Below are 288,358 nucleotides of genomic sequence, written 5' to 3'. Positions count from 1 at the left end.
GTATAAAAAATCGAGTAAGTGTTTTTATATGTCTTGCAAGATCAATATTTTAATGTAAGATTATATTTGTTGATTCAAGCAATACCGGCAGTCAGTCAACCGATGCACTTGTCAAGATTATTTTTGACTTTCCTCACAGTTGCGGTTTATTGAAGCTATAAAAATATTTTTTTTCTTAGATAGCTCTAAAACATTTTTATGCCTATCAAAATTCTTAATAAAAAGGATTTGGTTTTGAAAATACTAAGCGATGTTATTAAATTTGGAAAAACGTATTGATCGCAATAGAAATGTCTTAAAAATGCTTATAGAAAGTTATGAATATTATTTTTTTGCATTTTAGTTTTTATACTATCATTTCACATATTGCATTTCGCTTCAAAGCCCTAAAGCTTATTTATAATTTAATATTTCCTTTATTGGAAGTATATATTAAAAGAGAAGACTCACGTGATCTGTGTTTACATAATTTTTTGAATATTCTCTGAAAGAAGGATTTTAGAATACCAGACAGGAAGCTTCCCTCCTTATATGACTTCGAAGAGCTGCAATAAGATAATCTACAATAGTTACATTTAAGCTACAGTTACAATAATGAAATATAATATTAACATTTACAGGATTTTTTCACTGATTTCCTATTTCTTGGCGGAGGGGGGGAGACTTCAAAAATGGAGATGTGAAGCTTCCGGCATGGTGGTTAGTTCTTTGCTCTCTGGTGGCTCTGGTGGTTGGATGTAGGATTGATATGGTGATGGCTACCCCCTACAGATGACAGGGCTCCTGCCGCAAGGACTCTATCGTGGCCCGTAAAGTCCCTTAGTTGTCACACATAGTACCCCTCAATGCTGTCTCGGTGTTCTGGCCATTCAGTGTAATCTGAATGCACGGCGAAATAGCCTTTTGTTATTTTCTGTTTCTTAAATAAATCATTTCATTTAAGCACAATATGAATCTCACGCACTATGAACGTAAATGAAACATTTATGAATCTTTTATTTACTTAAAGAAATTTCCATGTTTTTTCAATTCATATAAATTGAATTCATCAGTTATAGATAATTTCATGCATTTCTTATGTTTAATCTAAGAAGATGACAAGGAATGTTAATTTTCGAAATCTGCTTTCATTTTTTTTTATTTCTAAAAATTTTCCTTTTCCTTCTAAGAGTGTATGTTGAATTAAAATTATTCTACTACACGGAATAGTTTTGTGCCATTGGTTTCATTTAGTTAAGCATCTAAATTTAAATATTTTAGAAAGACAATTTTGAACCACATTTTAGTCTGAAAGTTTTGAATTTCAGATCTAGTCTTATAAACAGTATGGTGTGAAAAAAAGAAAACAATTCTCAAAGTTCATTTACAATTAAATTCAAAAGATAGAACATTAATAGAAATTTTACAAATTGTCATTACTATGTATCAAATTACTAGTATTGTATAAATTGAGTTGTATTATGTTAATATGTCTCGAAGTGCCTTATTGTTGGTGTCATCCAGTCTCTTCTCATAAAGGAAATAATAGACATATTTTTTGTTTTCTTCTGATATTTTTAGGGTGCACTGCGAAGTCTTATAACAAACACTGTGTGTAAATCACTACCTTATCTCTTTAACATCCGATGTTTTAATATTTTTTTTAAAAAAACTATTTATTTCAAAATGCAATAGAATCTGGATTAACGAGTTTCACTCGTTCCCGAATCTTACACGTAAGGCAAAATATTCGTTAAGGGAAAACAATATTATTTTCCGTAGGAATACATGCACAGTAGGACAATGCGTTCCATTCTGAAAAAAAAGTATTCAAACAAATAAATAATAATGCGATTTATTTTTCGAATGCTTTTACAAGAATCATTTTTTACAAGAAAATTTTTGAAGACATTTGTTTTTGACCAAGCTTAAAAATTGAGTGAAAATGCGATACATCTTTATGGTTCAATGAATTTGTAGAGAACATTGTTTTTGTCTTATTAGGGTTATGCTTAACGTACACATTTCAATAAATGTCCATGCGTTCGGCATTTCCCTTATTTCTCTGAAAAGTTGTTGCTCTACTGTTTTAATTGATTCATCGTCTCCTGATCAAATTTTCCTCGCAGGTTTTTGACGTGACACAGAATGAAATTCTGTTTGGTTGTTTTGGCAATGTCCTTTCTCCATGTTGTCGCTATCCGTCTTAAACCCCCGCACCTTGACACAAAAGCACGGTCCCATTCATTAAAATTCCAAAAGCATTTGCTCAAGTCCCTTGGAGTCACATTCGCAAACGTTATCCGGTCAAAACGTTTTCAATGTAGATATAAATGTTTTCTTGAAATAAATGCTCAGCAGAGACTGATACAGGGGAGTTCAGAATGTGACATCACGGTGTCGCTCCTTCAGTCTTTCTGCGAAACTTCACTCGTCAAGGGAGTAAACATTTTTTTCTTTTTTTTTTTTTTTTTTTGCTAAGATATTAAGACATGATGTGTCTAAACACATTCAAGACACATCATGAAGATAATTTAAGAATTTATCATTATCTGCTTAATTTCATAACCCAAGAAATTTTTTAAACTTTAGTACACAACTTCGTTAGGGTCTTAAAAATAGGATTTAGGAATTGTATTTGCAATATTTTTAAAAATTGCACATTCCCAATGAGGTGAGGCATATTAGTGTCCTGGTGCGAAAAATATATATATAATTGAATTAAAAACTTTCAACAGATGTTCTCATATTGTTTTCAAATACCAACGTCATTTTAGCGCATAGTACACATAGTTAGAATTTATTTTTCAATCCTAAATATTATGTTCATTTTCATTATGAATGAATTTTCAATGTAGATTCTGAGAGTTTTGATATTTGACTTAACATTTTGAATGGTAGATGTTGGTTATATAAGGTATAAAATAATCTAAGATTTTTTGGAATTTGCTGCTGTTGTTTTACAATACTCAATTTTATTAAATTTTCGGAAATTCCTATAATATTTTTACATATTTTACAAAATTATTCTGTTGATTTACTCTTTCATTAACTGCCAGAGAGTTTAAAAGATAAATAAAGCGAAAATAAATGTTGCGAATGAAAGGAGAAAATCTGAAAAGTGTTGAAATTCGCACTGACATTTTAAGTTCTATAAGCTTCGCTGTGTCATTAAGATTTTTGAGAAACCAGAGTACATTTTCAAAGGTTTATTCTAAATTGAATTATATTAAAAGGTTCACTCTATTACTGTTTAACTAAATTATTTTTAATGCCTGACAATACATTATTTTTAATTTTTCATACTGTAATGTTTATGTGTACTCACGCTTCTGTGTTGGTATTGTGCTTGTGCGTGGTTTATATATGGTTTAGATGTATAAATGTATGGTTTATACATCTTGTATGATTAGATGTATGGTTTAGAATTTAGTAATTCTGAAATTCTTTATCTGCTCTATTTTTATGTGTGTTTTAATTGCTTAATGGCGTATTTATTCCTTGAATGTTTTTGGCTCATGCACCCTGAAAATGTAGCCAATCTCTGCGGTGTACTTACTTTAAACAAATAAATAAATAAATTTGTAAAAATAGTTTCTCTAGTTAGTAGTGGAAGAAGTTAGAAGATAATTCCATTTCTTTAGTGTGTTTACTCTTTTCTTGTAGTAAAATATTTACGTTTCAGATTCTTATTCCAAAATATCTAGCTAATAACAAAGAGTATTGCTGAGCTTAACTCATTTATACGTTTCCTTATTCGAAGTGTACAAAGAAAAAGTATTAAAAACTCAACCTAAGGACTTCGATAATCTCTGCGTTTCAAATGTTCAACGTTTCCAGACTAGTAGGAGTGGTCTCCAAACTCAAACTCTCCAGCACAATCTCTAATAAAAGTCCAGAGAAGGATTTGCATGGTAATAGCGTTCGATTATTACGAACTATTAACCTTAACCGCGCATTTAGCATTTTCAGTGAAACTGTGGTGGGATCGTTGGCGATTATTCCCCAGCCAATTCATCTATACTTGTTTATATTGACATGATAATTCAAAAAGGATGAATGACAAAAATCAGCTCAATGGATTCACTTTATTATACTAGATGTCTTTGGCGACCCTCTTGTTCGTCCAGATTATTTGCTTTTTGGCTCATAAATAATAATGTGGAATGCCTCGTTTGAAATCGTCCTTTTATTTGATAAGGCAGAGAAAGATGAATGAATTGGAAAAAGTCCGAGCAAATAGGAACGGGAGAAAATAAAACAGTGCATATACTGTGAAATGAAAGCAGGAATGAGAATCCTACTTGAATGTCCTGGAAAGTACTTTTTAAAACTTTATTTTAGCATTGACAGATTCACGTGATTGAATGTTAGGATGGATTCATCTGAATACCATAACTTTAAAAATTATTACAAATTGTGAATAACTGACAATTACATTAAAAAATGACTAAAAATGGGGAAAATTATTCTACAAAAACGAAATGAATAGGGTTAAAAAAGCCATTTATTGAGTTAAGATGATGCAAAGATCATTTTTCAGAGATAATATTTTTGAAATAATTTCCATTAATAAGTCCAGATGGCGATGATGAAGCCGATTTTTGAGCCCGATTAAGTTATTGTTTGATGACTATTTCTTGATTTCTTTTACATCTTTCTTTCCTATAAATAGACAGAGTTTTGGTTAATCTTATCTAGAGCATTTTTAATTATATTTTTAATGTTCATTCATTAGCGAAGCGTTGAATTAGAAACTGTAGAAAAGTTCGATCAAGTAGTTTGAAATGTGATTTGTTTACATTTGACTTGTATCATTCGACAGTATGTAATAAGAGCTATTTATGCGCCACATACTTTAACGTTTTGTACATTTATGGATGATTAAACGTTTACAAGAAATGTGTCATTTTGAATGAAATCCATGAGAACAAAAAATTAAAATTTTTCCATTTATTGTATTTAATCCATCCTATTTCTTAATTGAATAGAAGATAAGAAATGAAACCTAGATTTTGCTTTTGACATCCTTTATATTATATGAAGTTTCGAACGGTCATTTCCAAATTGATATTGATCAGTCAATCGGTCACTATCCATGTCCAGACCGTTCAACTGCACGATTCCAAAACACATGCTTCGGTCTTTTACGTTTCTTCATTCAAAATAATTTTTAACTTGTGTTAAATACTTTGATTTGAATAGATTTAAAAAAAACATCCACTGCAACTTTAAAGCGGTAGGAAAAAAAACCCACATTAATGTTTACAGTAATGTTTCGTTATAAATAGAAAAAAAAGAATTTTGTTTTAAAAATCCATTCTTTTGCAATTATTTAAATGGAGAAGCCAGTTTGAAATCATTATACATTATTTTATGAGATTATGTGTGACATTTCCCTTAAAATCTGTCACATTTTTATTTTAGTGGGTTTCCATTCTCCGTACTATAAATCTTTTTAAGCAATGGTCTTTCGCGAAAAGTTTCACTAGCACAACTTTCCACTCGAAGTATTTTAACACGTTCTTTAAAGCAGGCTTTGCTGCGGAGGGAATATTATCGGCAAGATAAATTCAATTTAATTCGTTCGAAATGACTAGAGCGAATCATTCTGAAGGTGAAGACATTCCTCGTTTTGAGTTGCTGGTAGAAATTGTTTAGTTATCCAGTTATACAGTTGCTCTTTTCCAAGAGTAGTTGTCATGATATGAAAAGAAAATTATAACTTTCTGTGACATTTTAGTTATTTTAATAGATAATATTGTTGTTTTTTTCTATTGTGAATTGAATCAATTTGTTTTTAAACCTTATGCAAGAAATAATATTTATTTTTTAAGAAAACACTAGTTATAAAGTTAAATGAGTCACAGAGAGATGAGAGTTAGTTAATTGAATTTCATACCGATGAAATTATTCGTGTGGCTGGTAGAATCATACACGATTGTGAGACATGCTACTTTTGATTGCTATTTATTTAAGCTCTGGTGTGAAAAACAGTTATAGATCATTTAGTCTTGATTTACTTACAGAAAGAGAATATTAAAACTCAAATAAAGCAAAATAATGCGACTGTTCCATTTTTTTAAAATTTCTTATTTGTGTTCCACTGGAATCCTAAAAACCAAAAATATGTTTAAATATTAATGCTTATTACAAACTAATTTCAATTATATTAATTTACAAATGTTTACATTACTATATGTTGAAATATTTTAAAAACATTTGTTATGCTCAGTTATTGAGCATTCAAAGACATATATTGTTTTAATTCTATATCGTTATTCATTGGTATTTTATTTTAATTGTCGAATTTCTGACATATTTTCTACGAAGACTTTGAATGATTTTTTGAATTAAAAAGAATGGAATCTCCATAACTTTATTTTCTTGCATTTCTGAATGTATTTGTTCAGTTCATTTTTACCCAATAAATAAAATGACCCACTGGCATTGGAAAAAATTCAGTTGTGCTACAAATCTCATACCTGTTTTCATGTCATTTCAGAATGCAACGAGCTTCCATTCAATCAATTATTCCATTATTAATAATTCAATCAATTATTTCTATGCAACTTAGATTTTTGAAGACCCGATATTCATTCTTCATATCACAGATAGTAATTTTTATGCTAGAGAAGTTTCTCCGATTAATATCTTAAAAATATTACGTGATCTTTCATTTGACAAAATTTTAAGGAAATCACGTTAATATATGAAAGGCATAGAAACTATTGAAGGCAATAAGAGTAGAAGATATTAAGTAAACGAAAGTTTTCTCGTAATAAATTTTACAAAGGACGATTATAGACTTTTATAGTTTAGAATATACCTTAAAGTCAATAGAATATGCAAACAATTTCCTATCATTTCTTTCATATCGTCTTTGTAACATAACTATTCTTAATAACTTTGTAACATATACTATTCTTCATTTAAAATGAATCATGTATGCATTCATTTTTTTGTACATACAGCATTCCTCTGAAGGGTTGTTCTAAATTTACAAAGAATGTTTGTCAGTGATCATCTTCAGATCTTCTTCATGTAACTTTTCAAATTTACAATAATGCTCATCACTGCTTGTGTGAAGTGTGTTTTTATTAAACGTGATATCAGCAATAACACACACATACACACACACAAACGTACACACACGCACACACACACACGCACACACACACACACACAAACGTACACACACGCACACACACACACGCACACACACACACACAGAGAGAGAGAGAGAGAGAAATAAATAAAGAATACAAAAATTCAAATAATTATCCTATACAAAAATGCAAATAATTATCCTATACAAAAATGCAAATAATTAATTCAGTCTTCTAGATGTCTAAATGCTTCTTTCATAATCAATAATACTCCAAGATATATTTGAAGCATATTGAATGTCTGTTTATGTACCATTTCAAATACAATTCTATTAACGAGAGTAAAGTCTATTTTAATATTGTACTTTATAGGTTTTGTTTAGTTATATTAAAGTTAAGTTTAAAAGAAAAAGGTGGGACGGATCTCGTCATTTTGGACCTAGTCAGATGACGAGGAAGTGCCTGAGCTGCACATTGGCAAACAATAGTACCATCGATAAACAATAGTGCCATTGACAAACAAAAAGAGCTTATTGGCAGGCGATCTTTGGCGATAAAGCGCTTCATGCGGTTAATACAGAAATACCAGAACACTGAATGTCTATTTTGGATGCCTTTACTCGAACCAATTGACATCAAAATTGAATTGTTGTCGCCATTTCACACAATTTTATTTATTCAAATCATTGTATTATTTAATTTTTGAATTCACTTGCTTTAAAATGTATAGAAAGACATACAGTCATGGTTCTAAATTGTTTCCATATTTGATATGTCACTACACAACAGATGCTTATTGTGTGTATTAAATTTCATCAATTCAGTTCTCCTAGCTTTGTAGATATCGTGTTAACTTTTCTCGAACAAATATACTTCATGTGAACGAATTTCATTCAAAATTTGATAGAAATTGGGATGTAAAGAGTATACACTGAATTTCGTTTGTTTAGATCAAGGCACGTCCTGTTCACAGGAAGACATAAATTCAAAGTGTGTTTTTCGGACTTGGAGAGATTTAAAATATGAAGATTCCTCAAAACCTCAATCCCGGATTCTTTTGACGATGACAATACCTTCTTGTTGTATACTTCGTATACAAGAAATGAAAAGACTCATTTATGTATGACCCCCTTTGTAAATCACGTTTTCCCTTTTTAAAGCAATAATTTAAAAAAATACTGTAGCATTGACATACTGTCGATTGTATTCAATTTAACATTTAATCAAATTTGCTCGGTGGCAACGTATATTCTAGCCAGTCAGGGAAAATCTTTAACACTTTCTCAATAGATTCAAGCTATCGAATTTAAATTTTATCTGGAAGTAACCCCGTTCAATCCCCCTTTGAATGAAAATCCTGCGAAAGGATTCTTCCAATAAAAATAAAAGCCAAGCTTTTATACATCTTGGTGGCGTCTACACATTTCTTTAGCTGTTTTCTTTTATACGTAAACGTAGCTTTTAAGTGATACGGGATTTTTTTTAATGCTCACTTTAGGCCCTTGCACGTAGAAGTTATTTTTGAACAGTCTTGCAACGACAAATGAGTCCAGTCTTCAGTTTCTTCTTCTTTTTTTCCTGCTTATTTCTTCAAGTTTAAATGTGGATTTTCCACTGTGATCTGGTTAATAAATGTATATAGAAAGTACTGATTGCTTAGAGAAGAGGGACTCTGTTTTAATATGAAATGAAGGCACTTTAAATAATGTATCATAGTAGAATTTCATTAATTTAATCTTTTTCTAATGGAAATTGCAAATGCTAAACGAATAAAATTTTCTTTTTTAATGCTGGAATATATACTATAGAATAGAATGAACCAATAAGATTCTTCTTCTATCCTGACGTTATGAGTGAGAGTAAAACTTACTGTGTAGTATAAAGCTCCCGGATACTGCAGCGCTCGTTATCCTACAGTAGTAAAAAAGGAGATCAATTAAATTTTCAATATTTTTACTGAGCAGAATATCAATAAAATATGACTTCATGGTTGAATGATTGAATTTTCTCCATGGAGGCTCTTTCATTCATTTCAGATTGTTTCAAAAGATATCTTTTGAGGTGCACCTTGAGTCGACATAAATAACTGCTTAGTTGGCATGTTAATTGCTATTTACTAACATGATCGGCGATGGAAAGAGATCGCAACTATAATTTCTTATAATTTGAAAAAATAAGAGGGGGTGTAGAGATACTTTTATATTTCAACATGTATTTACTGTTTTTAAAAAAAATCCTTTTAACCTTTCCAAATCTAAAGATTGATATCTAATAATTTCACGTAACATTTCATTTATATGTCTTATTATTTGGATCGTATTTATAACACTAAAAGTTTTTGCGAGCCCGTCCTTTCTTCTAAGTAAATTAGCTAAGAAACAAACGGATGATACGAAATCACTATAAAATATGATTCCAAAAAAAGATATTTTTCTACAACTCCCAACAGGCATATATATTTTAAGATTTGCAGTCACTTGTCTCTCATTTGTACCGTTAAATAATCTCTGTTTTAAAGTAGGTGCAAAATATTTTTCGCCGAACAGTCATTTGTATTTGGGGTATAGCTGTGGAATATGTGAAGAAAACTTGTCTGCTCAGAACTGGACTGTCTTCAAACAAGCAGTTCTACTATTTATGATGGTCGGGAGGGTGGTTTGCTCACATTCCGCAGTTATGGCGTTATTGTACTTTGATTCTTTTTTTTTCTCTTCCTAGAGAAGAAATAACCCCATTTATTACATAGTATAAAAATCTACTGTTAAACTTGTGGAATTCGGCAAAATTTATAAAATGATAAAATCAGTTAAAAATGTGCATAAATATATATTTCCTTGCCACATATATTTAATCTACGCACCGGTTGCGACTCACCAGAAGAGAAATACATGCAACTTACTTTTAGGTCGAAAAAAAATCGTATTTAAATTTACTCATATAACTGCCAAAGTATGAAATTTCTTGCAGAAATTATTTGATTTATTTAAATGTCTGTTCTGGTGACTAAAACCAATGAACGTAATACATGCTCAAGAAAATTCGATTCAAAGCATTTAAATTTCTGAATGATGTATTAAGGAATTAGAGCATTTTCGAATTAAATTTTGTCAAAGGAAATAATCCTTGCAATTTTAACGAATAGACGTTTTAATTATGACGAAGGCATTTCTTTTTGAAGGAAAATAAAATGCTTTAAAGCACTGCTTACGACGTACATTAAAAGGAGGTTATTTACTTTAAATTGAGACTTTTCTGCGTCGAAATATTTGAGATATAAGGGCTCCATTACACTATCAGTAAAATTAAAGTATTGTAAAATACAGAGGTTTTATTGTTTTACTCTGAAATTTCACATTCCATGGAAATTTGCAATAGAATCACAGAGTTAAGAGAAGCTAACTACGAATGGAATTATATTGAATGAATTTTGAGTCGAAACATTATGGATTGTCATTTCATATCTATAATAATTATTTTAATATGCTGTGAACAGAGAATTAGGAATATTAAACTGACTCTTTTTGATGAAGCTTTATTCAATGTTGGTTTTAACATTCATTCTTGTGCTTTAATGTAGTAGTGATATTATAATAAATATTACTATGTTTGAATGTTTAATATAGTAGTGATTTCTCTTCATGTGACTTTATAGCAAGATTATGAATTCGCATAAAGTTATACGTGACATTTTTTTGCACCTTCCGTGCATTATTGAAACTGTTCGTTGATTTCTTTATAGTAGTTAGTTACTATATTAAACATTAATTAATTTTTAATGACTGTCATTCCACGAAATATAATCATATTTCCATGAGTTTTGATTTCTTAGTCAAAATGCATTGCTTATGAAGATTCAAATAAAATAGGAGTAAATAAAAATGACAGAAAGACATGTTTTATAAATTTATTTATAAAATATATGGAAAATCAATGATTAAAAATCTGTGCAGTTAATTTTCGTCGCTTTCAGCATAAAATATTTAATTGTTTTATAAATCGCTAGAAATAAATGAATATTTAAATATCAAAGACAAAAACAGGAAACAAGAAATGATTTTTCGCCTCAACTGTCGAAATGGACAGAAAATTTCCTCGAAAAATGAAATAAACCATCCAAATTTCAGATAATGCCTTGGAAAAAGACGAAAACTTTATCTTTGAGCTACTGAAGCAAGGAGCTGGATAATATGTGTCGGACCTCTTCCCCCACTCTCGCAATGACATCCAAAATTTTCCATTATGCTGCATTGGCTGCTCTCAACTCATTGATTATCAGTCTGTAGATTTCAACATACAAAAAATGCATCCAGCCGATGACATGGATCAAATAGCCTTTGTTACGGTTCTCTGCACTTCATTGTGGCAACATCATAAAAGTTGTCTTTCAGTTCAGGGAATTCTTTAGAAAAGTCTCCGTGACACTTTTGTAGAAAAGCACGAGATAAACAGCACAAAGGAACTTGCAGCACGGCTTCCAGCCTACATTTTCGATTGTATACACTTGTTATAATTACTCAGATGTTACATTACAGATTCTTTTACATTTCATGAAAATTGGCCAAATGACTGAATTGGAGAAATAATCAACCGTGAAATCGGAGAAGTTTTACTCTCTAAAACGGAATTCATAATGTCATTTTCCATCCATTCATTTCACCATATACTTTTAAAATATTTTAATCTAATTATATTCAGATTAAAATATTATTATTGCAATATAACTAATATTATTTATTCAAGAGACCTATTATTTAAATTATTTTATTAACTTTGGATTATACTAGCCGCTTTTGGTGACCAGCCTGTTCGCCAGTATTAATGCTCGCTAAAATGTTCAATTAACATTTTATGTCATTTGGTTTCATAATAGGTTTTTCAACAAAATAATTTTAGGCTTCAAATTTTGATAGTCCTATAATTCACTTGTACTATTATGTAGGCCTTATGCTGCTATGTTCATTGTACTACGCATCTCTCTCTTTCTGTCAGTGCCAGTAAAAATTAATTTTAAATTAAAGCGTAAATGATAATACTGTAATTAATATAAAGTCATTTTTTACTGAATCCAAGCTTGCCTTTAAAAAAATATGAGAACTGAGAATAGATTCTTTCGGCATTGAAGTCTTATGTGCTCTACAGAATAATTTTCATAATTTATAATATCTCACAGAGTTATTCAGCAAAAATACCACGGATTCATCGTAAAACTCAGTTTTTAGCTTTATTTTTAAATGGATATAAGTGCTATCTATAAGAATATTTTATTTTTTTCGCTTCATAAATAAAATTCGAAAAATTATGAAGTTTAAATTTTAGACAGTCCTCATCCCCGAAATCAAAATCTTAACATCGTATTCTAGCGTAACCCTTCCCAGTTTAGATTGCAACACTGCAAAATGCGTGACTCATGCATCATAAAAATCAGCTTACTTTTTTTTTTTTTTCAGCATGCGGTATCATTTTGAAGTTGCCTCTACTCAGAATTTTGGAGTGACGCGCAAGCCCCGTGGGCATGCGTTTCCTTATAATCCGTAGAATTTCGTTCATTGGAGGCACTTTAAATCGCTTTTTATTTGCGACATTTGTACTAGTACCTGGCCTGTACAGTATCTGATTTTGCTATCGTATCAAACTGTGCTATAGTCGTCACACTAAAGTACTTGATTGTGCTACAGTCGTCATAGCAGTACATTTCATTCGAAAGCGGAATTTTTCCAGAATGGCCAGCAATAAATTTTACATCATTGACATTCACCGTTGTCACTTGAAGCAAATTACTTAACTTTTAAACATATAGAAATAGAAAACACTAAAAATGCAAGATTTTTTAAATGTATTTTTGCGCTTTTTTTTTCTTGTCCGCCTGGTGTGGAAAATGCATACACATTTTTATGATATGTTTTGAACAATAAGTAAATTTGATATATAATTTTTTCATGAAGAACTGAACTGAATATAGATCATTACGGCACAATCAACTCATTTTCCTTATATTCCCTGTTCCTTTTTCGTTATTGGCATTTTTTATTAAGAAAATTAGTCAAATATTAAAAAAAATAGAATTTTAATTACTCTTTTTCGAGTGAAGTATTAAAAGAATATGATTGTTTATTTATTGCACAGATTAAGATATTTACTATTTATGGAATATTGTTAATAATGATCTATTTGATCAGGATTATTTTAGAATGCGAGTATTTGAAGCATAAGTTATTCTATGAGATAATGTTTTTTAAATTTATAAATGCGAATTAATAATTTATAAATCAAATTTATATTTATTATGAATATAAAATTTAGCCATGGTTTAAATCTTCCTTGGAGAAAAATTATGAAATTGAATGGAGGTTTTTTTCTTTTTTTTCTTTTGGTAAATCATCTATTATTCAGCTCTAAATGTAAGTATAGAGTCTAATTACAGAGTTCATTTGTTGAAAATGCTAAACCTAAAATGTAAGTTAAACACATTTTTTGTACATACTTCGAAATTAATAGAATAAATTACTTATATTGCAAAAATGACTAGATTTAAAATGAAACATAATTAACTATTACAATTAAACATGCTCAATAGTTAAGTTGTAATAATCAAGAAAATCAATCAATCATTAAATAAAATACTTAAATATATGAAAATATTTAAGCTTCTATAGGGAAAAATAATTAAAAGTCAAAAAGTTAAATTTTTATACGCCCTTAATAGCTCAAAAAGGTCAATGAATAAATTATTTTTCTTACATTCTTCTATAAAGATTCAAAGTTTCTTTCTTCTATTTATAAAAATTGTTGAATTATTAAAAGGCAAATTTATTATGTTAGATCATTTTCCCACATTCTGATCAGTGTTTCAGCGATTTTCTTTATAATTTTCAGGGATAATATAGACATTCCGAAAGATTATTTAAAAAGGCAAAAACAAAAAATAATAACGCATTTATTATTTTCATAAAATTTTTAAAAATGGCCAGATAATGCATGATGATAATGAGTGCTTAAAAATTGTCGAAAGTTAACCTTTTCGGCACATATGCAAATTTGCTATTATGTGATCGAGTTGTGTTTTGTAGCAAAAGTTGCCATTTCTGGCTTTTGAATACGTTTCCAAAGATACCTACAACTTGTATTGAGAAAGCTAATTCATCTCTTAGTCCAGATAAAATGTTAATCAAAATGAATTGAATAGATCACTCAACATTCAGTGCACAGTTGCATAAAATGATATCAATTAAACAGTTTCTGGAAATATCACCTGAGACATTTATAGAAATTTACCACTAATGATGAATTTCTTACACGAAGAATGTACTTACCGTGCAAAAAATGACAGTCTGAAGCTTAATGCCACCATCTCGATTAAAGCAACGTTAATCTGTCCAAATGACATTTCTCAGTGAAGAAGAATTTGATTTCACTGGAGGTGAGCCCAATAGTAAAATTCTAGACGTACTTTGTCCATGGAGTTGGAATATTAGTCCATGGATTCCACGAATATTGAATGAATTCCAGTTATTACACTGAAATATTCTCTACCTTACAAGTTTTGGAATAGTGAGCTCTGCATTGGTTAATCGTTTGGATATGAAAGTACTTGAAAAACGCTAAAATGTCGATTTCTGCTTCACATTTATAACGCTTCATCTTGTCCGTTTCTATCCGAGAAAGTAAAGATCTTCTCATTTGTAATTGGTAAACTATTCTGTAAATATATTTAATAGAAGCATGCAAGAAATTTGTAAAGCGACGTTTGTATACTTCTACAATTAGCATTTATCTACATTGCATGCATCATAAATCGTCTACATGTTCAAACTTTCCTTCTTATTAAAATCTGACATTCTATTAACGTATACAAATAATAGTAATAAATTAATAATTTAATTTTCTGCGTGTTTCTGTTTTTTTCCCTCCTCTGAATTACCTTCAGTGCTCAGTTTCTCAAGTTCTTTTCCCCATTTTTCATAAAGACAATGCTGCGATTTCCGACCAATCAAAGTGAACAACCTTATACGTGATTAGCGGATTTCTTCGAAATCATGATGAGCGAATGATATAATACTAGACGAAAATTTATATGTGATACTTTCTTTTCGCATTGAATAGATTTGCATTCCTAACACAAATGATTTCGTCAGAATTTGTGATTGGTTCCTCTAAATTTAACTATATGTAAGTATATCTTTTTAAATTTTGTTGATTGAAATGTAAAAATTTGAATGTGAATAGATGAATGTGAGATAAACATTATACTATTTGAAACTTTCACATTAAGGGTAATTTATTATTTTTTCTTTTTTACTATCAACCTTCACTGAAGCTACAGTGTTTTAATACAATCCCTAACCAATAAAACATTTGCATTTTTTACTAGGTATATGTGATGAGTAGGTGCAATATCTAGAGAAATAAAAGCGTGTTCAACTTTTTCTGGACATTATATTTATGCATATGTGTCTATTACATATAAAATTATACGGAAATTTTAAACCAATATTTGGCAGAAAATGGATGTCCGATGAAACTACTTCTAGTTTTCAAATACTAGTTTATAATTAATTGCTGCTATTTAAGATGAATAAGTTTCACAAAAATCAAAAATTGTAATGTATATATTTTTCATATAATTAATCAGAAGGAAGATATTTATTTACTTTTGCAAGAAAAATAAGTTTCATCTATTTTTTATTTTTTCAAACACCTTAAAAGTATAGAATAAGAAATATGATTCAATGTAAACGATTCATTACTCTTATAATCCAAAATTATAATAAAATGAAAACATTACATGTTTTCAAAGCGTTATTGTTTAAAATAATACATTCTGAATGAGAAAATTCAATGGATATCAATATTTGTTTGATGAAATTGAATGAAACTCCAACAGACACAGAATAATTTCAGTTCACTGGAAGAATATCCTATTTGTTTATTAAATCAAGGCTGTTTAAGATGAATACTTCCAATGCAGAAAGACTTTAAAATCAGCCGACCGATGTTGAAGCATTCAACAACACAAAAATTGATTCCGTTACTCGAAAGAGAGAGAAAAATGACGGTGTTATAGATGACACTTGAAGCATCCAAAGCGTCTCTCTGAATATCGGGATTTTAAATGAAAGGAATCCATTTTCTGTCTCTCACGGGCACTCTTTAACCTACTATTCAAAAAGGAGTTTTGGGGATTCTAGATCATTTGGGATGGGTGGCATGAAAATGGAAAGAGTATTTTATTTCAGGAAGATGAGAAGGAATGTAATGTGAATATAAATTGGTAGTTATATTGATGCAAACAAGTATTTCTTGTTGCCGTTGACATCTCTTGTCGAATCGAATATAGTATAACATTGACATTTAGTATCAATAAGCACAAGGTAACGGCAAACAAATCAATTTATTATTTTCCATTTCGGAAGTTATTGTTGTTCTCAGAATTAAAGAGGGAGGAGTGCAAAATTAATAATAAAGAATTGCCTCGATGAGTGACGCTGCTATAAGACTGTAGGAGTTTCAAAGATCGATTTTGGCTTTGAATGCACTGATTTTGAACAAATTAATAGAGAAAATTTTAAGATGATGTGATTTCAAAAAAGTGTGCCAGATTCAGTTGTTTTCACAAAATATTATTAAAGAAAATAAGTATTGAACCATGACTTAAATTGTCTTCGAATTTTGAATGATGTTTATATTTAAACCAAAGTTTATCAAGGAACCAAATAGAAATTTGTCAGTAACTTTGAGTTAAATTATTCTCTTTTATATGGAATTTTTTTTTCACTTAGTGAAATTTCTCATGTTGAACTAATGGGAAAGAATCATGCCAGAAAGATGACTTCAACTATATTAGTCATTTTCTAAAGAAAAAGATCTGCTGACAATATAATAGAGACGCAAGGAATCGTAAAATACAATTTAGCTGTAAAAATCGGATTGATTCACTCGAAGTAATTCGTAACACAAAAGAACTCATCCATAACTTGTATGACTTAGCATTCATACATCCAAAGAGAAGCATGTCTGTAAAATTTATTCTGAAACAGAAATATCTAGATTTTCCTAGAGTATAGAACAAGAATATTTCGAAATAAAATACCAATTCTTAGATGACTGTAGCCTGGATTCGAGACTAGCAGATAAACTCTTCGACACTGTTTCTCAGATATGACCGGAAAGGATCAAAATGCGAATAAAAATACAGCTCATCTTGTGAAACAATCTTTGCAAATGAGGCTCAACCAATTAAAGTTCCGATTTCAATGCATGTTTCTTTTTTTTTCTTTTTCGAAATAACTTTAAAAAATTTCAACGCATTAAAAATCATCAGAGTGACGGAATTTTTGAAGTTGTGGATCAATTACTTAAATATTTTTATTGATCTTTTGATTTTCCTGAAAGATCACGCTCAAATGCTATTTCACATTCCGTAGAATATTGCTCATCTATTAAATAATAATTGGTCTCAAAGTATTCGCCAGATAATATTTCACTGATAATAGATAAATAAAAATCCTTCCTGATAGATATACTTTATTTCCATTCTATTCATCGATTCAGTGAAATCCAGGCGCGATATTCAAAATATATATCTATATAGGTTTCTTTTAGCAATATCAAAGATAATTTAATAATTTAGTTTGTATTTAAATGTATTAACTCAAGATATTTTTGTCGCTTTAAAGTAAGCAATATTTAACTCAACTATTAAAATATAAAGCAAAAACATTTTGATAGAAACAATTTGATGAACTAATTTTACTTCAGTTTATGTTCAATTTTAAAGAAAAAAAACCCGAGATTACTATTTACTAAAAGTCTTTGGAAACCAATTTATTCACCCAGGACATTGACTTTCTATTGCTGTTCACTAGGAATGCATTTAGTTAAAATTTCAACATGTACTCTTGATAAGAATGAAAAATGTGAATTGAATGAAATCACTCTACTGTACATTCGTGATTACAAATTATAATATGTATAAACCTTTAAATACAAAAGTAGATTTGAAAGGTCTATTTCGGAATTAATATCCACAGAAAGCAATCTTTTAACTTAAATTTCAATATTGGTAAACTCACGCTATTGAATAGTTTCATGGAACAATGAAATCAACTTAAATTTCCTCACTGTAATAAAAATATTGTTATGGATAATATTAATCCACATATTTACCTAGATTCTGATTGAATCCCTGAATGTACATATAGAAAACCAGCAATGATTAAAGAAGGTGCTGAAAATTCCTGTAGAACGTGTTCTGACATTAATGATGATAAACATGGTTAATATTGTCCAGTGTGAATTGCGCTTCCGGTCGGGAGATAGTCTAATCAGAGATAGTCAATTAGAGCAATATTGTGAGTCTAAAAGTAATATTAAGTCTCCTTCTTTATCACGCTCATAAAATTTTTATTTCCGTTATTTACCAGAGGGAAATATTTTAATTTATATAAAATAAACATTTTGAATTATCCTGCTTTAGATAATTCAGGGCTTTAACAATAACAGACTTACATCGTCATTTCGCAAAAACATTTTTATATCTACATTCATCATTATTATTTTTACTGGCGCACTTAACATTCTATGAAAAATTATTACTTCTATCAGTGACGTATAATAACTGTAATAGTAGTTTATATGTACTAACTATAATATACTAGCATATCTTTTTTATTCTGAAAAGCTTTAGAACAAAGTTTTCACTATCTACATTTTTAGGATGGACTCCGATCCACGATATTTCCTATTTCAGACAAATATTTCAGAATTCTGGCTGAATCATTTATTTCTAGAATGAGTGTAATCTAATTCATTGGTTATTTCAAACTAAATTATATCCATCAACTTAAAATTGTTACGAAATCGAGGCTGAATTCCTGTTTCATAAACAACAGAAACCCATTATGTTGCCAAGCAAATAATTTCAATTTCAATTATTTGAAACTCTAAGACAAATAAAATTCAGATTCACAACTTTTATTTCATTCAAATGAAATCATAATTTAAATCTCTACGGTTTTAAATGCTATTTGACAAGGATTATAGCTTATGCACATCTTCATCGGCTAAAAATTTATTTTAAATAAAAATTCTGCGAAGGAATACAGAAAAGAAGAAAAAGAAAAAAAATCACTACAACTTTTTCAAACTTTTCCCGTACAGAAAATTATTAATTAATGAAATTATAAATTACTATCATTTAATTTTACATTTACATTTTTACTTAGGAATTAAGATAAATATTTCTTTAAAAAGCAAAATATTTCATTTCCTTAATATTTTAAAGCTTAAATTAAATGTTAATAACACATAAAATTTTCAATTTTTTTTAAAAATGTTCCTAAATTTAGATTTTTATTTAATAAAAGGGGATTAGCGCTTGGAAGCGCATAAACATTTTTCATTATTATTTAAAATCTGTTGAGGAAAAATTAATTTCTCTTTTATGAAAATTGCTCATTATGGAACAAAAAATAATCAACCTCTTCAAATTACTTATTGAATGTCAAATCAGGTAACAATTTAAATGCTTTCTTAATTTTTTTTTAAATACGAAATTGAAAATGATTATTTTTATTATCTTTCGAAAACTTTCGTATTGATTATAATAAATTTCCCTGGATTATACAACGATTAATATTTCAAAGTGGAGAAGGAAAAAAATCCTCTCAGAGAGAAAAGTGATTTCTTTTTTTAAAATCAGAGTAAAGAATCTTCATTTTTAAAAATTTTTGTTCAGAAAATTCAAGTTGCAAATTATAAAAATGTTATTCGAAATTACATGATCGGGTGAGCACTCTACGCAGGTAACTTAATTAAAGCGTTCACAGCTCCAAAACTTTTACCACCATTTTTTGACTAAAAAAATGAAAAGCTTAATTAAAACTTTTCCTTGCTCATAATTCGAGGTATTAAAAATGAAAAAATAATTATATATATATATTTTTTACATGATATAAAAAATGTAATCATAATTTGACTTGGAGAATCCTTCAAATAAGAGTTCTACTCAATTTAAATAAATTAGGTTTTTTCTTTCACACCTGACAATTTTTATATGCTCTCATATTCTATATTGCATTAATTTAGATCCGTATTATGTTTTAGTTGCCCTTTTTGCCCTTTTTATCCTCAGAAAATTGAAAGTGGAATGTCGACTCCCTCTAAATTGAACATAACCATATTACATTGAGGATATGTATTTTGGGAAAAGTGCCTCTTTATTTTTCGAATTACTGATCAGGCTCTTATCCGGGTTACTTTTGAATGGTTACAAAACAGATCTTAAATTTATAAAATCATTTTAGTTGAAATATATTAGATAATAATTAATTTTTAAGTTTTATATTGTTGAATAGCCGTTGAAGAAATTATTTACATTTATTCTCACTTATGTGAAAGAATCCCACAGAGTTTAATTATTTTGATTTTTTTTTTATTTTCCGTGATAGTCAATTGTAAATTCTAAAAGATGGAGATAAAAAAATTTTAAAGTTATTTTCTTGTTTTAAAAAACATTTTATTCAGTAAGCTCAGTTAATAAAATATGTTTCGAGTCACATATTGAAGCAGGGATGAATGCACACAAGTGAAATTTAACTATGGGTAAATAATGTAATATAATTGCCTGTTTTTGCTGAGGATTATACACACCTCCATATATTTGTGAAAGGGCAATGAATGAGTAAAACTCAGGATACGGGATGAATGAGAGATTCCCTACAAACGTATTTCCTTTAGTCAAAAATAGGGCCGTTTTTTTCACTGCTTGTGTCAAGTTTATGACGAGAGAGCTCGAACATCAGTTACAAGATATCACCTTGATAAAATTGGCTTTCCAAAGACTCGGCCATAATCATGAAACTTTAACATAGTGCAACAACATAATGCATACATTGTTCTGTAAGAGAATTAATAAATGGATCGCTAGAAATCTTTTTCACCACTATGGCTTTCTGAGTCATGAAGTGTTACTGAATTTGAAAAATGTACATCTGGCACTTCATCCAGTATTAGCAATTGTTCTTTCTTTATCAGATGAATCAACACTGAAACGCTTTACGGTGCTCTTACTAATAGCTGCATTCCAAATTCCTTCTTAAATACCTGCGACCTCAGTGATGATATAATATTATTTTCCATCTAAATTTCATAAGAAAGTAAGAAGAGATTGTCTTGAAGCGAGAAATATTACATGTTTTTCTTCAGCTCTTTAATCTAGTAATTGTAGCAATTTTCTTCATTATAGTCTTTGGCCATGGTTTTTTTCCCCAAAGAGAGCTTTTACAGGCCAGTTTAAAAGATATCTATGGAGTCGTCGACACTCCCCCCCCTCTTTCCTTGAGAGTGGGGGTGGGGGGATCAAGGAAACTTTTTCTTGGCACTTTTGTAGTAAGCAAGTGACCAAAGATTTTAAATAGGGAAAAGACAAATCCTTTCGTCAATTGAATGGAATTCAATCCTCTAAATGGCAATAATTATAATATAAACTGAGTGTGTGGGTACGAGCGCGTTTGTCTGTGAGTATAGTTCAAAGGCACAGCGTTAGTGTGGTGTGAAAGTTTGGAAAGGTTGTTTCTGTTGATATGTGCATCTTTTGATTCCCGAGAAAAAAAGAGAATGCAGCATAAGAAGTTACCTCTGCTGAATATATCATGTTATAATATGTCAACAGCTGAATGACAACACTCAATCCTGGAAGTCAGAGTTTTGTAGATTTGGTGTAAATCCATAGCATTTAAATTCTCCATACCGATGATAAGAGTTGGATTGCAATCAAATTGTACATTGCATCAAATTGCAATAATCTTGAGCCTCCAATTATTAAAAATTTTGATGAATACTTGATTATTTTTTGTTATCTCTGTGTCACTAGCATCTCTTTCAATCCTAGTATATTATTGAGGAAACCGAAGATAAGATTCGCTTTTTTTTTTCGTATTTTAATAAAATGAAATTCGCCAACAGTATATTTTTCATTGGTGTTTTTCCGAAACAAGTGCAAGGCTAATTAATACGGGATTATCGATAAAAAACAAGATTATTGAATCTATCTCTCTTTATATATATATATATATATATATATATATATATATATATATATATATATATATATATATATATATATCGATTAAAATTACTGTATAATAATTAAACACAAAAACATATAATGCTGCTCCAATCAGTTTCAGTTTAATTAAGAGAAACATTCGGATGCAGTTTTGAATGCTAAATGCCCCAATAGGTTTTCGAATTTATTTCCGTCTTTTTTCTAGTTTTTAAAATAAGAAATAAAGAATTTAACAGCAAAACAATTTATAATTTTAAAATAATTTTAATCATTTGTTTTATAAATTCTCTCATAAGATGCTCGTTGTTATGCTAACTTTAGAAATTCTTTTTTAAAGCATCTTCTCCCCCATACGTTGATATTCACTCGCGTTCTTCGCCTAACCGGATTTACTTTCACTTTCTCTCTTTTACAGCTCACCGATGCCTTTCTTCTCTCGTCTTGCGATTCATAACAGCTCTCTCGTCAAAAATTATGTATAAGTCTGTATCACTTTGCAAAGTGATGCAGAGTTATACATTTATATACTACTAATAATACATTTTATTTATCAGAATCACAGACCCAAAGAATCGAAATTCGTATCCCGACACACATCAACAGGTGATATGAGAGAATTTAGTTTCCTTATAAAAGGATGAATTATTTACATTATGATCGGCAAGCCTCAATGGTCGCTTTAAAAATCATATGTATAGAAAATTAATATAAATATAATAAATTTTTCTCGAAAAATATTACCATGAGACTAAGTTTTACTATTTCATTCATTCATTAAAACATCGTAAGTTAAAGCACATCGTTTTTGCAGAAAGGAATTGTTTCCAAGTAATTATGAGAAAAGAAAGCAACATCGCATTATTGTTTCTAGAAGTCATTCAAACTTCCTTAAAGAATTTTCAGAAGTAGTGGAACAAATTCAAGACGTTAACTTCCAGATATCATAAAAATAATCTGTTTGTTAATAATTTGCCGAAGCATTCCTCTTAACATAAAATAGAAATGACTGAATTTTCAAAGGCTGTGATGATTTTTCGCTATATATACTGTTGTTACTTTTTGTCCAAAAATTATTGAATAATTATATGAATCGCCATTAAAGACAAGTATGAGTGTTAGGAATACTGCTTGATTCAGATCTATAAAATCTATGCAGTACGAATTCGACTTAGTTTTCGTGATGTAAGTATCACAATCTTTACATTATGATAAATATTGAATCCATATTGATTGCAAGTTATACGCCATCTCTTTTCATTACCAGTAGTTATTTATCAGTATATAATCTTTCTGAAAAAATGAGCGTAGAAATATAATAAATGGCATGTAAAAATTAAAATTGTGCAAAATCATTGAATATGACCACCTATTAAATATTAACACATTCATTAAAATAAATAGTAGCTTCTCCTTACCTGGCTCAATTCTTATTTTCGAGTATATTTCACATATATGTTTTTTTTATTCAACAAAAAGTATTATTATTATTGACAGAGACAAATAAGAAAAAAAATCAATACACAAGAATTACTTTTTCACGCTTAGTTTCTTCCCTTTTCAGCATCCGTGATATCAATGGGATTCATTTTTACTCAGTGAGATTTTTTTATACAAAGTGGGTGGAAATACAACTTTTAATATTTACTTATTTACTCACATCACACAATTCCTTAGGCGGTTCTTATTGGAAAGAGTAAATATTATGTTTTCTGAAGTATACATTTTTTTCTATGCATAATAGCTTTACCTACAGTTATTTTTCTTACAGAATGACATTTAAATCTTCAACAGGTCTGAACCTATTAAGAAAACTATTTATATTTAGAAAGATTATTTAAAAATTTACAGATCCCTGCATCTGGAGCAAATGATTCATTGTTTTCGCTTTTCCTAAGCCTTTTCATAAAATCATGTTTTCGCTTTTCCTAAGCCTTTTCATAATATCATGTTTTCGCTTTTCCTAAGCCTTTTCATAAAATCTTGTTATCGATAAGAATATTCACCATTAATGAGTGCTGTTTTCACTGAAAGAGGATGCATAGAGATAAATTATGATTCCCGTCTGTTTATCACGAAATATTAATTTGCATTTACTTCAGCATCTTGATCTCTTTATGTGCTATTACCATATCGACCAACAACTATTTATAGTTCCAATAGCGCGGGTTTCGAGCTAAAGTAATGTGTTTTTGTGTTTAAAGGAAACTCTTGAAGGATGTCTTTTCTAATTTTGTCTCTGAAGTGTTTATAAACAGCACAAAGACTTTCGAAATACACTTTCTTATTTAAAATAAGTAAGATGATCAAGTACTTGAACTCAATTTCGAATTTGTATCATTTTTTTGGGGGGGGGGCAAAGACATTTAAATAGTTTGTCATAAAAATTATATGGCTTCAAAATGGTTTAAACACAGATTTTTCCAGCTGTTTTCCGCAATTTTTTATAGCACTCGGATTACATCATTCTAACAAGAATCACTGCAAGCATGCTTAATTGGGAGCATATTTCTTTTCCTGAGAAGAATTGCTAAAATAATCCTGCCTCTGTGACTAACTGTCAGCTCATTTATCTTACTAAAAGATGCTATCGTCACTTTGTGAAAGCTTGTTATGTGATATCTAATTATCCGTGACTTTACACTATCCCTTATTTCTACTCATATGTTTTCGGCATTAAATTAGAATTGCGAATTTGACATTTATGCATGTGGTAAATTGCATGTGGTAAAATTATTCTATTACGTTTCGTGTCAATCTGTAGTGGCTATCGAATTTTGTGGGTCAATTGCAAGTCTGACATCGAGGGGTAAACCTCCTCAAACTGGTGAAGTGTGAAATTTCGTATAGAATATGCCGTCTTTTTCAAAATAATGAAAAGCTCCCAAAGTAGTCACCATGCTGCATCAGTTATAATTAAATACTTTAAATTAAGCTATTACGTTTTCTACCTCCCGCATCGAGTGATCATGGCTTTATATATTATATCATCTACAACGTCGTCCTTAGATTCGTATGAGTCGCTTCTGAATTATACGGATATAGATTAATCTTATTTTTTAAAGAAAAGAATACAAAAAATATATATTTACGTACACAATATACTTTCGCAAAACAAATGCAAATAAAAAAATAAAACAGAAAGCAAAGCAATAAGAATCAGCAGAAGTAAAAATATAAAAAAATTCTGAGCACTATTTAATATGTAGTTTAAATGTTATTTACGGTACCACACTTTTTGCTAAATTTTAAAAATTACTATCGTAATTTAAAATTTCAAGCAAGATAACGGCTTGTGGGTGGGAAAATTATTCTCTTCCATAATTGCATAATTTGCTAGGCACATTTGTTATGTAATTGACTAGCAAGGACATTAAGCCAGTTTGCTTGAAAGGAAGGATTTCAATTCAAACAAATAAATCTATTTTTATTCTCCAAGTCCATAACCATGTCAATCTTAATTTTTATGAAATTCTTTCTAATTTTGATTACAACAGTTTACGTATCCATTAAGTTGTTCCGAAATTCTGGGATGATACACAAGCCTTCAGGATATCATTGAGATTGTTCCAAAGGATTTACCCTTTACTTTAAACCGAAAAGTTAATTTTCGTTAAAAGATTTCACCAGAGATTTGACAAGTGTTGATGACAAATGTGACAATTGCCTGTAACAGTTAATGTTTGGCTTTTATTTGTGAAAGAAATTAAACAAACCAATTTCCAGTTTTGATTTGGAAAGCATTTAAGTATGTATTAAAATGTCTCTATAACATTATAGAAGGATTAATATTAATTTAATAAAGATATCATCCGCATTATCGTATCAAGAAAGACTTACCTTTTGAGATATTCATAAGAATATCCTGAAGAGATACTGGAGTTGTGTAATATTTTTTTATACATTTACGATCGCTGTAGGATTCGCTTTCTATTCACTTATGGCTATAGTGAAATAACTAGGTCCCAATGTAATATCGGGTAAGCCTTGCTTAGAGTCATAGTCGACAGCTACTGTAGATCCATTTTTGTTAAGAAGTCCATCCAATTGAAAACCTGATGTTATTATAAATATATTTGTAAAGTTTCATTTATAACCGAGCTTCGGTTGATTAATGAATCCAGTTCAAATTAATTAAATTATCTTTCAATTTAAAATTAATCAGAGATTTGTTATGACGTTTCTCGTAATTTTTAAACATCATCAGAAAGAATGGAAGAATACCACTTCAGACCATCCATGTGACATTCTTTTATTTTTCGATATTTTCACACTATACCAGCTTGACGCTGTATTGCATAATCGTGCATTGTTTTACTTATAAAGTTATTGTTTTTATTGCTTATCTATTGAGATGCTATATTTCTGCTTGTAAAAGTAAGATTTACAACATACGACTTCGCAGCATCGGAAACAAATATATTTACATAGTCATTTTCGACATCTATTAGCTCAAACATAATTCCAAATTTTTACTATTTAAGATACATTCAATTCTAAATACAAATAAAACTTGATTAAAAGAGAAAAAAAAAAGATCAATATAATGACAAAACATTTTTCTTCCTGCTTCCAAACTTGCGAATTTTATCTCTTCATTTTATTTTCATCTCCAAAAGAGATTTCAACTAAATGAAAATTTATTTTTTCTGTATTTTTGTACATCCACGTATGTTTTTCTTGAGCCTTTTTTTATTTTGTTTATCAGCTACAAACAATAATTCTTCCCGTTTCGAATTTTGCAGTGGCTTCCAGCATTTTTACTAAATTTCACCGACCCATTTCGAATTCTGTAAGGAGAGTCCTAAAGGTGAGAGAATTTCGAGCTGCAGGCATTTTAGAATAAACCACGTTTTCTTTCAAAGGGAAGTATTTATGAAATAGAAAATTCCCTAGTAGCTGAAATATCATCAAAAGGATTAAAGTTTCTTGTTCAAAAATCTGTTTTGAGATAAAAGATTTTCTTTTATTCTTCTAAATGCTTGTCCTAAAGAAAGAAGAAAGCGAGAAAGGAATGCTAAGAAAGCGTTAGCTCTCTATCATTCTCATTCATGAAAGAGATTTGTTAATAATGAAAAATATTAGAAACCACTATTTCTAATATTATTTTTATTTTGACTAATCAAGAAATATTTATTATCAAAATCCGAATAATTAGATACTGACTGAATGCATAATCAGATACTGACAATCATCATTGATTATGAAATATTCGATATTTTGCTTACATAAAATATGAGCTGCATCCTTTAAATCGATCTCACATTCCTGATGAGGCAGTTGTTTAGAATGTCTCAAGTGATAATTTCCCTTCAAGTTAAAGTTTATAGTAAAATTGACAGAAATAAATTATATATAATTATATAGATTAAAAATTATATATAATTATAAATAAAATTATTTTCTTACTACTCATAATAAAATTATTTTTTAATTACTCAGATAATATTACATGCTCTGCAATAATCTTAAGTATTTTAAACTTCCATGAATGTACAATTTTTAATTTTTTTGCGTTGGAAGGATATTCGAACAGGCTAAAAAAGGATATAAAAGAAAGAAAAAAATATCTCATTTTACGACATCAGTTTCCCAAAGTGTGTTGCATGCATCTTACTTTTATCGGATTTATTAAATATTTTAGAAATTTGTTATTTTCATTCGATATTTTGAAATAGCGTGAATTAACGTAAAGTTAAATCGGAATCGATTGTGTTCGATTTAAAATTCAACATTTTCTCTACACATTAACGAAGTATCTATTCGAAACAATGAAGATTTTGAGCTTTAGCTTGTGGTCACAAAGCTAGTGGTGTTTTAGCAAGTGGAGCTTTTATCCTATACGCTCAGGAACTTCAAGTATCGCTATTACAGCTGAAACTGAATCTTTAATACAGATCACACACCAGAAATATCTCTAAATAAACTTTTGTCTCTATTCGATGAAGAATAGATTTATTTTCGAATTTAAACCTTCATTTCACAACTTTTTAAAATTAAATAGACCGTTTAATCAAATCAAGTAAAAGAAATAAATATTTCCGATGGTTATCTCTTTTAAATTATCGGGGATAATTTCCAGTTGCTAGCTTTCTAATAAATGTTTTAAAAATAGCCTCATTTGCAGACTAGCATTTTCAATGCAAATACTGATTGCGAGACATTTCAATTGAAAATTATGCATCTTTCTTCTTCTTAATGACCTCTTTCTAAGGAAAGTATTTTTAAACTACAAATATTGAAAGCCGTATAATTTTCTTCAATTTAGACGCTTTAATCGTATTTCTTTCTTAGAAGCTTTAAACATCTGAAATTTCTTTGATTCCACCTAAAATTAGAAGATTAACTTTTAACGGAAAGTGCTTAAACTTCATCTATTCCAAAAGCATGTTTCCGAAATTTTCCTTTCTCTATAAATAACTGCTTAAAAACAATTACGCAAATATTATTCAAATGAACCAAATTATTTCCTCATCCTCAACTTCTGTATTAAAAACATTTTGATATCTGCCAGTCCTTAGAAGTCATAAGTCACTGGCAATACAAATAGAAAATAACATAGTAATATACATTTAAATTCCGTCTCCCATAGTTTGTAGGAAGTGCTGTGGCATCCTCGTTAAAACACCCGAAAGTTTCGGGAGTTGAAATCCCGGTTTTCTAGAAAACTGCTCAGTAATGGTAACTTAGTAATCAAACCCAAAACAGGAATCTATTATAGTCTTTTTGACAGGAATATTTTGTAGATTAAAACAGCTGCAAAACTTTTATTATTTATAGTTATGACTACAATACGACCTAATACAATATCATTGAGATGAGAGAAAAAAATGGAAAATAATACTTTAATAAATAATTCAATACACTTTCTTTGGCGAATTTTTAGACATCCAATAAATGAAGTTTTCCAAAATCAAATGCACGTCCATGCATTAACATTAAACAAAGTTCTTAAACAATCTCTTTCTAGCTAATCCAGTCTACATTCAGGTTATTCATCCATTTGTGTTATTTGGTCAAGTAGAAGAAAAAGGGGAATCTTTTTGTAGCAAGCACACATAAAACGGTACAGTACAAATAAAAAAAATATGCTGACGAAAAAAAATTAATCTTCTCTTCTTTATTCTCTTGTACTTTCACTCGTTTCCTTTCCTTGTGTAATGTTTTTGCAAGAACAAAATGCTGTAGATTATGTCTTGTCATTTAGTCGGCGTGCTTATTTATTGACGAGGAAATTTTTAGATTATTCGCGAAGAAATGGAAGAAATCTCAATACCTTGCACAATGATATTATGAAAATAAAATCATTTATTTTCATATAATGAGCAGCACGAAAATAATAATAAGCTTTAAAGCAAATCCACAGTCAAGAATCATTTTGGAATCGGCTTTAGGTAATTTGAAGCTTTATACTCATTAAAATCTTATTTTTGCTACGTGACAGTTTTTGCTGACGAATATGTAACAGTTTCACTTATAATAACTAAAAATGATGTTTTTGCACGTTCTTTATTTGATTGAAATTTATTTGAAATAATTTAAATTGTTATGAATCTAGATTGTAAATTTAGTTTTCAGTATTCAAAATTTGATAATGTGTAAATAATTATTTTAACATTTGTTATGGTTAATTTTTAGTACGACATTAAAATATGTATTGTAAAGCATGTAAAGTGTTCATTTATTAGGTAATTTTGTAGATAACTCTTTGTATCATGGTCTGTACTAACAACTTATTCAAAATGATTGCAAGTACTCATATTATCTGCAGCAATTTCGTTCAGCGAATCTTTAGACGTAAAATAAATAAGCTTCTTAAGGTTGCAAATGTGAAAACTTTAAATGCAGCCCATTCCAATCTAATCATGGCTTACTCATCAACTCTTGGTCCCGTAACTGGAAAAAAAAATATCCGAAAAGCATCATTCAGCACACAGACTAGTGACTCGACACTGAATATATCTAATTAGACAGACGTGCAGGAAAAATAATAATAATAAACAAACGTTTCGCGTGCTGCGAATCATTCCTTTTAAGGAATCTTTCTCTTCCGAAACTTTGCGTCAGCAGAAGTCTGCATAAGTACAGGATATTACGAAGTTTGCATTTAATTGAATAGTTTCTAGTTAACCATACAATTTTGTAAACTTTGGATTTATTTCGCACTTAATAAAATAAAATTAAATGCTATAGAATAATTTGATCTATTTCTGGATTATTTTCTATTGGATTAAAACTGGATTATTTTCTTTTGAAATATAATACTATTTCGATTAATTGGATATAAATTATTTATTATATATTTTTTAAAAATTCACACATTATTAATTTTGATTGCTCATTGCACAAGTAGAAGTATATTCTACTAAATATCTATTTTTGGGTAAAGGAAAAATAATTTTTTTCAAGATATTTGTTCGAATATAACATCAAATTGCTTTCTCTACGTAATTTATATATTCACATGCCAAAAATCTAGAGTTCCATATTTCTATACGTATCAAATATTCACTAATGCAGTAACAAGAATATTTATCTATGTTGCATAGAAAGATGGAATTGATCTGTATTGCCATTCTATACAAACATTTTTAACAATACATTCCAAATTAACTTTAGCATACAAACATTTGGCCTCAGTAATGCAATCGAAAAAAATGTCTATATTAGTTTTACAAACTTCTGGAGCTGTTCTCCCCTCAACTTTCTTATGCATACAATAAGATGCGTTTTCTGTTAATCTTTGTAATATAGTGAGCTTCATTATTTATGTTCGAACCAATGGATTTAAATAAACACATATTATTGCTTTCAATACATTTTATTTCCCTTATTTTTATTTCGGATCATTGTTTTAGATATTTTATGTATATTCATTTAATACACTTATAATACTTAGTATCTATCTAAATTTTTCTGATATTCGTAACACTTAAAAATATCTGCATTGCATTTATAATGAATCTAGTTTCTTTGGTTACCAGGAAATGAGTACAAAAATTTTTGTTTTTGAAAATTCATAATAATTTATAATTTTAATTGCATATTTGAAATAATGGGCAATTCAATCTCTTTCACTTCAATTCACTTCTGTTCAAATAATGGGCAATTCAATCTCTTTCCCTTCAATTCACTTCTTTTCAAATTCTGGGCAATTCAATCTCTTTCCCTTTCACTTCAATCTCTAATCACTTTCAGTAATATTAGTTGTTTCAAACAGAAGAAGTTTTATCATTCAGCTTAGAACAATGAATGGCTTTTCACATTTAAATAGCTTGCAAAATGATCTATCACATACTAATGTTATTCCAAAATTTCTTCCGCAAGATATCAGTAAAACAAGAATCCTTATGATGCTTGTTGGAGCACAAGTAAGTTCTTTTATTCTTTTCATGCAAAAGAATTTGTTGACAAAACAATAGCTTGAAATTGTTTAGAAACAGTATTATTGTTTATAAAAACGCTTTCACTTTGAAAATAAATCTATATAAATGGAAATATCGTTATGTTTGTTGAAATCAAATGGATATAATAAGTATATAAAGAAAAAGGAAAGAATATATTTTCACTTGGTTTGATAAAAAAAAGCATCCAAAGTAAAAACTAATACTTGTCATATCTTATGGATATTCACATAATAAGTAATCATATTTTGGACAATTTACTCTAAGTATTCAAATATAATTTCATTTGGAAATCACAAACAAAATAATTATTTTCATATAAATTTACTTTCACTATGAATCTCCCTAAACATTTGTTATTCGAATTGCATATCTGAAATGAGTGAAAATGATTCATACATTTTCTTTATCCTGATCTATCACAGTAACTTTTTTGATTATTTACTTTTCAGTTTTTATTGAATTTATGGTATTGAAATTAATATATTATTTCACTTATATTTCATAAATTTATTCTGATTATCCTAGACATTTAAATATTATTTGATTCAATTTTAAAAAATGCATACATATTACGTTTCAGATCTATTCTCTCTATGTATCCTACATTCGGATATTCGTTTACACAATGAAAAGTTTGATTTTAAAATGTCTGTTCATTTCTCTAGTATTAACGCAATTTATTTAACAAATTTCAAGAAAATGTTATTCGTATAGTACTTTTCATATTTTTCTCTTCTAGTATAAGATCATTGTCTTATATTTTATGAATGGTTTCAGCTCAATAAATTGCTTTTTTTTTAAACTCTTATGTATAGAATTATCTAATATTTTATTTCGTACTTAATTTAATTAAGATTCAAAACCATAAACTATTATATTATATTCAAACCCCGAATCCAATACAATCCAAAACATTTATATCTATTTAGTATATATCTTTAAAAAAAGCAGATACTGAAAACAATGTAATAAATAAGTATTAATTCATTTTTTTAAACTTTTTTTATGTTAACATTTTTTTTTAGTGAAGAAAGGATAGCAAAAGCACTTACAATTCAAAACAAAACTTTTATAATATTTTATTTGGATGTTACCAATTAGGGTGAATATTTTTCCTTAAATAAACACTGCAAACAATAACAAAAAATATTTTTACCAGTATGGTTATTGTATTTTCAAAATATTTCTATGGAAAGTTAAAGATTAGAAAAAGAAAGTTATGTTTTAGATATTAAATGACATGTGGATGAAATCTTAAATAACAATCTCAAAATTTTCATTCTAACCTAAATATCACATTTTGTCTAATAAGTTTGTACAGTTACAACTTATTACGAATAATGTCGGTGATCCATTTAACTATCGTTTGTAACCCATTACACACATTCCATTACATTGGAATAAAATCTGTGAAGTGAAAGAACAAAAGAGTAAAATTATCTATGACGTGATTAGAGAACGGTAGGAAAAAGCTAACAGGATAAATGAAATTATATTGGAATAAGTGGTGCAGTAGCTTTTTCTGTTATTTAAAAATGAAATGTCTAGGGCACCATTGGAAATGAGTGACTTTTACAGAAGCTGTCATTTTTTTAATATTTCTAATGCGATTTGGATTTAATCTGCAAGAAAAACAACGCATTCACTGTCTTTGACCAGTTATACGTATAATTATGAATATAGCTTTTACGAATGGAAACGTTTGTGATTATATTATGAGCTATAGATGAAAGTTATTCAGTTGTGTATTCATCTTAGTAGCAATCTCAATACATCTTAAGATATTTCTTCCCGTCCAAAGGAATCGCCACTTTTGTGAGTAGTCTTCATCTGTATTAGTAATACACATGCACGTATATGTGTGTGTGTTGTGTGCCGCACCATCAGGTAAACCATTGGACCTAGATCTAGATACGTAATATTAAAAGATAATAAATTTAGATATTTTTCAAATTTTAATTAAACCAATAATTTTTAAAAATAAAATAAAACTTTTTCACTTTACTGCGATAAATTCCATAAATATTATAGCATTTTTGTACCATTCAAAAATGTATAAGAATTTCATTTTCATAATGCCAATTCAGTTAGCACGCTCACTTTTGCTGAAGGATGGAAGATTTTGAGAAAAAAATGTTGTGCCATTTCCAACAGAAATTTTTATTGTTTTATTAAATATTTTATCAGTTAGTTTTATACCATTCTTGAAAGCTAAAAAGAAAAATAAAAGCTTTTGTTTATTCCGGAATTTAAATAAATAATAAGGGAGTGACCTTAAAAGACAACGCGGAATTTGAAGATGGATTATCCGAACACCTACATTTTCAGTGGTGCCACAATGTCTTGGACTTGACTCTACTATAAAGATTTATCTATACCACAAATAAAAAGGGTGTAAAAATTCACTTTCAATCGCTCCCATCGAAATCCTTAGTGTGTAGTTTCGAAATCCTTTATTTTGGAAATTTTGAATTTCAAGTAATTCATAAGATATAAATTGAAACTAAACATAATCAACATCCATGACTAAATACCTGGTTGCCAAAGGCAGCTAATGAGAGATAAAATTTATATAGTCGAATTTAATGTCAAATCAACAAAAAATGTTTTTAATATTTTTTGTGATAATTGTTTAATGAAAATCGAAAATCTAGTAACGGAAATGCAGTTCCACTCTATTATTAAATTATTTCACCCGGATTTGAAGCAGAACTCATTTCTAAGGATATAATTAGATGCTTAAGTTTCTGCTGCAATTAATCAATTGGAAGATGTCTTCTGATCTTTTATCTCATGAAAATACTTGGGGAACGCGCGTTCTAGATGCAGAATCAATCATCCATCATATGAAACCGCACAAGAAATCCCGGCGGGGTTGAAGAAATGAACACCTTTTCTCTGCAGAGAGATGAACTTGCCTCTTACTAATGAAATCTTGAAAATAAACAGGAGAAAATTAGTTCAAAAATATTACAAAGGGGATTCCATGAGGTCGTGGAAATTTATCAATTAGCCGATGCAAGCGTTATTTTACAAGTGCCGAGGTTTCTTCGAACAATTCACGAAATTATGTTTCGAAGTTAGAGAGGTATTTTCTGTAAATATTGGTCATGATCATCAATTAAAGTGTTTTAGTTTTTGTAATTTCCTAAGTTATAAAATTTAATATTCAAGAACTTTATAATATAATCGTAGAAAATGTTTAAAGAATCCTTTTATATTGGAAATTTCAATATGAGATAAAATAATATTTTTTAAAAATAAAAAGCAAATAAGCTGATAAAGGTGGCGGGAGAGGGGTGGGCAACACTTATCTTTTCAGCTTCAGCTCAACTACAGTTTTTCATATTTATTTAATGTTTTAAACTTCTAGCAATGAAATGAATATGTCAATCATACAATCATATATTTTGAAAACAATTGAAAATGACGAGCTAAGTTTTAATATGAATGTAAATGCATTTCATATTTAAAAATCCTTATTCCAGCTACAGAAAATGAATCATTTTCCCAATGAATAAATACTGAAAACATCAGTGTGTCAGTATAAGTAAACATCATTGTGCAAATAATCTTAATTCTACAATATTAATTTTGAAATACTGCTTATATTGGCAAAATTAAGTTTTGCTTTTATTTTATATCAATCAGATATTTTTTTTTATTTTATAGCATAAATTAATATTAATCAAGCGAATGTCAGTCATTTCGTTGGTACCCTCCTCATTTTATAATAGTTGTAATTAATTCTGAAGCGATTCCAACAATCGAGAACAACTACTTTAAACATAAAAACTTTTATCAAACAAACAATATAATATGAATTACTCACATGAAGAAGGAATTGTCAGTTTTTGAGTAGAAATTTTCCTTTTGAAATAATTTGAAATTTATACTGATAACTAAGAAAAATGTCTGAGTGAGTGTTGCAGTTCTATAAACCCTATCGTTTGATGTACATTTGCATAATTTGTATGCTTAGACATATGAAGTTGGAAATATGCATCTTTGAGCATTTTTTTTAAAAACAAATGCAATTAAAATTTTAATTCATTAAAAATTAAGTTAATTTTTTCATTTCAAAATATTTCGAAAATATTATTGCAGAGAAGTAAATTTGACACCACTCCGAAAATTGAAAATTTTTATTTTTCTTGATACCGATTTAATAATCGTACATATTTTTGCTGAATTTTGGCAATCCTTAAAAAATAATTTTTACCTGATATCCGGCAATGGATTATATTGTTTAACTGCAGTTCGAATCGTTTCTTAAACTATCTGATCACGTGAATGTTTTCCATTGTTGAAAACTACACAAAATGAAAAAGGGTTTAATATCCATGTCGTTTATAAGACGTTTAATAAATGAAATTACCATATCGAGAAATTTAGTGGTGAATGAACCAGATATCATGACGTTATGGGATGGGTTTCCATTAGAAAAATTCATGCACATTATACACAGATCATATGGAAAGCACATTTAAAATAGCACTGCTTCAATTATTTGGAGCAATCATGGATATGCAAAAAGATTGCTCTATACTGCACATAAGACTTGAACCCCAACGATTCTATTTTCTGTACTAACACTTTAAAAAAATGTTTTGGTCGAGCAAAAAATGCTTTTACATTAATGGAAGTTTAATCATTTCTTTCTTAATTTAAATATAAAGCTTTACGGGAACTGGCAGAAACTGAAACAAGAGAGAAACAGAAGAATGAACAGACTGGCTTAAGGTTTCTTCATTAGAATGAATTAAATGACTATCAAAATTTGAAACTTAATATTTTGGTGAAGTTGCTATTGAGAGAAAAAATATTTAATTGAAAGTTTTAACTTGCATTCATTTCGGTTAGCCAGCTTGTCGACAAAGGAGGGCAAGAAAGTATCTCACACAGTTCAATTAACATGGTGAGCTTTTTTTTTTAAGTCTCAAGATTTAATTAAATATTATTAACCTTCTGAACTTTTAGCATTTTTTAAAACTGTTTTTGAACTTTAAAAAGTAATTCGGGACTTTTAAAAGTAATTTACGAAATAAAAATACTCTTTTATTGCTCCTAAAAATATAGATAATTTTCCTAAGTAGATTTTTTTCGAAAAATTAATCCACGTTTTCTTACCTCTCTGTAGGCATTTTTAACAATCAAAATTTTAGATAATAATAATAAAAACAAGGCATCAAAATGATGCACTGTCTTGAATGGGACTTGGTAGGAGTCATTAAAAAAATTTTATAGCTGAAAGAAAATACTGATGATAAAGCAAATTTTATCATTTTTATTTAATGTTTTCTTCGCATTGATAGAAGTTCCACTCATGAAGGCATGCTAATTTTTTACATATTCCTTGACTATTTATTTTGTGTTATTTATAAAAGGACCAAAATTTTAATTTACTTACTTTTAACTATGTTTTTTTACGAATAATTTGTTTTAAACTTTTTGTACTTAACGCTCATATTTTAAGATTCTTGCATTAGAGGTACTTTCATTAAAAAATTGGAGCTCCAATTTTCTGCTAAATTTACAGTATTGTCCACTAAAAATGTTTCATTTATATTTTTTAATATAACGTAAATTTAAATTATATAATTAAATAACGATAATTTTGGTAGGTCTAATAAAGGAAGATAAAATTACATCATCATATTTGATGTTGCGCCAATTTTTAAATGATTGCTTCAACTTCACATATAAAGCATGAAAAATCTGAATGAAAAGCGAATGCATTAGGCAATTCTAAAGCGAAATGCATCAAATCTAAAGCGAAATGCATCTAATCTAATCACCGAATCTAAAGCGAGTGCATTAGACAATTTTATATTATAATGTGATGATATTAAATTACTTATTTTCTTCTTTTTCACGTGTATTACAGTTTCTTGAATTTGTGCAATAACTTGATTATCCTTTATATCGACTTCTTAATTCTAAAGTGAATCCTAGTATAAAGGCTCTATGATAAGCCTAGCTTACCTGCTTATAATCATCGCAGAATTTTTCTCTAATGAATGAAATTAAAACTTAGGGCTAAAATAGCAATGAATTATACTGAAAGCAAAATGCTCTCATGTTTATTCAAGATTAATGCATCTTTCGTATAAAATGGTGTAGGTCTTTTAATCAAAAATAACCGAATGAATGAATCTTGCATGGTTGCACATACGAAGGAACATTACGTACATCTATTGCGAATCAAATTGTACGGATTGTATTCAGAAGTCTAATTTAAGACTTCCGTACAACTACTATGACATAATAATAAACGGATTCAAACTTAATGCCTGCCATTAGTTGAAACTGTGAATTTTACAAGTTGGATTAATTGTTTAAATGACTATCCGCAAGTTTATACAACATTGGACTACGGGCCTGATTCGCACCGTGATTTAATATCAATGCTAGTTAAAGGGTATTTAAGTTGAACGAGCAGAAATATGCAGAATAGGTAATAATTATAAACTAGTGATGGTATTGTGGCTTCGAATATTTCCTTTGAAATGTTGGTTAGAATCTGATTTAAGCATGGCATAAGCATTAAAAAGAATTCTATTTGAAATCCTTCGGAGTTAAACTGAATGTTCTTCGTCTTCTCAGAATATTATTATTTATTTACCATAAAGAGGACTGCTTGTTTCTAGTTGGAAAAAAGAATCTGTTAGCATTTTTCAGTCTAAAATTTTTTTTCAACAAAAGTAACTTTTTATTCTTAAGAATTCCTTTTTTATTATTTAGTCTTAGAGGAATGAAAAATTGCCGCAGAAGGAAAAATGAAAGAAATAAAAGGTAAAAGGAACTCAAAAGAAAAGTTCATTTTTTAAGCTCATTAATATTTCCAAGATAATCCTTTTGTACAAATATTATCTAGCAGTGTCAACTTATGTTGTTTTAAAGGCTTCACTTTCGAATGAACTGAAATAAAAAGTTTAGAAACAAATCACACAATTGATATTGTTCATTTTTCTTCCATAAGTTGAAATTGTATTCCAGGCAGAAAACAATTTTCAAGTGTCATGTCTACTCTATTAACTAATGTAAAAATATTTTCAAACTGCATTTAAATGTTACTTAATACGATTAATAAAATGTTTAGAATGTTTAATGACCATCAAATCTGGCAATTTATAAATATTCAACTGATAAATTCGTAACGATCATGTTTGTATAGACTCTCCCAACTTATTTCGAATGAAAACAGATCTGAGCTTCGAGATTTCACAATTAAGAATATAAATAATTACATAATTTAATATATTAAATTTCGAGATTTTAGTTTATCCAATTTTTTCGTATTTTAATCTCTTTAATCTAATATTAAAAGAAATTTTTAATGGGGGGGAGAGGTGACATAATTCCTATAGAAGGAAAAATTTCAAAATTTGAAAGTATTTTTAATATTGCCCAAAATTTAAATTTTTAACTTTATTATACTGAAAATTGTATTTATATATAAATTTTTTTTACAGAAACATTATGAAGTAACCTATCTAATAGCAAGAAATGATAAATATAAAATCTATTTTATATTATTCAAATTAAGAAACATTTCTCGGCGAAATGGAGTATTGGGGCAATTTGAGCTTTGTGATCGGAGAACAATGGATTCGAGACCAGATTTCGAGCAGAAATCGCTACTAATTCAGATCTGCAACATTTGTTGAAGAGCGGATGTTCTCTTAACGATTCGTGCCGCATTCCTGGAGAGAGAATGCTGGCCGAAATGTCCTCTTCATCATTCCGAGTGTGTGTTTTTATAACTAAAACGAAGGTAGTAAAATAAAGTAATGGTATAAAGTATTTTAAAATGTATAAATGATTCAAAGGAAAATAAACAGGACAGAGTAAAAACGAATTTTTTTAACTATCTGACGAATAAAAAATCTTTGATTATGATATTTATTCATTTCTACTAAATGTAATTTTAGCTTACCTACTACTATATATGCAAAATGAAATGTCTTTAAAGCAAAACAGTTGTCTTAGAATATCTCAATTTAAAATATAATTTATAAAATATAAATTTTTTTAATTCATAATAAAAAAGATGAATATTTTAATGAAATACATACAATATAACGGAAATAAGAAATATAGCACTGAGGAAAAGAAAGGTGTTATATATTACAGAGTCTCGTTTTTGCTTAAAATGCTCCTGTAGACCTTAGTAGGAATATTTAGATATAGCAAAAACTACTGAAGTGTGTGTTAATGACTTGGTTATTTTTATGATCTGTTACCAAAAAGATTACTTTGTATAGGAGAAAAATTAGTAATAAAATGCATAGATTCTTTTTACACGAAAAAAAACGCGTTTTTTACTGGCAAGACTTTTTATATGTATGGTTATTTAAGCCCTTCTTATATGAAATGCTATGTTCCAACTTAAGTTATTTTTACAGCTTGTATTTAAATTATAATTCCAGTTTTAACATTCAAACTATTATTTTGAGAAAAATATAAATAGAATGAAATTAAAATACAATAATACAGAATGACTCTCTTTTTATATTTAATATCTATTTTAAAGATTGTTTTCTTCAATCAAATAATCTTTTACTATAATCATGCCCATATTAAAAAAAAACTTTATCACCTTTAGATATCATGAAAAATAAATTTTTTTAATTCCTGAAATCTAGCAGAGGAAAATTTTTAAATAGAATATTATTTGATAGAGAAATGTTTCTATGTTATTTAATACTTCATTAAAGAACCATACTATTTAAATGTAGAGTATGAATCGATTTATTGTTGCTTTTATAAGCTTAAATATATATTAACTGTAATATGACATTTCAGACATCAATGGTATTTTCTTCATGCATAAAAATACAAAGGCGTTCCATATCTGCTCAACTGCTTAAATAAACATGCATTAGGGTTCATAGAGTAAGAACAAAATATTCAGTTAGATTGTATTTTTTGGTGTAAAAGTTATATTTAGTGCGAATGCAAGTAAAAAAAATGTATTGAAAATCCTTCATATAATTACTTTGATATATTCAGCTGTAAGACACACCTCGATTTGCAGGAATCCTGACATGATATAATAATACGTAATAAATTATAAAATTATCGGTATTTAATAACAGAGCAGGATATCTTAAATATTGAAAGCCAAAGGAAAAATCATAAAAAAAATATTATGGAGAAACCTTAATAGATAAAATTTAGGTATAGCCCAAATATTGTAAAAGGGTTGAATATTTACCCTTAAAATACTTTTTCAAAGGCATATTAAATGAGCCAAACGATCCAATTATGTTTTATTTCAATGAAAGGCGAAAAATACTATCATCCGCAGTCAATATTCAAGTTATAAGATATGGGTACTACATCAGCCAAATCTTTCCTCAGTGTGGATTTCTTTCCCACAATAACAAAAAAGACAGCTCTGACAAAGAGACCACACTGCGCGAGAATTATTTTTAACTCAATAAACACGTCACTCGCTCACGCATAAAGCCTTCATAATCCCATTTCTCAAATCTTGTCTCAAAATCATATTTGCCGCTATTTTCCATTAAGTGAATGGAACCAACCGAGAATCTGAATGACCGGGTAGGTGCTGGGAATCCTTTTATCAACCCTTCCTTTGCTTATTAAGAATAGAGCCATTTTGAACACTATACAAAGGTACGCCCTGTCAAAGTGAATTATATCGAGCGATAATATCTGCAAACATCTACTTTGACGTCAATAAGCATAGAGTGGAGGCGTGAATTAAATTGACCTCCACTTGGTGTTCCAGTTGAAATGAGAGACAGGATTTCTGTTGGCAGGATTTGTTTTTGGTTGATGCCGTAAACAAAAAACACATTGAAGATTATATTGTAAATGTATAAGGCATCTTCTTTCTTCCGAATTTTAATAAGGATTTCATGAAATGGTAGTGTCCTGCTGATTTCTTAGATTTTCGGGAAGTCCTTTGTTTTTACTGTTTACATAAGATAGTATATTTAGATTACCTATCAAAATGATTATTGACAGTTTTAGAAGGATCCTTTTTTCCCGCCTTCCAGAAATATCTGAATGTTCGGACAATTGCTGAATAATATCAGTAAGCAATTTCCAGAAGCCGATGTCATTTAAGTAACAAGGAATATTCAGTCTTATTTAGTTAATTATCTTTTACCATGTTTCTGCTATTCCTAATTCTATTTTTTAAATAAGTCTTGGGAAATGAGATACTCTAAATATATTTAAATATTTCTGCATGTGTAAAAAATAATTTTTAAATAATAAAAATTAATTATTTAATCGAACATCAAGAAAACTTCACTCAATTCTTCAGATAATTTATATATCATTCTCTATGCCTTGATTAGATGCTCTTCATTTTTTAATGGAATATAAATCTCCTTCGCATGCACTTTGAATATAATATATAAAAATATCTTTAAAATTATAAATATTCCTTGAATTTTTATTATTTTTTATAGTTTTCTTACTCACATGCACATACAAGTATATTATTTTTTTATCTTGTTCCTTTCCGAATAAAATGTTGAACAAATTTGATGTAATTTTTCCTTTAGAAACTTCGATTATTTTACTAGCCAATTTTTTAAAAAAAGTTTATTTATGTAAAATTTTTCTTTGTAAATGTAGTTATATACAGAAGTTGCATTTACAAAGCTACATATACAGAGGTAACATCAAGCTACCTAAAAATGCTGCAAAGAAAAGAGAGTTTCACTTTCAGTTCCCTCGTAAGAAAAAAAAAATAATACTTACGTGAGATAAATAATGAGTCCTTTTTTTCATCTTCATATGTAAGTAAGTAAGAAGTAAAGACAAGTAAGAAGATTTCAATGCTTTTGGAAATTATTCTAACAAAACGAGTAAAAAAAATCTTTAAAAGGGAAAAAAATCGGTTTACTATTATATCAAGTGGAATTATAGCACTACAGGAAACAATCTTAAGAGAATAAATTTATCTGTACTTGACAGTTATGATTCATTAAAGTATTCTCGTAATGATCTTTTAAACCGTGGTGGAATATAAATCGAAAGGAAACCTCAGCAAATAAAAAAAAATTAATAAATGAATGGAATAAATAAAATAGAATAAATAAAAAGAATTTCTTAAAAACGGACATCTTGATATTAAATAATGCAATTTATTTCTTTTTCAAGGAATGATGATGGGGTTGAAACAATGATCGAATATTTTTAACTGCAGAACTGTCTATAATCCTAAATATATCATCTTTACAAACAGATATCGTTTGCACAGATGAATGAAAACAAACCATTAATGCTATAAAATTATAAAATTAATAATCAATATTTGTGACTAAAAACTAAGAGTCGCACTTTCAAAGTAACTCTTGGGTAATTCTTTATTAACGCATAATATAAAAAAATGTTTGAATTATTTATTTTTATAAGCGTGCAACATGGATCAATAAAACTTAAGTAGAATGATGGAGGAATTCAGCGTTTGCTGAAGCTCTCGTCAAATGAGCCTTGTGGTGAGTTCTTGGGCTCTGGGGCGGCCCTTTTTAGGCCTCGAAATCTGACTTCAAAGACAGAACCGCCCAAATTTAAATAGTCTTGAAGAAGACCAAATTCGTCGGGGGGCAAATGGTGATGCGAAAATTTGGAGAGAATGCCACTCAGGTTTTGTAAAAATGAATTAAGGAAAAGATAATTTTAGCAATAATACAGTTAAACATATACAACTATTTCAATCAAATTTCACTTGGACATAATATTTTAACATAATGCCAAAAAAATCAAGCTCAAAACATTACTGCATGGCTGACGGATATTTTTATAATTTGATACTGAATATTTTTATAATTTTATTCTTCAGTCTTAAATTTTCCATTAATTAAACTGAATTTATCTGAAGAGAAAAGTGGATAAAATTTGAAAAATATGCTAGAAAAATTCATTTGCACAAAAATTTTAATTTTCGAATTTCGTTTAAAGTGTTTCATTTACTCCCCCTCTTTTTCGTAATAATTATTTATGTTATTTTTCTCTTAATAAGAGAATATATATATATTGTAATAAATATTTGCATCCAGCATTTTATATGACGAAGGAAAGTCACTTTACAGAATAATTGCTCGAGTAACTGAAATATAAATAAAGTATTGTGTAAATATGCATAAAATTTTTATAGACTTGATTGTTGAAATAAAATATTTAAACAGCATTCCGATAACTAATAAAATTTTAGCATGAAATTTTTGATATGTTACTATTAAAATGGGTTTGGGGCGTATCTTATGAAAAGGCATTCAACATATTCTACGCAGATCATTCGACTTAGAATGACCGAAATAGGCTAGTAACTTCTTTGGTAGTGGATTCTAACTAAGAAAACGTTTTTCAAAATGTAAATACTTTTAATTAAAAATAATTGAAATTTCAATTGTTTCCCTGAATAAATTCGACGCATACTATCATATATTTAAAAACTTAACATAACTTTAAAATTTAAAAAAAGCTTTGAAATAATATCAATTTTATTTTCTTTAGTTTTAATAAGCTTTTTGATATGTTGAAATATATTTTGAAGCAATTCATTGCTTTCGTTTGTACCTTTTAATATACGCGCATGATACTAAATAGGTTTTTGTATTTAAATTATCAATGCTATAATGAATTTTTTAAATCAAAAATGCTATTTTTGCTATGCTAATTTTTAAAAATTATTTAATGGCATGCAAATCCAATCTAATACATTATTCTATTAAAATATTTCCTAAAGTGTTCCAAACGTTATGGGACGTCCGATTAAAAGCAGAATCGTTTATCTTCATATCATTTATTTAAAATATCATCATTATATTAATATTTCAATTTTTTAAATATTAATATAATGTGCCTTTATAACAATATAATTAAGTATTCTCATATACTGAATACTGTACATCTGGTAATGTACAGTTAACCTATTGTGTATTATAAACGCAAAATTATGTATTTCACAGGTTAAATAAGACATGTGAGCATATAATTTAGAAAAAGAAAACTTATGTGGATATTAAATAAACTACACAGTTACATTTATCATGTAGATACGAAGTTATGGTCATCACAGAAGCAAACGAAATTATTCAGTCCTAGTTAATATACAAAAATATTTTTTAAAATCTAAGTAAATATAATTCTTGAAAGCACATTTCCCCTACGGTGTCTATTATCGATTTTTCTTCACTTTCTCAAGCGTCGCTTGATCGCCCTCCCGGGACAACAGCACTTCTTTTTATCCCCGCATTCTGAACCACTGGGCAACAGTCTCAAACCTTGGAATTCCAGTTTCCCATCTCATCATTGCTGCGATGACAACAGTACCAGCTAGCGTAGATACCGAAAAAGCGTTTTCGACAGCTGGTAATTCTTACACAAAATTACTTTTCACGCTTAATGACATTAATTGATACATTATGTTTTTTTAAGATCACATTTCAAAAATTTGTAATAGCACCACAGACTGAATAGTGATATTTACACTTTTTTTGTGATTTAAATAATTAAGATGATCTTTTACTTTTTTGTGATTATATACTGTTATAATTTATAAGTTACAAATTATTTTTGTGGTATTTACACTCTCTAACAAAACTGGCAAATAAAACAAAGAAACACCCGTGTTTTCTTTCTTTTTCTAAAATTTCTAATACCGGTATTAAAACCGGTATCAAGATTTAAAAAATACCGAATACCGGTATTGAAATTTTGGTCCGGTATTGCAATCCCTAGTTACGACCAGCTATTGAACGCGTGTTGGAAATATTTCTTGCATTAAAATCGTATTTTACGTCTAATGAAAAAACTCCGACAATTATTAAAAATTATTTTGAGAATCCTGAAACCGAATCTTGGCTTTTATTTCTCCATAATGTGTCGTCAATGTTTCATAACACGGTTTTAAAGATAGAAGGGCAGGATATTTCTATGTTGGAAACAAATATCATTTATAAGGACATTAAAACCAAAATTGCTGACAGGATAGCAAATGTATTTCTGCCCCTGCAAGTTCGACAAAATTTTAAAAGGCTAGAAGAAGACGGCTTAGTTAAATCGAATATTTTCAAAGAAAAAGTGATGGAATATTACAGCACATGTTTTCAGTATCTGGAAGAATGGGAAGGCCATTTTGAGGGAATCGAGAAGTTTAATTGGATTACATTAAACATGAAACCTACGCATCAAATGGTTCAAGTATGCAGTGACTATTTAATTCAACATTATCCGGAAATAAATTTAATTGAAGATGAGATCTTTGATGAGAAACTTGAGCATTGGAAACAATTGTGTTTCGGTATCAGATAGGTGGATTGAAATTTTTAAAGCCTTTAAAGAAAATGATGTGTCCAATAATATTGGCAAATTGGTAGAGTATTGCCTCTGTATGCCAGGAACTAATGCACCGACCGAACGGGTTTTTTCTTTATTAAACTATATCTGGACTAGCGAGAAAACCCAATTGAAAGTAAAAACTTTGAAATCCTTGTTGATTGTCAAAAATAATTTAAATGCAACCTGTATGGAATTCTATGAAAATATACAGGAAAACAAAAATTTGTTAAAAGCAATTCACTCCTCATAAAAATATAAAAAAAACTAAATTACATAATTCCTTATGTTTTATTATGTTATTATATTAGGTATGGCTTATCATGTTATGTTATGTTCATTATGTTTTATTTCTATATTGTAAAATCATATTTTAGTTTTCACATTTCTTGTGTTTAAATAAACGCAACATTTTTTGATATCTAAAAGTTTTTTATTTACTTAGGTATACAGGTTGGCCGTTGGGTAAATTTTTGATAACAATTTATAAAATTTTGGCGTGGCTGTTCAAAATTTATGTTGTCCTGGTTTCAGGTTAAAAAAATGGTCACCTTACCTTGACCCAAAGTTTTGTTCTCTTTTTCGTGGTTTTGCGCGCCTAACCGAAAAAAAAGTTTGCATAATGAAATGCTCAGAAGTGTATTACTCATTCTTTTCCTCTCCCTTCTGCGGGAATGGAACTCATTGCAATAAAACGAAGAAATGAATTGATTCATGTATGTGGATATTCAGTGGTATCCGCCTTACGAAATAAAAGCGGGAGTGTTAATTCTATTTTGGAATTAAATTTCAAAGAAAGTAATATTTTTACCATAGCTTTAAAAATAACATAAATGATTTCTTTGATGGCAAAAAGAATTGGTTTGATTTAATTACAACAATAGAAAGAATTATTATAAATTTTATTTATTACGAAATTCACAGAAATTAAATAAAAACATTGCACAAAATTAAATTGATGTCCTTCGCAAAATAATTCCTCACACTTTAGAATGGCATGCGATAAATATATTAAAAGTTATAGGCGAAAGACTAAGTAGAAACACCGATGTTTATTCAGGTTGTTGTTTTATTAAATATCTTAAGAAATAATCCATCTTAAAACTTCAGAAAGGGGAATAAGGAATGGCATATGTATCTTTCTTGCCACCATTTTTTTACTATTCCGGAAGAGTTCTCGTCACACACAAACCGAAATATGATTTATCTGTGTTTTTTTTTTCTTTGTTTTTGAATAAAGATTTGGAGGTTATTTATATTGAGTATTACCATAGTTTTTCAAAATATCAGAGGTTTTTATAAGAATTCATCTAATTTTTTTTAAATGTGTTTTTATGCTTTTCGTTTGAAAAATTTACTACATAGACAGAAATCCTTATGATTAAAAAAAAAAAAACAAATAACTTTTAAACAATCATTAATTTTATTGGGAAAATTGGATATCATTTTTCAACTGTTCTGTAATGAAATTCATTTATTACCATATTAACCGGCATAGTTTTTTAACTTTTATTTATAAGTGTAGTTATACAATTTAATCTGGTAATATCCCTTCATCTCTCCTTTTCTGAAATTCATTATTAATCCTACCTAATGAAAAAAAAAACAGATAACGGATAAAACTGTTTACCTCGAACATCGAAAGGTTGATAATAAATGCTGTATAACTAACGTTTTTTAAAACTTTTCTTTAGAATCTACCACTATTTTCTATCATTATTCATTCACTATCATTTTTATTTAATTTAGTTAATGCCAACATTTCGTTTGGTGGAATGTTACAGTTACTTTGTGGCGAATTTAAATATGAAAACACGAGAGCTGGCGGCTCTCTAATCAAGCTTCCAATCATACCAGAAGGAGTACATTTGCTCTCAATGGATTTATTGTTAATCAGATCTGCTTACAAAACAGTTGCTCTATTGAACCGGATTTTTCGAACTCGTGATTTCTGTTCCTGAAGCCAGGAACTTACTTTGTCCAACGTCTATTTTTTAAAATGTATTTAATTTCGCTTATTTTATGCTTATAAAGATGGAATCTAGAATTCAATTTTTTTTCATTCATTTCTTAACATGTTAGCATTTTAAAAACTTCAAAATATTTGCAATTACATAATATTTTCAAAGCTCAAATATCAGTAAATCGCTGATTAATTTGATTCATACTTTATACAAATGACACTTATTAAATTAAAAGACACTATTTAAATAATATACATAAAGTAATTGAAAAAAGTGATTTCAAGTTCTATAAAATTAGCAACAGGGACTTATGAACTCTAGAAAAAAATTAAAAATAACTAAGTCAAATAATATACTTTTTAGTATACTAATAAAAATGTGTTTGAATATTAGTGAAATGTATCAAAACATTTGAATGGAAATTCTAGAAAAATTATGTGCCTTGCAATTTAGAAATTTCCTGATCAAGAAAATTCTTTTGTAAATGGTTCACCAAATGTTGGGATAAATTTAAATTTAAAAATAGGGTTTATGTCCTACATATTAAAGATAAATCGTGATATAAAGACAAATAATTTATTTGAGAAAAGCAGAATTTAATTTTTTTTGAGTAGCTGCAATTTTTTTGCTTGTCCTGCAGATAAAAACTAAGAAAAAATAATTCTCTAATAATAAAATAAATCTAATTCTTAGAAAACTTTAAAAAAGAATTACAAATCTGATGATTTTTCATTCTTTGAAGTTTTGAAGATAAGACAATAATCTAAATGAAATAAATTTTTGTAGATATATTTAGATCTATCTATATATTTTATTTACTTTTCCTGTTTTTGGTCTGAGAATATTTCGAATCAAGAATGACCCATTAAAAAATCTCTTACATACATGGAATGAATCTTTTCTTACTGATCTTGAATTTGAAAAGGATTTATTTCTGCATAGCTGAAATTTAATGTAATTCAGGTTAATCAAATTTTCGATATTTGAATTCATACATATTTAAAAATAAAGGCTTTAAGTCATAAATGATGCTAGTTTGAATAAGTAGCATTTTTTCAAAATTTCCATTATTTTATAATGATATGCTGATTTAATTTATCATAAAAATACATGAAATGATCCATTCATTAAGATTAAATAAGAGGTCCCGTGTTTATTAACATTGTAAAATTGCAAAATATTTGTTGTGCTGCACCTTCTATTATATTCAACAGAGCAGTATTATTATCATATAATTTCTTAAGCTTTTAATGACAAAAAAAGATTGTCAAGCAATACTAGTTATAACATAAACCTGAAAAGTTATAGGAATGTAAAAGCACATTTTTCTTTTTTGTGCAATGCAGTAATATAAAAATATTATATATATCCTAATTTTGATCTATACCATTGTTTCATATTATTACAAATATATTGCATTCAGTTTATTTTTAAGATATTAATAAAAATATAAAAAAGATTTATGCGCAGTTGAATTTTTAATTACTGATTAAATCAAATAAATTTCATTATAATTTCTATAAAATTCATTAAATGGTGAAGAAAGCAAGGGATTCAGATAAGTCTTATAATTAATAGATCTATTTCTAAATCAGTATGGTTCCAATTAGATTATTTAAATCTATGGTTTTAATAAAATTCATTTTTTTTTATTTTGTACAAATGCAATTTTAATTTTTTATTTCATTTTTGATGAACAACTATCTTTGATCTTTCCAAATGTTGAATTTGAATATGCGTGATTTGATTGCTTTTAAATGGATTTAACTTATAACTGTTACCTGTAATTCCGAACACAAAGTCTAGAATAAAAAATAAGGCAATATTTTTCTTGAAAGTAAGGTGCTTGGTGGGGTACAAATTCAAATCTTATATTGATAAGATATTAAAGCTATTCTGATAGCTCTCTTTATTATTCTATTACAAATAATTTCGAAACTGATATTTTTCTCTCACAAAGGCATTAAATCAAACATTAATATTTAAATAAAAGTTGAAATAATTTATTAGGTAGATCTAAAAAAATGAGCTCAGTACTCATTTTTTTTTAGATTAGGAGGTTTCTTACTGAGGGTCCAAGTATTCCTCTAACATTTTGTTCTCGTCATTATCTATTAACATTCTCAAATGTTTCTTTTCAACAAAAATATATTTTCATGTTTTGTAAAGAGAATTAAGTAAATCATAGTAAGTACATAGTATAAAATATCTATTGTGAGGTATACTTTTCAGATATTTATTTCTTTGTATTCTAAATAATGCTTTGTGAAGCCATTCATAATATTAATAAAACATAAATTGCTTACAGATTTTATAGAATTCATGAATTTCTCTTTTTCACTATATATTCTACGTAATGCCTGGATTTCTTATGCAGCACATAAAACTTTAATTGTGCGAATACTTATGTTGCCTGGGTCAAACATAAGTATTCGTACAATTTGCATTTCTTACTTTTGCCTGTGTGAAACAATATGTTTATTTTAGTTTTTATTAGTTAATTAGTTTTCTCATAAAAATTTTGGGATTATTATGTACAAAATTATATTCTTAAAAGAATATGAAATGTAAATGAAATCACTTACAGCACTTAATCATATCCATTTAAATGACTCATTGCAGAATTTTTATATCTTGCAGGATTTATGAGATACGATATTCCAAATGTACTTTATGAATTCATGTAACAAGCAATCGAATTCAATTTTGCATTACGAAAGTTCGTATAGATGAATGAAACTAAGTATAAGGATGTATTCATTAAACCGGTTCTTAAGGAAAAGGATTCAAAAATGAATATACTATATCAAATTCCTAAAATGGTATTCAAACAACACTTTTTAAATTGTATGTATGTATTTAAAATTGCAAGAAATATCATGAAATGTATAATATAACAATGATAGTCACAAGGTTAAATTTCTTAAAAATAAATCGTATTATGCAAAAGAAATCTTTATTTATCAGAGGATTTTTAAAAGTTTAAACTAGCTTATTCAAAAAGGATGAATATCTAAAATAGTTATTTGCACAAACTATACAATTGATAAGATACTGTCATATTTGCTCATAATGTATATTACAATAATTCTCCCGTATCCTCTTTTTGTCATTGGAAAGCTTCAGATCCATCCATTCATCCCCACTCTGAATACATTCAAAGAATAAATTAATTTTAAAAATCTAGGGCTTAAATAAGACGCTGATTAAAATAGCTTTTGCTGTTATCCGATAAATAAATCTTATCCTAGTCAAATACAAAAAGGAAAAAAAAAAGACTATAGCAGAAAAATTCTTAAAAATTCAATTCTTTACCTTCGTATATTCATGTCAATTCTCTGACATTGACTGTAGCAGTATAAACTCCAGTTATGAAATTTTTATGCAAAATAATAGTAAAGGATTTTGCTAGTTTCTTGAAAATTCTGTCAAAATTCCTTAAAAGAACGTTCTTTAAGTAGGTTTGACATTATATAGCAACATAAATATTTTTCACTGCAGAAGATGATCTTCCCTGTCGAAAAGGATAGCTCACAGAAAAAAGAGAATTTATATAAATCCTTAAAAATGCATATATTTTTTTATAAACCAAGTTCTTATATTCAGTATGTTTTTATAACCGCTGTATCTGTTTTTATAACTTTTATCACATCCAATATGTTTATTGTTGAAATATACAAAAGTGTCATACTGAACAATGGATAATTGGAAATTAAAAAATGCTGTGAAATCATCATTAGGATTATTAATTGAATTGTACCTTTTTTATATTTAATTGAATGAATACTCTTAATGATGATATTTTACCAAAATAAATTTTACACTGTTATCTATCGAAAATTTTCAAACTAAAGTATTTAGCTAAAATTTAAAAAATATCTACACAGTTAATAATATATAAAATATTATTTGAGGTTAGATTTAAGTCTTTCTGTTCTTCGTATTCAAAGATAGTATAAATCATTAAGGAAACCTTTACTAGATTCTTGAGAATGTAGAATCATATTTTTAATGAATAAAGTCAATGCTTTTTAAATGTAATAACTTAGAAATCAAATGTTATTTGGATTCATGAATTCCCACAATTTTTTCCAAAGGTTTTAAACTCTGGAATAAGAAAATATTCATTATATAAATTTATCGAAAACCTGATGTAGATATTTTCATATATTACAGTTTCAATTATGTTATTAGTAAATATAATCTAACTTTCTCTGCGCACAATTGTTTTCATTCTTTTTTAATCGCGTGAAATCTTAACTATATACCTATAATTTGTTTTCATTATTTTTTAACTGAAAATTTGCACCGATTATTTAAAAAGGAAGACTCTGCATGGGGATACGAGAGTATTCTTCTTTCGGTTATATTTCTTCTTTCAATACAGTATTGACGTTAGTGGTTTTCATTAATTAAATTTTTATTTTAATATAAAATGCATTGTTTTAAAAAGAAAAATCCTTTCAAGATACTTTGTGACATTTGTAGTGAAAATTATATTTATATTATGTTTTCAGGAAAAATAAGATAACACAGAAGGTCTAAAAGATAATCTGTTAGATAATATAGAAGGTATTTACGCATTTTTAGAACAATTTAGACAAAGAATAAAAAAATGCCTTGGAATAAAAAAAAATTTGGCAACAGTTTATTATTTGAAATATATTGTGTATTGTCCATAATTTTATAATTTACTCTTTTGTCAAAATATCGTACACAAACCAGATTATAGATTAAAGGAACATTTTTGCGCTCCTTGAAAAGAAATGTATTTCTATTTCATAATTTTAAAAAAAAATGTAAAAAACTGGACATTAAAGTGTTTGAGTGCAAAATAAGCAATATTATTAATGAGAAGGAAAAAAGTCGCAGATCAAATCTTCTACATGGAAAGGAAACTCCAAACGAAAGCCGAAAAATGTGCATATTATTTCAAATATTTCTAAAGTGAAAATCGTTGGCAATGTAGAAATTAGTTTCAAAGTCTTTAAATATATTTGCAGCAAAAATAAAGAAAGCAATAAATTGAGATGTATGACTTAAGAAACATATTATTCACCAGCTTTGTGAGGAATAACAGTCCGATGTAAAGCAGTTTGTACGAGAAGTTCCAATGGTATGAAAAATATTTAACAAGAGATAAAAAAATATACATTGTGACCGTTCATGAAAAATGAGTTTACTTAAATGTCTGCAACACAAATAGACCTATTTAATATAGAAAACGAAGAGGAAAAAATGTCACGAAATGTGTTTTTCCATTGTAAATGAAGAGGAAAAAATGTTTTTGCCATTGTAATGAAAGTTTCAGTAAGGGATTTAAAATTCTCGTTGGTTTCTTATACAGGAAGGAATTGAAGACATAAAGTTTAAAGAAATGTTACAATTAATGCAACATACTTTCAGGAGAAAATAGTATATCCAATATTTACAGAAGAAATTTTATTTCTCTCACCCAACAACTTTCAAAGAGTCAAATTTCATCAACCTATATTTACAAGTCTCACTTCAAAACTCGAAAAAAGTGAAGACTAATACAGATATTACATATATAACTTTTCAACATATTTTTGCGAAATCCCCTAACTTTTCGCTAAAGGAATATTGTATTTTTGCTCCCATAAAAAGAGCTTTTTATAAGCACGATTCCGCAACCACTGATGGACTCTGAAAGAAATGGAAATCAATATCCTTGGACAATTTAGGAAAATTCCTCCTACTATAGAAATCACTATGAAGGCCTTCAGTGAAAAAATAGTATATCAGGTTCAACATTAAAAAATAATCTTTACATTTTAAACGTTACGAAATGTTCATCAGATCGTTCTAAAAATGTGTAAATACTCTCAGTAGCTTGCAATGAAAAAGTTATTTTAAAGATTAAATTTTTCAACACAAAATGAAAGCCAAAATCGCCATTGAAAAATGAATGAATTGTTGTTTAAAGTAGCAAGGGAAGCGGGAAATTCTGCTTCATTAATCGATACGAGAATGGTTCAAAATGGTATAATGTTTTTACACTTTTGAGACCCATAATAGATAGGTAAAGATGAAGCAACAACGAGAAGAAATCCATTTTATCCTAGTCGTTGTAATCAATGGGCAGTCCATAAAAATGATTGAATAAAATTGATGAATTCATTTCTTGTCTTGTCGAAACCTGTTTTTATACAAATAAAATTAAACTTAAATAATTATGGTTTACGAGTTTATGTTTATAATTTGTCTGAATTAAAAAAATAAATGCTTTAACAGAATTCTTACTTTTCTGTTCGTGCTAATGCCCTTTTAACATTCATTTGATTTTACCTACCCAATTTGTATCGTATCAAAACTGATTTAAAATAGGCCATTTTTAAGTTGCTATCTTTGAAAAGAATAAAAAATATCTGTATGAAAAATATAAATGCGTTTGTAAATCAGTTTTTGTAACAACGATTTAAAAGAATCTGATGCATCTACATTTTACAAACATCATCGATATCCTTTATTTAGGAGTATCTCTCTCTCTTTCTCTCTCTCTCTCTCTATATATATATATAAGTAACCAATCTTAAGTAAGAAAAAGTTTGAAAACGAAACTAAAATGAAAACGAAACAAAACAGTTTCGAAATCGCAACTAAAATTTATAACCTATTTAAACTAAAACCAAAAAAGAACTTCATAGTATTTAGAGAGCGCAATTGCAGCTACTTCTAAAACACAGATGAATTGATACAAAAGTATTAGAATCAAGTTAATAGGAAAAAAAAATCAAATAAAAATTAAACCAAAAAAATTATAAAAAATAAAAAAAAAACCGGCATGAAGACTTTTTTAAGGGTCACCCTCAGGCAGGGATTCAAAGAAAGGGATTTTTTCTGTGAGGAAATACAGACATTGTCTAATAATGATTCCTCGTGACCTCGTACATTCAAAGAAAGGGATTTTTTCTGTGAGGAAATACAGACATTGTCTAATAATGATTCCTCGTGACCCGAAAATCCCCTGAAATTATGCTCAAGAGATATACCATTTTAACAGAAAGGAAATATAAAACAACAAATTAGAAGAAATTAACCACAACAAAGTAAAAATACAATAACAAAAATAACAATAAAAACAAAAAATAGCACTAAAATTAAAAATTAAAAACGAAAAGGCCAGTACATACCATCAACAGTCAAGGAAACTTTAAACTATCGATTGTGATTCCCTGTTTTGAAAAAAATTAACGGTAAATTATGTAAACAGATGTAGGCTCCCAGCGCCATCTATTGAGTGATCAAATATGCAAGGAAAGTTCTATTTTTATTTAAGCCAAAGGATTAATCCTAAACCATACCTTTTTTAATTAAAAAATTGACATTACAGTAATTTCTAGGAAATTCATTTTTAATTAAATTTTTAAGGAGGTTGTTTGATGCTTCAATATAAGAATTTTTATTATTGCAAACCCTTTTGATCCTGTTAACTTGAGAGAAAATTAGATTTTTGAAAATTTTAGAGTTTAGATTGGAATGGTAGTTACATAGTTTTGTTATTTTGAAGTTGAAATCATCCTTTTTATCGTATATACCAACTATTGTTTTATCATTAGCAATTTCGATTTTTAAATCCAGAAAGGTAGTCTCAAGTTGATTTTTATTTGTATCTTTTAGAATTAAATCTTTTGGATAGCAATTAGTAATAATATTAGTATTGTCGAAGTTAATCAAAAGTAGGTCATCAATATATCTCCACCCGTTTATTAAATTATATTTAATTATTTTTTTCTCATAGTAATGCAGGAAAATATTAGCTAAAGCACTTGAGAAAGCTGTTCCCATTGGAATGCCCTTGACTTGTTTATAAAAATTAATACCATTAAACACGTAATTTTCAGTAATATTAAAATTACATAACTGAAGAAAGTTATTTTTAGGAATGATATTTTCATTTAAATATTCGTCATATATAAAAGTGCAGACCTTTATTAATTTTTCATGAGTTAGATTAGTGTATAAATTTTCGAAATCAAAAGTATTAAGTTTATTAATGTTGTTATCTTTAAGAAAATCCAATACTTCTTTGTTACTAGAAATAATAAAGTTGTCTTCATTTTTATTTTGTCCAGGATAATTTTTAAGTATTTAAAGAAATGTTTACCCGTATAGTAATTATAACTGCCAGTGCTAAAGGTTACGAATCTGAATTTTAATGGATTTTTATGAAATTTAACTGTTGGGAATAAATAAGGATAGTTAAGATCTTTTTTTATATTTTTCATAATTTTTTTTGGTTTAATTTTTATTTGATTTTTTGTTTTTCCTATTAACTTGATTCTAATACTTTTGTATATATATATATATATAATATTTTACTGTATTTTATTGATTTAAAGAAATAATTATTATTCAAACATTTATTTTGTTAGCATGAATTAATTTTCTTAAGTTATGATGTTACACTTAGGTGTCTAAGTGTTAAGAACTGAATTTGCAATTCATCTTATAGATAGATTACAGAGCATTCTTTACTAATTAGATTTTAAAAAAATTCCCTCTGTTCCCAAATTTCTAGTAAACCTGTGATGCCATATGTATTTACAATCTTTAAAAACATTTTTTTTTAGAAATTTTCTTTAAACATTATAAATTTAAGAACTTTTGAAAGGAATAATTCAGACGAATATTGAAAGAATACATGCAAACAGAATTCTGATTTGAAGATAAAAGCCCCATGATGACTTTATTTCTAGCCAACAATTCTATAAACTATAACCATTAATTTCCATTTAATTTCTAAATGCTATATTGCATATTAAGAATTATGTAATGAGTATATAATGATTTATTTTGCTTTACTACGAAAATTTTCTTAAAAAATAGGTATATTAAGTAATCTATGCAGCTATAATCATCCTTAAATTGCAATTGCGTTTAGATTGTGAGTCGTTGGTACTTCAATAATAAATTTATAAAAGAAAATTTCAGTTTTCTGAAGTTAAAAAATTTCAGCTCAGAGGAAAAATAGTTTTCTTTTCCTATACAAATTATCTTTACTTTGTTGAGGTTTCCTCAATGCCTTTTCTTTCTCTTGTTTTCTCATGACTAATAAAAACATTTAAATGGTGTGAATTTAAGTTTTCAGAGAGAAATAAAATAATCTTTATGGTGATTAGAGAATAGGTAGAATAGTTCCACCAGGGTGGAGAAAAAACAGGAAAGGGTGGAGAAAAAAACATCAGTATAAATCAATAGGTAGAAACGGATGCATATGCATTTTGCAAACCTTAAAAAGAAATCGATGTTAGTATTCTTTAAAATAAAAAGAAATGATATTATCATTTTTTTTCAATCGATATTTTTACAAAGAATCAGTCAAAACGCATTTTTAATCACATATTGAAAAAGAAGTATGAAATGATTTATATTTCCAATCATATGCATTGGATATTATTTGGCTTAGACTCATAAACGAACTAAATGTTGCACCTAGCTCGAGGATTGATTTCCAATACAATCTGAAGCTGATAAGCAAGTCATTAGATGCAAATTCATATCTAGAGCGAGTGTCACAGACGATGTGAATAGAAGATGCATTTGTCCCAGACATGTTGCAATCGGAAGATGTTACCAATTAAATCGATCTGTAATTTAATCCTCAATGACTTTCAATCAGCTTTGGGTACATTTCTGAAATCAATGAATTTCTAATTAATGACGTTACTATCTTTTTTGAGAGATTTTGTGCGCATTTGATATAAAATATAACTATAAATTAACGAATAATTTTATTTAAACTCATGTTTCTGTTTGTATAAACATATTATGGAAATTCGTTCAGAAACATCTTCGGCTTGAACAAATGCATGGTGAGGCAAAAAATCTCAGACAAAGTTATGACATCATAGAATAGAAGTTAACTCATTTCTTTTCAATTTGCATCCATTTCTTTTTGTCTATCACTTCAATTAAAATATATTTTATGATGCATCTTTTGGTTTACGGATTGTTTTTTGACTTTTTTACTATGTCAAGCAAAACATCTGCTATTTTAGATTGTTTAAGCAAGGAAAACGAAGGTGTGAAATCATTTGTTTGCTAAATGTGTCTCGGCAAATGGTATCTGATGCAATCTATCGTTTCAAAGAGCTTGGCAATGATGGTCGGCTTCCAGGAAGTAAACTAAATCTTACGGTGAACACTTTCAATTCTCCTAAGACCATGAAAAAGCGAGTTCAATGAAATCCGAGGGTTTTGATGAAAAATATCACTCGTGAGCTGGGAATAAGTGACCAATCAATACGACGAATGGCAAAAACAGAGTTTGGACTGAAGCCATGCAAGTTCCAAAAAGTTCAGCTTCTCACTGAATGAAACAAATTCGTGCGGCTCCAAAGGTGCTGAAAACTTTTGAAGAGCGCTGGGAAAGATTCCTTTCCACTAATGAGGAGCCCTTTACCGTTCAAGGAGCTCGTAACTTTCAGAACGATAGGATCTGGTCTGTAGACGCTCCAAGAACTTCAGCAATTGTTGAGCATCGCCAACATCCAAAGTTGGTCATGGTCTGGGACGAAATTTAAGCAAGCTGCAAAATATTTTTGGATTTTGAGGATCAAGGCGTTAAAATAAATAAAAAAGTGTACCAGTGGATATTCTAGAAGCTGTTGTACTTCTGTGGATCAAAACGCACTTCGGCAATGTAAAGTGAACCTTTCAATAAGATTCCGCATCAGCTCACAAGCCCAAAATGCCAAAAGAGTGGTGCAAGGCGCACTTTCCGGACGTGATATCATCTGGGCACGAAACTCGCCGAATCTCAATCCCATGCCTTACCGTGTAGGGTTCCTTTTAGAGTCGAAGGCTTCACTCATCTGCACAAATGTTTGGACTCTCTAAAGCAATGACTTCGGCAGGAATGGGATGGAATAAATTGCTGAAAATTTCAATAAACTTTTGCGCCTCTGCTTCGCTGCAAAAATCGGTCACATTGAAACCAATTAAATTTATTTATCAGTAAATTTATACTCATCTTATTATTTGCTACATTTTGTTCATTTATTCATTTTTAATAAAGTTATATTAAAAATTGTTTGTCCGGGTTTTTCTGCCGCACCCTGGTAGATAAAATTTTAAGGAAAGAAAAAAAAATTATATTTTAGCTATTCTAGAAAAACGTAATGTCTCATAAAAGGTTATAGAAATGCATTTTAAATCACTCAGAAACTAACCAATTCTATATAACCACTGATTTGGAGAAAAAGAAACGAATGTTGCACGTTTATTAAAAATACATATCCTTGGCAAAATATAATAACTTCTATTGTTTGACTATATAATATTTCACTTATAAGTCTGAATACAAATTTCCATAATACTTTAAATTGCAATTTAAAAAAATCATAAAACGTAATGCATCATTTCATTCTTTTAGTGTATTCACCTACATAATAGGATGATTTTTGAAATTAAAATAAATCTATCCAAATCTCAAATTTGTTATTGAAACTTGCAGCAAGAAAGCTGTTCTAAAACTGTAAAATTGAATTCATGAACACGGATTCTCTCAGATATAATAAAAAATAAAACATATTTATAATAAAATCGGAAACCAAATTTCTGTAATTCATGTCTTCAACAGAAGATATCAATCAAGACTGATGCAGCAAGTAAAGAAAATTCTCAAAATAATATATTTCAAAGTCAAAAACTTCTGAATATCTGAATAGTTGAATCTCATACCGAGTGTTGCTCTGTTCTTTGTTTCTGTACGTCATATCGAATTCCAACGTTCTCTTTTTGTGAAAAATACAATCAATATATCATTTTGAAAATTTATTGCTCAAGATTCAAAATATACAAAACTGAATTTTAATCTGGATATATGTCACATCATTCATTCTAATAATGATTGAAAAATAAGTTTCCTTTATAAAAATATAAAAACCACCTCTACAGTGCCCTTAACTTTCTTTTGTACATTCGCTTCCCCAAAGTCTACCTCCAGTCCCCTATGTATGGAAAGTCATTAATCATAGTTTTATCTGATCGATGTTTTTTGACCATCAGTGTCTTAATATTCCAAATTCGCTATATTTAACGACGATGATAAATGATCTTATGCTCATACCAATAATTAAAATTCTTTAACAGTGATAAGAACTTTGCAACTAATGTTTCTCTAATTAGGCTTCTAAATAAAAGTGAATTTTAAAATTTAGATTTAATAGCTCTTTTTTTATCTATCATTCTGAAAAAAATTTTTTTTTCAAGAACATAATATTAATTAATTCTGAAAATTTCGAAATTTTCTTTCTATATGATGTGAGAATTTTTAGTACAAGAATTTCGAATTTAGGAAAAGATTATCATGTGTGGCATATTATTATTTCAAATCTATTATTAATATATTTGTTATTGAAAGGCTGAAAATTTGGAAATAAAAAATAAGCCTCATCATTTTTTGATCCTCTTCGATTTCACTTTATTCAGTATCGATTCCTCAAATGATAGAAGTGTTGTTGTTTTTTAATTAGCTGCTTTCAGTGATCAGTTAATTCGCCAGATTTAATGCTTTTTAAGGATTCAAGTAGAATGATAAAATTCAAACTCTGTAAATTGTTTAGATTAGCTATTTTACTATTCTATTAAAAATTTGAAATAAAAGTTTTACATTAACTTACTTCATTTGAAGTTACAGTACATAATAAAAGTTTGAATCATTTTAGAAAAGTATCGTTTGTCTACAAGTAATAATTTTGAAAATTGTTTTAGTATTAATTCCTTATTTTTTTTTTTCAATGATGAATCTAAAACTAATATGCATTTTACCTACACACATACTTTCGTGTGCACACACACATCTAGTACCAGTTGGTTAATATTCTGTTATTCCACCATCTTTGTTATTGCCATTTGTTTTCTTTTATCTCCTATTGAAAAATTTCACTCTTAGCTGGTTATAATTAAACTTTTAAGTAAAAGCCGCAAGTGGGGATAGAGAAAATGAACTTTTAATCTTTTATCTTGAGATCTGTTAATACTTATTTTACAATAGATTTATAATTTTGATCTTTTCTGTTTTCAAGGAAGTTAATTACTACAATGTAAAAAGATTTTAGACTTTTCACTGTTCCTTCCATTTTAAGATAAGTTTTACGTTTTTCATTTGTTTTTGGATATGAGGATACTACAAATAGGCAGTTAGTTTCGGGTAGACCTAGAAAATGTACATCAATATAACTGAATTATCATTTTGGTAAATGTTTTATAAATAGTTTTATAAGAGCTTATTTATATAAGTAAAAGAATTAAAATCTTTTCCTTGATCAATTAAACTTTAACTTAGACATTTTTAATGCCAGGTTCTGATATTTTTCTTTTCGATCAATCTTTTTTTAATAGGGTAATACTTCTATTGGGGTTGTCTTATTCGCAATATATATATATATATATATATATATATATATATATATATATATATATATATATATATATATATATATATAATAATTTTTATGTAAACACTCAATGGAAACAATATAAACATCACTTTCAAACTGCATATTTCTTATTTCTATGCAAGAATGTAAGACGGGAAAAAGTGTTAATTCAAAATTTTCGTAATCAATAAACTATAAAATACATTAATTAGGTAATGGGATGAAAAGGCAAGAAACGAAGGGGGAGATAAAAAGAGGTAAGGTTATAATACGCAGTATTAACAAACCAGGTTACTGATATGTTTAATAGATAATCAAAGGATTTAAAAGAAAATATTAAATAAAATCGAATAGAATAATGGATATAACTCAAGTAGATAAAATTATAATTTAAAATCTAAAAAAAAATAATTAATAATTTCTAGTTTTTCAAATAATAATTAAAAAATGCTATAAAACGCGCAATTTATTTTTAAAAATTTTTTCTCAAACATTCATAAAATATAAAATTGAAGATTCAAATAACAATCAAACAAATGTAATACTGTTTAAAATCTTGAATTTTTAGATATTCTATAGATGAAACGACCATTCTTAATATTGAATGAAATTTAGATGCACCCAGAAATGTGTATTTTTGATCAATCACCTTCGGTGACAACTATTTAAATTTCAGAATTGGAAGTACTACATAAAATTAATTAACCGTTGACACTTGCCAGTATTCATTTGAGTAATTTGACACAGCATTAAAACAGTTTGAAATCCCATTTATTAAAGATAGTTAAGGCATATTTAATAAATACCTTATTTAATAAAACATTTTTCTCTTAATACTTTCGAATTATATTTAAAAATAAACAATAAATTATACACTTTCTACTAAATTCCAAAGTCCACTTGCAAAATAAATACTTGTAGTAACTTCTTATTTGTAGTTATTTTGCACGTCTGTCCGAATGAAACGACATCGTACGGGGATAAGAGCATTGTTCAGAACAAAAATAATTTTGAGAACTAATTGAATAACATTTTACAGATTTTTTTTGTATAATTCTATATTTGTAAAACCTTTAAAAATGTATCATCGGTTATGCATTGGCAAAGATCTTTTCAATCTGTTAAAATGTTCTTGCCAATGGATATCCCCAGTTCCAAAGAATTTTTTTAAATTCTTTTCAGCAATAAACATTACTGTGAAAGGCAGTATGATTTTACGCTATGCAAAAATACTTCACAAGCTATTTTTAGATTAAAATATCTATACAGGAAGCCAGAAAGGAGTTTAAACACAGAGTCATCGGATTTGAAAAGCAATTTTAATTGTGTGTCTTAGATATACCCTACTTTCTTCGGCAAGATCTCCAAAAAAATCGAAATCTATGTTAGAATTTGGACTCATGCCAAAGGCTTGAAAGCAATACAGATGGATAAAGACAATCCGGAAATCTAATTGCCCAATTTCACCGATGAATCAACCTTAAATGACAGCGTAATCATTGATTCACTCATCTCTCTAGGCTTCAGTGCGGACTGAAAGGTCAGGTCTCTGCCTTTCTAATTATATTGGCAAATATTTAGCAAGCTCTTTCCTGGAAAATATATAGCATCACAAAAATCCCATTCTTCTTTTTTCACAGGTAGCACGCGGAACTAAAAGCTCCCCAGAAATCAAAACTGGAAATAGCCTAAATAGATTTTGGAACGTTGTGCTATAAGAAAGCTGTCATCGAGACTTCTGGAATTGTTAAAGCGGATAAAGTTGTCGAGGCAACTCGGAAAAGACGGAAATAAATACACATTTGCGAATTCAGAAAGCTTTAATAAAGATTTCCATAAAAAAGTATTCCATGGAGAAATAACAAGAAAGTTAAAAGGACGGAGGAGAAGGTCACTTCATTTTTAGCATTCACTTATCAACTACTAAATATCTCTTATAAACTATCACTTGCCACGGGTTGTGACCACAGTATCGGCGAAGGCTCAATTTTTGAAAATACAATTGCGGATGTGATGAATACGTAAAGGACAACATCAACCATTACAGTTATGCAACACTAACAGCATTATTCTTGAAATCAATCTCAGTAGAATGATCAAGGTAATCTTGCGTAGCGACAAGTCAACAAGAGCTTGTTCTTCAGGGAAAATTATAGCCATTCTTACGATAGCCAAGCTTACATTTGTGAAACAAATAATTTAATTTTCATATTTTTGATTCATCTTTCTTTGGGGCAATAAAATCTAACTTCAAATCTTTTTTGTATATATTCCAGACATTATAAAAGAATGTTTCAAAACCCTTCACTTTTTTTAGCCTAGAATTTATCTGCCTCTTAAACATCAAATATTTTATAATTTTTGTTACCTTAAATTATGCTATATGCCTACGTATATATATATATATATATATATATATATATATATATATATATATATATATATATATAAATTATTTTTTAAGTTTGAACATTTCTTAATAAAGATGGCGTTTCCTCCTATTTCTGAGCAATGTGCATTATGCATGTTTATTTTAAATTTGAAAAGTAATAGTGCTTTTTTTTAAAACTTTATTCAAAAATAAATTCATTGCTTCTATTTTCTGTAAACATCCGATTATATGATTAAGTTATTAAGTATGTAAAGAAAGTGTAAAATGAGTCTGTTTTGTTTAAAAATCTAATCAGGGCATTATTTTTACCATTCTCGTACACAGCGTACATGCGCCGACCCTTCCCCTCTGATCTACATGGAATGCGGGTATTAATGAGGGAAACTTTTCAGAACCGCACCCATCTAGCCTCAGCACTCTTACTATAAAAGGAGGCCAGACTGTGCCGGGTGAGAATTAGAATGTGCAAAAATGCATCTCTATTTTGTAAAATGATCGTGATATGAATCAATGATTAGAAGTAAGTCAGATGTATTGCACATATCTGATACTAAAATTTCTTCAAATGAATTAATATCTTTTTTTGATGCATTTTTGGCTTCTTTATTTAATTTATTTTATATTACATGAAAAATGTTCACTATCAAAGTCTTCATTTCCATTATGTTTCCTTATAAAACAATACATAAAGCTTGTATATTTTTAAAGAAAATGACAAGTTGACACAAATCAAACATCCCGTCAAAACCTAAATATTTTTTCATTTATTTTTCAAAAGACATCTTAAACAGATAGTGTTAAAGAAATTTTCATCAAAGCATTTTTTTATTCATTTCAATTATAAGTAAGTAATCAAAATATATAAATATTACTGATTGAATCAAATCTGTTTTACTTATTTATAATTTCTTTAATCATATGGCTAATATATTAATTTCTTGAATCATATGGCTAATATATTAATTTCTTGAATCATATGGCTTTTTTTCATTTTATTTTGATACATAGAGCCAAGAAAGTAACTTTGTAATCAGAAGAATATCATCTAGTTTTACTATTGTTTGTAAGGATTATGATAAAATTAAAGTCAAACGTTGAATATTTCTGTAAATTATTCTTTAGATTTTTAATTAAAACTTCCATAAACATATGCATTTTATTCTGTTCAGTTTCTGTATATTTGCAATGTGGGATATATGCGCAGATCCTAGGATAAAAATAATTCACTAGTGTTTTTTTTTACTAGAAACATTTTTATCTTCGCCAAGGAAGGCTATAAAAATTTATAAGGCGAGTCAAAAAAGAGAGTCTTATCAAAAATTCTCCAATTTCACATTTCTACTTCAAAGAGCCGGGAGCTCGAGCTGCGCAAGTTTCCTTTGTCGAAGATTAAGTAGTGACAACACACCGGTGGTTCCGCACAATCTCGTTCAAAGGTTGCAGTTTTATTCTGAGACAAGATTTTATCGACTACTGGGGGCACGATTTTTCTCCAAGCATCAAATCTATACTATTTATAAATTTTAAGAATACGTGAGGGTAACATCTTTTGTCATTAATATTTGCTACCTTCTCTTGATGATTAGAAAAAAATTCATACAACTTGCTTTGAGAAATATTTTTTCTTCACTGAATTTTAAAAGTGAAAATAATTTTTTTATTTCGAAATTGCGGATCCGAATATTTTAAAGCGTCAAAACCGCTGAAATGTGTACTTTTATTCGAAATTCAACAACTGTTCTGATATATTCGCTTTTTCAAATGATCCATGAATGATGACAAACGAATGATATAACTAGCTGATGATTTTAAATAACTAGCTATGGAAATGCATCAGAAAACATGATCAGGAAATTTGAGATCTTAGGACATCCTTTAAGTGAACTTTTTTGTAAGGGCTCTTGAAAAAATTTCGTTCATTGGGGCAGAGGACAAGGATCCATATCAAGTGGGTAGAACAACCTTCCCCCTTTCTGCAATAGCTTTAAGTCAGGTGAGTGCTACTGTCGTTTTTTTATAAAGTTATCCAATATAGCACCTACAGATTTGCAATATTCAGGATCATGGGACTTATTTTTGTGCTCTGCTCGATATCGGATAAGAGAAATTATATTGGAAATTACACAAAACCAGTTAATTGTTTGAATATCTACAAACGTTTTTTAAGATGAATTTTCATCAACTGAACTGACAAATAATCTTGCATTCATTCAATCAGAGATGCAAAATTATCTCTTTCTTATTTCATAATGGTGATAACTTAAAACAGAGCAGACATCATAGGGAAGGATGTCTACACAATTTGATATTGAAACTAAATATTAGAAAATGTTTTTTTCCCCTCTTTTCAAAAATTTTCCCTTTATTAAAAAAAATCGCGGAATATCAAAATAACGTACTAGTCCTTTGATGGATTAAACATTGCACGTTTCACAACCTAGCAAAGAATATCTATACAATTGGTTATAAAAATGAATATTTAAAAATGCTTTTCTCTTCTTTCGATTTTAAAATTCATGAAATATCAAAATACCATATAAGGCCTTTAACAGATTATTTTTGCACGACTCACACACGAAGTTTAAAATATTATAGATATATAAAATATTATAGATATTATAGAAAATAATTTCTAGATATGGGTGGCGTAGTTAAAGTGTGTTGAAATGATCAAATCGTCAACATTGTTAAAAAAACTTGTTTTCGACAATTATTAGCTGCTACATGAAATTAAGCTTATTTGCATAATGAAATATAAATAAAATGTTTATTATATTAAGGAAAAGAAATGCAGGTTGTAATTCTTTAAGAAAATAGTGAAAAAATGTCGCAAAAAATTTCCAAAAAGGAAAAAAATAGAGGGGAGTGACAAGTATATTTAAAATCGTAAATAATTTAAATTGGTACAATAACTTAGCCAGACTATTGATATAATTTGATTAAGGAAGATAAAAAAAAATACAAAAATAATAAAGAGTTTGCAATAAACTTCAAACTATCAATTTTAATCAAAGCATATCACATAAAAAATTTATGGAAAAAGATAATTTGATATACTTATTCTTCTTAATACAATTTTTTACTTCTAAAAATTACTACTTGGAATATAAAAATCCTTCATTGACTATACCTGAGGACAGACTAAAATATATTACGCAGCGAAATTGCAAAGATATGTTTGCATAAAAAATGAATCTTTTTCATACAGGATTGAATCATAAACATAATATAAGTAATCAAATCCTGACATAAGGGCTGATCAGATTTCTTCTTTTAAGCCTAAAGGAAACAAAGGAATGCAATTTGTTTTGCCGAGAATGAATGCTCGGACAAGCATCTGCGAAATTAAGAAAAGAACTTCGGACTTTGCTTTCCAGATTGAAGCAGAAAACCTAAAAGTAATGACAACTTTCACCCTAGCATGATGACTTTATTGATAGTTTCGGATTAGTTTCATTACATTTCAGCATCGCAATTAGTAGCGGGAAGGCACCTCATTTTAATATGACGAAAGCTCGTTTGCCTCGCTCTATTTATAAAGAATGCTTAAACTCAAGATCCCTCCCTCCGTTGTACAGTTTTGATCACAATTGTTTTCTTTAGACAAAGGAATGCAATTTGTTTTGCCGAGAATGAATGCTCGGACAAGCATCTGCGAAATTAAGAAAAGAACTTCGGACTTTGCTTTCCAGATTGAAGCAGAAAACCTAAAAGTAATGACAACTTTCACCCTAGCATGATGACTTTATTGATAGTTTCGGATTAGTTTCATTACATTTCAGCATCGCAATTAGTAGCGGGAAGGCACCTCATTTTAATATGACGAAAGCTCGTTTGCCTCGCTCTATTTATAAAGAATGCTTAAACTCAAGATCCCTCCCTCCGTTGTACAGTTTTGATCACAATTGTTTTCTTTAGACAAAGATATGCAATTTAACCCTTTAAAGGGCCAGTTCCTTAAAAAAGACCATGATTTTTATTTTGAAACTGACAGCGTTTTTTTTAAATCGGAAATGTACCATATTTTGTACAGAATAAACTTCGTTCAATGCTCAATTGGTTTAAATAGATATGCAAAATACGACGATTGTATTAAAAAATTTAATCACATCACAGTAATTAATATTATTGCTCTTGAAATGTTTTCAGTATTTATAACAATAATAAATTGTTAAATACAGAATTTGCAATATCTAGGTTTGGTTATTTCATATCATAATTATTTAATTACGAAAGTCCATAAGAAGCTACACACAGAATACCATAAAAGAGATATTTTATTTCTTACTAGCCATCTTTGACTACCAGCTGGTCCGCCTGAATTAGTTCACTAAAAATTTCAATTAAATAGTTTGAGTAACTTGATCTCTTATAGCTTTTCCAGGGAAAGTTTTTTAAGCTTCAAGTTTTGATAATCATATAATTCACAAAATTATAAAAGCAGCTTTAAGCCTCTCTCTTCACTCTGCTACTTCAGCTCCCGTAAAATTTGAATTTTAAATTAAGCTGGAAATGATTAAACAACAATTAATACAAAAACAGTTTTTGTTAACACCAAGTATTTATTTTTTTTAAAATATGATTAAAAAAAACACACTCGTTCAGCACTAATGTGTGCTTTATAGAATAATTTTCATAATTTAGGCAATATTTAAAAAAAATCATTTAATTAACTGTACATTTTCTTTATATTTTTTTCTGTTTGAAATTAAATAATTATTTTGTTCAATAACTTTATTATATCTTGTTTTTAGACTAATTTAACATATTGACATAAAAAATATCATTTTAAATGAAAAAATATTACCTTTGGGGGGCTTATTCTTCAAAACACGTGAAATTCCTCAAACTTCCAAACAAAAATTCCAAAAACGTAAAACGGAAACTTAGGTTATAAAAATTTTTTAATGACAACACACTTACATTTTTGCATAAATCAAATGACGAGATCATTTAAGGAGCATACGAAATTTTAGCTTGTTCTTACGAGTAATTTTCCCATTACATTAAGTTTCTATATTGCTTTTAAAATATTGCACTTTACGAATATCAGAATGTCGATAACATTTAAATAACACTAATCAAGCACTTTTTAATCAAATACCATTTGTAATTTAACCCTAGAACATCCGAGATTTCGATTATCCTTAAACGTCCGTCGGTGTCGTTTCGACACCGCGATTTAAAATAATTGTGATAACTAAATAATTGCAGGACTATTGTTCAGTAAGATTTAGTTTTAAAACTGTTTAATATTATTATTATTTTATATTATGACCCTTCATATCATAAAAAACTGTAACAAAAGAAATTATTTAATCTTGTAAAATGAAATAAAACAATAGCATTCATAAATATTAGTATAATGAACAAAATCGTAATTTTTGTGAGAATGCAAGTTTTTTAATCATTATTTATCGTTTTTATGCATAATGTTCATTTGCAAGGGATACAGTGATATTTAATTTTTCCCGATACCGTGCGATTAAGGATTGCAATATCGGACCAAAAGTTCAATACCGATATTCGGTATTTTTTTAGATCTTAATACCGGGATACCGGTTTTAATACCGGTATTAGAAATTTTAGAAAAAGAAAGTACGCAGATGCTTCTTTTTTTATTTGCCAGTTTTATTAGAGAGTGTAAATATCACAAAAAAGAATTTGTACTTTATAAATTATAACAGTACATATATAGTCACAAAAAGTAAAGGAACGTCTTATTTTTTTAAATTACAAAAAAGTGTAAATAATTCAATCTGTGGTACTATTACAAATTTTTGAAATGTTATTTTTAAAAACATAATGCATCAATTGTACTGTCATTAAGCCGGGAACGTAATTTTGTACAAAAATTACCAGCTGTCGAAAACGCTTTTTCGACATTTACGCTAGTAGGAGGTACTGTTAGCAATGCGCGATATACTTTTTCGAAGTATTTACCTCGAAATCCCTCATCTGCAAATAAATCCATTTCTTGTCGCATGGTTTGGGATATATCTGATTTCTGTATTGTATTTTGGTTTGTTGAAAGTTTTTTTATTTATAGCTAATTCTAATTTTTGTTCAAGAGACACTTACTAAGAGACTCAAGAGATACTATCGACATTAGGGTCATCATAATCTTCGATAACTGTACCGAATTCTTCCGAATGTGGATAGGTTTGTTTGTAAAACATTTTAAGAAAATTTATTATAAACTTGATAAGATTTGAATTGGTTTGTCTCTTTTCTTCTTTTCATTTTAATTTTTAAAATCATTATAATTATGTAGATACCGTAAGATGATTTCATTTATTCTTCATAATTTAATGTTTATGTCCCTTATATTAAATAAAAATTGCTCTGAAATATTTTACTGTGCATTAATACTTTTTCCTTCTGTGTTACTATATCTGCAATGTTTACGTCTCAGAAAACCGAGAGTCTTGATTGTTAAATGTAAACATCTCCTCCTTTCATCTTTCCTCTCACCCCTATTTTGTCGAATTAAACTCATCCTAACTCATGCGCAAAACGCGGAGGGTTTTACAATCCATTCTCAAACAGTATTTTATTTCTTCTCTTGATTGTATGAAGCAACTTTGTATTCACAGTTCTTCTAATTAATTTCGCTCGTTAGGGAGGCATAAAAGCAATAACTTATACTATTTTGCTATGTTGGCGATCCCTGAACATATAGTGGAGACAATTTAAAACATTTCTAGTAAATACCGAAAAAACGGTATTTAAACTTGTGAATTACCGGTATTACAAAATTGTACAAATGGTTCGAAATACCGGTATTCGGTATCCCGGTAAACCGGTATTGCAATCCCTACGTGCGATAAATAATCCAAGAGTTGATTTCTGCGAGGTCGCATTTAGAGCCGCAAATCTGACAGGAACATTACATTATGCCGTATCCATTCTGTGCCTTCCATAGCGACATATATAACTGGATTTACTGGAATATTATCATTTTCATCTGCACTTTCTTCAGATTTTTCAGTCACTTTCACGCAATCTTATGTCTTCTAACAAGACAGCTCACCACAATCCGATTCATTCTTAGAAAGCTCTCGCAACAAATTAGCAATTTCATCAGGGAATGACCTTTTCTACACAACCATCGTTTCTGCGTGTCTGCTCTGCACAAGGTTCGAAAATCAAATGAAATGTTTTTTTTTATGAGCAGATACGGAAATGCTTAGACGAAATGTAATGTAACGAAATACTTAGACACAACAATTTTAGAATAACTAATTCATTCAGCTGCGAACCCAATAACACTGCACTCAAAGTCAAACAAATGTACGATAGTACTTCGGGAAATTTGTTTTACTTAGTAAAATATCGTTTGTTGAACGACAGCTATTTGTAATGATAAATTTCCTTTCTGTGTAATAACCATGGAAAATGATTAAAATTGCAGAAAGAAAAACAAACTAAACAGGCTAACTAAAAAATTAAAAGTGCTTTCCGTTACCATGACGTTTTATTATCCATTGCTTTTCAGTCAGGATTGACACCTTCTGTTATGGCAAGCTGGAATTATTACTCCTCAGTTCATATAATGTCGGTTACAAAATATAAGAAAGTACTTAAAACTGCGAATTTCATTTTCTAATAAATAATCTGTGGGATAGTAATTATTTAATTTTACAAACATACTGATCAATTTATTTTCTTTTTAATTAACGCATGACGAACTCCCTATTTCGTAATAAGAAAATGCCCATTTGTGTGTGTTTAAATTTATTAATGTCTATGTTCTCAGTATTTATTATAAAAGTCTGAAATTGCATAAAATTAATCTGCAGTCATTGCAATTATTATAATATTGTATAAATCATAGATGAAAAAAATAATTTAGGCATCAAAAGGCAATTAGATAACGCATTTATTGTTAATATTTTGTGTGCAAAATGCATCTTACATTTATTCCCTACACATGTGGGAACGAAGAATTTCATACAATTTTAATGATTCACGAAGTATTGAATAGTATTTTAGCTTATCAGTATTTTTGTAAGAATAAAATGACTCGTTTTTTACTTGATATTTAAATGAAGGGTAGAAGTGAATCGAATAAAATTTAAATCAATAACTTTCAGTTGATTTGACTGTCGAAATAAATAAAATTCTTCTATCGATAAAACTTTAATTTTAACTCTAAAGTTAATATTTCCTTTGAACAATAGAATGAGAATTCAGTTTTATTTCTTTCGGCCGTTAACAAGATTTTTCTATTTTGAAGCTTGCAGCGACGATCCAGGCTCAGATGCAGTTTAACAAAACTTTTTGAGTATTTTTGAATATTTCTTTGCCGAAAAGTATCAAATATGCCTCAGACATTTTCACTGTAAATGTTTTATCATGCATAAAATAATAAATGTTTTTTGACATGTGGATTGTCATTTTAAAAGTGTCTCAAAAATAAAGAAAATACATTTATCAATCTCTAGAGAATTAATAAACGTTATATATCTACATATGGAAGCAGCTCTTAACAGAAAATGTCAAATTTCTCCCGATGTAATTATGGTGTTAAACAAAGTTCTTGAGTCATTTTTCCACGAGGAATCTATTAATCGCATCAAAGCAGCGCGCTGCTAAAGGAAATTTCGAAGTTTGTACAGTTTTAAATAAGTAGACATTAACCCGAGAATATTTAAGGTATATCATTTATTTTGTATACATAACTAATTTGAAAATGATGTTTTTACTTTTTATCTGCGATGATCAGCTGCAGAATAAAGCGGGTGGCTCCTTTTTTTCTGCGACTTTTCATGAATCTCCATAATGTAGACCAGTCCCTTGATATCGTGGCATTGTTAAAAACTTAAATATCCGGTTCATCTATCAATGTTTAAATGTTTTGACACCAGTTTAAATCTGCATTATTATTCTTTAAAAGTAAACATGGTTATTTGCGGGAAAAAAAAACAAATTCTTTGTTGTTATTTGTATATAGGCTTATTCATTTCTGCTATAATAAGATTTATTCATTCTGCGTTTTATTTAAATCACTCTGTGAAAAGAATGTAATAAGGATTGACTTTTGGAAAAAAATTTATTATTTTTGTAAATTATTTAAGAAGTATCGTTATTTTTACATCATATACTTAATAAATTACCACAAAAGTTTTATGTCACTTTTAATAACGCGCTAAAAAGAAAACGTAATATAAGAATGCTGAGATATAAAGGAATTTCCATTGTAAAATTAAGAGAACAGAGCAAGTATATTGTGTCAAATTAACTGTCGCCGTGTATGCCAATGTAACGGTCGCCAAGCCAACTAGAGAATTTTCGCCAACTTTCACGTGATGATGAACATCGTGAATCTATCCCCTGCTAATTGAGTTATAATGCTTGACCAGAGAGTTTAAATTAAAGTGGAAGCTCGGAGCTAGTTTATAATTTAAGTTTGGGAAGTCTGCGCTGCTATGTGCACATAATTAACAGTCTTGAGAGAAAATGAGTATGTCCAGGGAAGTTGATAAATGAATCGAAATTAATATTTAAAGGTTTACTGTACAGAAGCTAACTAGGTAGATGTTATGTTTCAGTTCACACAGATATATCAACAACGAATTTCAACAGAAGGTGCGTTCATTAGTTTTGAGACAAAATTTTAAAACCATCTAACTGATAACAAATTGATTTCTCCATCCCATTTTTTTAGTCTAAACAAATACGATTAAATGCTGAGTGAAACATATAATTGTTAGAAGTAGCGTACATTCAATTGCTATTATCAGTGTCAAAATCTTACTCTTAAGTATTTCTAATTAAGAAAATAGTGCGCATGAGCAAGATGGCAAGCCTGTTAGAAAATAACCTCCGTTCATCCTGTTTTTTTAGGGAGGGGGAAGGTTGTATTTGCTATTCAGTTTCTGTTTTGATTTTTGCTATGCTCATATGTTTAAGAGATTTTAATGATATTTCTTTAAAAAATAAACTCTTAATCGCAAATGGAAGAATATATCTTACATTGGTGTTTTTTCAGTACTAGGTAAGTCATTTAAAGATCATTACAATTTATGTGGGGGTGATAATTGTCTCAATAATTTCATGTCTTTTTAATTCGATATTAAATTTTACGTATAATTAACAACAAATGGATTTTACACCCTATTAAAATTCTAATCGAAAACCTGCCTCTTCTTATTGACATCAGTTTCATTTCCATGCATTGATTTCTTTCAATGATCCAATTTTATAAAATAATTTCAGCAATTTGAAACCATTCCGTTTTTGCTGCTATTTTAAATCTATTTTATTATTGCACTAATCGTGCGATTTTCATAATTCCAAAGTTCAATTATTTGCTTCAAATATTTTCACTGTTGATTTTATTTCGCATTCCTTTTTTTTTCTTATTTCCTTTTAAAATGGGAATAGAGTAAGCTCTTAAAAATACTATTTAAAAACAGTATTTTAAAATTGTTGTAATTTATTTTAGAATTTGGCTTGATTTTGACTCACATTTTAACACATTCGAATTTTTAATGCACCCATGTAGGCCTAACATAGGCTTTTTAAATGGTTATTTTTTGCTTCAGAATCTGAATAATTTTTTTTTCTTTAAATTGAAAACTTTAGTCTCAGTCTTTATTTTATTATTATATGTTTCATAGTATTGGCTTTAATGAATAGTATTGGCATAGTATTGCCTTTCTTTTTTCGCTCCATGATCCAAACTTTATTCATTTTCTTGAAACATCCCATTTGTAATCAAAAACTAAGACAAATAATTGCCAGTGAGATTATCGCATGTCTGATTTGATCAGATTACTATTTTTCTACTATTTCCGTAACAAAGACAGTAAAAAAGTGATTAATATAAATCTATAATTCCTTTATAAGTGGAATTCTTAAGTTTTAATAACCTTAATGCCTTTTGTTGGAATTATAGTAATCGGACAAACGTTTTTCATTATAAAATAAATTAAACCTTTTAGAAGTTCTTTACTTCGTTGAAGGAAATAAATAAGCAACGAAAAATGAGTCACCTAAATCCCTCACTTTTCCTCCTTCCAATTCAAAGTTACTATGCTTACATTAATAGTGGATTTGTTGTTACAAATAAAACTTCTATCTCAAAAGTTGCCATGAAATCGAAGAGAAATAAAAGAAGAGGATGTCTGCTTCGCTTTATTTTGTATTCTTATATTCAAGTAAACTACCCATAAATATTGTTGCTGTTAAAACAGTTGAAATTTAGAAATTATTTTTAAGTTATTTTTTATTTGAAATAGACTATGTTTTCATAATAACGTATTCGTATTACATAATTTAGATTATTTCCTCCTGAGAAGCGTATGTTCATAAGTTATTATAACAATGCTTCGAGAATATTGAAATTCTAACGTAAAAATCTAACGTTTCAAAATTCTTACAATGAATTACTATAAATTCTTCTTTTGATATTAGTTTTGGTGTATAATTCTGTTAGAAAATTTTCTTTATCTCGAATAACTTAGAATTTGGAAAAGGCAGTAAACTATATAATCTATTGCAAGTTTAAATGCTGTATTTGAAAACATTTAAATACATACTTGGATAATTCTAAATACAGCTCACATTTTGAAATCAGTTTTAACAAAATTAAGAATATAACAGAAATTCTTTATGCTTTATAAAGTAGGAAAAAGAAGGATTAGAAAATCGCATAAATATTAGAGTTGTTTGCATACCGCCTTTGTGAACTAGAGACATCTATAATGATCGCATATTTTACTTGTAATTTTATACGAACGTTATTCCTGTATTCAAAAGCAGTTTATCTAAAATTTTAATAAGATTGTCGAACTGTTTCGTAGCGTGACAATGACTAATTTGATAGGAAACTATAAACCAAGATCTTTGAATATACCGGGTGTCCCATAAATTTGTAAATACTTTAAAAATTCATAAAAATTGAAGGACTGGGTATATTTGAATGCGGTTTGCAAAACTATTATTCTCATGAAAGGGGATTTTTTTTTTTTTTTGATACAGAAAAAAAATAATTCAAAAATTTGTCAATAGAGGGCGCTGCACACAAGCAAATCAGTGGAAATATGCAAATTAAAGTCTTATGAAAGGCAGAGTGAGCGATTGACACATCATTTCTAAAGGTTTGCTTAAGGTTTGTATTAAGATGTTGACACTGGTGGATAAAGCACTATTGGTAAAGTTGTTTTATGTCAACAACGAATCGGCGGCTGAAGCCTTACGAAAGTTTAGGACCCATTAAAGATTGAAGAAAGGTTCAGGTCCGATCACTCCTGCTGGACTTGTTTCCCTAGTACGCCGTTTCGAAGAAACTGAAAGTTTGTGTCATCCGCCACGCAGTGGTGCACCTCGTTTAACAACAGTCCGTACCCCCGATGTCTCTTCGCAAATGGACACGCTAAGGGAACAGTCTAAAAGTGCAGTCAGTAGCGCACGAGAAGTGGCACGAATAACTGGTATACCAAAGACTTCGGTGTACCGTATCCTTCATGGTGTATTGCAATTGTACCCATACAAATTGCAATCGCTACATCAGCTCTTACCAAATGATACAGCTAAGAGATTGGAATTCTCAAATTCGGCTTTGGCGAAAATTGAAGATGATCCGCGATGGCTGCTGAAAATATTGTGGACAGATGAGGCTCATTTTGCGTTGCATGGAGCAGTTAATACCCATAACTGTAGAATATGGGCACATGAGAATCCACATGCTTACACTGAGAAGCCCCTGCATTCACCACGGGTTACTGTTTCGTGTGGTTTCACTGCATCCATTATTGTAGGCCCTTTTTTCTTTGAAAAGCCCTGTAAAAAAGCAGGATGGAAGACATGTTCAGTTAATGGAACAAGTTACTTGGGAAGATGTACAGAAGGATTACTTGTTACAGAAGGAAGTGATGCCGTCCTTATTGGAACACGATGTCCTTGACACAGTGACATTCATGCAAGACGGGGCACATCCTCACATCGACACCGAAGTGAAGGCATTTTTGAGAAGAACTTTTACTGAAGAATGGATAATCAGCCATCACTTTACACATGAATGGCCCCCACGCTCACCAGATTTAACACCCCTTGATTTTTGGCTATGGGGTTACCTTAAGTCTCGGGTGTACCGCCATAGGCCAACTTCGTTAGTGCAGCTAAAGTAAGCCATTCGCCACGAAATCTCATGCATTCACCCGGCTATGCTGTATGATGCATTTACCAGTGTTGTCTCCCGCTTCCAAACTCTTATTTGTGGTGATGACGGACACATAGAACAAGCACTGTAGTACTGTTCTATGTGTCCGCATGTAAACAATTGCTTGCATGTAAACAATTGCTTGCATGCAAATAAAAGTATTTTTCCGTTGAATTGTATGTTTTGCTTGTGTTTAGTGCCCTCTATCAACAAATTTTTGAACTATTTTTTTGTATGAAAAAAAATCCCCCTTTATGAGAATAACAGTTTTGCAAACTGCATTAAATTATACTCATTCCTTCAATTTTTATGAATTTTTAAAGTATTTACAAATTTATGGGACACCCGGTATTTCAACCACATACTTATTTTCGTTACAAAATGCTACACAGAAATTTCTATGCCACTCATCATATATATTAAGTGCCACATATCGCATGTCTGAAACCATATTATTTATTTGAAATCTTTTAAATGTTTGAATTTCTTCTTAATTGTAAGAATGTTGGCTGCTTCACAATATTAATGACTTAAAGCTAAATCCAAGAAGTCCTTACACTCTAAAACTTGAAGGTCTAAAGATATTTTTAAAAAATATTATCAACTATGAAAATATTGCCCATATGTAATCAGAAAAATTTGATATTACAACATTTCAATAAATGTATTGCTTTTGGATGAAAGTGAAAAAAAGTAATTATTTTCCGCTTATTGTGATTATTTGAATCACCAGAAGACAAGCACAAGTATCATTCTTTTTTAAATTTATAAAATAAAAATATTTTTTGAGTATCTGTACATACATGATTTCTTTTTAAAGAAAATTTCACTAGAAACTTTTAAGAAATTTAAGGTGATCTAATTTATTACAAGATAATTACATGCAACAGATACTCCAGAATATATCTTAAAAAGGCATATTTCAAGATTCTATTTAAGATAATAATTTCAACAAAAGTAGAGAAAGTAAATAGCTTTCAGAGGATGGTTTTCCGTAAAGGTGAAAAATCTTGTTTTATCTGGCCTTTCTGAGAATGACGTAGTGTTATTTCTTTAACAGATTTCACACAGATAGGACTTTCGCCGAACATCCTTTATCAGAAAGCTGCTACAGCTATGAAGCGTAAATTGGAAATTTTCTCGAGGAAACGCTAAGATATAAATCAGGCTCACGATTTCTATTATACCAACTGCAAAAAAAGATAAGCTTTACAGGCATGAGATATATTTCAGTCGACAAGATTGTTTTTTTTCCTCCAATGTCTTAGGTGAACAGAAAATAGATGTTTATAAAATATGGGAATAGTTCTTCTGTGCTATTAGGAAGGAGTTTATCTTTTAAAAAGTACTTTCTGAGATAAAATGCAAATGCATTTGTTGACGATAATTTAAAAAAAATATTTCTCACATAAATTTACACAGAAGGAATTATTTGCAATGATTTTCAGTTACATTGTTCATACAATTTGAAATATTGAATAAATGAATCAGACTTTTTTCAAGATAGTAATGGAAAAATTAATTTGTAATTACTTTTAGCTGATGTGTCATCAAATGGATAATACATGTACATATAATGACGATCCCTAAAAAAAGTCTACACCTTTTTAAGGTGCATTCTAAAAATGATCTTAAGCCGAATAAAAGTTATACAATACCATTCATTTATTCTAGAAATATTTGCTTGAATAAATATTTTTAAAAGATAAATGGTAGAGTGAAAATGTTTTTAATTTTAAAGGAACCAAACTAATTTGAAGATTGTAACAAAATATGCATTTTCTTTCAGTATAGAACTATAAAAAATGAATGTTTTATCAATAAGTCAGGTTTTAATGCCTTCTTTAATACCTTTCTGAAAGTTCAAAGCCTTCTATCATATGAAAACTGTGACTGTTGAAAGGATATTTCAATGTATCCCTTTGATATTAAAAAAATAATTCTAAAATGCTCTTTATAAAATACAAAATGTACCTTATTCCCATCCTAAACGAATAAGAATGAAGTAGAAAATATAGTTTACTGTGGTTCCAAGTTATAATTTGAGAGTTTTGTAGGTAATATGAATAAGCTATATTCTGTTTAAGCATGAAGATTATACAAAAGAAGTGGAAATAATATTATTTTATATTGAAGAATTTTTAACGCTATTTAATAGTAAATATTATTCGTATAAAATATTACCAATATTGTTTTCATAAAAGATTTTATTTTTATGAAATATTCTTACACTTAAATAGCTAAAATCTAAAAATAATTTTTATTATACAGAAACTATATTTCTCTCGTTAATGTTAATTTTCCTAATATATTATTTTTCCATGCCCCTTGAATTTTGATTCATAATTTTTTTAATAAAATGAATTCTTAAGAAAGTTCAGAATATGAACAAATTGCAAAAATTTCAATACCAGAATAATTTCATGCTATATAAAAAAATGTTGAAATGCGAAGCAGCTTTTTCTGTTACTGCAGTGTACGAATAACATTAAAATACGCATTTTAACCCAAACAGCTTTCGACTTCCCACATTTTTGCATGCGATAAATAATGTTTACTGTCTTCTTCTGTATGGCAAAATTATCAACTTTAAAGACGGTGAAAAAAATGTCTCCCATAACATATAACAATAATTCATATCTTAAAAATGACGCATTTTTGCTATTTCAATTATTCTTAAAATCTAAGATACAGAAAAATAAATCCAGCCCGAAAGAAAAATGAAATCTGTATGAATTATAACCACTCAGATGAAAGTTTTAAAGCATGCAACTAGAAGAATGTTTAATATATGTGTGTGTTTGTCTACCCGTGTCCCCTATGAGTTTATATGTAAGCTCTGATATTTGTGAAAAGCCAATGTTATATTTTTGAATGCTTAAAATAAATATCATTTTAATTCTTTTTAAAGTCAAATAAATATTTTTGACATATTTTGTATACAATGATTCTTACAATCATGAAGTTAGTTCTTACAGTCAGTATGGTAAACCAAAAGAAATTTCCCTTTTTCAAAAGGTCAAGTATAGATAAAACAACTTCAACATTAATATTTCATATCATATCCTCTACTTCCGTTTCCTGTTATAAAACTCCATATTTGATAAGCAGATTTATTGCTAATAAATAAAAATTCTATTTGCGATCTCAAGAAATTGGATATCTTATTTTTAAAGTGATACAAAATGGGAAGATGGAGGATTACAGTCTTGTTTCTTCAACAGTAATCGATTTTTTTTTATTGTTTCAAGATTTGATCAGTAAGTAATCTATTATCAATAAAGAATCATACCTTAAGAATTTACTTTCTAAAAAATTAAATTTGTATCATTTAATTGTTCACTTCCTTTATTTTGATTTAAAACTCTTTCATTCATGGAGCTGCTCAATGTGTAACGCTTGCGATTTATCATTGTTAATAGTTTGAGATTATATTTAATCTACTAATTTTCCTACTTTATCTATTTTTTTATTTCATTTAACACTCATGATTGCTTTTCGATTTGCACAAAAAAGCTTTCTTATTTTCTCAAATTCAAAATTTCAAGAACGAAGTTTAAAAATGAAGTAAATGCTTCAAGTTTGCAACCAATGTTGCATTTCAACTTTTTTTTTAAATTTCAAATTATCTTATTAATATCTTGTGCGATTATTCTTTTTCAGTATTAAAACTTCCCATTTTACAAAATACTAGTTAATGTTCACTTAAAATTTTCATTAAGATGCTTCATATTTAAATCATGTTATTGTTTCCTTATTACATTTTTCGGAACAACAAACAAACATTTGCCGAACAAACTTATTATATTTTTTGAAACGAAGAAACATTCATTGGGCATATAAGTGCTCATCGCACTGGATTTAGTAGCATACTGAATTTCGGTTTGCGTTGTTTTACAACGCATTTGAAAATGGATGCTCTGGCGAGGCTTTCCGCAACCTGAAACAATTGAAAAAAAATTCTGTAAGGTGGTTTATATCTATCAGGTCAAAGAATTATTTTGTTTCAAGAGGAGTCAAGCCTATGAGCATACAACCAATTCAGCACCCCAGAAATTGAAAGGTGAGGAACATACCAAGAAAGAGAAAGCTCATTATAAAAAGCTTTTATAAGATAACTTTAATAAGATAATTTTCTGCAAAGCAGCCCCCAACGCATATAGAATGCACTTCAAAGCTACTTTTCGGAAATCATTCTTCCCACAAATTTTATACATGATTCAAATTGCCCAAAAGGAAACTCTACAAGAAGCATACAGATCATCCTAGATCAGAACGTGTACTGTTTCAGCAAATGATAACCTACGCACTTTGACGCTTGACTTTTTTTCTACCACCAAAAAATTTCATTAATAAAAGATTACCTACCTAACGGTAAAGCTCCCAATATAGATGGCAACCCCTTAATAAAAACAATTCACGAGGACTTCCATAATATATTTCCCAGTCTCAATATGAGCTTAGAATTAAGCTGCATCCCAGATTCCTTGAAAATAGGAAACATTATATACTAGAAAGAAGGAAAAGACTAGGAAATGGCATTTCCACTTTCTTTCCAGCCGCTGGAGAAACGGACGACAAATAATAACACTCACCAATAGCTCAAGTGATTGTCAACATGACTTTAGGGAGGGCACGTCAATAATATAATAATCTAAGAACTTAAAAATAGATTTCTAGCTGCAAAAAGAGAGAATAAACATGAATTAAAGCTCATTATTATCTTAAATTGCAACACATAGAAATTCTTAAATATTCTGCAAGTCAGTGCATGTCTTTTCAACATCAATAGACATTTTCCAGCCCCTTCAAAACAGGAAAGTAACAGCAGGACGGTGCCACAAAGGATAAAAAAACAAGGCTATCCACAAGAATAAGGCAGTGGTCCTTGTGAAACCTCCTAGCCAATCAAATTCTAAAGCAAATTTGGCCGATAAACATACACATCTAAGCCTCCAGAAACAATTTTGCACTATTCATTGAAGTGGGCAAAAAGAATAAGAGGTACAGAAATAACAATTCACAATAGCCAAATTTAACTCGTGGTGTTGAGAAAATTTTTCCTTTCTACAGAAAAGACAACTCATATTTTTTTTCAGCAAAATGACGAAAGGTCCTAGAATCACATGGAACAGAAACAACAGTAAGGGAACCAAATATTTCCAATATTTAAGAATCCAATAGAACCCTTAATAAAGTGGGGACTGAGAAAATGCTGGCCCATCTTCTTCAGAGGGGTATCTAAATCCCACATATAGAATGAAGAGGAAACCCTCTTCCATTCAGAGATCATTTCTATTAATTTCTGATTCTTTCGGGCGACTCCAATGGCAGCGCTGCAACCCATATTCGCATTTCACCCTGACACATAAAGTAACAGATTCAAAACCAGACTAACTGGAATACAACACCTGAGAATTCTTTTTTTTTCTAACATAATAAAGATTCAACCGGAAGACCAGGAGGGGAAAGCAGCTGGGACGTCTACTCTTCCCCCAGAACATCTGAATACATTTGACATTAAATATGGCACAAACGAACATAAGTAACGTTTTATCAAATGGCTCGAAAATAGAACGTGGAGTTGGATTTGTGTTGTTGTTCTTCATCAATGACATACGATCCTATTACTGGTCTGCGAAATTGGACGACAACGAGCCCATTTTTCAAACTGAACTAACTACACTCCATGAGACAGTTCAGCATGCAATTCAATTTTCAAAAATAGCATTTTTAAAATACACGCAAACATTAGCACAAATATCATGGTATCTTCTAATTCAAAGACTACAGATGAAACGGCGAGGAAAATAAATGCATCCTCCTTTCTAGTTCAGTAGTGAAAGGATCATGTTTAAAATCTCATATAGGCAATGTAAAAGTAGATTATCTGGCAAAAGACGCATTAGGAAACGGACTTTATATGCAAAACAAGTTTCTTAAAACAGATATAAAAACTTACTCCGGAAATGCATGTTAAATGATATATAACGTTCTTGGAGCAATGGTGATACAAGCAGAAATTTTTTAGTATACTTCCCTCAGCTAATTTTCATTCCATTAAGTACCTATGGCAGGATATTATTTTCTTCTCGGAAAAAGTGCCGAGTAGTTACCTTGACTATCCTAAATGATTCCGCCTGTCGAACAGTGGTCAGTGCAGCTGCGGCACGGCACTTCACCATGTTACGTAATAAGTATTTATATGTAGCATCCTAACGTTCTCACGACACATGAGGAAACTAGCACGAGAGTTCGAATAAGAAATTAATATTCCAAATATTTTATTTTCTATTCTGTAAAAAAGTCGAACATTATAGTAAACGACTACATATTATTATATATTTTTTTTATTCATATGATTATAAATTCAGTTAATAGTTATTTATATTATGTTTGCTGAAAACAGTCTCGTTTTAATAAAAATTCCCGCATTATGCCCATCAAACTTTTCAGTGTGCAAAATGATTTGGATGCCGGGGTTCGAGAGGCGATCTCTTCTATGTATGGTTCTTAATTGAATATTTATTCAATTAAATGCCATTTCATATTAAAAAAATAGTCACTTGCCTAAAATTATTTAATTTCATCAAGTCCTTAATGATATTTCAGTTAAAATGAATTCCAATTTAGTTTAAATCTTTAATATTTAATTTTATTCCACTCTTTTTTTAACTAAAAAAATTTGTAAAGAATTTTTCATTTGTATCTGTCTAAAAATGAGCCACAATTTATTTCATTTTTGTTTGTATTTAGAAGTAAGTAAATTTTAACGAAAATAAGCGTATTATAAATGATTACCTTGATTGTTCTATCTAACTACGCCCTAACAGTTTCTTATCGTATCGAATATTCTATAAATTGCTGTGGAGATTGAGAATACAAATTTCAATATTAATTTATATTTAGTAGAGTTGAATTAATTTATTCAAACTATAGAATGCTCAAATTTAATTATCACTAATCAATATTCATCTATTTTCATATAATTTTCACATCAAATCAATTTTTACCTATTTTAATTCATTGTTGTCATAATTTATATAATAATAAATATGAATTAAAGATATGACTGTGTTCTCCATTAGTTTGAAAAGTGAACCATTGTTGCATAACCTGATTGATACATGTATGGTATTTCACATTATATCAATTTTCAGATTACGCATCATAAATATTACGTCTTTACATAAAAATGAGTTCATTTAAAATGGACTTTAAAAAGTAAATGAGTCCTCTTAACAGCGTTTGAGATGAAGGAAAAAGTATAAATATCATATAATAAATACACTTTTGTTCAAATTGAATAGACTATTTTTGGCTGATTTCTCGTTCTTAACTAAAACTCTACTTTTCTAAATAGATGATTGTTTTTTAGAAAATGTTCTCTTGCATTGGAGAATAGACTTAATTTTATATTATTTTTACACCCAGTGCTAATTAATCAAGTATTTTACAACTAAAAATACTTTTTATTGCCGTGATATATTTTTAATAATAGTTTATTTTGCAGAAAATAATACAAGCATTTGAGGTACATATAAAAGCTAAAATTCCGTACTATTATCCAAAAAAAGGCACTGATAATTTTTAATATTCATTACCAAGTTAATGGTTTAAATAAAGAATTAATTATTTTTGATTCAAATTTTCCTTTAAACAAAGCAAATTTGAGTTTGCAGTGAAATTCAGGATGACCAGTGTGATGAGAAAAATGCATTAAAAATAAAATAAATAACGAAATAAAAATAAAAACATTTGAACCAAACTTTTAAAAGGCAATTATGAGAGAAAACTGAATTTAGAAACATGGAATAATGGAATGTGAAACAAAATAAACACAATTCTGGGATGTTATTATAATGGTACTTAAAGATATTTTTCAGTTTTGTGGAACAATTTATGGAACTTTTAAGAGAAAAGTAAAGATACAATTTAATGCTAACCTTTCTTTTGTGAAGAGGCGTTCGGAATGCTACACAAGTCATTAAAGTTGATTGCGGGAAGATAACAATAAGGTCTTAGCACCAACTGCGGAAAGATCTTTCCTTGAATGCCGAAGATATGCGCGCTGAATATTTTAAAACTAACGCTATCAAGTTACGAGAGATAAATGACCGCGATACGGAAAGCTACAAGAAATACTATTTAAAAATTGTTGTCAAAGCATTTTAAAACAAATTATATTGTCCATTCAAAATCATTAAATTTACTATTCAAGGATCTCATAAATGCAGTGCATAGTACCAAATAAATTAAAATACTTTGAGCATGACGGAAATGTATAAACTTCCTTCATTTGGATGAAATGTAAAAATGATATTCAAATAATATTATCCTTTCTATTATGTGCTTATTCGTTTAAAATATGATTTTTCTGCTAGTTTATAACTGAAATGTGTCTATTATATTTCAATTACAACCCCCAAATGCTTTCATATGCATGTAGACAAGATTAAAAAATTCGAGGGAGATGAAAACATCTATTAATTTCTCTTTTCCCTGAATGAATCATTTAAAAATAAATTGCGAATTTAGTTTTATATTTTCCAGCTTTTTACTTATTTACAAATTAGCATTGGGATTTCTATGAAAATATTTAGTTGAAAAGTGTTTGCTCAAGCACATTTATATGATAAAATTTGAATGACTGTAAATAAATTTTATTTTATGTAACAAGTTTAAAGAAATATCGTGTTGATTTAAAATAATAGTTTTAGAAAATAAAAAATGACCCAACTTTTCTTTTCTCGACAAGTGGATGGTTAATTCTAACAAATTTAAATAAACACTTTGTTAATTTTATTAGAATCTTACTCTGTTTTCTCCAAGTCTTATTTTTGTAAATTAAATCACTGATATGAAACAATAGGATTTACTGTTAACAATATATTCTAACAAACGCATTGAAATAAATACATTGACTGTGTTTTGATTTCAGTGAATATATTATCAATTCATTTCAAATATTTTACAAAGAAGCATATTTGATTTTTCTATCTCAATAGGAACTGAGATTAGTTAAATTTTAAAAATTATTTGTTTTATGAATTTCAATTTTAATAAGAGAACTTAGAATTGTTTCTAGAACTGCGATAATATTAAAGCAGGTAACCATAAAAATAATTTATTATGACGGAATATTCTAACTCATAATAAGCATTCATATGAAATACTCAAAAGGTCCTTATATGTTTACAATAATCTCTTTTTTTATTTAAACTCTAAAATAAGTCATCAAATGAAGTTTTAATAGAATAATATAAAAGAAAAAATGTCACTGAATTAAAATAAAAAAAGATTCATTCTTTATTATTGAATTCTTGATTTTCTAATGAAATAGTTTGCGTTTCAATATTTATTACGAAAAATATGGGTTGAAAAAATTAGAAAATAATAAAAATAATAAATTTGTACAGGGTGTAATTGATAATATAATCGAGGATCAAAAAAGGAAGGAAAATGAAATTGAGATAAAAAGGAAATGAGGTAAGGAGGTTGGAAATGGAACGGGTAAAATGGGCACAATTAGAAAGACAGTTGGAGTTGCAAAATGGGTTGAATGGTTCAGGCCAAGATGATTTGGATGCATCAAATCAAAGTTTTGAGAATTTGACTAAAAGTATCAAAACGTTGACCATTCCCGTACCTACTAGAGAAGAGTCTTTTAATTGGTTCTTCCAGTCGTCGGAAAAAGCTCTTAAAACCAAAAAAGTGCCAGAAGGTTTGAAAGCGGAAATCTTGTTAAATATGTTAGGAAAAAGAATTTCATATTGAATGTTTTATGTAACCGAGGAAGACATTGCGAATTACGATAAACTTAAAACTATCGTTATGAAGGAATTTCAGCCCACCCCCAGGAATGTTTGGATCAGTTTCGCAACTCTAAAAAATTTCCAACAGAGAATTATGTGCAATACACATCTCGATTGAGTGTTAATTTCGAATATTACTACAACTTGAGAGCAGTAGAGGATTTTAAATCATTATGTCAATTGATAGTTTCTGATAAACAATATAGTGAACTTGATCGCGAGTTAAGAACTCATGTGGCGGTAAAGCAGGGACAGACATGATTTAGACCTCAGGGTTTAGGCAGGGAATGTGATATTTATTTGGCTTCAAAGGTTAAACAAAAAGTAGAGTCTACGTCTACGAGACCATATTCAGATGTTGGAGGTGGGAGAAGTGAAGTGTCTTTGGCTAATAAACACTATAATTATAACAATAAAACTGTATCTAATGTGTATCTATCTAGTGAACGGAATATGAAGTGTAAATTGTGTAACACTGGGACCCATCTGTTATCTAATTGTATCGGGTATAAAAGACTTTCAGTGAACGATAAAGTAAGCTTTGTGAAAGGTAATAATTTGTGCTTCAAGTGTTTGTCTTCAGAATGTTGTGCTAGAACTTGCAAATCAAAAAATTGTTTCTGTCGTGGTCGGCATCACACGCTTATTCATTATAAAAGAAATGGTAATGAGGGTAAAACCCTGCAATCTGATACTGCAACAAGTACGCAGTGTAATTCATATGTAACTAGAACAGGTGTAACTACAGTTCTTTTGCTTACATGCAGTGTTTATGCTAGTAATTCGGAATTAAATTTGAGTAAAATGATAAGAATTTTGTGTGATAACGGTAGCGAAAGAAGTTGGTGTACGAGATCATTGGCTAATTGCTTAAAATTGAAATCGATTCGAAAAGAAATGCTGCCTGTCTTTCCCTTTGGTTCTGTCGAGCCTGTGGAGTGAACATATGACGTCGGAGTAATAACCCTCATCAACCGATATGACCCTGATCAGCTAATTTCTGTAGAAGTACTAATAGCCGATACAATCACTACAGCTCCTGTGGCTATTCCCAACGCAGATGTCCGGAAAGGTATGCAGTCGCGAGGCTTAACTCTTGCCGACACGTGTGAAAGCAAGGCAAAAATTGAGATTTTAATCGGAGGAGATGTCTTTTGGAGGGTAATCGATGCATCTCACGTTGAGAAATTAAACAACACAGTGACCTGTGTTCCCACTATTTTTGGGTTCGCATTACAAGGTGCTCAAAGCGGAAGTAGTGGTCCTTGTTCAGCAAATGTTTTGTATGTTAGGTACTATGTCAAATGTTCAGGTACTATAGGACTTGGAAACGTTGGGCATCAGAGATAAGACTGAAGTGAATGTAACCCCCAGAGAATTGGTGAACAACTTTAGTCTGGCCAAGAGGCGATTCGACGAATTGAAGAAGGGGTTCAATAAAAACGAATGGATAGCTAGTGTTTATGGCGAAATACTAATGGAATAACAATTGAAGAATGTGGTAGGAATAAGAATGAATATTTCATGCCTCATAGAACAGTGGTCAAAGTGGATAAGGAAACAACTAAAGTTCGAGTGGTTTTTAATTGTGATTCTAAATCTGAACAAAACTTGTCACTTAACGATTGTTTAGAGGCTGATTCGAATTTGAATCCTAGCATTCTTGAGGTAATAATGAAATTTAGGAGATTTAAGGGTGTATTTCATGGGAGAAAAGGCATTTTTAATGATAGGAATGGCTCCTGAAGATCGTAAATTTTTGAAATTTCTTTGGAATAGAGGTAGCGATCATGAGAACTATAGAATTATGCAGATGACTAGATTACCCTTCGGATGCAAAATTTCTCCGTTTATTTTGAGTACTGTAATTAAACATCACATGGCAAAATTCAAAGCCGAAAGACCTGATTCAGTTTCAATGCTAAATTCTGGTTTGTATGTAGATGATTTGTATTTTGGTGCTGATAGTGTGATGGAAGCATTTCAGTTATCATGGGATGCTGTGACAATTTTGAGAAGTGGTGGGTTTAAATTGAGAAAATTAAGGTCCAGCAATAGTGATTTGAGAGCTTTGAGTGTCAAAACGGATTTTGTTAGAATAAAGAAGAAGAATGCGTTGAGTTGAAAGTGCTGGGGCTAAATTGGAACCCGATAAAGATGTTTTGTCGTTGGAAGTAAAAGGGTTGGCGGATAGTTTGGGAGGATTGGACAATACCAAGCGTTGTGTTCTACAGACTGCAGGGAAAATTTTTGATCCTGTGGGATTCATTGTACCCTTTGTAGTAAGAATTAAATTTTTGTTATTTTATTTAAGAGATTTGGGAAAGAGGTATGGACTGGGATGATGATTTACGACTTAAGTGGATTACATGGTGTAACGAAATTAGGGCATTGAAGGAAATAATCATATCTAGGAATTATTTACAGGATTGTGTGAAAGTATTGGCAGAAATTCATATAATTTGCGATGCATCGCTCAGGGCATACGGGGCAACATCCTATATAAGGTATGTCAATAACATTGGAAAACGTAGTGTCCTTTTTAATTTCAAAAAGTAGAGTATCTCCACTTAAAACATTAACGTTACCTAGGTTGGAATTGATGGCTGTTGACATAGGGGTTAGAGTTGCAAATTTCTAGAAGACGTTTATTACAAAATTGTTGGAAAATTCATGTTTTGGACAGATTCTCGGATAGTGTTGTATTGGTTGAGAGGAAATGCCGAGAGGTGGAGGCATTTTGTGGCGAATCGTGTTGCAGAGGTACAGAGATTTGCTCACTAAAGAAGTTTCTGTTGAAAAATTGATATCCAATCAAAACTGATGGTATGGGCCCAACCGGTTGTTTCAGAATTGTAATTATTGGCCGGAAAAATCAGTCAAGCAATCGCAGGATGTGGGTAATTCGGAAATATTGAGGGAGCAAAAGACAGATTCGGTAGTTTGTTTTGTAATTAAGGTGGAAGTTATTGAGGAGCTTTGGAATAAAATTTTAGTTTGGAGTAGATTGCAAGGTGTGGTTGCTTAGTGTTTGAGATTCGTGGGAAACAGTAGAGGATATAGAGCTTCGACACCGTATTTGGAATGTTTTGAGTTGAAAGCGTCGCATGATAGGATTATACATTTGGTTCAGAGGGCTGTATTTTCGAGCGAAATTTCCGTACTAGAGAAAGGAAATGTGTTGAGTGCAGATAAACTGATTCAGCTTAATCCATTTTTGGATATTTAAAGACTTCTCAGGATTGGGAGAAGAATTGGAAACTCCAGTTTGCCAGCGAGTGTAAATTATCCTTTGATATTGCCAAAAAAGCATCCAGTAACCACTATGATTATAAGACACTACCATTTAAACTATCTTCATGCAGGAGTTCAATCAGTTCATTCTGCAATTAGATAGGTCTATTGGATTTTGCTAGCCAGATCACCCATAAGAAAAATCATGAGAAACTGTGTCATCTGAGCGCGGTTTCACGCAGAATTCTCAAGGCAGTTAATGGCCGATTTGCCTTCGTCCCGTGTCTTACCATGAAGAGCGTTCCTGAGAGCCGGTACAGATTTTTGTTGACCCTTTCTGATCACTCCTCGACGTGGACGAGGTTTAAGACCCATGAAGATGTGCGCCTGCATCTTCGTTTGTTTCTCACAAAGGCGGTTCACCTGGAGCTCGTCAGTGATCTGAGTACTGATGCGTTTCTTGCATCTTTCAAGCGCTTCGTTGGACGCAGAGGGAAACCCGCCGAGATATTCAGCGATTGGGCGATTAATTTCGTCGAGGCTAAACATGTGCTGAAACTGTGGAGTTCGGAGGCAATTGGGCGGTATTTCGCCAACGAAGGTGTTGTCTGGAGAACAAATGTTCCATCGGCACCATATTTCGGAAGACTCTGGGAGGCATCTGTGAAATCTATGAAGTATTATTTGAAACGAGTAATAGGATGTCAAATCCTGAATAATGAAGTATTTTCAACTGTTCTAGTGGATACCTAGGCAGTACTAAACTCCAGACCATTGATTGCTTTATCGGATGATCCCGATAATTTTTCAGTAATTACTCCTGGCCATTTTTATAGGGTCAGAATGATAGAAAATTCCGGAGCCTGATTTGACGGATCAAAAGATCTCGATTCGCGATAGACTGAAATTGATAAATCAGATTTCCCAGTCCTTTTGGAGATCCTGGCTCAAAGATAATTTAATCAGCTGCAAGTGAGAAACAAGAGGAAAAACTCCTTGTGCAAATTTAAAGGTCAACGATTTGGTGTTGATAAGAGACGACAATCTGCCTCCAATAAAGTGGAAAATGGCAAGAGTCTTAGAGACCTTTGAAGGAATTGATAACTACGTTAGAGCAGTTAATCTAAAAACTGCAAATGGAGAGTTAAAAAGATCCATCATTGACATTCCTTCATTCATTATTGTGTATTTTTTTGTATTTTAAAATATTTTAATGCATGTTCAATTCATTTTAGTAATCTGTTTCGTTATAAGTGTTCTGACCTATTGATGACATTCGTCATCGGAGCCAGTGTTAAGAATTATTCTTTTTCCGAAAGACGGCGCTGCGCCGCCTCCCATGTAAACGCGAATTTTAGAAATGTATAATTCAGTATGTGTGTGTGAGTCAGTGACGACTCAATAAAACCATTAACAGAACTGCTATTTCCTGTTCTTCCCTCGATAGATGTTGGGGTGAGTTTTGGTTTCGTATAACTTAATTGCAAACAGAATTTAGTTGATTTATATGTGAAAATAATTAGATAATTTCAATCATCTTTATATTTCTTCTCACGTAATGTTCAAATTCTAAAAATATGGCCGTTTTTTATTATAAATATCCTTTTCTTATTATTTTCATTTCTTTAGCAGCAACTTTTGAACAGCATAAATGCAATCTATTTGTTAAATATAATAATCCCAATTTCTAACTTTTGAACAACATAAATGCAATCTATTTGTTAAATATAATAATCCCAATTTCTACAATGTGTTCCATTCTAGTGACATTTAAGTCTGGTGAATTTGCAATTGTTGGAGCCTTTTAGTAACGATCACTTAGAATTGCCCTTTAAAGTTGTTTCTTATCTTTACTTACAGTATAAATGTGTGTTAATGTGTTTGTTGTAGATTTATTGGCTAGACAGTTTGACTTGAAGCTACCAAACGTTGTGATATAAGTACCAAAAATGGTACTTGTATGTAACAAGAATTGGAAGCAGGAATATGCACCTCGGAGTGATTGTTTTTAAATTAATGAGAATTTTAGCTAAAAATTAAACACAATTCTGTTATTTTCCCATGATAACTTCTTCCGAAAATATCAAACTGAGAAAAGTCACGATTAATTTGATTTTTTTTCTTTACAATTCAAAATACAATCGGTACTTATACAAAAAAAAAAAAATGAAACGTGCAGGATAGTTAAACTTCTATCCTTAACACAAATCATTATTGGCAATCAGATTTCAGGAAAACATGCGATATATTTACTCATCTTGAGAAAAATGTTAAAAAAATTATATATAAAATGTTATTTATCTGAAGAAAAAAAGTGAAATTTTACATTGTTTTCGGTTAGAAATTAGTTTACCTTTTCAAAGGCTAAAACCCTTGGTAAAACAGTGTATTTTTTATGCTTTATAAGAGGGATGATTGTAATTAAGGGAAATGCAAAGTAAAAGGGACAGTGAAATTTAAGACTTCTAAAATAGAACTAATTACATACTATCTATCAAAATGCAAAGCTTTAAATTGTTTTGTTGAAGATACTATTAAAGCCTAGTTACATAAAATATAAAAATGGAAATTTTAGCGGCAATTAATCGCCCAAAGCGCCTATTTTGAAATAAAATGGGAATAAGGAATTAACACTGAAAGAATTTGTTTCCTTTACAGTCGACATATTAGATCTGGCTAACAATTGTCTCAGAAGTCAATTATACTGTTAGATGCATCTTGATCAGTTTCATTCGATGCCGATAGTGTTTCTTTCAAAATTATATAGTACATAAGTCAAGTAAGTCTTTGAAATTTCATTAGAAAAATCTGCGTATTAGAGACAATTAAATAAATAAAAAATATTTATCTTTATCAGCGAGATGGGATTGAAATCCTAATTTTTGAATTTAATTTTGGTGCCTTCCTATTTTTGAATGTTGTTATAAATTTTATGAGTTACATTAATACTTTTTTGTTACATAACTATTAGTAAATTGGGAAAAGAGTTTCTATTCTGATTCATACATACTAGTTAAAGCGGTTGTTGGATAGTGTCAAATTTTGTAATTTATAACAATTTGAACCAATTTATTTTATCTTTCAATTGAATGAAAACCAAATAATTTATCTTTCACTACTGTTTATGCTGTATTTAGAAATGATCAGTTCTACTATAGTAGTGTTTGAAAAATATTACAAATATATATGTATATTTAGAATTTATTTCCTTACATTCTTCTTAAAATCTCATTTCAATCAAAAATGATCAATCATTCATTGCCATACCCTCCGAGATGACAGTGAAAACAAAGAACGGGAAGGATGTTAGCGCTGATGAGATTTAAGTCTTCTGCACACAAACGCACTGACCGATTAATGATTCTGATTGGGGCGTCCCAATTGACTTCAAGATGTTGCTACTAATACTCCTCCGTCTATTCTGCTTTGCCTATCATATGCTAACGGCTGCCTTCCACACATCGCTAAATTACATTGGAGACACAAATTATCCCCCTTCTCCAGAAACGCCTCGCCATCGCTTCCAGGCAGAGGAAATCGCATTTTCCTTCAAGCTCCTAGTGAAACGGATCGCGGGAAGGCGATCCGTTGCCATCTGAGTAGAGAGGCGTGATGGGATGCCCAATCCCTGATATATTCCAACCATGACAATCAGACCATGATATTTACCTTCCTCTTGGATTCGCCTCTCTATCTTTATGCTTCAGGGAGTATTCGATGAATGCTCTCTGCACACGTTAAGGTATCTCAGTGATAGGGAGCACGGGAATTAACATCAGAATCAAGTATAAAAAAAGGGGGGGGGGATATCTGCAGTATTAGTTATATTTTGGCTTTTCCGATTGCAGTGATTCGTAAAAATTCGCAGTGATTCCGATGGCAGTGATTCGGCTGTAGTATTTGTATCTATACTACAGCTGATTGTTTTTGGAATTTTTCTAAAGAAAAATGGTAAGGGAAATGCAGTAACTCTCGGCCATGTGTTTTTTATTTGGATTGGGAATGAAATGCAATAATTTATACAAAAACGTTGAATAGAGTGTTGAAAAGGAAGCCTCACTGTTTCATTATGTTACATTTTCTTCTTTAAATAATATGTAGTGGAAATCAAATAGGGCTTGTTTAAACTTCATCTCTGCGAAACCGCATGCTGTATCGCAACAAAATTTTGTTTACTTGCTCTTATAAATAAATATGTGGTTCTAACATTAAAAATAAAGCAATGCTTCTATTTTGGCAGCTTATTGGCGACGTCCTTTCACTGTTGCAAATTTTTGGTAAATGATTCTGTGTTTAGAGACTGAAACATTTGCAGTGGAGCTCGAATGGGACAAAATTACCGGAATGCAGATACCTAAAGAAATGGGAAATTAAAAGTAATTGCTGAATAAACAACAACAAAGGCATATGCAGCACCAGGGCACACGACATTTAATAATTTCGCATTTTCTTTTTAAAAAAAATGTTGCAATTATTTTTTTTTCAAAAGCACACGTTTTTCTTATTTGCACAGAAATGCCATTTTACTTTCATTGTCCAAAATGCGAATTATTTTTGTTATCTGAAATCAAAATGTATATTTTAGAAAATAAGTGAACATATGTTTTTGATTCAACCCATAGATTTTACGCATAAGCTTCTCCTATTCAATATGGATGATTTTGCACATATGATAGCAGGGATATTATGAATATTAAGGTATTATTTTTAGGAATTATTTTTTCTTCTTTATTTCTTTTAAATAAATTAATTTGAACGTGCCAATAAAACTGAACGTTAAGAATTTTTGTAAATATATCTTTTGCGCAGGAAATCTGCATTAGTGTCTGCTTTATTCATTCGAAATTCTAGGTTTGGCTGAATTCTTTTTAAAGCCTTTTTCTTTCTGTTCAGAAGTTTTAGAATTTTATACCTCTCCAAGTATTACAATTGGAAATAATAATAAAAACACACACAATTTTAATTATCATTAGACTTCAGCTCTTTAATGTATTGTAGAGCTATAGATTAGACTCTGCAATTCATTTCCTATTATAATTTGTTTGTTAGATGCATAGGTATACTGCAGTATACTCGATTTTATTCTTTTCATTTAAATTTTGAATAAACAGCTATTAAAGTATCTAATAGTTATAAACATGTGAAAAATAAATGAACAGATATTTCTCGAGGACCTTTAGCTGTGTAAAACTGTCTACACTGCCGGAAGCGAATGGAAAGCTATTATTTAGTAAAATGTGAGCAATATAATATTCATTTGAAAAATATTTCATTTTTTTTTACCATTGCTTATCATCAATGCCCTCAGTGTTTTGTAAATATAAAATATTCATTTTAATATAGTCGCCATTTTTAATAGTATTTTAATATTTCCAAAATAAAATCGTTATTCTTCTAACATTGTTTTCTCTTTATTTCTTCACATGCAAATTCGAATGAACAAGCAATAAACTCTAAGTAGGTAAAAATCTTTATTTCCCAGAAAAGACCAATTCGTGAATATCAATACAATAACTAAACGATAACAGAATTGTTAAATCAAAAATGAACGTAAACTACTCTAATAGTAATACTGTATTTTATTTATACAGCAGTACTAATAGATTGCAATGCAATTCATATCTCACTAGAGCTCCATTCAAAATACAGACTAATTAAACTCGGAATAAAATGAATCATTAAATTTTGCTTAACATTTTACGACAGCTGTTTTCCTGTAAGATCGTTGAAAACAATATCTTAATGCTTAATAAGAGTATTTCGAAGCTATGGACATAAAAAAGGGCAGATTCATTAAAAGATAGGGTGCAAAAAAATTCTATTGGATTTCTTTATCTTATAAAGATAGCTGGATGCTGTATGTTTTTTTTAGAACTGCAGCCAGTCTGAGGATGAGTTGTAAGAATAAAACGCTGTTTGACATTCCCATAAGTTATTCCCTATAGATTCTTTGTAGATGAAAAGATGCATTGCAGTTTTCCACTTTGAGGCAGGATTTTGTGAAGATTTTGCTGAGCCAATGCCCTTTAGAAACAAGATTATAATTTCTCAATGATGTTAAAGCGATTCAAGTTTTTATCAAGAGAAACTATTCTTTGTCTAATAGTTTCATGAAGCATTGCTGGCGCCTTTTCTTTTTTTTAAACTAATAAAACTTGAACAAATAACATTAAAGATTTTCTATATGCAGATTTCAGATTGCTAAGCTTCCACTTCTTGATTTTAAGTATGATCAAAACCTTCAATAATATGTTTTAAAATGTTACGTTCAAATATTTTTTCAGAATTTTCTACATATTATTAATTATTCATAATAAGTTGTCATTAAAGAATATGTAGGTGTTATAAATATTATGACCTCATAATATGAAACATTTATGCTTCGCGGGACGGGAGACATTTTCTTAACAAAACCTAAAGAAAATGACATTTATGATACAGTAAACGTAAAGAAAGAAAGCACAATATATAAAATTTAACAGAACAGTGTTTCATAAGTATCACAAGGAGTATTCCACATTTGAAAGTATTTGAAGCATGGAGTTTGTTAAGAGTCATTGAATTAAAAGTGGAAGAATCCAAGATTTAATTTGAAATTATAATTTATAAAGACATAAGCAAAAAACAAATTAAAAAATAGTATTTATTTCTGAATTCGGAATAGCATTTACTTGTGACTTTTTTCTAAAAAAATGAGTGCTGAAATATGAAATACGTGCATCAGTGTTTTGATCACTGGACATTGCTTTTCTAAAATAAGAAAAAAGGAGAAATTCTCGAAATAGCTGAGAAAATTTTCCAAATGATTCTGAATGCAGTTATTGGGAAGTTGGAGTTTTTCCATTGAAAATATGATTTTTATATATATATATATTCTCACAGTTCTCTGGCTTCGGAGACTCGATATGAATCCTGTCAAGTTCGTTATATCGAAGTGAAAAGTAAATTCAATGTACATTTCAAAAGAATTAACTTAAAAGTAAGCGTGGCGCTGTAAGAAATTAACCTTCTTCACAATATTTCTGCCTTTGAATTGCTGAATATTTGTTTTAGAATTTCTTCTTCTGTTGGAATCTTCTCTATCTTTGGAATTTTGGATTTGTGATTTGGAAAAGCCTTATTCAGTAAATTTCTAAATTTCATGTTGGAAACTTTAAAAAAGATCAGAAAAGAATTACAAAAATATTGAATCATTACGTTTTAACTAGACCGGTATGAAGTATGATTTGGAATTATTTATTCAGTCTTGAGTCTTTATGATACAAATACTGTGCCTCTTTAATCTTAAATTTCGCTTCAACATATATCATTATTGTGTCACTCTCAAAATAAAATTAAAAAAGGAAAAATAGGATACTGATGCAACTTTACACGTGTCGTTCATAGAATTTTAGAAAGAGCAATATATATATATATATATATATATATATATATATATAATACAAATCGCGAAAAGTGGAAAAGATTATTAAAAGATTAGAAGCAGAAAATAACGCAGCATTAACTTTAATGAATTTAAACAATGGTCAGGTAATGCATAATTTAAAGCTCTTAAAAATGTGTTAAAAATTAGTACCTTTGACTCCTACACAATGTTGTATTCTTTTAAAAATACTTGGAACATATGTGATCAAATTCATTCATGTCATAATTATTAATTGTTACTCAAATTCAATTTTTCAATTCATATCAACAGTCTATAGAAAGTGTACTTCAAAACCAATTCATCCCTTAGTTTTAAAATAATGCCAATAAAAATTGAATCTATCGATTACCATTCGGCATTCTATTGTACAAAATAGAACCAATCAACAAGTTTCTAAAAAACTGCTTCAAAACACTTTTATAGAAAATCACCAATCATGATGAACCTGTTGGATAAAAATGAAATTCAATAAAAAGGAATTTTTCGATAAAATGAAATTCTTCGTAAAATGGAATTTGTATCGCTCCAAAAGTGATATTTGTGCTTAGCGTTGTTTCTACATCGCCCAAAACAGCATTTGTCATATCAGTTCATATGCATTCCTGAGGAACGAAGGATTTAATTTTACCCTTTTAAGGCTGGCGCTCATGTGCAAAAATTCGATCATTCAGTTGTCCATGTTACTTTTGTATCGGTTTTCGGATAACTGTACGGATGCTAGTTATTACGTTGACGATGAAACGATGAGTTCTGGAATGACTCTTTATACATTAGCAGGAGGTGTGCTTGAAAATAAGCCAAAATGTCGATTTCTGCATCACAGATATAATTCCTTATCTTGCAGTTCCTTTCCCGGAAGCAAAGATCCCGGAGTTCGTAATCGCTAAACCGTTCTGTAAACGCACTTTCTGGAATGATGTCGGGAATTCGGAAAACGACGTTTCTGCTCTTTCACAACTAGGCGGTCAGTAAGTACAATTGCAGGCCACATAAATCGTGAGTAAATCCAAACATTCCTTGCTGCAGAAATATGCCATTCTATTAGAAAGACGCATTCCGAGTAAATAAATTCCTTGCTCGGCATTCCAGTATTTCTCTGAAATGTTCAATTTCTCTTTCCTTCTTAACCCTTTAACTTTTTTATTTTCTTTACTATCTAATAAGATGACACCTTCTATTTTGGGAATATTTTCTTATTTTGATTCAAATGGAAATACATTGAATACTTGACTTATCTATGTATTCGAAGTGATTTTAATATTGAATTATAATCGCTATGTATGGCTTATGTTTTGCTTATATCAAAATTCGATGAATGGATGCACGTATGGCACTCGGGCAAAACAGTTAAGTTGTTAAAGAAGTAGATGTTGTTACTGTGATACAATCAAAGTGAGCAATATTATGCGTGTTTAGGATAATGCATTACTAGAAAAAATATCTACTTGTGCAATTTTTCTGTTGAATGAATGTTTTCATCAACATTTGAGATTAGTTCCTAAAGGATCCAATCTCAAATGCTGATAAAAACATTTTAATAAGCAACAATTTAATAAGCAGCATTAAAATAAGCAACACATTTTGTGAATAGAAGTATGAAACTTTAAATCTAATGCAGAAACTTTACTTAGCGTTGACTTATCAAGCTTTAATTTTTTAAGCGTTTTAGTTTCAATCTCCACAAAAAATAAATTATTTTTATACAATTGATCACCTTATTTAATGAAACTTTGTATTTGGAAGAATATGGCCAAAGTAAAATATTTAGGGAAATGAAGGATTATTTTGCCTTTTTGGGGATAACTTGTAAATATAATCACGAGGAATATTCATTTTTATCGTCTGAATTCACCTCATATTCTACAAACGGGGCAATCTTAGTTAATTTACTTTCTAAAAAATTGTTAATAAAAACGATAAAAACTAATAGAAGAAATGACACTTCACGTGTCGGCAGTAAACAAATTCATGTAAAAGTATTCGTTGAAAAATGTCTTGGACGAAATGCTAGAGCCGTTGATGACTTAATTGAATCAACAATCTTTTGAATTCAACTGAATGACTTCCTTTTCAACTCATGAAGAGGAAAGGATTTAAATTAATTAAATTTACATTAACGATTTTCAGCATCGTCATTAGCTATTTTCACTCGTTTCTTTTATGCTGTTAATAGTAGTTTTTATATTTTAATTTCCTAGATAAAGACATGCGTAGTAACAAATTAGCATCCTAATTATATACAATTATTTGTTTCTAAAAATAGCTTTTCAATCTATTAAGGATTGAAGTTCTTTTTTTAAATTGTTTTATACTTCAATCCATATTTCAATTGAAGTGGCTTTCTTCAGTGAATACGAATTTATTTTTGAGTCAAAATTTAATAAATATAAGGGTTCTAAAGTTCCATATGATAAATGTGAAATTTCGTATAAGCAGATAATATTTTCATATTATTACTTATTTCATGAATAGCACAAAAATTATAGAGATTTATTTCATTCTATATTTTAATACTGTTATTGCAGATTTCTTGAACTGGATTGAATTACTTTCTTTTCAGACTATTGAAATGGATAAATCTTTGCAAACTTTTAAGTGTCTATCATATTTAATGACGGTGCCTTTTTCTTAAATACTGAAACTACCGAAAGTCATGAATCATTCATAAATTAAGTTTTTTTCCCTCCTTTTCCTTCGATTCTAGGCCAGATAGATATAATAATTGAATACCTTCCTTTTCAATAAAGGTTTATACTTTCTTTACAAATTTTAATTTTACTGTCATTATTTAAATATATATAAAATTGTTTATGACAAAAAATATTTCAAAAGTGGTAGGAAGAATAATCATAACACATTTTAATATTCATTCATTTAACAAAGTAAAAGTATTTATTCGAATTTCCTTTTTTCAAACTCTTCCATTTTTATTATTACATCATCAGTAGAAGTCAAATTTATAAAAGATTCCAATTCCGTACATTTCTAACTCCATTTTCCATTTTTATAAAAATATGAAAATAGGATATTTTTTAAGTATATAAAGTCTGCAATCTATATTTCTAAAGACAGTTTAGCCATTTTAGAAATGATCATTATTCTTCCAGGAAGTTTTACCAATCCTATATTATAATAGATATTATACGATAATAAATAATTACAAACTTATTGACACTTTTTACAATGATTTTACAACGACCCTTTAGAATTTTGAAGAACAAAACTATAATTGATTTGAATCTTCTCATTTATGTCTTAATGAATCTCCAACTGTTTTCAGCCCTTCAGGGGCTCACCTACTATAGGTGAGTACGGGTGTCCCAATCCCGAGGTACCCAGGGATCTTTACTCCCTTTATGTTTTACACTCCACTACGTCTTCTGCTGTCTCCTTTTTTCTTCTTTCCCTCGAGGGTAGGCGAGGGAGCTCTCCATGAGAAGCTGTCGCCGCTCTGTTTGCTTCCTGCTTCTCATGGACAGCAAATACCCCCACGTGTTTGCCATGCGTGGCGACCCATTAGACGGGTGGTGCACTGTGGTCCCCGGTGTATCAATCGGCTGGTCGCTAGCCACCTGAGTGGTTAGTTTGCTAGGGATCAAGCGAAGAGGCTACTCCTTGGGCTTGGCGTTAAGGGTGGTCACTGTCCCCGGGGGTAGCTCCCAGCGTATAGGTTCCGGCCAGCGCTAAGGTAAGCGCCGAGGCTGGGAATATCTAGAGCCGGTGGCTGCCTTCCCTTGTTGGGCTCCATGGTGGGCGGTGCCGTCGGGCCCGAATCCCCATCAATGTCGTATGGGCAAAAAAAACAAAAACACCATTTCGATTTCACAAATTAACAATTTTCCATCTTTCTTTCTAATCCAAAGAGTGTCTGATTCAAAAGAGACCTTTCATAACGTGTCCCCATTTCTTGTCGAAAAAGCCATTTCTGGTAATGTAGGTGAGGTTAAATCCACAAAGAAGCTTCGATCTGGCGATTTGCTAGTTGAAGCTGGATCTGCCAAACAGTCCAAACAAATTGCTATGCTGAAAAATTTATCTACAATTCCTATTCAAGTTAGTCCCCACCCGACATTAAACTCCTCCAAGGGAGTTATATCCTGCGGAGAGCTATTAAATGTTTCTGTTGAAGATATAACCAAAGATTTAAAAAATCAGGGAGTGACCCATGTACGGCGTATTTCTATACGAAGGGATGGCCAGCTCCTAAAAACAAAACATTTAGTATTGACATTTGATTCTCCTAAATTACCTGAGCACATAAAAGCCGGATATATGCGCCTTTCTGTCCGAGAATATATTCCAAACCCATTGCGTTGTTTCAAGTGCCAATGCTTCGGGCATTCTAAAACTTCTTGCCGCGGGACTCTAACATGCGCCCGTTGTGCAGAATCTGGTCATGACAGTACTAACTGCACTGCCGAAGAGAAGTGTGTGAATTGCAAAAACCAGCACACTTCCTTTTCCCGAAACTGTCTTGCTTGGAAACAGGAGAAAGAAATAATTTCAACTAAGATCAAAAATAAAATTTCTTATCAAGAAGCTCGCAAACTCATAAAATCGAAAACGCCTTCAGCTGGGATAAATTACGCTTTTGCAGTTAAAAAAATGTCGGCTACCACATTCACTCAGTGGGATCTGAATGATCTATCTTCTGGTAAGGTTTTAAAACCATTGGAACCTACTCAAAGAGCTCCCATTCCAGTTAACTTGCCAAATCTTTCGCCCGTGTCTGTTGCACCAATCAGTGACAATGCTTCAGCTTTGCCGGATTTAACTGGTTTTCAACTAGTGACACACACTAAAAAGTTTAAAAAGGCCTCACCTGTAGAAACAAAATCTTTAACCAACGCTGAAAAAATTTCAAAATTTTACTCTACCTCACCTCACCAAGTTCCCACCACTGTTGCATCACAAATTGCGCCAACTGTGAAACCCAAATTGTGTAATAAGCCAATTACGGCTGAAATAAAATTAGTTTCTTCTGATGCGGCACTACAATCGATAGATAATCTTCCTTTAGTAGGAACAAATCTACAACAGTCTAGTCAATCTGATGCTGATGCGGAAATGAGCTCTTCCACTGCATCAGATGGGGATATGTTGGAATATCGTATGTCTGAGGACTTAGAAGACTCGCCAGAAACTATAAGTCCTCCTCCCTCGATTAAATATAAAAAAGAAAAAAGAAAAAACCTTATTCCAACGAAATATAAGAACTCGTAATGAACTTGCATCTTACTTTTTTGTCTCTTCGATGCTGTTTTTTGCTTTTAACCTTAGAAGATTCACATGTTGAAATTCTATTATGTTTGCCTTTGTATATGTGTGTAATATATATGTGTGTGTGTGTGTATATATATATATATATACACATATGTGTGTGTATATTGCATTTTATCTACATGTTTGCATCCCCAATGATATTTTAATTTTTTCCAACATTGTTTCTTAAGCATATTTTGTGTAGTTTTTTAAATTTACTTTGACAATTTCTCTATTAGAATCAGATGTGAAAAACGTCATAAATATCCCATGTCACTATTTTTCAATTTCGCTGTAATTTTAAAATGTTTTTAGAATTTTAACTTTTTATAGTACATTACCATATGTTTTTAACCACGATCCTGTTTATCCACCATAAGTTTGGCGCAGTATGGCCAAATTTGGCTCTTGCGCCAGTAAAAATCACTCACTCACTCACCCAACTGCTTTCAGAGTGAGCTCTATGTACATTCAATGAGTTCGAGTGCCGACAGATGCCTACCGAACTACTTTCAGCGATTCATCAATAAAGAATTTGACAAATACGGAGCTCATTGAAATGTATTAAGTATGTTACCTTTAATACTGATGGTTTGTCACACACGCACACACATTATATATAATATACATAACATAAAATGTTTACAGAATACACTTAATTTCGTTTTATTTCATCCCTGAAGGCATAATTTACGTACAAAACACGTTCGCTCACAGCACGGCAGAAGAGCGTAAAAAAAAGAGAATATTTTCCTAAGTGTTTATATACTGTGAGATTTTAATAGGGATTTATTTCTCTACACGTATCGACGCAGGTAAGGGAATTATAGGGATCTTTTAAAAGAATGTGTTAGGCTTTACATTTTTTTTATCTCTTCATTCGAAGTGTAGAAAACGCCGACCTAAGCTTTTTTACAAAGCTTCTCTTGCATTGATTAAATAAAAAAGGTGGAATTGGATCAGGAAATCAGAGATCATTTTAGAATGAAGTTAATATGGGCTAAATTAAGTTAAAAATTAAGAAATTAATTAAGTTTATACTAAATTTTAATACACACACACACACACATTATATATATATATATATATATATATATATATATATATATACTAGCCGCCTTTGGCGACCAGCCGGTTCGCCAATCTTAATGTTCGTTAAAATTTTAATAATTAAATATTTTATGCAATTCCTACTTTAATAGCTTCTTCATCAAAATATTTTAAAACTTCAAATTTTGATAGTCATATAATTCTCTCATAATATTATAAACGCCTTCAGTCATAACGTAATACGTATCTCTCTAATTTTCTGTTAGTTCCCGTAGAATTTATACTATAAATTAAAGTGAAAAGGATGAATCTGCAATTAATATAATAATATTTTTTACTGAAACAAAGCATTTTTTTTAATAATATGATTATTGATAATAGAGTCACTGAGCGTTTAAACTTTATGGGCACTAAAGAATATCTCTCCTAATTTATGTAATATTTCAAGAATTTGTCAACAAAATATTTTCAGATTCATTATGACCAGAACGATTAATTAACAATGTGTAATTTTAAATGCATCAAACACTAAGAAAATAAAACGAATCGTTTAAAATAATCGGTTGAAAACAGGTTAAAAAAAACTAAAAAAACGATGTACTTAAAACTATAAGCGTATACAAAAAATAAATAATACAATTTAATTATTTATTTTTAAATTGTATTTATTACAACATAAATACAATTTAATTACAAAAACGTGCAACTAACCTATAAATAATTTAAATCATCCGTTGATAATGGTTGTCATGGCAACAATCAGAACACAATGCGCATGCGTGAATTTTCAACGACAGTTGGTAACGCAAATGCGTGAGTTTTTCTACGCCAGTTGGGTTAACGCTATGCAGATTAGAAATTTTTAATTTCCTTTATTCCGTTTTATTTTAATTCAAAAGTACTTCAGAATGAATCTGAAAGATCGATTCATTAATAATGTTTAATTTTAAATGCATCAAACATTAAGAAAATAAATAGTATCGTTTCAAATAATCAGACGAAAAAATCTTAAACCTAGCCTCATGACTCTTGGGGGAAAAAACTGAAGCCGTACTCATTTGGCGGTGGGGAAAATAAAAAGATTTTTTTGGCGGGAAAGTTAGTTTTTAATTAATAATTAAAATTCTAATTAAAAATTCAAAAAAAGGGCTATCCTATCTTTTAAGGTAGATCAAACTGCACACGGTGTGCAAATTTGATTAAAATCGGTTAAGTAGTTTAGGAGTCCATCGCGGACAAACAACGTGACACGTAATTTATATATATATATATATATATATATATATATATATATATATATATATATATATATATATATATATAATATAATTATTACATTAATACAGAATATCTTGGGAAATTGAGAATATCTTCATTAATTATAAGTCTCTAATTATTGTCACAAATTCACTGAAAGAGGATGTGTTTGAAATAATGATGAATTATTGGTTCTATTTCCATCCATCTCATGATTTTGAAAAAAAATGATACCGCCTGCAAAATTAATTCCCAATTATCTTAACTGATAGTTTCATTTATAATAATATCAACATTAAATACCTCCATCTCTCCATTGGTTGCAAGAAAAATTCCTATAAATTAAATTGTGCTGTCAATTTTTTTATGGATACTGTCTCTTCTAATTTTGAAATAAAGCGGCTGGTTTTTATCTCAGAGAACACATATTTAAGCAAGTGTTATCAATTCCCTCTTGTTACTTATATAGACTCTTCTTTCTTTCTTTGTTGAATTGTAAATGTGCAGTGAGACCTCGATTTAAGTTGAAATAAAATCCGAATAATTTTTTATGCATTTAATGTTAAAATATCTCAGATTTAACATAATCGCTTTAAAATATTTTCCGCATTCAACTCTTTTCAAAAGGACGAATTCAGTGCAATTTTTCTAAAGTCGTCCGCAGTTGTGATGAGAAAACAAAACAAGCGAAGGTCTTTCTTTTCAACTAGTGCAATACAGTATTTAGAATCTGCCCACTCTCTCTCTTTGTCTCTATGTGTTAAAAGTAGAAAAAATCCTTCTTTATCCCCCCCCCCTTTATTTTCCTGGTTATATGAGGCAAAGGACGGATTTATAGAGTCCCGGCTGACCCGTACCATAATGTTTAAGTGCTATAGTTGCTATCTCGAATTAGATATTCTTTAGTTCTGGATATTGAAATGATTGCGGCCAAAAGAAAGCGATTTTCTCTGTTGGAAAAGCGGAAGGTCGTTAAAAAAAGGCAGAAATTTTAAACGGTAATAAATCTGATTTACCTAAATGAATAGGAATACCATATTCAAATTTTTAAACGATTTCAAAGCAAACATATACTGTGAAGCACCATTCGGAAAAGATAGAAAATATGCTAAAAGAAAAAACTGTTAAATTAAAATGTCACCGTTTGAACAGTTGAAAAATTTCTTTTTATTATGGTTAAGAAAGTTCATGCAACAAATACTCCTATCAATGTTTTCGATTTGAGAGAGAAGGCAATGGAAACTGCTTCTCCACTGGAGATTTAATTAGTCTCAGCTTTAAAGGGTCGGATAGCTCGTTTTAAGAAGAAATATACAGTGCACTTATCTTACAAATTTGTGACAAGTCTTGCAGAAAATTCCGAGACTGTCCAAGAGAGGAGACATTACCGTCTTTAATACAAAATCTTTCTCCTATTTAATATATTTTAAATGCTGACGAGACAATATTTTTTACAATCTTTTTCCGGTCAGGAATTTTAAAGTAAAGTGTAAAAGCTGCCACGGACACAAATGATCGAACTGCAATTGACAGATTTCCAATACACCAATTCAAATGAGAGTGAAAAATTAACAACATTAGCTGTCGGAAAAAACACTATATATTTCAAAAATGTGACGCGATTTCCTTCTAAATACGTCTGAAACAAAAACTTTTGAAAGACAAGAACAGTTTTTAAAACTACCTTTGCAAATTGACGAGAGAAATTCACTCGCAGAAACATACGATTCTTTTGTTTATTGATGAATGCACAACCCGTATTGTAGATTTAAATATACGCATGGAAATTTTTCCCTGCCACTTTCACAACCTCGTGATTCGGGGTTATGCGACAGTTTACAGTGCACTTTCCAAATCAACTTCTGAAAACTGCACTTCTAAGTATAGAATCTAGAGGCAATAAAAAGTGAGTAAACGTATTAGAAGGCATTCTATGAATTCTTCAGCAGGGAGAGAAGGGAGTAAATACATCTCAAGCTCTTTTGTAAAAAGTGGTTTTCTGAAGGCTAGACGTGAATTTAGGAATGAAAATTCTCATAAAAAGGAAGTGTTCTTACTCATTTCAGATGACTTTGAGAATTTTGAAGTTTGCGATATAAACGCCTTTACGTCAGAGATTCCGATTTGGGGTGATTTTATAGGAACAGAATCGGATAGTACGGACGATGATCAAGATGGCGATGAATGTGCACTGAATTCTCTCTACAAAAGATGATATTTAGGTTTTGAAAATAAAGTCTTCCTTTCAGATAATGAAAGCAAAGAGAAAAGTTTGCAAAAACTCAGACTTAATGAAAATGCGATGCAGCTGATAACAGCAAGACATAAAGGAAAGTGAGCAATTTCTAAAAAATAATTTTAAAAAGACTGATGTCCAAACCATTGTGATGGAAGAAAAAAAGATATGGGATATAAATTAGTTATTATTTCATGGTCCGTGTTTCTTTTTGTCCTACCGTGTTTTACATAGTGTTATTTTTTTTTTCGATCCCTTGAATGACATATACTATATTTAGTCTGATAAATAGAAATAAATGACAGTTTTGAAAATTTACTCTTTCTATTCAACACTGGAGTTTTTATCATTTCGTACAGTATACCGTATAGAGTGGTTTCTCTTTCTTTGAGTAGATAATAATCATTACTGTACTCGCTTGTTAGCATGCTACCAAACATTACAACGACTAATCATACAAATGTTACTTCAGGTCAAAATAAATATGTTCTTTCTTGACCACTTGCGTAGATAGTTAAAAATCCTTCTCATTCTTCACAAGACAGTCATGAAATAAAAACTATGACCTTTAATAAAAGTTTCAAAATATTTCTCTTTCTATAGAATAACAACAAATGCCCTGTCATGTAAAATTCCATTCATCCCATGGAACTAATATTTTATTCTCTAATCATACCTTAACAAACACAAATTATTTTCGAAAACACTTTGGATGAACATATCTTAAGACTGGACAAGCCGATAATGAACAATTACTGTTTCAACATCCGAATCTTAGAGGATTGGTTGGACGTGAGAGCTACCCATGGCGAAACTGTGCCTCAGAATCAAAGAGTTTACCTTAAAATTTTTGTTTTTGTTACTTTTCAGATGTTATTGTTTACAATAATATGGAAAAATTATTGTACTTTGACTAAACTGTACTTAAAGGAGAACAATTCTTTCATTTTCATATTAGCTTATTTTTGGAAAAAGTTTTTTGTGTTTGCAATCTTATGTTTAATAACACACTCCAACCAAATTTGGCATTCTAATGACTTTTTTATCAGTTAGGTATTTTAATTCTATTGTATTAATATTTTTCTCGAGCAAATTTGCAAAATGACTCAAGATTTTATATTCTAGATCAATATTACTAGACAATTTATACACTATCATGTTACGTGATAGATTCTGCCATAATACAAAAAATAAGTACAAGTAAGTAAAAATAAGAACACAACTAATAAGCATCATTATTTATTAGCTTGAAAAATAAATGACCCATGGCCATCATAAGATAACAGAATCTGGCTATGCAAAGGATATTTTCTTCATAACAGAAATATTCCTCTGGGAACAAGAAAGTCCGCCTAGTTATTCCATCCATCTTTTTATTCAAATAAAGACTATTCTCAAGACGTGACCGTCTCTCAAGAATTAGACTCATTTTTTTTTAACAAAATTGATATTAGTATAGCTGTGTCTTTTACGCTTTGTCCGGACCATGCGAAGAACACATTAATCTTTATATAACTTCAAACGGTATTTTATTATTTTTTTTGTCATATGGAGCTACATTACAATATATTTTAATGATAACTTCATATAATCTTTTCAAAAATAGAATAAAATTCAATAATTTTTCATTGATATTAAAATTTGAAATTTTGCTGAAAGTTATTGTTTAAAGTAAAGTTACTTCAATGGTATATTCTAAATAAGTAAAATCGTTTATTAAGTAATTATTTTATGGCTGATTACACTGCCATTGTAGGTAACTTTCTAAATTAAAAGGAAATTAATTATTCTTTCATGCAGAAAGAAACGTAAAATCCCTACTTTAATGAAAACTACAAATATGTTGTCAACATTTTTAATTACTAATGGTTTAATGCAATGAATGCGCTGTTTGAAAAAATTAAAATGAAAGCGTTTTAAATATTATTGAGAAGGAATCACTTTTATGTGATCAAGGGTTTTGTCATTTAAGACTTTAATATCGGTTTGAAATTTGTTCATGAGAAAAATGTGAGCTATTTTTTCAAATGTTGAAGAATTTTAATAACAGTAGATTTAAAGTTTGTCGAAATAAAAAAAAAAAATATTTGTAAAAAATTTAATAGGAAGCATATCGAAAATTTTTAAAAAATTGTTGAAAAATTGGGAAAAATGATGATACGTAATAATTTTGGTAACTGTTGAACTGACATTGAAAATGTTATATTTATTAAAATTATTGCCACCGATTAAGAGACTTAAATGTCAAGATTATTTAAAGTTATGGTATTTAATTGATATGGGATGGTATTTCCGTAAAAGAAGGAATGGAAATTCTGTATAAGTGGAAATGGAATTTCTATAAAGGAAGAATAAGTTTATATAATGAATATTAAGAAGTTTAATTTATTATTTCTAAAAAACTCATTTGCAAATCCTAGCAAACAGATCAGAAAACTTTGTTTTCTACATTTCGAATTACTATACATTGAAATTTGAGTGCATAATAAAATTACATATTCGAGTACATAATAAGATTGAAGCTCGTTGTTTCTAACCGAACAAGAGAATTGAATTTAAAAAAAAATAGAATTATTGATTAAATTTGTTTTTAAGTGGTTTATAAGTGATAGTTAAAATATCATCTAAATCAAATTCAGTCTTTGCATAAGCTTAACTTACAATGAATACATAAATTATAATAGCTTAGATTTGAAACTCCGAGAAATTGAAATGAACCTTCCAGAGAAATTAAAAGTTTGACATTCAACACGATCCTGGAGATCGAAGGATTTACCATTCAAATACTCAGTGGACATGAGCGCAGGTTTTTCTTCACTCTCTCAATGTATAGGAAGTTGGTTCATACGATCGTTTTGGCTATTATCACTACGACTGCTTTCGCTTTTAGAGTTGTCTTTCTATCATTATTGCAAATTTCCTTATATAGTTCAGTTATATAGTTAGTTATATAGTTCATATAATTTGATTCCAACATTCCAAAGCCTATGACAAGCAACTTTTCGGAAAGTCTTTTATTTTCCAGCTTTTCCGTAGCTCTCCATTGCACCAACAGTTTTCTTCATTCAAATCTTACAATAAATATTGAAATGATGATTGCTTGTATGACCTTTAGAAAAACCATTATACCATATTATTGTATATATGACAAATAAAAAGACCAAAAATATTAAGTTATAATAATCATTACCCAACTCAACCAACAATTTGCAATTTAGAAATTTCAATATTTTTCTGAAAATACCTAATGCCTTATTATTACGAATAATTACTTGATTAAAGCATTACAGACAATGCTACATGTTGTAAGGGACAAGATATGCAAGATGTGCATGTCTTGGTGTAGGAATTAAAACTGGGCCCTCTTCTGTAATTGCCATTCTCGCTTCCAAACCTCTTTTCTTAGTCAGAATTAGATTTTCTTCTTTTGCAATGAAGATTTGCCCTGTATTTCGATGGCGATTTTTCCTCTCAGTCTTTCATTTTAAATCATATGTTAACTTTTCAATTCCTTACGATTTTTCTATGATCGATTAATTTAAAAAAAAATGCCTTCGGTAAATATTCCAAGTATTTTTAAAGAAGCATTCATAATAATTCTTGTTACATTTGCAAATATAGTTCTCCTTTGAAAAGTTGACAGAAAATCCTGCCGTATAATTATGTTTTCGTTTCTCATTATTCCTGTTCATTAGAACTGAAAGAATTCAAACTGTGAACCATTACTGAAGGAGAAATTCAAATGAGAGTTTTTTCCGACCATCTCTCAGTTGGATGTTTCGACTTTTTTCCTCTTTCAGTTAAAATATTTCTCCAATGCTTTGTTTGTTTTCATGCCAATTTTTAGAATCGCCGCTCTTCAAAATGTTCTTTGATCGTTAAAAAATGCCATTCATATTTATCTGACGTAAGTTTAAATCAAGACAATTTGGACTCGCAGCAGCATTTTCGATTTTATCCTGGAGATATGATTTACTATTAAACGAGTATATTTATGAATTTGGTTCATTATTAAAATTTCACTAAGTGAGGAAAAGACGAAGATATGAATTTTTGTAGCGTCATTGTTGTGAATATGATAATTATAGAGCTGCAATTTGTAGTAATTCAAACCAATCTTTTTGCATAAAGTTGTATATTAATAAAACCACCTTTTAATTTTAATGTTAAATATCATTTATCATTTAAACTCATTTTAAAAAACTGAAAATATAAATTTAACTTATTCACAGGGAATAAGATTTATGACTTCAAATCTAGTTTTGTGTCTATTTAAATTTAACTACATTCTTTGTATACAAATTTTAAATAATTAAATAAAATTGTTCTTAATAATCATTATGATGTGTATTCAATTGTTTCGTGTGGAACATCAATATCCAATGATTTATATTTTAAAAAACATGTTCATAAATTTTAATTGTTTTTTTTTGTTTCATATTCGATTTAGATTTTTTTTAAATGTATGTATAAGAAAAAAGTCCTCCATTTCAATAAATTGCATCCTGAAATTAATTTTTGCATTTTAAAATTTTATTTATAATGACTCTACTTTTGTAGTAACTTTTTTCTATATGCTGTAATCTGTTATTTATGTAGCTGAAAGCCGATTTTTTTCTTTTTTAATCTTCATATATTTGTATTCAAAAGCCCGAATTAATTTTTGCGATTCAGTGTAAATTTTTCTCAACATCTGAATGCTAAACACCTTACCTTCTAAATCACTTCTCAAAGGCATAGAATAAGTAGTACAGCATATAAAATTATATTCTTTTAAAATATGCAGGCTGCATTCCACTAAATTTAGTTCAAAGAAAAGTAAGAGAAGTTTTATGGCACAAATAACTATTTAGGGTGACAACCTTTTTACTCCATACAAAAGCTTCAGTATAAAGCAACTGTATTTTACTAACAGCAGCGTCCTTGCATCTTAGTTTTCATTGTTGCGCAAGTTTACTCGCTTTACTTTAATTTCAGGTTTGCAACCACGCACACGCTTTAAAATTTATTAGCAGTCTTTGAATGTTATCTGACGGTGATTTGAATTTAAAATGTGCGTTTAGTTAGGAAACAGGCGAAATGGGTTTGCTGCCTCGCAAAAGATAATAATATATACAAATTTTTATTTTTCAGAAGGACTTAAAAGTTTGAACATTCATTAACTTAAATATGAGGTAAAATTTTCATATATTTTTTAATATAATCATCATTAGACTTGCTGGAAATAAATCAAAACAAAAAAGAAGAGTTATTTTTTAAGTATTCTCAAAATTCTAAGCAAATAATACTGATACTAGGAAGATTAATCGTGCAAAATAATGCAAATGAAATCATATCAAAATATTTAAAGCAAAATTACCCCAAATTGTTGAGCTAGAATATAGATAAGCTAGAGAAAACTGTAAAAGTCAAATCTAGATTTTTTAATAACAATTTAATTAATGCTTAAAAGATGAATACGTTAATAAGATGTTCTTAAATTTATAACTAAATATTTTCGGTAAGATTTCATTTTTACAATAATTTGAGAACTTACCCAAAATTTTATTTTCACGGAATATTTTCAGTTCCATGGTTTATAAAAACAATTGGCATTTTCTTTTTTGAAATCTTTAGTTATAATATGAAAAAAGAACTAGGAATATGTAAAAATTAAATCATAATCTTTTAATAATGATTATAATAAATATTTACAAGGTTAATAAAATTTTTGAAAACTTATAACCAAACATTTTCAGTAAAATTTTTATTTTTATGTTAATTTAAAAATTTATACTAAACTAATTTTTTGTGTATAACACTCTCAGTTCTATGGCGTCTGATAATAATTGGCAAAGTCTTCCTTGAAATGTTAAGTTATAATATTAAAAAAAAATTACTGATCTGCAAAAATGAAATTAGAATCTTTTGATAATAATTTTAATTAAAGTTTACAAGATTAATGAATTAATAAAAAATTTTATAACTTATTTATTTTAATTTGTATAGGACATTCTCAGTTCTATGGTTTCTAACAATAATCGTTTTTTTTTGCTTAAAACTGTCCAAGCCAACACTGATGAAAATATAGCCTTCAAATCCTCGTTAAGTGTAGGTAGCCTCTCAGATCTTTTCGGTATATTTTATGTTGGTTTTAGATATCAATTATCAATTGTTATGAGCCCTGTTAGGAATTTTTTGGGCATATAAAAAGACAAAGATAAAGGAAATTTCGGTGTCAATCGCTCTACCACATACTCCAAACTGCAACGCCCTGGTAAAAGTGGCAACTTTATTGCTCTTTCCCTTTTTTTATTTATATATTTTAAAATTTATTCAGTGATAATAGTTTAACATAGTCGTTATATAACTTTGGAGCATAATTTTTTTGAAATGAAGAATTTTCTGTAAAATCAGTTTGGATAGCATTGTTAATAGTGGTTGTGCATAGCATATTTCAACACAAACAAAAAAAATCTACCATTTATTATATGGCTGAAAGAAAAATCGTTTCCATTTTTAAAATTAATTTGTTAATTCTGAGCATAACCGAAATAAATAGTTTGACAAAACTGTATCTAATTATAAAAAAATGTATTTAATGATAATCGAAAACCACTGAGCTTTTCTTCCTAAACTCATGGCTGGGAGTGCACTAGAAAAGACGTCTAAATCAAAATATGTACTTGATCATTACTTGAGAGATATTTTCATCTATGAGCGAGCAAGCTACAGCAAACCTTGTCAAATTACTATGAAAAGAAGGCTGGCAAATTTAACCCATTGCGTCTGTCACGCTAATTTTTATTTTGAACTCATAAACTTCAAAACCGAATTCTTGAACACAATCTTTAGTGTAAAGGGCAAATCTCAGTAAGAATTTTTGTTTTGAAATTTTTGTTAGAAGTTTCTAAATTTATTCTTAATTTTCGATGTCTATGTTTGTCTTAAAAGTACTAATGACAACTGCTATTAATGTGTAGCTTATTGTCTGAATTTATAATATTACCGTAATAAAGCTGCTTTATTTCTTTTATTTCTGGCTTATTTATCTATTACTTATTATGCGCGAAAAATAGTGCAAATAATTTTCTACTGAAAGTATTTTCAAAAAATTGAAAATAAATTTATAAATCTATTAAAGATATGTGAGTATAACAATTAAAAGGCAAGACTTCACTAATAAAAAAACTGAACCCAAGATTGCACAGAAGCCGCGCCTAAAATGGGACATCAGACAGCCACTGCTAACAGAAGGTTAATTACCAAAACTTTTATTCCACAATGAAAGTAATGCAAAATAAATATGTTTTTAATTTCAGTTTCCATGGTGGTAATTTATGAAATAAATTTACCATTTAAAAAGTGACTAAATTATACATGCTTCATTTTTTTTATAAATAAATTTAAAAAGTTATTCTTATATTTATATTCTTATGAATTATATCCAATTATACCTGTGGGAAAAATAGCAAATTTGCTTTAGATCTACGCCATTTTCATTTCTGGAAACATTTTTTTTTTCAATAATCATATATTTTATGTTCATTGATTGAGTTAAAAATACACTTTTTCTTATTTCTATAAATTAAAAGAAATAATTAATCCTACAAATAATTAGGCATTTCTATTTCAACGTATTTAATTTAATTCATTAATGTTAATAATGTTCAATTTTACAACATTAAATTCTTTATTTTATGTATGTATTAAGCCATTTGATGACATATTGAGAAGAAATTTGATGAAGTCACAAATATTCGATTATCGGTCAAAAAGTATCATTTTTTTACTGTCAAAACTCACTTAGGATTAAGAATCATCTTATGAAATGAATGCGTCGCCCGAACACTGTCAAACTTTTTCATTTGCAGTGGCATTCAAAGGTTGTAAAATTCGGTGTTTATATTTTATAAAGAGCGTGTATATATTTTATCATTGATAACACTTCGACAATTTTAAAGAATTTGAAAAAAAATATTTTTCGATGAAACCCTTTATAAAATATATATTTAATAATTCAGGTACGCAGTAACTATGAAAATAAATGCCATGTAGAATAAACGAATGTTATTTTCAATCATTAATTTAAGTCTCTTTAGAAAGGAAAATGGATAATCTATTCATAGGTCTGTATTCTTAAGAAACACAATATATTTCACAAACAAACAAAAAACAAATAAAAAAAAAATGTTCGCTAAAAATTGTGTTTTCAAGACATCTTTATTTTTTTCGATTTTGCTGAATGCGTTTTTACAATAGAATCCCATAATTTTGTTGCTATATAAATTCTGCCAAAATAAAATTTAAGAAAAAGATTTAATTCCACAGACTTCGAAAATTTTCTTTTTATGAAAAAATGGGCATGGGAGATTGAAAAAATTTCGTTTCTAACGTTTTGTTTGTATGTGTGTCTAAAATGTACTATTGTCCATTCAAATAAAGAAATTGAATCATAATACTAAATTTAAATAGTTTTATAATAAAAGGCCAAAACGTTTTTTGCATTTTCCTTGGAAATTTCTTCATTCAGATGTTTCTTCTCTGTTATAAAGACAAGAATTTTGTCATTTTCTTACAGTTTTGCCCTTAAATTAATATATAAAGTAACATACATTGATTTAAGATCATTAATTGAAAGAAGTATTCGTCGTAAGTTTAAGACTTGGAACAAAATATTTTATATAATGGAATGTCCTTCATGATTATAAATGCATTTAGATTACCAAATCTGAGGTCCTTTTAAATTAAAATTTTACATCCCGCAATTCTTTAAAAGAAAAAGCGGTCTGAAACATATTTGAATAATTCTATGAAATTATATTAAGTATTCCTCTTGAATTAAGCCAAATTCATTTTAATGGTTTTCCATCCTACAGACCATAAATCTCTTTAACCGATGTGCTTTTAAATATTTTTTCTTTGAAGCAACTTTCAATTTGAAGTACTTTAAAACATTATTTAATGCAAGTTCGTGGTGAAAAGCATTTTTAAGGCTGAGTGAATTCAATTTAATTCTGTCGGAATTACCAAAGCGAATCATTTTCAAGGTGGTGGCATTTCGTATTCGGAAGTTCTTTGAAGTGTTTATACTGTACCGTCAGTTGTTGCTTTAGAAGAATGGTTCTGATAAATGTCTAAATGGAATCATTACTTTGGTGACATTTCGGTTCTATGACAGAATTGTTCAGTTGTCCTGTTTTAATATTAAATTTACTTTTGAAACTATTTTCCAGGATAAGAAGAGTTAAATGTCCTTTTTCAGGAAATACTTGAAACAAAACGTTGTGTAAATGGAATTTATAACGTTAATGGCTGAAACGTTTAATCTTCATACGAAAGTTTAAGCGGTTTGGGGGTTGAATAATTTCAACTCTTACGTTAAAGCACTTATCTACGTACATTTCACAAGTTTTATTTTTTTTATATAACCGTTCAATTTAACAAACTGAAACTTAATATTTGTGTAGACTTAAAGAATGTGGGCAATTTTATCGTTTTAAACTTTTCGTTTGCGACATATATTCACAAGCTGCATTTGTCATTCCATCTCCATTATAAAGACCTTTAATCATTTTAATATTTTAAAGTATTCTTTCACAATTACTTTTTGCGAAATCATATTCACAAAAAATTGATTGTAAAAATTGATCATATTCACAAAAATTGATAAATGATGAAAAATTGTTTTAAATTAAACATTATGCCATAATGTTTATTTTAAATGCACCGAAATATATTTTAAGCACAGTAATTAAAACTACGATTATATATAAAATTTTTCAGACCTATAAATTTATAATTTATTATCCTCTGTTCCATCCAGAGCAATTTAAATTATTTTTATTCTGTTATGAGACTAACATTTATCAAAGTACAAAAGTCTTAAGCATTATATTAAGTTATTTTTATTTTGTTTCAAAAAATGACAAATTTAGAGGATAAACTATATGAAAAATGAGGTATGTGTATAACTCTTCAAATCAGCATTTTCATGCATGCATCGGAACATATTTCAGAAAAAATCAAAAATCAAAATCTGCTAAAACGCTTAGTATATGTATTAAAGCACACATGAAAGTAGTTTAGGCAAAACTTATGACTTTAGCTTCATAGATTTTAATAGATGATCAAACTGTTTTATGATTACCAATTTGGATCAACTTTTCGCTGATGTCTCAACTATTAAAGCAAATAATTAATCTGATTCTACAATGGAACACGTCCTTGTTTCCAAGGAAAATTTAAATTTTTTGTGTTTGGGGATATATTGCCCTTTTTTTCGATATCAGAAATAACAATAATATTAATAAGAAGTTTGAATGAATGTGTCTCTCCATGTAATATAACTGTCAACTCAAATAACTGTCTGCCTGTCTATCTACCTCTGATAACTCAAAAACGCTTGAAGTTGGTGGATGAAATTTGGAACATGGTATATTTGCACCACATTTTTAGATTTATATAAAATTTTGAGCAGTCCGTCTGCCTGACGGTTCTAATATAAGTAACACAATAACTACAAAATGAAGATGGCTAAATTGAAGAAATTCGGTACACAGATTTAAGATCTATATTGTAGACGCATACTAAATTTTGAGTTAAATTCTTTAAGAATTCGAACATCTAACAGTTTGTGCTTTCAGAAACATATAAAAGATGTAAATCAGAAACGCAATAATTTAAATATTTGAAACTTGCTTTTGTGATTGCAATTGTAATTGTGTGTCAGATTTTGATGTCAAAAATCGGTTCGATAAAACGTGTCTAAAACAAATTCAGCTGCTTTAGAGAGTATGCGAGAAAGTTTGGGGAAAATCGCTCCCGATGGTTTTATTTTCGTGATGTTTCAATATTGATTGGAGTTTTGCTTCGTTTAATATTTCATCATTACAGATAGAGAATACTCCCAGACCGAATGAACCAGACTCGGCGGTAATGACAACAAAAAACAATAGTGTCCATTGTTTTCAAACTTTTTACTGCATCTTTTAGGAAATTAAACTCTATTTTATATTCGAAATAATTGGTTGAATGCTGTTTTTGGAAAAGGGAGCACTTTAAGACCGACAGGCAAAGATGGAACCATGTCGTAAGAACTGATAAGGATTAACTATTAAAGATGATATCAATGTTTTTTTTAGCTTTATAAATTGCCCGATTTAAAATTTTAAAAAATGAGACTGAAGTGCTTAAAATATATTTCATTCAAAACAAAATGGAATAAGGTGAGACTATAGAAAGAAAAAAATCATTAGGTCTACAGATTGCAGTGTTTTCAACAAATAAAGAAGATCTTGGTCGTGAGCCATCGATAAAGAATTCAGTGTCACATTGCACTGAAAAATAATTGGTTTTAATAAGGACACCTTTTAAAGTGATATGTTTATTACCGTCAGCATTGCGCATTCATTTTGAAAATTTCCCAGCATCTATTAATTTATTATTTATTTTAAGGTGTTGGCATTTGAATCCTAAATCCCAGGGAAAAAAATTATCCAAAATAACAAAACTAGATTTGTATCATTCGAGCACAGAATAAATGTTCTGTAATAGATAATGGAAAATGACGAGTTTTCAGGACCTTTTACTGAAAAAGAAAAGAAAATCTGTATCTGTAAAAGAAAAGTATTTTCTTGCAATAAAACTACATAAATCTTGCTTTTGCTTGATTCAATTTTAGATATATCATATAAGTTTGGCAAATTATTTTTGCATAATTAATAAATAATGCTGAAAATTTTCATTTATAAACTTTACATTGATTTAAAAAAATATAATGAAAATGTGTCTTATTCATATTTAAAATTTCGTGTTTTAATCTGTGGTAATTTCTTGGACAGGTTGTTTTAAAACTTCTAATCATAATGTGCATATAATTATCAAAAAGTTATAAACACAATTTTTATCAATAATAAATTTATTAACCTCAAAAATTAGAAAATGGCCATACAGGTTTTCTAATTTTATTTACAGCCGATTTTCAGTAAAAACCACCAAAAAAACTTAATTTTAAGATATGATTTTTTTTGAAATGCGCTCTTCTTGTAACATTTTTCGATTAAGTTTTAGCATCATTTAAAAAATTAATAGAATTCAGATTGATTAAATTATTGACAAAATTTGATATAGTTAAAACAATATACTTTTACTTAAAAGAAAATTTTAATTGTAATATATTAATATAGGTAAAACTATCGAAAATATTACAAAACCTTTAAATTCTCAATCTTACTTAACCTTTTTTTTTTCAGGAATATTTTATATTCAAAAGATAAATTGAAATTTATTTTTTTATTTGTTAAGTTCCAAACTTTCAATCGGAAGAAGTTAAATTTAATATCGATGGAAATCCTTTCGATACCGGCTTGAATTAAATTCCTACAAAAGGATTCTATCAATAAAAATATAAAAAAAGCCACATTTCTTTACCTTGGATTTCTTGTTCATCTCTTTAATATATTCCCTTAAAAGGAGTTGAGGCTTTTAAGTTAAGGTTCCTCTTTAAAATGTTTTGTGATATATTTCTTGGCGACTGTCAGCGATATGTTGTCATGATAGTTATTTTGGAAACCATCTTAAGTCAACGAGTTGCTTCATTGGCCCGAAGTGCATTTTTCTCTTCTGAGTTTCGATCGATGTTTTCTATTCCAAACCTCAAGTGTAAAGACGGACTGAAAAGACATCCTCAAATCAACACCCTGGATCATTTTCCTATAAAGAATTTGAAAAATTTTCAATATCTTTTGGAAATTTATTATCAATGTGCCATAAGAGTTGAACTGAATTTAGTGTAAAAATTAATTGTGCAATTCTATTTCAAATTTTAAACTAAACAACTGAAGGGTAAAGGAAAAATGATTGTGGTTCTTAAAGGAAAATATTATGCGCTGATTGATGCATTAATGAAATGTTTAATATTTTTAACAGAAATGTTATGCTTGGCTCATTTTTGACTTTATAATAAAGTTATTAAAATATCCATATATAGCAATTAGGATCTGTTTAGTTCTTGTATAAAAGATAGAAATTTAAAGTTAGTTGAAAAATGTGATTTCATGCATCGTCCAATAGTTACGACTCTTCATCTGTCAAAATCTTAAGAATTATAGAAAATGATATCAATACGTCTATCCAAAATTAATACTGAAAAATGTTGCGATTAATAAAAATGAATGGTTTCGCGATAGTTGAAATTGTTTAAAAAAACCATTATCATCAGATGTAATGTTTGCACTGAAATTCTGAAAACAGTTTCAATAAGCATATAAGAAAAATATGCATTTAACTTCATACGGAAAATATGCGACGCTTGTTAGTTTATCCAAAAACTTCAGAACTAAATAAAATTCATAAAAAAAAATTCATTCTGAGCCGTTCTGAGACAGTTCAGTTTTTTTTATTGCAATCTAATAATACATTGTACATAATCATCAAAACCCTAATTCATTTTGCTATTACAGCACTGTATATTCTTTTTTATGTCATTGGGGGCATTAAGAATCTTAAACAGAAAATATATATTGTCCTTGATATCTCTAGGTGTTAAATAAATGAATGTTTCCTATGGTTTTAACCAAACCCACTTTTCAACAAGCATTAATTCTAACTAGCAATTCCCAATTTCTGCTTGTATAGAAGCTGATATGATTATAAAGCTACCCATACATAAATAAAACATCTCCATAATATAGAAGACGATGCTTTTTATCAAAGAGTTGATAGCCAAAAATCAAAGTAAAAACATTTGTACTTGGTAATTAGAAGTAAAGTGATGGTTTTTTAAAGGAAAGTTCGAGAATAATTTAAGAAGTTATAATATTTATCAAAAATAAAAGCAATGCAAATATATGAAATAAATTCTTTGAGTCGATAGTTGTCGATCTAGAAGGTTATCGATTCCCATTTTTTTTTATATTAAAGCATTTTACTGTTGCGCTTTTGTCAAAGAAGTTGATCATTAAATGCACTTGATTATAATTCTAAAATATATATTCGTAAAAGAATATGGCCATTTTCCATTGATTTGATTCGGAATTTTTTTTTAGAAATCTGAAATTATTCTAAAGAAATAATTTTAAATATAGTATCACTATTAATATTAATCAATACTTAAGTGTGGAACCAAAATCCGTCGAAATACTTGATATATCAGAATCTATAAATGCATTTGCATAACAGATGCTTTCAATTAATTGATTGTTATGAAAATTCTACAGTGCTTTTAAGAATTTTAAGCATCAGACTGAAATCCGTTTGTCACAATTTAATTGTAAGAATATTATCATTGATAATTTAATTATATCTGTTGAACTCTTTACCAATAATTGATTATTTGCATTAAGTATATCATGTATTATATTTAATTTATTAATAATATTGCCATATATTTATATATTTGTAGCATATTGCTCGAATATATTATAAACAAAATTACACTTGATGGTATATGATGATTCGAATTTCGATTTCAAAATTCAACAATCCATGTCAAGTAAATTTAAATTTTTAATTTTTAAGCTTTTAGTAAACTTTTTTTAGTCAATTTAAACTTTTAAATTTTTTATCATTAACTTAAAGTATAATTACAACTTACCAATTGTTAGAGGAGAATCAAAAGTAAGCCAAAATCACATGAAAACGTATGAGCCGGTTCACATTTTTCACCAACCCTGTAATATGTTCTCAGCTGCTGATTCTGATGTGGTGGGAGACATGGAATAATCGATATAAAAGCGGTTTGGAATATGGCACGTAGTATTGTATAAGAATAGATGTCTGCCGTATTACCACATTTCTCAAAATTTGTTATCGAACTTGGACAAATTGAAGACATTTAGCAACAACAGTTTTTTTTCCTCCCAAATAACATTTGCATCTCCTTTAGAGGAATTACCTTATACAATCGAATTTGTTAATACAAAAGCAATAAAATTTTGGCTCAGAAATTCTATTGCTGTCTTAAATATCCACAAAAGAATTTGCTAACCCATGTTTTTCCTTTAACGATTGCATGATTACAATTAATGGAACTTCGAGTAGATGGGGGGGTAGTCTCTAAGTTAAGAGATGCACAGTCTCTTGGCTAATTCGATTGGCGTTGCCCGTCACGTAATCCTAAGTCAGCTTGGTTTGCTTCTATATTTTTTATTTCTAATTTATAAGTAGATTTTAAATAAAACCTAAATTGTTATAATCTCCATTATGAAAATAACAATGCACACGGTATTAATTTTATGGTATAAATCAGAGGAATTATATAAATGCTACGATGGGTATGCATATTTCTCAAAAATTATTTTAATTCATAATGGTTTCTTCAAATGATTTTTTTTCATTGTTTATAATGACATCCTCTCTTTTTAATGTAATATTTCTGCGAAATTGTGTAATCAATTCTTAAATGATTCTGATTCTTTCGTAAATATTCTATTAAATAGCCAGTAAAAAATTTTCTGAAAAAATATCCGAAAGAAAGAAAACAATAAATGTAACAATTGTATCTATTCAAAATATCTTTATGTCCTGTCTGTGAAGTGAAACAAATAAAACGTAAGCCAGCAAATAATCATCTCGAAGTCTGAAAGAATTCGATCTCTAGCAGTTCATTTTAATTTTAAAAATTTGTTTATTTAGAAAGAAACAATGTCTGAAAACTCTGAAAGCTTGCTTAACACCATTTCAGCAGGCTAATTGTTTCTCAAAAATATTTATTTATTTATTATTTATTTATTTATTTTTTTTTTTTTTTTGCTCAATTAAAAATCCCATGTAGCGAATTTAAAAAACAAGCATGGTATTATAAAGTGAAGTTCAGAAGATATTGTCCAGTATTATTTCAATGTTTTGTGAAAAGTGAAAACATTAAAATAATAGTAAACGCTTGTGTTTTAAATAAACTGACTTATTATATAGATTTATTTATAAGGTATATGGCAATCATTGAATAGAAGGATTTCTCAGACTTGAGAAATCCTTCTATTCAATCATTGCCATATACCTTATATTCCATTTATATTCTATTTGCCATACCTTATATTCTATTTGCCATCTACTTTATATTCTATTCTTCTATTCAAATATTGCCATATACCTTCATTCTATTTCTTGATATATGTGTATACGCATGCAGTTAATATCAAAATTCATTTTGAGATAATAATTTTTCCTATCTGCACTAAACATTTTGAAAAGTTAATATTTTCAATAAACATGTTATTTTACTGTATAATTTTAATATTCAGTTTGAATTCACAGAAATTTACAGGCATTACTTCAACTATGATGTAGTAACAAAACCTAATGGCGATTGTTCCTTTTGAGTATTTTATTTTCTTTCATTTTCTAGCAATTATATAACCCTTGCCTAATGAAGTTATTTATATTACCTCATTCTGCTTAAATACTTAAGTCATAAATTTAAATGAACGTCTAATGAAAGTAAATTGGGCTGAAGTTGCATTTGGGTTGTTAGTTGCAAAATACTAACAAATTAAGAAATATATTAATAACAACAAAGAAAGAAATTTTCAGTCACAAATTTAAAAAAAAATAAAAATGAGAAATTTTGACCTCATAAAAATGACAAATTCTTTTGAAAAGAAAATATAAACCAGCAAAATTAACATTACAGAACTCTACAGTTTATTAATCATAATAATATTCGATAAGTCATTCCAGGAAATAAAAATTGTTCAAAAACATATTCGTATGTGCTTGTGAAACTTTTTCTGATTACTTGTACTTGTTACAACAACCGATTCCACTGACCATCGTCAGCTGAGCATTACATCCGAAAAAATTCCGTATTATATTTGGGGAGAGTGGATTCGTGGCTATCTTGATTTAGATAATGATTTTCAGGCCTAATTCTACGGAATATCAGGCGCATTCATAGTTTTGGTATATGTTAGGAATTCTTATGTTGAGAATAAGGAATATTGCCTCAGATGTCACTTTAGTCGAACACCAGAATTCGGTTTTAAAATAGCTTTCGAGCAACTTTACAACAGAACCTTAATCAAAATTAAGTAAATTGATGAACAGCATATAATATATACCTATAGAAAATAGCCTACATTTTATTTCATGTTATCAATTATTTAAGTGTCAAATATGTTAAAAAAAGGGATCTACAAGCGAGAATTTCAATGATTGCAATTTTATATAATTTTTATTAAAATGTGGTGATAATTCAATTTATAAGGGAATGTGAAGGGTATTGATAGTGTTATCATATATAAAGAGAGAAATTTCCATCAATGTTAACTGTGAGCGTAAAATCTATGCGAACTAAAACAATCCACATGAAATATTCTATGTAAAAATATCATAGAACTTTTTTCAAACAATCTGAAAATTTAATTTTCTAGTTAAGTGAGAGATAATTTGTATATTTTAGCAGCCCTTGCGCTTGTTTGATGTGTAAAATGTATCAATGTTTGTATGCTGTGCTTTTCAGAATAATTTCCTGATATTAGGTTCATGATAACACTCTAAAAGTATTTTTTTTTCTCTTTTCGCAGCTTATATATTTGTATTAAATTCTTAGAGCTTTTGAGTTATTAAATGCCCACTGGAAAGAAAATATATCGAAATATTGTTAGAATTTATATGTGAAGCTTTTGAATTAAGTTTAATTAATTCACATTCTAGAAGTACGGATCTAACTAAAGGCAGAGCTGTTGGATGAATTTTAAGCAACGTAAATCATGCATGTGTCAGCTTCTGATTCATTAACACTGCAAACCGCCACTTTCCTCGCAAGAATTCCATCAGACTTCCTTAGAAAGCAAGCCATTTAAGCTGATGATAGGCTATTACTGATACTGAAGGAGTTTTCTGAAATAAGAGTGATTTACAGAAGCTAAAACTATATGATGTCATAAAAATGAAGTATAAAAATTGGAATGAATTTCCAAATGAATACAAAATAAAGACCTGTTTCAAAACGGTAAAAGTTGGTGGATAATTGCTGCTGATTTCTTTTTCAAATTCTAATTAGTTTTGATTTTATATTTATAATATTCAGTTGTCTTTTGATTGCTTTTCTAATAGCTCGCAAGTTCCACAACGTTTCATTTGATAGCTCAGACATTCGCCAATCTAAAAGAGAAAATTACAAATGCGGTTGAAATAGAAATCTTTTTTGGAATAAATTGGAACTTTTTTCCCACTTTGTTGTCCTGAAACTAAAAAAATTCGTCTCCTTCTACTTCTGTCTTATACTTGGCGTTTTAAATTGGGAGGGAATTGCCATGAATGTATATTTGCGAAATGTATAATTTATTGTCATGCAATATGAAGGATGCAAAAAGACAATCGAAACATTCTACTGGGTAAAATTTTGGACCCAACGCTACCAAATCTGGCACATATTTACTTCTTATCTGTTTAAGGCTCAATAATAAACGCGAGTTCAAAATTTGAATTTGAATTAAAAATGAATTAAAATAATAAAGTTTTGCCTCAATAACTACGCAGTATATTAGTACATATTATTCATTTCTACACTACTCGAAGACCGAAATTTAAGTCTTTCATTTATATTTCTTTTATTTCCATACAGCGCTTTCTCTTCATTTTCATAATTTTAATATATTTTACAAAAATATTTTTTTCTGCCTTTTTATGCACTCGAGTTAGAACAATATTAATTAATAACAATAACTGTGTAATAAAACTGTTCATAAGCTTTGTAAATGATAATATCTTTCTGAGGATTCTGCATTTGCATTATCATTTAGGAATTCAGAAATTCAAATTCAGGTGTTAATTTTTACTTTAAGAATATAAAGGAAGAGATTAAGAAAAATAGAGAAGTTCCAACATTGATTTATTGAATTGTTTTATTCCTTTTCCTTTCACGAAAATTAATTCGATGCTACTTGTGTCTAATGAATGAAATGTGTTCTTATCATATAAAAGTATGCTTGGAAGGTCCGCAGAGCCATTAACGTTCTTATTATCTGTTATAATGATAAAAGAAAAAAACATTTTTTAAAAAATAGATTCGAATAATTCAAATTTAAGATATGATTAATTTATTAATTCATTCAGCCAAGATTTCATTCGAAAGAATTCAGATTCAATAGTTAAACTTATAAAATAATTTAAAACTTAATTCGTGATTATTTTAAGAAATATTCTTTTAAATTTTGAAGATGGGCGATACACACAGAAATTAGAAATGCAAATTCATTTTCGATTAAACATTTTCGAAAATTGAATTCAAAATTTTGTTTTTCTTACTTTTTTACTATTCTATTCTGAAGGAATGTTTGTTCATATTTTTCCTGCCTTTATAGATAACTCTGAAAATGATCCTAGCACTACTAGTATATTTCTATGAATAGTTAAATCATTTTTAACAATAATTTAATCTTTTATACTATACAAAAATTCGCAAGCAATGTTTCATAGAAAATAAATAGTTGAAATCTATTACGTTTTTTACATGACATCTCTCTTGAAATTTGAATTTACAATTAATTAAAAATTGAAAATTATGTAGAAAATGTACCAAAGAGGATTCGAATTATGGAAAGAATTTTTTTTAAATAAAGAACTGAATTTCCACCATTCCCATATGTTTCCACCATTAAAATATCGTAGAAATGAAGATATAACTTTATTTTTAGTTAGTTACTGATAGCATTTTTATTTATAACAAAAATATGCCTCATAATTTCATTCATGATTATGGGATTTATCTATACTTACATAAAGCTCAATGTGTGTGTGTTGGAGGTCAAGAATGTGCACCTGGGATCCTTTTTTTAAAAATTTTTTATTAGAATTTTAATTATTAATTAAAAACTAACTTTCTCGCCAAAAATGTTTTCATTTCCCCACCGCCAAATGTGTAAGGCTTCAGTTTTTCCCCCACGCTAATGAGGATAGGCTTAACATATTTTCGGCCGATTATTTCAAACGATTCTGTTTGTTTTCTTAATGTTTGATGCATTTAAAAATAAACATTGTTAATTAATAATTTCAAATAACTGTTCCTTTATAGCGAAAATATAAATTGGATTTTTTCTATGTTAAAAGATAAGTTTCTTTTATCATACACTGCAGACCCCCGGGGGGGACCTCGAAATGAGGATGAGATGCTTCTGACATGGTGGTTGGATCTCGCTACCCTGGAGGGTACACTAATAGGTGGGGGATCTGACTCCTCCCATCAATGACGGGACGTACTTCCTTCGGGGAGGGTTGTACCGTGGCAGGTGACGGCCCTTAGGATTTAACCACAGCCAATGTTGCTGTTGCGGTGGTCCGGTCATTAAGTTTTTTATGGTTTAAATCTGTGTTCCTCGTGGCGGGTCGGAAAGTCAGATGGCTGACTTATCATACACTGCAAATAACGTTCCTTCTATGTACCATCAACAATATACGGAAATCTTATAGTTAACTTTCATTGTTCCATTACCGCGATATTTACTTTTCATTGCTTATGGAATTTAATTATAAAGCTACTTTTATAAGTTTAGTTGCGACTCCCTCGTTTTGATGTAAATATTGAGCTGTTTTATTATGAATGTGGATTTTATTTCGTTTGAGTCTTTTAATAAAATACTATCTGAGATTTTCGATCAATGTACTCTGGAAAACTATGCAAACTGCTTTCTTTTTTCAAGAAAAAAACTATATTGATATTAATTTGATTTGGCTCTGCTCAGCGAGAAATATCAATTTGTGCTCTCCTGACTATTTCGTATCCCTATATCCGGGCTGCTGGATCGATCAGCAATGATGGATATTTCGCATGGCAATGATTCTAAACTGCAATGGCTTCCCCTTGTGTTTCGGAGTGGATGAAATTAGTGATCCTCGCCAGACTTAATCTTTTAAATGGCAAATGGAAAAAAGTTGCAAGTGTTTGGGCTATACATACTAAGTAAAGAGGATATGTAAACTATATTTACACACTCTTAAAAATTTTAATTAATTAATTAATCGCAATTTAATTCATCCTTAAAAATTTGTTTTAGTCATTACCTAGAAATCTATGAAAGAAAGTAAGCTTGCAATATAATTACCTCATAATTGTAGATATCCCATAAGAGTCACAGATAACACATGTTACTTGCAACCTTGCAATAAAGAGCTAAATATATAAAATTATCGTCCAAAAACAAATCTGGTCTTTATTTGAACCTTGATATTGAGGGTGCGCAAAAGCAAGTACATGATTCAAAGATTTATTCTTTATTAATTAAAAAACATTTAAAAACTTGAAAGGATCTGTCATACAAATTTAAAGGCAAAACTATATTATATTAAATATCGCATTGTAATATGTTTATGTGTTTCCTGTTACATAACATTAACATTTTTTTTTATTTTTAACAACCCGTGCATTGCAGTTAATGTCAAAATGAAATTATTTAGAACACGATAAAACTGATTTATATTAATAAATATGCATGTGTATGTCTACTGTAATCTTATATAACACTAGGAAATAAATAGCAGCACCGTTAATAACTAGCAACAAAATGTTTATATATTCGATAAAAAATTAGAAATTTATCACTGCGATTATGCTTTAGAATTTTTAACTTTGAGGAGACAATTTCACACACATGAACATATTAACAATGTTATATTTCAAAGAGAGGAGGACCTCTGGCAGTCTCTTGAATTTTCAATTATATGGATTGCCTAAGGTGAAAAATCATGAGTGATTTTTTTCAAAATTTAAACTTTGAGATCTGAAGAAACTCCAATTTTTTTCTCTGAAAGTAATATAAGACAGTTTTGGAATCTATTTTAAAGCAATAACTTATAATTCATAACCTGTATTTAAATGATGCTTACATTATTGAATCCCTCAATAATGCAAGTGATATCAGAAGTGCCAAACTCTTCATGGATTTTGAAATATTTTTTTAAATTGTATAAAAATTTAGCCAGTACTCTACATTTACCTACAAGCCATTCCAAAGCTATGTTTGTGTAAAAATGTTTGAAATGACTCACTTTTTAGGACAATATACATTCTTCAGAATTCAGCACAAATTTATTCATTCGTCAATAATTAAATAAATTAAAAAAAGAATTATTAGAAATCTATACAAATTGACACAAATTCAAAAAAACGGACTATGATAGTAAACATATTGAATATAAATCTAACCAGTACTCAATATTTTACCTTCCAAACATTCGAAAACTACGTTTGTGTAAAATTGTTTGAAATGACACATTTTTTGGGGACAATGTAATTTTTTTTTAGAATTCTGTATTCAGCTATTCATTCGTAAATAACTAAATAAACGAGAAAAAAATTATTAATTTCATTGGTGTTTATCTTTATTTCTAAATTTAAGAAGTGAATTATATGGAGTATCTTAAAAATAGTTTTAGTTTCCACTTAATTGAGATTTTTCTCATATTTCTTTAGAAGTCTTTGTTAGCTGCTTTATTTCGCAAGAACAAACAGCAATTTCTCACGTTTGACTTTTATGATAGCTTTCGGCTACTTTCTTCAATTAAATCTGCAATGTTTTCTAGGAAGTGGTTTAAAAACTCTTAGTTGGAAGCGACTAATAAAAATGTCTTTTAAAATGAAGTAGTTCTGAAAAAAAATTATCTTTTATATTATCAAAAGAATGGAGATACGTTTTTAGTTCGAAATAACATTCTAAGATAGAGATAAACTATTCAAGTGGATTTGAATTTACGTTTATTTTATTCCACTAAATGAATGGACTGAAAGTGAGAGAAATTAATATTAAAATGAAATAGTAAAACTTAAATGTTAAAGAATTTCATTCTTATTACTTTTATTATAAAACGATTTGTTTTTTAAAACCAAGAGTTAGCTATCATTGCTTCAATTTATAAATTTTTAAGTGATTGAAAAATCTCCTTTTAGTCATTCAACGATAAAATTGTGCATCTATGTGTGTTGTATTGTCTTTTTACATGAAAAGGTTTTCGAAACAAAATTCATTTTATGCTTTGCAGGTTACAGGATGAATAGTGAATATAAATTTAGATATTCTATAATCTATACAGATTTGATATAGATTGAATTACATCAATATTTCTTTCCCTGTTAAACAGATGTAGTTATTATTGCAATTATTTAATCATTATGATACTACCACTTTTAATTCTAAAATAAGTAAATATACATTATTTTTAAATTTTAATATAATTTTTATAATAAAAATATATTTATATAAATAAAATTTATATATTTTAATATTTATTTATATAAATTTATTATTATGATAAAATTTAATCATAAGAGTAATAAAAAATTCAATTTGTAAGAAATATGTATTGCAATTTATATTAAATATTTTTATCAATTGAATATATATTTTAATTTTGCAAAAGGTTCTTAGTTATTGATTTATAAAATTTCACAATTAAAAATCTTGCTAGAAGTGGTGTTATAAATTTTGTCTTGATTTCACTTCATACTTCAATAAAGTTTGAATTCAGTCTGAGTGAATTCAAACTATAGTAATAGTTAAACATTTTACAAATTTGATCTTTACTTTGCGTTTTATAACAATTCAAATGCTTCTTTCCATCATGCGAAGCCATCTTATCTTCTTTTGGTAATTATTTATAAGAAAAATAAGCTATATATATGAAAATCATTGAGGAAAGTAACACTATGATCGATATTTTTGAAAGCATTTTTATTGTTCTCGTTTATAAATTGAAATATTTTATTTTTCCATGTATCAAGTGTTATATTTTTCTTCCCGCTGACTTGATGTGCAATACTAAATTCTTTGTTTTCATTGACTGCTGATAATTTAATTTTCGAAAAGTTTTTCTTTTTTCAAAACAGCAGCATTTTTTCGAACAAGGCTAAGTTTTGTTTCGGAGAAAAGGAGACAAATTAAAAATACATATAATTTCATTAGATATCTAACTAAGCTCAATGAGATAAACATAGTAATTAAGAAAATACGAAATCTTCGTCTATGAATGTTAAGATTTCGCAATGTCTAAAATTTAGACATATACAGAAAGTGAATTGAAATATTGAAAGCAATTCTTAATTTTTTTTAAATTCTGTTACGGAATTATTTGGTTTTATGCAAAAGCATTTATATTATATAAATCTTCTTAATCATTTAAACCAAACTGGCAAAATAACAAGAAATATTTCCTGAAAAAAAAAGCATTATTCATTCCAAACTATTTTACAAGCTTCTCTTCCATTATGTAGTGTTTTATTTTTGCGATATATACCACAGAAAAATTTTTTACACGGATAAAAGTATGTAGACGTGAAAGAATTCCACAAATATATTTTCGACAGCCAAAACGTTATTCTGCAGATTCCCAGGAACCGTTCGAGCTTCTTTCCAAAACACGATATATATTCAGTTCCAAGTGCCACACATTTCCGAAATTTTTTTTCTGTTTCCCTCTGGATGAAAAGGACAAAATCATTCAATGATAGTAAAAATATAAACGCTTCTGAACGAATTAAAAATAGTTTTTAATACAAATGGCGTTCATCATTTTTCGTTTTGTAGTTTTATGAAAACTTATTTATGGATATATTACATAAAAAAGAAAATAAGACAGAAATGTTAATCTATTTTGTAGATTATTTATATCCGCAAGAAACGCTTCAAACTGGTTCAATATCTTCCATAGGTAAAGCAAAGTTTAAATAACTTTAAGCTATTATGCGACAATTAATCGACATCTTTAATACTTAATGTAAGATTTTCTTGAATTAAATATTTTTTCTTACGTTCTATAATAACTACATGTCTTGAAATTAAAACTTTATGAAAAAAAAATCAGTTTTTGCAAATCAAAATTATAGATATCAGATGTGATATTTTAGTGGATGAAAATACAGTATTCAAGAATAATTTAAGATTTCCTTCGTGAAATGCCTTAAATCTTTAAATATTTTTTCCAAATTTTTGATTTTCAACTTCTTTCCTGTATTATTAGATTTCACATTTTGTTCCTTATTGTAAAATACAAAATTTCCACTTGCATACATACAAAAAAAGTTTAGGATATCTTTTCAAAGTTTTTGCTACTTTTCTAATTAAATTGGCAAAAAAATTATCGAATTTTCTTGCCAATTATTTGTTAAAAATTAAATAAAGAAACTTTACAGACTTATTCAATTCAATTTATTTCGTACATTTTTGATATTTTTTTTTTTTTTGAAATCTCATTGGAAAACAAAAAATGTTTCTTCATTTTTAAAATAATATATAGTTTCTATGTATAATCTAATGGTATAAATGAAAATAGTTCAATTTCTTCTACATATAAATGAAGTTATGATTTTCAACTATTTTTTTTTCTACTCTTAATGTCATTGTACATATGGAAATAATTCAACTTTTTTTTAACGTCCATCAATAGACGCTACAATTTTAACTACTAAATATCTATATATTTTTTAATTATTCACAAATTTCCCAAATTGAATAGTTTTTATAAATTATTTTAAAATTCTGTAAGAATTTTTTTTTCTGAATCAATCATGAACAAATATTATGCTTATTAGATAGGGAACCGGATACAAAAGGAGAAACTGCAGACCCTATTTCAGCCAATAAATTATTTTTTCCAGATCCAATACTTGCTAATGCGGAAGCCTTAAACGAAGTTAGTACCCCATTTCCTTTAGGGTAATCCATTCTTCGTTGAAGACACTCATCAAGTTCTGGTAATTGACCACGTAAGAGAGAAAGGTTTTTCTATTTACAACAAGCAACTTTCGGCGCAGATGACGGTGCCTCGATTAAAATACATTCAATACAGAAGTTAGCTAATTCAATAGACTTGCTAGTGAAAAAAATGAAAGCTGTTTCCATTTCAATAGAGACAAATTGTCTTCCTTTTCATTTAATTCTTTCGATAAAGTGAAATAAAGTAATAAAAAAATGAGCTGTACATATTATTGCGATGTTTGTTATTGTGTTAAACAGATTATTTTTCTAAATAGTTTTATCAAATGCTTAGTACAGTTTGCACTGATTAAAAATACATTCAGAAATAGTACCCCATTAAGACAACCATTTTACACTAGACAATAAAAAAATACTTACAGATTTAAATTTCATTTTTTGGGAAGCTTAAAAGGAAAGCCGGAATTTTTGAAACTTTTTTTCTCAAATATTTAAATTTATGATTATATAATCCTTTTAACTTTTAATGTGTATAATTTTGTTTCGCTATATTCGAATTTATCTATTATATTTAATTTTCTCTCAACGTATTTGTTAATATTAAAAATGTTATTTATATTATCATTATTATAATTAAATGAGGCCTATGTAGAGCATTTCTGCTCTAATCATATTAGCATTAATGATGATTTTCTTTATTGCGCTTTGAATTCTCATAAGATGAGAATGGCCACCACCACATAATGGCATTTGAAAGGTTAAATGCAATATTTGCTCTTATGCTTGCTATCTCGTTTAATATATATTGATTCTTAAATATATTTACTGAATTTGCATAGTTATTTATAATGCTGCGCAAGTGATATAGTAAATGCAATCAATTTAGATCCTAATATTTTTGTGAAAGTATTTAAATCTTTGTTCGATTTTTGCAATCACACACACACACACAGTTGGTCGGCATTAACATTTAATTTCCATCATTTATTCAAGTATTAGTAAAATACTTACGTGTTTGTAGAGCATTAAGATTTCACTACGTGTTTTCCTCCTTTGGACGTAGTAGAAATGATAAAATGTATGCAAAGAAAATGAATGTTTTCATTTCTTTAATTCATCAAGACGCAACGTGAATTAGAGAAGAAAAATAATGTTTCTATATTAAGTATTAAGTCTTTTAAAAGTCTTTTCAAGTTTACTATTATAATTGTGCTTTGGATGAAGCTGTGGTGGTAACATTATAAGCCAGTTAACAACTTCCGGAGAAGAGTGTACACTTTTGTCTAGTGGCTTTGTTACTCGGCTATGAACCCTAACGTTGCGAGTTCGAACCTCAACCCGCACAAGGCTTTTGTAAAGACATCATATTTGAATTCTTAGAGAAAATATTTAAGGTTATATAATATAAATCGCGCCTATTATCTATGATTAATGTATAACAATAATCAGGTGGAATTCTTAAAGGCTAGAGTCGCATTCATGATGTAACCGCATTTTACATATTTTTTCAACAAAAATGAGCTTTAAATACAAGAGACAATTAATCGTCTTTTAATTTTTAAATTACTATATTGTGACATTTATTAAATAAATCAATTAATTTTATTTAAGACGATTTTAATTATTTATGACTATAAATACAAGACTGATAAATTTTTCGTTTACATATCGAAGTTAAGGTCCTTTTAGATACTCTTTTTTGACTAATAACTGCAATTTATAACACTGTCTCGCACTTCAAATCCACAATGTAAAGCTTGTTTTGAATTCATGTAACATAATCATGTTTTATCAAAATATTATATATCCACTTAGTTATGTTTTTACATTTCACATTCAAATGTTCATACAAGGAAAAGCTAAGATAAATTATCATTGTTGTGCTCATAGTTTATCAATATTTTTTTGACTTTCGAGTAAAGACATCGGTGTACCTTTTTACTTACAGTACAGCAGCAACATCTTCAAATCGTGATTCCAGAAAGTCTTGTAGTAAGCTTCGAAACAGAAACTTTGGCAAGTAAAAAAAAAAAAAAAAAAAAACCCACTTATTGGTTTGTTTCCATATGCTTTCACTTTTACATTCCCGTCCCGTCACCTTTGTGAAGACTGAATCAATTTTTCCATACCTCTCTTGTTGTTGTGGTTGTTGTTTTATTGTGCTCTGAAATTTTGTGACATTGTGTGATACAATACTTTAATATTTTCAGTATTTAAATATAAATTAATCAAATTTTTATTGAAGTCGTTTCTCATGAAAGGCAACATTTGATTACGAATTTGAAAAAAAAACCATTGCAAGATTTAATAATATTTATAATAATATATCGCGCAATATGTATTCATGACAAAACAATTCAAAACAGATGAAAGAAAATATTTTATAAACAGCTTTTATGACTTTACTATGAACTATGCTTTTCGTTTTTTTAAATTTGGATAGCAAAACCAAATCTCCAAAACGTGCAGTGTGAAAAAGGTAGCATAAAGATATTTCGTCACAATAAATATCATGAAAAAGAAAAAAAAAATTCGTTAATAATTATTAAAAATTAAAAATCTAAGTCAGTCATTATAATCACGAGAATCGTAGAGAATTTCTATTCATTGTATCACACTTAGTTTCCGATTTCATGTTTTTGATTTTAGAATTGTTTTATTTTATTGCATGATAATAAAAGTTTGTTTTTAAGAACTATGTTACTTTTATTTAAATTCCCTGACTTACAAAAGAAGTAATTTCATTGAATCATTTAATGAGTAACTCATTTGTTTCATACTTCACTTTTAGTAAATTTACTTTTGTCATATATGATCATAGAATTAGAGAATGAAGTGCGGGACTTGGTAGTTTCAAGTTGCAACTGAATGATTCGAAGAAAAACGGGAAATGTTACTAATTTGAAAATAATTCCTAATTTAATTTCAGAGATAAAATATTTAGGAACAACATATCATCGCGAAAAAAAGGGCAAATTTATATAAACTAAATTAATATTGAGAAATACAAAGTGGCCTTAATGAATTTTTTTATCGCTAATTTTATACTTAATGAATGCATTCTTTCATGAGGCTTTCAGTTTTTTCAAGGACTGCTCTCTCTATGTATAGTAAGTTCTCAAATTTGTGAACTAGCCACTTCTTATTTTCAAGGCGTAAAATCCTTGGTTGCGGGTGCAATGAGGTTATAAGAATCAGGAACACCAGAGGCTAATGTTGTAAACTGCAGAGAAACATAGCATTTATCTCAGTAGCAGGCCGAAATTAGTGTCAAAACAATACAATATCCATACCGGCTTATCTAAAACTAAGGCTCCTCTCCAAGAAAAAAAATGAAATGTTTAGATGATTTGTGGTAGGATCTTACTTCCCATTCTTTATCTTTTGAGATTATGAAAAACTGCAGTGTCACGTGTTCTAGACTTTGAATTAATCATCACCACTGCAGCTCTCGTAGGGGCCTAGTGGGACTGAAGAAATTATTTTCTTTCCTCTGTGAAAATATAAAGGATATAAGTTTCCAAGTAGTGAGATCACCCGGAGAAGTAGAGGAGAACCAGACAGAAAATATTACAAAGAAAATCGTATGAAGCAGGGAAAGTTCATCAATTAGCTATCACCAGATTTATTATTGCCAATAAAATGTTTTCTTGGGACGGTGTTGAGCACTGCAGTGTTTTAGAAATAATTTCTGGAAACACAATTAAAGTTGGCCATGCCTTGGGTTTTGTTGTTACTTAAGTTATAATGCCAGACTTTAAGGCAATTTATCATAAATCGTCATAGATATGCGGAAGCAAATTCCAATGAATGCTTGAATTTTGAAACTCATCTTGAGAGTCAGAATAATTAATTTTGGAATTTCTGTACAATAGCATAAAGAAAAATATTATTTCATATACGGTATATCCTTTATTGCAATTTATCATTTTCATTCCCTTTGATAAATTGCTCTCTTTAATCATTTTTCAAATGCAGAACAGAATGAAAATAAATTGTGTGTGTAAGTTTTTGTTATCTGAAGTAACGGACAAAATATATATATTTTAAATATGTAATATTGCTTCCCAGCACGGTTCAATCACTGGAAAGACCGTTTTACGATCAGTTCTGTTGGATGCTGATCGGATGCCGAAGTCAGTCGTAATAGTGGAAAGAGTCAACAGTAAATAGTTGTATCAGTCCAGTGAAGTACAAGCATTGCGTTTAGCTCAAGCTACTGCTGAACTGAGCTGTGTGCTGAGTCCTGCTATTTATTGTAGAAGCAGCATCGAGTCGTTTGAGGAGTAGCCAGTCGTGTGGTAGTGAGTTGGCAGTTGCATACATCTAAAGTAATGGAGACAGTGGAGAATTGCAGGCGTTTGGAGAGTTGAAATCTGTTGTCATTAGTTACAGAGATGGACTTCACATTCTAATAACGCCAATCGAAGAACGAGGAGGCCTTACAATATACATACTATATAAAACATTAAGATTCATCTTATCAATGGCAATTTACACCATCTCGAAACACAAAATATTGAGAAAATATGCGACATGTTAAGGGCTGAATTTTTCATTTATCAATTTATTAATCCAACTTTCCAATGCTTCCAGTAGCACTGAAATAATTACATATTATGATGTTTACCAATGGGAAAATAAACCATCTTTTGTCCGTTACTTTAGATAACAAAAATTTCTAATACACAAAATTTATTTTCATTCTGTTCTGCATTTGAGAAGTGATTAAAGAGAGAAATTTATCAAAGGGAATGAAAATGATAAATTGCAATACAGTATATACCGCATATGAAAGTTTTTCATTATGTTATTATACAGAAATTCCAAAATTAATTATTGAGACTCTCGAGATGAGTTTCAAAATTCAAGCATTCATTGGAATTTGCTTCCGCATATCTTTACGATTTATGGTAAATTGCCTTAAAGTCTGGCATTATAACTTAAGTAACAAAAAACGCCAAGGCATGACCAACTTTAATTGTGGTTCCAGAAAATATTTCTAAAACACTGCAGTGCTCAACACCGTCCCAAGAAAACATTTTATTGGCAATAATAAATCTAGTTATAGCTAATTGATGAACTTTCCCTGCTTCATACGATTTTCTTTGTAATATTTTCTGTCTGGTTCTCCTCTACTTTTCCGGGTGATCTCACTACTTGGGAACTTATATCTTTTATATTTTCATAGTGGAAAGAAAATAATTTCTTCAGCTCCACTAGGTCCCCTACGAGAGCCGCAATGGTAGATGATTCATTCATTCAGAGACTAGAACACGCGACTCTGAAGTTTTTCGTATTCTCAAAAGATAAAGAATGGGGAGTAGATGATTTGTGGTAGGATCTTAAACATTTCATTTTTTTCTTGGAGGGGAGCCTTAATTTTAGATAAGCCGGAATTGATATTGTATGGTTTTGACACTCATTTCGGCCTGCTTCTGATATATACACTTATAAATTTCAATCAGATGATATTATTTATAATAAGCGTTTTCCAGTTATGGCGTTCTCAAACGCTCAGATAGTCAGAAACGTAGCGCCAAAAATGTGTTTATTGATTCAAGGAAATTAGAAGCATGGAAATTCGTCAGAATCTCAAGAGATTTTTTTAATGCAATGCACTATCTTCTTATAAGAAAAAGTAATTATTTGGAATTTATTTTTGCAATGAACCAAATCCTGTTTCGCACAAAACACATACCTCATATTATGTAAATAGAACTATGATTCCGAACACCTCAAAAATGAAAGAGAGTGCACATTTTGAGAAAGAAAATGCAGCAGTTAAAATAAGAGTTAGGAATGAATGCATAATGGAAGAAAGTATGAGGATAAGCACTGAAATTTAGTGAAATTCAATAATTGAATGTTGCAAACAAAGGAAATAAAATATGTGACTTGAAAAGATAGATTGGTTGTATGAGTTATTTACTCCTTTAATACTTTCTTGAATTGATATTATGAATTTGTATATTGTTAAAATGCTTGCATTAAAATAAGAACATTCGAACTGCTATAACTATGAAATTAGATAGTTTCATAATTCTAAGAAAAAATATTAATTATTATATAATTAAAAATATTGTACTATTGAAAGTGCATTTAGCGATTAATACTGATAAATAAAAATAATTACGATCATCTTTATCTGCGTATGAGCTTTAAGTTTATTATTTTTTTGGCGCAGTACCTTTACTTTTATAAACACTAATTTGAATTATTTCAATTTACAGATGCATCGCTTAGTTTTAGGATGAAGGGTATAGATAATATTCCATATAATGAAAAAGCATAAATTATCTGACGAATATTAAATGTCGAGTTGAATTATAAATGGAGTGATGGCATGCATGACGCTGTTCTATTTTGCCTTAACAAGTTCTCCGAAGACTAATAAAGAAGTTTCGAAATACTATAAAAACATTATTTCCAAAAGCAAACAGCGGTACTTTTATGACGTAATTCCTTTTATGACTTAGAGATAAAAGAAAAAGTCTTGTGCGCTTATTTTTTCGGAACAGCTGTTTATACCAGGTCTTTTTGGAACTTTTTTTTCCCCATAAATGCCACTTTTTTTTCCCCTCTGAAAGCACAATCTTAAATCTACAACAATAGTCAATATATTTTTTTTAATCTTTCATTACTTAAACATTTACAAATAATGTTGTATAAGAACTTAGCACTTTATTCGCTTCTATTTATTTATTAATAATTATATTATTTGATTATTTATTTATTGAATATTAATATTATTTTAGTAGGTTAAGTGTTATTTTTCATGCAATAATTCTATTAATAGAAACATTTTAATTTCTGATATAATTAAAATTTATAGTACTTAATTTCGGAATATAATAAAATAAGCTGAAAGAGTATAATTGAAATTGGAGAATAATTTTAATCATTTAAAATATTGCTTGAGGTACTTTTGGATGTTAGACCAGCTAATGAAATGAAATCACAAAAGTAAATTATATCAACCTATATATATTTTTTCTTTTAGAATTATTATTTAATAAAAGAAAACATTGCCATTCAGAATTATTAATTCATTTTAAATTAAAGCAGAGCTGCATATACTATTTATATTTTGGTGCAAGAAAATTTTATTAAGTAAGGACCATCGAAGAATATTCCTTCATGGTGTAATGGCAAAATGATGTCGATAGTCTAAATTATAAGAAAGGCTATCGTAAGTTATAACCAGCATAGTTTTAAAATTGTCGAATATTCATTTCATAATATGGATAGTGCGATAGTGTATTTCTCTAGGATCCCAGAGAATAAAAATAAAAATGTTAAGCAATAGGAGCAGTAGTAACCGATGTATTGATCCTAAATATACAGAAAAAGGGAAAATGAAATGTTAAAACAAGTAAATGGAGCGAAAATAGTTTATAAATAAACAAAACGGGTAAGAATCAGAAAATTTAATTAATTCCATTCTGACAAAAATAGCCATAAAGGAATACTAATTGTATGCATTTCAGGCGCATCATACTCACTCTAAGTGCCGGTAGAGATTTCAATATTATCTTGGAAAAAATTGTTCGGTTTTTGCTTTAAAGAAATGAATTATATATTTTCCATCATAAAATACTCAATTAAAATTTATAGAGAGACAAAAAATGATAAACATAAATGAAAACTGAAAAATATGATTTAATATAAAGAATATGAATTTATAAATTGTTAAGTATTTTAGTATGATATATAATATTTTCATCTTTGAAGAAATATTCGCTTTAATTTAAGCCTTTTTTTTACCGAGAAAGATATGTATTATTATGAAAGAAGTTCAATTGAAATCAAAATTAAACTTGTGTAACAGCTGTATGACTGAATTTTTCTTTTAAACTCAGAACATACGGACCTAACTTTATAAACCCTTTAAACTTTATTTAAATATTATTTTATATTATATTTAATTATCTAAAACCTCCGCAAAATTAAATTTAAGATAACTAAAATATTTCTTTAAGGGATTCTTAAGGGAAAACGACAAAAAAAACATTAGTAAATTGATTTGGAAAAAAATCATTCAAATATGAAATGAAGAAAGATGTTTTATTTGTACTGCAACATTGAAGTGATTTATAATGGATTAGATTAGTAAGGTAATTACATAAGTCCTTCCTTATTTTGCGGGACACGATAAAGAAGAAAACAACACAGAAAGACAAACCAAGCTTTATTTTTAACAGTTCAATAAAAAAAAAAACATGCATAAAACCTCAATAATCTTATTTCTTAACTCTTGTCTTAAGTTCAGACTAGCCTCTATTTTCCATTAAGTTAATGGAATCACACAGCGAATCTGAACGGAGAGAATGACTAAGGTATTAGAGATCCTTTTATCATTTCATCTTCATTCTCCCCCTTTTGCTTGTTATGCTCGGTGCAATTTTGATCACTAGCGCCGTGGTATATTCCGGTAAAGCAAGTCGCAGGAGACAGTATTCTTTGTCAACGCCTGTTTTGGCGAAAATGAATGCCAGTGTGAACATGAGGATTTAAATTAAATTTCCCCACCTTTGAATTCCTACTTTTGCTCCAGGTAGAGAAAACTAGCTTTGACAAGATTTGTTTTGGTCTTTGGCTGAATCAAGAAATATTTTGTTCAGAATCCCAATTAGGATTACAGATAATTTAAATATTAAACATTGGGGGATTTGTTCCTTTTTTGTGAGTGATTTTGTTTATTTCAGCTGAACCGTATTCATCACCAATAAGGTTAAATCTTCTTCTTAATATTTAGTACATAAATGTGTGGCAAGTTTTTTTATACTTTTAAGAAATATTGATTAGTGAATACTTTTCTCTATATTAATGAAATAATAATAAAATGATTTCAATTAATATGATATTAATTTTTATATAGAAAAAAATGTATTTTCTCTTAATACATACATTATAGCTTATTTTTTAAAGAAAAGTAATTATGTTCATTCAAACGGTTCTTAAATTATAATTATAATTAAATTTTTAAGTGTTAAAATAATTATAAATATAATTTTAGCAATATAAAATTTAAACTATTTTTATCTTAAAATCACTATAAGTCTCACATTTTTGGATTTTAATGATGATAAATTATCTGTTATAATGTATTTATATCGGTAATTAAAAAGAGAATCTGAAATGAATAAAATTATATCAGCAAACATTCTCAATATAGATAATCAAATGGCAAAAGTAGAAAGTAAGTGTTAAATTATGGAAGGCAAAGGCATGTGATTCAAAAGTTTTAGAAACATTAGCTATACGATATGCTTTGCACTCTGCCCGATTTTCCGAAGAAAAACAAATATTTTTTTGGAAGGCAAATGAAATTTGTTTTCTCATTGATTCCTTTAATATTTCTCTTGTGGATAATCCTTATTTATTAATTATACAAGAAATCAAAATACATCTATCTTGTTTCAAATGATTTTACGATAATTATTATTCTGTTTCTTTTATGTCATATAAAATTAATGAAATATTTTTATGATGTCAACAATTTTATTAACATTTATCATCATTTAATTTATGATTGTAATTATTTTTCCTGCTTAAAATTAAAATTATGATTCAAGTATTTGATGAATGAATATTTATTTTTGGGAGAGATTTATTTTGAGAACATTTATTTTTAATTGATAAAATAATTGCATATTAATTAAAATTATATGTAATTTTATTTAAATAATTTATAAAAAAGAAAAATGAGTTCATATCTTCATTTTTTTAAAAAAAATTAATCTAAAATAATTTTAAAAGAAAACAAATGGAAAAAAAGCAAAAAGATGTGAACTCAGGACCGAACTCGGGCCTCATGAATGCTATGAATGCTGTTTTATCAGCTACACTATTCGAAGCTTGCCAGCAGCGACTCTTTATTAGTATATAAGCTATGCTGAAAGTTTCAGGACTATTTTCTCGAAATTGGCTGGCTATTGCGCTTTAATATTTTCAAGACTGAACATTCTAATTGTATACTACCATTATACTAAATATCGTCCCGAACTCAGTTTTGCACTTCGTGCCCTCCCAAGGAAGGGTTGGTTTGGTGACCTGCAATTTTCTCCTTACTTGTATTATCAAGGTAGAAAGATTGTAAAGAATAGAGTTTAAAACTTGACCCTCAACAAGCTTAATTTGCTGATGATGAACCTTGAATGACTAATAGCACTCACATAAGGTAAGACATATGGATGAAAGTTCTCAGCCCAATATCTTACAACAGTAAGCTGCGTCTTTCGACATTGTTAAAGTGATAATATAAGTGATAAAAGTGATAATTGTGACACCGGGTTCTCTCTAAATAATCATGATTTGCTTACCAGAGAACGCACAGGAGTATTACTACCTTACTTTTATGAGTACATTTTAGTATCCATCGTGAATGGACATATTCTTGTCGTTGATTGCGAATGACGTATAAAAGTAGTCTCTTTGCATATAATCTTTGATTGAGAGGACGTCTTTGCACTACATTTGGCGTTGTTCTCCCTACTATTGTAGCTAAGTGAACTGAAACGAACGAAGCATAGCTGTGGTTCTTTTAACGTTTTGCTATTGTTTGCGGATACTGTGTCTCTTGGCGGTGAGGAAAACGTACTTCTCGCAACAAATGCTGGAAAGTCTGGGACAAACTTCGAGATATTTTAAGCCTTCAAGAAACCCCAGCTTCCGTTGAAATCATCATTCATCCGGTATTGGGGATAGAACATAATGAAATCGTGGATACAGAACTTATACCAGACAGTTTCAAAAATATAGCGAATAATAACAAAATTTGGCCAGAATTCAAGAAATTTAATCATAAATTGCGAAAGTAAGGTATCCTTGATTTTCTCTGTCTTTTATAAGAATACCGCCTTTAAAAAGTACAAGTTAGATGCATTTCTTTCTTTTTTTAACAGCACCTTTCATACTATCCTACATCTTTCATATGAAGTATATTTTTCACTTGCATTCATTTAATGACCGGCTTTAAAAGCTAAGTTGTTCTTTAACTGTTTTGAAGCCAGTGCATTAATATCTTATCTATATGTCAATAGAAAATATAAGATGTATTAGAAATTTATATTATATGTATTTAATGAAATCATTTGATATTTCATACTTATATTAAGTGTGGGTCTCTTCTCTAATCATTTAAAATATTTTTCGTATTCGAGTAGGTGTGCTTATTCAAACATAATACAACTACGATAATTCTTCCTGCTGCAAAAATATTTAAATGTGCATTTTCGATTATCACCGAAAGAACTGAAATACACTGTGAAGATATCTTTCGGAAATAACATTGAAAGACTTCTTATCGAATTTCTAGCTCTGATTACTTTAGTTGATGCACCATTTTAAGCTGTTTGAGTGCTATTTTGGGTGCACCGCATCACTTTAATCCGTCGCCAGGCGTCAAGAAGAGAGTCTGCGTCAAATTTCCTCCTCGCACCAGTGGGAGGACATTTGATACTCTGCATTAGATTAAGGTGCGCCAGATTCAAATACACAGCGAAATTTCGGTGAAATTGGCCTTTGAATTTGTAACGCTAAGATCTTTTCACCATGCCAACTTGGTATAGCTAACAGAAATGCTTTATTAGTTTCTATGCGAAAAATTGATTAAAATAAGCTTCTACAAAATATAAGCTTATAGCTTATAAAGGGTTTGGTTTAAAATCAATAGATGTCTTTTTTATGGGGGCCAATACAAAAATTTCCAAGAATAGAATTTTGAAATATCAGTTGATTTGGAACTTTAAAACAAACGATTAAATGATGCTACCTGAACTATTCTCAGAAAAGCTTATTAGTGCTACTGCCTTTAAAATTACCAGGAATAAATGTTCTTTTATCTGATACGAGAAATATATGAAATTTAGACATTATTTTATAATGTAAAATATCAACTTATTATTATTTTACATGCATTCGTTACCCATTCATTAGTCGATTTCATATGGCGCTATATTATAAATAAATTGGTTGATTGGTTTAGAAAGTAAAATAAAGAAATATATTTCGATTGGGCATTTTAGTAACAAGTTGTGCACATTGTTATTTTGCCCCATTATAAATATTTCGTTTTTTTTTTTAAATATTTTTTTATTGAATCTTTAAATTAGATATCGCTTGTTAATATTCTGTAAGAAATTTCATTTTATTGCCTATAGGACCTGGACATCCTATTAAATTATTTGAGATAACATTCAGAATATCGAAAATTAAATTTCATTAAACAAATCTTTTGAAATTGACAGAAAGCTCAAACTTGTTTCATGTTTTAAGTTTATATAATACTACAAACTGGAAAATATCATAGAAATGCATAAAAATTACTAAATCGGTGAAATAAGTATTATGCGCTAAATTGGTCTGTAGAACCATCACGTAAAATAATTACATTAATGATTTATAATAATCCTTTTATCTTCAAATTTTGGATATTTTTGATGTGCCTATATTTATAGAAAAATAAGTAGTAGAATAAGACTATTAGAATGCTGTTGGATGTACCTCACCAGTATGTCCCAAATATTTTCTATTCAATTTAGATCTGGCTTTAGGAGGGCCACATTATCGTTCATTAAAAGAATCTCAAAAGATTCTGCCTCAGTTTCATTATCGTCCATGAAATATTCTCCACTTTGCAATTAAAATTATAACATCGCATGATGCATTTGATTTGCCAATACATCCAGATACTCCATGTTGTGCATTTACCCTCAACTAATACCACAGTCCATATCAGCAAGGCATGCCGCACACCATCGTGCTCTCATCAAACCTTTGCAAATTGCGGACAAAGCAAAATGGGCTCAACGCTCATGGGGTCCTCGCCAAATACGAAGTCTTATATTAGTGCGAAACAAAATATAGCGAAATTCGTCTTTCCTATTGTACCATCTTTATTCCGTTTAACGTCATATTTTTACTCTTTCAGTACTAAGTTTTAAAGCAACGTATTTCTTTCCATCATTTGCATTTTTTGAAAATTCTGCCAGAAAGAAGGTTCTTTTAAGTAAGTTTGGTAATCTATGACAAAGTAAATATTTTTACTTTCAGAAACCACACTTTCTTGTCAAAAAAGATTATCCAAAGGTGAAGGGAAATGAAGGGATTAAACAAGTTCATTAAAAATGAAACTTTTTATAAGAAACGAAAATTGAATATTCTATTCTATTTTTATAATAAATTGCGACTCATATTACATTTTCTGTCATAAATCCTAACTTTAATCTGTTGAACTTTCTGTTATGGGTAATAACAAGATCCCATTTAATCATGGTTACAAGCATGAAATGGATTAAAATAATGTGGACATTTTGAAACTATTTTAGCCGATACAAGATTAGCATTATTATTTCATTCCTCAAACAATGAATGAAAATATACGTGAAATTTTATTCAACATAAAGGAAGCATTTTTGGTTAATGCTAATATTGACCCTTCAATGCTAATATTGACCCTTCGTGTTTAATAACGGTGTAGCTTAACGTGATCAGGCGTTTTGAAACGTCAATGAATACTTTTAAATTTGCTGATACGACCGTCAACCGACTCATTTCAATGATTAGACGTTGCTTTTTATAGATATATTCCTCATTCTTTCTTTATCAAAACTTATAAATTTGAGAGATTTATAATTTTGAGATAAAAAATTTCAAACTTTTAAGAATGGGCCTCTATAATGATTGAAGTAAATATTACGCATACGGCGTCATTTTAAAGCAAGAGATTCCAAGTCATGTATTTTTAGTTTTTAATGAAATGAACTGATTGACGCGATTCAATATTTCATCTTTTCTTAATCAGAATCGAGTTATCCGCATCATATATGAATATATATTAAAACAATTAAAAATATTATATATTGATCCCCATACCGTTTGGTGTCGTTGCTGCTGATGGTGTTTTTGCTCAAAAGTTTTTTTTATTTACAAGACGAGATATTTCATGAGTTTTTGAAACCGTCTTCAGATTTTCCATTTTCAATGATCTCAATATTATCAAATGTTTTAAAATTATTTTTTGATATATAACAAATTCTTCTTTATCAGTGAAACAAATTTTTTCTCAGTGAGGTCAATCGTACCGTTCGTTTCTCCAATTTCTGTTAGTTCATTATCACTATTTTTTTTTTACAACAATTAGATGTTATATGATTCGGTAGAATGAATTTTAACTGTGCAAAAATCATGGTGTTGATTGGGATGGGTCCATATACCATCTACAATCTGAAATAATGATCTAATTTATATATATAAGTAAGAATATTTTTTTTCCTTCGGCATCAATTCGATGATAATATTATTGATATATTGCTATATTCCGTTTCATTTTTCTCGGCCCATTTTTATTTTCTCTTTCTTGAATTCAACCGCCACATTTGAGATAATACAAAATAATAAAGATCTACCCTTTAAAAAACCCTGAAGAAAGATGTTTGTAGCGCACAGTTATTTGTTCCGTGAAAAGATAAGAGCATTCTGATTGTAAAGGCGTATAGCATCTGCGTCGACCCAATTTATCAAATGAGGTCGAGCATATCAACTATCAATATTTTATTTCCTTACAAATGAAATGCTTGTCCATGTGCAGCTGCAGTTTCTGCAAAAAACATCTTAAGCATAAAGCAAGGGAAGCAGAATATCAATGTTTTGAAGAAAATATTTGGAGATGACTGCCATTTTCAATTAGCCACTTTGGTAAAACTATCAGAACTGTATTATTGATATGAAATCAGATTTTTGAATTTTTATCTCTTTTCTTAACAATGTCATACACTGAAGCTTATGCGCATGCGCTGATGACAATTTGTTTATTTATTTTCGACTCATTTCTTTTGAGATAATTCCTATTTCTCTGCAGAGATTGTGATTCCAATCTTATCTAATATAAATATCAATTCGCTCGCCTTCTCCAGTTGTCGATACTGGTCAACAAGAAGATGCATCAGTGACACAAATTAAAATGTGAACATCATTATTATCAAATTCAATCTGACATTCAGTATAGCTATGCAAAGCTATTATAATGAAGACCGATTTCTAGTATCATGTTTGGGCAGCAGGATGACAAAGAGTACAGATTATCTTTCCGAATGACGGAAAAAAAAGTATTTCTTAAAGCTATACACAGTTTAATTCGCAACGGTACCTAACTAGGCATTTCATAATCAATAGTGTTCATTCTTTATGAATCATGAATGTAAAATCTAATTATAAATTAGAATAATGCTTAATTACTAAATATTCTAAATACGTTCAATTCATAATCAATAAATAATCAATATTGTATTATTGTCCTTTAAAGTTTACAATTAATAAATAAATTTTAATCAATAAATATTCTAAATTCTAATGATGTTTGATTAGAAAATAGTTTTATTAATAAATTCTTTAAAAAACAAGTCGAAAGTTTATGCAAAATTATATTAACTATTCCTATGTTAAGTGTTAAAAACTGTAAAAATTTAATCAACACCATCATTATAATTTATGGGGAGGATAAAAAAGAATTGTAAGAAAATTAAAAATTAAGAAAAGTATATATTTGACTAGAATAATTTACATTTCACAGAACTTAATAATTGAAAAGAAATTCACATAAAATTGCAAATTTTGATGTGGTAATTTTTTATGCTTTGTGATGTTCTTCATTCAATTTCGTTGGTCTTTTCTGTCTCTTATGTTTCTTTATTTCTCATTAGCAATGTTTTTAGAGACTTTAATGAGCCTGGCGACAGAACGTCTATATCAAAAAGCGAGTGCATTTGATGAGAGTTGGAAAGATACGGAATGTAAGTTATGAGAAAAAAACAGTTCTTCATGAAGGCAGCTGGGCTGGAAACTCTTAATTCATCAAAATAGAGTCGTCTGATCTTCCATGATATTTAACTTCTTAGTCACTTTCTCAATAGAGCCAGAAAATCACAAGTATCAGATTCACGCATGTTAGAATATTTTTTTTTTATATTTCGAGATAGACCGAAGATAAAATGTTATTCTGCCTCACGAAGAATTATTTGAATTATAAAGTGACTGTAATGGAATCATTTGATTCTAAAGCATTTTGCGTTTAGTATTTTGAGGAATGAGAAAGCGTTTGTCCACATTTTAATATTAAATATTTTTATAATAATTAGAAAAGATGCAAATTCAAATTTCTGACACAGATAAAGCTCTCTAGATTATATTTCTTAAATGTATTCATAATTCTATTCTTTTGATTCCAAATTCTTTGAATGAAAGTATAAGTATCAAATAAAGATTTAATTTCATATATTTTCACAAATTATGCCAACTTTCTGCCATTAAGAAATACATTTTGACAGACTGAAGAATTTGTGGCTCAAAATGAGTTTTCTATTTCACATGATACCCAAAGAATTTCTTAAATGCATTTTGATAAGTAATACAAGAATGAATCGATTTGTCTATTATAAAAATATATTCGTATATCAAGAAAGGGGACAAATCAGTTTTTATAGTTAAAAAAATAGAAATTCAAAATTATTATTTTCCAACATTAGAATTTATGTACAGATGTCTCCTAGAAGACAACTTTCGTGCATTCCATCAATATATGTTGAATCTTAAATGACTGACATTGTTTGAAGATATTTCTGATATATCATTTTCAAGATTTATAACATAAAAATTTACAAAACTGAATTTTAAGTCTCAAAACGTATGAGCTCATTCAATCTGAGAATGATTTAAAAAATTTTTTCCAAAAATAGAAAAAGGTCATTCATAGAGACATTAATTTTTCTTACCTTATTTTCAAGTTTTCACCCAATTCCTTAAGTTCAGAAAAAAATTAATCACAGTGTAAGATGACCTCCGATTTTTTTATCACAATATTTCAATATCGAAGATTTTTTTAGGGTTCTGGTATTTAGCGAGATAATAAATCATGTTACATAATGTCTGTTAATTCTGTCTAATAGTAACAATTTTTAAAATTTTATTTTAATTATTACCATATTACATATATAGTAACTAACAAGTTTTACATCAAAGAATTAATTTTATTCTTAATTTTGCAGAATATCGCAAATAACCAAATACATATTCTGTGAGAGTGTTTCAAAATATGAAATGATATAAGCAATATATATTAGACGTATTAAATTATAATTGCTGGAAATTAAAATATAGAGTACAGCGTCGCTAACATAGGATGTTACGAGAACATTAAAAGTTTTATTAAGTCTAAATGGTTGCTAAATATTTCCTATACTTCATCTACGCTTTTATTATAATGATGGCCAGTCACAATGAAATGATATGATTTCTTGTTAAAAATTTAAATTTAATTTGAATTAAAATAACTGATTAAAAAATTTCAATCGTATATGTAAAATATATTTAGTGCAACAATTTTGACTCTTCCAAATCCTGAAATATTCAATCAAAATCTTTCTCTTTTAAATACTTGTTTATATTGTTAAATATGTATTGCTAAAATGAGTTTTAAAAATGAATTTAATGTTGACTTTCTTCAAGATGAAAAATGAATGTTTTCTAAAACAATCCAGAAGAAATAGATTTTAAAATAAAAAAAATATATTTAATAGTGTTTTTAAACAAATATTTTCGATTTTATAAATTTTCGAAAAATAAATCTTACAGTTCTTTCTTAAACCATACTATTAAGAACTTTTGAATAATTAATAAGCAAGTTTCAAAACAAAAAAAATTGATTTATCACTGTTTGATTCATATAATTAATAATAAATGGATGCATTGTAAAGCGAATGTGTCTGTTATCAATTTACAAACATTTCCTTTATTTTATTGCAATATTTATAATAATTACTTTTAAGTAAAAAATTTTCACATGAATCCAAGAAATAGAAAAGAAAATATTCCAGATATATATTTATATTCCCCTCGGTTCAATTTCTAAGATCTATTAATGACTTAGACAGAAAGGAGATAAATGGAATTGCTATCTCGATCGGATATTAAACTAACGGTATAGTTGCAAAGCATCGACATCTCTGCCTGACTCCGCAATAAACTATTCAAAGTGTGCTGCATAACTTCCAAGCATAAATGATTTCCTGTTATTCACTCATGAATGCTGGGCAGTAATTGTATGTAACCTTAGAAATCAAATTCAGGTTTGGTATTTTTTGCTTAGGTATTGATAAGAAAAAGTAAGCCACTTAATAATATGTATAATATTTCGTCATTTATATCTATTGATGAAACACCCAACGCTATCGTTTTTTAATCTTCTCATCTGGTGAATTCGAATCCTGTTTGAAGTTTGTTTTGTACCAGCATTAAATCTTACATTTCCTAAGATAATTTTAAGTTTAGTGGCATAATTTTTCGGACGATTGTGTATTCGGGACTTTTTTTCTTATCAAATGAGTTAACCGGAAAATAACTATTATATTTGATTAGCAGTGAGAACTGGAACTATTCATTTGATCTCATTTCAGAATATATCGCATTGACTAATATAGGGTACTCAGAAAGCGTATGCACATTTTTGGGAGTGGTGGAGGGAAACAAAATAATCATTTTTTTACGAAGAGTGTGTACTTGGAAATTCTGCATTGGACCGCATCATTGTATCATGTATTATGATTGTATATGAATTATTGTATTATATTTCCGCATTATTGTATCACCAACTTTTTAACTTTATTTTTATTTCAATCAAATTTTGAAGCAGAATATAATAAGAATGACGTCATTAACAGTTAAAGATCATTGCTTTCAACTAATACCTAATGCTCATCGTCGGAGTTGTGTTTCTTATCGAATGCAGTTAAAAAGAAAATATGAATATACTAGCATGCACTCAGTGGTTTGGTATTTTTAAGCCCCCTCGGTAATATAAAGAGTTAAGGAGCTAGAAGGATTTATTTAAAGCAACCGCTAATATATTACATTGAGAGAAGGCGCCTCTTTACGTTGCTTTTTTGAGTAAGAATGTACCCATAATACGGACTCCAACATTGAAGATATCCTTTTGACTTAAAGGGTTGGAATTGGAAGGGGATGAGCAGCCCAAAGATTGTGCAGAGAAAGATTCTAAATGAGACAGATGTCGAATCGCCATGTGTCCTGGCATGGATTGAAGAAGTACACATTTTTCAAAGAAGTTATTTTATCAAATAGCACTAAGAGGCAAAAATTTCCTACAATACACGGGAAATAAGTAGTGCACACACATTAGAATGCGGCAACTAACTGCAGGCTTCAACAAGCCGGTAGACACCTTTAGAAGCGATTCCCTTTTGTCCTCTATCTGAAAGAATCCTGTCTAGTTCTTTCAAGCTTCTTGCCTAAGGCAGCTAGAGATCTCTTCGCATCCGTTTCGGATGACGGAATTCGTTTGCAGTTGCAAAGGAGTTGCGCTGATTCTCGCAGAACAATTTTGCCAGTTGCACCTTCTCTTACAACGCAGACGTGATGAACAATCAATAACTGATAATCATGCAGAATTTGGCTCCTTTTTTTATACAAAAAAAGTGCTAATAGACATACACTGTAGCGCAAAATATGTTTCACATTTTCAATATTTACAAATAAATAGCATTTATCACAGTACAAATATAGATACTGAATAAGTATCCTTTTCTATTGGCTTACGACATGTGTTTATTTTTCAGCTGATCCAAAGCTATGAACTTTATTTCGCAGGCCAATAAACGTAAAAGTATGAAAAAACAAAAACACAAATTCAAAATGAATGCTTTCATTAAATTCTCAAATAAGTTATTCCTCACTTATCTATTAGTAAGCTTTTTCAGCGGGAATTGTATGATTTCACTCAAGAGATCTGGAAAGGCATTTTCATCTCATTACATCACGATTCTCTTATTTTTAAATTGCATAAAAATACTTCACTGTCAAATGCTTGATCTCCATTTTTCACAGAAGATTAAATATTTTTTTTTCCAAAAGAAAATTGCGATCCCGTTTAATGTGTTCATTTTAATAACTTCACTAATTACTTATAAAAAAGGACATTTTTGAATTTTTATTTTTATTCTTTTGTTTAGAAGGAAAACTTTCAATAATATCATTTAATTCACGCCTGACATAATGATTTTAATGAAACCGTTCATTAAACAAATGAAGTGATGGTAAAATTTTGTTGATATCATAAATCTCTCAATGGGACACGGATAATTATTGTTACATCGTTTCGTTCATTAAAATGAATAAATGTTAACTGAATCGGAAAATGAATATTCATTTAACAGTAATCATGTATCATTAATTTAATATTATTATATCATACAAAATAAAGACTTATAAACATCCGTATTTAAACCTGTTTAATCAAAGTGAAATTAGAAGTAGAATTCCTTACTAATTCTTGGAAATTCATAAACATCAGAAAAAATAATTTTAATTTTTAAATAAATATTTTAATTTTTTTAATTAAAATATTTATAAAAAAATAAATTTGCATATTTCTTTTTAATATTATTTTTGATATTTTCAAATATTTATAATTTTTAATACACAAATGCCATAAAACTGTATGTTTTAGATATTATTTTAGCATGTTTCTTTAAAATATTTCTAATGAAGGTATATCATTTGAAATATTCTTGTATTTAAACACCAGGAGGATGGTATATTATTATTTATTTATATTATGATTTATTTGTATTTAGAGGGGGGTGTATATTGAATGTAACCAGCGAAGTAGGACTTGTGTTTTTGAGGGATAAAAGTTATTTTGATTTCTTCTCTTTGTATATGTCGCGCCTTTGATATAGTATTTTGCATTTTGTTTTCTAACAAAATGAATATATCTTCTTAATTGTAAATATTGTAGCACAAATGTGTGCATATACAGAATCTTCGCTTATAATTATATTAAATGTTTGAGCGGCTTCTGGATTCTGAGATTCATAAGTTGGTTTCTTCACTATACATCATAAAAAAATTGTAAGTAAATACAGAATATAAACTAAAAAAAACTACAAAAATAAGGAAATGTGAGCAAAGAAGTGCTTAAAAGTAAAAAAACTCTTTTGGATGTGAATTTTATCATGTCAGAATGTAAGCAAATAGATTAAAATTTATGATTAATGATTATTATATTATTAAATATAATTTATTAATCCTATTATATATTTTTATTATATTTACGATTATGATTAATTATATTTTTAAGAATTTTCTGTTTACCAAGATATTGTATTGGAAAATAGATGATAGTGCAAGAAAACCAATAGGAAGTACCCTCTTCCTATTGTTTAATAAAGGTCATATCCCCGTATAACACTGTGAGCCTTAACTAAGGCTACGAATGTCTTGCATATGGCGTTAACGAACAATAGTTATGAAATATGACCTGATTTGAATAAAATCTAGTATTTTTTCTGAATCTATTATAGGAATATATAATTTGAACGCTTTTTTTTTCTGACGGGTTGTAAACAAAATTTGATACGGAATTACAGTTCCAATCGCAAAATCGCATAACCGAATTTCATTATATCATTGCGTTGACATCCATGCAAAAGTACAGACCTACATACAGTCAACTCTATAACAGATATGGTTCGAAATTTGAATGAAATCTACATTTTAGAAGCCAAAATGTGCCTAATCTGATATCTCTTTACACTTTGACGTTATTGAGCTTGCATGTACTAGAATAGCATAATAGACAGATTTCCTCTGGATAAATTTCGTTCAAAATTTGATAAAAAAAATCCACATCTTTAGTTTTAAGTCCATATATCAAATTTCATCTGTAGATATAATGTCATTTCTTTTTAATTTGGGTGTAGATCGGAAACGTGGAGATTCGTCAAAATATCGAGTTTGAATTTTGTAATGATTCTATTACTTTCTATGTACAAGATAGTAAAAAATGATGACAGACTTTTAAATATGAAGCAATTGAAGACGACACCTAAGAAATGAGGATCTCGGAATTCGCAGTACAAATCAAATTACAAAATTATACTATTGGTACTGTACCACTGTGAAATTATATTGCTTTAGAAATTTCAGTTTGAATTTTTTCATGTTGTTACATACGATTAACTATATATCTCTAAATAAAATATCACATATCATAAATTTTAACCTCATATGAAAATACATCATTTTAATAAATTACCAATCCAGTTAATAATAAAATATGAAATTGGTATCATAAACAGATATATACCCAAAGGCATATGGAAAATATGAACGACAATGCAACAGCATTTCCAGGAACTGAGGTTGAATCCTAAAGACCATCACCGGACATCTAACAATCCTTTCCCAGGAGAAACATCGTATTTCAAAAACATTTCTTCGAAAATATTGGCATTATTTCAAGATTTAAAATCATTAACAGGTATTATTGTATCCGTGATTTATTTTCTTGCTTACATCGCTTTTATTTATTATACTTTTACTATTGATTTTCACTTCTATTTCTGGAAATGAAATAGTTTGAAATATTCGGTCAGAAAAAAAGATTTATGAATACAATGTTGCAACAAATTTAAAAAATAAATAAAACGCAATATTTTATTCCTTCACTTACGGTAAACAATAAATTGCAATAAAACTGATTATGGTAGTCTGATCTTGTAAATTTGTTATCTTCAATTTGTTCATCATAATTCGTGCGTCATCGTTAAAGTAACTGTATATGCTTTCAACTGCTTCAGAGAAAGTTTGTAAAAAATAAGACTAAAAACAACTTTCATTTAACCAGTTAAAAATATTATTTATAGATAAAAAGATTTATCATAAAGGCAAATTCAGAAACATATTGAGGCATTCTTTACGTAATATTTATTAATCATAAGGAAAATTACATTTGCAAAGCACCGAACAGCAAAAACAGGAGTGTATTCCACTTTAGATTTCACTACTTGCTTTAAAGCACAAAATATATACAGCACACTCAGCAATTTTAAAACATTTAGGTTTCTCACAGAAAACATATATTTGGACGACAGTTCACACATAAGTAGATTTGGACTGCAACAGTTGTGTTTCTAAATGAAAGATATATATGGTCTACTTATAAATGTGAATACATGAAACAGCATTGTTTTTATAAGCAGGCAACAACGTCCTCTCTAATGCGATGAAAATTAAAAATTCAGTTAGCATTGCAGTATACAAAATAAAATGTGCAGTCATATAACAGAAAGGTGTTTGAATACAGATATCTTACTTAATTTACGGTACATTATAAGGTACATCCATAAAATCACAAATTTATGTTGAAAATTGTCCTAAACAAACACATGTTAAGATTTTAATTTTATTTAAAAGAAATTGAATAATTTTTTTTAAAGTATAACAGTTGTAGAATATTTACAATTCATGTTTAAACCTTGTTTTTGTGCATGCACTTCTTTAAAAAAGCCTTTTTAGTTTCAAAATATTAGCCAATTTTCCAATTTATGCAATTACATAAAATGAAAGAAAAACATTTTTATGAGAGACAGCCAATGAAAACAAAAATGTGCAAGAAATATTATAATTTCATTAATAATCAAATTTCCTGACTTTAATAAATTTCATAATAATTAATATCTTTATTTTTCTTTAAAAGAATAATTTTATTAAAAGAAGTAGTATTCTGTGTACCTAATTGAAACCTATATACTCCCAATTAAAGTACAAATGAAACTTAAATTTTTAATTTTGATTTAATATTTGTTTCTAAATACTTTAAAAGAAAGATAATATCGCTCACAAACTAAAAGACAATTTCTTTGATAAATTAATTCTTATAATCACGTACGATTATTTAAATAAAGGTTTTTAAAGATTTTTCTAGCATTCTTTAATGGGTTTTTTTTTCTAAATTAAAAATACAAAAATTTTGAAAAGCATATTTTTACAGGATACTTATAATTCATTTTTACTTTGAATAAATATTAAAAAAACAGAAGACCAGAAATTGGAAAGGCATTCATTTTTTTATCATTAAAGTATTAAATAAAATGTAATTTCGTATTTTAACTACAAAAGATAATCATAGCGAAAAACTCATTTTTTTCTTTCATCTTGATAAAAAAAACTACTGAGAATGAACAATTCAGCAAATCATTGAAATAGTTAAAAACTAAAACATGTGTAGAACTGCGCGTTGCTTTGCGCAATAAATATACATTTATCACAACCTTTGTACATAACAGATTAAAGAGTAACAGTTTTAAATACTGCGGAAATGAATCATCAGAGCTGCCGTTAGAAGTGAAGAGAGCTGTGTTTAAAGTATTATGAGTTCATAAAGTAAACGTTACAAAACAACTGAATATATCATACAATCTGTATGGTTTTACATGTATTAATACATGTACATATAACACTAATTACAAATAGATAATTTGAAAAACAAGGGAATTTGAAAATAGATATATATTAAAAAAAAAGACAAAGCTTTTGAAACTCTAAGGTTGAAACTTCATCCATCTTGCAATGCACATATAACAAAAGAAATACTTGAAGTTGAATAATTATAGTATTTATTTAATATCAATATTTTAACCCTTTCACTCCCAACCCAGCCTAAAGGGTCGTGCGAATTCCACATTGCCAGGCCAATTTCTGTTTAAAAAAAGGGATGTAAAATGAGTTTTCCTTTCTTTGCATAATGCACTTCTCGTATGAAACTGAAATTGGCAAACCCATATAGAATGTGAGCGGTCGGCTGGGCCGGTATAGTAGTGAAAGAACTGTTTTGAGTAGATGAAAGATAGTAGTGAGAACTGTTATTTATACTTGAAACAAAGCAACCAGTTATGGCTATATTTATATTTTTCTGTTGAAATTCTTGATGCATAATTCCAGACTTTCAATAAGTTTTGAATGAAAAATTATTTTGACTTCAACGATATTTTTTAACCAGATAAAATGAAAAATATAGCTGATTTCTTGTTTGTGGTTCTCAGAACAAGAATACAACTATTTATAGAAGTCCATCTGGCTATTTCAAGTCAATTCAAAGACATACATTTTATTTTTACATTTATGTACATAACTTCCTGAAATTCTCTGACAGTTTTCATCAAAATAGTTCTCAGTTTTCTTCAGTCCTGGCACGGTATTATTCTCTTTGTAAACTAACGTTTAGAGTCTAATGAGCATCGCTATGTTTCCCAAATCTCATATTTATATACTGTGAAGACCATTAAATAAAGCTGTTTCAGCAGTTTATCATAAAATGCCTTGTAAGATTTCCAATAGAATCGAGTTCCTGCATGCTTTTTTTCCTTTTGTTCGAAATGTTTTAAAAAATATTCGATATTTCTACTGTCACACACATTCAAAATGTCAAAAATGAATTAATACCAATGTTCAAAATGAAAATACCCCAATTAATATCAATATTCTTTTGATTCGGATGTTTGAACTGTCCATTTACCAATAAACATCGAAGTTCGAATGATGAATGTTCTACTTACCGATATTCCAACAATTCAAATTAGGACTAGAATGTAAACATGCATGTTGCTATAAGCAAATAGAACAATTTTTTAACTTAATTTTCGTTAATTGTAGGCAAATAAAGAATGTGCGTATTGAATTTAAGACTGAAAATATATCTTCGAACTCCTTATTGCCCATTCACTACACATTGGAAAACTTGTCAGTGCGTGGTGTTTTCGGAGTAAGGAATGGGGTGCTCGAAGTGTGGCTTCCATTCAGAGATTCTGTAACTGTGTGTAGCGCTAAGTTGGTATTTCCATTGATGGTCACTCTGGTGTCGGTATAGGGCTCAGAATAACTGTGGCGCACTGTTGCAAAATTGCGCTTTTCGAAGGGATTGGCGTGCTCCTCTTTCCACTTGCAACAACAAAACACGCGTTTGAATCCCTGACGAAACCTAAAGAAAGATAAAACAAATATTTTGTAATGAGTATTATTAGCATTTTATATATTGTAATCAGTATTAAAAGCGAATGCTTAGACAAAATTTGCTTTCAAATATTTGGTTTGAGAACGTATTTTGAAGGTTTGTTTTTAACTACTTTACTTACAACATAGGTAAATTTTTCTTTTGAGCACAAATAAACGGAGGAAATAACTGATGCTGCTTTTGTTAAGAAAATATGGAAAATCTGTCAGTGTTGATCATGACAATTTTATGATTTATGTGACTTTCTTACCATTTTTCCTAGAAATCAATTATAAAACTCGTTAAAATAACAAATTTAACAAATTTAAAATAACAAATTTAATTAACAATATAAAATGTTTTCCTTCAAAATGTTCATGCAATTTTTTAAAAAAAAATTAGATTTCGTAAAATATTCTGCGTTTATCATTAAAAATTGCGAAAAGAGGTTACTATTTATTCATAAACAAAAGTATTTCGTTATTTTTAGTAATAAATGCATTCAGATTTTAATATAATGATTTATCAGTAATTTTGCCATTAAATTATTTCTAATTATTTTTTATCTTTCATTTTTAAAAGATAATGAAGAAAATTTCTCTTCAAAAGAGAAACACTTCTTATCATAATTTACCTTATGAATATTTCAAATCACGGTTAGCCATTCTTATTATCAAGACTAAAAATCTTGCTAACTTGCTAGAGATTAAAGTATAGTTTTCAATGCCTTCATTCTATCTGTATAAAAGAACCATAAGAATATAATGCAGTTGCTTCTAACCATGCCAACTTCCAGCGACAATTAATGCAATTGACGATTCGAGGTTTAGGCCTATAGAAGTTCCATCAAATATTCTTATTATCTTATCCATGGATAAGAGTTTCGACAAAGGTCACGGCAATTAAAATTATGAGTAACACGATGAGATAATATGAGAATAGCCCCGAAAAAGTGCCAAAAAAAAAACAACCAGATAAAAATGTCTATAGCTGTTTTCAGACTCAATTATTTCTAGCAACAGTTATGTATACACTGAAGGGACAAAATCCATGGGATATCTCCAATAATGTGTGCAGTAACCCGATGTAGCATGACTCAACAAGTCATTGGAAGTCTCCTGTATAAATACTGAGCCATATTGCCTTGTAGACGTTTATAATTTCGAAAGTGTTTCCGGTGCAGGATTTTATGTACGAATTGATCTCTCGTTTATATCAAATAAATGTTCGATGGAATTCATATCAGGCCAATTCGCTGAAGTTGTATAGAATGTTCTTGAAACCAATCGTTAGCAGCTGTGGCCCCGTGACATGGCGCATTATTATCATAAACATACGATCGCTGTTTGAGTACATGAAGTCCAAGAATGGCTGCAAGTGGTCTCCCAGTAAACATTTCCAATCAATTATCAGTTCAGTTTGACCAGAGAAACCAGTCTATTCTATATAAAATTAACCCACTAAATTATGGGGCCATCATCAGCTTGCACAGTGCTTTCTTGACAGTTTGAGTTTCTTGGAGTCAGTACCACTTTCAAAACTTATCATCAGCTCTTACTAATTGAAATCGTGACTCATCTAATCAAACCACAGATTTCCAGTCATCTAGGTCTATCCGATATGGTCAAGAGCCCAGTAGAGGTGCTGCAGGCAATGCCGTGCATTCGTAAAGGTACTCAAATCTGTTTTCTTCTGTCGTAGACATTAAAGCCAGATCTCGCTGAACTATCCTAACGAAGATATCTGTCGTACGTCCTACGTTGATTACTGCGATTATTTCCAAAAAGATGCTGCATGTCTGTTAACAGTGATCTACACGCACGTCGCTGATCTCGGTCATTAAGTGTAGGCAGTCGGCCACTGCATTGTTCAGGGATGGCAGTTATGCTTGGAATTAGGTATTCTTGTAATACACTTGTTGAACTCTTGTTGAATTGCATAAGGATTTCTAAAAGGAAATGTCTCTTGTATCTAGCTCCAATTACTATTCAGCGTTCAAATTCTAAACAACGGGAATTTGCATATCTGTTGCTTTTATCACCTCAGTATATGTATTCATAAGCATAGATGGATTTTAACTGAATATAAATTGGAACTTAATTGATATTTATAGAGTTTCTCCCTTAAAATATCTAAGTGATAGTAAATTTCAGGGCAATGTGCTAATATTCTTTTATTCAAATTAATACAAACGAATATTAATATTAATGTGCTAATTATTTTTAATGGCAATGTTCTAATATTATTTTATTCAAATTATTACAAACGAATATTCTTTCTATTTATTATGTAAATCAAATCCATTCCAGAACTTTTGATAGCATGTTGAATTCAAATGAGTATGACGAGTATTTTCACTACCTGCTATTCATCCAGCAATAAATAATGGGGTTATACATGGAGTTCGACATAGCCAACCAGTAGATGGAGAGATAAGTGTGCTGCACATTGGAAACTGTTATAATCCAAGGCAAGTGATGGGCCAAAAGGAAGTAAACATGGTAGGGAAGCCAGCACACAGCAAATATCACCACTACTACGATCATCATTTTCACGATCTGCAATAAAAATACAAGATTTTAAAATTGAAATTGAATAGAATTGAAAATAGAATTGAATTTAAAATTAAATTAACATAAAATATATATAAAAAGTGGAACAATCTTAACTTTTATTGCTATCTTCACTCTTTAACATATCAATTTATTTTATACTAGCCACCTTTGGCGACCAGCCGGTTCGCCAATCTTAATGTTCGTTAAAATTTTAATAATTAAATATTTTATGCAATTCCTGTTTTAATAGCTTCTTCATCAAAATATTTTAAAACTTCACATTTTGATAGTCATATAATATTATTAAGGCCTTCAGTTATAACTTAATATGTATCTCTCTAATTTTCTGTTAGCTCCCGTAGATTTTATACTTTAAATTAAAGTGGAAATGATTAATCTGCAATTAATATAATAATATTTTTTACTCAAACAAAGTATTTTTTTTGTAATATGATTACTGAAAACAGTCACTGGGCGTTTAAATTTTATGGGCACTAAAGAATATCTTTCTTAATTTATGTAATATTTCAAGAATTCGTCAACAAAATTTTCTCAGATTCATCATGACCAGATCGATTAATTAACAATGTTTAATTTTAAATGCATCAAACACTAAGAAAATAAAACGAATCGTTTAAAATAATCGGTCGAAAACAGGTTAAAAAAACTACTTAAAAAACGATGTACTTAAAACTATAGCATATACAAAAAATATATAACAAACATAAATACAATTTAATTACAAAAGCATGCAACTAACCTAAAAATAATTTAAATCAAGTCCGCAATCAGTCACAACAATCAGAACACAATGCGCATGCGTGAAGAATTTTTGGCGGGAAAGTTAGTTTTTAATTAATAATTAAAATTATAATTAAAAATTCATAAAACTGGACCCCAGGTGCACATTCCTGACCTCTAAGGTATACATGTACCAAATTTAGTAGCTGTAGGTCAAATGGCCTGGTCTGTAGAGTGCCAACACACACACACATTGAGCTTTACATATGTATAGATATAGATATAGATTAAAGAAAACCAAAAATCCACTTTAAATACAGGAAGCATGTATGTAATTTTTGTTAACTATTATTGTTGATATTAATATTAAAAATCCAAGATTAAATTTAGCTGTTAAAGTTGAGTATTGATAACTCAACGTTAAAAGTACTCTAAAAAAATATTTAAAATTGGTTGTATAACTATGATTGATGTATGGAGACAAATCAGCCGAAAAAAATGCTTGCTGAAAATAGAGTTTCTATTGCTATAGTAATATTTTTGTCCATTAGATAGTGTATCCTTTAGCAAGTTCTTTCTAAATTAATGTATACTATGCATTTGCCTGAAACTGTAAAAAGAAATATCTAAAATGTTTAATGCCCAGACTTTATTTTTCAATTTTATGTAACCGATAATTATATCTTTTTGTGAATACATTATATACTGCACTGCATTATATAAATTATCTGTATAAATATTATTTTAATAAATATTATTGTATTATTATAAAGTGTTCTATAACAAATATTATATGATTTTAATAAAATTTTAAAGATTTTTTTAAATAAAAAACGTATGTAAAGGAAGATGAAGATTACTGCGTAAATTGTTTCTAAAGGTATTTATATTCTATATTTATGAAAACTTGGCTAAACATATTTACTGATTTCTTGATTTTTCAGATTGATTTATTCCTTAAAAATATCGCTCTTAAAATAGTCATTTGTCAGTTTTCACATTTATGCTCCTTCAGGTCATCTTAAAATTCGAGCAAAAAAAAAAATGTATCACGAACAGCTTGACGACTAACTTTGTTACTAAAGTCAAGTTTAGACCATTGGTTTCCAACTCGGTCTTGAGTTTGGAGTTTAGTCAGATGGGAACCTGAAGACTTTTAATCAAATAAAAACTTTGCCTTGGAGCTATGCGTCAAATCTGATCTTTTCAGAAATATAAATGGTGCTTAAAAAGACTAACTTTTTATTTGTTACTAATATTTACTGCTGCTTAAATTGAATATGTGATTTATTTGTCAAATAATTTAATTTGTGACCAAAAAAATTATACTTGACTTAACAGGTAAATTTTATTTATGCTTGCAGGAAAATCTTCATTATCGTTAGAATAATTAAGATCATGGCAAATATTTGAGAATGCAATTAAAAAAATTTAAAGTAATTTCCAAATAATTTTAAAATTCTGAAAATAGCTCAAAACATTAATATTTAAATGTTACCTCGTTTTCCATTGAGTAAATTTCCAGAGTAGAACTTATTTCATTAAGGAGCTTATTTATTTTGAGGTTGTTAATGTAATATTTAAGAAATATTTAATGCGGAAATAATGAGCAGCTATGCATTTTGCATACGAATTGTATAAATGATATGGCAAAAGAAAAGTTTTTTTTTAGTAAAATTCAGTTACAGGGAATTCTGTAATTTTTGGTAGAAATTTTAAGGAGATTTATAATATAGTTAGAGACAAGCACAAATCATTTTGCTAGGCATGATTCCAACTCAAAAGGAAAACAATAAAAATCTTTGTTAATTTTTAAAAGGTGAAAAAAAAGGAATGATAGCAAAACAAAAAAAGGAAAATATTGGTTTTATAGAATAAAATCAAAAGTTAAAAAAATATGATTATTAATATTAAAACAAACTTTATTGACAACTTATCGTTGCACATAATGCACAACATCGTTGTACATAACGCACATTTCATTTGCGATAACTGCTCGCATAGGAATCCCGGCAAGAAATTCCTCATCAAGATCAAGGAGATAGAAATCGCGAGACCTCCTTTATAATTCCATTTTATCCAGGTATAAGAAATCCATTGTTCTCACTTTATAATATCGCTTGAGCTGTAAATGTTCTCCTAGCAATTCACAGCTGTAGTAGCTGCAGTAATGTCCACATATTTTCAGTCAATATGCATTTATCAGAAGTGTCATATAACGTTTTTAAATTTTGCGCCAAGAAATGGGAAGCAACTTGTATATGTTAAATACTGCATAGTTAAAAACAAAATATTCCTGTTTTGATAATGTATATTTTGATTCATATTATAGCCACATGAACGTTTTTCGATAATATGAATTTCAGAAAATAAGAAATATTCCAAAAAGTTTCCCCAAAGTGATTTTAGAATTTATTTTGTCTCTTTTCTTCTAACTTTCATGTCCCTAATTTCTCTTTCAAAATCAAAGATGCACTGAAGTTTTCTATGGTTATTAAGGATTGTTTCTTCGACTCGTTATGCATAAAAAAAAGAGTTATTTTGTTCCCTTATTAAAACAATTCAGCATCAAGAAATTGTTCTTAATGCTGAAATTGCTTTGTTAGAATTGAAACCAGTATAAATTTTATAAAACAAGTCAGAACCTTCTGATAAGAAAGATTTACTTATATCTTCCCTGCACGATCCTAATTAAATAAAAATGTTTTTCTTTTTGTTTAAAATGGATGATTGAGCAAGAATCCATGAAATTAAGGAGACATTCTTTGTTTTTCGCTTCTAAGTACAAAAGAAAGTATTTTTGAAAGTCATTAAAATTTTCAAATTAATCTGATTATTTTATAAATAGTTTAGAAACATTCATTACATTTCAAAATCATGATTAATAAAGAAGTATATTTTTTAAAAAGAGAATAGAGGATTTTTCCCCCAAGGTAAATCTTTTTATGCGATATAATTATAATAGAGTCAGACATGATTCAATATTTTTTTTAATTATTTTGTGTTCTTAAGAACAGGAGAGAGTGTTAAAATAGAAATGAGTATTTGATGTAAATATCTCTGAAAAATAATGAAATGTAATTCATTATGATTGTAGTAAAGACGTAAAACTGTTTTTAGAATTATTTTAATTATTAAACAGTTTTCTGATTTAAAAAAATATGTGAATGCGAAACTTTTTTTTTGTATCACTAACGGAACTTGATGTAATGTATCGGGTTGTTTAGACATTCTATTTTGAAAAGATTTATTAAATTGAACTTGGACATGTAATCATTTTTAATTGAGCAAGTACTTACACGTGCTTTTATATCATACTTTTAATAATTAATGCAACAAAAAATGTTGCAAAACATAACATATTTTAAAAAGAAGAAAACATTATCTTTTAAAACTATTTTCTTAAAAATTAATTGTGAATTTTAAGCAAGATTTTAAATTATTATGTACTTTATGCAACATTTACATTCTTTTCTTCGTTACAGCGTAATTAATATATTGTCCTTAGACTTATTGATTAAATAAAATCTCAAAAAGATATTGTCTCACTTTTGAAAATATTTTTCTTATTATGATAACATATAAATTCCCTTGAGAAATTATGAAGTAAATGATTGGTTTACAATGTGTAATAAATTCATTTTGTTATAGTATACTTATTTATAGCATGGTAATTAATCTTAAGGGACAAGAAGCAAAGCTTAATTCACTTTGTATTGATTATTAACATTCTGAACATTTCCTTTAGTAAATGAGTTCTACTACCTGAGTAGAGATTTCTAATTACAGTAGATTCTGGATACAATTTTTACCTTAGGTTTGAGGCATTTGTGTCCAATCAACAGGTTTGAGAGAAAATTACGCTAAGATGGGTAAATAGATTAATCTAAAGTAATACGTAAGGGGTTACTGCTTAGATGTACGAGCTGATTCTCTGAAATACTGGAAGCTGCTATATTTTAATTTAATATATTGAAAGTAATTTGCGTTATATAGACTTTGGTTATATTTTTAATGTTGCTTAAAGTTGTCACGGGACATCTAACTATTTACAGTAAAACAGTAATTTCTCAAAAATGTGTACACAAAAATTGAATTATTCTTATTCGGAGTATTTTGAAATTTTACGTAGAATCTAAAGCGAACGATATACGCTTTAGCTGACGCATCTAGTGATACTAAAATGTAAAGCATACCCATTTATTATTTAGTATAACTGCGAAAGAACAGACAAACAAAACATTTTCATCACTTTATTTTATTATTTTTTTTGAGTGATTATATCTTTTCTAGGCCAAAGAATTGCTTAGAATTATTTTCAATTCATAGCTTTATTTTAAAAACTTCAGAGGAAATTGTGTTGGTCTGCTATATTACAGTTTAATATTTTTTTTAAATACAGTATATTCATTTTATTTTTTCTGAGACTATAAATAAATGCCGATTCTCTTAAATGTTGACATAACTGAATCTTTATAACGTTTATTAAAAAAATTATTTTTAGCTTTATTGATTGCTTTTTTTTACATCTACGATTTAAATACTTAACAACGGACGTATTACCCTACAGATAGAAAGATTTAGCTTTCTGCAAAATAGAGGAGATGGAAGTCACTAAAAAGCTTTAGTAAATTCCATACCATCTATTCATGTATCCGTTTATATCTTAGACAATGATCATGACTTTGTTGCACAACTTAATAAAAGACACATTTTAAAGATTTTGCAAGTGTCCAGTGGGGTGGCTTACTTTCATTACTATGGCGAGCATTTGATCACACTACTTGATTAAAAATATTGACGCGGAACAGAGCGTTTGAAGAAGTACACATTTTTTTATTGTTGTATAATTATTAAGGTATGGAATTTACTAAGCTTATCCCCTATTACTTATCCCCTATTATTAAGGAGTTTTATTTCCAAATACATAGCGAAACTAACCCATAAATATTAACAGGAATCTGAAGCGTTTTTTTAAATGCAAAAAAAGGAATCTGAAGTTTTTTTTAAAAGCGTTAATGAAGAAATACGCACAATGGATTTTAGGTTTCCTAAAGCCAATAAATTCCCATTGAATATATTTTAAACGCCTTTATGGACGCATTCTTTTAGATGTCACGATTATAAAACACCACTTCTCTAGAATTCTGTAGATTGTGAGTTCGAGGGCGAAAGAATTCTCTGACAGATAAATAGAAGGGACGAATTACCTTATGCGCTGCCAGATTCTCTTGATATTGTTTTATTATTATTATTATTATTCCTTCTCTTCGATTCGTACCATAGAAAAGGCCGACGAGATACCTGTTCACGATATTGAAATATTGGAATTGTGTTATAATTCATGTCGTGGCTGATGTCTCTTAATAAATATTGAACAGCATAGTATAGCAATAGTTCAACAGCGACTGTCATTCTTCATGCTAGAAAGGAAGATGAAACATCGACATTTTTTAAGGTAATTAATATTTTTATGACTTCAATACAATGCTTTAAAGTTTAAATAATAGGCATTTGTTTATACAGACTGAATTTTGCGCGACACATTTTTGTAATCAGGAAAATATTCTGTGAACCTCCTACATTTCTATTGTTGAAAGGATATCCCTATTAGAGGCCAGCTCCCATAATTCCTTTAAAAATTGGGAGGTAAAAATTCTTTGGAAAAATGTTTATGCTTCTTTTGTTATTTGTTTCCAGATAATACTTTTCTTATAGATGAAGTTAAGAGTTCCATTCCTTTCAAGTAGCTACTCATTTGGATCTATAATCGAATTGCTAGTAGTTTTATTTGTTGGATGTATTGAATTAATAAAAGTTTCAAGGATAGATTTATTGCTAATTATAAGAACAAAGAAAACAGATTATTTAGAAGTTACAGTTAATAGTTTACTCACCCATAATTCGAATATTAACGTTCTATATGAGTTTGTTTGTTTTTTGTTTACTTTAGGTCAGTTTTAAGATTTAAATGAGTAAAAAGAGTTAGAAAAGAATATTTCTAAATACTGAGTTTTAATAAAAAAATAAGAAAAGTGCCTTCTCTTAATCTTTCTCCACATTTAGATTTATAAAAGATAAGTCCACAAAAAATTTTTCCATTCATCTTTAAAAATAATTGAACATACAAATTTGCATCACATATTATGTATTATGAATAATTGATAATCATCTACAAATTTAGTAGTTTTACTATAAAACTACCGTTAGTAATTGTTTTATACAGAATTATACAATTTCTCTCTAACTGATTATATCTTTATTCAATATGAATAGCTCAATTTGAGAAATTATATTTTGCCTTAGCCAAATTTATTGAAGTTTTATTGTCCCTAAATAGTACGATGTAAACTTTCATCTTGTTACCATATTACTGTTTTTTGATCATCCCTTACTTTCTGTACAAGTGCCAATGTTCACATATATATGGGATTTACAAGCAAAATTCTGTAACCCTCATACTCACAATTTCCACTATCTTTGCGAACTATGCATAGGGTGTACATAAATTCAGATATTCAAATATCTTCTTTATTCGAATTGTTTTAACAAACAGCAAATTTTCACAGCCGGTAAAACATGAATAGAAGGCAAAATAAGTTCATGTGTTTTTATATTAAATTGAAGAATCAAATATATGAAATTCACATGCAGCACAAGAAATGAAGTAATATTTAAATAAAATACTACCGAGAATATTTCAATAACGAGTTAATGGTACTTAATGTAATTTAACATTAAAATAAGGGAAGAGAAGTTTTATAAACAGGCAAACTCATATTTTTCTAAATCAATTTTAAATTTTTTCAAAACGTTATTTTGAAATCTGAATTAAGTTAAACCATCATTTTATTCCATCTTTCTCATGTTGCCCTATAAATTTAATTGTTTAAAATTTAATTTTCTTTTAGAGGGAGACTTTTAATTTTAAATCTTGTTTGTTTAATATCAACCTACTCTCATTTTAAAACGGATTAAAGAAGGGTACACCTGTAACAGAAAACCTGTTCCAGGTGTATTCTGCGCTATAGTAAGATAAACCACCATTTGCACACACGCGCACTCTCATCTCCCATACAAAGAATTCCTTTCACATTCTCAGCAAAAAAGGTATTTGGAAAGTTATAAATAGCATACAGTGTCAACTGAGAGAGAGTGAAATTTCTAGCTTTGTTTTGGTTCAGTTGAAAGCTTGGAAAAATAAATGAAATCAGAGCTACCTCGATCAAAATTTAAATATTTTATTCATCTAAAAATCAAAACACTACTGCAAGTACCTAAACATGCTACTGACAGTTTGGGAACAGGGAATATTCTTTTTTTAAATTGAAAAATTTCTGGAAATATTATTTTAAATGAAATAGAAATATAAGAATTTCAGATTGACGACGGTTATAAATGGATATCCCAATCATCTGGTGTAATTCATTTGATAATGGCAAAGAGTGTTTTCAATACAAATGGCGAATGCTTAAACATCATTTCCAATGAAATGGTAGTTTTGTACCTCATACGGTTAATCATATTTAGCAGTTTTGGACATCTGTTGCTTTTTCCATCGAAAGCTGTTGTTAATTTCATCTTCATTTCGAAAACACAAACTCAATTTTACATTTAAACGAAATATATTTTCCCTTTCATTTGCATATTTATATAATTATAATTTCTCATAAAAATTTCAAAGAGTGCCTTAAATAAAAAAATGTAAAAATTTCTTATATAAAAATCCATTGAAAGACAAGTCTCAATTTATGGTAGGTCCTATTTAGGGATATTATTTTTGCGCATTTAAAAATATATTTCCTCTGAAAAGTTCGCATGTCTACCTTTAAGGATATTGCTATCTTGAAGATGGCTACGAACAGAAATGATAAATTAAATAAGAAAGAAAATGTCAATGGATATTATAAATTATTTATAGATAAACATATTTTCAATGTCATTTCAAATTAAAACTACATATTTTTTCGTAAATTTGTCATATTTCATCAATCAGTTTATTTCTAGGCAATGTAATTACGTTGAATGAAGTTTTTTTTTTTTTTTTTTTTTTTTGCACAGAATGAGGCAAAACCCGCAAGAGAAGGGTTAAATTTCAATGAAAAGGTAGAGTCAGTGTTACATTAGGACATGTGGCTGTAAATGTAATATGAAGCCACTTTAGATGGCGTGATAATATGTTTAAAGGAACGTATCATTGGCAACATTTCTTCCAAAAATACCTGATATCGACCGAACTGAAACAGATACGGAACAAGCACACATATTCATACATGTGTTAATGTTGTAGTGATGCTTGTCATGCTTTATTCGTTCGAGAGTTTGTAGAACCTGGTTAACCGTGAAAATCGTTCTCCCCATCGCCCTTCAAAAATTTAGATTTCCTGGCTACACTAGAATCCGGTGTTACATTACCACAGCCATCTCTGTCTGTTAAACGTTGAGTTTATTTGTATAACTATGGCACCATTAAGATTTGTATCACAACTTTTGATTCATGCAGTTCAGAATGACTGGAATTTATGGATGAGGCTTAAATGTCAACATATTTCAAATATATGTTAGCTGTTTGCATTTTTCACACATCACGTAATTTTTCTCAACTAACGGAAGCATGATATTTCAATACAGTTTTAAGTAACTTAATAAAAAAAGAAAATGATTCGCTTTCAACTCAAAAGCTAGATGAAAAAGGAATCCCTTTAAGCAGATACATTTTAAGAAGATTAGTATCTAATGTAAATGATTGATCACCCTAAACCGGAATTGAAATCGGGGACATTTCTTAGAAAATCTAACAACATATCGTTTTCATATATTGCATATTCTTATCTTTTCTTTTTCATGGATTTAAAAGCTTCCCATCTTTTACTAGAACTAATTGCAGTCATCCCCACTCTGACTCACACTCTTTGAACGAAATCTTATTTTTCTCAAAAATATCGATAGATATATTCATAAACGCTTCTAAAATTTCTTGATATGTATCGATATTATAACAAAATTCATGTTACTGAATGAATTTTAACTAGTATTTATAATATTTAGGTGAATATACTTTAAGTGATTCGATTTAATCGACAAATTACTTTTGTATATACATAAATTACTTTTAATGTATAAAAAATTTAATTTTTTATATAACATTTTTTTAAAAAAATGCTGTAAATCTATTGAGATTATTGAACGTTTTCTTCCAAAAAATATATGTAAACAAAATAAGAATGAAAATTGTTATTTTGAGTATATTTCAAAATTAATTTCTATTTCAATAGATACTCACATTTATTGTATATATTCTATTAGTTGGAGTTAAAATAATAGAAAATTTATTTTTTGGATGCTTATATTGTAATCTATTATAGTCTTGTAGTGTGTGGAGAGACAGAATACGAATTCAATTTCTTATACTACTACACGACAGCTTTTCCTTCAAACACAATTTGAAATATTCCAACTTGAAACGGCAACATTGAACCGAAAAACTAACACTAGTGCTGAATTATTTTAAATATAAAGAAAAGGATTTTTTTTTTTTTTTTGGAAAAACTGCAACGAATACAAGCATTTGAAAAAAAGAGATTTGTTGCGTTCAACAAATGTTACATTGCCTTCTAGTAATTCTGTCATAGATGCGTCAAAAAAATATCCTTTTCTAAATGCTTAAATATTTATTCCCATTTAAACAAACTATGATTTTTATATCGTTTCTTTCAACTATATCAAATTGTGTACATGTTTAGATTTCTGTACATATTTCGATATTTTATGGTAGTGATTCAATTCTCCATCACAATGCTTTTAGGGCAATAAAAACTTTTTTCCCGCGCTAATTTAATGGTTATTAACTCTTTTAGAGATATACTGCTCTATGTATAACTGCTTGAAAAACAAGTAACAAAAGATAATTTATCCGTAACAAAAATCTAGTGTCGTTCTATGCCCTCCCCCCATTTCATTTCTTAAATCTTGACTAATCAATATTTTCAATGTATCAGGCCCTGTTTTCAAACTTAATCAAGAGAAGTTTGAAGAATCGGAAACTACCTGCACTATTTCATTTCATCAATCGCAAGTTTTCCTTCTTCTCCGTAGCGCCCGATAAGAAATAAGCACTAGCTGATAGCTTATTCAAGAAATGAAAAGAAAATTAACAGATTTGGAACATCATAATATGATAAACTCGTGCTTTATATACTTTTGTTTTGTTTTTAAAATGTATTTATTTAATATTAAACATACAAAAATATTCTATATATGTTTAAGATATATTTTACATATTTTAATATTTAACATTTTTAAAATGACTCTATAATTACATTTTACTTGTTTTATATACTTGCTGTATAAACATAACTTTGCGTCATTTCCATTTTACACGATATTCGGGAAAACAATGCTGGATTAATATCTTAGACAAAATATTTAGTTCTTATGCTCTGATATAAATTCGCAATTCGTAATCATGTCTTTAAAAAATGTGAATAAAAGCTTTTGTTCCATATTTTTTAATAACAGTTTGAATGTCAGAGCATTCAAAAAGTTCACGTTACGTATTAATCAAATACATTCACGTATTTCAGTGCAGGTGTTCCATATTTTGCTAATTATCCCTGACAACATTTTTGCATGTTTTTATATTCATCGACTACATCGGAAAATGTTGATCTTCTTCTACAAAAACAAGCTGAATTTACTTTTTATTGAGCAAGTACCAACTAAAGAAAAAAAAAGAAAGCTTCTTTTAAATGGCATGAGTTTCAATAAAGATTCACATTAACGTAAATTATTCGTTCAAAAACACATAACTTTGCGTCATTTTAAAATTGAATTGCAAAAAAAAAAAGTCTAACCAAATTTTTTTTATATATATTCCCTTGCCCTAATAGGTAATAGTGTCGTAGCAACATCATAACTTTCAAAATGGACGCTGCTTACAAATAGATAATACGATGCTTTTTGCTTTAAAATTGTCTTTATCGTCAAATGCAATTTCCTTTCTCAGTAGTTTAAAGACAGCAAATGGCACATTTTCGTACCTATTCTTTCTAAAAACTGTCATTTTCTTTAAAAAATGCATTGATTTAAAAAGAAATACTTTATTTAATTGCATATAAATAATAGGAATTTTCTTACTCTAATTTTCCGATGTTTAAAATGATATTAAAACAAAAGAGATCATGAAATCTATTTATTCTATATTCGATGAAACCGAGTTTAAAATTATATTCGAAAATTCGATGACCTTTTAAAGCAGAATTTTGAAGTATTAAAATAAATAAGTCGAAGATCTTCATATAAAAGTTCCAATGTGTTACACAAAAAAAGTGCAGGGAGCAAAATTTATAATCAAAAGTTACATATAATCATGTATTTTTCAACGTAATCGATGAGAAGATTCAGGCATTTGTCATATCGATGGATCAGATTTCCTACGCCTTATATGAAAAATGGCACTAGTGATGTGAGAGCGATCCTGATAATGATTAGAAGCTCTTCATGAATCTGGTAGTAATTTGAAATTTGTTTTAAGGAAAAAATATAGAGCAAAAATGTCTATACATTTATCTTCTCAAGTCGATTTATTGCAGGCTGGTCGCCATATTTGCAATGTTCTTCATTTCTTTCTAACAGTTTGACCAACTTACAGTACGAATCGTCTGTTGCGACAGTCTTTCGCTTTTGTCCCCATAGGATAGTTTGTATCTCTTCTCTCAGTTGGACGCCAAAAAGGATGGATACCAGTGAAGAGAGACAAAATAACTTTAAACCCCAAATCATATTACTGGGGATAATTTTTTTCGAAGAGGGTGTTGAAGGCCTGATCCACCAATAATGACAAATGCTTGAAACTTCATGGCGGTTATTTTGAAAAGTAACCCTTTTTATATACAAATTCTCTTTGGAATTCTCTTTCACAAATTCTCTTTTGTTCTCTTTGGTTACCTTTCTTTATGATCCACGGGAGCTTAAAAGAAAACAGACCTCGTATATCAAAGGTACTAAAAAGGAAACATAAAATGAACAAGTTTTTCATTTCCCTCATACATACTCACATCTCATTTTTCCTCACTCACATAGGGGGACAAAAATAATTCTTATATTCCACCTCGATCGCTCCTGCCTCCTCACTCCAATGCAGATCATGTGGCAATCATATTTAACAAGAACGTCTCATCGGATCTCAAGCGGGGGGGAGGGAGGATCTCTTAACAAAAAAGGAAATTTCGTCTGAAAGGATCTTAGCAAATCTCGCAGGATGGAATTTGACGTATGAAACAATCTTACCGGATTTCAAAAACTGCGAGCTGAAACGCTTAGAAGGAAAGTAGAGCACCATTTTTTAAAAAATATATTTGAAATATTTCATCTCATTTAATATTGTATGATATTCTTTCCATTAAAATTATTTTCGGTTTATTACATTTTTTCGTTATTTTTTTTTTGTATTTCATTTTTTGTGATTCTTAGAATTTCTTGTTTTGCTATATTTATTCTTATTTTTAATTTTCGTGTTGTTGCACTTAACGCTTATATATATATATATATACATATATATATATATATAGGTACTAAAAAGTAAACAGAAAATTATTGTGTATAATCCACAAAAAATAATCTTAGCAGATTATTTGTGTATGAATTGGAAAGATGCAAGAAAACTTCTTTAAAATGTCATATTTGAAGATTATTACTCATGGTTACGACAAGAGAGAAAAAAAAAAGACTTAATAAACAATTTCCAATGGATGCTCCTACATCCAAGGAGAAATCTTGGATGTAGGAGCATATCTTTCCGAGAATGATGAAGTTACAAAGATAACACAGAGAAGGTATTCACTGCACTTTTTTTTTATCATAGCTTGTCTATCGACGGAGCATAAATGGGAACTATTCTTGTGGAGAATCAAGATATAAATCGGGTTCATGGTTTTCAATAAAGTAGTCGCAAAATGGATCAACTTTAGAGACATGTGACACATTTCAGAGCAAATGCTTACGTTTATATTTAATCTTTTGTACTGATGTTTTTCAAAGATATGGTAGAAGAGTTTCTGTGCCTAGGCGAGGTAATATATTTTCGTTTTAAACAAGCATTTTTGTGACAAAATGCTGATAAATAACTAAAAAATAACCCTCTTATGTTTTTTACTGGAATCCTAAAGAAATATCTTTTGCGGTGCCAATTTCCAAGCATCTTTTGAAAAAATCATCATCTGAAAATAAAAATACGTGAAAACATTTGATGGTATTATTCCTTGAAATGTTTCATGCACTTTAAAGATATATATTATGGATAAATGTAAGGCGAATATTTTATAACTTATCTTATACCTAATACCCTACATGTCACTTATTTTTTAAAAGGAGCATGGACAGAAAAAATTGAATGCAAACGTATTTATTTTAATTTAAAAATGTTATCTTTGGATGTACTGAGATTTGAAAACTACCTATATAATATTATTATAGTTAAAGTATAAACTATAATGATATCTAAACAATATAATGGTAGACAGAATTTGGCAATAATTTAAATTTTTTAAATAAATTTTGAGAGAAAAAAATCAAAGATGATAAATTGTGTCCATAAATTAACAAAAGGGGCCAATTATTATACTAGATTTCTGGAAATTTTGTATAATAATTACTAAATAAATTTTAATACAATATTCCAATCAACTTATTTTCTTTCTTTTAAATAGGTATAATTTTTTTCAAAATAAATGCAGTAAGAATGAATTAAAAGAAAAACTATTGCTGAAAATAAGAATCATTGTTCTTTATTTCCCAATGATTACAAGATTCTAAGACTTTCATACGATTATTTTTGCATTCATTTGCTAGAAAGCATTAAAATTGATTTTTTTACTAATAACAGACGCCTGTGCATATTTTGATTTATATTTTTGTTTTCTATTCATCATTTTCATGCCATTTGAAATCAGTACTTTACAAACTGTAAAATGTGAAGAATTTTCATTTCAAATAAATAATTTTTGAATAATGCCGTTACCGTAAAGAGAAAGTAGAAGCATTTGGTATTTTTTCTTTAGCATGAACATATTTCAGCTTATTTGATATTTATATTTAAAAAAATTCTGGCTACTTAAAATGATTTCCGAATTAATAGAAATGTATCCAGATACAATTCTGTTTAAAATTCCTCAGATATAATGCTTGTTTAGATCCATAATTCATCATTGTTTAGATCCAAAGAATGTTCGCATTTTATTTTATATAAAAATATTTTACGAATGATAGAATGTCATTAAAATTATATGTATATTTAAATTTTTTTAAATGCTGAATACTTTCATGAATAAAATCACATCAGCAATTAATCCTTTTTTTAGCAATCAGTTAAAAATATTTTTTTTTATTTTTTGGGGGAAGGATGAAATTTATATCTACTATAAAGGATTTCATATATGCTATAAATTATACATATCTGCTATAAATGGTTTTAAAATAATTTTGTATTTTTGAATGAAAATTAATTAGACAATAAAGATATTTTTTTATTTTAAAATTTTTGCATTCATCATCATGGTGTTATTGTTTTTACTGTAAGAAATGAACTACTATTTCGCCCATGTACTAAACTGTATTATTATCGCATTCAATTAAGGATAAAAATATTCTGAGGAAGGAAAGATTTTCATTGTGTCATTTTTTGTAGATCTTGCTGAATTTTTATAGGCAAATGATTTCTGTGCGTATGATGGATTGTATTTCTTAAATATATCCTTATGTATGTTATCAGTGCTCATTTCCTCCTTCTCAATTTCCTTCATCATAAAGTAGAATCTGCCGTTACGTAAATTAACAAAGTTGCGCACGCGCCAGCTGCTCGACATTTAAGTCGCATGTATTCTATATGATTGAAGAGCCTTCCGATGCCGTTCCTAATTTTGCTTTCATGTTCTTAGTTAATCATTTGCGATAATGTCTTCGTGAGTGTGCTGCTATGTATAAACAAATGCTTTTCATGTTTTTAAATATTCGTTGCGTAAATCTCCAACAATATATTTATAAAAAAAATTGAGGATGAATACAAGATATTGCATTTTCATCCATTTTTTTTATTATTATTATACTTAAGTTTCCCTAACTGGTTCACAGACTGAAATGTTTTTTTATCTATAAATCAATTGCAGATTAATAAAATAAAACATTTCCTTCCATTAATAAATTGAATATCTTTTTTCAATTTAAAAACAAAATTTCCACACACTCGAAATGTTTTTGTTTTTGAAATTTTTCAATATAAGAGAATTAGCTTCATATTTGTACTCTAAAAAATACATGTAGCAAGCATGGAAAATAATTGCTGAAGGAATTTCATTATGAGAACCAATTTAATCATCAGAAACTTCCAAACATAGCTGTACTGAATCGCAAAAAAAAAAACAAAAAAACTATTATTAATTTTTGATAAAAAAATTTCAAAATTTTTAGAGCTTTCAAAACACTGAAATTGCATATACAAAAGTTATTAAACTATTACAAACTATGCAAACACATGCATGTATACATAAAATACAAATATTTGAACATATATGCATAATATTATAAAAGTATACATAATAAATGAAGATAAAACACTTTTTTAAAAAAAGGAAGACTTTTAACATAATTTAAGCCTTGAATTTTATTGACAAACATCTTATTGTTTTTCTTAATTTTGTTTTGCTTCAGTAACTTAGCTGAAGACGCATATTCCAAAAAATCATGATGGACTAACAATTTTCTATTTTTAATGCATTTTACAAAACAGATTTTTTCCACTGTAAAATGCAAATGCAATGTTGGAAGAATGTTTTATTATGTTTTTAAAATAGCAAAACTTCTCCAAATGAGCAAAAAATACTTTAATTAATAAAACTTTTGCTTTTATAGGAAAATCATCAGCAATACAGATAAAATTTCAATGGTTATAAAAAAATATCACATCCATTTTTAACTATCATTAAATTAATGACTCTTACTAAAGGTAATTATAATGAATTATTTTTATTACTATTTTATTTTTTCTTCTTTAAACAATTAATTTATACTATGGTATTAAAACAAATAATGTGTACAAATCCTTTTAACGTACATCAAAAAGTAATTTTTTTTTTAAAGTCTGAAGTTCTAAACATTATATGTGCATTATGAGTTAAAGTTTGCTTTTCAAAACATAAAAACATGAATTAAAAAGTAAAATATCAATTTCAAATCGCGGTTGCGTTATGGTCCTTCAAATAAAGTTATTTTTCAGCATTTTTGCACAATTTATGGGGCATTTAAGAGAAACGGAAGGATACTATCAATGTTAACAGCTTTTCTCTCTTTCGGATATTGTCGTTTAGAAAGCTTCGAGAGTAATTAAAGCTAATTGTAGGAAAATAACATGAAGTTTTTAACGAAGTTTGTGGTGTGTGTTTTGTTTGAAACTATAGGATCCGGGCAAATTATATTTATAAGCTATTACAATAAGCTGAAGAAAAATAAATTTATAGGAAATGTAAAAATACAAATAACATAATTTGGGAAATGCCTGCGAACTCATAATAGTATTTTTAAGCAAATAATGTTTGCCCATTTTTTTTTTTTTTTATGTACAGAAAGTGGGACACTTAAAAACGTCAGAAATGCATACTCCCAAGCAAATTATAAAAAAGTATATTTTATTACTGATGTATATATTTTAGCGTAGTCCTTATTAATTATAAAATCTGTTCAGTTTATGTTGATTAAATGCATTCATAATCATAAAAATGAAACTATACGTCTCCTATAAATTAAATATCTTTGTTTAATTACTTCTTAAATATTTTCCAAATTTATAAAAAAGAAAAAAATAGACTTAAAATATGAATAATTTTAAGCTAATTATAATTGTTTTTAAATATTCACTATAACAATTGCATAAAAATATTCAGCAAGTTAGTCAAAAAAAATTTATAAGGCATTAATTTTTAAAAATTTCTTCAAATCAGAGAGAAAAAAAAACTTTGGAAGCAAAATAGATGTTTCTCTAGAACAGATAATATGGCACCAGATGACAAGTAGGTCCAACATGATGATCTCAAAGTGGATATATTTCATTACCTTTGAAATTTTAAATGCTGTATTCGTAATTGAAATCATCTTGTTGTTAACAATTCTCTTGCATTTGAATTTCTTATTCATTATAACAGAATAATAAATAGTAATGAGTTAATACAAATGATTTGTTATAGTTGAACAAAATAAGTATTTCAAATCATGTCAACCCATATGTATTCTTATAAAAATGAAAATAATTTTTATAAGTGCGTCTTAATCATAATATCAGCCTTCGTTTCCTTATAAACATAAGGCAAAGGAGCAGTACAATTTTTCAGGATTCAGGATTCAAAAAATCTGCTCAACAACGCTGCGATTATTTCTGCCTAAACAGCACTTACATAAGACTTCACGGCTTTATTCCTAAATCCCACTATTTTGTTAGGAGTTGATGCATCTTACTTTTAAGTACTTCAGATCCAGAATGCAACATTTCACTAGATATGCTGAAACACAGGCCAGGGAAATTATTTCCATCAGTAAAGTAGACAATTCTAGTAAAAGGAAAGAGGGAAAACTTCCAAATCTCGAAAGCAACATACAGCATTATTCATGATTACTGGCAGAATTTATTCCTCCGAGATGAACGGCCTGAAAGGGTTTTGAATGGCACTCGCATATTTCATAAAGCCGAAACAGAAATGGATAAAAAAAAAACCTCCAATTCACTCTTCTATTTAGAGATAATGAGGTTATAAAACTTTTATTGTTAGAAGTAACAACAGAAATTGCAATTTGTATGCTACTAAAATTATATATAAAATTATTTTATTGTTTTATAATAACGATTGTATGGGAGATAATTAACAATTATTCGATTTTTTTTTGTCATAATAAGTCACCTTATATAAAAAATGAATATTGTAAATTCGAAAACTTAGTAAAAGGGCATTAAATGAATAATAAAATAAAAGTCTCGATGCTTAGTTTTATACACACTTTTTCAAGTCATAATATCCAAAATTTATGTATTAGTCCATCTTTTTAAGACCAAACTTCCGAAATTATTTGCAAAAGTGGAATATTGATGTTATTCAGAACTTCAGTATACCAAGTAAGTGAATTGAATCGTGGTGAAAAAACTTTTCAAATGAACTAAGACGTTACCAAACAAATCTAGTGAATGCATCTATTTTGAATTGACTGTTGGATACGAATGCCTACTTTCCTCTAAATGGTGTGGTCTGCAATCACATCGGTCCCATAAATTATTCTCATTTGTTAGATGGAATTAACTTTACCTCTAAGCTACAAGATTTCTACTGAAATAGAAGGAGAAAGGAGTCCAGTCTCCATTGGGACATGGAATAGGAAAGGAATCTAATAATGTCTTCAAACCCTGACAATCAAATAATGGTATTTACCTTCCTCTTGGACTTGACACTCTCTTTCTGCTTCTGGGTGCATTCGCCGATGCTCTGGCTCCCCCACAATTCTCGGCCAACTCTGAAGTATGTGAAAGTCATCGAGGTGATGGGCAGCACGTAGGTTACAACCAGAATCACAACGTTGTAGCTAAAAGCAATGAAAAAATATATAATGGCAGGTTGTTTTCTTCCCTATTGCAGTGAATCGTAAATAAGGAGAAGGTAATATTATTAGATCTATTTGATAGAAGTTTGCTTGTCTTAGATTTCTGAGGGGTAGAAGGAAACTTTTCTCAGTTTCTTCCCATTTACGTCTTTACTTTCTATTACAATGAGTGTCTGAACCGAATATCGAATTTGTCATGCCATCTTTTATCTTTTTCTCTTTACACCTCCAAAACAAAGCAAGACTACAAATAATAAATGTAGAAAAAATAGAAAATTACAATTCTATTGATTCAGATTGAACTTACTTAGAAGACTCGCCAAAACATTTCTCCGTTTGCCATATTAAAAAACATAGCTCATTTCATGAATGAATGCAAAAAAAAGATTTATGATTAAAAAAAAACTATTGCATCTCCACCACTCACATTCATCATCATTTGTTAGTATGTTTAGTTATGTTATTAATTGGTATAGTTATGTATTTGTAGTGATGTCTTTTAGTTTTCAAATTATGAATTTTTCACTGGCTTCAATGAATGCTTCTAATGGCTCTCTTTTCTTCTTAAAATATAACGTGATTAGGATGAAACTTGCTTTATTTACAGTATACTGCAGTCGAAATGGATTATTGTATTGATATATACATACAAGAATTAAAATGAATCTTTTATATTAATACACGTATACGGAATATATACCTGATACCTTTATTTACGTATGCAGCAGTATACCTGATAAGCTAAGGTAATCTCCCCAAAAAATGAAAATATGCATAATGTGATACAAAGCATCACAATTCGAAAAATTCAACACAGGATAAGAAGAAAAAAAATGGAAGAAAATGGCAATTTCAGAATTTACGGCTCTCTCTCTCTCGATCAACTCATCAACGAATTATTACAACAAAGTAAAATGTCCAAAACTTGAATAAGTCTTTAATTTATACTAAAAATTCACTTTCAAAGAATGTAGAGGGATTTTTGGATTAATTCACGGGTTTTATTATTAGCAAACACGACAACTCTACGCTTCATTGCTCCAATAAAATAATAATGAGCCTCTTCACTTCACATTCATGATAAATCAGCAGTTATTTTGTTGAAAACTTTATTGCGAATATAAGCAATTGTGGTTTGTTTATCCGAAGTAGTGGATGGGTGTAGCATATTTTTCATAGTAAGAAATACAATATGTTCTTATCTGCTTCTGTATGGTGGCATATGAAACGTCTATCTTTCGAAACACTGCACAAACATCATACCGCAGCTATTCATGATTATGCGCTATCGGTATCTAGATTCTTCGTTGTGAATCGTTCGTTCGAGTGGAGTGACAATATTGCTCCCGAATTCAAATAAAACATATTTTCGCGCCTTTCCAAATCCCACTCTCATGGCCTAGACAGATTTCGCAGATCTGTAACCTGTTCTTTTAACCATTTAAAGTCATGCACAACCCTCAGCAGCATTATTGTTAGTTAGCAGTTATGGCGCAGCTTAGTTAAAGTTTAGTTGCTATGCATGTTCAACAATCAAAAATAATCATCATTACAACCAAAAATGTTGGGAACAAATGAAATGTTTGTTCTCACGTTTCACACTGATATATGTTTTTAAGTGCTATTGATGTTGCTCTTAAATGTTTGAATTATTATTTTTATATTATTCATTTGGTTGGTCATATTCTATGTTGAATCACCTGCATTGTGCTGCATATCGGCTCCGAACGTACATTTCGAAATTATTATTATTATTATTGTGGTGGATATTACTCAGGCAACCTTATGGATCATAAATACACCGAACATTGGGAATTAGTCCAACAATTTCAAATGCTTGATGTTCTAACAAGGAAGTTAAATTTTAACCCATTTCTGTAAAAAGTACTCGCCCACAATTGCTCTGGTGGAATTTGTGATTTTCTGATTCGAAATATCGGATTTGATTTTAATATTTTTTTAGTTATCAATCGTTTCTGAAATTTTCATATTTCTTCTAAATACTTCAAATCCAAAAATGAAATATTTAGTCCAACGTAAAGTTTGAATTTGCGATCATGATCTAATCTAATCTTGAATCCGATCAATTTACTAGGTGGGAAAATCAAGTATGGTTTCATGCAATCACATTTTATTTAAGTGTTTTCTAAACATGTTTAGATAATTATTAAACTATTAATGTTAATGTTGGATGTTCACTAATAGGTTTCATCAATAATAACAGCAATAAAAATAATTAATATTTTTTCTTGAAAATAAACCCAAGAAGCCAAATGAAATATCAGCAGAAAATTGTTCGCAAACTTTGTAAGCCATACAATTGCAGACTCTCTGATGACTTTAAACTATTAGGAAAAGCTGAAAACAGTTATAATAACTAGTAATGAACTCTGATGAATACAAAAATAGTGTTAGGTTGGCTATCTTCTACCGATAGAGAAATGTGTCTCAAACGGGAAGGATTATGCCGTGGCCGGTGATGGCCCTAAATCTTAAAAATGCTGTCGTGGCGTTCCAATCATCCAGAAATTCCAGTGTCCTTAAGAATAGATCGCAGTAGACTATTGTGATTATTGCATGAATGCAAATGAAAAAATTGGGTAAAAAAGTTGTTAGACACAATTCTATTGTTTGGAAGCATCACGTAAATGAAATTTTATAACGAATTTTGCTTTTTATCTTCTCTTTAAGAAATTTAATCATTCTATGCAGTAATTAACAAAAAGATGAAGGTTATTTGCCATGAATATATCATTGTAAACAATTTATGAGTTTGCTTAGGAATATTATTATGTATTAAGAAGCTCGCTTTAAATTGAAATAAAAAAATATCGAAAATATGTCTTAGCATTATACATAAGAACGAACATTATACTACGCATTATACTACGAACATTAAAATGACATATTAAACATCATTCGTGTTTATTTTTATTTTTATTTAATTTATTTATTTATTTATTTTTTGCAACAGATTTAATTATAAAATATATTCTCTTTTATAAATATATACAAGAGAATCACCTGCTAAGAATAAAAAATTAACACGAACATACATTTTTTTTTCTTTACATGAATGCTTAGATGGACATAGAAATCAATACATGTGGGCTGCAGTATAACATATGACTGTTCAAAAGTTAAAAGGATACACCCGTATCACATGTTATTGAGTTCATAATTAGAGGTTTAGAAGACTCTTACAGTTTGATGGATGACTTCAAATATTTTTTAGGATGCTAATGAACTTAAATTTTCTTTTTTAAGCGGAGAAATTTAGAAATTTACCGAAACTAAATAACATTAAATAAATAGTTTTTCTTGAAAGTACAAAATTTTCTTGATACTTCATTAATGCTCTCATGATCTCTTTATCTCTGCTGCTTTGTTCTATTTCTGAGCTGCCGCAGATGCTATCTCTTTAGCTCAGTTTCATAAACAATGGTGGGCATTAACGACTAGTCCATTGTAATTACCGAAAAATGCAAACAGAAGAAAAAAAAATATTTTTGAAACTTTGGTTAGATATTCTTTTGACATCCTGAAATTGTGAACCAAAAAAGTTTCCATCTCTGAAAAGAGGCGGAAATTTATAACTTACACTCGCTGAGAATTTTAAGAAGTCAAGTCGTAAAATAGTTATACCTTTCTTACGAAATAAATTACAAGTATGATTTTAGGTGAATATATGTAATGAATCATTATATGTATATGTAATGAATCATCATGGCCACAGGTGTACTTTCGTTAGCATCAAAAATTTCTACAACTGGTAAATAATATTTTATGAGTTCATTTGAAGAAACCAGCTTTTTTACTTCACTGTTTTTAGGAATGTCAAAAATTTTTAAATTGAACAAAAGTCTTTCTAATGGCAGATTTTGCTTCTTCAACTTCAGATAACAGAGTTTGTATTCATCAAGTGTTATAAAATTAAAGTTATTCTGTTTTTTTATGTAGCAACTGTAACTGTTCAAGAAATCTATTTTTCCAATTTTTAGCGCAAAAAGTATTAACATTTACTTCACACCAGCATAAACATGTTCCAGCAAGAATAAAGCTAGACGACTGCATTTGTTTTGAAAATTTCACGAATAAGAAATCAAAATCCATAGGTCTTAACTGGATAAAACCAGAAATAACTAGAGAAAAACAGTTCTCTTTATATATATATATATCGTTTTACTCCATCCGGGGAGGCATAATTTATGTACAAGAACAAAACACGTTTGTTCACAGCGCACGACACATGAGCGAGAAAGCAAACTAAATATTTATCCCCATGATTATATAATATGAGATTTTGATAGGCACATGTCGATTTAGGTAAGGGAATTATAGGGATCTTTTAAAAGAATGTGTTAGACCGACACATTTTTATCCCTTTATTCGGAGTGTGGGAATTTGTCACACTCAGCAATTTTACCGAGCTTCTGTTGTATTAATTAAATAATAAAGGGGGAATTGTATCAGGAAATAAGGGAATATTTAAATATGAATTTAATATAGATATTTTAAGATAAAACTTTAGAAATTGATTATATATATATATGTATATGTTTAATGTGGAATTTAAATGTTATTTCAAGTTTATGATAGTTATGAATTTAGGATTTAAAAGACTATGCTCCAAAATTTACATTTTCGAATAATTATGCTTTTTTGTGTGCTTAGAACCCTTTGTCTCTAAACTTCTCTATACAATTCTCTTTGAAAATAAAACGCATGGAATTTTTTAAAAAATGAATAGATAGCATAGGCCTTTACGAGTATCACTGATAAAACAGAGCATAAAATAATATGATATTTCTAATACTTAACTGAAGAATATTAATATTTTTACATTTCAAGTTTCACAGTTCAATTAAGTCTTTATTTGACACATTTAAATACAAACAAAGTATCATAGGAACAAAAATTATATTTTACTATGTATATATGTTATAGCATTGCAAGTTAGCATTTGTTTGTAAAATATATTATTGCTAATGAATCTAATCTAATCTATATTTTATGCTATTGAATCTATGTTTTAAGCTATTGAAAAAATTTACAGAATAATTATTTATATTTAAGAAAATTCATAGTTGTTTTAAAATATAGCCGTTTTATTGTTTGACTTTTTAGAATTTTTAGTGGGGAATAAAAGATGAAGCCCCCTGCAAAAATGGTATTTTTGTTAGAACTTTTAATTTTTTAAAATTTCTGAAGGTCCAAAAAATATACAAAGTTTTAAAAATTCAGTTTTTTTTTTCTATTTGGCTTCATTGCAATGGATAGTCTGTCGAAAAGTAAGCACAATTTTTGTAAATTCGTTTTAAGTGCCGAATGAATTCAGAATACTCTGGAATTAATATATTCAGAATATTCTGAAATAAAAGAATGAACATTTTATTATAATCTTTAATAAAAAAATTAAATTATTTATGCAAAAACTATAAGCTGAGTGTGAATGACGTCTTGGTTAAATAGTGGGATGCATTATGGGGATTTTTAAATTATTTGCGAATGTGTTTCAAGTTAATTGTTTAATAGGAAAAGAACGATAGTGATAAAACTTTCTTTTCCCATATTTTAGGTATTTATTTTGATAATCTAAAACTATTTAAATTACTTGATTGAAAAAAATTAATATTATACCTCTTTTTATTGTATTACCATGATTTGTTTATACAGTTCTAAAAATGAACGAAATTCCAAAAGCGAAAATAACGAATTTCTAAAAAGTATAAGATATTCATCTGAATGCTTAATAAGTTTCTTGCCTTTCTTTATAGATTTTTTTGGATGTTAAACAATTATAGACGCTATGTAAAAAATTAAACCGACAATCTAATCTATATTCCGTAATATTTTCAGCTTCTTACTTAAATCAAACACATTTATACATGGCCTTGAAGCAGAAATATTATAAAACATAAATATCCATTTCATTTTTATGCGATAGCATTCTTAAGAAATTAATTCAAGGTTAATTTTATTTATTTTGAAATACTTGTTGCGCCCTGGGCTCTAAATAACTTATGTCATCATACTTTGAGATTTTGCTCATAATTGGAGCAGAAGTCGGAGAAAATCATTAATGATACAAACTTTGCATAGTTTCCGAAGGTCAGGTATTAAATGTGAGCACAAAAATTTCGTAATGTTAACGCCAACTCATTTTATTCCTTAAAGCTAACATACACTTTGAGCAAATATGTAAAAGATATTTTAACTCGGTAGATAAGCTTTGAATGCCAAATATATTTATCTAGAGCTGGAGTTATACAGAAACTTTTACGGAAGCTCGATAAAAATTTCCAAGCGTAAAGTAAACATTTCCATGGAATTGTTATTGGATGTAGAAGAGATTCCTTTCGCATCGTGAATGCCTATACAGCAGTTTCGCAGCTCTTCAGCAAAGTATGGTTTATTATAAACATGATTTGCATGTTTTTCTTTCTGATATTTTTAAAGGAATGTAACCGAACTTCTATGGGTTTTGTGAAATATAGGATCATATCATAGCCCACAGATTAATGGGAATTATGGATTTCTTTTAATAACTAGCAAAGCATTAGTTTTTGTTCAGGAATTGCATGTATCAAAATATAAAGGAGCATTCGCTGAAATGTCGTGAAATAAAGTTAGCCACTCTAAAGAAAAACGTTTTAGAGACGGAATGTCATATATTTAGAAACGAAATTCCAGCCAATGGGAGCGTTCTTTTTTTCACTTTTTATTTTTCTTAACATGCAAACAGTAATTTAAATAATTATGCATATGAAACTGTTGAAAAGAAAGTAATATTTTTATAACAGCAATTGACATGTATGACTTCATTATCAATTTTTGAATCACATTCATCATTTATTCATTGTTCCAGACTGGTATATAAAATATTACAAAATATGAAGTGGCGCATTTTCAATTAACTTTTAATGTTGAATAATTAAATGCTATTAAACGCTGAAAACAGGACGATACAAAGGTAATTGCTTTAATTGAATATGCTTTTGAATACCAAAAATATGAATAATAATTAAACATATCTGTGTCAGTTTTGAAGTTTCTTTAACTTGTTTACCTCTACTAGGCAGATGCTCATGACATAATTATATTTAGAATTGAGCGTTACTGCATACCGCTATGACGAAAAGCTTTCAAGTTTTTAAGTAGTTGAATTAGCTTGAAAATAATAACAAGTATCGTAACTACCGCTAATACTTACTATTTCTAAAGATTTCACATCACAAATTGCTCAAATAGTAACTGAACTGAAATGGTTTGGTAAATTTATGATAATACTTCATTTACCAACAGAAAAAAAAAACAATTCATAAATTCATTCATAATTAAAAAACAATTCATAAATTGATGTGGAATGCGTAAGACATCACCGAAAATACTCTATTAATATTTAAAAATAACTGATACCTTTCGGTTTTGTGAAAAAAAATATGGCGCAATGAAACAATAATAATAAGTCTCAGAATGAAAAAGGAGCGAAGTATCATAGGTTCTAATTCAAGTTTCAAACAACTATTCAAGCATTTGGAAAATAGTAGTATAAGTTTTGTTCTTAAAAGGAGGCTAACTAGCAATATTTATCACTAAGCTATCTGTCATTGAAGTTAATTATTTTCAGAATTAAAACCCCTTTCAGTAAACATTTAATAATTAAACCTTTTAAAGCAAAAATTCCTTTCATATGTTAAATAATATAAATATAAATGTTTTTTCTCATTAAATACTGCAACATACTCATAGTAGTTAGACAATTTTTACACCTCTGGATTAAAAAAGTTTAAAAAAAAACACTTTATAATAAGATTTTGTACTCGGTCTTGTCAAAGACCAACGTTGCATAATTAGTAAATAAAACTAAGATAATGGATTCGGTTTGGTTTTTCTTTCATGTCACATATAGGCTGAACATGCTTCAATAACAAGACTTTTCATTTCATTGGATTATTAAATTAATTAAAACAATTTTGGATAAATTAAAAGCTATTTTTTTATACAGAATGATTTACATAAACATGTATATTTTTTGTTTCGAATTACTTAAATTGGTTGCTAAGAATCTAATAACTAAGAATCTAATCAGTTAACATTCGCCTATTTTCATTAAGTTTTGCTTGTACAGATTCGTAATGAAATTTAGAGACACAGTAACAACTGGATTTACTAGAAATTATGAAAACATTTTTTTCTCGGTATATTTCGATAAAGCTTTTGAGAATAAATATTTTAGTCAGACTTATATTTTAGCCAAAAAATAGTATTTAAGGAAAGTTTTAAAGAAATTTTATCCCTTCTGCTAATGTTGGATAATATTTATTTAACCCTTTCACTACTAATACAGCCCAACCTGACCGTTCAAGTTCTATACTAATGGCCCGTTTTGAGCGCAGTTTTTGTTTCAAACGAGGAATTTATTACGTATAGCGAGAATATACTTGATGGTCATTTGCTTTACATCCTGCACGACTCGTCTGCAACAGAAACCGGCCCAATAATATTGAACTTTAATGTCTGGTTGGGTCGACGAGTAGTGAGAGGGTTAAATCAATAAAAAATATGACGAATTGATAAATTTGATAAACTTCAAATGGTATTTGAGTGCTTTAGGCTAATTAACTTGTTCCACTCATCTTTTATATAATTAGTATCCTTGAATAAATTTTAATAAAACGAAAATAATTGAACAACTTTCTCGAGTCCGATATGCTTAAAAAATGAGAAATGAGTTGCAAATATAAAAAATGAACAAGAAAAGTTAATAAGGATTATTATAAAATTGCTTTTCATTTAAATCTGAGATAAAATATTAGAAAATATTATTATACGCAAACAAATATTATCTTTTATTTTATTATCAAGCCATGTAATTGGAATTTTGTAGTTGTCATTTCATTTTATTTTGAGTAGCGCTAAACGTACTTTCAAACATTGTAATTATGCGTAACGACGCTAATCATTGAAATGAAGCATAAATTAAATTTTAAAACAAAAGAATGTATGAAAAAAAGAATAAATCATTCCTAATTATCTAATAAATTCTTAATTGTAATAATCCAATTCCTAATAAATCATTGCAATTTCTTATAGTTTCAAAATAAATTTTATATTTCTTTTTTAATATTCAAGTATAAATTCCTTTTTACTCTTGTAATGCCCATTGAAAAAGTTTAAGATAAGTTTATGAAAAATAATTCGACATGGGCCAGGGAAGGTTCATCCGAGAATATTAGCTTCAGAACCATATCGCTATATTACGCTTAAACTAAAGATTAAAGTGGAAAAAAAGAGAAACACCCCTTTTCTCCGATTAGAATGAAGAACGTGACGACCAGCCAGCTAAACCAGAATTTAGTCAAAAATCGAGTAATTAAACCCAGTCTTAAGTACGTGCTTGGGATTTTCCTCGCATTTTACGGCACTTCATCGTTAACTTGCTTTCTTTTACGACTCGCATAAACTATATTCTAACATGAAATCAAAGCACCTCGCTGTGAATAGAGAAAGAGGGAATAAAAATTTGAAGAAAGCGGTCTCGAGTAGGATCTTGAGTATTTTCTTCATATAAAGATAATTCAATATTGTGTATATTATTTAAATATAGAGCTGCAACTAATTTTGAAAACAGTTGAATGAGTTAAATACTGCTTAACTCCATCTTCCCCAGAAGTCATCTTTCTACTGCTTCTCTGCCGATAAGAAAGTGAAATGCAGTTTTCAGTGATCACGTTTTAAATTGGAATAAGTGAAGGTATTGGAAGAAACAGAAACGATCATTGCTGACACGAAATTTATTTCCAAATTTGAGAACTATGTTCATGTGATATATCAAAGTGTCTGTTAGGTTTTTGTAGAAACGTGATTCAATTTTATTCTCTGGCATTTATTTAATGAAATTTACCAAAGAGCTTCTATTTTATCAAATATCTTAAAATAAAAGAGCAGATAATGTTTAAAATTATTATGGATATAGAGAAGTGTTAATCTGTCAAATACTTGCACAAAGTAATGTCGTGAAAATATTCTAAGTTCACACAAACTTCCTTTGATTAGTTTCGAAATTCAGATTTCAGAAAGCTATTAGTTTCTGTCTTTTAAAAAAAAAGTTTTAATTTTTTTCCACGCCTTCCCAAATCTTTGCATCGTAAACCAATAGTTGTAACAAATATGCCTTACACTGCATGATTACATTTTTGTAAAAGATGCAGCTCATAAAACTTCCATTTTATATTTACATTTAAAGAACACTTTAGTGACAATGGACCATGGATATGGATTGAGTAACATAATTTATTTTTACATTGATTTTTAAGAGAGATTCAACGATATATTTTCACCTGCCGTTTGATAAGACTGTGCAAGTCTTACAATTATTCTTCAGTCTCATCTGTACTTGAGATGAAGTTGTACTATAACCTCTCTGAATAACTTTTTCGAGCATAAACAGAATTTATGCCTTTGAGTCTTCATGTAATGAAGTGAAACAGAATTCAGATATTTAATTATTTTACATTTGAGATTTCTTAGTGATACCCTTCAGTTCAAATTTATTCTCAAAACTTTAGTATGTCCCGAGCAAATGAAAATGAAATGAAAGAAGTAATCATACAGATTTAAGAAATTTTATATTAAAATGCAAATATTAAAAATAAGAAAACGTGTATAATAAAAAAAATTCATCGTTCTTACAAAGTATGCATTTTAGACCTTTATTTATTATGCCTATGTGAATATACAAGTTCTTTAATTATATAAACTCAACAATTAATTCTATGTTGTATTGAGTTAAATAAGTGTTTTTTTATACTCTACAGGAAGTTTTCTGTCTTTTTATGAGAGTTAATAAAGGATTATGGTTTTGTTAAGTATGCCAGTAATTGCATTTACTTAATTTCTAAAAAATAAAGTTTCATAATTCTTATGCATATATATTCATATTTCTGCATATGTTATTCATCGGGTTATTTAGTCAATTCTATGGCTCAGGGAAATCATTTTTTTAAATCGGATACTTTTGTCTAAGGATGGCTGTAAGAGTATCTTGCAAGTAAAAATTTGACAATATTACGCTTAAAGAAAAATGGTTATTCTTTGCATTCAATTAATTAAAATTTACTGCGCCTCTCTAATTCCTGAATAATTGTAATGGAAGGGATTTGAATTCGAATGATCATTTTATCAATACTCTCATCCGAAGTGCACCCTGCACTGAATTGTAATAGAATAAATAACTGAACAAATCCATCTTCAATAAATACGGCTGCGAATGAAATATGCTTCCTGTCAAGCTTTAATTTATCCTCCGTTACCTCATTAACTACAAAGTAAATCTATCAGTTCGTCATAAACCTGCGTCGCCTTCTAGATATTCATTCACATTTAGAGATTTAATGAAGAGTCAGAAGCAAGTCTTAACTTACATGTATTCGTCGTCGCTTCGAGTCATGGGTCCATCCGGCCATTCCATGTAACAAATGACTCTGTAGTCGCCATTACCGAAGGTTTCGACACGAGTCACAGAATAGAGAAGATTTGGAAATGACAAAATGATGCTCAAGATCCAAATCAGAACAGTTATGTTGAGGGTCGTGGTTCGAGACATCCTTGGTTTAAGAGGGTGCATGATAGCTATATATCTGTAAGAACAACAAAAGGGGTTTTATACATTTTTTTATTTAACTTCATTTGTTTGATGTTCTTAAAGGTAGAATAACGTAACATTTCCTAATAAGTTAAAGTTATTAAATTCATATATTTTCGTATTCAGAATAAAATTCGTTATTTTTTTAAATTATAATTCAATTGTTAATTAATCAGTCGATTAAAATAAATTGTGATCTCACCCTGACTTTGATTTATAGACAAGTAGAGAAAAAATGGATCACAAAATTTCATTATATTTAAAAAAAACAAAGTGAAAACTTAAAATAATTAATATAAAAAATGTCTCACTTTTCAATACACAAATAATAACAGATTTTATTCCGTATGATGTTATATATTCAAATATACATGATAATTAAAAAATGTATAAAGCTAGTGAAAACCATATTCGTCATTTCCAAGCAATAAAAACAAATGGTAATGCAAATGAAGAAATTAATTCACATTAAGTTATCAAAAAATGGATAAAATATTTGAATTCAAATCCTGTTTTCATTATTTGAATTTTAAACTTCATTTCAGTCGTGTAGACGTTTATGATACTTTCTTTTTTTAATTGCATTTTCCATTGTTTGTCAGGTGTTTAAAGGTGACATGCGACTACAACATGAATGTTTCCTCAAATCAAGAACCAGTTGAACAATTGTTTAGAAGAACCAGTAAACGAATTAATATGTAATTAAATATCTAAGGTGAGTGCGAGGATTTGAGATTCAATTATTAGCGGTTCTTCGTACCATTTTTCCCCGTTCCATTTGGTTACACGTATCTGAAAGTTGTCAGTACAACTTGGGTATAAGTTAAATGATATTTGGATGATAAAAATTGCATTAATAGTAAAAGGGCATACAAATGATAGTATATTTTATATACATACCTATATATAAAATGGATTAATTTGTTAAAATGAAATATTTTAAAAAGTATATTAAACAGAACCAGCAGCAATAATTTTAAAAATATGTCTTTATTTCTGTAAACTTATTTTGAAGGATTAGTTTGAAATCTGTATATCTCATACATGTTTTTGTTTGCTATTTTACTTATGCCATTATTTTATTATTTCAAATCATATTTATAGTACCGACACAGTGAAATAGATAAAATTTAGAAATGTTACTATTCATGTTTTAATGTTTGCTCTCGTTAATAATTTATTAACTCTCTCTCTCTCTACATATTTAGGATGTAATTTATTATTAAATTATTTCAATTTGTAGTCATCAATATTCGTTATTTCGAATAAATGCTACATTTTGTTTAGCATATCCGTGTAAATTTTGCATAAAAGTGTTACAAATAATTAAAATTAATAAAAATACTGAATTCATCATCTCAAACTAAAAGTATGAGTTTGTTGGAAAAAGTATTAAGAATAATAAATTAGTGAAATTCAAAATTATTTATATTAAATCTATACTTTCAAAACTATTTACTGGAAGTATGTCAAAATATAATATAAAAGTGAACAGTTTTTATGTGATGTAGAAATGCTATGAATATTCAAAACTTTTCTTTGTTTTAGAAACAAACTGTAGCGATTTTTTTTTAAATGAACGAAGGCTTTCAGAAGAAAGAAATAAATCCATTCGCAGTTCGCTATTTTCTTTTTTTTTAATTTTTAATTACTCCTATAAAGATTTTCATCATTTGTAAGTTATTTTTTTCCTAAATTGTTTGTTTTTGTAGACGTATAATTGTCACTTTTTATATTTTAACAGTGCACTGAATCTGCAAGATTATTTACATTCGTGAGGAATACTTGCAATAAATGCAAAATAACGTAAAAACAATTAGGATATTTAAAAGGAAAATTACCGATAACCGACGGAAAAAAAATATAAACCAATTTATTTATAAAATTGGTATTTTTCGAAAAAAAATGTGATGTAGTAATATAATTTATTTCATTTTTATTCTTTTAATTTTTGAATGCATTAATGAGCCATTTTTTACTGCACTTGTAACAGACCGATAGCTAAAATACAGAACTAAAAAAGGAGTTTCGAATATGTCAGAATTTATTAGCAGTGTCATTACAAAAAATATTAAAAGAGCGAAAAGAATAACCAGGAAGTGAAATAGCTATTTCAGAAAAATACGTGTAGAAACAATGATTCTTAAAATATACAGAAAACAAAAAAATGGACTATATATATATATATATATATATATATATATATATATATACTTAGTCTTCTGTTTAATTTATGTGGAAATGCATATTAAAATAGGTTTTAAAGAAAAATATTCAATAGTTTTAAAGGAGATATATCTAACGACTTTCAAAAGCAAACTAAGATTAAACTATAATTTTGCTTAGTTAAATTATCCTTCGCATTTCTGTCTGAAGAAAGAAAAAAGAACGGGATAGTTATAAAAAAAAGTTCTTAAAGAGTTTTTTTTTTCTTAATAGAAAATATTCAAAGAGAATTTAATCAACATATAATTGTCTTAAAGTTAGGGTACATATCATAATGGTACTTAGTAATATCACTGACTAAATTAAATTACTACAAAATATTCTTTAAATTATAACCTTGTAATTACAGAACAATTACTTTAAAAAGAGCTGATTTTGTTGCATATTTTTATATAAGAAGAATATTTATGATTTTGAGATTTCAATATCAAATTTCTATAAAATTTTACGGATTGGTCTTTGTTAATTTTAGCCACCTTTAACAATATGCTAGTTTACCGAGATCAATGCGTATGTAAAATTTCAATTAAATCCTTAAAAAGATGATTATGACTCTTAACTTCTTGTCTTGGATTTTTCTGGGTTTTTTTTACTTTTAGGTCTCATAAGAAGTAAAAATGTAATATATCTAGATACTCCGTATGAGTATATATATATATATATATATATATATATATATATATATATATATATATATATATATATATATATTGTGTGCATGATCCTTCTTGATGGTGGCCATTCTTAATACACTTTTGTGCTATTAGAAACGTAGTTGTCTGGTTCATCTGCCTTTTACTTTTCGTGTTACTGTAATTTAACTTCTTTATTCGTCTTGTAAGTTGCACAGGTATTAAACAGATTCCTTTTTTTAGCTTTCAACAACAGAAGAAAATCTCATGATTAAATATTTTACAAAAGAATGAAAACGATTTGAGATTCAAAACAACAATGAAATCTCTTGTTAAAAATTCATCAAATACAGAAACAATGTGCACAGCAATAAAACTGATATCATTAAAGACACCTTTTTTAAATATTAAAAAGTATAAAAATCAATTTCGTGTTATAAAAGTTTTTGAAGTTACGGTGAGGAAATGCCAAAAGTTCGCTTAATTTTTAAAGAATTAAAATTATAACTTAAGTTTCAAAATAAAAACGTTCCAAGGTGCATATTCTCACCTTTCCAAGAATATATATGCCAAGTCTGAGAGCTCTAAATCAAACATGCTGTCCTACAGAGCACAAACACATTCTCTTTTATTATTAATAGCGATATTAGCTCTATAGAAATTAAAATAGTATATTGAATTTTGAGGAACAATTTTTAACTCCAACGCACAGACTAGGATTATTTAAATTAATTAGAAACTCCAGAAAATAATCCTTTTATCATACTTGATGCTATTTTCTTTCCAATAGGCAGAATATCACGGATTTTAAGTTTGAAAATCTATCATTATAAATAATTCAGTTTTGTGATTATAAACACCTTATATTACTACCTGATTGAATGAAATTCCAACAGGTTTCTGAACTAACATATTAACAGTCTTCTAGTATCTGACTCATATATTTATATATTAAGTAAGATATTCTGCCTCTTGAAATTAAACTGAAGCAAGTTACATAAATAAGTATGTTAGTATATGTTACATAAATAATTAAATGTCATAATAGTTACTATATTCCCAAAAGTCTGTGGAATTCTCAGTTTCCAATCCTATTATTCTCATGACAATTATATATATATATATATATATATATATATATATATATATATATATATATATTGCTTACATTGATGAATTTAAAGAAACTTGTTACTTTTCGAATTCAGACACTTAAGTGAAACATGTTTTTATGTTTTTACTTACGTGTATTGACTCATCATAATTATCCATCTTTCCGTCAAAATAGCAAATGAAATTAAGAAAAATTTTATAGTGAGCTTGATATCAAACATTTCTGAATTTTTTTTCCCTTCTTTCATGGCAAATACATATATTTTTTTTATCACCATGATATAAAATATTCATATATATTGTTTACATAATATACAATACATTTCAGACGAATGGATCGATTGAGTCACTAAAATATGATGCGATTTTTTTCCTAATGTAATAAAAACCTTTTGACGTTGTAGATATATTTCTTGAAATTTTACATATCCACATCAAAGAATAAAAGATATCTCCTTTCGAATATTTATTTTGCTGCAAACAAGGAAGAAGATGATTCCCATGGGAATGGTCTTTACCTGCAGAAAGAAGATGGATGGAATAATGACGCCGACTTCCGTGAGAGATTTCTTTCTCTCGGAGGCTGTTATTTCAGAATGGGCATGGAAGTATTTATTTCCGATCTAATGGATGTTAGTTATATCCTTACCCGTTGTAATTCGCAGTTTCTATAGAGTTGTATGATGTAAAGCTTAAAATTCTAAAGCAACTTACTTTGTATAAAATTTAACTGATTTTTTAAATTTGCTTCAAAATAATATTGGTGATGCAAAGAGTGAACGAAACTCAGAACGTCAAACTCAGATGGTATGTATTCCAAAATATAAAGTCACGAACAAAGAAAAGAAAGCTCCAACAATGAACAAATTTTTTTAAGAATAAGCATAATTTAACAGTCTTAAAATTTCTAATTACTTTATCTCAAATTTGTAAAAAGTTCTAAGTTAAATATGAAAATAATGAATTTTCGTTTTAACCACACAGATATCAATTTTAAACAGTTCATGGAGTAGAGATTTAAGGTAATATTTTAATCGTTGCTAATTCTTTCATTTTGTCAGGTTACTAATATGTCCATGCTAAGAAACTGGTAGAATCGACATTGGGTATTTTAATGATATCTCCTTTAAAATTCTTTATCTTAAAATTAATACAATGAATTTTTTAGAGAAAAGTGAAAGATATCAGACAGCAGGTAATATTTCTGAGCAGCTGAATATATCAACATCACGTCATGAATATCAATTCACTGTAATCAGACGTTTATTCGTTCCTTATCCTTAATGAATCATACATTACACTGTTGATAGTACTCACGATTTAAGCTTGTGCAAAGAATGGATGTATCATCACAGAAGAAATTCTTTTAACTATCTCCAATGATTCCGGATGTGGGTGACTATGAAAGTAAAAATATTATTTGATCATAATGCAGTTAGGGGAAAGGCATTATAATGTTCCTGATGTGTCCATTAGGAGAAATATTTTGAATAATGATTGAACTGAGCAGCATACCTTCGATGGACGCTCGTTGTAATTAAAAAAACCGATTTCCTCAGATGCTCGTGTTTATTCAATTTGACGATTGGCCATATTTCGTCTTTATCGTTTATATTGCCCGACCCTGTGGAATATATTCAGTGAAGGATTTTCTGAAACTCCGAATTGAACAGAGAACTGTCTTGTTCGAAATTCATTGAACGTGCATGAAAAACTTCATTGAGACGCTGTGGGACTATTATATCAAGCTGAAAACATTCAGATCCCTAATACCTGAAGAGTCATCTCGCCCTGGCATTCCTGATCTAATATATGACACTGGAATGAGTGGTCGTATCCTTTAACATAAGTATAAGTTTGTTTCTGCAATATAATATATATATAATTCCTGATCCGACAACCCTTTATATATCTTTCGATAAAACTTTTCTTCACTTAATTAAGCAATTAATATACAAATTAAGAAAATCTAAGAATTCCTTTGTCCTTTATTATATTTTCTTAAACAGTAAAATTAGTGATATATCTCCCATTCTGATTTTCTATATTCTAGGCGATGCTTTTTTTTTGTTGCAAATTTAAAAAATAATCCTTCGTAATTATTTCGGAGCTCATGTTCAAAGAAAACGGCCTTTTTATCATAGATTTAACAATGACAAAAACACTCCATGGATGAATTTGAATTTTGTCATAAGATTAAAAACATAATTTTAGATGCTTTTGACTGTTATGGTTCGAGTTCCGTTCGAATATCGTAAGGGGCGTGAGAGAGAATAAACCGAAAACTGGATTTTCTAGTTTGTTTAAATTATCAGTGGTAAAGCCTTGTTTTGTAAGCTGTATAAGCCAGTAAAATTTAACTTTAACGTATCATTTTTTTTCATAGTTCCAGATTATGTATTACATTTAAAAAAATTATGAAATAAAGTTAAAAAAATTCTGCAGATATGATTTGATTTATTTAAAAAGTCGTTCTTTTTAGTTTTAAGATAGCAAAGCATTGAATAAGTTAAGGTGTGAAAATGCAATTGTTTATTGTCGACCGTTGCCATTCTACAATAAGCAATACCAGCGATTTCTATTCCAAGTATATTGCCATTATATATATAGAGAGAGAGAAATTATATTGTATTGTATTATATTATATTATGATTTATTGCTATGTATGTTGTAAAATTCGCAAGATTAGGTTATAATAAATGAGGCCTTAATTTTCATAATTTTTTTAATTAATTTTCATAACTTTATAAATGTGGTGTTAGAATCCTAAGAATAATAGCGACTTATAATTTTTAGTTAAATATTCACATGTGTCCAATTTAAGTTTACAAAAGCACGTACGTAAATATTTCAGAAAATAATTAATCTCCTGATATGATATTCGCTACACAAATTCGGAATATTATGAGAAAGCAACCTTACTTAACACAGCTACATGAATATGCGCCTAAATTTTATCGAATAAGCTATGTAATTGCTACGATTTTGTTAATCTTTGCAAGCGTCACAAGTTCTGTCTTACTGAGACTATGATGTTTACTGAGATGTTGGAATTCACATTTTGTGGCAGTAGATCCTATTCTGTAAAAATCAATGATTTTAATGTCTGCTGTGTTGAAACATTTTGATATAAAAATGGAGCTACGAGCATTTCACGCTTGCTCTGTAGATCCGTGACTTCACAGAACTAAACTGTTTTGTGATGTATGTGTTCACCAGATATCATCACACTGAGCTTCAACGAGGCATTCAAAGAATAAAGTATAGAATATGCAAAAAGATAGCAAAAATATTATGGAGGAAAAAAATCAACATATACTACCAGTTCAGTAAAAAAAAAAAAAAAAAAAAAAAAACTTTGAACCCAGTTTGTTGGATTTTCCCTTAACCCTTGTGCCTCTGCTGTTCTTTCATTTCACTAGATGCTTTCTTTCATTTTACCAGTTGTTTTGTTGAAGCAGAGCGTCCTTTAGGCGAGCGGCTCAGTTTTTACGAGGATGTTGTAAATTCAGTTACTGACTGGATTCTACCAAAATCACCGAGTGTCTTCCTTTAAGAAACACACTTGTTGTCTGATATAAAGGAAATTCATACGAAGTACACCAAACAAAATAAATAAATAAGCAAGCTTTTTTTAAATAAGCCATTCTATTTTTTTAAAACTAGAGTTGCCTTGTGTGCCTTGTTCTTTCACTAAGCTATTAAATAATGTTATTTTTGAGCAAATAACAACAGCAGTTTTATTTAAGAATGATCTTTGAAATTTTTCTGGAATTTAAAATAACACAAAATATGTTGATATGACTGACTACGCTCTCTTTAATTAAGCTGACATAAATTATAATTTTCCATTATTAATTTTTATAGACATCTGTAAGAAACAATAAAGTTGCAAGCATAAAAATGAATGCATTTTGGGGACTTTAAATTTTTATAGATATAATAATCTAATAAAATTAATAATTAAAAAAAATAATTTAATAATTTTAATCTAATAAAATTTAATCATTTGATAATTTTTATAGATTGATAATCATTATATTCAAAGAAGATATTGTAATGTAATCTGCTAGTAACATATTTAAATGCAATTGTATTAAAAAGGTAATGTTTCGTATGATGTAGTTTTATGTAATTAACAATGTTATTTTCCATCTGCATGCATTTTCTTATTAATACAGCTATATCATTTAAAGTTTCCCACGTAATTATAGCTTCTATATACCAATGTGTCCAGAATTCGTCATATAAGAATGCCACCCATAATTAATGAATGCTTCTAGAACATTTTGACATGAAGTAACTTCATTCTTGAAATAGATTGCTCTCAAGTGATTTTTATCAAAATCGAAATCCAGAATTCTGTCAAAAAGGATCACAGATATTCAAATATTCTCTAATGTTTAAACCCAAAGCTCCAGATTGGTTTAGAAAATTTCGAAACAAGCTGTTAAATATTTATGAATGGCGTACGTTCATAAATTTAATTAATATTTTTCAATTATTCTTCGCATTTGTAAAATGCCAAAATCTTCAATGATAAATCGAAGTAATCTACATTGTTAACATTTGTAGTCAGAATGATTAAGCATATTTAATTCATTAACAGAACTCAAGCAATAGCAGATTCATTAAGAGGTAATTCAGAAATACCAGCTTATTTCACTTTCGTTCGTCAAAATAATGATCGTTAATTATGCAAAGGAGATGTAACGCATTTTAAACGATCTTATTATTTACTATTATTCTAAAAGATTGATTAAAATTACTTGGAATAACTCTTTTAGCTTCCAAAATTCTGGAGGTATTTTTAATTATATGTAAATAGTAGAGCTAAATTTGAATGGGAAAATATATTTTGTCATTCTTAAGAAAAGAGCAATAAAAATATTTAACGAATGTCAATATGTGTATTATAAATAATTTTGTTTCTTTTTAATTATTAGCATTGTATCGAATCACAAAATGAAACGACAAAAGTACTTTTGCATTTTTAAACGTTGTTAAAATATAAAATTGGTAATCAATTTTTTTTTCATTTATTGTGGAATTTTCCTATTTTAGCCTAGTAGTCTTCTTAGTAAAGTAGTAAAATACAGAGCTAATAATTAAAAATTATCTGTAATATTTTTATCGAATTACAGCTTTACATATATTGAAATATTTAACAACTTCTCATGTATTCCATGAAATATTTTCAAATATTTAATATTTCATGTATTTATGTAGTTTAACACATTTGAAAAATCAGTATTTTAACTCAGTAATGATGACTGAGCACCATAGTAAAGGAGTTAAAATGCATTTTGAATATTATTTATTTATTATTGAAATCCTCTTCGTAGTTACAATGTTTAAAAAGTGTCTTTTAGTGTAAAAATCTGATTAACTTTTTCAAAAAGGTTAGTAAAATCTCTTTAGCATTAAAAACGTTAAATAATTCAAAACTGGTCATTATGGAATTATATTACAGAAATTTGATGTATAATTTTTGGTACTATTAAAATTAGTTGAAATTAGTTAGCGATTGTATTTGAAGCAAAAGCAATAATAAATAAATAAATATAAGATGTTAACTTCATTAATTTGTAAACATTTACATGGAAAACTGGTTCAAAACAGGGAAAATAATATTCCTTCCATTTATTTAACGAAAGAATAAAATTTATTTTGTTGAAAAAATATCAGACCAGAAAACTATTATTAGAAACAAATTGTCGTATATACTTACAACGCAAATTTGTTATTCCCAATTCTTGACAATTAAAAGCTACAGACAAAAATGTTCTTGACAGTTAAAAGCGACAGACTGGATGAACAAAAGAAATGTTAAAAATATCAAATATAACTTCAACATAGAAAAAAAAATGTGCAGATTTAATTCATTTAATTCTTTCGTTTTTCTCCAATTAAACAAAGTCTTTCAGCTAAATTGAAGAATTTGTTAACTCATATAATTTATCAACTTGTTTTTCATTTTGGCAATTCATTTAATGTTATTATATAAATTCGAATACGTCGATAAATGCCTTAAGGAAGAATTCTTTGCTCCTAAAGAACACAACGCTTAGTTTGTTTGTTTTTTAATTTTAATTTTGTTTTCTGCATCTTAGTTAAAAGTATATCGAGAGCAAGCGAATGAATATTTATAACTGTATTGAATGAATTCAATTAAAATGTATATCTGTTATAAATTTATTATTCATTTTCTAAATGAATCTTAACTGTTTGAAAAACCTTTCATTTAATATATTTTTGGATTTCAATAGAATAGAATCATTTTAATCGATCATTTGAATTAAAAACATTCAATTCCCAAATTAATTTTATTCATATTTCCCCCTATTCATATCTTAATAGCATTCACAATCAGTTCTGAATTTTCGAGCCAAGGTTTCAGGTTGAATGTTAGCTGTCCTGCACGAGGTTTTATACTTTGAAAGATAACAATCAAGCCTGTAAGCAGTTTTATATTGCAAATAAATTATTTTTGTTTTGCTTTTATCGTCTTCATGAGTAGGCACTTTTTAAAATCGATATAAGTTTGTTATATGCATTAGCAATAATTTCCTTTCATAGAATAATAACATTGACATGGGTGTATAAATCTCTCAATGCAACTAACACATTTCTGTTTTCTCGTATCCGAAGCGCAGAGAAAATATTGTAATCGTCAGACATGCGAGCTACCTATTTTTACGCATTTTCAAGTTTTAGATTTCCCCGAGTTCGAAAACCACATTTCTGGCATTACGTCTGTGACAATGATCACTCAAACTCAATATGAGCTACACGGATGAATCTGGCACATAGCTTTTATGCTCAATGTGTAGATTCATGTCAAATTTTGAGCAAAATCCGTTTGGAATAAATATATCTGTCCGGTTGTTCGAATATAAGTTAACACGCTAACTACAAAACGAAGAGAGAGAGTTGGATTAAGATGCGTCATCTATTTTGAGCCCAATCCAACAAAGAGAAAGTCTATCGATCTGTACTTTCAGAATCATGTCAACGCGATCACTCAAGAGCATAAAGACAAGCATATCCAATTCGGGGGGGGGGGGTGATATTGGGAATACAGTATCATTCTACATGGCATTTTCATTTCAATCGCTTTGGAAAACTGCGTCTGAAACACCAATTCGATTTTCGCATACCATTCATCGCATGCCAGGGATGAATAGCCCCCCAAAAAAACGCGCCCTAGAATCACACGATAGATTCAGTAAAAATTCGCGACTCATATTGAGTGACTCTTGTACGCCACGTCGTGCAAAGCGTTCTCTTGGATAGCGTCTTTATGAGAGAATATAGTAGAACGTTTCGTAGAAACCGCTATTATTTTTATGGCCATGTTGCGATTCTACTGAAATCAATCATTCGTCAGAAATGGTACTCAATGATCTAATAATGTCGTAAGAGAATGAAAAGGACTTAAGATAAAACTTCTGTTCCTGGTTTTTATTGGAAGAAAAATACTTAGATGTCTACATAGGTGGGACTACTGAGAAAAATGTATTCTCCGAAATCATTGGAATCTGTTTTGATATTATTATTAAATTCATTTTGATTTCATTGTTATGTTAGTTTTGATTTCATTATCATATTATTTTTTTATTTTATTATTATATTATTTTTTATTTCATAATTACTTTTTTATTTTATTGTTATGTTATTTTTATATTGTTATTATTATTATTATAATTTTTATTTATTATGGATTGTTTCTAAAATGTATGACACTCGTTTAATAATATCAATTGAATCATTCCATTTAGGGACAATGATGTTCAGAAAATAATGCACTGACATTGAAGAACTCAAACAGGCTCGAAATTTCAAAATGATGGCACATTATGAAGTCGGAAAAAAATTTGATTGCAAAATCTCAACTTTAGGAACTTTAAACAAGATATGTTAAACAATATTGAATGAAAAAATTCCTTTATATTTTTCAAATAGAGATATTAAAATCATGAGAAATCTTCAAATTCATGCCTTTACTGAACAGCTCGGCCGTTGGTGATACTTAAACCTAATGTCACAAAAAAAAAATGTCAGAAAAATATGTTAAAGTACATTTGAAAACAACACTACTGTTAATGTTCGATATAAGAGTTCAGTATTATAGCATGCTTCTGCAAACAGAATAAATTTATAAAGAATTATACGATTATGCATAACAAATGTTATGACTAATGCTTATGAATGGGTAAAATTATAAATTAAATGACAATAATTAAAGAAAACAAATTTTTACTTAGAATGAATTGCGCCTGCTTTTTACTATTATTTTTAACTACATAGGCATTATATATCTGTATTTATATATTCTATTTAAGCGTAGGGCCGATTCACATCTTTAATAATTAAGATTCACAGTTTTGATATTTGAGAAGGAAATGAGTTTTCGAATATATTCTGATGTTGCTAGTAGATATAAATCATTCTGTAAGATTTTGAAATTTTTTAATAAATACAAACTGAAGAAATCTTCCCTAAAAAATGAATCCGTCAGATATGAAAGAATTTTGTTGAAAAGTTAAATTAGGATACAGCTGATCAAAAGGCAAAAAAATGTAAGTGTTGGGTGGCTGGCAAATAAATATCCGGCTTTCAGCACTGGATGTGATGACACATAACTGTACTGGAGGATTCATACCGTTTATTATGCTAGTACATCAATGAGTTGCTGAGTCAGTATTAATTATCTCTTTAGCACAGACTGCAGTGCTGGAATTGTTCTAGAAGGCCAGCTATTAAGTGTCTGAGAAGACGATATACATGTTCGATTGCATTTAAGTCTAAAGAATAAATGTCTTCATTGCTTGACAATTCTGCATCTGTCAGTATACGTTGAAACACAGCATTGCTGTCTATGAATAGGAATTGAAGAGCTATATTATTTCTAGAGAAAGGGCATTCTAGTTCTACAGAGTTCACAAGTGGCTGAACCTCCTTGAAAGATGTGGAAGTCAGTCCGTCCATCAAGTATGATTCTCTCTAAATGAAAATTCCATTGATTTCAAATTTGTTCTTTTTGGTGATGTTGAAAAATCAATTATATGTTCTCCTTTGTTTTTAGATATACTTTAAGAAATTCAAATCAGAAAAAATCGGCTTTCAGTGGGCTAAAATCGGATCCTTAAAGTGCTTTCTACGTAGTCCTTACTACTTAAAGTGCTTTCTACGCTGATCTGTCCCAGTTTTTCTTTTTGTGATGCTATAGAAAGTCCAGAACAGGCACTAGTGAAACTCACAACACTGCCAATAGATCACCTTCGTGCAATTCTTTGGTTCTGGTAAAATGGGATTTCGGGCATTCAATATTCCGCTGTATGTGACGCCAGTTTTTGTCGTGCTTTTAGAAAAACATATATGTAATTTGTTGCCATAGTTACTCTTTGCCGACTGTTGCTAAACCCTCAGATAGTCCCACAATTTCCTGAGCGCTTTATTATGTACATAATTATTTGAAATTAATAAATATCAGTGAGGTGGTTTCAGCATTCGCAGCACAATTAACATATTATTTACATCGATACTATTATCACGATAAAAAAGAATTTGAATGATCAGTTTATTAGATTAAAAAATAAATATATTTCCATTTTATTTTAAATTTTGATCATTCTTTCGATGGCGGAGTTTATGTAATTATTATTTTTATGTGATTAATATATTATGTTTTTAGTTCAATTTTAATATTTTGTCAAAAATTGACGCATATAAGAGAATTATATCCTAATTTAATCGTATTTGTTTACACGGTTATATAATATTAGTGTGCGTGCGTGATGCATTTTTTTCTAAATTCTTATTTTATCAAATATCATAACGTGAATTTGTTATAGAAACAATGTACATACATTTTTAATGTACCAAATAAAACTGAATTTTTTCCATTTATATAGCAGAAAAATATCTGGTCTATATTCCTGAAAGCAATTCTTTAATTCTATTTTTTTTTTAATTCAGCGTTTTTATTTAAAATACAAGACACTGTGATACCAAAAGAATTCTCGAGTAAAGTTAAACCTAAAGACGCTAGACTTGGAGCACTTCTCTCTAAAACCAGAAAGCAAAAAGCTGGACATAAAGATAGAAATACTCCCTTAAAATATATCAAGAAATTCCTTTAACTTAATAATTCATCTTTTTCATTTAAATTAACGTTTTCCAAAACATTCCAATTGTTCTAATATTTGAAATACTGAGAAAATTAGGAGCATATAATTGACACAAATATCTCCTCTGGGTTTTTACTCATATAAAAGGAAGTTTTAGATCCTTTTTTTCTGAAAATTTTTAAGTTTTCAATGTGAAACTACATATGAATAGAATAAAATGTCATTCTTCTAAAAAGTCATTTGAAGATTCTTTTTAGATTCGTAACATGCAAATGAAATTACTAAATTGATAAAAGAGACCACAAATTGAGATTATTTGTAGATAAAAATTGAAATTTTATAAGATTTGAGAGAATTTATTATATCACCCATATATTGCTTAAACTGAACATTGTCAAAATTTAAAATTTCATCATTATTAAATAAAATTATATTACGATTGAAATGAGAAAATAATTTACTGTCATTATTAATTTCATGGATAGGAAATATAGGTTATATTTATTGCATTTATAATGATAATAATATTTAGCTTATTCCAATGCTTCCCTTTTTATGAATAAAAGTGGTTTATAGTAAGGGCTTGAAATTTCATTTTTTATATTTGGAATACAAAAGTTATAATAAATGGTAGTAAAACGCGTATGTATTTAAGAAAATATTTAAATATTAAAATACAGGTGTTAGCATTGAAGGAAAAAATAAAAGAAATAGCTTTATTCAAAATTAACTTTGATAAAAATATTGATAAGAATTAACTTAAATAAGAACTTTTGTAGTTTGAAACTTGCCATCAAAATTAATTAATTATTAAAATTATATCATGTTTGATTATTAATATATATATAAACTATTAATATATATATATTGGCACAAACAATGTGTATGAAAAATAAGGAAGCAGAAGAATTTTATTTTACTATATTTATATCTTTGTCTCACAGACATTATATTTTATTTCAAAACCCCAAAAATGAGCCATGATTTGGTTTCTTCTCCGTGAAACACCTTGTTTAAGTATCAACTGATAAGTAAGTTTAAATAAGTGAAGTAAGTAAAATTAATTGTACATTACGGTGAAAAGAAAATTGACATTATTTTTTTTAAAATTTATTTATTTAGATTTTAGTTTGGAAAGAGTATGTAAAAGTTACCTTTCAGGTTCAAAAACAATTTTTAAAAATTTGGTTGCAATATTACATTATCTAAAGGTAACGCAAAGATCTTGAAAAGATCTTTGCGTTAAATAGCCTAGAAAAAAATTGTAAATTTTTAAAAAAGGCCTTTAAAATTTTTTGGTAATAGGGGAGAAGAGTTAGCATTTAGGTTCAAAAAGAATTTTAAAAAATTCTGGTTGCAATACAACAATATCTCGGGGTACCCAAAAGAACTTAAAGTTTGTAAAAAAATGAAAAATTATAAACTTTGATAAAATATTTTTATGAATTTTTCCTTCCTATAATGTTGTAAGCGATGATTTTAAATGCATATATAAGCATTACAATTGGAAGAAATTATTAATTACAAAGTATAATAATAATAAAAAAAAGGTATTTTTTATGTCAAATTTTAGCATTAAAAATTTTAACCTTTTCCTGTTAGAGCGTTGATCGTTTAGAACCTTTTATTCCATAACTGGACTTCTAGCACTTCTTTTCTTTTAAACGAGTCAGAAATATCAAATGAACGTCTCGCTTCTTCTCTAAATTCTGTGTGGTTGGATTCAAACTTATCTGAACCTTTTCTGCTTTTAGGCTTTGATAAATTCCTGTATTTAGCATGATAAGTTTTTATCATTTGTGAAATTCTTTTGCTAGAAGCAACAGAAACAGAAGCTCTTGACCATATTTGTTAAAGTGTCACATATTTCGCTTACAGAAGAATCCTTCTCTGAAGCAATTTTGAGGTTATGTCTAATATAATAGTAGCACTAGATTCGTCAGTAGTGTGCTCAACTTCAAGCAAATCAATACATTTCCTAAAATTAGAACATTTCCTCTATTTGTCTTGTCTTCGCTAATTTTGACTGAGCCATTTTTACTCACAGCAAAGCACACAAGCGCACAAACTAACAAAGCAGTTACACAATAGACGGAGGGGAGACGCCAACTTAACTGAACTCGGCAAAGCTAATGATTTGAAACTAGCTCTATCATTGTCACCTGACGCAGACAAATCTCCGCCTTGCCTCAATCTCAGGCTACGACTCAGTGCCATGCCAGTGCAATAGTAAAACTGTTTTTATACTTTTATACATATGACAGTGCCTATTTAAAGCTTTTTGTTTCATAATCGAGGCAAACAAAAATCCTTAAAGAATTGCAAAAAGCTGTTTTTATGAAATTTTAGAGCCTTTATAATTTTTATTTATCTTATCTAATCTTTTATCTATCTACCAAAAGGCTACTTTTCTGATCTATTATAAATTAAAAATCAAAAGTTGATTATTTCGTACAAAAAATTTAAATGTAGCAAAAATTTCAATTTTATGAAACTTTAATGTCCTTGCGGCACCTCAAGACCTACTCCAATAGTTTTTATAGTTATAATTTATTTTATTTGCATCAAAAGACAATTTTTCCGCTCTATTAGAAACTAAAAATCAAAAAATTATTTTTTCGTTCCACCCTATCATGCATTACTCAATAAGATCTAGATATTAATTAAATACACATGGTCTAAGGACATAGACAAGGGATTAAAATATACTTAGACAAAATAAATTATTGGAAACATCGGAAAGAAAAAGAAAATGATACGAAAGGAATATATTTTTCTAATATATAAATTTCTTAAAACTTCATAGTTCTAAAAATTTCTTTTTAACAAAATTATTTAGGTGTAAAACTTTCAGTGTCTAGATTAAGATTTCATTTAAAAATAGCGTTAATTTAAAATTTTTAAATAAGTTTTTATAAGAAATTATCCAATCTTCAGGTTAAGAGAAACTTGTGAAGGGAGGAACTTGACTAGCGACATTTGCTAGTGGTATCTATAATTAGTTTGTGATCTGCATTAGGATGGATTTCAGTTCCAATGTAAAGAACCATTTTAATTTTGTATGAATGAATGAATGTGTTTAGGGAGTTCTGATGTAAATGCTAAATTTTTCATTCTTCAATGAACATGAAGGAATGATTTGCTAGGCGATAATGTATAATATCTTGAATCAAATTTACTGAATTTTCAGATTACATAGAAAAAGGCAGAGAGATTTGGTCCTAATCAGTTAGAAACAATGAATCCTTTTAAAACATCGACAATTCATTAAATCTCTAAATCTTCTTGAAAAATCAGAATTAATGTTTTAGATTTGATACGCTTTGTTATTTGCCCCGATTGTACTTTCACAGCCGTCTTAAGTACAGAAATGTTGATGCTTTGAAATTTTTCACTGATATAACAACCCAAAGAAAGAAGTTGGTTATGACAGGATTTGTTACGTTGATAATTGACTTTATCGCTAGTGCCATTAATATCTTTACTTTCATATGAGAACAATTACTTAAAAATTCTTTTCAAATAAATATTTAAATAATAACATATAAAGACAAGTCTCTCAAGAGCAAAATGTTAGAAGAATTTAAACTGGCTTCGTATTTCCACAATCTCCCCTATATTTATTTCAATATTGAATATGACGTTGTACAGTTTCATGCATCCTACTTTTAAAGTAAATTTGTATGTCAGTGAAAACTTATTTTGTATAACAAGCTTTTTTTTCTCTTAATAACTTTAATATCTGCGATTCAATGGCATGTCTACTTTAAATTTTTAATACTTTCTTTAGAAATTATAATTTTTCTTTAATCATATAATCAGAATCGTCTGAAATCATGATAAAAATGTATATGAAATTTTAACAGCTATTCTTATAAAATTATAATTTTATTCTAATAATTTGTTTCTTTAATTTGATATTCTTTTCCCGCTTTCCACCGCTTCTAAGGTTGAACGAATTCAATTGGAATTAGAATGCATAGCATTTTGAAGGTGGAAATATTTCTCATTTTGATGTTCTATTAGTTTCTATGTGGTTGGCAGTTGGATCTTTAATAATAGTAGTTCCGATAAATTTCAAAATGGAATCTTTAATTTTGTGACTTTTCATATAACAGATAGGAGCGTTCCGTTTTTTCGGTATAATATTAATTATACAGTTTGTACCCTTTTCATTGTTGAGAAAACGTAACGTTCTTTCTTATGAAATTGATAGCAATACCTAAAAATATCGTTTGCTCTCGTTTTTTCGGTATAATATTTATTTTACAGTTTGTATCATTTTCATTGTTGAGAAAACGTAACGTTCTTTCTTATGAAATTGATAGCAATACCTAAAAATATCATTTGCTCTCGTTTTTTCGGTATAATATTAATTTTACAGTTTGTATCATTTTCATTGTTGAGAAAACGTAACGTTCTTTCTTATGAAATTGATAGCAATACCTAAAAATATCGTTTGCTCTCGTTTTTTCGGTATAATATTAATTTTACAGTTTGTATCATTTTCATTGTTGAGAAAACGTAACGTTCTTTCTTATGAAATTGATAGCAATACCTAAAAATATCGTTTGCTCTCGTTTTTTCGGTATAATATTAATTTTACAGTTTGTATCATTTTCATTGTTGAGAAAACGTAACGTTCTTTCTTATGAAATTGATAGCAATACCTAAAAATATCGTTTGCTCTGATGAATGAAATGCATTTGGGATATTTCAATGACATAAATTCGTGTATTTAATTTAATGACATTTCTACATGAAAAGAGAGAGATTAAAATTCGTGTAAAGCGAAGGAAAATCAGTTATTTCAGCAAATTATACTTGAAATCAATATTTATTCAACCTTTAATGCCTCATTTTTATTGAAAAATTAAATTTAATATCAGATATGTTTGAATCATATAAAATATATAAATATTATTCAATGAAAGTTGGAGAATCATATGTAGTGAAAAAATTATTGAACACAATTTAAATTTTGTGAAACATTGGAAGCAAACTGAGCTTTTCCTAGAGTAAGAAATTTTTAAATGCCGTAATTGGGAATTTTTCCTGAATAACATCATCAAAAATCATTAAAATTTTCAACTTTTGTCTCGTTATCGGAATTCTACTTTTATCCGTCATTTGTCAAATTTTTTCACTAATATGTCATTATTATTTCTTAAAAATATTACATATTTAAATAAAATATATTATTTTCTATGGAACAAAAAATTACTTAATTTCAATAAAATAAAGTTTTGGGGTTTTTTATTTTATTTATTTATTGGCTGAGGAAGTGAGAATGTTCAAACTAATTTGTGAAATCAATGTGGCCGTTTGAAATATACCTAACTGACCTGAAATTGTTTTAATGTGAATGTCTAAAATAATGGGATAAACCAATTTATTTTTTCAAAAAATATTACATATTGAAATAAAAATGTATTTTTTCTATAGAGGAATTCTTTTTAATTTTTATGAAATAAAACTACTTATTCGCCTTTTCATACATTTCTTCTTACTCGTTCTTTCTTAAAATTTACTCCTTGAGCTGGTTTTCCTTCATTAAAAGTGTTTTAATTAAAATCCGAAAACAGAATACAAAATTGTCGGATAATTCTAGACAACACAATTTCGAATCAGCATGGTGAATGGGCGGTTCTTTCAACGAAATATTAGAAAGAATAATATTAGTCTTTGGGCTTCGTTTAAATTTCTCCTAATAGAACCTCCTCTAAATAGAACAATTAATATGAAATCATCTAACATACATAGAATACATATAATATTATATGAAAAAATTACTGGCTTTTTAATGGCAAAAATTAAACCCCAAAACTTTAGAAAAATAGTTTTGCTCGCTGAAAAAATTGAATATCTTCTTTTTTTCATTCATTTTTTTTTCAGAAAAATTCAGTAAACTTTCTTATATATTTTATATTTAATCGCACACTTTATTATATTATATCAATAAATTTTCATCTCCTCATAATTAAATTATTTTAAAGCAATTAGGCCTAACGGCAAAAGATATATGGTCTTTAAATTATACTATTAAGAACACAAGCTATATCGTCAGACGCATATTACATTTGAAAAATATCTAACTTATAACTATCGTATTTTGCGATTAGTGAACATTTTATTTTCTTATTTATAATAATTTCCTTTCACTTATGTATTATTAACTAACTGGCTCAAATCCCTTTTTTTAATAAAACTTCCAGTGATAACACAAATACAATTGCCAATATTAGCACTTAAACACAAAATGTCCAGATCTTTGGTTAATCTTTGATTAGCTTCAATATTGGTTAACTTTTATATTTGACTATTTGATCCTTCGTTAATTTTAGAGCATTCATTATAATATGTTCTTTAGGCAATCAGAAATGAAGTAAAGCTTTCATTTAAAAATAATTCTTTTTCTATGTTGACATTTTTCTTCAATTTGTGTATTAAAAATTTGAACTCTGAAAAACTTCTATTTTCATTCATTAATTATCGACTTTAAGTCGAATAAATTCTAACAAGAAGTAAAGCATTTAACCCTGAAAAAAATATGTATTGTAAAAACTCATTAAAAGTGTTTTAAACCATAATGATTAAATGTTTCTCTGTTTGAATTGCTTTAATCCACATTCTCCCTCATCCATTAATGTTCAGAAATATTTCACCTACATTTGAAAAAGGGGTTTTTAGCAACGGATTTCAAAACTTCACTAAAAAAAAGTTAAATTCTGTTTCGAAGGAAACCTATACTGTACCCTCTAGAATTAAAACCAAGTAAAAGTGTTAATCTAACAGAAATAGCAAAAGTCACAATTCTTTACAACTTGGAAGCTCTATATATCTCTTTGGAAGCCTTATTTTACACAGAACTCTTAACATGAGGCTATCTTTTATCGTTTCGTGATACGGGGCGTTTTTTGAAAATTGTCAATAGTCTACAGTGGCGATAGTTATTTTGGGAAAAATCTAATACCAACGGATTGCTTTAGTGGATGAAAGTCTTTTTTTTATTATTATTACACATTCTGCTTTTCTTCCACTTCAGTTGAGGACTTTCCTTCTCTTTGTCAAAAATAAACGTACAGTTGGATTTACACATCTTTAAAAAACGAACAGAATTCGAACGTGTGTTTAAGATATTCTGAATTAGAATAAAACTTAGTTGTCATTTGTTAAAATAACCTCCAGAGAAAATAACATCTATTGAATGCAAAATATTCTTCTACTACTTGCTTGTTGAGGGTATATTAATAATAAATAGCGGCTCAGCATTTCATGTCATCTTTTAAGTAGATGAACTAACGATTGAATGAGTCCATGAAAATACAATGCTGTATAAATTTAAAGAAATTATAATATTATGATTTTTCAACAAGGATTACTTTTAAGAATATTTAAACATCAATAATATTTTACATCGTTGGAAGTATTTTATTGTTATTTATATTATATAGTTATTTTATTTCAAAAGATGAAGGTTCTTTGCTAAAAATAAGTGTTTCCATTTCTTGTGGTATCATTTCATATCTTTAGAAAGTCTGTGTTTTATAATAGGACTCTAATATCTCAATAATAATAATTTTGATGCAAATTATCAGATAACAAAGAAAAAGATACTGACATTGGATAATATATCATAAAATTTTGTATTGTAATATATATTTTAAATTCCAATTGGCACCAACATATCTTTTTCAGATAACGAATTTTTCGCACCTGCCATTTTCTAAAACTTTAAGCAAATAAGAATGTGGCAGTGACATTCGAAATGAATAATAAGAAATATAGGATCAAAAATTTTCGTGCGCATTTCTATAATATGTATGTATACCACCACTGCTTATGTGGTTGTCTGTGTTCATATTGATGGAGTTTGTGTATACATTCTTTTCTGTATGCTTTGCAATTAAATCAATGCCTTCTCCGCTTACTCATATTCCTGCTGCTGTGGAGTCTTATTATGGTACAGGCATTGATCCATTGGGAAATTCCAAAATAGTACTAACATAGAACATAAAATAAATACAATAGACAAATTACAGAAACTAGATTTTTAGAAACTACTTTAAAAGAAAAGAAAACCATGCAGTTTCCGAATGATCTAAAACTCAAATTGAGTTTTAAAAGTTTCTTAATCTAAAAACTAGTCTTTTATTTCTTGGTGTCTCTCAAGAGAAAGTAAAATAATTTAAATGTTAAAATGCATTACAAGTACGCAGTGTTTGTTGTAAATAGTTCAAGTAAATAGGATGAAAACAAGAGTATAAAGTCATTTAAAAGAAATTGTACAGTTTCTTTACATTTTTCTGTTACACTATTATGTCCACTACCACTTACATGTTATGTTCCCCGAAGTAAACTTTAATATTCATTTCATTGCAGCTCTAAGGAATAACAATATTAATCATAACGGAAATAGAGTGACGCCGTTTGTCTGAAAAAGTATGTTAACGAATTGTTAAATTATTTTTGGAAAGAAATTTTAAAATAAAATATCTTTATTACTATTCCAAATATATGAAAGGATATTAACCTATTAAAGCAATAAAAATGCAATATTCTTCAGCAACTGCAATAAAATAAATAATATATAAAATCAACTGAATTTTTTTTCTTTTGAACATTTTTAACTTTTAATGGAATTAAAATGATAAACAACAGGAGTGGTCTCCACAAAACATTCGCGCATACACTCTAATAATGGTATTATATCAGAAAGTGTCTTTCTTGGCATTGGAGTGTAATAGTCACGAAATATTAACCTTTGACATTAACATTTGGTATTTTTACTGAATCTATCATGCAAGCTTAGGTGAATAATCTCTAGTATGCTATTAATATTATCCGAAAATCGAATACGTGTTTTAGACGCGATTTTTTTTCCCAACGAATCAAAACAAAATTTGACATCTTGTAGTCTTAAAATCATTTACTAAATTTGATGTATTTAAGTAACTGCATTTTTGAACTATCACAGTTACATTCTTCTTAAAGTACAGACCCACATTCGGTCGACCCCTCATTGGATTTGGCAGGTATCTACTCTACAGGTGTTAAATCTGTGTATCGAATTTTATCCATCTGTTCTCTTCGTTTTGTAGTCATTGTGTTAATTTGCATTCGAATAATCGAACAGACAAATTTCATTTCAATCAACTTTGCTCAACGTATAGAATAAACTGACAAACCTGAGATAAATCTAAATTTCATCCCTTCAGCTCAAAGCATTTTGAAGTTATCTTGTCCTAAATAGAAATATTCCGAAAATATGCTTTTCGATCTCAGAGATATCTCAATAAGGAGATTCGTCAAAATCTCGAGTTCGATTCTTTTGACGACAGAAATACTTTCTCTATACTTCATGTACGGGAAAGTAAAAACAGGATACATTTAACAGTTTACTAGAATTTAAGTTCCATTTATATTTATCCGTACACTGAAGAATAGAATTGTTATAGAATAGAGAAAATTAAGTTCTATAAAAACATTTTTTTTTTATATTACGAAGAAGAAACTAATAAAAATATTTTTAAAAATCTCCAGAAATCAGACAATATTCAGTTTCCACAGCTGATGTAAAATTGAAAAATGTATATTTTTCAGAAATGGCATAAAAGAACTGACTCAACTTACGTTAAGAAATAAAAATCCAAAACTAAATGCGGACATTGAAATTCGCGGCAAAGACAAAAAGTCAAAACTGTGCTTCAAGTTTCCAATTCGCTGGAGCATAAATAGAAATGGTATTTGTTTCGACTCGACTCCCAGCCTCATGGTTACATCCTTACATTTCAGCCACGCTACGCTGACTGCAGTAAAATAGTTGAGAGTCTGTCTTCATGTTCTAACATACTAAAAATGCACCTTTTTGATGGTAGAGATCAATATATATATATATATATATATATATATATATATATATATATATATATATATATATATATTGAATATTACCAAATATTTCAATAAAATAAGGAAAATATAGATTTTTTTGTTGTTTATATTGTTCAATCGATACATTTGAAGGGAAAGACATTTGAATCTTGTATCTAGATTTACAGTCATACAATTTATGTTTATGATTTAAGTTACTTTGCAGTGGGAAGGCACGTAATTCAAGTAATTTTTTTAGTATAAAATTTCATGACATTAAATGCTTCAAAGATAATTTGCATCGCTTATATTAGAGAAAATGAATAAAATAAATCATTCATTTAAAAAAATAACATAACGTTTCGTACTGTTAAGGACAGAAATGTACTGAAATAAACATCACAAGTCAAATGAATGAGGTATTAAAAGCTTGTTGGCAAACAAACACTGACAAAGCGAAAAAGTTTTGAAAGCGAAAAGGCTGGCATGACACTAAAGCTTTTCTCATCTGAGATTTTAACGTTCATTATGGTGTTTGAAATTTTTCGGCACTTCCATTTGCTTATAACGGAAGTTCGCAACTGTTTTCATTGAAATGCAAAAGGTAGAAGTGTGTATAAATTAAGAGGAAATTAGTAATAATTAAGAATGGATAAATAAATAAATGCAATAAATAAAATACATAATAGTAAAATAATATGGTAATAAAATAGTAATATAATAGTAAACAAATTTGTAATAGCAAAAATTAATCACTGAAATTACAATGGTCGAAAGAAAATGTAATCTATCGCAATTTATGTGAACAAACACAATCATTTGAACGAAATTGATTATTTCATGTCATCCATTTCACTTCATAATGAGCATCAGATACAGAATTCTCTGCAATCTGATGTTTTATAAAATATTTATTCTTATTTTAAATCAATATTATCGGATGCTGTATATATTCAGCAAATCAGAAGTCAATTTCTCTCCTTCTAGTGGAAATACCGATTCTTTGTCTCTAGAATCAAGATATAACATATATCATTCCGATATTGAGTAAAGAAATTTTCACATTTCAAACGAAACTCTTTAGATTCTAAACTGCTCAATGTTTTTAGAAATATTCGTGTTATCATTCAGTCTTAAAACTTAGTTTTAAAATTATTAATTATTTTAAAATAGCACCAAAAATAAAATTTATTTTCTGAATATAAAATAATATTTGAATTATAATAATTATAATAAATTTCAGCATTAAATTTATATTATAAAATTAATTTTGAAATAACTCCTAAATTTAATCGAATATCTGCTACAAACCAATTGAAGGTTATACATAAGGAATTTATACATAAACAATAAAAGTTTACTTAATAATTCTGATTTTCTAAATTCAATTTAATGCAGAAATACTGGAATTTCCTTTAATTATAGAAAGTAGATGAAATCGAATTTTATTAAATAAACTAATCAAGTATGAAAATTCTTCTTGTCATTTTTAAAAATATATATTTTTCTATTTTTAAGTGAAAGTGCAATTCTTCGAACTTCGTTTCGACATAATTGAAACTTTAATATTCTTATTAATTTACTGACAATGCTAACACTATTGTTTTGCATATTCATATATATATATATATATATATGTGTGTGGGTGTGTGTGGGTGTGTGTTATGCTTTTTAGAGATTAATTCATAAATTCTGTGAGTATGTTAAATGAGATTTCTTTTCCTTTCATCAGATCGGAGACATCTAACAAACTCTTAAGGCCAATAACATTAAATATATAAATATATATATATATATATATATATATATATATATATATATTATAAAAATGGATAATAAAAGCTATTATTAAGGCTTACGGCTAGAGTTTTTTTTTCCCTTTTTATTAAATTACCGATTGATATTGAATTGTTCTTTTTTTATTTTTTTCTCTAGAAAAATTTCAAATAAAGTAGAGAAGTTTCTTTATAGTTATTTACCGTTAGTTGTCAGAATTTTTGAATCTGCAAACTATGAAAATAAATTTTTAATCACTCATTTTGATCAAATTCATATAAGATTAAATGTTTTCTGAGAAATTAGATTACAGATGAAGAACAAAACCTGTTGGAAAGAGGTTAATTTTAAGAGATAACGATAACATTGTGAAGAAACTTCGAGGTCACTAAATTATTTTTAAAATCTGCTTTGTCATAATTATTATTCTCATATACCAAATAATAAGAGAGAAAAAATCATATAAATACCATTCACAAGCTGTGTGAATGGTAATCTCATACCCTCGACAAGATCAAAAGGAACATAATTTTTATATTAAAAATTAAGAAGTTTACAGTTATAACATGTTGTTACAGTTATAGTATGTTGCTTCATTAGCTTAACTAATATTATTACTTTTTAACCACAATGACTTTTTTTTTCTTATTTAAATAAGAATTATAAATGAATTTAACTAGAATTTATTCCTTAGTCTTGCCTTTCGTAATATTTGTTTTGAAAATGATTGCTGTATTTCAAAAATGGAATATTATTTCTTTTATTCAGATATTTTCCAATCAAAGACGTTATTGAAGAATTCCAGGAAATGATTTTAAAACTTCGATAAGAAATTGATTTCATTTATTATGTGATAAAAGCATAAGCAAAGAAAAACATTTGAATATAACATTCTCTAAAAAAATCTGAAAATAAACATTTTAAACAATTAACATTTTAGCCACATATTTCTTTCCAAGTATTTTAAATGGATTTAAGCAACGAATTTTCAAATCTGGTTTGCTTGTCAAGAAATTTAAAACCAAGAGACTTTTATCTTTCAAAAACAGACGCAAAATGCCCGAACGGTTTGATACGAATCAAAGAATCAATCCTGCAACCTTAACTTGAAAGTTTTTATTTCATGTGAATGCTCAAGACCTCTAGATTCATTGCCAATAGTCACTTGTGCTCATTCTTCCACCATTTGCGAGAAATATCTCAAATGAAACTTTGGCTGACTCCCCAGCCTCAACGACTATAATCACTTCGCCCATTCCTTCTTCCGTCTCTTTGCAAACACAGACAACTAATCAGAATATTATATGCTAACTGTACAAATGTAATTTGAAATTTTGCTAACTGTGCAAATGTCATTTGATCTTTTTAAATGGATTTAAAACCACAATAACGCATTCTCACAACACCATTCATTGATCAAAAATTATATGAGTAAAACTAATCAATATTTATTTTTTGATGCTCAAAAATTTATCATTATTTTGTTGGCTAGAAGCGCAAAATGTTATAAGTGTTTTGCTTCATTAAGGTTATTTGTATATACTGTTATGTATACTGACTGTCGTTAAAATAGTAATTAATGTTTCTCTTATGAGTAGAAATTGTTTACATTGTGATCAAATGACAGACGAAGATGGTAAGCAAGCATGTAAAGTTGCACTACTTGGCTGCAATGAAGCAGGAGTTTGCAAACATTTTAATAAGCATAAATAATACAAAAACATTTAAGCAATTAAGTAATAATGGAAAGTAATATAAGTAAGTTATATGCATAAATTTACTATCACTTAAAAAAAACTAAAATTTTAAACAAGCTAATTGCAACATGCACAAACGTTGTTAGTCAAAATTCTCAACCTACAAATACCGTATGATACCTATATGTCTTTCTATAAACCTATACCTATGAGCTATTTCTATATATCTATAAGCTTTCAGATCTTTTAAAGTGAATTTTTAAACCAGTGCAGGGCAAGAAATATCATTCAAGAGGATTCATTTTTAATATGATACTGTAATATCATTTATAATTTAAGTATTTTTCGTCTACTAAGTGAAACGAATTTTGTATAATAAGTTACTTTTTAATGAATTTAATTCTATTTTTTTAATTTACATAGTTTAATTGTGATTTTTTTAAAAGTTCAACAAGCTAAGATGTTTATTTTCACAGATGCAGCAGCTGAAATAAAAGTTAGACACTTTCAGAGAGAGAAAATATATAAAATATAATCAATTCGTACTAAATTCAGTTAATCTATGCAACGCATTTAATTACAATTATTATTAAAAAATTTAGTCCAGACCATTAAGACAAAAAAAATTGATGGCACGGTGTTCGCAATTTTGCTTTCATGTAGCGCGTAAAATCAAAAGGAAGTCTTCTGAAATCGTATGCTGTTTTTCAACGATGCCGATAAATGCTCTTGTGAAAGAATAAAAGTAGAGAAGAATGCCTTCCTCTTTACGAAGCGAGCCGAAACTGAAAGTATTTGAAAGAAAAAGTAGAAATTCATTATGAAGAAAGCAACGAAGTATCATCAGGCAGAAAAAGATCGAAATGACAAGCAGGATAGGATTGTGAAATTTGCAAGAAATTTATACATTAGCATTATAAGTGTATAGGTGCAAATGCAATGGTGCAGAGAAGTGAATATAAAAATGATTTCTTGATTTTTATAATTTAATGTATATATTCTGCAATATTGTTTTCAGAATGTGAATATTTCAATTGGAATATTGGCAATTTCATTGATCCGTCATTCGGTTCATTCTTTAGTCACTTTTTTTTGTGTGTGTTTTATGATCACATTGAATCCATTCCTTTTTAAACAAAATTTGTTTCAAACCATTGCACTTATTAACTATCACCACATTACAACTCATTTTAAGAATGAATCTCTTAAAAATTTATATCTCATAATAGTGCGAAATAGTCAGCCTTCCATATTGGTATAAAGCGTTGACATCACAAGTCATATAAAGCGGTGTTTGTTAACAAATGAATTAAGAATCTGCTTGCAGCAAGATTACAATTACATCTTCAAATGGAGAAAAGTTAGAAATGATCCATTTTTTTTTCTTTTTTACATAATCAAATCTACGGGATGGGGTGCTTTTAATCGCGCCCCTTTTTCTATAATCTGTGCATCATAAACTGAAAATACAGATGTTTTCATTTAAGTGTCCGGTAACACATGATGCACATAGCGTGTTTCATGACGCATGGCTAGTATTTAGCGCGGATTTTGAATACATGGAAGATTTGGCTTATTAATCCTACTGAATCATATAGAATATACGAGAGAACGAGAGGCCCACCTTGTGATATAACGAAAAAGGCTGCTACAGAATTGAATGAAACACTTTGTAAATTCCCTGACAAACTAGAGTTACGAGGTTTCATCTCTTCAGACAGACCACACCTACTTATTTATTCTATCCCAACTTTAACTTACAGATTGTTAGCTATTCCATAATTAAAGTTTAAAGTATTTTAATTAAAATATCGGTTTCTTGTTTTGGAATTAAATTTTACAATTTAATTCTCTAATCACATTGCTTCTCAGAACATCTGAGTTTTGTTTATTTTATAGTAAAATTATTAAGATTTGGCTTAACTGATATAAAAAAGAAATCATCATATCGTTTATTCTAAAAAGGAAATAAAATACATTTTTGAGATGCAACATTAAATGAGATATCTTGAAAATATTTATACAAAAAAAGCATTTTAGAATAGTTGATACTATTCTCTAGTCACTAGTTATGAATATTTCATCCAGATTCGCGTGAAAAGTATAGAGAAAATATTGCCATTGTCAAAAAATTCGAATTCTAGATTTTGATGAATCTCTATACCTCCCCGAGTTCAAAAACACACTATCGGCGTTATGTTTGTTTTTCTGTCATAAAGATAACTCAAAAACGATTCTAACTGGAAAGATGAAATTTGGTTTAAGTTTTTTACATTCAATGTGTCAATTTCTATTAAATTTTGAACAAAATATATTCAAAGGAAGTCTGTCTACAAAATAAACAAGGTAAAAAAAAACTGAGCAGAACAGATAAAAATCGATGAAGAGATTTAACATTTATTGAGTAGGCACCTATAAAATGTTAAACCAAATTCAACGAGGGGTGATCGCCCTTTGTTGATATGCTTTCAGAAACATGCAAATGCGATAGTTCAAAATTGCAATTGATTAAATGTATCAAATTTGATATGTGACTATCAATGGAGTTTTGTGTCAAATTTTTGTTTCAATCGGTTAAAATAAAAAAGTCTGAAACACAATTTCTATTTTCGAATACTAGTCAACTCAAGCCAAAAATGAACTATAAAGATTCGGTAAAAATGTTAAATTCACCAGAAACGTGAATATTTCCTATTATACATCAATACCATGGATCGACGTCAATTCTCTTTTATGATACCTTTATGAGAGAATACGCGAAAACGTTGTAGGGAGACCGCTCCCGCTGGGGAAGATATTAAATAGATGTTTAAAATTTATATAGAAAAAATGTGTAGCATTTACGCATATGTAGAGAAAAGGTGAACTCATTAAGCATCATTGAGAAAAGTTTGAATGATACGTTGAAATAATGTCACAAAGCAAAGAAAAACACACGCAAGATGCAATAAAAAAATAATAAGAGTAAAAAAAACCTGTTCCCAAACTTTGACCATTTATCACAAGAATTATATAGCCAAAATATACATATGTAAATATGTGTCACAGTTCTTCAGAGGGTGAGTCAGAAGTTCTTTCCTGATGGTGCTCATAATCAACACTACTAAAAATTCTGACTGATCGATTGGCTCTTTCTTAAAGAATGGCTTGCTCATTTCAGATCAACTCTTCAATGAGTTCCAGATATTTTAATAAATGCAAAATACATACAAGGGTCACATTTATCCAAAAGTTTCCAGTGAAAACAATTTTTAGCCATAAATTGGAATTTTAAAAAATGAAACCTCTATCTCTTGCGATATCTAGATATTTGAAATTCGCTTTTGTCAATAATATCTGTCACATTTCCTGTTTATACTGGATTATCTACTTATGAATTTGGCCAAATGTCATATACAAATAAGTCAACAACAATGCTATATGACGATTTTTAGAACAGAAATCAGTATAGAGTTTGAGTATCAATCATGAAACTTAAATGTCATGTAGGGAAACAGTTTCAAACGTAATGAAGAGTAGTAAGCTGCTCTTAACTGAACCTTCAAAAAACTTAAACCTCATTAATAATCAAAAGATTATTATGTGACATAATTTTGTATCCCCTGAAAGTTTCACTCTGGAAACTGCCTACCTTATGACCCAAGAAGACAAGATTAAAATGTACCAAGCCATCAAATATCGAACGAAAATGGAGCGAGATGGCTAATAAACTACTGCGGCCTAAAGATAGTGTAGCAATACTTGTGAAGAAATAAATTTATTTTATATCGCTCTGTATTACTGCGCTATTATATTTATTCAATAAATAATAATTCTTGAGATCTCAACAATAACAAAAAACCATGTTTCCGAACACTTTATTTAAGTAAATTATCTGTCATTTATTCTATATATCTAGTACAAAAGAATCAATAACTTGTCTGCTTCGAAAACAGAGCTTAAAATTTTATATGAAAAATTATTATTTATGGTATTTTAAATTTTAATAAAATGCAGAGTACTAGTATGTAACTAAAAGCGTTTAAATTGAACAATTCTTTAAAAAACATAAATATGAGAAAAAGATATATGTTTTTTAAAATATACGTCTACTGCATCTTTAACATTTTACAAAACAAAAGAATGTGACATTTCAAGAACAGCTTTTCAGGATTTCTCTTCTCCTTGGACTCTATAGACATATTATATATGTTCTGTTTGCTGCGTTCATTCATTGGGGAATCGCGTGCGATATTTATTTTTCCAGCAACAACTTAAAATTCGGTAAGAAAACTACCGTTTTGTCATGCAAAAGAACTACATTGTCATGCAAAATGCTTCGCACTGGAATTTCGGATCGTCATTCATTTTGTAAGAAATGTTTATCTTAAAGAAAATGTTCTAAGGATTTTTCTTGAATTCATACCATGGAGAACTTTTCGGTGATCATTAACATTGCACGTGTTTTTATTCTCTCTCTGGGAATAGAAACACGTTCTGCGAAATTCTTATCTCCCAGACCTCGACTCAGTTGGAGCTGAAACTATTCATCATAAAGACTAACAAAATGTGTTTTTCATTTTCTCGCGTGATTAATGTTTTGGCTTTATCTTCATAACAGTAGTTAAGCAAAAATAGGCTTTTCACATCATAGATGGAATAAAAAAGAAAAAAAAAGTTTTGACTTAAATCTAGAAAAAGATTTTCGAAGAAAATAAGATTGAGAGAGCTTCAGTTTTTTTCACCTACTTATTTAACACTCCACATTAGATTTCTAAAAAATGTTTAAATGTTAATTTTTGAGACATATTCATTTAATAGATGTGGATATTTATTTTTTATCGAGATTTGCAACAATTTAATACCTTGTTTTCACTTTTATTTCCTAATTATTGAAGAATCAAATAAAAATGAACTTTTATTAAATGGAAATTATTCTTATTTTGCTCTTCAGGGTCCTGAATCTTTTGGTTAAATATATACGAATGAAAAAAAATAATTTGGAGTTAATCCAAAATTTAATCTCGTAATAATAGAATTTATTCACAAGAGATTTCGTTTGAATTTTTTAAGTTTCCGTGCATTTTATTTAAAATTGTAAATTTAACTAATGTTTATTATTATTATTATTATTAATTTATGTTTATTATAATTTTTATTATTATGTTTATTATTTTCTTATGTTTATTAATTTTTTTGTTTATTGTTTATGTTTATTATTATGATGTTTATTATTATTATTTGTTATTTAACTATTTAAAGTTGTAAACTTTCTGATAATTCTCATACTTTCATCATTCATTTAACTGTATAACTTAGATTGTGATATGGGAGAAATTCGTTCACATAAGCTGATATTACTCTCAAACATGAGAAATATTATTTGTTTGGAGAGGGGCATGCACTCATACTGAATGTTCACATTTAATTATGCAGATTAAAAGAAAAATATTTTAACCTCACGATACGTATGAAGGTAAAACTTAATCTTTGACATTTTTATGGTAATTCAGTAGTTCCGTTATTCATTTTTTTTTACCAGCTATTCAAAAAAATTGTTTAATTCTTATAGAAATTATATAAGAAATAATAGTATTTTTCATTTACAAATAAGCTAATACTAGGAAATTCGTTATACACTTTTAAAATAAACCAAATTTGACTTGATAGTTAAACATGCCCTTTAAACAATGTACAATGTTCGACGTAATTTATTAATTTTGTACCTAAATTTAGCTTTCATTTATTTATTTTAATTCGTTTTTTAATTCTTATGAGAAATTATATATTGTATTCTTATTAGAATTTTTTTCAAACAATAAAAACAAGCATTTTTGTCTAATGATAGTTTTAAGTTTTATCTGTACTGCTCAATTTTGAAGTTGTGGATTTACAATATTACAAGCATTTCTTACGAAAAAAGAGCATCTAAAAAGAAAAGATAAAACACTTGAATATTCAATACATCAGATTCTGACACAAAATAAATAACTATACAATAATGGGACATGCATGATTTAAATGCATATATGACACAATGTTGAAACGAAGGGTCCATTATTTTATTATTGCTTTAAAATTAGATATTCTAACAATAGAAATGTTGCAGTTTAATGCCAGAAATGTGGTTAAAGAAAAAAAAAAATTTGACCACTGCAAAATTTAGAAATTAATTTAATATTTTCATCAGTCTTTATTCAATTACTAATAATATAGAAAATTTATATTAAGTATTGATTTCATTTTTTAATCTTTATATTATTAATAGACTTATGAATACTTTTACAACACACACTCATTTATGCTAATGGCAAAGAATATATACTTCATTGATTTGATACTTTATTCCTTTCAATGAATTAGTTCCATGGAAATGCTTCGTTAATTGAGCATATAAATCTTAGTAATTATAACAAATAATTTATTATTTAATTAAACACTTAAACTTCATGAAAAATTTTTAAAAAAAACTAATCCTTTAATGATCAAAAATAGTACTTTTTAATAAGATGAAAGCAGTGATATTCGAAAGCTGCATACTATTCCATGAAATTATGAATATACAGTCATAGTTAATACATACAAATATTTTGAATTTTTTCTTAACATTATGAGATTTTGTTTACTTTTTAGAGCGGATTTTAACATTGAATGTTTAATTCAAAATAACATATTAAATGAAACTTTCAGAATTATCTGTTATTATTTTTTCTAATTGAACCAGTCTGTTAAATTGAACTTTTAGAAATCAAAAGTAAAAAAATTCTGTCGACGCTTCATTTTTCAAATATTTTCAAATCGAATACTTCTGAATGGCTTCTTTTTTTTTAAATGTGTAATACTCTAAACTAAACTTACCAACTTTAAAACAATTAAATAAAGTTAGAATGTTTTGTACTTCAACGAAATTTTTAATACAGAATCCTGATGTCACGTTTCTAACCAAAAACTACAGAGCGCAAAGATGATGAGTATTCCTAAGCCATAGTTAATAAGCTTTCAACAAGATTATGATAGAGGGAGGTTATGGATGGAGACAATTGAGTTTCAAATTTTCTATTTTTCGAAATCATGCTTACTGAATGCATGACATACCCGGGAGGACATTAATTTTACCAAATAAACCATAATTACAAATTGCTGTTGAAGTAGGGACAATCATTAAAGCAGAATATTTATTATGAAATCCAATCATCAGATTTTAACTATGTATATATATATATATTTAGTCAGGATTAATTGAAGACATTTGAATTTAAAAGAACTATCTGATGATATTTATAAATTATTGTCACATTTAATTTTATTAATCATTAACAAACCTGAGAAATGTATTTGTTCTCACTGAACTTTGCAACTGAAATACTGTTTATTAAGCCTACAACATAGAATCAGTTCAAAACTTCAAGTTACGGGGAGGAATATGTTTAAACGAACGAAGATTTATTTTAATATCGAAATTTCGAGACAGAAGGCGTTATTTCTCTTCGTAGCCTCGAAGTGTAAGAGCAAATGTAATAACTTTTGTTGTAATTCAATAAACATAATTTTGAAATAACGAATAGAAACAAATTTTGAAATGTTTCACAATAATGATACGTCTGAGAAATTTTTTGAAACTGGATTCGCTGGAAATATTTTTAGTTGAAGTTTTTTATTTAGATTTAGTAATTAAAAAATAAAGGATATTTGAGAATTAACTTTTGTCATCCTCAAACAAAAATAAACTACAACTTTATAATGATGCTGTTTAAAGTTTTTGTGTGTAAGTATTCATGTACTATATGAATGATCTAACAGTGACTCATAATAAGAGACGATGATTTTTCGAAATTCACTTAATAACTACTTATGAGTAAATGATACATAAATCATATTAAATTATCGATAATATCAATAAATTATTATAAACACTTATGTGTATTGCGTAGCTATATTTAAAATACCATTATTGCAATAAGCCATCATTTTTGGGCAGCACAACACAGATTATTTCAGAATTTCTACTTACTGAAGCTTTCAATTAAAAAAAGGAAAAAGTTTTATTATTATATTTATTGTTCTATATGTATCTTGATAGAAGATGAAATGGACCTTTGAAGAAATAGGTGCTATCATTTTAATTCTTTCAACATATAGCATAGAATTGAATTTTTAGAGCCATATCTATGATAATATAGTATTTTAATGATTCTATCTTAGTACAATAAAAATATAACTCCAAAATCAAGAAAAACTGAAAGCGTTACATGAAGTAATATCTGTTCATAACTGCATTATATAAATTAGTGAATTTTAAATTAGGAGACATGACGGTAAACGACAATGGTACGGAAGAATCCAATGAAACTGAAGCAATAGCTATATAAAGAGTCATTTCTATCCTAGAAATTTCATTACAATTCAGTCAGAAGAATATCTAATTTATTTACTTAATCAGAAATCTTAGAGATGACTACGTTCACGACAGAAGATTCTTAAAAGCATCATTAAGCATTCAGCTTCCGTGATTGCATTTCTGTTCTCATCCGTTTCAAAACTCGAAAATTACTCCGGAGACAATGAGGATGAAGTCATGCGATGCTTCAAGTATCAAAATCATTTTTTCTCTTTCCGAAAATGTATATCTCAAGCAAAAGGAATTTATTTCGGATCACTCTCGCTGACATTGTTTCGCCTGTACCAGATATACTTCTAGATTTCTGATAATTGAGAGAAGGAGAAATGAAAATTTAAAAAGCCTTTTATTTTAAGAAAAGAGAAGAGCACTTAATGCTGAGGATTCGAGGATAAATTGGCAAAAAGGCCGGCGAAAAATATAGTTTCTTATCTACGTGTGCTCCTTTCAAATCGTATTTCATTTCCACTTATTCTCAGAAAGCAAGCAAGAAAGGAAAACAAATAAGATTTTTCATTCTCTTTTTCAACAGGATTTTTTAAATTTAATATTAGGAAGAATTATAAAAAGTACAGTGCATTAAATAAATTGTAATGAAAAATACTTTAATTCAAATGTGTTCAAATTTTGTTATGATTTTCTTCTTTTAGTAAATACATAATACAGAAGTTAATACTCCTCGTTTTATACTTTTCAAATATTATATATGAAAATACACGGTTTATTCTTTAGTTAATGACCCAAAATAAACAAAATCAATCACAAAGTTCTAGACTGAACCTTACAATTTCATATTTTTCAATAGGTAATTGACATTCACTTTATGCCATTATTTTCATCTAATACAAAATTATATTAAAAAAACTGTATTTTAATGATTTATAAAATTTAAAATTATTTTTGCTTTATATTCTTACCTTCGATAATTTTTTGAAACAATAAAAGCAAAAGATATGCAGTTATGATCAGTCTTTAAAAAACATAGATTTTGAAACTGTTTCGGAAGAAATTAATTCGAACGAAACATTTTATGTGCTTGGATTTATGGAGGCTACCGATTTTCTTTGCCTGATATTTTTACTAGTATATTAAAATTAAAATACTGAAAACTAAACAATATTTATTTTAAACTTATACTGATAAAAATCAAATTCATTTATTGTCATTCATTTAATTTAAATTGCTATTCTTTTGAAAAAAAGTCATTAACTGAATGAGGTCTCGCTTTATTTCCAACATTACCTTTAAACGAGCCATTCTTGTATATATAAATTTATTTATTTCGTGAATCTCGGCTGTAAAGATTTGGATCAGATTTTATATTTAGATAAGGTGCTGGATTTATAAGTTTATCTACATAGATGAGTTTCCTGAAAAAACGCGATTTTACGCAAAAAAAAGCATTTTTTTAATAACTATTAGTATGTTTAACTTCCACTTCTAAGGGTGGGCAATGCCGTATAATGATCAGAACAATGTGAATGATGCATGTGTTGTGGGTCCTCGGTTCGATTTGTGCTTTTAACTTCATCTTTTACTGATATATCTATATTTAATATTTTTGCTTTTTAAGCTTATATACACAGTGCCTTTCCTAAAAAAAATGCCATTTTACACAAAAAAAAGACATTTTCTTTTAACTAAGCATTAGAGTTATTTTTATGTGCTCTCATACTGATAATATCACCTATGACATTGTCAGTATGAGACATCTCGGACCCGATTTAACCATGGTAAAACTGAGAGTAAATTCAAAAATATAAGTAATAGATAAACTGTAAAATGAATACAGATTATTTCGAATAACATATTAAACTAAGTACATTCATGATTTTTTATTAAAATGACCCGTTCATGTGTAGGTAAGATTGAAAAATATTCATATGTAATCACAATGTGATTCGTATCTAAATATTTTCTTCGAAAAACACGATTTTGCAAAAAAAAAATGTTAAGTTTCGAAAATTTCTATTAAGATGCAGAAATCTATGGAAATAGATGCTCTATTTTTGAATTGGTGATCATAATTATCAGAAATCTTAAATTAAAAACATAATTATATGTTTCATGTAAAATTTTGATACCTTTGTTCTCTGATACCAGCTCAACTTTCAGTCATTGTTGCAAAAAATGATTTATTTTTTTGTATGTAGAGTCTTATTCAAACATATATAAAATTGCTTACTTTTTCACTTGTTTAAAAATAAATTATTGCCGTTTTAACACTTTGATAAGCCTTTTGAAATATTTAAATAAACAGGCAATGCTGTCACATTAATAAGCATAATAAGCATACTCTAACGAAGAAGCTTGCAAGAAATTAATTTTGATAAATAAAATGATCCGAATTCTTATAGTTTTCAGTACACACCACAATGAACGATAAGGGTTGTTAATAAACGTGTTAGTTAATGGATGGTTGAAAAGATCGGGTTGTACTATAAATTTTTCTTTCGAGTAATACCACAAAACCAGATATCAGTAGCTCTCCATCTTTAGCGATTATAAGGTAATGGAATTATAAATATTATAGTCATCAGGAAATAAAGATGATAGCTATCAGAGTGAATAAAAAACTTCACTTTTTCGAAATTCCATTTGGTTTATGGTGAAAAAATGCCAATCTATTTCCTTCATTTTTTGGAAAAATTATTTGTGCTCAAAGCTTGAATTTAAACTTTTCAGGCTAAGCCTTGTAACGTTGGCTGGTTATATGAAGCGCTGCTTAAGACTATTTAGATGTAAGTATACAATAAACAAGCAACTCCCATATTAAAAATTTCAGTTTTAAAATTTTGAATATACTCAATACTGAGTAGAGCATTCACCACGTCTGGATATCATTTCCGATTCACCCATTCTATATGATTCCGAATCGTCTAGGTTTATCGTATCCCTCCTAGAAGTCTGAAATTCTGGTCCTGTATACGTTCCTTTTATTTTAAGTTCATAATTCATATTATTCTCTCATACAAGTATCACCTTAAATTTACTAAATTTTTATGATTCCCAAGTTAGCGTCTTGTGGGCGAACAAATACGACACAAGGCTAACAGATGTCAGATGTGTTCCTTAACAGCGAAAAGAAAAGAAGAAATAACCTTCCCATAAAAGCGAAGAAACAAAGTACAAAAACGCTGAAATGTATGAGTCACATTTAATAAAAAGAATAAAACAATATCCATGTTGAGGAAGCATGAAAAAATAATGTTTAATGAATTAATTAATTAAAATAATGAATTAATGTTTCTAAGGCATATAAAGATGAAGTGGAATCATAGGAAATTCTATTAAAGCTGTTCTTAATGAAGAAACCAATTGATTGTTTGAGGCATGGGATGTCATTCAGCCCAGATACTACATATATTCTATTTTAGTATGTTTCAATGTTAGTATAATTTTGAAAATGCAGGGCTTATATGGATTCGCTGCCATATGTAAACCGGATAATAAAAAGGTTGCCTTCAATATTTCTGTATACTTTACTTAATTATTATGAGATTGTTAAGAGGGCACATGAGTTTAGAAAACGATAAATAGAAGCCTTTTCAATTGTCACTGTAGTTTTTCATTGTATCTTAAATATCTAATTAAAATTATAAAACTATCAGGAGAAGGAAAGCCTAGATAGCAAACACTACTTTATAAAATGTCCTTCGATACCCAGGAATCCCCTAGGCGGAGAATTCTCCTTTGAATCCAATTTATCTGAAATGTAATAGAAAACTTCTGATCGTATACATATACTCTTCGTATTCATTTTTAAGAAAGCAACTTCTCATTTAATTCTAATTGAGAAGAAATATATTTAAAATCATTATTCTTTTTTTCAGAATGAGAATGATGGCAAATTTTTTTCACTACTTTTAGTTTTAAAAGGATTTTTAAGGGATTGATTTCGAACGGTCATTCGAACTGATTGGTAATTTTTAAAGATTTGATTGAACTATCATTCGAAATGGCTACAATGCAAAAACGATCCTGTCGATAATAAAGTTTTATTAACACCTTTATATTTTGTCTAAAAATCTTAATTTCTTCTTTATAAATTCTAAACTTAAATTTTATTATTTAAAAATTGCTCTTAAAATCGTGAATAATCATGCTCTATTATGATTCTTAAGATGATGGGAATCATACCAAAAACATTATTTATTTGAATTGTAATGTTGCTTATCTTTTAGCAATAGCAATGACTCGATGTTAAAAGTTCGAATTCAAAGATCCATTATTCACCCCTTACTCCATTTCTTCATACATATCGACATTTTCTGTGAACTATTGCACTTTATTATTATAAATTTTACACATCTATAAAGATATTAAAATGCTTGAAAATTAAAAGACTAAAGGCATCAAAACGTTTTTCAATTCAGTATGGAATATCTCTTTTAATTTTTTATTCTGAAAATTGTTCCAAAGTAGAAAAATGTTATTCGAGATTACATGATCGTCTAAAAATTCTACTAAGTTACTTAATTAACACGTTTGAAGCTACAAAACTTCAACTAACGCTCTACAAACCATAAAGAGTAAAGATTAATTAAAACTTTTCTCATTTTGATTCGAGGAGACAAGTAAAAAAGTAATTAAGCCTTACTTTTTTTTAATGACATAAAAAAATATCCTAACAAAACAAAATTTTTGGTTCTTCCATTAAGACTACACTCTACTCTCTGTAAGCTATATTTTTTTCATACTGATCCAATTTTATATTTTTCATACTGAGGCGTATATTGAATTAATTTTATTAGCAAAATTATTTATCTTCAAGTAAATTAAATTAGATATCCATTTGATAATTATTCAGTTTGTATTTTTAACTCGATATACATGAACTTGTTTATTAATCACGTAAAAAAAATCGAGAAACGTCATCCAATTATTTAATTAACAAAATAGTAAGCAATATCTATTGGAATAATGTATCTTTTATTACTTATAACAATTATTGAGAATTAATACAATTAAAAAAACTAAAATTCTTGTTTTTAAGTAGATTTAAAACACTAATTTCAGTATTAGCAGTCAAACACTTTAATGTTAAGTCACTAAAGTTCGAGAAATTTAGACCATAAATGCTCATACTTCTGAATACTTACATTATTTTGGGATTTTAAAGTTGCATTTTATCACTATAAAAACTTAAATAAGTTAAGAATATCTCATCTTTTATTCATTTCCTCTTTGAACAAATTCATTTTCTAAAGACTAATTCATTTTCTTCATGTCAATATATGCATTTTTAAATACTTATACGGGGAATGGATGTAATCATTAAAATGGATTTTTAAACGATTTCCAAATATAGAAAAAGTACTAATACAGCTGGTAAACTTGAACACTTTTAAATTAATTCACGTTATGTGATAAAATACACTTATTATAGCTTCAATAAAAAAATATAAAAAATTTCAGTGCAGCTTTGTCACTAAAACTGACATAACCCAGCTATTAAAATAAAATAGTTAAAAAAAATCCAAAGTGATGCACCATAGCCAACATTATTTTTGGAACTATAGCCTTATCACCACTTTTACAAAAACAATTGTCTCTTCCACAACTTTTCCAAAGTATTACTTGATCCGACTCCCTATCTATTTTCCAGGAATTGTATCAAATGTCATCCAGAAACCGAGCTTGGGTCCCATCAATAACTTCCTGCAGTATCTAAAAGCATCTTGAGTCTTTGAAATGTTCTTTTCCATTTGTCTCCCTAGAGTTTTACTTTTCTGCAACATCAGCAGAATCGGAGGAGTAAGAAAAGTTTGGACGATTTGAGATGGAAACAACCAAAAGTAAGTGAAACATTTGAGTCTATATTTTCTATCAAAACAACAGAAATAAGGGTGATATATATCTGTCAAGCCCGTATTCAGCTCTGGTTAGGAGTGTAACACTCAAGACGATAAATAGATCGATAAGTATTACAATTTCAAATATTTGCTTGTATTTTTCATTTCCGTATGGAGAGTTTTGTCCAAATAATTTTTTATTTATTCTGAGAAGCTGTCATAATTGCCATTTTTAATGCAATCTTTCTTTTCTGATAAAGCAAGTAAGTTAAATTATTCTGCAACGAATTCTGCCTAATTTGATTTACAAAGCCAATAAAAAAATGCGACAACTGCTCAATTATTGAACACTTAACATTGAAATGAAAATAATGTTTTACATTTTATTTGGATTCTTATGATATATGAATAACAATGTTTTATGCTATTTACATTAGATGCATGCATGTCTGAGAGTTAACAAATAAATACTCAGTACCGAAATATTTTCATGAATAAATAATGTTCATATCGTCATATTAATTAACATTTGTATCAATATTTCTCTTCCTGACTTTTAAGATGAAAATAAATTTGTTATAAGAATGACAACAAAACTAAATTGCAAAGGATAAAATAATAAGCATAATCAGCTGTTCTAGAATTAGTCAATGCTCAATTCGTTAAACAGAATTGAAAATGCATTGATTAATCAGTGAACAAAGCATTCCTTCTCATTAAGAAACAAATAAATATTTAGCACAAAATATTATAAAAACGAAAAGTTATTAAATAAATTATTTAGCTACCTTTATGGTTAATTGAAGAAATAATGAATTGCGTCAGTTCAGAATATAATTAATTCGACGATAAGTGAGTAAAAATGCATTGTTATTTACGGAATTAGAGTACTCCTAGTTTGTATTCTGCAAAACTTTATTACCCTAATTTATTCGCTTCGTTACCAGCAGCAAAATAATTAATGAAGTGATTCAATAAAGTCAATGCCATACGAGGCAACCTTTTTTGTACGTTTTCTGACCTGTTTAGCAAGAAAATAATTAACAAGTCTTTATTTAAAGATATATAGATTACAATGTGATTAAAACTCTTAAAAACAATCGTTTTGTTATTTAAGGTGTTAACTACAGAATTCATCAAATTTCTAACATAATTACTTAAAAAAAATTCTTTAGCAGTAGCACTATTGTTTACATTGTATATTTTAATTTTTTGTGTTTTTCCAAAATATATGGTTTTAAAATATTTCAATTTACTCTTCATTTATTTACCAAGAAATAAGAAATAAATTAGAAACTACTAAAAATTCATATAAATAAAATAATTAAATTTGTGAAATACATAAGAAAGATAATTTCATAAAGATAATAATTAATGAACGCCGTTTCCAAAATATGAAGCAGGAAAAGGTTTATAGAATTTCATGATCGAATTTACAATCATTGAGGAATTAAATTTGTAACTAGTTTAACCACTTAACTGTTTTATTTTCTTTACTATCTAATCAGATGACACGTTCTGTTTTGGGAATATTTTCTTATTTTGATTCAAATGGAAATCCATTGAATACTTGACTTACCTATTGATTCGAAGTAATTTTTATATTGAATGGATATTTTTGCTTACAACTATCAAAATTCGATAAATCGATGCACGTATGGTATACGATCAAAACAGTTAAGCGGTTAAAATATATTTTTGGATTTTTTAATACTATTTGTAAATTAATAACGATGCATTCATGTTTGTTTATATAAAAATTCTAAAAAGCGACAGGTTCTGCTTCTTTTAAATTTAAATGTAAAACATATCCATTTTAATACAAGCAAACTTTTAAAACATATAATAATATTTTCATACTAATAACTAATTTTCCTTAAGTTTATTTGTTAAATTACAGTTTTGTTAATTAGGAAAAGAAGTTATACATAACTTTTAAACATTCTTTTGTCATATCACTTATGCCGCAAATTAAGTTAACTTCTCCCTAGTAATTTGGAAAATCATCATTCCAAGATGATCTCCCCTCAAGAAAAAAACCTTGGTTTTATAGCAAGCCAAATTAAAGAAATTGTTTGCCATTTACAATTTCAAGAGACATAAATGAAAGATCTTAGTGAATGCCACTTTTTGGAAGTAGAAATGATCCTTTTCATCTCAAACGACATTTCTGTAGTCCCCTCTAATAATAATACTTGCTAAAATGTAAAAGAAATGTGATATACATGTTCTTGAAATGAAATAATTATGGCAATGAATTTGCAGATTATCTACAATCATGAATATGTAGTTAATTATATTTATTTTTGTCCCATGTAGTTATATTTGAATGTAGCAGCATTTTTTAGAATCATAAGACTAAAAAATTACTCTTGATTTAGAAAAATAATATCAAGCACTTTGTGGAAAAGCCTGGTTTTCTTTAAATAATATGTTTTAATTATTTCAAGAATTTTTCAGAGTAAAAAAATGCTACACTTTCATTTGAATAATTTACAAACAAAATTTAGATATTGACAGTCATTAAATTTAAATGAATGCTCCTTCGTAAATTAAATAAAATCCCGTATTAATATATTTTTCCAAAAGTATTTCCTCTTATTTATGTTATGTGTTAACATTGCTGAAGACAGTGCATTTGTTTTACGCTAGTACTTGTGTTCACCATGTCTACACCTACATTTAAATGAGACACTGCACAGTTATTTTCTTGCATCATTCACATAACTTCCTTAAGAACTGCTAAAAACAGGACAATCATTTCTTTATTATTTTTGAAATTTTCTTGGCGCATTTGAAGCAAAATTTGAGATCTGGATTTTCTTCGCTTTTTTTAAATGCTACTATTTTTTTATATCTTTTTCTTTTAGTCAGAAAAAAAATGAATTAAGCATGAAAATAATCCTCTTGACTTTTCATTCCGCCCTAGCTTTAGTTGGAGATTTTTGATAACATATTGTTTTCGGAATGGAAGATTTTCGAAGGCTTTAGTGTTTTTCATATATTTTTTGTTATGTGAAAAGAAGATTCTTGGAGGGAAAAATTTATCTCTCCATCCAGAAAATGAAGAGACAAAACTTCATCGCAGATTATTATATGTAAAATGAAACTTAACTGAAGTAGAATTTAGCCTTTGTAATAATTATTAAAATTTGAGATTCTTACTTAAATGCTTTCTTGAAAAGTTGCAAATCTGAAACGTTCCCTTTGTTTTCACTGTATATCAAATATATTTAAATGTTTAAGACAATTACTTTATTAAGGAAAGAGGTTAAATTTGCAAGAATATTCCAGAATAAATATATTTCTGCATTCATTGTAAATAATTAGCTGTATTCTAGGGAAGACTTTTCGATTTTTGTGATAAAATGTTGTCTGAAGTCGCTCTGAGCTTATCTGAATAACTATTCAAAATGGTTTCCCCTGAGAGATGTTCTGTTGAGATAAATTATGATTTCCGCTTCATAACACGAAATATTAATTTGTATTCGCCACAGTGCTTCGGATTCTTTAAGACTTATTACCATATCGATCAACAACTATTTATAGTTGGCGCAGCTTTCTGAGCCGGGAAAGAGAGTTGAGGTGTTTTGAAGAGGTGCTTAAGAGATTCTAATGCTTACAAAGTCTCAATGTATTAAAATATCTATAAAAATGTATCAAACCTTCTTAATTTTTAATTAAGGATTTTCACGGATCTAGATTTAAATGGGCACAACAGGAGAAGGAATTCATAGATCATAAAGCTATTTCTTACTAATTATGCTCATTTCCTAAAAAAATTAAGTTCTCATGGCTGTGACTATATCCTAGGAATCTTAGCTTTTATACTCTTTAAAGAGATATTTCGGAACTATAATTCAAAAATTAAGTTCTTATTTATACGAAAATACTTATAAGGCCAATTTTTATACTGAAGATAGCAACATGTTTTCAATCTCGATGGTTTATAACTACAAAACCGTTTTTAATTTTGACCGTTAAGGGATTGATGTAATCCCGATTTGCCTTTAGATAGAAAACTGAGAGAATTTACTGATAATAATGAGGCCATTGCCATTACACTTATTTGTAGTTGAAAGATCATCAAAATTTCAAAGATTTAAAAACAGCGAGCACTTTCTTGACTTGAATTTTTTCTCTGACAGTAACCGTTTTTTATGTAACATGCCTAAAAGCGAACGACTTCTCATTTAAGAACCATTATCAATTTTTATATGATAATAAGATATAAACATTTTGTACGATGTTCGGCAGTCCCATTCTGTTAAAAAAACTATAAATAAATCCGGGTTTTGCTCTTTAAGAAATCCCTGTAAATACTGCAACTTTACTCAGATACAAAAATGGATCTAAAATTCAATAGAATCATTTATATCTAGAGAATGTAGAATTTCTTAAGAAACACTTTATCTTAACTTATACAATTACGAATGAGAAGAAAGTAGACAGAAATAACTAAAGCAACTTGATTGTCAGTGAAATTTATAACATGAAAATTGAAATTTTCATTAAAAATTATAATGCTTTAATTAGACTAATATCCTAAATTACTTTCGACTAAGAAATCTTTAGTTCTAGAAATATTTATTCAAGAAGCATCATGTGTGTGTGTGTGTGTGATGATTATTATGAAATTATATATATATATATATATATATATATATATATATATATATATACTTTAATTTTTTAATATTTTTATTTCTAAGCAATAGATTGAAAAAAAATTACAGCTTTTAATTGATCGACTTTTATTTACTCACCTTCCGAAGTTAGGGAATTTTTCGTTACTTTTGATGTATCATAACTGTTTTAATTTATTCTGCTTTGATTCCACATCAACAATTTAATGCTTTTAATTATATTCGCTTCTAAAAGAATTGCCTCCTCGAATATTTTGCATGACTCCATTAGGTAAAAATATCTGTTAGTTAAAAGCTCTTTATCTTTTAATTAGCTTTATTCATAAGTCAGGCTGTTTCTTTTATATTAACAATATGCGAAAGAAACATACTCATTAGATATGTCCGATATTATTTTTCCATCCACATTGTGCTGTTAAATTAAAATTCACAAATACTGTGCTGTTAAATTAAATTCGAAAGTCAAATCAAGATTGCTGAGCGACCGGTAAAATAATTTGTTATTTTTGCTTAAATAATAGAATGATGTTTTTATATTGCCTTGAGGCTAATATAAAATAATGAAAGAATTTAATGCATATAGATTTGTAAGCTATTTCCAAATAATTTCTTGAAAATTTGCTTGAAAACGCCCATTTTGCACGAATTTTGACTGGTGACAATTATCTATAGTAGATGAATTAGTAAATTTGAAAGAAAAACAAATAAGAAATTACCAAAGCTTATTTAAAAACCATGATTATTTAATACAATATATACATCTAAGATCATTCTTGTTTATCATAAAGGCTTTCAAGATGCCAGGGATTAGATTTACTTACTTTTTAAAACAGATTGTGTTCAGAGTGGTGGGTCCTCGAATGAAATTTGCGGTTTGCGTAAAAGCGTATTCGCAATGTAGCCCAAAAAATGGCACATCATACGCACAAACCCAGCCACTTTTCAAAAAAGTCTTTCTACGGAAACAAAATGGGCATCCACATACTTTTTTCTCTATCGACATGTATGGATGGCTTTTATTAATTGACAATTAAACACAAAGAAATGATTTACAACACTAACAATTTTAATTAAAATGCACTTCTAATCATGATAAAAACCTTACACATGTTATTATAGTGTTCAAGATAATTTTTCAAACGTTAAAGTCTCACTAATTAAAAATAAATTTAACTATAAAACAAATCTGAATTTTTTATTTACATACAGTATGATGATTAATATCTTATAAAAACTTTATTTTTATAATCGTGATATATTGAAGACAAAAAGATCTATTGTAAAGAAATTTGTAAAATATATTTATGATATCCTTTATTTTATTTGCAAGAAAAATAAAGAAAGCTACCATTTTCTGTTAAATTAACATGCGTTTTTGTTTTCCTTAAATTTTTTTTAATCTTAAATTTATTAATAGAATGAAAGAATACATATTTAAGTTAAAAATTATGTTACCTGACTTTTTCAATGCTCTGCGGGTAAGTGAGGAACTTCTATAGGGCTTCTTTCTTTCATCTTCAGTGGATTTATTTTCAACAATTATTTATTTAATATTTCCGCTACAAATAGAGATTTCTAAAATTTGAAGTTACCAATAACTACCGTTTACATTTATGAATTTCATTGACCAATGACTAATTCTCTAAGGAAGAATTGAAAGGTACAGAACTCTTAGTAACTCGCATTTAATGAAACAGTATGCTTTCTTCCAAAGAGAGATGTTTCTTAAAAAAATTCATTGTTGGTGAAATATTATCAAAAAGATTGATGAATTTTTTTTTATTTCTATTTGTTCAAAATATTTTTTAAGAATCGTTATGAAAGTTTCAAATGACCTTTATTTGGGTTTTCTTTCATTCACAAAAATATTTCTTCGAGCAAATAGTAGGTAGTATAAAAAAGAAAATATATATATATTCATTTCTAACACTTTAATCAGCAAAATTTAATTTTGTTTAAAATATTCCAAAATCTTTTTTTAATTTTTCCACTTTTTTTTTTGAAATAATATAGAATAACAAATTATTTTTAAATCTCGTATCCTCCCGGAAATTATAATTTTTACAATTTTCTTGATACGCCAAAACTAATTCTTTTGCACCTTATTTCTAATTTTTACAAAGTTATATATAATTTAACTAAGCATTGTGTAAAGGCTATAAATTTTTTATACGGAGACAAATAAATAAAATAATACAAAATATGAACTATATTTTCATTCAATAGCGACGGCAGCATTAAAGGCTAATATTTCTTATATGTGAAAACTTAATTTTTTATTAATAAAAATTAATTTCTGGATAGATTTTTATTTAACATTAATAAACTGTTTCTTAGAATTCAGGATATTTGTGAACAAAATAAAAGGATCTATTTAATAAACAGAATTTCTAAAGAGAAAAACTGTTTATGAATTACACATCTCTTTTAAGTTATGCGTTTAAAATTTTGTATAAGTTTTTATTTCGGTATATATATATATATATATATATATATATATATATATATGCCTTTTTTTTCTAAAATAATAACTATACTGCATTCTTTGGTTTCTTTAAAGAATGTAAGATTAGGCGCAGAATTTACTTTATTTCATAAAATACATTTAATGGATGTGCATTTTAGATTGCAAACCTTCTTTAAATAGTGGTTAAGTTTAGTTTGGTAGCAACTGATTCAAAAGGAACTAATCAGTCACTGATTTTTTTTTGTCTTTTTTTTAAAAGTAAACTCATATTCTGTAACTTGACAGAATAAACAGGCTTTTATTTTGAAAATTCAAGATTTTTTAAAAGTTGCACCAATTCTTTAAGAATCACAAATATCCTTCATGACTAGCAATCAAGACCAACTTTATTAAAAATATTTTATTCTTTTGTTTCTTTATATGCGAAAAAATTTTATAACCCAACTGTTTAGTATTGAATTTATATCTGTTCAATCAAACATTAAATTTTTTAGATATACATTTTTATAACTCTGAACTTTGCAGTTTGAATCTGAATTTATTTTTCTCGACAAGTAAGTTCTACTATTTTTTGAAAATAGATTCCATTAAATTTAAACTCGAACTTTTTATATATTTCAAGGTTTATTTGTTTGCTTTTTCAAAATATTCATATTAATTCCGATATGCACGTTTTCCATTTCATTTTGCATCATATTTCCTTCCTTAAATTATATACAGATATTCACTGCATTAAAGTTCTTTCTTTCAACTCCCCCTCTTTAGTATAAATCAGCATGTGTTTCACTTCCAGCTTTTACATATTTTACCCACCCTTGTAATAGTTTCTGAGAAGCGGCTGTGACAGTCAACAGATTTAATTTTTACTTCACTTTAATTTTTACTTTAGTACATTCTAATATTGATTTTATTTTTGCGAGATATTGATAAGTAAATAAAAAACAGGGTGACAGCTTACCATTTTGCTTTTAATCGAAAAAAATTGCTATAAAATGAATGAAGAGTATCAAATGCAAATACCGAAGTGAAAGGATTGCATTATACAACAAGTAATCCAATATTCAATCAGGATGATAAATGCGCTCAACTGAAAATATTGGAAATCATCGTATTGACAATTTTGACAACAGATATTAAAATCTTATATACAAAAATGTCTAATGTAATTCATTTTGGTTTAAGGAACTGTGATTAATAAAATCGGTACTTTCCCGTCAGCCGGGCGCAAATGCAATTGGGAACCAAACGCGAAATTGGCGTAAGAAATTTGGTGGAATTCTACTTTATTTGACGATTTTTCGTTTGCGACCGGCTAACGAAAAGTACCATAAAATCTACATGAATGCCTTGCTCACAATACACCAGTGGAAGAGTTTGAAAATATACCTCCACAAGAAAAAGTACTACTTTTATTTAATTTTACTAGAAATTAAATTATATTGAAAGGTTTTTGCAATACTCATTAAAATATTTGTTATTTCAGAAAAAAAATATCGGAAGCAATAAATCCCGAATATTGGTAATAAGAGAATATCAGAGACTAAAACATTTCTTTAAAGATTATCTAGTAGGTAGTTAAAAGGTTTCAAATAAAGATGGCAAACGTGATTTATGTGAAGGACTTTGGAAAAAGCTAATTTAACTCAAAATTAATAATATCTATTACTTATTTTTAATTAGATATTTTCATCAGACTGCATCGTAATGCTGACTTAATTAGAAATGATTCAGTTTCCATCAATCCGAAAGTTCAGTTTGAAGACCTGTTAGAGAAATTATAACTTCTACAAGAGATATTTTTCTAATCGATGGGAAGAGAATACAACTAATCCCAAGTTTATTTCAGAAATTTCTCTGAAACAAGGACGAAAATACTGGTGACACGGCAATAAGATATCTTCATAATCAAAGAATCTATGCAAGAAAACCACTAGTATGTTTCTCTCTTAAAAGAGATAAACATATGATTTTTGCTGGATTCCGTCAGGGTGATCACTGATTTTCATTGCTGTTCAATGTTCATATCACTGCTATGAAATTAAGAGATGATATTGTTGACCTTTTCGTCAGATCTTACAATGGTATTATTCATTGATTAAAATCCTCGATTTCACCAAATTCGGGTTTTTGGGGAATATCAGGAAGATCAAGGTTGGTGTAAATGAACTGATTAGTTCACTCTCAGGCATTCATTCAACAGAGCATTTTGAAAATATATCAGATGTTAGGTGGCTACTTCAAGTACCTCTCTGAGGACATCAAATTAGGTTGTAAAAGATTTGATCAATGAATGGTCTTTTTGATACCCATTTCAGCATTCAACAACTTAATTGATGACACGGAAAATCGATACTGTCAGTCAATTAAAGTACAGTAAGTGATGTTAAATTTCTTACTAAAACTCATTCATTTATTTCAGAATAATTTTTCACTTTTATATCAAAAAGGATGTCATAATTTAATCGTATATATAGCCTGATACTAAAATTATATTAAATTCAATAAATAACTCTCTAATGTGCAATTGCTCTTGTTTTGTAAATTAAAAACTCAAAAAATTTCTAATATTAATAATGAATACTAGCATAGATGAAGCAAATATGAAAAGAGTATCACGCAATACCAAACATGTCAGGAATGATTACGAATACATTCAGATGCTTGAACCAAATTTTGATCTTTTAAACCATGCTCATAATAAATCAAGCTACAGGAATTTTTTGTTTGTTTGTTTTCTCATAATATTTCTCACAAATATGCAAAACTTCATCCATGTATTTGCATAATTTTTTGTGCATATTTTCTTTTTGGCTTTAAGATTTTTACAATTTATTGGATTTTTTCTAACGATACGATTTTTAACATTCTTTCATTTATCATTAGTCAGAAATAATAATTTTTTGAAATATCATCTGTATATCAGCTTTTATTTCATAACTATTGCACCCATATGTATCCAGTAACAAGTTTCATTATATAAAGATGATAATTGAATGAAAACACTTTCGTTCATACGGAAGTTCATAGTAAAAAGCTTAAAAAAATTATAAGTCTCTCATAATGTAAAAGTGTCAGTTTGTAAAATGTTTTTTCTTACAGTTTTTTTTCTTTCATACAGAAAAGGTTTTTCATTTCGATTTATAAAGTTAGCAGACTTATGCTTTTTTTTTTAATTTTGGAGAGCTAAATAAAATATTTAGATGAAATTTTTTTCAGGAATGCAAATATATTCAATGCGAAAAAAAACTACCATATGTAAATATTTGTTTACTGTGTATGATCATAATTAAAAAGAAATTTACTAATTTAATGTATAAAGTGCTTCGCTTTTGATTGCAATGCAGTTGCTCTACATTTGCAGTTTCGAGGAAAAGGGAAGGGACGGTAAACTTCAAACACTGAACATTTAAGATATCCTAGAGATGTGCTGGAATGCCGAACAAGGAAAACAAATTATTAACTTGCATTCTCAAAAAATGACATATTTCAAAAATAAGCAATCTTGGATATGCTAATGATTTATGCAGTAAGGAATCGTAAAGCCGTCCTAGAATACAAATGCTCTTTACCAAATTCCTAGCATCATCAAGGAAGTGTGTTTACAGAACAGCAAAGTAGTTACATCTACAAACTCTTTATTTTCTCGAAAATGAACAGAAAATATGAGCCCTTATATAAGTGATGCAGAAACTGACATGTTAGTTTAGTTTTCAAGTTATCATCAAGATAGTATATAAACAATCAGCCCAGCTCAACATTCTAAAACCAACATTGCAGAGAATATTACAACGTAATAACATACATATAGTATTCGAACAGTCCAGGAACTAATACAGAAGTTACATAGAAACCTACACAATAAACATCCAGAAATTTACAACTGGGTCCAACCTAAAATTAAATCAAATACTCCATTTCTGGGCAATGCAATTTCAATAAACGAATGTTAATTTAAATATCGATCTTCAAAATTAACACTTTTAAAACTTCAATAATTCATTCTTCGTACACGAGATTTATCATTAGTGACAATTTTATATAAATATATGATGTGGCAGTTTTCGGAAACTTTTTGGTTGGCTTTATTTTGTACAACAATATACTGATTGGCAGCCAATATATTTCAGTTTTGACTGGCATCATGTCTGAACCAAGAGATGAATTAATTTTGCAAAACACGCTCTGTAGATCTTTGCTGACGAATTCAAAAACGCTGCTTTTGAGTCACAATTGATGAACTCGATCCCCTATGCGGAAATGTGCTAAAAGAATGCAATTTTGTATAGGAATCGGAGTTTATTTTGGACAAAATGTTTAAGCATTTTAATTAATGTATTATCTGAACATTTTTTTTTAAAATTTAATGAAAGTTAATATATGCATTATTATTTTCTCATTTCCCCTTTCAATAATCTTTCCTAATATGTATATTATTCTTGAAAATTACAACGGAAATTTCCTTCAGACACCTGTCAGAGGTATGGAAAAACGATTTAGATCACTAAATTTGTCTTTTAATATCTCAGCAAATTTTACAGATAGAAGCATCACCAACTGTTTTTTCATTACAGGGCAATAATTTTTGAACATTTTGTTTTCTCTCACTAGAAAAACCACAATAGTTTCGTAAATTTCGATACGTTATTTATCGAAGGAAGTATATGTCTAACTTCAATACTTAAAAAATTTTTTTTCTCTACACCCTGCATTTTTATATGTAAGTTGTTTGCTCCCAGTAGATTGAAACATGTTTAACAAATTAAAGCAATTTGATACAAAAAATTTTTTAAAGTATTCACACTTTCTTTTAATAGATACGGAAAATTAAAATATATTCAACAGAATAAATACTCGCGCATACATTTATACATCAAAAAACTTTTGAAACTTCCTAAATGGTTAATTTTACGCAATTGTATCAACAAATCTCTAATAGCTAATAGAAAAACTAATTAAATAAAACAAAAAAAATTCTGTCAACGAAAATCTAATTTCATATTCTCAAATAAAGGAGAGGAAATGATTGAAGTTTTATTTATTTTGATTGAATCAATATATAGAGGAAACAGATCAAAAAGATGAAAAAATAGTTTTACATTAAAAGTGCAAATTCCTGACAAATTTTAAATGTAATCCGTCAAAAGAATGTGTCTCTATTTGTCCATTCTAGAGCGATTGAAAAAAATAACCTAGAGACGCAACAAGCTAGATTAATGAAATTAGCATATAAATTTAGAATTATACGAAAAATAAAACCAAGTCCAATAAAGAAGTGAGTTGCTACTTTCGGTATAAATGTGGTCTTCGAAAAGCTCATTTGTCTCGACAATAAAATTGAAAAACAAAACCCAATTTTGGACCGAAATCATTTAATGGGAGGAGACCCAAATCGGCATGGGATTCCATTCACTGCACTACAAATATTAAAGCAAGCTTTATCTTTTGTATACATGAGAATTCGAAAGAGAACTGAGTAAGAAAATATAACACAAATCAATGGGAAATATGGAAAAGGTTTCTTTTAGTAGTCTGGAAATAGAACTGTTGTCATTCGTAGGGATTCCTGGTTGTTCCCTAAATGACTTTGTGAACAAATGTTCATGCTGAATTGTGAAGTTTCAAAACAAGTTCGTTCAGCTTTTCTAGAGTATATTCAGAAAAACGCATAAAATCGAAGCGACTGGAATACTTTATATGCCTGTTTGTCAGCCAGTTGGTCTTCAAATACGATCATTCAAAGGCAAAACCAGTTAGAGATATAAAATGTCTTAAATATTTGCACCAAGATATGGTGTTTTTCATTTTTTGAATTAAATACTTTTCAAATGGAACCCGTTCGCTCGTATGTGCGGATATGAATATAATGATTAGAATGAGAATATCTAACGCCAATAATTGGTCATATAATACATTCATTTGTAACTTTTTAAATGATTACAAAATGATTGTTTCAGACATTATTTGCCACATTACAAGCGGCCACATTACAATTATATTGTATAAGTCTTATAGAGCCTAAAAATGTATTAAAAATATAAGAAAAAATATTCTTTATCTTAATGACGATTTCTTTTTTGATTAAATTACATTCTTTAAGAAAAATGAATCAAAATAAGCATCTATTTTTATTCAATATTTGGATGTTTATTTTTTAATTGTAGTTTTTTTAAACTTTTTCTTAATTCATTCAAAACTGTTACTTATAAAAGCAGTATTTTTATAAAATATCTTTTATAAATAAAAATGTAAACATAATTCATTTTTGATAGAAACAAAAATCAATAAAAGCAATACAATTATTCTTTTTCAGTTTAAAACCACGACTTTATATGTTAAACGTAAACTTCAACTTGTGTCATAAAATTATTCATTTTCCGAAATGGTTTAAAATATCCGTCTCTATTCTATCCTCATTCATCAATGCCATTCATTCATTTTGAAAGCCACTGTATGGAAAGTGGTGTTCAACTACATGGAAAGTTTTGCAAACATTTTTTATTTCTATGACAATAGAACGAAAACTTGAATGTATGCGGTACGTAGGAAGAACACGGTTTTAGGATTTATATACTTACATGTCAACCTTATTTTATACCTAATTTAATTTTAGTAAAAATATTTCTTTGAGGTCTCGATAAAGTTAAATAATAAATATGGTACGTCACCTAGTAATATAAATTATTCAGGATTTGAGCATTTATGGAAAGAGTAGAAGGAACACTAGTTTGCATTCCACACATGGAGTTTTTTCAATTCTGAAACATACATTCCCTCTTTAAATTATAAAAATGTATTAAAAATGAATCAAATCTTTGTTGGCAGATTTTTTTAGGCAATGGTTTTCCAGCTAATTTATCAGATAGTTCCGCATGATTTTAACATGTGGTTATTATGTTTCTAAACATTTTTGAGTGCTATAATAGAAGTGTCAGAATTTTTTCAAACAGCAAAGGGATATTTCTGCAAGAAGTGTCAGAATTTTTTCAAACAGCAAAGGGATATTTCTGCAAGAAGTTTTCATTTTTTCTACAGCAATAAGTTATATCTTTTTGTATTCACCTCCTGCTCCTCATACACTTAACGTGACTTTTATTGCTTGGAACAAATTTTATTCATGCATAAGTAATAAAATCTTAAGGGGGAAACGGATGTTAAATAAACATTATTAGACTATCTCTGAAAAATTAAGCCCTCTGAAGAAGTGCTTGCATATAGTAACTCCTGATGAACGAGATGATGAATAGAACACATTTCGATATGCCATTGGTCAAAATTGCTATTTTCACATCTTCTATAAGACTCTGTTTCCGTTTGTTAAAAACCTAAAGGAATGCATTTGTTGAATTTTCTGATTCTATTTATTTTCTTTCACTTGAATATATTGTATGTGAATGGTAATGAAATAAATTTTTTTCAATAATAATAAAATTCCAATTGAAATAATTTTCCAATGCAGTGATTATATCTCAAATGCTACTTTCTTCTCAGCCTTTATTAAAATTCAACATTGGGATATTATGGTCAGGACAAAATTCGAAAGAAATTTTATAATTTCCGCATATACATTTTAAATTAAATTTAAAATGAAAAAATACAACTAAATTATTAATACTATTCTTTCTAATGCAGTATCATAAAATCGACTTCTGTCAAATGTCAACTTATTTTTTCATTGTCTACAGACATTAAGACTATGTTTGAAGAATAATTGTTTCCCTGGATAAGCGATGCTTTCAGAATAGTAGAAAATTCCAAATCAATCTTCAAATCTTCTTGCAGAATTATTCCAAGTGCTGTCAAACGCATTATCACAGAAACTACAAATTATGGACATCATATTATAATTTAGGATATGACGGATATCGTTAAATATTTTTTACCCTAATACTCAAAGAATAGTTACGAAAAAAAATCATTGATTTATTTCAATGTTTGGGCAGTTTTACCTTTTTGCACAGCAGCTTCCCAAGTTAATAATAAACATATGATTCACTTTCGAATTGTCTTGTGTTTTTATATGAATGTATATAGAAGCACATGATAATTCCTTATTTATTGTGATTCTGCCATTTTGGAAGATAAATCTCGACAGAGGGTTTTCTTTATCCAATATCTTATGTTTTTGATACATTTACAGCCTCTTTTGACATCGATAATTATTAAAGAGATAAATAAGATTACTTTCTACTATCAGGAAATAGGTTTGCTTATTGATGCCATAAATGAAGTCAGAAATTTTTTCATCAAAAGCTTTTATTTCTGTTTAATATAGTAATTTTTCAGATATTCATAGAATCTAATAGCAGTATTCGCTTCAATAGTTATATTATCTCGTTCTTTTCATTTCTGAGAAATAAGTTTTAGCAGTTATGTGTCCATATATCATTGCATTTGGAATCATCCTGCCGATATTTTATGGTGGTAAACTAATTAAAAAGCATTTAATCTGAATAATACAGATTAAATGCTTCTTAATTCATTACACCTGAAGCAAATACATGACTAAATTTGAGAAATGTTGTTCCAACTGAAGCTTAACCTTCATCACCGGATAGTGAGATTTTTAAAAGGATACTTGAATGATAATTTGCTTCCCATAATATAATTAAAGTCTTAGATTTAAATACACTTTTCTTGCATCAATTATGCCTGGTTTTCACAATAAATCCCTCATTTTGTATGAAAGTTTATATTTTAAATTAAACCAAAACAGAATTATTGAACTAAGCTATAGTAGAAAATTCCTACCTATATATTTTGTTTAAAAAGTTATTGAATCGTAATAGTTATCTTTTGCGTATTAGGAATATAATGATATGTATTTTTTCTTTTTCCTTCCATTTTAAGATAGTTTTAAAATATTTTTCCAGCTATATAACTGGCTATATAAACACAATAATTTTATTACTTCTGATCTTCAGTATATTCAAGTCAAGGGCATTGTCATTTGAACAAATGGGGAAAACAATAAATATTTGTGAAATATTCGGCAGACCTACATCTTTAATAATAATTATATTTAATCTTTAATTTTATAAACAAGTTATTTTACACAATGCTATTTGGAAGATTTTCTATGATTTATAATTGCTTAATTATAATGTATAGGATTTATAATAACATATAGGGATAGTCTTAAAGTCTTATTATAAAATGTTGGTCTTATCTTATTGTGATAATTTTTAAAACATGTGGATTGTACTTAAAATTTGTATATGCATATCGTAAACCCGTTAGCTGATTTATACTATTTTTACTAAATATTTTAATTTTATAGAATTTGTTGAAAAAAGGCATTATTAACAAAAAATATAAATTATTCAGTGACAGTATTTTTAGGAGTCATAAACGATTTACTTAAGCTCCAATGTAACTGAAGCTTTAAACGAAGAATGCAGAAGCTTTAAACGAAGTTAATAATCCATTTCCTTCCCGATGTCAATTCTTCCATCACGACGCTCAGAAATAGCTCTTCATTTGTCAGGGTAAAAAAGGGGAATCTCTTTCCGATGAACGGGGAGCATTTTTCGCTGCTCAAAACCGAGACTCTTCTCGAGTAAAGCCGAGCCTAATTAGATAGACTTGCTGTCGAAGAAAATGAAATTCGTTTACATCTAGTCAGTTCATTCTCTAGTGATAAGTTTTTTTTTTCCTTTCTTTTCTTTGCGTTTGGAAGTTTGTTGAAATAAAGTTTTTGAATTTATCCTTAATTGAAAGGGATTTTTGAAGAAAATATTTTTTTTATCTTAGGATTAGTCACATTAGGATAATATTAAAAGAAAATTTAAGTCCAGGGGAAATTAAATACTGTTTCAAAGATATGAGATGGCTAAAGTATTGGCCATCCCCTAATAACAAATGTAGTCCTATTGTTAAACATAGATTTTTTAAAATTGTAACACCTCGATGTGAAATTTGAGGGTTTCCCCCTTCTTAGAAATGATTTATCTCTCCTGTAATCACTTAACACCTAATATTACTTCCTTGTGTTGTTATATCGCTTTCTCCCTTAGGAAACCATATGGATCATGTAAAAAGAGAAGCCTGACATCCTTTATTATCTATCTTCTATCTAGGGAGAGACATTTCAAACGAAATGTCAAAGAGAAAAGCCTTTTCATGATTTTTGACAAAATTTCCATTTTAAAAGTTTATTTTAGATTTTTTTTCACTTCATGTTTTTAAAAAAATAATTACAGTTTTTATGAATATTATTATTTTAAATTTGTTAATGATCTAGGAATCTTTCCCTTCCGTGTCTAAACTTATGTAAATTTCTGATGAATTACTTCAGTAGAGTCAAGGAGAGATGTTTTAAACCCGAATATGAAAATATTACAAACAATTATTAACTACATTGACTTACATGCTGTATTTTCAATTGATATATGCATTATCTATTAGAAATGATTTTTCAATTCATTTGCATTTAAAATAAATATTCAGCGTCATATCTAAAAGTTAAAAATGTGTTGGCTTGTTAAAAATGAATTTGAAATTCAAATGATTTGTATACTGTTATGCCGTTTCTATTAATAAACTGTTAGACTCAATCTTTTAATGATTCAAAATCAGTTGATGATTTAGCTTTCTACAACAAAAAACTTTTCCAAGCAGAATTAATTTATGCAAACATAAAAAGCAAATAAAGACTCACACATTTGGAAAATAATCTACTCAAAATTGTTACTTTAGTATCATCTTTCTATAAATTAAAAATTTCAAAAAAATTCTTTTCCTAGATTTTAGGGCACATAGGCAAAATGCCAGACAAGTACTTAAAGAAAATGATATATTTACGAATTTTATTGCCTTATTACTATGTCATAAAACACCTAAATTCCTCGTTCTATTAAACTAATAATATATTATTTAAGTAGCAATATTTTTGATTATGATTGCAATAAAAATATGATTAAATAATTTTAGAAATGCTATTTTATAATTTTCTTAGAATGGTAATAAGATTTCTTATAACTACTTTTATTGAAATGTGAATTTATAATTTAAAATTTTTATGCATATTAAATAATAGGTTTTAAAGCATAATTATTATTACAGCTGATAAACACTGATTAATTAATTCAAAAGAAAAATACAAGGTTTCACATGTGCAATTTACAGACGCATTAGCAGATATTGTAAATTATAGAGGAAATATTTCGTTAAGGTTTCTTTTAAAACTAGAATTAAAAGTGTGGAATGAATGCAACTGATAATTCATATTGCTTTCGAAATTATCATTTTTATTATTAATCATTATTTTCCATAGATGATTAATAAACATTGAAATAAATCAGAGTAAAATTCTAGAAATTTTATGACATTTTACTCAATACTTCTTTGTGCATTACTGCACAAATGGAATTTTACAGTCTTTATGAACAAATTTCTCAAAGATATTTAAAACAACGGCACCAAGTTGTTTAGGTAATGTATTATTGTTTTAAAGCCACTTTCATTACAAATCTACAAAATCATCATTGTAGACGTAGTATCTGGAAATTAAAGATTTTCTGCGACACTTTCCATTTTCACCAAAACAGAAATGCGGAAAAACAAATAAGCAAAAATTCTTTCTTTGATTATCTTTCATATTTACCAAACTATAAAATAAATAGAAAAGAAAATGCATTCAATTCAACTGAGTATTCATGTAGAATAAGAAGTGTTTAGAAAAATTGCTACAAGCGTTTTATTAGATTTAATCTTGATAAAAATAAATACATAAAATAGTTTAAACATATAACTTTTATTTCGAATATTATTATTTTTGTGACAGAATTGTTTCTTTCAAACAAATAATATAAAATAAAAATGTTGTTCAGATTTATATATTTTCAAAGAAATTTTAAAAAAAGAAGAAAATATTTTTTTAAAAATACTGAGACTCAATACAAAGAGATATTTTTTTTTAGTATATTATCAGATTTTTAAAATCATCCATATATTTAACATTGGTGCTGTTCGGCTTTTTGCATCAATGATTTTTTAGTTGGTCTTTCTGTTTCAACAATTGAATATTGTATAGTTCTGATTATAAGCTTTAAAGTTCAAATGTTGCTTGTATTTCAAATAGTTAATTGAAATGCAATTTAAATTTAAAATTTTGTAAGAAACGTACTTTTACGATATTGGTTAAGTTTTTATTAAATTTATTTGGTAATTTAAGGGATTTATCTAACATTTTTCATATCATTTTAAATGTATAGATTTTAATAATATATTCTTAATTTATATATAATATACATTATATATATTCAAATAAATTATATATTTTAAACTCTAAACTGACACGCATACATCATTTATTAAACCATTAACAAGTAAATTTTTTCTATCATATAAAGGCAGGTTGCACAATGTTTTGAGAATGAGTTGTTGCTTTCGTTCATTACTTTGAAGAATTCATATCATTGTAGATAGCTTGTAACTTTTATATTGAATTATAAAATATATATAGTTGAGTATTTTTTGTTTCAGTACTTGAAAAATTAATTGTGTTCATTATATTGAGCAAAGTGCTCAAACAAATCATTTAAATAGTTAATTACAACAATGCATTTACTGAAATAAAACAAACAGAATACAAGAAATATATTTTATCTCTTTTAACCAAACTTAACATCTTTATTTAAGACTACTTTCTTCAAAACATTTGCAGTGAATCAATGAAGATATCAGATGTTAATCTTCTTCTTGCGGTATTTGAATTCTTTTCCCTCCAAAAGATATCGTTCGTTTGAGTCAGAAAAAAGCAGAAAAAAAATATTAACTTACCTTTGACATTTTATTTTTATGATTACGAAAGATTCAATTACAAATATAAATCGTCAGAACTTCATAATACATTTATGAGCAGCAAAACAATACACGAACCGTACAGAACTTATCTAAAAACACTGTTCCTCTTCAAAGACATAATTAAATGTTTAAAATTTACTGTAATTCATCACCACTGATCTTCGCTGAAGAACTTTCATCTTATTAGATTATGAAATACTTGAGTGTCGCTTGCTCTAGACTTGAAATGAATCATCCTACCCTACAACTCACATGACAGCCCTGGGGGGTTGAAGTTATTTGTTTTCCTTTGCGGAGAGATAAAGCTGCACAACAGTAATGAAGTCTGCGAGATAAATAGGGCGGAATCACCCTGAAAATACTACAAAAGAGTTTGTATGAAGTAGAGAAAATGAATCCATTAGCCAACTCAAGATTTATTACTGCCAATAATATGGTCCTTATGATTATAATTAAGTAGTGAACACTCTAAGAAAAGCTTTGGCAGCCAAATTCAACTAGATCATACTCATTATTTATATCTTTTTGATTTTCGTGAGTATCTAAGTCATCGTGACGTTAAAACCTTTTTTAATTTATCATAAATAGTATAGAACTGTTGACCTCATTTACTTAGAACAATCTAAGTTAATTAGATAAATATTCTATTTTGCAGCCGCGTGAAAGCTATTTTGAGGCTGGACAAGTATTTTTAACTATCATTTTTGACCGTTTTTTTAACTAAAATGTGATTAAATTATAAGTAATTAGTTTTAATATATTTTTCTAGAATCAACTCAAATTCTAGATTTTATTTTTTATAATACTCAGTTTACGTTTATACACTCCAACTTTAATATTTATTTATCGAAGGCATCTAAACAAATATCCTTTATAATGAAACTGATGATACTATTTTTTTTTTTCCTATGAAGAGAATCGATGATTGAGAAATGAAATTTTGGTTATACCGCATGAATTTCCTGCACATTGATTTTTGCGAACAAAATTCTTTGTAGCTGAACAGTGCGTGAAAAGTTGAACATTTTAGATTCATTCAGTAATAAGCTTTCCATGTTTGTCAAATCCAGTTCTGAATCCTTAGATAAGAGATCAAACATTCTATTATACATTTCAAGCGATTTTACGATTTTCAAGAATAATTCGAGAATCTTTTGATGTATAAATAAAGATTTCTATATCGCAAATAAATATTTGGTATTCGAAATATGTACACAGCAAAAAATAGGCTCCAGTCAAAGACATTAAATCAATATGAGCCAGATAATATGTCGTATCTGACATGTATTTGGCATTTCATGTTATTTAGAAATACATAAAATAATAAGTAATAAAATGTTGTATTGCTCGAATGGATATATGCCCATCAATGCACAGAACTCGTGAAATGGATATATGTATAATTTTTCAAGAGATTCAATAGTTATTGTTGGGAAAAATGATTAAACCAACTGTGTTGTTCCAGAAATTATGATGCTCCAACAACTGCCAGTGATACATAACAGGCAAACTTTTGAATAGAATTTTGGGATATATTTTTAAATTTTTATCATATTTCTTGATCATACTTTGTATTATATTAGATTTTGAATACAATGGCTATAAATTTACTTCACAAAAAATTTGACCCATAAAGCATAAATGCAAACAAAAGTAATTTTAAATATAATTCGTATAAAGCAAAACTTTAAATATTGCTTCTAGGTAACGGTTTTTACAAATATATTTTCACACCATAAGACTATCTTCACTAATAAATAATCAAGACTGGCATTAGAATCAGCACTAACGATATGCTTTCTAAAAAAAACCTTAAAATAGTTCCCCATATTCAGGTAGAAAATAGAAATGAAAAATTCATAATAGCTATTCTTCACTTCAAAAAAATCGCATCTATTTAATTAACTGATGTATTATATAAGAACTGAAAAATAAGTCAAAAGAGAGGGGGGGAAAACAGTAAATATTGTTATTTTCACAGAGTTCCGCACAATTATTTTAATCTACTATAATATTCGCATTATTCCTCTGATTCTATGCAATCTCTGTCTAATTAGAATTTGGCTAACAAATCGTCGATTTCTTTAAATTTGATTCTATACTATCAAAAGATTTTAAGAAAAATATTTAAAATTTAAAACTGATACTAAATTAAAATATTTTTTAAACAAGAATTCTGTATAAAATTTTTAATCTCTAAAAGATTTCAAATGTTCAATGCCTAATGGACAAAGTGAGACCTTTTTTTAAATGCCGGTCAGTTATGTAAAATGATATCAAATTTAATGTATGTTATTTCTTCTTTTAAGTGAAGTAACACAATATTCTAGACACCTGTGAGTGATATTAGTTGAAAGGGTCTGATTTTTAGCATGTGATCTATTGTAGAGCTCCTATGAACTAATGATAAATGCAAGTAACACTTATTACCCTTATAGCCACCAAAATTGCCCATTTCCGACGAAGTAATTATCTAAATGATAATCCAAAATTCCATGCGCATAGACAGCATTAAACTACGGCCATGACTCTTTCTACCGCTTAATATGCAGCATCAACCGTGTGTTATTTATTTCAAGTTTTACGAGGAATGCTTAAGACATTTCGTTCCGATATATATTCGTATGTGCGATTGTCATAATGCTCATAGTTTGGATATTTATATATCTGAATATCTGATATATCTGAAAGAATAACTGAAAATCTAGATATTTTTAAATTAGAGGAAGATGATAAAATTTTTGTATGCAGATTGAGAATACCGAAAAATGAAAATTAAATTTAACATTTTCTCGATAACACAATTTGAATAGCACTTGAATGCATTCGAACTGGTTTCTACCATATTGCCACATTTAACATTAGTTCAAGACTTTTCGTATTTTAAGATACATTCCGGGTGTCTGTAATTGAAACAATTTTCATCGATTACACAAACAGACATCAATGAGACATAAAAAGATTTTATGCAAATTTTATACATTTCTACAGTAAAATGAAAAGATGTGAAAAAAAAATGTTAAAACATTATGCACACAGAATTATCAGAATATTAATACAAAAAGCTGCAAACAAAGCTGTAAAAAGTAGAAAAAAAAGCAGAAGGATTTCAAAATGATCAGTTGTAAGACCATGAAGAAAAGAAAAATGTTCATATAATGAAGTATTAAAAATATTCCTTAAATAAGGAGAATACATTTTAAATTCGTGAAACGATGAATATGGAAATGCTATATATGAACCCCTATGAAGTGTAAAAATATATGGGTTCCCTATTAAATTTCCTTTTTCTAAACTAGGAGATTGTATCAAAATTAAAAGAGAAGGAGTAAAGATCAGCTGAAACTTGAAAAAATTAATACAGATAAAGTATTTTTCATCAGAATATGACATGTCTTTTGATTAAATTTCGAACTTTGATTAAAGAATGAGAAAATGTAGCTAGAAAATCATAACAGAAAAAGATGTTTTATTACTGCAACGATGATTCATATATTTTGCTGTATTCATTCGAGCAAATCTCATAATATTAAAAAAATATATTGCGTTTTTGTAGAAAAATGCTGTACTTTCTTAAGCTGCGAGCTGCATGTTGTGATGAAACAATGGTGAATCAGACGGCTCGAGCATTCTACGAGAATAGTTTACTATCTATTAAAATATTTGAAGTAAAAACCATTGGTTCAAACATATATTGTTTGAAAAATAAGAAAATGGTTACATTCTTGCAAAACGTTGCCTGTAAAAAACCTTAAAAATATGGAAACAAATTATGTAAACTGCAAATTTAATCAAATGCTGATGAATAATAGAAATCACTTTCAACGGGAAGCCATAATGATAATGACTCTAAACAGACATGAAGACCTCAGCCAGCGCCCATCAATTATTAAACAGACAGAGAGAGTCTAAGTTCGTGCACAGTTTTTGAAAAGCAATTATCTTGGTCCCGGAAATCTTCACGTCAAACTTTAGATTTATCTGACAGTTTCATTTCGATTTTCTATGGTTTCAGTTCAGAATTATCTGAATCTATCAATCCATTATTGTAAATTTTGTGAAAATTAGCCAATATATTTGAATATTGAAGTTATTTTAGAAGCCAAAGATATAATTTAATTAATAAGATTTTATATTAAAAATAAATTTTTCAATAGGCAACGATAGGAGTTTCTGTATCCTAATTATGATTTATTTTGCATCTGAATGGGAAATCAAAGTATTCATTTTAAGCAGTTTTAACTTTATTTAATACCAGAAGGATATTCAGAATATTCATTGATTGAAAACACTTAAGATTTCAAACATTCAACAGAGTCTGGAAAAATTATTTATTATAATATAAGCAAAAGCAATTCCGAATGATCCATCTTCGGTACTTTTAACAATTGCGTAGGGAGATGCATGAAAAAAATGTGTCAATTAAGTATTTAATTCTATTCTAAAAATTTCTTGTAGTATTCTAAAAATGTATTTCATTTTATTCTGATAGAAGAAGAGCGTTCATTTTCCACTTGCAAAACACAGAACTTAAAATAAATTTTCGTCACTGATAAGCTTCCATATAAGAAGAAAATTTCACTTTTTTTATTCAAGGACTTTCGAATATATTTTTTCTTAAATAGATTTCATATAGAGATTTGTGCATTTAGCATTTGATGAAAGCTGATCCTTTATCGAAGAAATCACATAAAAATAAAAATAGGTCCATCCCTGGCTGAATCATTGGAAAGTGAGAAAGTAAGAGCACTAAAATCAAGTGAGTCTTTTCAAAAATACGTTTTGCTAACAACTCACAAAGATAGAAAGCACCTTATTTCCCATAACTCAATAAAACGACGGTACATAAAACCTCGATCGTCCCATTTCTCAACTCCTGTCTTAAATTCAGACTAGCCCCTATTTCCCATTCACTTAATGTAGCCAAACGACGATTCTAAACAGATAGAATGGCCGAAGTGTTGGGGATCACTTCAACCTCCTTCCCCTGCTTTGGCTCGTTATGCTCGGCGCAATTTTCATCACGTTCCGACAAAGCAAGTTATATGGGGCAATAATCTTTGTCGGCGCCTGTTTTGAAGAAAATGAATGTCGTGGTGGATGTGGATGTCTAAATAAAATTCTCTCCAGCTTTGTGTTCCGACTTAAATAAGAGAGAAGAATTGTTATGGGAACGTGTTATTTAATCTTACAATGGACAAGAAGTTTCTCTGTTTATTGAGAATTTTAGTTAAGATGACCTAAAATGTAAAATCTCTTTATTTTTCTAGATAAATTTTATTATACCTATTTTGACAAGATATGCTTAATGAAATTCTACTGATATGTACCAGAAAAATGACCCATCAATTTTAGAACTTTTTCAAAATTTTAAAAGATTGTTTAAAATTTACACATTGTGTTTATGTTATTTAAAATGAATTTTTTTTAAAAAAATTTTTGATCAAAATTAGATACAAAATTAGTTAGATTATACAAAAATAGTTGTGTCTCGAAACAATGTTTTGGAGATCATTCCCATATTCTAAAAGTATAAAATTAACCTTTATTTTGAAAGGATCTCTGATAAAGAGTAGAGCACATGACAATTTCGAAATACTTACTTTAGAAATAACGAACAGACGGTGATGCATAATGAAGTTCCTATGTTATATTTCGTTATATTTCCGTTCCAAGTATTCGCCACTTTGTCGGTACTCTTTCACATTCATTTTCCGTCTACACTTTCGTACAAGTAAAGTGTAAAATGTTTTAATTCTCACTTATTACTTTCCTTAAAGGATGATGAAATGGGGCAAAGAAAATTCGCCATCTCTGTAGATGAGTTGCATCAATAGCTTGAACCGGGGGACATGACATTATTTCATTTATTTTGCCGAATGAAAGGAAGAATTTGATAATATGAAGACCTATGGCTTGTCTTCTTAATATTAAATCACACAATAAATAATTTGGAGAAACGATTTTCGTCTTGATTATTCATTCAGTACTTATAATCCAAATAGAAAACAAATTAAGTTTCTTTTGAATTGCATGTTTCTACTTTTCATTCATTTAAAAAAATAATAGAAATACTTCAGTACGATTATTGATGAAATATAAAAAAGAATATATCGAAAAGCAACTCTTATTTAAGAATGATACCTAGTAGGTCAAAGGACTTTAAAAGTGGTTTAAATAAGGGATTTTCTATCATTGTAAACTAAAGGAAAAATACCTTTTAAAAAATTTCTTCGGAACATTCGAAAAATTATAATAAACCATATACAGTTTTAAAATAAATACAAAATAAGTGAATACATCATTTAATATAAAATTATTTGCGTAAAAAGACAAAAATTGTTTGTTTGGTTTCTTTTTTGTGCATTAGCTAAAAAGGGAATAAAATGCTTTAAAAATAAAATATTTATTTTAAAATAAGTTGTGAATAATTTTTTTGGTATTCATGAAATAGATAATCGTCTATTTAATTGATTTAAGCAAATAAACTAAATTTTATTTCCCTTAAGAGGATATATTTGATTGAAAATACTTTAAAGCATGCAAGACTTTAAGCATTTGCGATTAAATTTAATTTTCTAAATTAGATTACATTTGGTCTTTGCTTTTCAAAATTAGAGGAATCTTTATTTATGGCAAGTGTTCTTATTTATGTTATTCAGAATGATTTAACATTCTTCTGAAAAAGTCAAGTAAGTAATACTTATCGTATATGCATAAATAGTTAAAAATAGTTTCATTTTGTTGTCATTGATGAAGCTTTTGAAGATTGCTTTAAATTAAATGCTGTGTAGTTAAGTAATGACAAAGAAAAAAATAATATTTCAAATATATTACAAAAATTTTAGATATAAACTAAAGTTTAAAGAGAATTAATAGTAGCATTAACTATGCTGCCCATGCTTTTTTCTTATGGCTATTTAAAATTTTTAATCAAAATATAAAATTGAAATCCTTTTTTCATTTTTGTAATTTTGTTGTCTCCTCATCATTATAATCTTCATCTGCTTATTATTTTATTGGTTAATAAGCAGATTAATAAATAATACACATTATTAAGTGTAATATTATTTGTTGCTGTGGACAGAACTCGCAGGCATTTCATAAATTTAATATGTATAATTGAGAAAATAATTTTTTTAATACCAAATGTTTCTACAAGAATTTTGCTTTTAACAGGAAAGATATTTCAATTAAATATTACGAAATCTTCAGAATAAGTCACAATATATTAGCTCAGCCTTATATAAGGATTTAAAGAAAACTTACTGCATGTTCTAGAAAATATGAGAAGGTGAATTAATTTAAATTTAATTACCCAGGATTGAAATGCAGCTCAAATTTTCTGTCATGTGTCAATTTCAATTGCCTGATTTTTAAATATTTATTTATATTTTTCTTTTAGAAGCAAATCTCAGCTACAATATTTAGCAAAAATATTTAGCTATTTACTTTACAAATTAGTACAGTTTAATGCTCGTTTGAATTTTGTGAAATAATCAAAAATATTCAATTTGCTTAGTACTCTTGTTTAAATTGTGTTTTTTTTGTTGTTGTTTTTTTTTTCAGTTAGGTAAATTGGGCTCCACATTTTGTCGATAATTCAACATGTGTTTATTTGCGTTTTCTTCGGGGAATATCAAGATTCTCATATAATAGATTTTCAAATTTAAGTATAAATTTGTAGAATGTGGCAAAACTTTCAACATTTATAAAAATCCAAAGCATTGGATTTTGCATTTTAAATAAGATTTACATTTAAAGAATTAAAAAAACATCGAAAAATATAAATTTATTTATTTCATGAAAGAGTATTTTACATTATTATTCTATTAACTTATTTATTGAGTCAATCTATATTACACTCTTATTTTATGCATAGCATTTTGGGATATTTTCAGTGTTATAATAACCAATTTGAAACTTATTTGCAAAAAATATTAATTCTTCAACGGCATTCCATTAACCAGAAGAAATATAACAATAGCTCATGTGAGTCGCCTGCCATGGTAATGCGATAGATACGTGGAGATATTTGACCCAATATGGCGAATTTATGCTTTATAGTTTTAATATGGAAATCTGGATATGCAAAGTTCTTTTTTTTTCGCTTGATAATATCAAATTTATGATTTAATAAATAGATCTGCGGTTGGCCACAGAATCACATATTAAAATTCATTGATTCAAAACGCTGACTTTTAGAATTATCGAATTAGTGTACGTACTTTTTTTATTTAGTAGCTTTTAACTTTGTATATGAAATGAAGAAAGAATGCAATATGTTTCTCTTTTACAATGAAGAAATAGAAATTTCTAAAAAGTCTCATAGATATCAAATTGAAAATTTTTCTAAAAAGTCTCATAGATATCAAATTGAAAATCTTAAAAAAGGCCATTACCTAATGAAAATTCAGTTTAATTCTTTGGAACTTTTGTGAGGCAGGGATTTATTTGATTTAATAAATATTTTCTATTTATTTTTCTGACTTTAATCTATCTTGAGAATAAATGATACCAAAATCTATCAAATAAATCGTTTTAGATAGTTTTCAAATCTTGACAAATTCAGAGAATTTTAATATTTGAAAAATTTGTGTTTCTATAAGAATTGTGACTGAATTCATTTCACGAAGATAGACAGAATTCAAAAATACTCGAAGATAGTATTTTGTATCTGTGTTTTGTATTTAATTTTTCATGACTTGATGCTAATTCAGAAATTTAATTTCATGAGGATATATTCGTAGGAAATATAGTATGCAAAATATAAATGAGTAGTCTAATCATGCGTCATTTGAAACATTTCACTCAGTCATAGCTCAATTTATATAATAAAACCACTTTTGCTTAAAGAAATGAATGGATAAAATCTCGAAATATCTTTTTTGAATGAAGATCAAAATGGAAAAATATTAAAATAATATTTTTCTCCCTCCTATTTCACTCATTGGCAACTAAGATACTTGATTTATTTTTTGCATCATGGGATTTCCCTATCATTAGTAAAGCTGGTATTATAGGCAATTGTTGTCACTTGTAGCAATCATAGGCATCAGACATCAAATGTTAAAGTAAAGTAGGAGAAAATATGTGCATTACAATGGATAAGTAGAGATAATAATTTGCCCCACTTGGAGAGAAAGGAATTACAAAACTTTAGCGAGGCAATGCTTATTTCAGACAGTGCACAAAAATATTACTGATACACAACAGATGTTTTACTTAAAGCTAAAGTTTAATAATATATAAAAATACCGATATTTAAATGGCAGCAAAAAGTAGAGCATAAGATTAACTAATATTTTGAAAAATTAGCTTCTTATATAGAATCGATATTTTTTTCTGAATCCTCCTAGTAACCAAAAAAAAATGACCTGGCACGTTTAAGAAATACAAGAAACTTCCATAATGCCGAATCCATAATGCCATCCATCCAAATACCTAGGAATATTAAGTATTGTTTTCCAACGCTTAAATGCAAAATAATATCCATAGTTACTTTTTCTGCTCTGATAAAATGCTTTCCGTTTTTAAAGGTTTTAAGCTCAAATGATTTTATACATTAATATAAAAGAAAAGGCAATACATAAAAAAGATTTATTACTGAAAATGTATACATTTTTTTATAAACTAATTTCTTAATGATATTTTGAAATAAAAAATCATTCAAGACTTATTTATTTATTTATTTGTTAAAATTACTTTTACTGTTTGTAATTGTTTCGAAATCTTAAATATGTGCACCATTTCCCTTTTGCTACGTTTATCAGATGTAAAGATGCTACTATCCTTTTAAGGGAAATGATTTGCACAGCAGAAGTTTCTCATTCCAATAAGGAGTTTCTCCCTTCTTTTCCAACAACCTTTCATAAGTGGTTTTTAGAAGAAAATCATTTACTTAATAGGTACTTTATGGATAGCATATGTTTTTAAAAGACATATCATTATATTTGTTTTGATACATTTCTAGTAAAAAAATGCTTTTATACTATTACATAAACCATTTTTAAGGAAAGAAAATGGGAAAAAAAAAAGATAATAGGATTCATAAAATAATCCCATCCTGAGAGAAATCCTGTAACGTCTTTAGTCACATATAGGAAAGCAAAATTATTTATGAAAGTTTTATGAAATATAGCTTAAGAGTCCGAAAGATACGCTTTAGGTTTCTACATGTAACCTAATAATCAATCTTGAAATTGTACTTCATGATGTGCACTTGCTTTTCTCTTTAGCTTCCGCCAGAGGTTTCAGAATCGTCGACGCGACCATGTTTAGTAATATTTCATGCCATAAGCACATTTTGGATTATTTTAAATTACTATCTACATTTTTGTTAATGATATTGTTATGAATTCAGGGTTCTTTCGATTTGTTAGTCGATGAAGAAATAATTAATAATCCTCAGTAACAAACGACGACTTTAATTAACACAAAGAGAAGAATATGCAGACGACAAACGCATAGACAAGACGAACACAAGCAACATACACACTACAACAACAATAGCCCTCAAGTAGTAATCGGTAGTAATAACAACCACAGCACATAAAGCGGACAGGCGGAATTCAGCAGGAGGAGGGAATCTTCGTAGCTCAGACTGCAGGCGTTTTATAGATCCCGGAGCCGAGCAGAGAAAGTTCTGGAACAATTTGGCATATCTCGGTTCCTATTTGCTCTATCGCCAAAATTTTGGAAGATTCCAGTATTATCTATTTTCTTGCCAAAGTCATCGTGTATATATATATATATATATATATATATATATATATATATATATAAGCAATGTTGTCATTTCAAACATATATAATTTACGGTGATTATGAATAATCGCCACTAAATTCAGCGGTGATTATAAATTATGAATAATCATCAGTAATTATACTCTGTCTCCTGTTTATCACATTTACCATCATATATATATATATAAATATATATATATATATATATTTGCAAATTCTAAATCAAATATATTACCTTGAGAACAATACTGATGAAACAGTATCAATAAGGTAATTTTATCATTTCAATGTAGAATTTCTTGCCGTTGTTATATTAAAAGAAACTTTTAAGGAGGTGATATGGAATGTTTCCTGTAAAAATTAAAATACTGAAAGAGAAGCAAGACAGTGTACTACTCTGTTTCAAAAAATCGATAGAAATTATTATTCTAAGTTCACTTCGGTAACGAGGTGACTTTGTCAAGGATTCAGAATGATGTCAAGGATAATTGAATGAATGTCAAGGATTACAGTTTTGCTTAAGATACGCCGCTTATGTGTTGTTGTTGCTGCGGCTCTTGTGCTATTAACAACAACAACCGCCGCTTACCTGAGCTTTAGAAATGTTATATCTGACACCGAGGCTCACATTGCTCCCTTTTGTATTTCCGCGGAAGTTTGGAGAAGGTTGTGAACCCATGTTCAATTTCTCATCATCTGAGCAGAGTTCAAAATGGCGTCAATCCGAAAATACGCTTTATGTTGCTTAAATATGAGAATATTTATAAAAATAGATAAAACTAATTTAATCTAATCAATAAGAATCGCAATTATATTATGAAGGGCCTTTATATGATGAAGGAATTCATTCTTTGTAATGAACTATCTCATTTAAGAATTGGTCTTTGAAATACTTGAAATACAGTCAGACGCTGCCTTGTGTGGCTTGAGAGTGCTTTTTCATTTAAGCCAGTGGGAGTGGTCTCATCAGTTTCCTTGCATCGTGTTTCATTAAACTGTTACCCCAGAGAACGCTTTGCATAGCATAAGCATACAATCCTTAGGAAATATTTAACTTGGATTCAAATTTGGCATTTTTAATGAGTTTATCATATGATTCTTGGCGATTTTTTGGCGGTTTATCCCGATATTCTAGTTAATAGTATACGGAAATTGGATTTTTCTGTTGTATATGCGTTTTTCTAAACAAATTTATAAAAAATATACAGAACTACATTTGTAATCACATACCAAATTTGGAATATTCAAGTCATTCGCTTCTGATTTATCACGTTTGTGAAACTAGAGACTGTCAGACGGTCCACCTCTTGTTGGATTTGGCTCAAAATTTGATATCTACAATACAGTTGTTAATAAACTGTTCACCATCTTTCTCTGTTTTGCAATGATCGTATTAACTTGTATTCGAAATGCCGGACAGGCAGAATTCATCTGAACATTTGATAGAAATCTACACATTTAGTGTCAAGACCGTATATCCGTGAATCTCAAAGCATTTTTTTATTAATCTTTTGTCACAGAACGAACAAACACGATTACTGCCGAGACAGTTGTTTTTTGCATTCGAGGAGATTCGTCAAAATCTCGAGCTTGAATTTTTTTTTGACAGTTACCATACTTATTCTATACTTCGCATACGAGAAAGTAAAAACAGAAGAAAGGGAATGGATTCGATAAAGTTATATTAAATATGTTAACTCACCGATGTGAGATTTATCCCAGAATGGATTTCTAACACACAGTCTATAGGTAGAGAGCGTGTTATTATATGCATAATCCAATCTATATCACATGACATAGATTATCTTGATATATGACATGCTTGAACTAAAACGTTACGCGTCTGAGAACACTCTGGAATAAATTCAGTATTTAACACAATCATTTGGGGACAGCCTGTATGAGCTAAAACGTTTTTACTTTTTTTGAAAATGCCGATTTTAAACATTTAAGCATTACTTTATGATGAGCATTACTTATGAATATGTAGGTTTTGCATATGAGTGATCGAAAATAAAATAAACTGGAATTTAACCAATTTACTTTCCTAAGGGAGGGCATCATTTGATGAGACACATCGATCTATATCGGGACATAAGAGAAAATCGTGTGAAATTTGTCTTTCCGTGCTCTTACTAAAAGATTCTTATGAGAATCTCCTTGATATGTGTTGATTCAAGAAAGGGAATCTTCAGATTTCATGTCATGAATGCTAGATATTTTTAACCTTTCTCTTGTATCATGAAAACTGAAGCGTCAGCGAATTTTCAGAGAAACTATTAAAAATAAATAAACAAATAAGGATTTGGATCAGAAAAAAAGAGAAAATTTTAGTAATAGAGACTCATTTAAGATAAAAATTGGGATATTTATTAGAATTTAAACTAAATCAAGAGGTATCATTTCATATACATAGAATTATGTACTGTCCATATGAATTTGTTGTAAAATTTTTTTCTTATTTTCTGATCAAAATCCCGTTTTTTCTATTTAATTATTTCTAACACTGCACATACGCATACATTCTTTTAGAGATTTTTATGCTTCTCCTCCCATGAACTTAGATGCAAAACTTGGACATTGTAAAATATTATTTTCATGCAGATCAATAATAAAAATATATTGTTTGTCCTAACGTTTGTCATAATCAAGATTATGACAAACGTTTAATCTATGAAATAAAAAAAAAATTCATGTTAACCTAACATTCCTATTCTGCCATCTACTCTCGGGAAGGAACAGTAGATCATAACTGAAAAATATACTCTAAACATTAATAGCACAACAAACATTAAAAATTTAATCTTTAAAATGTAATTTCTGAAATTCGGAATTCAAGGGTCATTTAAGCGTTTCAATCCTTTTTTTAATACTTTATTTAATTTTCTTTCGAAATTAAAGTTAGCAACTTGTTTTTCTCATTGATATCAATCAAATATTTTAATAGAATTTGAAAATTAAATGTAGGAGCATTCAAAATAGAACTTCGTTGTCTTTCTTAAAAGATAGGATGGAAAATTCCTGAATCATTGTTTTATTGTAAAAATGATGAGTGTATCTGATTTCCTCTCATACAAATATTTCTATTTTTTACCAAAATGGTAAAGAAGTACAAATTATAGGCAACAAGCATCTCAAAATCAGAGGAATTTGCTTTCCAAATTTTGTAACATTTTTCGAATTTAACTAGTTACTACCTCTTATTCATACGAAATTCTGTGTCATGACTCATTTTAAAATTCTCTAAATGTTACAAGTCGACTGCGCAACCGATAGTTTTTATTTAAATTGAAACTGCATCTTATCAAATTAATATAAGAAAATGAATCTAAGTGAAATGTATTTATTTTGTTGGCAAACACAAAATTTTATTCTTTGTTTCTATATGTTTTCTGCAAAAGTTGAGTTATCTGAATTATTTATTTTTATTTTCTAAATTTATTTCTGTGTACTTTTAATATTACAATCTTTTATGGTCAGAAAATGGGCTATTGCGGATTTTAAATATGAAACAAATTTTAAAATTCTGTATATCCTTCTGACTCAGTAATTTACAAAGAAATTTTCTGATATCCATAAAATGTCATACGAAAGCAAGCGTGTGCAGAATTAAGTATGTTAATACTAATCCATTCATGGGAAAAAATATTTTATTCTTTGATTAGAAGTAACAGAAAGAATTTTTTAAATGAAAAAGTAACACGAGTCCTAATTTTTTTCTACTAATCTCAGGATTTTTTAAACCAATAATTTCATATTTGATTTTCATCAGAATAGTAGACATACAAAGTGTTTAAAAATGATGAATAAAATGATAGCCGATTGATTTTGAAATTAAATTAACAATATATTTTTCACATTAACCAGCAATAAAATTCAAAATGAGATTCAATATTTAGAGCGCCATTAATCATCCACATTAAAGGCAATTATAATACAAAAATGGAGAGGCTTTCAGAATTCTGATATAAGAAAGCGATGCATTTAGGCAATGACACGCATGATTGATGCGTGTAATTAAAATCATCACTCATTAATAAGTTTTTTAATATGCACTACAAAACAGCCGCACAATGGCCACTCTTTGGCACATCAACCTCCAGGGATAGTTCATTCGAATATGAATTTTGAATCAAATGCATGATTCCTTATAAAAAAAAATAGCTTAAAACTTTTTCTTTTGATGGTTCAGAAGAAAATAAAATTATTTGTCATATTTTCATTATGTATATGAAAAGTATTTTCAAAGACAAACTCTACATTCAATTCTTTCAATTGGGAATCTAAATAGGAAAATGAGAGTTGACACATTAGTACATTTTGGAAATCATTTACAAATCCAAAATAAATTATCGCAAAGAAATTAAAAAGCACTGAAAACAGTTTCTTTTCAGATCGGGTACGGGGATTTCACATTTTTTCTGCACATTTTTTGCTAAAACATGATATCAAAGAACTCATTAGACTTTAAGGTATTTATTGACATTTTTACTTTTACCTTAAGAATGCCAATATATATTTATATATAGTGAGATATAGATTGATATAGGTTTAGATTTCTATTGAAATCCTTTACATTGAGATCTCTTTTCTCTGTTTTAAAATCAATCAGCTGTCTAAGCTAATTTTTATTTTACTATAAATAAAGAACAGACGTTTTTTAAAAGGTGAAAAATGGTTTTTTTGAGTTATTATTCTTTTGAAACGAACCATTAATATTCATTTTAAAAATGAAAAGCAGCAACTTCCATAATTAACAGCTTCAACAAAAATTGATGTTTCTTTAATCCTTGTGTTTTTCGTTTAATAATTAAAAAAAAAATGGTAAATTTTGCAAACTTCTGTCCGAAACCTAATTTAAAAATCCAATCACACACATTCTAATTCTATTAGAGCAAACCACGAATAGCGAATGTCATTAGTTAATTGCTGCTAAGAAATGATACCGCAAGATTTATTAGACAGAATATCGTTACATTTCCTTCCTGAAACCGAAGACGTGAGCTTTAGCTGAATCTACAAGATATTTCCTCGATTCATTCCCCTACGACACCTTATTTAAAACATAACTTTATAAAACTTATTAAAACATAAACTTTATAAAAACAGTTCAAAAATTGCGATACCGTGAGACAGTGCTATCCTTAAAATAAGAATTTAAAATAACAAGGTTAAGTAAAAAAATATTTTTATAATTCTTCAATAACATATCAATTATATTGATTCATTTCATAAACCTGAATTATTTATAATTGAAAAGAAATAAATATGAAAAGAACTCAATGAGTGTTTAATGCTATTTTATTTCGTGCACTAAAAGAATCTTTAATTAAGTGAGAAGCATTTATTTAAAACAATTGTTTCAGCATAGCTGGATGAATAAAAATACTATTACATTCATTTAATATTCTGACAGTAATAAACCTTAAAAATAAATAAATAATTAACAAAAAATCGTGCGTGCCACTAATCATTAGTTCATATCTAAAAGGAATGCATTACAAATATAGGAATATATTATAAACATGATACAACAAACAAGTCAAAGGATAAATACGCATCTATTAGCATGTAAATACATGCTAAAGACGCATCTATTAGCATGTATTTGTGTAATGCATAACGTACACCATTGGACTATATTGATTATTTGATGAAAAATCGCAACACTTTATGATTACTACTAACTCAGAGCAAACATTTTTTAAACAAACTATATAACTTACCTATCAATTGAAATCGCCATCAACGTGAAAACAGAGGCCCCTACTGAGACAATCGCTATGAAGTTTGAAATTTTGCAGTAGGCTTCGCCAAACGGCCAGTGTCCATCCAGCATGTAGATAAAATTAAAGATGACATTCAAAGTTGACACCATGGTGTCAGCCAGGCTGAGGTTCACTAGGAAATAATTAGTGACGCTTCGCATTCTCTTGTGCGCTAAGACAATCCACATGACAATGACGTTACCACCTGTTGCGACGAAAATCATACAACCAAAGACCAAAGTCCATACAAGTTGCTGCCACCAAGGGAGGATGAATACATTTCTGTCGGGAACTTCTTCTGTCGCATTAACTGCTATAATGCTCTCATTCATTTCAATATATGGATCCATTTTAAAAAGATTTTTTTTTTAATATAAGCGAAGAACTTCAAATTTTTCTTTTATCAGAAACATTTTAAGAAAATATCAGAAATTCAAGCAGTCGACTTCTATGCACCCTTTACCTAAATATGCACTGATAATGGATGCGTTCAGTAGTCGTTTAAGCGTATAAATCGACAATTTATATCAGAAGTTTCATGGCTGTAAGGGAGAATGATTTCCTATTGACCGTCATCCGATATTTTAATTGATATTGGGCCATGAAACAAAGAATAACATTTATACGCATTCATTCAAGTATACTGCAAAGATGTTATTATGCCTGCATGAGAGCAACTTTCACATGAGCATTCCTTTCTTCGAAAACTTAGTAACTTGGAGACTATTAAAAAATAAATAAGAATCAACAAAAGAAGAATTATTAAATTCTCATTCACCAAAGGAAGAATTATAATTAAACTATGTAAAAATGATATCGTGCTGATTTTTCAAGGGGAAAAACCATTTCGAATTATGTGAGAAAATAATTGACAAGCTGTTGTGAGTCAACGCTCAACGCCATTTTATCTTTAGCTCCAAATTTAAAGAGTTTTGATTCAGTCAAGTATTATCATACATGTATTCATAATAGAATATCTAATCTGTAGCAGTTTCGAACTAACTATTTTTCTATAAACTAAAATTTTTCAAATCTGATAAACACTTGAATAAATCTGAATTTCATCACCTCTTTCAGTAACATATCTTACTGTTTCAGAGTTGCGTGTCTTTTAAAGGGGCTGTAGGCTTCAAAAGTTTTGGACAATATTCTTATTTACTTCTATTGTATATAAACTCAAAGAGAATTTAAAGCGCATTCTTTAACGGTGACTTTAGCTCTCTTACTTTCGTTTAAGTTTTCTTTTTGCTATCAAAAGTATTGTGAAGCAAAAAAAAATCAATAAGAAATGCTTGTATCTTTCACTCAAATAATAATTCGAAGGTAATCAGTTAGTAAATACGTATTTACAGGTACGAATGATTTTGGATAACTTTTTAACGATATCGTTGCGAGCTGACTGAATTTTCTAAGAGTTTGTAATTCTTGAGTAAAGGACGATTGAACAATTTTACCTCATCATCTGAACGACGAATTTCCGAAGGCCAAACATTCTTAAGCAGCTCGTTCCCCGGGCACAAGCCGAGAGCACAGTGTGTTCATTCAGCTAAGCTATCATCTGAAGCTATTCACAACTTGCCCGATGCGTTTTCGCGCGCAAGTCTCAAAGGTATGTGAGGAGTCTTCATTTCTTCAGCGCAATACGAAAGATGGCGCTGCGAGAGGGGTTATTTTTTTATTATTGTTCCTTGATTGCGCCTGCGCCTGTTTGTCTCTTTTCCTACAAGTTTCGGTACGAGGTGGGTGTTCCAATATCGAATCTCGCATTTATTTTCCCTGGGGAAAGCTCTATTTTTAGACACTTCTGCATTCTGCCTTCCAATTATTCGCAATCTGAATGTTTGCGATTAGAGAAAAAATATACAAATGCATATTAAATGAGAAAATAAATGAAATTGGAGTATTGCAAATGGACAATTAATATAAACTGCATATTGCTTTCGTTATTGATGGAATAAATTTTCTTCTCAAAAGATTATTAAATTGGAGATTGTATTCATGACTTAATCTATCAGTCCAATCATTATCTAATCTTCTTTTATCGATATATGATATTATTATTATTACTGAATTTTTTCCGGCAATTTTTAAAGATGAAAATTAAATGATTTAACATCATTTATGCATTTTATCGCTGTCTTTTGGCCTCTAATCTTTAAATATTATCAAGTAACTGTAAAAACTAATTTTTAACTGATTCACTAAGGTAAACGAGACAAAATAATCGATCATTATGATCACAAAACACTTCTCATACAGTTTTCAGCTAATTATTCAACTCTTTGACATCTAAATGTAATTCAGGAAAAACATGTTTTTGATTTTTGTTTTTAGAAAATTGTTTTCATACATAGATCATGAAATCGAATGCAATTATGATTGACAAAAAATCCCAAACATGTTTTTGAAAATCCCCCTTATTCAGTTATTGACAGAATTTAAAAAGCATGCTTCATTTGTCTGGAAATAATCTAAGAAGGCACTGGGTATTACTGGAAATAGTTTTATTTCATGATTTATAAAACTGAAAATTTTAAAGTCTATGTTATATTTTTTTAAATGACATTTAGAAAAGCGTATTTTTTTAAAAAAATAATATCTAACAGGATGTGAAATAAACATATGCTTTATAAAATTAAGTCTATTTGTAATGAAGTAAAAATAACTGCGATAAAACTGTTCATTAAACTCTTAAATTCACGTATAATCCTAAAATGGTTTATAGACGGTACTTTTAGTCAGCTCCACAGAGGAGAATTTACTGTTTATTTTATTAAGAATTCATAGTGTTATGTTTTAAGCTAGTAAAAATTACTTGGTTTGATTTCTCACATATTTATATATGGTAACAATGTAAATTTTTGTTTTTAAAATAATTATCAATCGAATCTGTTCCTTAGCTTTATTCTGACTATTATGGAATAAAAGATATGCAAATGGCATTAGAACAAGTTTAATTGACATTTTCTTAAAATTGAAGAGTCATTTTTCCCTTTAGGAATGACATCATTAACCTATTTCATTACATTTTTTTCAGTTTTCGTGAATTAAAACTATAACAATTCACTCTCAACGAACTTTCGTTAAAGCGAAAAGCAGTCGAACTATCCTGATGAATTACGTAAGCATAAATACACTAGATATTATTTTAAAATTCAATTCATTTGAATCAAAAAATAAAGCAATAATATCACGGTTAAAACACAGTTTAAAAATTTCCGACAGTATATATTTTTACAATTTAAATTTAAAGAATTTTGAATTCAATTATTTACCTAATTGCTGTTCAAATTCTTATATCAAATAATCACAAACTGTGTTTTTTCAAAAGCATGATCTTTCTATAGAATATATTAAGGGATAATAGAATCTAATTATCTGATATGTAAATAAGCGCATAGAATATAATGAATCGCAACTGAATATTTATAATTATAATTTTTTAATTTCTAAAATGGTAAAGAATCAAAATAAGAGCATTCAAACCATTCTGTATTAGAATGAAAGGCATATTTGCATACTGTAAAGGCATATTTGCATACTGTAAGCATTATCTGTAAAGATTATGTGAAGATTAGTTTACATTTTTTTTCTTGTCCTCACTCACAAAATGCATACATAAACTCATTCATTATTTATAAGGATAACAAACTAATAATCAAAATAAAACAAAAGTTCCCTGAATAATATTTGAAAGCTACGTAATTAAGCATGTCCGTAAACGACTTCCTTGATTTCTATTTCTCTGTGGGACAGAGGAAAGCTCTTAGCACATTTACTGTTAAAATTCTCACCTCACAATTGAACCGTCTATCTAATTTTTTATATCTCTGAACTAAAGTAGAGAAGGGATCATCTGATTAGATAAATCGTTCGTTAAAAGATAGTAGGTGTGAACCACAGGTGAGTCGCGCACATTTCGTGTTAGACTATAATTTTAATTAAGATATAAAATCTTACTGGTGCAGTTATATAATATAATATAACATATATAATAATTTTATAATATTACTTATATGCAATCGAATTATTCGAGTTTTAATAGTAAGATTTTATATAATTAGGTATTCATAAGGTTATCATAATTATTGATTTGAATTTTAACATCCATTGCCTAATATTATAGACTGTTCAATAAAAAATATCATCAACATTTAGCATTATATTTAAAATATTTTTTTACAAAATTAGCCTGATCTTGGATAATTTATTTAAACATAATAAAAATATACTTGCTTGAAGCTAGAGTAATTATAATACTTGTGACTTCTTTGTTAATTGAAGTAAAAAAAGAACTTATCTTTTAAGAAAACAATAAGCATTTTGAGTTACATTTATTGACAAATAATTCAGTAGGAGAGAAGTTTAGTTGGAAAATAGCAAATATATATATATAATTAGTAATAAAAACCAAGTTAATAGGAAAAAAAGTATCAAAATTAAACCAAATAGAATAAGATTCCGGCCTGAAGACTTTCTCAAGGGTCACCCTCAGGCAGAGAATTAAAATAAAGAATTTTTTCTGTGAGGAATCCAGACTCATTTTTCCAACAGTATTGGCACCTCGTGACCCAAAAGTCTCCTGAAATTAGGCATAAGAGATACACTATTTTTACAGTTTCCAAAATAATTGTAATTACATAATGCTTATATTTTTGGTATATATATATATATATATATATATATATATATATATATATATATATATATATATATATATATATATATATATATATATATATATATATATATATATATATATATATATATATATATATATATATATATATATATATATATATATATACTTGTTTACAATGAACATGTTAATGAATTGGTTTTTATTTCTTCAAAAAGGATTTTGTCAAATGTTCTACAAATGTTCTATTCTTGAGAGTCAATTCCAAAGAAACCAGGATTTCTTAGTCAAAATCTATAATTGTACATTCAAACAGAAATTAAATTCCTTTTCCTTTATTTTGTCCTCGGCACATTTGAGCATTATTTTACAATCCATTTCCCTGAAAGAAAGCAATTTATTTATTACTTCTCTAAAAGATTTATATGCTCCAGAATCAAACCTACTTTGAAACATTTGATATCAGATTTGCTTTACGATGCATTTTTAATTTATTTTTATACCACATTTTTAACATATTTTCAGAAAAAAAAATAATCTTTTTTTTTTTCCTGAAAATTCAACTAAATTAGTATTTTTTTTTTTTTAAGTTTATATTTAAAGATCAACTTTATATAATTTTGTATGAAATTTTTTTTGAAAAAATATTTTAATATTGTACACGCTCACCTCAAACCTTCAAATTAGAATGCATTTTTATTAACTTAACATATTTCTGAAATATGAGCATGAGTAACAAGATATAATTTGTTCTCCCTGAATTGAGTGATGAATTTTTAATAAATAATTCGAAACATTTTTGTTATACTTCAGAGATAAGTCATTTCATTTTATATTTTCATTTTTGCAATGCAAATAAATATATTTCTGCAGGGAGCACCAGTATATCTATACGCATTGAACTAAAACCTTTCGTTTTGTGAACAACAAAGTATAAAAAACTATTCATAGGAAATAAGAGAAAATAGTGAATATTTTTCACTTTCTCATATTGCAAGAGCAAACTGCTTTCTTTTTCTTTCCTTTTTTTTTTTTTTTTTTTTCGTAAAATGAGACTAAAAATCGAACAAGGAGAGAGGGGGAAATTAAACCTTCGAAACAGCAACGAATGTTGTCTTCGCGTCGATTCTTTTGAAGCTCAAAATGTTATTCTATATTAAAAAAGAGCATTCTATAGTTCTTAGTGGCATGGCATAATTTCCAACAGTCTGTCATTTGTTTAAAATCGAAAACCGTATAAAATAGTTATGAATTCTAATAGTCATTACATAGAGGGCTGAGGTTGCTATTTTCATCACCGAATCAAGAAATGGATTAAAAAAATGAATAAAATATTTTTAAAAACCAGTAAGGCACTATTTGTAAGTTTTTGTAGCAACTGAAGTATAAATAAAGAGACTACAGTCAAAAATGTTATAAACAAATTAACACACATTTAATGCTTCCAATTCGTTTCAATATAATCCTTTAAATCTCACCACCAGTTTAGCGATAATACTCCTCAAACAAACAATCGTTTATCCTTCTTTTCTCGAAATCCCTTTTCATTAAATGCCAGGGCGATTCATTATGAAAAGACCGGAACTTATTTAATATTCAATGACCTGTTCCGTCTTCGAGAAACACGAGAGATAAAAGGAAAACAGTCATCCCCGGTCTCTTTGAGAGAGAACTCACTTTAAGCCGGATGCTAGTCCTCACCGCCCAAGAGCATGATCTCAAATACCCTGCTCTTTGTCCTAAAACAAAGTGAGTGCTATGAATTGCTTGTCCTCGCCTCAAAAGCGGGACCAGAGTTGCTTATCAGACCGTTGGGGAATAAAGAGTAGTCGCAGACGATAGTTTGTAAGATAGGCCCCGGGTCCTCGGCTTTCCAGATTTGCGCCACATTTCGTCTTCCAGATCGCTTGTGGAGATCTTACGAGCGAGTTCTGCTCGGCATTTTAAGCAAGATTTATTGAGGCGACGGTTAAAACGTTTGCTAAGGAGGATTATTGTAAACTGGGGACTTTTAAATGCTCCTTTTATAGTTGGGAAAAGTCGTTTCGGATTAGCCTTAAGGTTTGTTGTGTCAAGTAATGGAAACTTTTCAGGATCTTTGTAGAATATACGAGCTAAGAATTTACAATGTATACGAAAAAATACTTAAATATTCAGAAAGTGTGTAAGAGATATTAAGATTTCCACTTTTGACTTCAAAATACTGAATTTTCAAAATTCTATTTCATAAAAAAGAGCATTCATTTTGAAAACGAATTGATTCAATCCTCTGAAATATTTAAATGGTCAGAAGTGAAACGAATGGGCTTTGTGATGGAGAAGTGATGCGTTCATTTATTTTAAAATATAGCTGTGATCGGGAATAATGTGCTGAAAAGCAACTTTTACGGGTAATAGTCAAGATGCACAAGAAGTATTTGCAAAACGTTTAATTTTTTAGTATGATATAACATTAAAGATGTATTTTATTGCAAGGACTACAATATGCTATATCGAATATTTCTTTTGTTGTTAATTAAACGTAATCTTTTGAAATATTTTGTCGATTCAGGCAAAGTCTAAGCGTTTTGATGATTATTTATTTCTAATAATTAGACTTAACACGAATCTGAACTTTAAAATGGGGCTCCCTAATGGTTTTGTTCTCTTCTTTTTATGTTTATACAAATCTCTCCCATCCCAGTGTGTAATGCGAACATGAGGATCAGAAGCTACTCGGCTCAATAGGGTCCCTAAGTTCTCTCTAGTACGGAAATGATACAGGCTTGTAAGTAATATCATCACCAAAGACTAGATATTTCTTTGAGAAGATTATTGGCTTGTCATTAGCTTCTTTTGCTTAGTTCACACAACTCGCATTAATATCTGCGAAATACAGCCATTCAGTGTTACGAATACTTAAGAGTTGTTGCTGTAATTTTTAATGATTATGTTAACACAAAGATTATTATGATAAGCGTAAGATTATAGCAAAAAAGGTAATATAGGAATCTAAATGACTGCCTTGCAACTAATTAAGAATAAAAATTAGTCTTTACTTTCTTATGGTTTTATTTCTGATTTTTTGAATGGAAACGATTTTCATTGATCTGTTTTTCATTTTTAGATGATAATGATGTGTTGTTGAATAGGGCACGACATTATTTCGTCTTCTATCTGTTTTAATGTGTAAGCAAAGCAACGGCGAAGAAAATATATCGGAAGAATTGACTGCCTTTTTCAGGAAAAAATTCTAATTAAACTATAGCCACCAGACTGGTAATATCTTTTTATAGCTGGGGAATTACAGTAAAAAAATGATTATTGCAGAAAAAAATAGTTGTTGATAACTTGTTTGAAACTGACACATCTATGATTTATTTATGACTAATACCTGGCGTTAATATTATCAAATGGACTGCAAAAAACGCTTTCTGATCTAATTGCTTATATAGCCAAGAAAATAAAAGTAGTACTTCTTTTTGCCTACTTAAAAAATGATACCTACCTATCAATTTTTTAAAACTTCTTATAAGAAAAAAATTATTGCTTATGTTTTATAAACGTAATAATTATAAAAATAAAGCTTTGCAGAATTTGATTCATTTTGCGGTATCTGCTGATAAATGGTTATTCTACAAAAACGGCAAATCCATGGACTCAAAAAATTACTAATAATTTTATACCATAATTTTGATTAATCAATCTGTAAAAATGTATTAATATGAAGAGATAAATTATCAGCAGGCAATATACTCCAAAAACTATATTAAATCTAAAATGAATACTGCAAATATTCGAGAAAATATGAGTGATTGTAATGAATTATTTTCAACTGCGTATGTGCAAAACCCCGCAGATTTTAATAATAATGTTAATCTAAATATGTAGGATAATTTACATAATTAAAATTTAGAAAAGTATCATCTTTGCAGCGAGCAATAGTGTTGTCTAAAAACGCTGTGGTTAAATGGAAAGGAACGATATCTTCGAATGCTATATTGGATTTTTAAATGATTCAAAATATGTAAATACCCCTGTAAACTGAGAATATGTGTATATAAAGTAAATTGAAGCAATAAGGCGTCATAAATAACAGTAATATTTATCACGTCATTCACATTATCAGCTCTAATATTAGAATGTGGTCATTGTAGATTCATTCGAACATCCAATAAGTTTTGTTTATCCTGCAATTCTAATAGGAGGTGGAATCGCCATTAGCCGCATATACATTCTAATTATACATTAGTTTCTATTAATTGCAGGATTTGCAGGCCAGGCTTAGAAAAGAAAATCGTCCAGCTCTCTCGCGTTCATGTCGTATGTGTGAAGGAGTTGGACTAGCATTCATATTTCAATTTCATGCGTGTGTTTCTACAATTGATGAAAATAGTGTCATTGCTCTTTCTTTTGTTTATAATACCTAATGGATCACAATTTATATTATCACCATATCATAAATAGTCAAGTCATTTAGCATATTGCAAATCGTCACAACCACCCAAATAACTATTTGGAGATTAATGTTTGTGGAAATTCCTCTTCATTCAGCTTCTCTCGAAGAACAACTGAAAATCAACTCGATGCAATGCTGATATCTTTCTGAATTTTAAAGGTATTTAAATGGAATATTTTTTTAATAAAACGTCCTTCATGTCATTCGTTCATGGATTTTTTTTAGTTCGTTCATGTTTTTGTTTCATACGCTAGGCTTCGCACATGAACAGTTGCAAATAATCATATTTCATCAAAATTCTGAGCTTTTAATTTTTAAATTTAATATGATGCTATGTTTATTATTGTCAATGTGCATCAAGATTCGTACAGTTCAACTGGAGACATAGAATTCCACAATATTAAATAATTATAAGAATTATTCAGTTTCGTAAATGAAGATGTTAAGAAAAATTCAATATGATTCTTCAGTTACAAGAGATTTTTCATTTTTACTCTGGCAATTTTTACAATCGTTATACTTAAAAGGCATTCAAAAAATTTAAGTTCCGATTGATTCATTTAAATTTCTATTAATTTAAGCAAAATTGAAAATTAATATTTAAAAATCTTATATTAAGAATTGCAATAATGCTTACTAAAAAAATTTCGCTGTTGATCAGCTTTGAAAACATTTAAGAAATTTACTGTTTTGGTAATAAAATTTTAATTTTTTTTTTCTTTTTCATCTCATGTCGGCTACTAGCCTTATAGAATAAAGCGATTCAAGGTTTCAAAAATTTATAAGAAAATTTTAATTCTTTATTTTCAACTTTATTTTTCTAGGATAAATGTTCAGCCTCTTAATTAGCTCAGACACTTAGAATGTAAATGATTTAGGATTTTTTAAAATTTTATCGATTCATTTATGATAAGCAGATTAGCAAAGCAGCTCAATAACTTAATGGGAAATTAGATAATCCATCAAAGTTCAGAAAAGGCTGGCTCCTCCAAATATTACATAATTGAAATAATTAGTGGAAAAGGTCATTTCTGAAAAAGTATTTACACATATAATTTTATATAAATGCGTTTTCATTATCTAGAAAACAGATTTTTAAAAAGTCTCATTTCATTTTTATGATTATAATTATTTATTTTCGATAAATATTGGGTATAACGACATCAAATAAAGAACCTTTAAAAATTCTATATAAACTTGAGACAAGCTTATATCACTACTAATAAGACATTCGTGGAATTTGTGTAAAATATACTTAATCATGAAATTTTTTTGACGAAAAAAGGAAAAAAAAATGTATTATTATGATAAGAAAATGTGAATATATCTTTATTTTTGCCAAATATACAGCTCCTATATTAAATAATGGCTTTTTATTGAAATAATATTTTTCAACTTGGCCTGTTTGAATATCAGAAATTTTATTCAATCTACTTAGTTTATTTTAAAATATTACGGAATATGGAAATGCATGGTATTCAAACGAAAAACATTGAAAGTGAAAGAAAATGTATTTAATGTAAAAGAGTAAATATTTTTAATGATACAATATGCTTGGAACAGCTTTTCTCTTTCAATTCAATTCAATTTTCAAAAGAAAAACCTCATATTTCTATTATTTTAATTATTTATCAAGTTTATTTCAAAATTAGATAGCAATGAAATATGCTACCTTGTTAAAGGAATGAGTTTTCTCCTCCTTTTGAATAAAATTTTGAGTCAAAAATACGATGAAATATATATCTACTTAATGATGCACATGATTTCCAGCGCCGTTTGAATAAAAAGAAATATCGAAAATCAATAATGACGATTGAAAAAATATGCAGATATTATTTCAAGCGCAGCAATTATTTTTCGATTTCCTTTTCTGGAATGATTATGTGCAATTATTTTCTTTCGCAGTGTAGACGAGGGGAAATATTTAACGCATCATAAATCTAAAAGCACATCATTTAAACATTTTTACAATAATTTCATATCAATAAGAAGCATACTGAAAGTCATTTATGCGTGCAAATATTTCGAAAGCATTTATAAATAGACGACTTTTGGTGAATGAGGAAATCGATTTTATAAAAACAGAAACTTGCTTCATAATTCATTTACTGTTTGCTTTTTTCTTCTTGTTATTTCAGAATATTGCTAGATTTATTGTAAAATTTAGCATCGATTTAAATTATGGTCTTATAAATCTGAATGGAAGAAAGCACTTAAAATTCATTTGTGAGTCTTATTTGAACAGAGTAATGCTTCAAAACAAAAAATATGCGAAATTAAAATGAACCATTTTTTCATTCAGATGACTCTAAATTCGTGAATTTTACACAAAGTCCGATGAATTGATTTACTCCATTGATTAAATGAGTTCATCTGATCAGATTGATTTTAAGTTTCACATTTATTTCATCAGTTGACAATTTTGCTATTTATTTATTAATTAATTTTTGCTGCTATAAAAATTTCTTCCGGTACACAGATTCACTAGAGAATTCAATCGATTTTTTCCCATATATAGAAAACAATAAATGAATACATCTCAATTATGGCATTTGCTTTTATTTCACAGCCATTGGTAACTTCCACCTATTAGGAACGGTACAAAAGGCAATATTTATAAGTTTTGAGATTGATTGAAATTTTATTATATAATTGCTACTCGTTATATGACATTATTTTTACCTGATATGTTCTCTGAATAAATTACAAATCAATGATCGGAAAATTTATTCTGTCATTTTCACTAAAAGCCCATTATTATGATATCATCATAATAATTATTCAATATTCAGAATGCCACTCAATACCGCAAAGATATCATTGTGTATTTTATGCTCAAAGGGTATTCCTTAACTGTATGACATAAAGGACCGCTGATTCTAGTAAGCTGAAACTGCAGGAAATATCAACCCGATTATACCGTTAAGATACTAAATGTTGACGTCCATCTTCATTTTTCATTTTATAGTTTCATTTTTTATTGCATTTTAATTGGTAAGTGCTCATTGCCATTTTTAACATGATTCTCGATGTGAAAGGAAAACAGTTGGAAAAACAATGTTAAAAGGAAAAAGTGCATACGGTTCAAATATTGATTATATATCAATTGGTAATTATCTAAAAGAATGAAAATGGATTAAAAAGGGTCTTTAACGAGGGTTATAGAAGCAGATCATTTTATTTTGAAGTACTATTTATCATAAAATTTAAATTAGTTTGATATATGAAACAGAATAGTTTATACAAAATAAATGTTCCTCCTTTTCGGTACTCTCTCGCATAGGAAGTATTGTAATGGTCAAAAAATTCTGACTTGACGAATTGACACAATTCAGATCTTTCTGAGTTCGACGAACACATTTTTGCCGTTATGTCCACCTGTCTGGGACAAAAATAATTCCGATACTCTTTGAACTAGATGTATGAAACTTGGTACGCTGTATTTACAAAAATTTGCAGATTTCTATTTTATTTTGGACAAATTCCATTCATAGGACAGTTGTTCGAATATAAATGAGCAGCATAACAGCAAAACGAAGAGAATTAGATAAATAAAATTCGGTACACAAAGTTAACATGCATATGGTAAACAACTATTAAAGTTTGAGCCATTAACTGTCTATAATTTCAGAAAATATAAATGCGATAATCCAAAAACGCAATGAATTAAATATATAAAATGTGGTATGTCATTTTGTGACTACAAGCATAATTTTGTGTCACATTTTTGTTCCAAACTCGTCTAAAACACATATTCGATTTTTAGATGCAATGAACCAACCGCCTGTCAGAGATAAATCGCCAAAAAACTCGACAAGGATCACACGGTAGATTCAGTAAAAATACTACATTCCCGCTAAAGGTTATTTTGTAATTATTGTACGTCATTGCCATGCAAGGTGTTCTCTGAATAACAGCTTTATTAGAGAGCATGTTCAAGAGAATATTGCACTATTATCCGACATTTTCATTTATATAATTTCATCGATTTCTTTCATGTCTAATATCTATAAATAGATTGTTTTACGGAAAACAATTAAGAATAAATGTATATCAAAGCAAAGCATGACAATTAAAGGCTTTCTCTCGAGACATTCCAGATGATATCCTTTAATTTTATATTTTAAAATTTAATTTATACTTAATAAATTTCCTAATTTTTTAGCTTAATTTAGCACATATTAATTTCATTCTAAAGTATTCTCCTATTTCCTGATCCCATTCAGCATTTTCTATTTAATTAATTCAACTGAAGCTTTGTAAAAAAGCTTAGGTCGGCGGTTCTCACACTCCGAGTGAAGGGATAAAAAAAAACTGTCCAGCCAAGTACATTCTTTTAAAAGATCCCTATAATGATGTTTCTTTATTTGCAAGAGTTTTGTTGATTGACAGACATTGATTAAACAGTTGATTTGCTGCAAGACATTGATTTTTAAAATTTCCCCTGTTTTGATTTTTCAACATTGCTTTGAAATTTTCCTCTATTCTTACAAAATCAAGCAATTTAAAGAAAGTATAAAAATAAAATTAATTTTTAGCTGTCAATATATTAGTTTGAAAGTAGCATTTCTCTCAACATTTTTAAGAGCTATAAATGAGATTTCTTCAAAAAGTCATTATATTCAAAAATGACACCTAGAAAAGTAAACTTTCTTATAATGCGAAATGAATATTTGAAGAATAAGTTTTAATATCAATTTTATTTTAAATGCTACTCCTTCCGTATTTAATTCAATTGGTTCCTAGAAAAAAATAATTTTTTTTTTCTTTTAAATAATGCCTTTTACTTACTGGCATATCTTAAAAGCAGTTTAAAAAGAGTATTAGGAACTAGATAAAAAATGTTTAAAGTGGTCGTGAATAAAAATGTTACAACTTTAGACAAACGTGCTCCATCTTTTTATTAAAGGATATTGTGCCTCTTTTGGTGGTTTCGTGTTGTCACTGCAATAATTAAATTCTGGTCATTCGGTTGATTTTGGAAGTTTCATTATTCTGAATGAATTCATCAGCATATTTCTTCGCCCTGAATTGTTTCCTAGAAATGAAATCAATCACAAAAAATTAGCCGAGCCGTAAGAAATCGCAATGAAGGGAGAAAATATTTCAGTAGAGGGCCATTTTCTAATTCTTCCTTTGAAATTCTTTGTATTTTAACAATGAAGAGGAACATCATGACTTATTTCTTAAGGATTTTCTGCTTTCATTGAAAATCATTTGCAAAAGCAAACAATTGAAAAATAATTTATAAATTTAATCTGCATGAAAAGGCAAATATAACAAAGAACAATTTAAAATATTGACTAATTGATCTTTCACAATTTTCATGGCAAAATTTTCCCATTTTTATTTTTTGTATTTTTCCGAACATGACATTTAATGTTCATCAAAACCCGATCTATTATTTTTATTTCCTCGTAGAAATTTATTATCTTGAATGAATTCTCTTTCATTCTTCCTATCATTATTTCATTCAGTTTACCAATACACTGTAAAAATTTTGCTCCATCCATTTAGAAAAGATTAAATCAAATGATTCTGATTTTGGAAGTGTATTTCTTTTTTTTATATACATGTAAAACGAAGCATTTTGATTTGATAATTTATTCTTTTTGTTTCCACTACCATTTTCTTGATCAATACCAAATATAATATAAATTCTAATTAATTTTAAATGACTAATAACTGTGATCATTTTGCAATTTCAAAATATTTTAAAATTAAAAAATTTATTTTTTTTAAAAAGCAACATGGCTGTTAATGAATTATAAAAATGTACAAACTTATTTAAATCTAATTGTGATAATAAGTTTGAAATCGAAAAGAAATTCGTAAAATATTTACAAAGAATTAAAATTATGAGAAAGGGAAAAATCTAAATGAAAATACTATCAAGAAATCAAATCAACATTGCGAAAAAATTAATTAGATGAATTAATATTCCAATGGAAACATAAATAAAAGCAGAAATAATTATTTTGATAATTTAAAGAAAAGTGGTATTCGAGAATCTTAATTGATATCTTGCAACAACCTTTACTTGTTATAGTATGTTTGTAATGTAATGTGAATTTACGAGGGTTATTTCATGCAATCATTTAACGATTGCTCATTATCATTTAATTGTGAACATAGCTAATTTTTTTATTGTTTGAATTTTTTTCATACAAAAATTGAAATAAATATATTGTTTTCCTTTAATATTCTTATGTTTTCTGATGTTTTATTTAGTATTGAAATTTCGTATTCCTCTCTGTAAGAAAATGCATTACAAGATTATATGATGCAATTTTAATAAAACTTGGCAATAAAAGTATTATCAGTATATTATTATTATGAAAAAATTTGGCATCCTTTTTATTATTTATCTTATGTCATTATATTAATAGCTTATTTCGCAATTTAAACAATGGATTTTAATAATTTATAACTATTTATCATTTTATATACTGAATATACTGATATATTTATGTAGAAATTCTAATCTGATATTATAAAAAAAAATTATTATTTTTATTATTTAAACATCATATTTTACTTTAAACATTTTAATTCATGACACGGGCAAATGAATTTTTTTAAGAAAAAAATTATTTTTATTATTTAAACATCTTATTTTACTTTAACCATTTGAATGCATGACACCGGCAAACTAATAATTAATACTGTAAAAATGACTGGTAGAGAAAGATAAGTGAACAATTCCAAACAAAAATCAAATTCAGTTATAGATGTATATAACTACATCATAACTGTGATACATATTCAATACAATTTCCAACCAATTTATGAATATAATGGATTCAAACAATCGGATTTAAGGGTCTAAATATTAATTTAATTTATTCATATAAAATAAAGAAAAGTTTTTTTTTTCTTTTTGGGTATTTGATTTGAAAATGTTTTGAAATATATGGTTTCTATGATTTAAGGTTCTTTACAATGTTTAAAAAATATTTAGTTTTATTCATTCTTCTCTTTAATTTATATTATTTAGAGAAATGTGCACTAAGTAATGTAAAAAATTTTCCTAAGGCAGTATTTTTCTTTTGTCAATCCTAGAGTACACAAATAAGGTTCAAAGTGAAGTAAGTAAATAACAACAAAGCTTTTGCTATATAACAACATACAAGTAGTAGACACAGAAAATAGTCCTTTAAAAATATAATGCACAGAACGTAATTAATGTGAATTAATGCAGTTTTTTTTAATATGTGTGCACTCAATTCCATAAAAAAATAAGAAACACAATTATTTTACATGGCAATGACATAAAAATAATCCATTAAATTCTGAATGAATTTCTGAGGGCAAATAAGTTCTTAATAATAATAACACATCAAGACATTAATGCATTGTTATTGATAAGCACTAAAATAACAATCAGACATAGCATTTCGAAACCGAAATTCAAAATTTCTTTAAAAAGAATACATTTGTTTTGCTAACTAAAATTATAACTCATACTGACATGTGAAAATTCAAAGTGTTATACGATTGGAAAAAATCAAGTATGTAGTTAAAACCTAAAAATACCAATACAAGCGACTTCACAGTTTTGAAATATTTGCAAAATGATGAGGAAAACTATAAAAAAATTATTAAACACAAAATTAAATGAATAAGACATAAAACAACTGTTCTGAAAGATTCATTAATTTCAGTAGTTTTTTATTCTTGAATTGTTTTTAAGATTTAGCTTCTGTCAGGATTCCTATCTCTTCAAAAAGAAATTTTTATATTCTTTTCTGGAAACAGCTGTTCCAGAAATTTTGGCAATACTTTTGAAATACTTTTCTAACTCTTTGATTCAAGAAAGCTGCAATGGAGATGTTATATCAAATGAGGCACTTGAGAATTTAAAAACTACAAACAGGAAATCCACAGGAGAAAACATACATCCTCCAAATACAGCCTACGAATATCAGCTCGAGAAAGACATATTATTCATTGATTGTTAGGTTTAACCCTTCATTGAATTTTTGGCAGGCAAAAGCTATGGTTTACAGCCAGTGCCAGTTGATTTTCCATTCATCATTAAAACTACTTAGTTTTAAAATCAACGTTAGACAAGAGAACATTAAAACAAAAATACAAAAAAATGCATTGAGTGTCACTGAAAATTTTACCAATTATTATTTCCTTAATTTTTGCTTTTGAATTTTCTTCACTTTATTTACAGTATTATATAAATTATTCCCATGAAAAATATATAACCTAATGCGTGTATTTTCTTTCATTACACCTCTGTGTGCTAACAGTAGAATAATGTTTGAGGTGGTTTCCCTCATTACAAAAAAAAAAGTAGTAAGAAAATTACAGGGTGGATAGAAACGAATATCCCATCTTTGAGGGGCGTTTAAAACGAAACGAAATAAAACAATCACCTTGTTGTTCGTCGGAAATTACAAACAATAGTGGTAAGCCTAAATTCAACACAGTTTTAACTGTTCATTATACATAATAAAAATACAAACGATATCAAAACGGCATGATAACACATCCCATACTCTTTAAGCATCGCTGATATGACGCTCTGAAAAAATGCAGATATACTAGCAAAAAAAATTGCCTGCCATGCTAGAACCCCAGGAAAAAATGCAGACAACATTGTGGGGTGAGTTATTTTGGACTGTTTATATCCTTCATGTTTCTAGAAGGACTCGCATCGAACCTTTATAACTGCTTTGAAATTAAACTTTCAACTACAATCTTTGGTGTTCGATGAATAACAGGGCTGTATTTTGTTTTCTTTTAACGGCCTGCAAAGTTGGGACATTCATTTATAAACACCCTGTATTATAATTTGGCATATCGTTGTTTCGATACAATTATAAAGACATTGATCATTTTTAAATAAAACCACTTAACATCAGTAAATTTCACTGTGGACACTTTTAATAACTCGAAGAATATCAAGGCGGTATTCAAATTCTTGCAAAGTTTTATCCAACACGTCACACTAGACTGCGATACTCACTTCGAGTGTAAGTTGGCATCTTCAAGTAACTCTGTTCCACTATGTAAACCCTAAACTGAAAGAAAAAGAACAGACTTGAATCCATGGAACTTAAAAACACATTGAACTTTT

At 28.4% G+C, this 288,358-nt stretch overlaps 2 protein-coding genes across 2 annotated transcripts; one reads left to right on the top strand and one right to left on the bottom strand.

The window, feature by feature from the left end:
- The first annotated feature begins 90,154 nt into the window (after nt 1–90,154).
- On the top strand, nt 90,155–90,616 carry LOC129963006 (uncharacterized). Its single transcript, XM_056077010.1, has one exon. The coding sequence runs from the start codon at nt 90,155–90,157 to the stop codon at nt 90,614–90,616; it is 462 nt and encodes a 153-aa protein (XP_055932985.1).
- Nucleotides 90,617–157,071: 66,455 nt separating this feature from the next.
- LOC129963316 (tachykinin-like peptides receptor 99D) lies at nt 157,072–271,723 on the bottom strand. Its single transcript, XM_056077616.1, has 5 exons — nt 270,149–271,723; nt 191,918–192,133; nt 180,323–180,473; nt 160,927–161,123; nt 157,072–158,553 (listed from the first exon to the last, which is right to left on the bottom strand). Exons 1-5 carry the CDS (start codon nt 270,538–270,540, stop codon nt 158,298–158,300), a joined length of 1,212 nt encoding a protein of 403 aa, XP_055933591.1. The 5' UTR covers nt 270,541–271,723; the 3' UTR covers nt 157,072–158,297.
- Between the last annotated feature and the right edge of the window lie 16,635 nt (nt 271,724–288,358).

Source organism: Argiope bruennichi, chromosome 3 (genome assembly GCF_947563725.1).
Source record: "Argiope bruennichi chromosome 3, qqArgBrue1.1, whole genome shotgun sequence".
Classification (NCBI taxonomy): Eukaryota; Metazoa; Arthropoda; class Arachnida; order Araneae; family Araneidae; genus Argiope; species Argiope bruennichi.
The sequence above is the reverse complement of the archived record's forward strand: the minus strand, read 5'-3'. Positions and strand labels throughout refer to the sequence as shown.

Excerpts from the sequence above, each read along its gene's own strand:
- LOC129963006 (XM_056077010.1), top strand. The coding sequence starts at position 90,155 with ATGAAGAGCGTTCCTGAGAGCCGGTACAGATTTTTGTTGACCCTTTCT.
- LOC129963316 (XM_056077616.1), bottom strand. The coding sequence starts at position 270,540 with ATGGATCCATATATTGAAATGAATGAGAGCATTATAGCAGTTAATGCG. Across the intron at positions 180,474-191,917 it reads CGAAGCGACGACGAATACAT|CTACAACGTTGTGATTCTGG; the intron begins GTAAGTTAAGAC and ends CATTGCTTTTAG. Across the intron at positions 161,124-180,322 it reads GTGTCAAGTCCAAGAGGAAG|ATCGTGAAAATGATGATCGT; the intron begins GTAAATACCATT and ends TTTTTATTGCAG.